At 55.1% G+C, this 237,349-nt stretch overlaps 7 protein-coding genes across 12 annotated transcripts; 2 read left to right on the top strand and 5 right to left on the bottom strand.

Annotated features, from left to right (window-relative positions):
- Positions 1-2,047: 2,047 nt before the first annotated feature.
- Positions 2,048-63,922, bottom strand: CHD5 (chromodomain helicase DNA binding protein 5). 4 transcript variants are annotated; one of them, XM_066270609.1, is made up of 43 exons: positions 63,750-63,922; positions 55,190-55,300; positions 53,063-53,190; positions 46,280-46,459; positions 43,932-44,050; positions 42,679-42,917; positions 40,628-40,752; positions 38,018-38,141; positions 37,143-37,309; positions 36,733-36,954; positions 35,550-35,756; positions 35,160-35,371; positions 32,947-33,078; positions 32,698-32,806; positions 31,208-31,399; positions 30,914-31,114; positions 29,417-29,554; positions 29,208-29,329; positions 28,391-28,564; positions 27,819-27,960; positions 26,563-26,694; positions 24,248-24,365; positions 22,859-22,983; positions 21,531-21,762; positions 21,244-21,354; positions 20,730-20,902; positions 19,855-20,029; positions 19,330-19,422; positions 19,028-19,116; positions 18,610-18,743; positions 18,011-18,155; positions 17,461-17,620; positions 15,560-15,639; positions 15,213-15,345; positions 8,073-8,162; positions 7,322-7,459; positions 6,975-7,083; positions 5,187-5,319; positions 4,591-4,786; positions 3,368-3,531; positions 3,122-3,236; positions 2,963-3,016; positions 2,131-2,224 (listed from the first exon to the last, which is right to left on the bottom strand). In XM_066270609.1, exons 1-42 carry the CDS (start codon positions 63,826-63,828, stop codon positions 3,009-3,011), a joined length of 5,976 nt encoding a protein of 1,991 aa, XP_066126706.1. In that variant the 5' UTR covers positions 63,829-63,922; the 3' UTR covers positions 2,131-2,224; positions 2,963-3,008. The 4 variants fall into 4 exon arrangements, with proteins under 4 accessions (XP_066126707.1, XP_066126706.1, XP_066126708.1 ...); XM_066270611.1 differs by lacking the exon at positions 63,750-63,922 and adding an exon at positions 62,274-62,349; XM_066270610.1 differs by lacking the exon at positions 3,122-3,236 and having other exon boundaries at positions 2,048-2,224.
- A 5,670-nt stretch (positions 63,923-69,592) lies between these two features.
- On the bottom strand, positions 69,593-79,410 carry RPL22 (ribosomal protein L22). Its single transcript, XM_066270607.1, has 4 exons — positions 79,333-79,410; positions 77,526-77,630; positions 74,508-74,632; positions 69,593-69,793 (listed from the first exon to the last, which is right to left on the bottom strand). The coding sequence occupies exons 1-4, from the start codon at positions 79,342-79,344 to the stop codon at positions 69,649-69,651; spliced, it is 387 nt and encodes a 128-aa protein (XP_066126704.1). The 5' UTR covers positions 79,345-79,410; the 3' UTR covers positions 69,593-69,648.
- Positions 79,411-84,749: 5,339 nt separating this feature from the next.
- RNF207 (ring finger protein 207) lies at positions 84,750-100,911 on the top strand. 3 transcript variants are annotated; one of them, XM_066270604.1, is made up of 17 exons: positions 84,750-85,661; positions 86,341-86,473; positions 87,308-87,452; positions 87,544-87,625; positions 87,704-87,779; positions 87,858-87,983; positions 88,412-88,458; positions 88,850-88,918; positions 89,126-89,180; positions 89,304-89,372; positions 89,446-89,543; positions 90,187-90,373; positions 90,538-90,723; positions 90,994-91,066; positions 91,370-91,487; positions 96,297-96,377; positions 97,220-100,911. In XM_066270604.1, exons 1-17 carry the CDS (start codon positions 85,471-85,473, stop codon positions 97,389-97,391), a joined length of 1,908 nt encoding a protein of 635 aa, XP_066126701.1. In that variant the 5' UTR covers positions 84,750-85,470; the 3' UTR covers positions 97,392-100,911. The 3 variants fall into 3 exon arrangements, with proteins under 3 accessions (XP_066126701.1, XP_066126702.1, XP_066126700.1); XM_066270605.1 differs by lacking the exon at positions 89,126-89,180 and adding an exon at positions 88,691-88,763 and having other exon boundaries at positions 90,994-91,045; XM_066270603.1 differs by lacking the exon at positions 89,126-89,180 and adding an exon at positions 88,691-88,763.
- ICMT (isoprenylcysteine carboxyl methyltransferase) lies at positions 98,528-107,972 on the bottom strand. The gene is made up of 5 exons (XM_066270606.1): positions 107,682-107,972; positions 106,818-106,906; positions 105,757-105,926; positions 104,758-104,975; positions 98,528-101,919 (listed from the first exon to the last, which is right to left on the bottom strand). Exons 1-5 carry the CDS (start codon positions 107,874-107,876, stop codon positions 101,737-101,739), a joined length of 855 nt encoding a protein of 284 aa, XP_066126703.1. The 5' UTR covers positions 107,877-107,972; the 3' UTR covers positions 98,528-101,736.
- A 7,726-nt stretch (positions 107,973-115,698) lies between these two features.
- On the top strand, positions 115,699-116,753 carry HES3 (hes family bHLH transcription factor 3). Its single transcript, XM_066265185.1, has 3 exons — positions 115,699-115,794; positions 115,898-115,979; positions 116,374-116,753. Exons 1-3 carry the CDS (start codon positions 115,714-115,716, stop codon positions 116,751-116,753), a joined length of 543 nt encoding a protein of 180 aa, XP_066121282.1. The 5' UTR covers positions 115,699-115,713.
- Positions 116,754-120,256: 3,503 nt separating this feature from the next.
- Positions 120,257-129,605, bottom strand: GPR153 (G protein-coupled receptor 153). The gene is made up of 6 exons (XM_066270602.1): positions 129,444-129,605; positions 125,146-125,604; positions 124,138-124,567; positions 122,229-122,421; positions 121,424-121,605; positions 120,257-121,017 (listed from the first exon to the last, which is right to left on the bottom strand). Exons 2-6 carry the CDS (start codon positions 125,499-125,501, stop codon positions 120,340-120,342), a joined length of 1,839 nt encoding a protein of 612 aa, XP_066126699.1. The 5' UTR covers positions 125,502-125,604; positions 129,444-129,605; the 3' UTR covers positions 120,257-120,339.
- Positions 129,606-132,703: 3,098 nt separating this feature from the next.
- ACOT7 (acyl-CoA thioesterase 7) lies at positions 132,704-220,517 on the bottom strand. Its single transcript, XM_066265184.1, has 9 exons — positions 220,370-220,517; positions 194,370-194,487; positions 190,244-190,400; positions 185,254-185,345; positions 181,159-181,273; positions 176,189-176,275; positions 158,884-159,000; positions 148,141-148,325; positions 132,704-133,087 (listed from the first exon to the last, which is right to left on the bottom strand). The coding sequence occupies exons 1-9, from the start codon at positions 220,414-220,416 to the stop codon at positions 132,989-132,991; spliced, it is 1,017 nt and encodes a 338-aa protein (XP_066121281.1). The 5' UTR covers positions 220,417-220,517; the 3' UTR covers positions 132,704-132,988.
- Positions 220,518-237,349: the final 16,832 nt, after the last annotated feature.

Raw genomic sequence — 237,349 nt, 5'->3', positions numbered from 1 at the left:
CCCCACGACAACCCTCATTCTGCCAGCAGCAAAAACCAAACCCAGCCTGGAGATGCCAAAGACAATAGGTGCCCACATACCGCTCTGGGCAGGAGATAACTGATAAACCAAGAAAACGCTCTTAAGATCCTTTTTCTCTCCTAAAGCAGATAACAGAAACCCACTCCCCAACTGTCCACAGCCCCCGTCCTGGGCCTCAGGGGTGCCGGTCCCTGCTGGCCATCTGTGGGTGCCTGGCTCTGCCCCGGTGAGCAGGGCCCAGGGGACACTAGCAAGGCCTGGAAGGGTGTGCAGACAGAGGGGACAGAGGGGACAGAGGGAGGAAGGCTTGGAAGGGAGGGCCCATGGACCCTTGAGCTGGACCAGTTGATGCAGACCCCCTCCTGCTGCTATGTGCCCTGAGCCTGACACTCGGGACCACCCACTGTGGCCAGGGAAGGCTGGCACCGTTTCTAGTGAGGCCAACCACAAGAAGGCCCCTGGGTGGAGGGCGGCTCGTGTCAGTCACCTCACCTGTGGCCTGAGCCAGGAGCCTTTGCAGGGAGGCACTGACTAGGGGACACACACGCATGTGAACCACAGTGAACTGCAATGACCTCACCATTCCCAGGAGGCGGGGTCAGCTGCTGCCTCATGTGTGTCCTGGAAACCTGCGGGCTACTTCCAGGACCCTCTCGACTCCCCGCCCCACCCGCAACGCCAGCCCTGGGTCTGCCCTGGGAACTAATCAAGATGGAATATGGGGCAACCAAGATGGAAGGGTCCTTGGGGGTCCAGCCCTCCAGGGTTCAGAGAGAACCATTTACAATTGAGGACGTCTGGGGCTCCGTAAGGGCTGGCCAATCACCCAGCTGTCCCCAAGGTGAGCCACTAATTCTTGGCCCCAGACCCAGCCTAAGGAGCTGTGAGCCCAAGCCCCTCCTGGCACCCCCACCCCCAGGCTCAGCTTGCCTGTCACTCAAACAGGATTCCTACCCAGGGCATCTCCCCAGAAAGCCTGAGGCTTGGAAATCCCTTCCAGGCTGAGCATCAGACACAGACAGGCCCGGACCCACACCCCAATCCCCACACTGGGGCAGCTGGAGGAGGGCCAGGACACAAAGCAGCAGCCTGGGAGGCTCCGGCGGGGGGGGGGGGGGGGGGGGGCGCTCTCCCAAGCCATCTGAGAACACCTTGAGGACACCCATGGCCCCGCCCTGGCTGACAGAGCCTGGGTTGAGGCCTCTCTGGACAAAAAAAAGGGCAGGCTCCAGGGGGTGGCCTGTTTCTCCCTATCTGCAGACCATGAGACTGCACGGGGGAGTGTGCACCTAGAGATGGTGTGATGAGCTCCCAGGGCAAGGACAGGGCCAAGGGCTCCTGGGCCACCTCCGGTGCTGCTGTGACCTCTCTGGCAAGACGCTAACAACCACCTGCCCATAACCGCGCCCAGCAGGTAGCCGAGATGAGGGCTCCACAACCGTGCAGGCCTGGCCCCCACTCCCATGACCACGCACTGGGCCTGCCCCGCAGGGTAGCAGCCACAGGCCCTCCACGTGTGCCAACAGACTCCAGGAACAGACAGCTGCTGACAGCCCCTGCCCCCAGGGACCACACATTAGCTTCCAGCCCTGGCAGGAAGGGAGCAGAATAGAAGTCCTGCCCCAACCAGGTCTCCACCATCGGGCTGGACGGTTGCCCCCCATGCTGCCCCACCTGGCGCTGGGGGCCCGCGTGGGCAGGGGGGCAGAGCAGAGGGCAGTGAGGCAGTGCAGAGGAGACGGGCGGGCGGGGGCACGCCGAGAGCTCCGGGGCGGGCACTGTGTCCTCCCGGCCGGGCCGAGTCCAGAGCAGCAGCGAGGCTTCCAGGAGCGTCCGTCCAATCTGCCACCCATGGACAGACAGAGACGTTGGCTGCAGGTCAGACTCCTCCAAATGCCACTCAACTCTTATCAAGACAAACTTGTTCAAGTCTTCAATAGGAAAAGTGCAAAAGATGTACAAATAAATGAAATCTCCCCTAAGAAGTCATCCTGGCAAAGGTGGCCCAGGAGGGCGTCCCGTGTGATGAGGGTGTAACATTGTGTGGGACACGTGGGTTACAATGAGGTGGCACTGCGGGGCCCCGTCCCCCACATGATGGCATGATGCAGGTGCCCCTTCCGTCCCACGGTGGCAACAGCTCCTAAAAGGGCGGTAGCTTTCCTCTCCTGTGGGGGTAGGGCGGGTGGCCCAGCAGGCGTGGCTGCAAGAAGTAGATGACGGATTACCCCCAGGTGGGCGGTGAGGTCTCTGTGGGAGTAGCACCCTACACCCTGTCGCCACCCCACCCACAGCCTGACACGGGCAGCTGCAATCAGAGGCCCCCCAGCCAAGCCTTCCCAGAGCCCCAGAGAGCGCCCCAGGAATCAGCAGCCCACGGGGGAGGCCAGTCTGGACACGCCTTGCCCTCCGCACCTGCACCCCAAAGCGGAGTTCTTACGGGACAGACAGGGCTTGGTGGGGGCTAGGGTGAACCGGGGATAAGCTCCCCTCTCCTGGCCCCACCCCAACCCTGAGACTCCCTCCTGGTCCTGGGCAGGGAGTAGGGGTGAGACAGAGGCCATGTCCCAGACTGCCCACGACTCAGCAGGGCAGGGGTGACAGGAAAGTGGAGGCAGGGCTCCGGGCCAGGGGAGGCGGGGGCAGGCTGACTTCCTGCCACGGACACATGTATACATATAGGAGCCCGCCCCTCTGCGTCCTGCCTTCCCAGCCTCCCAGGGAAGCATCTGGAACCCTGGACAGACACACCGGCCCCAAGGTGGTCCTCGGGGCACAGGGGGCGGGGGCAGGGGCAGGGGGCCCCAGAAGGCAGAGAGGCCTCACGCCTCAGGGTTGTGAGTCAAGACAGGGGGGTCAGGGCTGATTGTGGCCAGGCCAGGTGCGACCCTCCGAGACAGGGAGAGGCGTAGGGATGCTGGAGCACCCACGAGCAGCTCACCTCAGCTGGGAAGGAGCTCGGCGCGAGAGGGAAGTCACTGGGACGGTTAGATATCTGTCAGGGAGAGAGGAAACCTCGGCTAGCCTGGGGCAGTGGCGGGCAGGCAGGGCCCCGCAGGGCACCCCTGTGCATGCTGCCCGGGGGCAGACGGGCACCTACCGGTCACATAGGGCCCCAGGGGCATCTGGTTGTAGTTGACAATCCCTCCCGGTCCGGGGCCCCGGAAGTTGGGCCCAAAGTTGTTGTTGTACATCTGGGAGGAGCCGAAGGCGCCCTGGAGGCAAGGACCCAGGTTCAAAGGTCATCGTCCCGTGTCATCCGGCACCACGGACTCCACTCCCCATCCCCAGCAGCCAGGGCACTTGCGGGGCGCGCATGATGGGGCCTCCGGCCCAGGGCGCTGACCTGCTGGATGGTGGGGTCGCCGGCTCGGTTGGTCAGGCGGCTCAGGATGCTGCGCTCTGACATTTGCAGGCGGGCAGCCACCGGGGGGATGCGGGACAGCATAGAAGGCAGGCGCGTCACGTCCGCCTTCATGTCACTCAGCAGCTCCTCCAGCTGGTTCAAGACTGTGGGAGGGAGGGGCAGGGAGAGGGGGCAGAGCTAGTGTTTCTTCATGAGGGGAGTGCTACAATGCTCTCAGGGTAGCAGATACCAGGTGGTGCTCCTCGCCCAGCCCTCCCAGCCCCACCAAGCTGAGACATGCTACCAAGGAGAGCAGGGCTCCCCCAAAGAGCGTCTCCCCGGGGCCTCAGGCTGTAGCAAAGAGGGCCCGAAACTCTGAGACTGAGCTGACACTGGGCTTCCCTCTGGGCCCTCAGCCAGCTTGGTGGGGGCTAGGGTGAACCGGGGATAAGCTCCCCTCTCCTGGCCCCACCCCAACCCTGAGCCTCCCTCCTGGTCCTGGGCAGGGAGTAGGGGTGAGACAGAGGCCATGTCCCACGACTCAGTAAGGCAGGGGTGACAGGAAAGTGGAGGCAGGGCTCTGGGCCAGGGGCTCCCAGGGAGGACTGCAGCAGCCCCCCAACCCCCACTGGGGACAGGATTGAGGGTGGGGGGGCCCACAGGCAAAGCAGCCTCTAGAAACATCTCCCAGACAGAACAGGGGCCAGGGAGGTCGGGGAGTCCCTCCCTGTAACAACCAGACTGGAGCATCCTGTAGACTCGGATCAAGGGTCTGCAGCCAGAAAGCCTGGGGCAGATTCACCCCTGATTTCCATGTCCTCATCTTTAAAATGGGCTCATAAACCACACCACTTCAGAACATAACGATTAGAGAGAGAACGTATTTAAAGCATAATGTCCCCTGGCCAAGTAGCTCTGTTGGCAAGAGCGTTGTCCTGGAGCGCAGAGGTTGCCGGTTTGATCCCTGGCCAGGGCACATACAGAACAGATCAAGGCTCCCGTTCCTCTCCCTCTCCCCACCCCCTTCACTAAAATCATAAATAAAGCATATTGTCAGGGCTTGAGAGACAGGACGGCGGACTGGAGGCTGGCCAGGAGGCTTAGTCCTCGGGCTGACGCTCTGCCCCAGCCCCGTGCCCCCATCAGCACCCTCATCTGTGGCCAGCGAGCCACTGGGCAGAAGAGAGGCGGGCAGGACAGCTGTGGGGAGTGAGCCTGCTCACCTTTGTGCAGGACAGCATTGGCAGGCTTGTTCCCCGCGAGGGACTCCTTAGACAGGTGCTGGTGACTCTCGGCAAGGCACTCCACCTCAGCCAGGCGGGCGTTGAGGGCCATGGCTGGGTGGTTGGGGTCCTGGGTCATGTTGAGGTATGCTGCCCTCCGGAGCTGCTCCTCGATGACCAGTGCCTGCTCCAGCAGCTGGAGGGCAGGAAGGGGGGGGATGAGCATTGGCCTGTCCCCCTTCACTCCCTACAACCCCCACCCCCAGACCAAAGCCCTGGCCAGAAAGGAGGGAGGAAGGGCACACTCCCACCAAGAGGTCCATCCTTATCTGACCTTGGCCACCCCCTCAGAGCCCTCACCAAGCCGGTTTCTCTACACCCATCAACCAGGGCAGGGACACTCGGCCAGCGGGAACTGACGCTGGGCAAGGACCCAGCACCCTGTCAGCTGACTGACTGACTCCCCCTTGCGGACAGCCCAGCCCACATCTGGATAAATGGGGAAAGACCTGCCGCTCTCTAACTCCTTTGCACCAGGCCTGCGCATAGCCGGCCCCGCTTGCAGCACCCCCTCCCCCACCGGGGCAGCCTCTGACCTTGAACCTGCGGGCCAGGAACTTGTTCTTCATCTCCAGGTAGTTGCCCTTGTGGATCTCGGACTTGAAGGGCTCGTTGAGGATCATGTACCTCGGGTCATTCTGGATGTCCTGCCAGCGGGCGTAGCCGTGCCTGGTTGGGCACCGTTAAGGATGAACTCCACCACAGGGCAGGGGACAGAGTCCTGACTGTGTGTGTTCTCGGCAAGCCACTGACCTTGGCTTGCAGGACAAGCATGCTGATGACGCTCACGTGACAACCAGTGGACACTGCCGGGCACCCATGGGGGACACAAACACAGCCCTGAGGCTTGGCAGGGTGACCGCCTGCATCCCAGCCACCCGAGCAGGGGAGAGGGTGACACATGTTCAAGTTCTAACCTCAGTACCTGTGACTGACCTCATGTGGAAATAGGGTCTTTGCCGATGTACTTGAGTTAAGAAGGGGTCATTCTGAGTTAGGGTTACTGTAACCTGTGTCCTCTTATAAAGAAGAAATTTGGACACAGACACACCAACACTGGGGAAGACTGGGGTAAGGTAGCTGCAAACCAAGGGGAGCCAGGGATTGATGGCCGGCCCCAAAGCAGGGGAGAAGTGGGGAAGGGTCCTCCCCAAAGCCTCCTGAGGGAACAGGGGGCACAATGTTATCTTGCCCACGGTCCCTCAGTTATGAGAGGCAGAGTCGGGGTTTCTTCACCTTCGCCTCCATGACAGGGATCAGTCAACTACAGCCCACAGGCTGGTTTTGTAAATAAAGTTTTACCGGAACTCACTGGCGTCTGCACTGTCAGCGGCTACTTTGGCCACCACAGCGAAGCAGGGTGGTCACTCTGCAAAACCTGAGACATTCCCTCTCTGGCTCCTTGCAGGAATGGCCTGCCAACGCCTGCCAACGACATCCGCCGTTCGTCATGACAAACAGCTGCACTCAAGGCTCTCAGGACCGCCAGCTTTGCTGGGGGGCTGTCCCCAGATAGCTGCCTTCTCCTTGCCCCCTGGAGGTCTCAAACATCACCTTCCCTAACCATCCCGCTGGAAATGCAACCCCCACCCCAAATGCTCCCTGTGCCCCTTCCCTGCCCTACTGGGTTCCGCTGAACCGCACACTTTGGTAACTCAGAGAGTTCACCAGCTACCCCAGTGGGATGTGAGTTCCGGGTAGACAGGATTAGGGGCTGGTTTGCTCACAGCCGCAGCCTCCATTCCTGGCACATGGCAGGTGATCGACAGAGATGAGACTGAAGATTGGATGAGTGAATGAGTGATGAATGAATGAATGCAAGCCCTCGTAAATCGTGAAGCAGCCTTCAGGTGTCACTGCCGGGACAAGGTAAGGTCTGTGTTGTGTAAGAGGAGCATTTACTGTGCAGTCAGATAAATGGGCTATGACTTATTAGCTGTGTATCTCTGGGCAAGTCACTTGGCTTCTCTGAGCAACCGTATCCTCCTCTGAATAACAGGGACCATGTAGTGCCCCTCGTGGAAAGCTGCTGTGAAGTGGAGCGAATATTGAGGGTGAAGGAATGAGCTGTGGCTATGGTCATTATCATCACCATCATCATCATCATCGTCATCATCATCACCATCATCATCATCATCTCCATCACCACCATCACCATCATAATCACCATCATCATCATCACCATCATCATCACCAGCAAAGGGCCTTTGATCTGGTCAGGAGCAGTGGCTCCTGACTCCTCACCCCACACGCCTCACATCCCACCCAGAGGTCCACAGAGGACCATACCAGAGTCTTGCCCAGCCGGGCTTAGCCAAGGATACGTCACAATGCCTGCCAGCAGCCAGTAGTCATGGCGCCGGTGCCAGATGTCGTAGATTTTCCCCGAGGACACAGCAGCACGCTCTTCATTCTGCCACAGTGTGTGCAGCTCTGGGAAGCCGGCCAAGGGGAACAGAATGAGGTGCCCCACAGTCCCTCACAGAGGTGGGCCCAGGATCCCCTCACTACCCAATATCTTCCCATCCCTAGAGGTTCAGCATTGCTAGAAAATATTATACAGTGAACTCTTATCAACCATTCACACTTTAGTATAAAATAACCATCTGCCCGGACTCCCAGGATCCACACAGACAGGAAGGCTATGACACCAACCACTCCACCCCAATACCTGTGAAGCCTCCATCTGCAATGTTGAACATGAACTTAAACTTCCCATTCTTGTCTTCTTTTTTCCCCTCTTCATCTTCTTCTTTGTCACCATTTTGCTGTGTTTCAATGGGCTCCTTCTCCTCAACTTTGGTATCATCTGTGGGAGGACAGACCCGCATTCATTCATCCATCCAAAAGGCGCTGCCCAGAGGCCTCTCTCTGCCGAGTGCTGGGGGCCCAAAGGCAAGTGGAAAACACATCTCGCCATCCTCCAGGAGACCACTGCAGAGGCGAACTTTAAGTGGACAAACCAGCTGCCCCCTCTCTACGTCCACACAGGCAGGGCTGGCTCCCCGCCCGGGGGCCCCTTCCTCGCCAAGTCAGGACCACCTGGGAACAGGGGGACGGCCCTGTGAAAAGTGTGGCTTATGTTTGAGAATGACAGCACAGGGTCTGAGCAGAGCACACCTGCTCCAGAACATCCCAGCACCTGGAGGCACACCAAGCTTCCCGCTGAGCCCCAATGCTCCAGGTCAAGCTCTACCGCCAGCCCTCCTTCCTCCCGGTGGTGGCCATGGAGGAGTCAGGAGAGCGGACAGGGGTCAGTCCCAAGTGGAGCTCGAGAGTCCAGGCTCCCACCCCCCAGCTCTAGCTGGGGCCTAGAGCCGAGGGGACGGTGCCCAGAAGGCTGCAGAAGTCCCAACAGGGTCCAGATAGCACCTTCGAGAGACCAGGGGACACAGGGCAGAGCGCACACAAGAGCCCCAGACCTGGCCTGTAATCACTGCTGTCCCCTCGGCTGTGAATCAGGCTCAGCTCCAGCTTATCCAGAATTTTCTCCTTCTCAGGAAGCCCTTCTTCTGCAAGACAAGGGGTGTTTGTGAGGTGGGAAGGGGTCCGGGAAGGGCAGAGCGGACTCCGGGCTGGTGGCCAGAACTGTTTAGCCACATACAAGCCCCTCTCCATCATTTTACTGAGGAGCCTACAGGTGCCACCCAGGAGATGTCGAGGGAGGCGGGGCGGGGACAGGGCCCCCACCATCACCCTTGCCCCAGCAGCACCCTGGCCTGAACTCCTCCAGGCACAGCCCCGAGATCCTCCCTCCCACAACAATAACCGTGGCACTAACATTCCGGGCGATGTGCACCTTTGATAACACACAATCCCTCTTACAAGCACCTGAAACATCAGGCAAACTCTCATCATCGCACTGAAGAAGCACACGTGTGAGCTCCCGAGAAGAAAAGGAGATGGCCGGGTGCCATAAATGAGAACAGAAGCTAAGAAGCCCAAGCAGGGCCCAGGCGGGCGGGAAGTGGACACCAGGAAGCGGGCTGGAGGGCTCGGGCCGTCTCTCCCCAGCCAGACAGGGAGGATGAGGCTTCAAGCCCCAGTGATGCAAAGAACTGGAATTAAACCAGTGCCCCCCAAACACTGTGCCCTCTGAGGGAGAGAGAAAGCTCCACCCGCAGGCCCACGGCCAGGCTGAGGAAGCCTGGCTCCCACGTGGAATGAAGTGGCTCCACACCTAACGCAAAGGGGGCTGTAGAGGCCGTACTGTCCCCTCTGTGCTACCCCAGCAAGGAGAGGCCATAGAGACTGGTCCCAGCCTGACAAAACCCCCAGTGAGATCACAGGGCCTTGGGGTCAGGAAATAGAAGGGGGACATTCCTGTAGACTGGTGACATGGGTTCCCATGGATAAAAGAATCTCTGATGAATTTGCACCCAGCCAAAATCAGAAAATAATTATCAGCCCTAGCTGGTTGGCTCAGCAGTAGAATGTCCAGTGTGTGGAAGTCTCAGGTTCATTTCCCAGTAAGAGCATACAGGAGAAGCGACCATCTGCTTCTCCAACCCTCTCCCCTTCACTTCTCTCTCTCTCTCTCTCTCTCTCTCTCTCTCTCTCTCTCTTCCCCTCCTGCAGCCATGGCTCAACTGAAGCGAGTTGGCCATGGGCACCTAGGTGGCTCCACAGACTCCACCTCAGGCACTAAGAAGGGCTCAGTTGCTAAGCAATGGAGCAAGGGCCCCAGATGAACAGAACATTGCCCCCTAGTGGGCTTGCTGGGTGGATCCCAATCGGGCGCATGAAGGAGTCTGTCTCCTTGCTTCCCCTCCTTTCACTGAATAAAAAGAAAAAAGAAAAGAAATCAATTATCTACCTGCCAGAGAGAGAAACAGAAAGAGAATCCACAGGAAAAGACAAGACAAAAAAAACCTGGAAAAGCCAGATAAAACGTTGAGACATAAAAGAGACAACTATTATCACTAAACATTTCCATTGTGGATTTCTAAGATGTCCTCTAAGACTGCCTGGCCCCAGAGAACAAGCTTGGCATGATGGTCAGGTCCACAGACGTGCTGGGTTCAACCTTTTAAATTTATTTTTATTGATTTGAGAGCGAGAAACATCAATTTGTTTTTCCACTTGCTTATGCATTCATTCTTTGATTCCTGTATGTGCCCTGACCAGTATTGAACCTGCAATCTTGGTGTATTGAGACAACGCTCCAATCTCCTGAGCTACCGGCAAGGGCCACACCAGCCCTTTAAAAACAGTTTTCTCAGACTGGTCACTGAAAAGGACGTCAGAGATCCGAAGCACAAGGCAAACCCAGGGCATCATGGCTACCTTAGAGATAGAGTGGGCCCATACCTGGGAGCACGGGCAGCTGCTGGGTGTGGAGGACAGCCCCCAGCTGGCAGTGTGAGGAAACAAGACCTCAGTCCTCCAACCTCAAGTAGCCAAAGTCAGCCAACAACAACAATGGGCCTGGAAGCAGATTGCCCCTCCCCCCTGCCTCCAAATGAGAACTTGATTTCAGTCCCGCGAGACCCTGAGCAGAAAGCCCAGCCACACCACTCTGGGCTTTGGAGCCTCAAAACTATGACCTAACAAACAGGTGTTGTTTTCCACAGCTAAATTTGTAATATAATTTGTTTCACAGCCACAGAAAATGATACAAATGGGTAGGTTAAAAACCTACCACTGTGCACAGAAAACAGGAGCTGAAGCTAGACCTCAGGATGACTCAGAAAGCCTTGCAGAGCCTGGCAAGAGCCTGGGGATAGAGCATCAACCTGGGATGCTGAGGTGCCGATTCCAAACTCTGGCCTTACCCAGTTGAGGTATATATGACAAACAATCAATGAAACTAAAGTGAAGTAACTATGAGTTGATGTTCTCGCTACCCCTTTTCTTTCACTGTAAAATCAATAAATAAAATCTAAAAAAGAAAATTTTTTTCTTTTTTACAGAGACAGAGTCAGAGGGAGGGATATTAGATAGGGACAGACAGGAAAGGAGAGAGATGAGAAGCATCAATCATCAGTTTTTGGTTGCAACACCTTAGCTGTTCATTGATTGCTTTCTCATATGTGCCTTGACCGCGGGCCTTCAGCAGACCGAGTAACCCCTTACTCAAGCCAGTGACCTTGCGTCCAAGCTGGTGAGCTTTGCTCCAACCAGATCTTGAACCTCGGGGTCTTGAACCTGGGTTCTCCGCATCCCAGTTCAACGCTCTATCCACTGCGCCACTGCCTGGTCAGGCTTAAAAAGAAATTCTTGTGGAGAGATGGGAAATGTCAAAGAAGTAAAAGATGTGTTAAGACACATCAGCCCATCTTTGCTAACGTTGTATCTGCTTCCCCTTCTTTATTGCATTTGGAGTCTATTCTGTTTGAACAAAACACACTTCCGTTTTTTGCTGATTGCCTGTCTCCCCCACTAAAATAAAAATTTCATGTCCAAGAGGCTTTTGCTCTTTCCGTTCATTTTGTGAGCCCAGTACCTAACAAAGTAACACACGGCAAGCCTTCAATACACAGGGGTGGGCAAAAGTCCGTTGAGAGTTGTGCGTACGGAAAAAGACACACAAGTCATGATTATTACAACAGCTTTATTAACTCTGTGTTTTGCGTACACACAACTGTCAACTGACGTTTTCCCACCTCTGTACACTACTCGGATGAATGAAAGAATTGACCAGCAACAGGAATGGCAGGAAAAAAAAAAAAACATAATGGGGACCAAGGCAATATTCAAAGCAAGAGTGATCAGAAATTTACCTATTGATACAATTGATGAAAGATATAATATTCATCTTTAAGAATCACAGTCCAGGCCCTGGCCGGTTGGCTCAGTGGTAGAGCGTCAGCCTGGTGTGCAGAAGTCCCGGGTTCGTTTCCCGGCCAGGGCACACAGGAGAAGCGCCCATCTGCTTCTCCACCCCTCCCCCTCTCCTTCCTCTCTGTCTCTCTCTTCCCCTCCCGCAGCCAAACTCCATTGGAGCAAAGATGGCCCGGGCACTGGGGATGGCTCCTTGGCCTCTGCCCCAGGCGCTGGAGTGGCTCTGGTCGCAACAGAGCGACGCCCCGGAGGGGCAGAGCGTTGCCCCTGGTGGGCGTGCCGGGTGGATCCCGGTCGGGTGCATGCGGGAGTCTGTCTGACTATCTCTACCTGTTTCCAGCTTCAGAAAAAAAAAAAGAATCACAGTCCAGAAGTAGGATGAATAAAAAATTTCAGGGCTGTAAAAATACGCATTATCAAACACAAACACAATATCTTAAAAGTGGTCTTTTGGTGTTAGAAAATAACAGAAAAGGCAGATTTCCTATAAAAGCAACAATTACCCTAAGAGGAATCTTCCTCAGCAGCACAACCACAAAGAAAGCCAGAAGGAATTAACATTTCCAAAGCAGTGAGGAGAAACCCCTATCCACCTTGAATTTTGCACACAACAAAGAAATGTGCCCTTCACATAAATCTGCTGGAAGCATCATTAAAATGGGGTATGCTTTAGGACGCGGCACATTAGGAAGCAGCAGCGAACAGACAAGCAAACACAGAACTGCTAAGAATGTGGAAAGGTCTACATAGGGATTAACAATTTAGAAGTAAGTCTAATAACCAATCTGGGGAATTAAAACAAGTTGAAACTAAAACACCGAGCAACAGATAGAGTACAGGAAAGATGGAAAGAGCGTGGGTTAGAGTTCAAGTTGCCTAGCAGTCCTCATAGGATTCAGGAGAGGTACATACAAAAACTTTAGAAGTACAAAACAGAACGGACTAGAAACCTTCCAAAGGAGTCAAGGGGGAAAGGTATATATAAAGGAAACTTGATCAATCTAAGAGACAGCAGAGGAGGAGGAAAAAAAGAAGAAGAAAACGCAAAGGTAATAAAGCCCACGGTAACACGGTAGAAATTCATTAAAATAATCTCACTATTACAATAAATGTAAAGGAATTAAACTTGCCAGCTAATAGGTAGAGACTCTATGATTAGATTTAAGATAACGAATCCTGCTATACACAGATAGATTAAAATTACAGGAACAGGAGAAAATACTTGCAAAGTTATAACTCCGATAAGGTACATGTAGCTACAAAGCATTCTTGCAACTCAATAATAAAGACAAATAGTCCAATTTAAAAATGGGCAAAGGGGCCCTGGCCAGACAGCTTGGCTGGTTAGAACATCAGCTCAAACCACAGAGTTGCTGGTTTGATCTCTGGTCAGGGACAGGAACGGACCGATGTTCTTGTTCTCTCTCTCTCTCTCAATCTCCCTTCTTCTCTAGCTAAAAAAGTCAATCAATAAAAAAAAAATGGGCAAAGGGTCTGAAAAGACATTTTTTCCAACAAAGATATGCAAACGGCCAACAAGCACGTGAAAAGATGCTCAACATCTTTATCAAAATCACTTAAGATCCCACTCCTCGCCCACTGGGATGGCTACCATAAAAGAGATAGATAAATGACAAGTATCCGGCCAGGACGTGAAGCTGGAACTCTCGCACGCTGCCGGTGGGAACAGAAAACAGCGCAGCTGCTACTGAAAACATTCCGGAGGTCCCTCCAAATATTAAACAGAAGAGTTGCCATATAATACCACACTTCCACTCCTACCTAAAAGAACTAAAGCCTGTGTCCACACACACACAAAGTAAGTAGACAAATGTTCACAGTAGCGGTTCTTCTTCGCAGAGCCAAAAATTAGCAACAACCCAAATGTCCATCAACTGAGAAACGGATAAACAAAATGTGGTCGACCCACACAAGAGAATGTGACTGAGCCATAAAAGAAAGAAACAAAGTACTGACACGTGCTACAACATGGATAAACCTTGAAAACACTATGCTATTCTAAGTATAGCCAGAAACAAAAGGACTCATATTTTATGGCTCTATTTACAAGAAAGGCCCAGAATAGGCAAATCCATACAGACAGAAAGTAGATTTGTGGTTGCCAGAGGCTGGGGGGGGTGGAGAGGAGCAGGGGGAGGGAGGAGCAGGGGGGGAGGAAATGGAGAGTGACAGCTAATGGGTGCAGGGTTTCTTTTTGGAATCATGACAAGTTCTAAAACTGACTGACCCATGGTGGTGAAGTAGATAAAGTGTCGACCTGGAACGCTGTGGCGGCCAGTTCAAAGCCCCAAGGTCGCGGGCTCTGAGGGGGGTGGGGGTGGGGGGCTCATCAATTAGCACGGGGTCTCTGGCTTGAGCAGTGGAATTGTCCGCCCGATCCCAAAGCTCTCCAGCTTGAGCCCAAAAAGTTGCTGGCATGCAAAGTCCAAGATCACTGGCTTGAGCAAGGGAACACTGGCTCACCCCAGTCAAGACATGTACGAGAAGCAGTCAATGTACAACTAAAGGAAAAGCAACTACGAATTGATGCTTCTCACCCTCTCTCTCCCTTCCTCAAAAGAAAGAAAAAACTGTTCTAAAATTAATTGTGCTGATGGTTGCACAGCTCTGTGAACATACTACAAACAACTGAATGATGCATTTTAAATTGTGCAGAATGTGAATTATATCACAATAAAGCTGTTATTTATATGTATTTTTAAACTAAAGGGACAGAAACAGAAATACTGACTGCACACCCAACAAAAGACGAATCTAAATAAGCCTAAATAAACCTTAAAGCAAAACATATCAGGACGACTAAAGCCAAGCCATTACATAAGAATCAGAGGCACACTTCATCAGAAAAATAGAAATACAACTGAACTGGTGCCCGCCTCACAGCCTCGCCTCCAACAGCACAGAGCCACGTGTGGCCTTACGAGGAGAGAGAAACTTAACTCACAATCGTAGTGAAAGGTTTTCAGTCCCTCAGACTTGACTGATCAAAGCAAATCAAAAATGAGTAAGGACATAAAACTCCAAACAACACAACAAGCATTACTGAAGCAGAACCTCACGCTTAGCAACTTACAGAAGAGACGTTATTTTCAAGCACACGTGAGCGTCTGCAAAATCTGACCACATTAAGCCATCCAGTCAGAAAACAGGTTTTGACGATATCATATAAAATGATCCCATACAGACTCCGGTGTTTAGACCACAAGGCAATCACTAGTAAAAAGAAAGCCCATGAGCCTGACCAGGCGGTGGTGCAGTGGATGGAGCGTCCGACTGGGAGGCGGAGGACCCTGTTCAAGACCCCGAAGTCGTCGGCTTGAACACGAGCTCATCTGGTTTAGCAAGGTTCACCAGCTTGAGCCCAAGGTCGCTGGCTTGAGCAAGGGGTCACTCAGTCTGCTGTAGCCCACCAGTCAATGCACATATGAGAAAGCAATCAACGAACAACTAAGGTGCTGCAATAAAGAACTGATGTTTCTCATCTCTCTCTGTTCCTGTCTGTCCCTATCTGTCTCGCTCTGTCTCTGTTACACAAAAACAAAGCCCCCAAACTCTGTACAGTAGGAAAAGTGGATGCCCACGAGGAGAGAACCAAGCCCCCAGCTCTCCCCGGGGTCAGACGTGTGAGGACAGAGCAAGCACAATCCCCCACGCGGCCAGGGAGCCACGGAATGAAGCCCAGCCTGGCCGCCGTGCTCCAGCGCAAGCTGATGAGGCTAGAGGCTGCTCGGGGGCGGGTGACCAAGGAGAGCCCTCACCTTTCGGCAGCTGCTCCGGGGAGGGCTGGGCCTTCTCCGTCTCCTCTGGGCGCTCCTCTCGGGCCCTCTCTTTGCCATCTGAGGTCTCGTGCTTGTCCTCACCCTCTACTCTGTCCAGGGTGGTCGGCAAGGCCTAGGGGTGACGGGTTGGGTCTCAACAGGAGTGGAAGACAAGGAATGGGCACTGGGCTTGGGACCCACTCTCCTGGCTCCCAACCTGTTCCTCCAAACTCAGAGGCTCAAACCTGGAGCCAGAAGAAGGTTCTGGGCAAGGCCAGAGGAGGTCCCCAGACCCAGCCTTTCACCCCACGTCCACCAGGGGCCCCACACACCAGCATCATCCAAACCTGTATTTCTGGAGGCTTCTTAGGCTTCGACACCCCCAGCTCCTTCTCGTCCACGTAGCCCAGCTGGGCTTCCATTTTGTCTGAAAGATGAAGAGGGAGAGGTGAGACGCGTGGGCACGGGCTGGAGACAGGGACACCAGAGAGGAGAGAAGGGTCTGGCCTGTAGGAGGCGCCCTCTAGACCAGGCACCTCCAGGAGAAGGATGGGACCCCCAGGGGAGCCAGAGAGCCCAGGCCAGGCCTGCGATGTGGGGATTCTGGGAGGCCCAGTGACGCAAAGCCAGGGACTGACAGGCAGGGCCGCACACCACGGGGCCCCCATCTGGAAGCAGGGAAGTGAGGTGGACGGAGGCCCGGGCTGGGAGCCAACGTCCGAGGTCCAGGGTTCAGGCTGGCTGACCAGCCAGGTGCCTCCTCCACACCGAGTCAGTTCCCAGCACACGGCGTACCAGTGACTCGTGGGCTGCCAACAGCCCTGGGAAGTGTGCAGTGTCCCGTCCCACACCACAGGGGAGACAACAGGCTCACAGGTGACTTGAGCCTAAAATCACACAGGGTCAGGAAGCAAACCCAGGAGTGTCCACCTCTAGAGGGTACACTGTGTCCAGAAGCAGGATGTCCTCGGGGGCCCATGCCTCTCGGAGCCTCACCTGTCACCTAGGGAAGACACCTCAGGTCTGCCCGGGGCCTGAGAGGTCCACCTAAGAGAAGCTGCTTTGCCCAAACAAATACACAGGTCACCAAAAAGACACTCAGGTTGAAATAAACTCATTCAAGACGGACAAAGGACCTGAAAAGACCTTTCTCCAAAGAGATGGACTAATGGCCCGTAGTGAGAACCACTTCCCACTCATTATAATAGCCTGAAGCCAAAAGCCAGGGAACAAATGCTGGTGAGGATGTGGGGAAACTCGAAACCCTCAAATACAGCCGGCGAAACAGAATGGTGTGGTAACTGTGAAAACAGGCCAGCGGTTCCTCAGAAAGGAACCCGGAGGTGCCGATCCCAGCCGTGCACCCAAGAGAAACAAAAACACAGGAGAACTGAAACCCCAATGTTCGCAGCGATGTTGTCCACAACAGCCAGAAAGAGGAAAGCACCCCAACTCCACCAGCTGACGATGAATGGACAAACAGAACGTGCTCTACCCGCCCAGTGAATGTTACACGGCCACGAAAAGGAATTAAATGTGGACACACTACAACACGGATGGACCTTGAGCACATTATGCTGAGAGAAAGAAGCCGGGCATAAAGGGCCACATATTGGATGACTTCATTTACAAGCGATGTCCAGAACAGGCAAATCTAGAGGCACAGAAAGGAGATTTGTGGTTGCCAGGCACTGGGGATGCTGAAGACTGCTAATAGGGTATGTGTTCGTCTGGGGAGGAGGGGTGATAAAATACTCTGGAGCTGACAGCAGCACATGCCTGTGAAATACACTAGAAACTACCCAATAGTACACTTTTAAAGAATGAATGTCATGATATGTAAATCACATCTCAAAGCTGTCATTGAAAAAGCAAAAGTCTCTGCCTGGCCTGTAGTGGCACAGTGGGTAAAGCATTGACCTGGAACACTGAGGTTGCTGGTTTGAGACCCTGGGCTTGTCCGATCAAGGCACAAATGACAAGCAAGCAATGAACAACTAAAGTGAAGCAACTATGAGTTGATACTTCTCACCCCTCCAATTCCTCTCTCTGTAAAATCAATAAATGAGATCTTAAAAAAAAAAAAAAAGAAAGAAAATTCTCAGGAGAGCAATGCTGCTGCAGGCAGAATCCTTGGGAGGAAGGGCAGCCGTTTTTTGTGGGGTGTGCAGAGGACTCGGGGTCTCCAGGGGCCTGCCACCTCCCACAACCCAAGCAGGCGCTCTCCGCTGCTCATCTGATCTCAGACCTGGCGGGCCCAGTGGGGTGGGCAGAAGGTGAGCGGGGCTGGCGGGCACTGGTGTGTTGGGATCCGAGGAGATGACCTCGCCCGGCTTCTTGCCCTCGGACCCCTCCGGGATCAAGTCCGGGGTGCTGTACTTCCCGTTGACGTGCTCAAACTCCTGCACCTGGGGTCGACAGGAAGGGAGGGAGGAAGCTCACAGGTCTGGTGTGAGGGCCCCAGAGCTGCCAGTGCAACTGGGGGTGTCCCAGGCTTATGGTGAATGACACCTCTGCCCAAGGCTGGCCAAGCCAGAGTACTTATGACCACAAATGCTCAGGCCAGGCCCCACGCCAACCTGAATCTCCCTGTGTCCCCTGCCCTGTTGCCTGATCCTGGTCTCTCACACTCTGCACTCTGAGAGGTATTCTGGGCCAGTCCCTCTGGCCTGGCTCAGAGCCCAGGCAGTTGTGTGACCCTGAGCCAGGACTTGCCTTCTGCCCACTGACCCCCCCAGGAAATTGCCAGGGCCACAGGCAGCCACAAGAAAGGACCCAGTAAAAGCCGACTCACCCACCTTCTTCCTAACCAGTGACATGACGCCGATGCGCGTGAGCACGTGCTGCCTCGAGAGCCCCTCACGGGGCACGCCATCCGCAAAGGTCTCCGCGCCATCAGCCCCCGGCTCACACAGGTGCCGCATGAAGAGGGACACATAGGCTCTGGGATGGGGGGGACTGGGGCTCAGGGAGTGGGGGGCCAGCAAGGACCCTCTGCGAGGACTGGCAGGACCCCCAGGGAGACCTCCAGGCTGGAATCATCACCCAATCCCCTGCCTCCCAGCCAGGCCTCCTGGCTCACACCCCCAGGGAAGGGCAGAGGGGGCCTCCTCCGGCAGGGCACCCTCTCAGGACAGCCCTCGCCCTGGATAACCCACATCCTTCTCGCTTCTGTTAGCACAGCTGCTCCGGGGAGGCGGCCAAGGCAGCGCCTTCTGCAAAGCAGCCCTGCTCAGGCCTGGACCCCAGCCACACAGAAACCAGATGGCAGTGAATTCTCCAGGTGCCCTGAGCCTGGCAGGAGCAGAAATGCTGCCCACGGCGCTGGCTCACCCAGCTGGAGCCTGACCCCTGCGGAGGGGACAGACACGTCCTGGGCCACGTCCTCAGCCTTTACCTAAACTCCTTCTCGCTCTTCCCTCGGAGGTCCCGCACCAGCCAGTGGGAGTTGAAGGCGTCCTGGGGGGGCATGCCCCAGCGCATGATGGCATTCAGAAAGGCCTTCCGCTGCCGGGCGTTGAAGCCCAGCACCTGGGAGAGGGCGCAGAGGACTCAGGCATGGGGACAAGGCATGGGGGAAGGCAGCAGGGAGAGGGCAGAGAGAAGGCAGGCATCCCCAGCTGGGGTAGGACACAGAGGGGACCCAGACCCAGGGTTTGCCCCAACCCACCTCTACGTGGTGTGACCCTGGGCAGACCCCACCTATCCTCCATCCCCCAGGGGTGGCAGCAGGGGTGAGCTCTTTGTTCTGAGAGGGGACAAGATAAATTGAGGGAAGGGGACCTGGGAATGTGGGAGTGCAGATGGGCCCCAACCTCAATGTTGCCTCCAACGCGGGCAAGAAGGGGCGGCAGGGGCTTGTCCCTGTCACTCTTCAGCTGTCTCCTGGATTGTCGCCGACCACCTGGGGAGCAGTCCCACCATAACCTTTTAGCAGGACCCAGAGCATCCTGACTCTATCCTATCCACCAACTCGCCCAGGACTGGGACCCCTCAGGATGACCTCCAAAGCTGCCCTCAAGCCTGTCCTGATGACTCCAGAGTTCCCCAGCCTGGCCATCAGCTCCCCAACACTCAGCCTTGGCCCCAGCCCAGGGTCACCAGCACCATGACTCACTCTGCCCTTCCGGCCTCTCCTCAAAGTCTTCATCCTCATCCTCGGAGCCAATGGAATATTCGGACTGGTTGTCCGAGAGCTCGTCCTGCCACTCTGGGGGTCCCGGCAGAGGGGCACAGAGTGAGCTGTGCAGGCAGAGCACACCGAAGGCCCCTAGACTCTGGGCCACACTAAGGCCCTGCACTGCAGCCCAATAACAGGGACCACGAAGACCACCTTCCTGTGAGCTCATTTAATAAAGCCAACAACCCGACACTATTAAGGTGTTAGACCACTATCAGCCGTATTTTACAGGTAGGGAAACTGAGGCATGCCTGAGGTCACACCACCCTCAAGCCCCCCTTCTCCAGGAAGCCCTCCTAAGGGCTCCCAGTTTAGGCCATACCCACACAGCTCCTGCTCTCCAGCCCCCAGGGGCTTCCTGCCATGGGATGCCCTCCCCGACCAGTCAGAATCCTCCGCCAAGGCCCTCCGCCCCTGAACCACCACACCCTCCCGAGCCCGAGCCCGAGCCCAGACACGCACCCTGGTCCTCCTGGGACGTGTCGTTGTAGTTGACCTGCTTGCGGATGCGTTTGCCCTTGCCCAGGTTGCGGGCCAGGTCCTCCTGCTGCTGCTCATAGTGGTGCCGCAGCAGCTTCTCCCAGTAGTCGGGGTCCACGTTCTCCTCCTGCTTGATGATCTCCCGTTCCACCTCCTCCTACAGACACAGGCCCCCGGGGGCTTAGTAAGGGCGGGGACGGGGTCCACTGGTAGGCACCTCTACCCACCGGGAAGCCTCATGCTGCCTCCACCATATCTCACATTTAGGGCCTCGAGGATGAATTAGAAAGCCTGTCTACTCCAGGAAGCCTTCCTGGATCTGCCCTGTTTTCTGTTCCCATCACAGTCAACATCCTTCATCCACACATTCATCCATTCGTTCATTCACTCCCCAAGTATTTCATGGCTTTGTGTCAGGTGCCGTAGTAGTACCAACCCTGCCCTCAGGGAGCCTCCGGTTTCAAAACAATAAAACAAAAACAAAAATAAAAGGGCATGTGGAAGGACAATTTGCACCCAGAGTCTTTGTGGAAGGGACTGGGAGCTGAGGAAGAGAGCCCCAGGAGCTGGTCTTTGAGGACAAAAGGGGTTTTCTGGGTGGACAGGTGTGGTGGGTGGGGTGCTGGTGTGTCCTGGAAGAGGATGTGGTCCTCGGGGCCCTGATGGCACTGGGCACGGAGCTACAGGGGCACCGGGCAGAGCTGGGAAGGGCTTGACCACCAGACCATATCCCTAAACCGTTTGTTGTATGCAGACTAGGTCCGCGGAGGGGGCGGAGCTACTGTGGGTGGGGTTATGGTGGGGGCGGGCCCCGGACTGGGGGCCGTGGGCAGGGCCTTGGTGGCCAGCAGACTTACCACACCGTCCTCCTCCCGAACCACGTATTGCGCCACCTTGAAGGAGCTCAAGTACTCGTTCATATTCTGCAGCTCCGTGTCGTCTGTGGCATCCTGGTTCCGGTCCAGCAGCTTGGAGATGGCCGCATCGTCATAGTGGATCACGCTGCTGTCCTCTACGTCCTTGTTGTCACCTGTGAGCAGACAGATACAGAGCAGGGGATAAGACGGGGGACAGGGGGTGCCCAGCAAGGTCCAGCCACGGGGCCCCACGGGAATGGGAACAGACTCAGACCATGGTTCCTCCCAGTCCTCGCCAGGGCTGCAGCAGGGAAGCCTGGGCCCCAGAGTGAACCCGCACCGCAACAGCCCACTGTCCACCCACTAACAGTCCGTGGGCATGCAGTGGGGGTCAGGGGGGCTGGCAGAGGAACGCAACACCGCCAGACAGGTGAAGCGGGGTGAGGGAACCCCTTCTTCTCCAGGCGCAGTCACTAGCGCAAGCAGCGCGGGGGCTAGGCTGCGCTGGCCCTACCTGGCGGGGTGCTGCCATGCTTTTTCTTCGCGCTGGCGGCCAGGGCGCCCCCTTTGGAGGACTGGACATCAGGGATGGGCGTGATGGGCCTCTGGCCCTGAGACATCATGCCTGTAGGGCAGAGGCAGAGGGCTGCAGACCTGGAAGGCCCTGCCCACCCCGGCGGGAGACAGGGAGGGAGGAGCAGACAGAGGCTGGGGGGCGGCACAACGGGTGTGGGGGCGGGCCCTGGGATGGGTGTGTCTCAGGCAGCCCCACCCCAATGCTCTCATGGCCTGGACACCCACCCTCTACATCATCCTTAAAGAGTTCCTCAGTGCCAAACTTGAGGATGTCATCCAGCTCCTGCTTGGTCATGGAGCCCGACTTGGAGCCCAGGCCCGGTCGCACCACCAGGTGGGTGAGCATCATCTTGCGCTTGGCCACCTGCGTGATGCGCTCCTCCACCGAGGCCCGCGTCACGAAGCGGTAGATCATCACCTTCTTGTTCTGCCCGATGCGATGGGCTCGGCTGAAGGCCTGGGGACAACCTGCAAGCTCAGCACCCAGGGCTCGCCCGAGGGTGAGGAGCACATGGCCGGGAACCGTGGGGGGGGGCAGGGGGAGGGCGGAGGCATGCAAGCATGCGCATGAATACGTTCTATGTGGGACAGGCTGTGGGACGGGCCATGGAACTCCGTATGGAGATGTGCACACATCAAGGGTCGCTGCGCTCACTTCCTGACTGCACAATCTCATGTGGGTCCAGGTGTCTGTGCAGCCAGAACTAAGCATGACTGCAGGGATGCAGAGGGGTGTATGTGTGAGGGGCAGCATGGCAAGGGAGCTAGCTGGATGTAGACAAGCCACAGAGGAGAAGGTCATGGAGAGTGAGCCAATACGGGACTGCTGGAGACGCATGACTGCGTCCTAAGGGCGGCAAGGCCCGGAAGCTGTGCAGGGTGACTGATACGAGGCCGAGGCTCTGTGCTTTGGGTCCCTGCATGCAGTGACACAGTGTAATCAAACTTTGTAGGTGACTGTGTGTATCAGACACAAGCTTGTGTTTATGCCCGAGCACAAGTGTATGTGTGTGTGTCCCGCCCCCAAGTGGGATGGCCTGGGGACAGTAGGTTGTGTCTCTGCTCCCACGGCCCCTAACCTCGCAAACTTCCTATCCTTCCTCAATAGCTTCATCTGCCCCTCCTCCATCTCTCCCCCCCCAGGCCTCAATAGGCCTTGTCCCCCCACTCTGTCTTCCTGTCGAATCCTAAACTGGCCCCCTTTGGGTCTCAAGACTGATTCCCTCATCCTGTCTCTCTCATGGCCTTGGTCCTGAGGGTGATGGGACAGACCAGGGGTTAGCAGCCAAACACATTGCTGTGTGTCCTTGGACACATCCCCTGCCTTCTCTGGACCTGCTTCTTCCTTTGTACAACTGAGGACCTGGAGGGGTGGGCAGAGCCTCCATTCGCCTCTCAAGGCCCCTCTTGGGGCTGAGACTCCACGGGCTGGCCCAGGAGAAAGTGAGCCCTGAGACACTGGGGGGGGCAGAGGGTAAGGAAGGAAGACCCACAAAACTCGGGGCAGCGAGGGGCTCACAAGGGTTCAGCAATCTAGCATCAGAACCACAGACCTGAATGTCATTGTGCGGATTCCAGTCCGAGTCATAGATGATGACCGTGTCTGCTGTGGCCAGGTTGATGCCCAGGCCACCTGCCCGGGTGGAGAGGAGAAAGCAGAACTGCTGGGCACCAGGGGCTGGAGAAGAGAGGTGGGTGCCCGGCAGGTGAGCGAGGGGGCGGGGACGGGTATAGGCAGACATGAGGGCGTGGGGAAGACAGAGGGAAGGAGGGGTGGGAGCTGTGATTCCATTACAGACAACGAGAGCCACACCGCACTCAGCAAAGCTTGAGGAGGCCTGGGCCCCAGGCTGGGGACAGAGCAGCCCACCTGCGCCCACTGAGCCCCAGCTGCTCTCTGAGCCCTGACCCAACAGGAGGAGCCAGAATGAGGAGGAAGTCAGCTTTCTAAGCCCAAACAAGCAAAGGCATAATAGCTAACAGTCAGCAAACAGGGCAGAGCCCCTGACGAGGCCGTGGAGAGCTCGGTCCTCCGTGCCCTCCTGGCTGCCCCCGCCCGTGACACTGTGAGGACACCAGGACTGCCCAGGGTCACAGCTCCAGGGCCCAGGCTGCCCCACAGCAATCCTACCCAGGTTCTCAGGCCCATCGGGGCCCTTCATGAAGTGACCTGGGACTGACTGTGGCACCCACAGGAGCTGCAAACAGGCCCAAGATCTGCCCAGTGCCTCAGCCATTCCTGCTTCCACATGTGGCCATGGCCACGTCTAATAGTTCTGTGTTTGCTCTACATCTGACATGAGTGGGCAACAGGAATGGCTGCTTGGCATGTTTGGGCAGTGAGGCCCCGGCCCGGTTCTGAGCATGGAAGCCGGGAAACACTCACGGACCCCAGGGAAATAGAGCCCATGGCTACTTGCTGCAGACCTGCCCCTAGAGATGCCCCCAGTTCATCTGGCCAATTCCCCACTCCAAGTTCCCTTCACTGCGAGCTCGCTCCTGGCCTCCCTGCCCTGGACGCTCCTCCCCAAGGGATGAATGGAGCAGACTGACAAGCGTGGGCATGTGGCCCTGCCCTGTCCTCTCTGGTTCTCTCGGAAGCAGCCCAGGGTGGGCACGGGCTCAGCTCTGTCCTGCGCTGCTTGTAACTAGCATTCTATCCGGTGTCAGTGTTAGAAGCCCACAGGTGCCAGCCAGCCCCTCCACACCAGCTCCGTTTAGTAACAACAGTGGTACTTTCTTCCCCCTCAGTCTTCCTCCTTGTCTGTTTCTCAGTTCTAAACAGGTGTCATCTACCGAACCCCTTAACACCCAGCAGTCCCCTAGAAGGTTCCATGGAATGAATCCCCTTTAGCATAAAACTAAGGAGCAGCCGTTAGGACCGAAGGACTGGTCTGCTCTTCTGGGGTCCCAATCAAGAGCCCTGGGTGAGGTGCGGGTACCGTTAAATCTGTCGATTGCCTCTTGCCGGAGGCCCCCCGTGATGCCACCATCAATCCGCTCGTACTTGTAACCCTCATACTCCAGGAAGTCCTCCAGGAGGTCCAGCATCTTGGTCATCTGCAGGGAACATGGTTTGCCTGAGGAGCTGCGGCAGAGCAGGGACCCCACAACAGCTCTGGGAGGGCAGGGAAGCCTGCTGAGTGGGGAGACGGGTGAGCTCCCAGCAGACCTGACATGGGCTCTCTGGGGAAGAGCACAGCCTCCAACCTGGGTCCCCAGAGCCACCCATCCCAGCAGTCCCACAGCCGTCCACCTAAAACACAAATCTGAGCATGAGCTTCTCAGCTCTCATCGCACAGAATAAAACCCCAGCTCCTCACCCTGGCATTCCAGGATGGCAGGACTCGGTGCCCCGTCCATCTGGGCTTCATTTCCCAACTGCTTCCTTCATACCCCCTAGACATCCCAAATGACCTGGACTCTCTCTACCTGGGATGCCCACACCCTTACTAACTACAGAGCTCAAACAGCACCTCCTTTGTGAGGTCTTCCCTGATTTCACTCTTCCCTATGAGAAGAGAAAGGCAGTTCCTTGTGAGTACCCATAACCCTTCATTCTTGAGAGATAGTTTAGCTGGATATAAAATTATCAGTAGCCATTTTCCCACAACGTGTTGAACATTTTGCAGTCGTTTCCTGCTACCAACTGACAAGAAGGCTGAGGGCAGTGACTGTCATTCCTTTGTAGGTATGAGGTCTGACGTGCCGCAGTTTCCCTGGGACATGCCTAAAGGTTTGTTTATGTATAATTTATATTTCTCTTGCTCAGTACTGCACCAGAGTGCACTTCAGATCTGAGTGTTCACATCTTTCCCAGGTCGGCCAATTCCCACTGAAATCTGGCTCCATCACCATTTTCTCTCTTTCTTCTGCAACTCCTCTGAGGTGACTGTGGGAGCCTCCCCGGGTGTCCTCCAGGCTCCTGCTCCTTTTCATCTTTGTCTCTCTGGGGTGCTTGTCAGGACATCCCTCAGTGCCAGGCTCCCATTCATGTGCATTCTCTTCCACGGTGTGGAGTTTATCCAGTCTGTAGAACTGTCTCCTTTCAGTTCCATGCAGGGTGTCTAACAAGCAACCATTCTTGCTTCACTTCTTCTGGCTTGTGCTTAACTGAGGTATTCTTGACTCAGGGCTATTAATCATTATTTTTTGAGGATCTTAAACATGTTTATCTAAGTCTTTGCTAGGCTTTTCTATTAATCTTTCCACTGGGCTCAGCTTACTGTTTTGTGGGACATCTTAGCATTTGGGTTTGCCGTGAGCTTTGGCACTAGGTTTGTAGGCTCACTTTGGACAGGAGGGTTCTGTCTGTGACTTGTGCTCTTTGAACATTCCCAGGGGTTGTGCAGTCCTACTTCGCCTCTCGAGCCCTCAGCCCAGAACCACATCTTATGTTGGCAGAGGAGTTGGGGAGGATTGTGGATCCTGCGTTCAGGCCAGCCCACAGTCACTGCCTTGGTCACCTTTCTCCAGATTCCGTGATCTGCAGCCAGCGGCAGCTGCTGTTTCCAGGTAACCTCTGTGCACAGGGGAGCCACCTCCCAGCCTCCGGGTTGAACAATGGCTTGGTCCCACCTTAAGGGAGCGTGGTTAGCACCAGGACCCTACGACACCATCACTGTGACCTCCACCACAGAGCTGACCACAGGGTTGGATAACTCTCTCTTCACCTCACACTCCCATTAATACTATGCATGTCTCGAGGACAAGCACCTGCGCCCCTCGCATCCTAGCACAGAGCTTGACATACGACAGATGCAACCAAGGGACAAAGGAACAAAAGCGAGACCCACAAACCAGCGAGGCTGGACAGCCCGGCCTCTGACCACCCCAAATGCAGTGCTGCCGGGGTAACTTCAGGATGGAGCTGGAGAGAGGGCCCCACTGCTGCACCACCTGGGAGCTCCTCCCAAACCCCGCCGAGGGCCCCATGGTCGTGGGAAGCCAGGCTGCAGGGATAAGGGGTGCTATCGTACCAGCCTGGACATGAAGGCATGTTCCGCACTGCTTTAGGAGAATGCCAGAAGGGGCAGCCTTCTGTGCCCTGAGAGCCTTGAGCTGGGCAGCCAGCCAGCTCCCCTTGGCTGTGTCACACCAGGGCACAGGGGGATGACCTGACTTGCAACCCACATGGGAACAGCATCAGGCCGGAGGGGCTGCCAGCAGGTTGAGCCCTCAGATAACAGGCATCAGACACTTTGTGGGGTGGAGTGGGGTGGGGGCGGGGACTCGGCCAGCCACCAGGGCGGCTCACCTGGGAGAAGATGAGCACGCGGTGCCCTTCATCCTGCAGTTTCTTGAGCATCTTCTGCAGCAGCATGAGCTTCCCTGAAGACTTGACCAGGGAGCTGCCATCGTAGGAGCCGTTGGGCAAGACGGGGGCCTCCTGCAGACACAGCAGAAGGTGGGGCATTGGGGCCACCCTCTCTTCTCTGGCCTTGCTCCAAGGGGCCTAGCAATGGGCTGAACACCAACCCCAAGTCCGGCTCAGGCCAGGCTCAGCAGGGACGGATGCACCTGGGTCACATGCGCCCAGCACCACGGTCCCAGGCAGGGCTCAGTCTCCCTGCTGCCCACACCCCACCAGGACCAGAGACACACCAGTGAAGGACAAACGACACAGAGTGCATTCAGATGAGCCAGCCTCCCCAGGAGGAATGTGACCTGGTCTCCATGGTCACAACTGTCAGGCGCATCCAGATGAGGCCAACCCCTGAAGCCCAGCTGAGCGAAACGTCAGTCAGAAGGCCTCTGCCTTGTTGGAGTTGTGAGAGCAGTCCGGAGTCACCCAGAGCACGGCGCCCTGCCCCTAACTCTGCACTGGCCTTGCTGTCAGGGGCAGGGTAAACCGTAGAGGGTTTACACTAGAACCAGAATGGCGGCAAACGCAAGGACAATGGCTTCATGTTTCTGAGAACGGCATTCCAAGCTCTCTCTGTGGGCTGTCTCGTCTGGGCCTCACCCTTCCAGGTATATGCTGCCATTGACCCAGTTTAAAGAGAAAAAATGGAGGCTCAGAGAGGACCATTAACTTTGCTGAGATCACCAGGCCAGAACTGCGTGTGCAACCCAGGTTCCCATCTCTCTCCCAGGGCTGCATATCAGAATCAGCTGCCTGGCCCCTCTTCTGCGGCCTTCTCTGACTCTCTTGGTGACTGAGTTCAGCCTGGTTAGCCCTCAGAACCCTGGCCTGGGGGGAACCTTGGGGTGACACAATGCTCCCCATTAACTTATGGGTCACGGGAGGAGCCAAAAGAAGGAGAGGGCCTGCCCAGGCAGTATATGAAGGCAAGTTTTCAGAAATTGGCATAATAGGGACCCACATCACCTCTGGTCCTCAAAGTCAAGAAGCACCACAGCAGCCATGAACATGTACCATGATAGCCACCAGGAACTTCCACATCAGCCACAAGCACCTCCCACATCAGCCACAGGCTCCTCCCACATCAGCCACAAGCTCCTCCCACATCAGCCATGGGGCTCCACCCTCGGCAGCAACAGGGCACCTACCACCGCAGCCACAGGGAAGAGGTAGGGATGGTTGCAACACTTCTTCAGGTCCATCATGATGTTGAGCAGCGACACCTGGTTCCCGCCCCCCTTGGAGTTCAGCGCCTCGAAGTTCCGTGTGAGGATGAACTTGTAATACTTCCTACAGCAGGGCACCAAGGAGGGGCGGGCTGGACGCACCTGTCCATGCCAGCCTCGGCGAGGGCTGTCCGCAGGAGCGCTGGGGACTGGGGGTCAGCACCCATTTATAGAGAGACAAGGGGAATCCTCGAGAGGTGAAGACTCAGGTCTAGAGTCACCCAGCAAGCTGCTGGGGGACACTGCAAAAACTCAGGCAGCCCCAGATTGTGGTCGCTAAGATCAGAGAAGAGGCCTCAAGAAGGACGCTGTAGGTAAGGGGAGTCAAGGCCTCTGCGAAGCTGAAGAGCACCCCCATCCCCCCCCAGGGGGGGAAGCAGCCCAGGAAGGCTAGGTGGGGGCCCTCTGGGAAGGGGTGACTAAGGAGGCAAGCCCAGGGGAAATGGGGCAGGCTGCTCCAGGGAAGCCCCCCCAGGCCAGTGGCCCCCACTCACTTCTGCATCTGACTCAGCTCCACACGGACGATCAGCTCCGTCTTGGCTGGCATGTTCTTAAATACATCAGCCTTGAGCCGCCTCAGCATGTGCGGCCCCAGCAGGTCATGCAACTTCTTGATCTGGTCTTCTTTAGAGATGTCAGCAAACTCCTCCAGGAAGCCCTCCAGATTGCTGCAAGATGAGAGCTGGGATGAGAGCCAGAAGTAGGCCAAAGCCCCTCTGCAGAGGGAGTCAGGATTAAGGTAAGGGAACAGGACAGCCAGAGGGAGTGCTGGTGCTGCATGAAGTGTCCTTTCAGTGTCAATCTGTGCTGGGTCCCCTTACACATCACAGCTCTCTCAGCCACACAGAATACGGTCCTCCGCCCTGAACCCCCCATGCTGAACAGGAAAATGGGGGACAGGTGAAACAAGACGGCCGGGGAAGGAGTTTCCACTGACCGGCACTGTCTGGAAACCCCTCTCATCCACCACCCCCGGCCTTCTCCCTCCCATCACCATCACCCATGTGGTCGCTTCTGGTCTTTGTGTGTGGGGAGGGAGAAAGCAACCTGGGGTACAGGGGGAGAGACAGGACCCCTGGAGGATGGGTCATCTGGGGAAGAGCTCAGGAAAAATCAGGATTTTTCCTGAGTGCTTGGCCGGTGCTCCCCTCCACGCAGGTCAGGTCATCTGAAGTGGATACCACAAATGCTCCCATTTTAATGATGAGAAACCCAGACCTAGCAGCAGCCCCCAGAGCAGGACACCCACACTTATTCCTGCCGCTCTGCCCACCCCACCCCCACCCCGCCCCGCCCGGACAGCCGGCTCACTTGAACCGCTCTGGGGTCAGGAAGTTGAGCAGATGGAACAGCTCCTCCAAGTTGTTCTGAAGGGGGGTCCCCGTCAGCAGCAGCTTGTAATCAATCTTGTAGCTATTCAAGACCCTAAAGAACTTAAGGGAGGAGAGAGGGCCGTCAGGGGCAGAGCAGTCAGTCCAACGCAGCCAGGGCCGCTTGGGGCAGGGGCTGGCGCCCCCTACCTTGGACTGGTTGTTCTTGAGCCGGTGGGCCTCGTCCACCACGAGGCAGGCCCACTCGATGGAGCCCAGGATGGCCTGGTCGATGGTGATGAGCTCGTAGGAGGTGAGCAGGACATGGAATTTGATCTGCACTTCTTTCTGGAAGGAAGAGGAGCATTTGGGGGGGGGGCAGAGCGGAGAGGCGAGAGGATCCCGGTCTCCAGAGAGGAGCAAGGAGGAAGAACCCTGAGTCCCCAGGCACTGGGCAGAGGACACCAGCCACGAGGGGGAGGGTTCAGCCAAGGCCCCAAGCACCAGCCACACCCATTGCAGGTGGTGCTGGGTATGGAACTAGCCGCATGGCTGCGTGGGGAAGCGGCTGTGTGAGGGGGCTGTGCCTGGTCCCTCACGCACAGTCACCTTCTCCCCCCATACCATTCCAGCTATGTCCTCAGTGTCCCCATTTGCATTTAGTGCTGTATCAGGCTGGGTAGTTTTCCCCAGGCCCCATGGCCAACAAATGGCAGGGCCAGGCTCGAACAGTGAAGGGGACCCTGCACTTGGGGCTTAACACTGTGCTACTGCCAATTTGAAATTCTTAATAATTTCCAGACACATTGCTCTCAGACTCCCGGCCTCCAGAGCTAGGAGGGCGTACCGTATTTCCCCATGTATAAGGTGCACCCTTTTTTCGAAAAATTTGGGATCTAAAAACTGGGTATGTCTTATACAGTGGCTGTAGGATTTTTTAACTAGCATTTCCCACTTTTTTGCGCTTGTTTTTGCGCTCATTGTTGAAGACAGTGATTCTTCATCAGACCCAGATGAGGACAAGGTAATGGATGGGAGTTTTGACGGTGATGAGGAGTTATGTGAATTTTATGATGAATAAAAACTTGAGTTCAATAACTTTATGTAATACTTTTTTTTTTTTCAAATTTCAGGCCCCCAAATTAAAGTGCATCTTATACATGGGAGCATCTTATACATGGGGAAATATGGTAAGTTTGCTGTTTTACGGCCCCCAGTTTATGGTTCTTTGTTACAGAGGGGCCCTGGAACATGGACAGAGCTGGTAACTGCCTCAAGAAAAACCTTTGGGCCTGTGGATAGAGCGTCAGACTGGGATGTGTCAAACCCAGGTTCGAGACCCCGACATTGCCAGCTTGAGTGCGGGCTCATCTGGTTTGAATAAGGCTCACCAGCTTGAGCCCAAGGTCACTGGCTTGAGCAAGGGTCACTCGGTCTGCTGTAGCCCCCCGATCAATGACATATGAGAAATCAATCAATGAACAACTAAGGAGCTGCAACAAAGAATTGATATTTCTCATCTCTCTCCCTTCCTGTCTGTCTGTTGCTATCTGTCCCTCTCTCTGTCTCTCTCTGTCTCTGCCACACACACACAAAAAAGCCTTTGATCGGCCACTGGCCTCCGGTGGTCACCAGTGCAGAGCCCCTGTGCCCCAGGGCAGACCAGTCACCTCTCCAGTGCCCTCCCCAGGGACAAGGGGCACTCACCTTCATGCGGAACACCTTCTTCCCACTCCGAATGGCATTGTCTTCAAAGGAAAACTCATTCTCTCGGATCACGGAGCGGCTCTCCTTGTCCCCCGTGTAGGTGACCACGTAGAAGTCAGGTGCCCACATCTCAAACTCGCGTTCCCAGTTGATGATGGTGGACAGGGGAGCGCTGACCAGGTACGGCCCTTTGGAATGCCCCTAAGAGGGGGACGGATACGGTGAGTCTGCCTGCCCATGGCCAGTGCAGCTGCCAACCCCCACCCTGCCACCGTGTGCCCACCCGGCCCACACCTCCTTGTACAGGGAGTAGAGGAAGACAATGGTCTGTACTGTCTTGCCCAGACCCATCTCATCGGCCAGGATGGTGTCGGTGCCCTGGGCCCAGGAGAAGCGCAGCCAGTTGAGACCCTCCAGCTGGTATGGGTGCAGCGTGCCACCTGTGGAGTCGATGTACCATGGCTGCTTGTCAAACTTGACTGTGGGCTGCGGGGTAGACAGAGCTTCAGACACAGCCTGAATCCTGGGCCACCAGAGCCTACCCTCCCATTCGCACAGTTCCCACTCCTTGCATTCCTGCTAAATGAATCACCATCTTTCAGGTCTCAGCTGAAATGCCTCTTCCTCCAGGAAGCCCTCCCTCATTCCTACCATGTCCTAGAATGGCAACCCTGTAGTTCTCCTATCTGGACAGTTTCCCAATTGTTAGATTCTCTGACATAGAGCCCAGATTGTGGTCACTACACTGGTTCTGTTCAATTCTGTTTCCTCCGAGTCCTATACAGTGCCTGGGACATGGTGGGCATCCAGTCAACATTTATTTGATGCATGCCAACAGTACTTCATCTACTTGATCCAGAATAGCATCCCCCTTGCCTCTTTTATCCCGCAGTTCAAGGCCACCTCCCCCATGGAAGTCCCCTCAATGTACCAGCCCCATTCACCTTTCCAGGCATCCCACAGTCCAGGCCGAACCCCCAAGTTCTGTGTGTACCTGCCATGCACCCCTGGGAGACAAGCAGGTCTTGAAACGGGCCAGGGCCCTTGCCCCCTCCCCGGCACTAGGTGCTGGCAGACACCCCAGAGAGGTTTGCTAAGTGAATACAAGTCAACCATCCAGTTCCTGATGAACACAAAGCCCCCAGGGGCAAACTGGAGGGAGGGGTCCCTCCTCGTGAACAGATACGCATGCTGTGTAACTGGCTGTGGTTCTCCTGCCGTTAGAGATGCTATTTGATTTAAATGCTTGGGATTAGCTCATCTAAAGTAATGAAAGTTCATGAGCTGAATAGAGACCATTTGCCCCACCCCCAGTTTGTTCACCAGTAACTCCCATTTCAACCAGCACAGGGAGCCATGGCCTCAGTCCGCACCCCCACCCTGACATCAGGTGGCTGGGGCCTAGACCCCAGGGTGTCAGCTCTCTCCTAAAGACAGGAGCTGGGCCTTGTCATCCGTGTACCCTCGGGTGCCTGGCCTGTGTCATCCGTGTACCCTCGGGTGCCTGGCCTGTGTCATCCGTGTACCCTCGGGTGCCTGGCCTGTGTCATCCGTGTACCCTCGGGTGCCTGGCCTGTGTCATCCGTGTACCCTCGGGTGCCTGGCCTGTGTATGGTCTGACGTGCAGGGTCCCGGCCGGCACACCCCCTACTACATGAGCGCATGAGGCCCATGTGCACAGACCACGAGGGCCCAAGGCAGAGTCCCCTGGAGAACACAGTCCGGGGCCAAGCCTAGGGTGGCGGCCCCACGTCACCCCACTCTGCTGGCCGATCCCCGCTCACATCCACAATGGGTGTGTCTGGAGGCTTCTCCTGCTTATCATCCTTCAGCTTCTTGCCCTTCTTGACCAGCCTCTTGGGCAGCCTGGCATCCTCTCCCAGCATGAGCTCCCTGGGAAGGAAAGTGAGATGCAGGTGAGCAAAGCTCAGGCCAGCAGAAGGCAAGAGCCCCGCCCCCCCCCATCCCCCGCTCCCCACCCCGAGGGCCTCCCCTCCCCCCACTCCCCGAAGGGCCCCACCCAGCAGCCCCACCTGTGGCCCCAGTAGGCTTGCTTCAGATTGTCATAGTAGGGAATGTCAATGTCATCGATCTCCCAGGTGCACTGGTCGTAGGGCAGGTCTTTCCACTTGATCAGGTAGTGCACGTCCCCCTTTTTGTCGAAGCTGCAACACAGTAGACAGATGGTGGAGGAGGACAGGTTACAGAAGGAGGAGGGCGAATCACCAGCAAGGACACCTTGTAGGATACAAACAGCACCCCCTCCCAAGGCCACAAGACTAATGAGAGGGAGGGAGGGAGGGAGTGGCGGAGAGGCCGCCGGAACAGAGGAGCAACCCTCTGTTACGGCTGCCAATCACATCAGCCATGGGGTCTGGACACAGAAATATGAAGTCCTGTGTTGGACAGTCCTCTCCGCTGACCAAAGGCATTTGTTTGCTAACTTGTAAGTTGAAGAGCTGGAGTGGTACTCAACCTTGTCCACAAAGTAGACAAGGATGCAATTCCTGCAGGCGGAGGGTCCTCTTCTGAAGACACCCCCCCCCCCAGGACACAGGGGCCTGAGGACCAAGCCAGCAGCACAGAGCAGCACAGGGAGCTTGGGCTTGATCCTGGGCCCTGGGTGGGGGCCTCGGAGCCTCCCACCCAGCCTGAGTTGATCGGCAACTGAGTTGCCGGGGAGCAGGGAGCTGTATTCTCCCCTAAATGGCAGGAGCAGCCTGGGGACCCTTAAGAGAAAGACCAGTCCCAGTCATCATAGAAATTAATGGGTTTTTCTCAATAAAGAATTGGTTGTTATTCAGACCTTGTTCGAGTAAAAAAAAACCGGGGAGAAATTCACCTGCCCTGCTTTGGAGGCATTGAGAAAAATTGCCATTTATGTTTTTTTGTTTTTTTTTCAGAGACAGAGAGAAAGTCAGAGAGAGGAATAGACAGGGACAGACAGACAGGAACAGAGAGATGAGAAGCATCAATCATTAGTCTTTCGTTGTGCGTTGGAACACCTTAGTTGTTCATTGATTGCTTTCTCATATGTGCCTTGACCGCGAGTCTTCCACAGACTGAGTAACCCCTTGCTCGAGCCAGTGACCTTGGGCTCAAGCTGGTGAGCTTTTGCTCAAACCAGATGAGCCCGCGCTCAAGCTGGCGACCTCAGGGTCTCGAACCTGGGTCCTCAGCATCCCAGTCCGACGCTCTATCCACTGCGCCACCACCTGGTCAGGCGCCATTTATGTTTTTAACATGCATTATGGATCGGTCCATGAGGAGCTTGGTTTTCCATAGGAACTGACCCCCTTTTTAAGGGTCATCTTCAGTGAGAGCAGGGAATTAAAAAGAAGGGGGGGTTCATAGTTGAGGTGGGCAGCTTTTTTGAATTCTCACCCCCCCCTTGCTGGCAGGCTCCCTTAGTCCTCACAGCAGCCCTGTGGGGGGTACTCTCGTGATCCCATTTTACATGACAGACACACACACACACACAGAGCATAGAAAACGAGAAGCCAGGATGGGAACCTATGCTCTACCCACCCACCCGCTGTCTCTCAGGATGCCTGTGGTCTGCTGGATCCTAAGTCCCTCCAGGGTAGAGAGCCCATGTGTCCATATGGGGGTGCCAAGTACCAGGCTCTGAGCCTGCAACCATGCAATGGGCACCCAGCGCCCACGGGCTGCCTACCTGTCAGCCCCTGCCAATTCTCACTGAGCTCTCACCACCCACCAAACCAAAGCCAGACTCAGAATTTTCACAGAAGCACTGGGGTTTGAAATAGTGGCCAAGGAAGCAAGTCCTGCTATCAGAAAGCACTGGGTTCAAACCCCTGATCCACCACCTCTTGGCTGTGTGACTTTGGGCAAGTGACTCAACCTGCTGGGCCTGCTCTCGCATCCGTAATAGAGGCAGAAATAAAACACCCACTTCTTGGGGTAGACAGCACTCAGTGGTGTGTCCCACTCTGTGCAAATTTCACAGGCTATTAGTTTAAAGGTTCATTCAGTTGCCCCTTTATATTTATAGCTCTGGAACTGTTCTCCCACCACAAGTGTGACATGTGTGCCCACAGGCAGATGACAACCCCTCTAGCTGGACGGTCAAATCACTGACAGTCGGGTCCCTCAGCCTCTTCCTCCTGCCCCCACTGCACATGTAATAGCCCTGTGCTCAGTAGGGAAGGGGAGGGCGTCCCGGCCTGTGGACACCCACCTCACCTCCAGGAAGGCTCAGGGCTGTACCAGGCTGGGCACACACCTGTGGTTCAGGATACGGTGGACCATCATCCACTCAGGCTTGATGCCATAGCGGTAGAAGCGCTCCTCCATCTTGGCATAGAGTGGGTCCTTGCTCTTCCTCTTCTCGCTCTTGCCATCCTCGTCACCAGACCCATAGTCGAAGGGCGGTGGCTCATCCATGTCGTTCTTTCTTTGGTAGTTGCGATACATCACCGTGTGGTACAGCTCCAGCTGCTCCCAGAGGGGACAGAGGTTACCAGAGGGAGATGGGCTGTGGCCCCCCTGTCTCTCTGACCCAGCACCTCCATCCCCCCAGCCAGGGTCCCAGACAGGACAAGCCTCACCTTCAACCTCCCCCGCCCCAACACTCAGGGAGCTGAGCCTTAGCACACCTGCCCAGGTACCGCACCTGTAGCTCCTTCACCCAGGAGCAGTGCCAGTAGGACAGCCCAGCCCACTTGACAAAGAACTCTCTCTCCGGAATGCCCTCCAGAGGCTTGGGTGGGGGGACGCTGGGCTCCACGTCGGGCCCTGACAGCCCCACCATGAAGGGCGCAGGGGGCTCTGTCCACCTCCAGTGTAGGATCCGCTGGACTTTGCCCTTCAGTGGGGGACACTGTGGATAGAGGAAGATCCCCAGGGTCAGGGCTTAACGGCAGGGTCCTTAGCGGCAGCCTCACACTGAGGCTTCTGTGACAGCTGGCAGGGGAGCTGTACTGCTTCCCAAGTCAGAAAGCACCGCCACAGACCTGTCCTCAGAAGCCCGCGTGTGCAGTGCGCACAGGAGACAGGCAGTGTGGGTCTGCATGCATGCTCACTCACTCACACACGCACACACACGCACACAGAACAGAAGCTCAGATGCAAACAGGAAATGGAGGGCTGGCCACAGCACAGCACAGGACCCAGGGTGCTCCCCTCTCTGCAGAAACTGAGACTCCAGCCCCAGGGGCCCGCCACCCTCTCACCACCCCCAGCCCTGGAACAGAAGAAGCCAGGTCCTGAGGGGGTCTGAGTAGACAGTGCTATGGTTGTGTGGCATTAGGCAAGTCACTTTGGCTCCCTGAACTTCAGGTTTCTCATCTAAAAATGGGAATAACAAAAGGCCTGGTACTTGGAAACTGAGCAGGTCTTCAAGGGATGCCCAGTAAACAGTGGCTGTGGTGGGTAGCTAGGATTACCACCACCACCTGTTTCTTTTCAGGACAGCTCTGTTTTCAGATTTTGGGGGAGAAAGTTGCATCTGAGTGTCAAAGGGATTGAGAAGTAGACTGGATCCGGGTGAGGCAGTGGGCAGAACTCAGGGAGGGTGAGAACCAGCGGTGGATGAGGCTAGGCTTAAACTACTAGAAGCTGGTAAGGGGCGGGACCAGAGGACGTGGTCTTTGGTGAGTGGGCGGGGCAGTGTGGGTGGCCGTGGCCTGGCTAAAGAGGGCGGGGTTTGTGTGGGGCGTAGCCTGAGTTGGCAGAAGCGGGGTCTTTAGGCACAGGGCTTAGCCCAGGAGGGGAGGGCCTTGCAGTGGCGGGCGGGGCCTGGCCGGCAGGGCGGGGCAGGGCGGGGCGTTCCGCGCGGGGCGGGCATTAACACTCACAGTACAGCGCGGGCAGAGCCATTCACCGTTTGGGATCTCGGGCAGCGGCGGGTTGAGGCAGTGCAGGTGGTAGGAGGAGGGGCAGGCATCGCAGCAGAGCAGCTCACCGCCGTCCTTGCACACGCGGCAGAACTCCATGTGGTCGTCCTCCTCCTCCTCGCAGCCGCCCTCCTCCTCCTCCTCATCATCATCCTTTGGCTCCCACTGGATCCCCTCCTTCTCCTTAAGGGAGGGAGGAGTGCGGGTGGAGGCACCCTGGGCAGAAACACCCTACTCTACATGGGGACACCCTCCCCTACATGGGGACTCCTTCCCTCCCACTTGGAGTTCTGCCCCAAGACAACAAGCACTGGGGTCCCGGGAGCCAGGCACAGGCCACATCCTGCCCGGGGTTTCTGCCAAGGGCTTACGCAGTGGGGACAGCTCCACTTGCCCTCGGGAGCCTTCTCCAGCTCTGGGTCGAGGCAGACCAGGTGGTAGGCCCGCGGACAGGTGTCGCACAGGATGATCTCCCCGCCCTGCTGGCACACCTCACAGTAGTCCTGGTGGTCTGTCTCATAGCCGTCTCCATCATCAACTGGGAGGGGGGCAGAGGCAGTCGTGCATGCTTCATCCCCATTCCCAACGCCCATCCAGTCTCCATCCTAGGCCACAGTGGCACATAGTAAGTGCTTATAAATGTTGGATGAGTGGATGGCGGATGGAGAGACAGGGTGACTGAATGTTGGGGATAATGGTTTAGGAAGTAAAGGAGTAAGAAGATGGATAGAAGATGGATAAAAGGAAAGAAGGAAGGGTGGGAAGGAGAAAAGGGAAGAAGGAAGGAAGAAAGGAAAGAAATGGATATAAAAATGGATAGATGGATAAAAGGAAGGGAGAGAGGGAAAGAGGGGTAAGAGAGATGGGATAGGTAGGGTATGAGGATGAGAGGGAATAAATGGGTAAGGGAGTGGATGACTGAATGGGTGGGTGATGGATGAGGTTAAGAAACACTTCCTTCCCCAGTGCCCCCTCCTTCTGCCAGTGCAAATGCCCTGGGGTGACTCACAACATAGGTCCTGAATTTAGCCTCACTGGGACAGGGACCCCCTCTCCTAACCATAGACACCAGGAACCCTCTCTCCTAACCACAGACACCAGGGTGGTTGAGGAAGCACAGGGGAATTGCCTAGCTGAGGCCAGAAGAGGCTGAGGCATGGGGACACCTGCCCTGCTTCCCAAGGGCCCTGTGCACCCTCCACATCCACATGGCGGTCATGGGAATGCTGCAGACGGAAAATCTTACTCCTCTTCTTCTTGCGCCTCCTCTTGCTCTTCTTCCCTAGGGCTGCGGAACACTCAGAGCGCATGGAGGAGCTGTGGATGCTGGCGCTGTCGAAGTCCGACTCCTCCCGCTCATCCTCCTCGCTCTGCCGGGACAAGGGAGGGCCCTGTGAGCCTAGAGCCTGCTCTGGGGGCTCATCCCAGAGGGCTTCACTGGCCTGGGCAGAGGAAGGTGGGGCAGGGCACTATGGAGGTTCTGGAGGCACAGGGCTCTCTCTGTGGTTCATCTAGTCTGCATCCAGCTAAAACCCCCACGGGCAAGCCTAATCCTAACATCCTCCTGAGCCCTTCTCTCCAGCCCTAAGAGAGTCCCCACCTTTTCCAGTGTAATACCTGTTCCCAGGGTGTGCCCTCCACCCTGCCAAACTCTTTGTACTCATCCCTGAAAGGGAACCACTAAGGACACCTCCCCCAAGGAGCCTTCCCAGATCTTTCCTTAACTGAACCTGTTGCACAGCCTGTGTGCCAGATCTGGCCTGTCCCATCTGCCTGTCACCGGCTCTCTGCCAGTGTGCACACTCAAACCCCCTGCAGACTGTGAGTGTCTGGAGCAGGGCCAACCATGGCTAAGCACAGAGGTGAACATGTTAATATATGCTTTAAAGTATTTGCAGCCCTGGCCAGATGGCTCGGTTGGTTGGAGCCTCATCCTCAAGCTCAGAGGTTGCTGGTTGGATCCCTGGTGAGGGCACATGCAGGAACAGATTGATGTTCCTGTCTCTGTCTGTCTCTCCCTCTCTCCCTTCCTCTTTCGCTAAAAATCAATCAATAAATTTTTTTTTTTTAAGTATTTGCTGAGAGGAGCTTCTCCCTCAGCTCTGGGCTGGGCCACACTTGCTCTCACATTCTCCTCCAGGGCAACTAAGGGAGACAGAGAAAGGTCTGTGGGGCATGTGTGTAAACACATGAAATTGTATGGGCATGTGTGTATGAATGGTCTCTGTCCCTACCAAGGGACAGAGAAAGGTCTTCCATTTCTGCCCCTCTACAGGGTGGGGAAAAGGTGAGAGGAACAAGTGCCCAGTGTGGGTAGGGGTATAAATGTCCCCTCTAGGGAGAAGGGAGGAAGCAGGGCATGGCACTCCCTACAGAGAAGTAATACAAAGTGCTCCTGGGACAGGTTCCCTTAGGGTCAACCTGACCTGGTGCCAACACTGGCCCTGCAAGGGCAAAGGAGCCCAGCTGGACCCCGCCTCCAGGCCACCTTTCTCCCAGGGGTCTGGCCTCCCAGCAGACCTGGGCTTCCAGGCCCCATCAGTACCCTTAAGGGCCAGGGGACCCTCCCACATGCTGCCAAGATGAGGTAGCAGCTGGGGCGGCAAGAGCCGGGACTGAGTCCCCAGCTCAGCAGGGCAGACTCCACGCCCACAGTCCAAGCTGCAAAGGCCCTGGCAGGGATCCGGTCCAAAGCCCTCAGCAGTCAGGCTGGGAAACCCAGGCCCAGCAGGCCTGCAGGGAGCATGAGATAGGAGTTGGAGAGAGGGAGTATCCGTGCCCAGTCCACTTCAGGAGATGGAATGACAGCCCTGCTTTCCAGTCCCCCCAAACTCTGCACACGCGTGAGGAGTGCACCTCGGCTCCTCACATACCCCACTAACATGCCAGAGACACGTGGACTCACTGCCTCACACCCACAGACACCTTCCAGTCCACCCTCTTTCACACACACCCACACACATGCTCACACTCACATGCTCATAAACACACACACTCACCCATTCATATGCCCACACATATAATCACACACACATTCACACATACACATGCCCACACATACAAGCACATGCACATTCACACATATACAATGCCCCACATGCAATCACACGTGTTCACACATACACATGCCCACACAATCATACACACATTCACACATACATGCCCACACATACTATTACATGTGCATTCACGCATACACATGCCTGCACATACAATCACATACACATCCACACATACACATGCCCACACATACAATCACATGTGCATTCATACACACATGCCCACACAATTTCATGTGTTTACACACATGCCCACATACAATCACACATGCATTCATACATACACATGCCTACGCATGCAATCACACACGTGTATACACATGCACATGCCCACATATGATCACACATACATTCACACATAACTGCACAATCACATGCATTCACCCACACATACAATTACATGTGCATTCACACACATGCTGCATTCAATAACACATGTTCACACACATGACCACACATACAATCACATACGTCCACACATACACATGCCTGTAGATGTGATCATGCACGCATTCACACATACACATGACCGTGCATGCAATCACACACATGCCCACGTGTACCGTTACATGTGTTTTCACACATGCTGCACACACAATCACAGACATGTTCACACAGACATGTCTGCATACATGATAGCATGTGCATTCATACACACATCCCACACAGAATCACACACATGTTCACAAATACACATGCCTGCACATATTATCACACATGTATTCACACATACACATGACCACACAATCACACACATTCACACATACACATGCCTGCACATACGTGTCCACACTCACCGAGGAGCCTTTCTTCCTCTTGTTGCCAATCCCTCCGAAGCGGAACTTGAACCCGGCCACCTTCTTCCCCTTGCCTTTTTTCTTGGCATCCTTGGCACCTTTGATCTTCTTCCTCACTCCAGGCCCTGGAAAGTCACGGAGGAATAAGCAGCCCTGTCACATCCAGCCCACGCAAGAACGCAACAAGGAAAGGGCCGTTCCTGTCATGGCCCTTACAGGTGCAAAGACTGATACCTTGCTTACAATTACACAGCATGTCAAGGGGGGGCGCCAGAGAATAACCTGGACCCAGGCTATGCCCCAGGCACTGGGGTGCCCCTCATCCACAAACAGCAGAAACACTAGCCATCTCGGGAGCAGCCCTGTCCTGTCCCCTCTCCCCAGAATGCTGTTCCCAATGGAGCCATGGCCAGCGGGACCACCACAGGCCTGCCCACCTGTAAGCCACACTGGAACCTGGAGGGATGCCCTGGTGCAGAAAGTTGCCAGCCTCTGGGCTATCCCCACCCCCAGGCACCACTGGCACCCGTCAAGAATGCTCTCACCTCTATCAGTCCCCCCATTCCCTTGCCCCAAATGCTGGCTACTGGGGGCCAGCAGGGTGGAGGCTGTCGTTATGGAGCTGGCCACAGAACAGTTAGCCACCTGGGGAGTAATGGCCACCCAGCAGCCCCTTCCCCTGGGCTGAAGTGGGGAGATGGGGCCAAGCAGCAGGCGACCTTGTCCCGGGGCCCTCTCCAGACCTATCACTCACAGGGAGACGGGGTGGGGGCCCAGCTGTAACCTCAGCACCACCTGGAAGTCTGTTTCAATTTCTCAGGCTCTAAATAGGCAGCCCAGGGAATCCAGCTCATTGGCTGGAATCTGAGAGGCAATGAGAACGCAGGGTGGGCCCAGGACAGAGGCCAGCAAGGGGCCAGGAGGAGCAGGCCAGCCCTCACCCATGTCACTCTGCCCACCGGGGCCTGCAGGGACCTGGCAAAGGGGCACACCGTCTCAGAGAGCCAAGTTCCTCGGAGCTGAAACAAAGAGTCCCCGAGCCCCCTTAGTCCCCCATCAGAGTCCAATCAGGGTACCCAGAAAGGCTGATCTGCTGGTAACCCTCCCGTTGAGAGCCCTGGGGACATCCATGTGCCTACCTGCAATGGGGCCACATATCCTCCACCCAGGGGAGGTCGCAGAGAGCCTCTGCTGTCCCTGTTATCCTCACCTAGACACCCCACAGAGTCCAACTCTGTACCTGGACCTCCCTCCAGGACTCCCCGGAAGCTGGCCCTGACCACACCCATGCACGTCTGTTTTCTGTTATCCTAAGAGCCCACTGATCACGCAAGAGGGGTCACAGGCTAACCTTGGACCCCTTCTCCCTAGGAATGGTGCAGCCTCAAATTCAAGATATCTGGACTCTCAGCAGCCTGGGCCTCCCCTCCCCCTTCCTCCATGCTCAAGTTGGAGGGGGCCAGAGCAAAACCCCCAAAGCTCTGAGCACCATCTCCCGCTCCTCCCCCAGCCTCTAAAGCAGTGGTAGTCAACCTGGTCCCTACCGCCCACTAGTGGGCATTCCAGCTTTCATGGTGGGCAGTAGCAGAGCAACCAAAGTATAAATAAAAAGATAGCTTTAACTATAGTAAGTTGTTTTATAAAGATTTATTCTGCCAAACTTAGTGAAAATCTGACAAAAAGTACTTGGTAAGTAATTATTATTATATGCTTTAACTTGCTGTTACTCTGCTTTATAAATTTTATAAAGTAAAGTTACTTCCCTACTTTATAAATTACCATTACTATGGAACTGGTGGGCGGTTAGAAAATTTTACTACTAACAGAGATACAAAAGTGGGTGGTAGGTATAAAAAGGTTGACTACCCCTGCTCTAAAGGGAGGCGGGACAGCAGCTTCAATGATGCTGCAATACAGCCGAGAAAGGCCAGGTGAGCCAAGGTCAACCAAGGCACTGGCTCCTTGACAGAGACCACCCCAGCTGGCCGAGGCCGCAGCGTCAGGAAGGGCTCCTGACAGCAGGCCAGGTGCCCATCCACCTGCAGCCTTACCCTTGCCCTCTTTGGTCTTGGCCTTGCGGATGGGCACAGGCGGGGGTGCCTGCTGGGGGCTGACCGCCAGCGGAGGGGCGATAGTGACCGTCTCCACAGCTGCAGCCACTGCCGCCGCGGCCGCTGCGGCCGAGCTGCCCTTGAAGGGGTTGTTGGCACTGAACTCCCGCCACTTGGCACCCAGGACAGTCATCATTTTGGACATGGGGATCTTCGGGTTCTTCTTGGCAATAAGTGGCCTGTGTGTGGGGAGAGGCAAGAGGGTGAGGGCAATGCCGTGGATGGGGTGAGACTGCCCGTGTGACCCCGGCAGGACCCACCCCTCCTCCCACACCTGGGACTGGGAACAACAGCTCCATCCGTGCTCCAGGTGGGGAAGAAGGACAGAAAGGCCAGGGAGGGGACAGGAGAAGACAAAGTTTGGGACTGCAGACCACCCCAAAATGCTCAAGTCCAGTGGTGGGATTCAGCCGGCTGACAGTGGTTTGGCAGAACCAATATGTAATTTTTTGTTGAGCTCAGTGAACCAGCTGTTAAAATGGCACTTGTCATCGGGGTTCTCTCTAGGGTGGGTGCCTGGGAAGCCCCCCAATGTGGAAACCACACATTTACATCCCTTACTCTTTTTTAACGTTCATCAGCACAACAGCGTATTCTAAGTGCCCGTAGTCATGTTCATTCGCCCACGGGTGAAAAGAATTGCAAGTGAGGATGCCAATCAAGAAGCAGTATGGGAATATCTTAAGTTTTATTGGTTTTTGTCAAGTATTATTTAATATTTTTATTAATATTTTAAAACTCTTATGACAATCTAGTTTTGTATACCTCTTTTATTGTTCTTATTTAAGTATTCAGTGTGTGAAATAATAAACTACCTTTAGGTATATCGTTTTTTATATACTTAAAACGGTCATTAGGGCAGAGAACCGGCTGTTAAATTACTTGAATCCCACCACTGCTCAAGTCCCTATGTATGTGGATGGCAATTTTCTAAATAACTGGGTTTCTAAAACCTGCAGGACCTGAGGAGCCAGAGAGAGGGGCCTGCAGCGGGTGCTGCTGTCTCCCCTGGCTGAGAGGGGCGTGAGGGCGTGAGGACCAGGACCGACCAGGACCACCAGGACCACCACCCCAGATGCAGAATGGGCAAGGGAAGCAGACCGTCTGCCAAAGTGTGCCTGACAGCCACACCCCACCCCAGGGGCTGGGCACCGTCCCTCCGCCCCCCCACGGATGCCTGCCCCCCAGCCCACCTGAGGAACTGGCTGAAGGCCTTGTAGTTGGTCAGCGTGTGGTAATCAGCCTCCGAGAACAGATAGTCCACGTCGTCCAGGCCCCACTCAGCCATGAGCTGCCCTGACGACTTGGGCTCCTACAGACACACAGGCCAGAGGTGAAATCAGAGGCGGGGTCCTTCTAATCAGCACCCCCAGCCCCAGGGCCCCCACCTAGGAGGCCTTGGAACAGGGAGAAGGGCAGGGATCGTACATGCAACTTAACAAGAGCGTTCTCAGCCACCACCAAAAGCGCCCTGAAACACCCCACCTGCAAACCCTTGATGGGGGTCCAGCTCAGATGTCCATTGATGGGGAGACAAGGCAAGGTGCCTGGGGGGGTTAATATGGGGCTGCGGGGAAGGCCGTGTGTGTGCCCAGGGCAGGCATAGTGGGGCTCCCTCTCTGGGAGGAATACGTTCGGGGAGTCTGGGCTCTGGGATAGAACAGCAGCCTAAAGGTGGGTTTTAGGAGCAGATGGCCCTGGGGGAGGGCAGCAGGCTCAAGGGCAGCCTAAGGCATGCTGGGGAGAAATAAGGCCACTCCAGGTTGTCCCCTGGCACAATCATGCAGGGACCCCAGAACGAACAGGCAATTGCCAGGTTCCAGAGCCAGCAGGGTGTGCCCTGGCCAGAGCAGGGGCACAGGACAATCCCAGGAGGGTCCTTCAGTTACTGCCTCACTTTCTAGGTGGGGGCACTGAAGCCCAGAGAGGCATGTGACTTCCCAAGGGCATACAGTGAGCTCATGAGACAGCTAGCCTCAGGTGACAGATCACAGGGTGGCCCTGAGTTGGCTAGGATGGGGTGAGGTGGGGTGCTGGCTATGAGCTTGGACCCTGGAGCCAGGAAGATGCTGGTTCTAATCTTGGCTCTGACACATGCTGACAGTGAGAGGTGGACGAACTACTTCACCTCTCTATGCCTCTGTTTCCCCATCTGTAAACTGGGACAACAGCACCTGCCTTACAGGAGGAGCTTGGAACAGGGCCCGATTTCTGGCTTGTTCCAAGTACCCCTGACCCAGCCCCATCCACTAACCCATTCTGCCAATCCACACACGCCACCCCAGGGCGCAGTCCTGGGCCACTCAAGAGCACATTGGGGCTCCAGTGTGGCCTGCTGTAGGACATAGGCCTGTCCCTCCTGCTGGATGGGGCCGTGAGTGGAAAAGAAGCCTTGAGCTGCCACTACGTCCATTCTCCGACGTGCCCAGAGCTTCCTGGCCACCTGTTCTCTGTGACACTTCGGAGGTGGAATCCCCTCTGGCACCCCATACAGCCCCTCTCGGGGGGTACACAGGCCTTGGCTCCCACCAGGATGCAGAGCAGCCTGTGAGCGTGCTGACAATGTTGTCACAGAATAACCCGCATCACTCTGTGGTTCCTCACTCAAAGTTGTCAGCCCCTCAGCTACAATCCCTCACAGATGGCTCACAACACACCTGCCACTGAGCAAAGTCCCCTCCAGGTGCAGGGACATCACCAGGGCTGCCTAGCATCAGGTGCTGACAGTCACCATTTCTGTCCCACCGAACAGCCACCGCACTAGTATTTACAGAGCACTTATCTCTAAATCCAGGCTCGCCCAAACTGAGCCTGGGAGCCTGGTCCTGGGTGGTCCTGGGTGACTGGAAGTCCTCTGCCCCCTGCCCAAGACCTGAGCCCAGAGCCCTTACCCTCGGACCACCCTCCCCTCCCGCAAGCCCCCGGGGTGTGGCTCATACACATCACTCCCCCGAGTCACAGGGAAGATGCTTTGCCCAGGGGAGCCCCAGGCCCTTCCTACAGCTTCCCTGGCAGGGCCAGGCCAGCTCAGTCCTGCAGGCTCACATGGGCAGGACTTCAGACCTGTGCTGAGGAACAAACTCCCCTCTACTCTAAGCCGAGCTGCCTGGCTGCTTCTCGCTGGCAAAGACTCCACTTCCTGATTGATTTTCCCAGATGGCTCCAAGTAAGAGGTTCCTGACAGTCCATTGGGCAGGACCACAGATAAGACATCCAAGAGCTGGACCACTTCCTCCTCAAGCTCCTAAACCTTGTCTGTTGTTATTTCACTGAGACTTGTGGCTACAGTATTTCTCATAAAAATGCAACCAACCTCCACATGTGTGCTCACACATACACACTCACACCTGCAGAGGGATCCACACCATTTGCCACCCGTGGGGAACAACGCTCTGGCCCTGTCACCCAGCAGACTAGAGCAGAAGACAGACAAGTGACAGCAGGAGGCTCCGCCCACCCCAGCACGAGGCTCCGCCCATCCCAGGAGGTTTGCCCTGTAGGAGCCCAGGGCTCCCCAGCCTGGCTCAACCTCAGGGGTTACCTTCAGGCACCCATCGTCATTGGCATCCTCATCGTCACCCTTCCTTTTTCGCTTGGCTTTCTTCTCCTTCTTGTCCTTGAGTTTTTTCTTCTTCTTTTTGTTAGGGGAGTAGTCACTGCCCTCACTCTCCGACTTCTCTTCCAGATCCTCTTCGTTTTCCGACAGCTCATCGTGGCTCCCCTGCAAAACAAAGGGGGACGGTGTGGGCAACAGGGGCCCAAGAAAACCTGGAGCCCGGGGCAGCAGGCCTGCCCTGAGAACGGCCTCCGGCACAGCCAGTCAGCCGTGCTTTCTAGATCATTCAGCGTCTGGCAGCGCAGGGCTCGGCATTAGAGCCAGCATGGTCAAGGGTCTCATCCTGACGGCCAGGCCACCGCTGTAAAGGAAGCCCAAGTCAGGCTTCCCTACTGGGCCAGCTCAGGGGCCACCTGCTGGGACCGCCCTGGGCTAAGCTCCAGTCAGAATCAGGATTTCTGTGGACTTTGGGATTTTAATGAGTCTTGTGTGATGGTGCTTGGACCCAGGAGCTCAAAGCAGAGGATGTGATCCGAAAAAGCAGAGTGCACCAGGTTCCAAAAAAGCTGAGTGCACCAGAGGAGCGGCAGGAGCCTCTGGCTCAGGCGCAGCTCGGAGCATCTACCTCTGGGCTCCATGTGCCTCCCGTGGAACTGCGTATGTCCAGTGCAAGCTGTGACCAGCACAGAGCACCACAGCCCAGCTTTACCTGCCTGTGGGCTCTCTGGAAGCTGCTGTGCACAAGCCCACCTTCCCCACACCTACACCCCCACCCTGACCACGGTGTCATAATGGGAGAGGTGGTCATTTAGGCAGCTCTTAAGCTTGGCTTCCTTGATTTAGTTCCCCTTCTATATAGGCACAAAATGGCCCATTTATATGGAAATAAGAGCATTTGCAGCCAGAGCCTCCCCACAAGAAGGCACTGCCCCTCGGAGAAAGCTGGGTGCTCTCAGCCTTTCCAGAGACATGCGAGCAGGCTGGCAACCTCTGCCAGCCCATCCTAGCTGGGTCTGCAGGAACAGAGGCTGGGCGCTGGTGCTCTGGTGACCAGCAGGGTCACCTGGTTGTTTACTATTTGCAAGGTGAGCAAAAAGAGGCAGGGAAGAGATGGAGGAGAACACGGGGAATTCCTGCAAGATGAATTCGGGAATGGCAAACGGAGACAGGCAGAAGGGGCGGTGGGGAGCGAGGGGCGTGGGAGGAAAGGGGAAGGAAAAGGGAAGAAGGGAAGAGGAAAGGGAAGGGACAGAGGAGGGAGAAGGAAAGGGAGCAGGTGAGATAGAGGAGAAGGAGGAGGAGGAGGGTGTGGAGAAGAGTGGGGTCTTCTGGAGAATCTGAAAGGCTGGTCCCTGGCCTTCATGACCTCGCTGTAAGGAGTTGAGTCTTCTCCCAGGAGGGAGGCGCTCCCTGAGATGCATCTGGGAAAGGACCCACCCACAGGCTCCCATACTCCCCGAACTCTCCCGGACACTCAGCTCCTGGGCTCAGCTCCTGGGCTCAGCTCTGGGCTCCCAGCTCCGGGCTCCCAGCTCCGGGCTCCCAGCTCTGGGCTCCCAGCTCTTAGCTCCCACATCGGGGCTCCCCACTGACTCCCAAACCATTGGTCCCCATTCAGGCACAAAGTCCGTGTGTGATGGCTGCCGATTGGCCAGCCTCTCCTCCTTTGCTGAGTCCTGGTGCTTCCCCAATACTGACTGGCCATGCCAAGCACCAGGGGCAGTGCAGGTCCAGGCTGCTGCCAGAGCCTGCCTGGGGCAGGACAGCCCGGCGATGGCTCCTGCTCCCAGGACTAACAGCTACAACGGCCAGCTGGGCCTCCGTTCTTCGGGGAGGTGGGGGTCAGGCAGGGATGCCCACTTCCCCCCAGGGTGCAGAGTTCAGCCAGCTTGGAGGAACCACACCCTTCGAGAGACCTGAGAGACAGATTCTATGCCAGCCCTCACCGCAGCAAAGGGAAAGACAGGAGGTGGGAAGGGTGCCATGGACTTCAGCACCACGGACAGAGGCTGCGGGACATAAGGGCCCAGGGCAGGCTCTCAGCTGCCCTGGGATGGACCCCACCATCCAGACCAGGGATGAGAGAGGAGGACCCAAGGTGGGTCCTGGGGAGGCTGCACAGCAGAGAATGCCTCAGAGCTCTGATCCCTGCTAGCACCCTGACCTCAGCTCCCTCATCTGCAGGACGGGGATGCCACAGGGTGATAAACGGCACAAAGGAGATGAAGTAAGAGAAGGCCTTAAACATTTTGAAATGAGAGCATCCCCACCCTGGCAGGTTGGCTCAGTGGTAGAACCAGCGTGTGGATGTCCCGGGTTTGATTCCCGGTCAGGGCACATAGGAGAAGTGACCATCTGCTTCTCCACCCCTCCTTTCCCTCTCTCCCTCTTTCACTCTCTCTTCCTCTCCCACAGCCATGGCTCAATTGGTTCAAACGAGTTGGCCTCAGGTGCTGAGGATGGCTCCACAGCCTCTGCCTCAGGAGCTAAAAAATGGCTCAGTTGCTGAGCAATGGAGCAACGCCCCAGATGGGCAGAGCATCGCCCTGTAGGGGGCTTGCCAGGTAGATCCTGGTCAGGGTGTACGCAGGAGTCTGTCTCTCTACCTCCCCTCCTCTCAGTAAAATATACATAAATAAATAATAGAACGAGAGTGTCCCCAGTACCTGGATGACAATCCCCAACTCTGCTTGGAAGCCAAAGATGCGCTAGGATGGGACACTGGAGAACACAACCACAGTGCAGACGGCCATATGATGCCATAGAGGGGCTGCTGTGGGCACACCTGGGGGGACGGGAACCTGCCACAGCTCACATGCAGAAGAGGCAAGGAGCGGCCAGCAGAGCTCCAAATGCAGAGCCCAGAAGGAGAGGGAGGGAGGGAAGCAGGCAGGCAGAAGGCCCCCTGCCAGGTGTTCGGGCCCAGCGGTCACTCCAGGACGACCTGGGAGAGCAAGAGGGAAAGACCTCCTCGAGGAAGGAGCTGGAGCTTCGGTAGGCTCCCTCACTTGCAGGCAGGGGAGACAGCTCCCCCTTTGTCACCCGCCCTGGGGAAAGGCCTGTGGTCCTCGCTGTGCCGCCCGGCCTCATCCCTCAACCTAATGAAGCTCACAGTTCCCAGGCCCACCCCCACCTGTGCCAGGATCTCATCCAAGCCCTGCTGCCCACACCCGGGGGTTGGTGGAAGGTAGGGATGCAGGACAAGTCTTTAGAGATTGCTTTTGCACTGGTACAATGTCTGTGTCCACAGCATACATCTGCACCCAGATGTTTGGACACTTCTAGACCTGAGCCTCCTTTTTTCTCCTCAAAATCTTTCCTTGAAGAGAAAGGATGAGGGGAAGGGCAGTCACTCATCAGTGGGACCTAGGGGAAGCCAGCCTCAGCCAGTGGCGATAAAGGAAGGAGGGACGGAGAACCACACAGGGGGTTGCAGGCCACGCCATGTTCAGGGGCAGAGGGGCAGGCACGGAACAAGGATGCCCCGGGACGCACCCCCCCCAGCCCTGAGCTATACCACGGGCTCCACACGTCCGGACAGCAGTTGGGTTTTGACCTTGACATGATCCTTGGGGCTGTGGCAGCTTTGGGCATGACTCTGGGGGACGCACTTGGTGTAGAAGGATCTTAGTGGACTTGAGGTAACCAACAGAATTCATTGGCAAAAGCTGCCTTGACCGCCACACCCAGGCTGTGTGGGGGAGCAGGCGGGAGGGGTCTCTGTCCTGAGCTCCAGGCCCACAGAGGACAGAGCATGTCACCACGGTAGACTGGGGGGGGGACCTGAGAGAGCGGTCCCTGCCTGCCCTTCCTCCTCCCCCAGCTCTGCAGATGTTTCTGGATCCAGGCCTCCCATCTCCCCCCCTCTCCCTCTCCGCTCATCACACACCACGTCTCGAAAAATTAGGCATTTAAACTCAAAGGGAAGGGCTCAGAAGAGTTGGGTCATTGGCGATTTGGGGTCCTTCAAGATTGATAGGGAAAAGGCATCAAATATGAGCCCTCCCCATTCACGACTGTTATAAACAGTTATAATTTAGCACTGAATAATTGGTTGCTATGGTAACCACTGCAGTACAGGTTGAAATCATTTCTCCCTCCTGCGCTGGGTTTGACAAGGAGCTTCATCTACATATGCTCAGGTTCTGGCCCTCGTCCGGTTATTCTATGTAAATCAGAATCCAGACCTGCCGCCTGTCTCCTCCCGGCCCCCAACAAGCGGGCGTGTGTGTGTGCGTGCGCGCGCGCGAACACAACACACACACACACACACACAGAAACAACACCGCTGCCCCTGCCCACCGCCTGGCCTGGGGCTGCCTGGCTGGACATGGAGGGGTGCAAAGGTTGCAATTCCCTTCCCCACTTGCTGAAGACTCAGGTCTATGGGTAGGCGGAAGGGGCGTGGGCACACAGCCACCAGCCTCTGGCCACAGCATGCTCCAGACCCTCTAAGATGAGCCAGTTGGCCAAGCCAGACTCTCAGGAATGCAGAGGAGGGGGCAGCAATGTCACAAGCATCGCCCTGGGGGCCTGTCTGAAACCTCCTGGCCACCCTGCCTCCACCCTGATATCAGGGGAGAGAGAGACTGTGAGGAAGAGGGGAGGGAGAGAGGATGAGAGGGAGAGGGAGGGGGGAGTGAGGAGAGGGAGGAAATGAAGAGAGAAGAGGGCAAGGGAGACATCAGACACAAGAGATGGTGGCGGCGGAGGCCCAACTGAGGGAGAGGAACAGCGAAGATGGCAGACGGAAAGACAGACCAACCCGAGCCAGAGAGCCAGGCACAGAGACAGAAACGTGTTCAGGTGCTTCCAGAAGAAGAGAGACCTGAGTGATCATGGCTTGGGTATGGGGGGGGACACCAGCCCTCCCTGACCTTAGAGGCCAGCAGCCCCCACATCCCCACTGCCGAGCTCTCTCCACCCCAGCCACCAGCCTACCATGTCCAGACGCTGCCCACCTCTAACCTCCTTCCCGGCCGGGACCATGGGGAGGGGCCTGCTGACCCTGGGGCCTGCCTAGGGCCCAGGGCTGGGAGAGGCAGAACGGGGTACCCACAGGCCCATGCCCCCCCATGGTCCCTAATGCGCATTTGGGAACTAGGGAGACCAGCCTGAAGGCCTGAGACCAAGGACCAGACAGCATGCCCTGTCCAGACCGAGCCTCTGCCCAGTCCCACAAAAGAAGCTGCCGGAGAGAAAACACTCAGGAGGAGAGAGGGGTGCCAAAGGCCCTGCCCTGGACTACTGCACCCCGGGACCCCGATTCCACCGCCACCCCAACACACGCGGGGCCTTGGGTACAATGAGGGCAATAGTGGCGGCAGAACACAACTTCGACCAGGAAGTCGGCCCCTGCATCCCCGGGCCCCGCCAGCCAGCCTCTGCCCACAGGACAGATCTGCAGGGCCAAGGTGAGGTCATCAGAGGTCGGATGGGGACCAGGACACAAGCTAGGGTAGGCGTTGCCGTCCACACTGACACCATGGACGCCCCCACGTGCCGCCAGCCCTCACTGCAGCACCCTCACATGAAGGTGCCCTGTTGGTCCACATCTGATTTGCCCCCAAAACAAGCAAAGGAGGTGGACGGGTGATGACACACACACCCCCCGCCCCGCACTACAGACAGAAGCGAGGTTCGGGCAGGTGCAGGCAGGGGCTTCAGAGACAGATTCTCGCCTGCCCACCTGCATGGCCCTCTGTTCTCAGAGCTCTCTGTGCAAAGCCTTCCAGAGACTCCATGTCACTCAGGGGACAGGTGAGAGGCCTGCTTGGCCTTGAGTCCCTCACACCAGCCCCAGAACACCTGCACCCTCAGCCTGGAAGGTGCTGCCCCCTCCAATCCTCCCTCTGAGTCAGAAGGCCACGGTCCCAGAGCCACCAAGGGTTCCTGCACCTCCCACCGCCTCTTCTGGGCCTGTCCCCTGCAAGGCTGGACCAGGTAGGCTACCCCTGGGCAGGTGGGCTGGCGGAGAGCCAGGTCAGGGGGGCAGCACTGGACAGGGCTGACCGCCCCTAGGGCCAAATATCTGTGGTCACAGTGTGACCCTAGGCAAGTCTGTCTCTGAGCCTCCACACTCCCTCATCTGTAACGTGGGTTTACACCACCACTTCCCCACAGGGCCACCTGGAGGACCAAGGAGGATGCCCAAAGAGGTGGACAGCTGGCACCTGGTGAGACAGGAGCTGTCACACTGTCTTGTCACCATCCCTACTCGTCCAAGTGGGAAGGGCTGTGAGCGGCAGGTCGGCCTCAGCTCTCCCACCTGCCCAGTGGCGACAACCACCCCACCCCACCAACTCCAAGGCTGACCTGAGGATGAAGGGAGTCCATATGGAACAATCTGGAAATGAGGCCACAGACATCAACGCACGTCTCAGAGGGGACCTCGTCCCATACTGGGGACTGTGACTCTTCCTCTCCCTTATTTCATTTTTATCAGCATTCCAACTTGACAGATTGAAAGCAGCTTCCCAGAGGGACAGAGGTGTGCCATCCAGAGGAAAGGGACAGACAGGAGGCAGGGGACCCACGGTGCAGGCAGGAATGTGGGTCCTTGGGCCAAGGGGTATGCTAGGGACCAATGCTAGGGACCGTCATCACGGTCCAGGACAGCCACGCTGGCTAAAGAACAAATGACCCCTGACACACAATTCACCCAGACTCAAATCCCGGCAGCCACCCTGGGGGTGGGGAGCCCAGGCTGGCTCTACAGGCCCCCGGCAGCCACCCAGCCTGAGCGTGCCCGGCCCCAGCCTCACGCACCTCCTTCTTCTTCCGCTTCCCCTTGGACCTGTTCTCCGGAAGCTTCTTGGGTTTCTTCTTCTTGGGAAGGCTCACAGGTTCCTCAGGGAAAAAGTCCTCAAAGCCTCCAAGGCCACCATCTTCTTCTTCTGGAGGGATCAGAAGGGGGGGTGTTACTCGGCCACTTCCCCTCCGGGGACCCCGAGAGACACAGAGCAGGGGGCAGGGCCTTCTGGGGCAGCCAGCTCCTCTGTCTCCAACCCTGCCAGGTGACAGCCACCAGGCATCCCCAGCTGCACCCTGAGAGCTGGCAGCCGTAGCTGCCGGGCTGATAACCTGACAGTTCTGTCACCCTGCCCAGCCCCTCCCAGCCCCACAGACCGAGTGAGTGGAAGCCTAGCTCTGGTGGGCCTCTCCCCCGTCACGAGAAAAATGGGATGTTGTGACCACCACGCCCCCCAGCCCCTGTAGGACAGTGCCCAGGCAGCCTGGTGCTGAGACAAAGTGGGCGACTCTTAGGACACCTGGTGGGTGTGGCTACCCAAGGAGAAAGCAGACCACAGGAGCACAAAGCCATCTCCGCCCCCCAGAGCCCCGCAGTGTGGCCCGGAGGGAGCTCATGAATGCACGGCAACACAGAGGTCACATCACCCAGAACCACGGGGTGCTGGGCCGCCAGTGCCTGGGGGTTTGGGGGAGAGGCCACCCAGGAGGGTGCCAGGGCCCTTTAATGGGGAATCATGGACCGTGCTGCCTCTCTCCCCCACGCACTCACACAGGTACGCCCCTGGCACACCAATGCAGGTATACACACACACACTCAGTCACACCCACACAGGTATATACACCTCCAGTCATGCCAATGCAGATATACACACATACACTCAGTCACACCCACATAGGTACAGCCCCCTGTCACACCCACACAGGTATATACACCTCCAGTCACACCAATGTAGGTATACACACATACACTCAGTCACACCCACATAGGTACAGCCCCCTGTCACACCCACATGGGTGCACCTCCATCACACCCACACAGATATATACACCTCCAGTCACACCCACCCGGGTTCACCCCCATCACACCAGTGTAGAGGTATACATACACCCACAGTCACACCCACACAAGTACATCCCCTTAGTCACCTTCACAGAGGTATACACACCCAATGTCACACCCACACAGGTACACCCCCCATCACACCAACACAAGCATACCCTCAGTCACACACACACACACACACACACACACACACACACACCCTGTCACACCCAGACAGGCAGCGAGCCCCTAGTGTCCAGGGACCAGACATGGGCCATGGAGGGCAGGGCAGGGCAGGGAGGGACCTCCTGGGGGTGAGCATGGCAAGAAGCCACTGCAACCGTGAGCACCCTGAAGGGAAAACAAGCTGTGCCCCCAGGGCCCAGGGAGCCGGGCCAGGTGCGGCAGGACCGCCAGAGCTCCAAGCAGCCAGAGGCCTGGGGCAAAGCCGGCCTGTCCTACACAGTCCCCGCCCTGCTCCACAAGCACCCAGGGGGGCAAAGAAGAGAGCCACCCGGGCTGCCAGGGGCACAACGGGGCATTTCACAAGTGTAAGGCCTGCCACCCAGGAGGCCCTGAGGACGGGTGCAGTCCCAGGGCCACCGGGAGACTCTCTGGGAAAGGGGAATCAACCCAGGAAACTTCTACTCTTGAGGCTGCTCCCCTGTCAGACCCACACTCCAGAGATGCTGGGACACAAGTGTGCACACCCAGGACACACCCACATCTAGCCCCCCCACCCGGACCCTTTCCTGCACACAGCCACTCCTCCGCCCCTGTCTGGGACACCCCCACCCTGGGTCTCGGGGCTCCCACGGCCACACTCTGGGTGCAGCTAGAGGGTGCTGGTCACTGTAGGGGCTCAGTGAACGCCCCTCCCACACCCACGGCCCCACAGGGCTGGCTCCCACACAACTCACCCCTACCAGGGGAAGGTGGGGCCGCACCACCGTCTGGGCCACCCTCTGCACCGGGGCCCCCCTCCAGGGTGGCCCAGGGCCCTGCTGTCTCCCCACCCAGGGCGCAGGTCCCCTCCCTGTCTGGGACAGCCAGCCCCAGGGCCCTATCCCAGCCCCTTCCCCATCCTGCTGGGCACAGACCTGGAGAGAAGCAGACTCCAGGCAGGACGGGGAGCTGTTCCAGAGGCGGCGGCCTGAGCAGGGCCTGCGTGCCAGCCATCCTGGGGGACCCGCTCAGCCAGCTTGGCGGTCCTGACCAGCAGAGAAGGGCACTGCTGAGGACAGGGCCATGTGCAAGGCAACAGCTGCTGTGGCCTGGGCCCAGGCGAGGGGGCGCAGGTCCGGCAGTGAGGGGCGGGCCCTACGCTGGGTTCATGTGGGCAGGCCTTGCTCGAATCAGGGCAGGCGGAGGCTGGACAGGGACCCTGTGTACCCCAGCCAGCCATGATGTGGGAGGGGCAGAGACTTTTCAGGCCAGTTGAAAACGTGCATGGGGACCCCCAGAATCGTCTTGGAGCAGAGAAGTCTGGGGGGCCCTGACGGGGCTGGCTGGGAGCCAGGCTGAGACTCAGATGCCTGTCCACACCTGCTCACTCCCGGGGCTGCCTCCGCTCCCCACGCGGCAGGGAGACTGAGACCGCCTGGGCAGAGCCACCCCCGCGCCCAGGCGCTGCCCAGCACCTTATGTAACGCACTCAGGCTGATGCAATCCAGAGGGGGCCTCTCCCTCCGCCTCTGGCCACCTCCCGATGCCCCTGTCCCTTCCGCAGGGTGGTCCCCAGACTGAGAAGGCCGGCCCAGTGCACAGTCACTGGCTAACCAGCAGAACAGAGGAGACGCACAGGTGGCTGCAGGAGGTTCTAGAAGGAAGACTGTGACGTGTGGGGGGCTGCACCCAGCCCTGCCCGGGGAGGAGGCAGCCCACTCTAGCCCTAATCCACGCCCAAAACAAGCCTCAGAGGATAAGGCCTAAACCCTCGGCCCAAGGGCAGCCCTGTCCTCCATGCCTGAAGACCTCAAGGCCCAGGCCCCTCTGCCTAATTAAACCCCTCCTCCAAGAACATTCCAGGGCTGTCACCTAAAGATGGGGACCCCACCCGGGGACCCCACCCTGCCATCCCCATCTCAGAAGGACTCTTCCTCTCCCCTCACAGCGTCTGGTGGCCCAGAGGACAACCCAGGGCAGAACTTCGGGGACACTGCCCCCCCCAACCTTCCAATGCCCACGCAGCCCGCCTTCCCTGCAGCCCCCCCCTCCCACTGCCTCCCTCTCCTGCCGGAGCTCTGAGCTAAAACCAAACCTGGGGACTCACCCAAGCAACCCTTCCCTGCACCCAACACCCCTCCGAAGCCCTGGCCCGGGCCCTGTCCCCGGGGCACACAGCCGGAGGTATGGAGGGATCCCGCTCACCCAGGGTGAAGGCCCGGGCCCTGTCCCCGGGGCACACAGCCGGAGGTATGGAGGGATCCCGCTCACCCAGGGTGAAGGCCCGGGCCCTGTCCCCGGGGCACACAGCCGGAGGTATGGTGGGATCCCGCTCACCCAGGGTGAAGGCCCGGGGGTAGGGGGGGAGAGAACTCTGTGTCCTGCTAGCTCCTGGCTGCCCCACAGCTGCCCGGCCAGGCCCTAGCACACCAGCCCTGCCCCTCCACGCCCAAGGCTTCATCGATCCAAGACAGGCTATAATTAGAACCCATTAGCCTTGTTAGCTCTCCTACCTGCTGGGCTCCCCAGTCAGAGCAGGCCTGGGGAGAGGGCAGGGTTGGGGGGATGGACAGGAGGGAGACCAGTGGGCAGGGAATCTGCCAGGGCAATGGGGAGTACTGCTTTTTCCTAGTTCACCCCCAGCCCCTCACCATCTCCCCGCACAGGCTGCAGCCCAGGGCACCACGACGTAATGCTGGAAGTTCCCGCACATCACCTGTGCCAGGCAAAGCAGCTAGCGGACATGGATTTATAGTAGCTACACAGCGACCTGGGAGGTGGTACTACTATTACCCCCACACGTGCAGATGGGCAAACTGAGGCTCCCGGGACCACCTCACTTGCCCACATCTCAGTTCCACAGCTGGGCAGGTGACAGCGCCAGAGCAGTACCGACCCTGCCCCTCCCTCCAGGCGTGGGACCCTCCCAGAGTGTAGACTGTCCCCAATGTTTACTTAAGAAGCCCTCTAAGCCCTGGCCGGTTGGCTCAGCGGTAGAGCCTCGGCCTAGCGTGCGGAGGACCCGGGTTCGATTCCCGGCCAGGGCACACAGGAGAAGCGCCCATTTGCTTCTCCACCCCTCCGCCGTGCTTTCCTCTCTGTCTCTCTCTTCCCCTCCCGCAGCCAAGGCTCCATTGGAGCAAAGATGGCCCGGGCGCTGGGCATAGCTCTGTGGCCTCTGCCTCAGGCACTAGAGTGGCTCTGGTCGCAACATGGCGACGCCCAGGATGGGCAGAGCATCGCCCCCTGGTGGGCAGAGCGTCGCCCCTGGTGGGCGTGCCGGGTGGATCCCGGTAGGGCGCATGCGGGAGTCTGTCTGCTGTCTCTCCCTGTTTCCAGCTTAAGAAAAAAAAAAAAAAAAAGAAGCCCTCTAACACTTAACCAGCATGGTCCATGTGCCAAGGTTGAGGACACTGAGGTGGCTCAGGCTACCCTCTGGCCTAGAAGTTCATACAGGTCCCTCAGGGGCAGTAGGGCTAGTCCACACAAGTCCCCAGGCGGACCCCACAGATTATGCTCTGACCAGCTCCGCCCCCCTCCTCCCAGAGGGACAGCAGCAGATCCCAGCCCAGGGGCAAGAACGCAGCCCCCCAGGGAGCTCTGTGAACACAACGTGATCAGAGCAAAAGTCCGACATATGGCTGCAGTCAGGAAAGTCAAGTCATCTGATCCGGGGTGGTCCAAGGATTTGGGGCCGCCGAGTCAGGAGCCAGGACAAGAGCTCCCTCACCAGGGTCCAGAAAGGACAGCAAATCTAACAGTGATGGGGACCCATCTCAACATCCTCCACCATCCTCTCCAGAACTGGTGAGAGGGGCTCCTTCCATTCCCCACCCACAACCCAGCACCAAGCAGGGCACAAGACCACTGGCAGCCATCTCAACATCCTCCACCATCCTCTCCAGAACTGGCGAGAGGGGCTCCTTCCATTCCCCACCCACAACCCAGCACCAAGCAGGGCACAAGACCACTGGCAGCCATCTCAACATCCTCCACCATCCTCTCCAGAACTGGCGAGAGGGGCTCCTTCCATTCCCCACCCACAACCCAGCACCAAGCAGGGCACAAGACCACCGGCGGCCAAGAGGGACAGGGGAGCGCAGGCTGCAACCCACAGCCCCCTTCTCAGCAGGGTCACCCCACTGCACTCATCCCTATCCTTACAATAGGTCTATTACTGCCTTTCTCGTGGGTGATGGAAAATCTGAAACTTGGAGTGGAAAGTGACCATGCAAGGCCCAGAGGTGCCTGGCAATGGCTGGCAGGCACTAGGGAGTCCCCAAGGTGTTTAGGACAGAGGTAGCAAAGGGGTGGGGGTGGAGGGCAGAGGGTGAACGGTCTCTGGTTCAGGCACTGCTGGACCAGGAGTTCTCAGGGCTATGTGAGGGCTGGTCAAGACTAGGTTCCCATCAGTCCGTGGAGCGCCCCCCCCCCCACATCACAGGCCCTCTGCTGATAATGGGGGGACAGTATTTCCACCCAAGACAGGATTAATAATTTATTGATGACGTTTAACAAAACCCAGACATCACCTCATTGGCATCTCATCAGAGAGAGCGCCAGACTGAAGCACTGTGAGCAGGCAGGTGGGGGTGGGACTGGGAATAGGGGAGGCTTTACCGTAAGGGACGGAGGGCAGTGGGAGTGGTGATGGGGGAGGCTGGGGGCCCAGCACAAGCGGGGGACATGCAAACCCAGAGCACTGGCAGAGAGGAGGAGGAGGAAAGAGAGGCGCAGAGGGAGGAAATGGAGTGACACTCCAGGAGGGCCAGGGAGAGACACGGACAAAAGAATAAGAGAGAGGGACAGCCAATGACTCAGAAAAGACAGACTGGCAGATTTAGAGACAGACAGGGCTCGACGTGAGGACAGAGTGAGGGAGAAAGAAATTAGGACAGAGCCAAAGAGATAAGGTGGGAAGTCTCAAAGTTTGACCTGTAAAAGCCCCAGAAAGTTAGACACTACACACTGTACCCAGTACCTCGCTCAGGGAAGATAATCTCAAGATCTGTGCTGGGTGGATGGAGGGATGGATGGATGGGTAGATGGATAGAGGGTAGGATGCATGGATGGACAAATAGAGAGTGGGCAGGAAGGAAGGAGGGAAGAAAAGAAGGAAGGGAGGGAGGGAGGGGAGATGGAAGGAAGGAGAGATGGAAGGAGCAATGGAAGGAAGGATGGATGGAAGGAAGGATGGATAGAAGGATGGAAGGAAGGATGAAAGGATGGATGGATGGATGGATGGATGGAGAGAGTGATTAGGATGTATTATACATAAATGGAAGGATAGAATCGCTGAATGGTGGTGGATGGATGGATAGTGGATGGCAAGTGGGTAGGGTGGATAGATGGATTGAAAGTAAGTTGGATAGATGGCTGGTGGGTGGAGAGTGGATTGTTGATTAGTTTTATGGTTGGACGGGAAGATGTCTAGTTAGAAGAGTGACACATGGTGGGTAGATTAATAGATGGGTGGGTGACTGAATGAACTGATGACATGCTGGATGGATCTTAGTCGCTGATCAATTCAGAGTGAGGTAAATAGTCCACAGGCCAGGCCACTGAGCAAATTGTGCTGGTCCTTTTGCCTCCCTCCTCCCAGCAGAGTATTAAATACCACCAGGCTCCTTGAGACACCCCACCAAACCCCCATCTCCCCAAAGCGGGGAGGAGGGAAGCAAAGAAGGCCTGGCCTTGGGGTCATGGCTATCATCACTCCCCCCGGGCCCCTCAGCTCAGGGAACCTAAGATGCTCATGTGCCCGGGGCCGGTCCTGAGGGCACGGAGGACCTAGGCCATCCAAGTGTCTCTGGGACTAGAGTGGCCACACTGCCTGGCCAGGGGAGAGCCTGGGCTCACCTGCTCTGGGAAACCCACCCCTCTGGCTGACAGACAAGGTTGTGTAGCTGAGGAAGGGCTGGGTCAACCAGGCAGGGAACCTGGAGGAAAAGACCCAGGTGTCCGGCCCCTCTCTCCCCCCTCCAGCCCCGACTCCCACGGCACCCCAACTTACTGAATGTGAGTACAAGTCTTGGAAGCATGTCCTTGGGCAAGGCAGGTCCGCTGCCCCCCTCGGATGGTGCCAATGATAACAGTCACAGTTTAGTGGGCACCTATTATGTGCTGGGCACTGTGACCTAAATGTTCCAGGGCACTGTCTCAGCAGTCCTCATAATAAGCCTCTATGAGGTAACGAGTCTAGATCCCCATTCCACTGAGGCAGAGGGGTCTGGGGGGCTTGCCCAAAGTCAGGCAGCTAACAGACAGAGCCAGGACCCATTCGCCTCCTGAGTACTCCCTTTGCTGGCCGCCTGGGCCTCCAGGAGATCTTGGCAGCTGCTGGTCCCTGAGCCAGAGAGGCAGGCACCCACCAAGCCCTCCCCTGGAGGCTGGCTCGCCCACCTGCCTCTATGCCAGAGAGCTGGTCGGACAAAGCCCTGTGTGGACAACAGGAATACCGCTGCAGGGGAGGTAGGAGACAGGCAAGTGAAAAGAAAGTGGTTTTGACAACTAAGTCCAACTGTTGCTGATTCAAAATTAGCGTGATGGCTCCCAACTTGCTGGTTCCTCCCATCGCTCCTCCTCCTTCCAAGCCTGCGCTGGGCTTCTGTGTTCCTCCCAGAAAATGGGCCTGATTTCCCGGATGCAGGATGCAACAGTCCACTACTACTGTCCCAGGGACCCCGCCCATGTGGCCACCTCACCCCAGCACCTTTCACCTTAGCAGGCCCTTTGCAAAGTCGGCCAGCTGTCTGAAAGGTGTTTTGGAACCCGTTGGCTCCAGGTCCACGCAGGTCATGGCCATGGGCTCAGGCTCAGGTGGAGGGCTACAGAGCAGTTGTAATGGAGAGCCAGGGGGCCAGCTGGGGAACCTCAGGCGAGACCAAGGCCTGAGCTTAGGCTGTCATGGTGTCGGGGGCCAGGGGTGACCTAGAGACTCCCAGCCCTCAGACACTGAGACCGCAGCCATCTCACGACCATGCACAGCGCCAGGTGCCAGACACAACTGGTGACCATGAGAGACACACAAGGGGGAGCCCATCAACACAGAAGCAAACTGATGATAAAATTCCAGGGAGCAGACAGCAGCCGGGAAAATAAAGCATGAGAAAAGGTCTGCGAGCCACAGGGGTGGGGCCAGGCTGGAGCTGGGAGGTCAAGGAGGGCCTCCAGGTGGTGACACTGAGCAGGACCTAAATGACAGGAAGGAGGCAGCGGCGAGCAGAGGGAAGAGCAGATGAGGAAGAGGTCACAGCCGGTGCTCAAGGACAGGGAGGAATCTGGGGGGCTCCAGATGTGGAGAGAAGGCCAGTGTGGCCACAGAATGTGAATGGGTCATGGGGGTAGCAGGGTGGAACAGGGCGGGGCTGCACCAGCCACTAGAGCGGTGGAGTCTGGGGTCTGATCTGTGTTACAAAGGTGACTCTGGCTTCTGAGTAAAGGGTGGCCAGTGAGGACTTGTTAGGAAGCTCTGGAGTGGGCCAGCAGGAGGGGACAGTGGCTTGATCTGGGGACATGGAGAGGAGCCAGGAGCTTGGCAGGCTCGGGACATATTCTGCAAGTGGAGCACGTGCTCTTACTGATGGGGGTACTGTAGTCCCCAGGCCAAAGGGGCCAAAGCAGGACCTCTCCGCTGCAGGCCTTTGGGGGTGTTCCTCGGGCCTCTGGGGGCAGCCTACTGGCACCCCTGTAGCAACAGGCACAAGCAGGAGGGAGAAGGAGACTAGGGGGCGGGCAGCAGACTCGGACTGAGCACCAATGACACTGGCCCAGACAGAGTGAATTGGGTGTCCACCGGCACAACGGCATTTCTGGGGCTCCTCCCCTCCCCACATCTGGCACCCTGACACAACCAGGGAGAGGAAGTCTTCAGGAAAAGGGGACAGGGGACCCCACCAGGGGGTCAGTGAAGTCCCAGGAATGATCTCGTTAATGCATGTTCAGCTGTCCAGTGTCCCCATCAGAGCCACAAAGGGGCCACGCCCAGAGCACCATCAAGAACCACTGTGAACAACTCACCAAGGAACCAGCAGCCTCCTGGGTAGGAATCAGCCATGGCTTCCAAGCCTGCGCTGGGCTTCTGTGTTCCTCCCAGAAAATGGGCCTGATTTCCCGGATGCAGGATGCAACAGTCCACTACTACTGTCCCAGGGACCCCGCCTATGTGGCCACCTCACCCCAGCTCCTTTCACCTTAGCAGGCCCATTGCAAAGTCGGCCAGCTGTCTGAAAGGTGGCGTGAGGCCAGGTTCCTAAAGGGGCCTCAGCCACTAGGTCAAAGCAAGCAAAACAAGTGGGGAGGGGGAGGAGCCCCCAGTGGGTGTGGCCACCTGATGGGAATCCCCTCTGCAGGAAGACAGAGCACCCTGGGCAGCTGCTGTCTATTAGGCCCCTCTCCTCATCTCCTGCACATAGGAGTTGGAGTACCAATTTGTGGAATGTTCTATTCCCTGCGAAAGGCACCCCTGGCGCCAGAGAGCACACTGCTGGGCCAGGGAGAGCCCCTGGACATCCCACAGGTCTCTCGGGAGCACAGGAGAGGCCAGGGACTTGGTGCGGGATGCTAAGAAGTATCCGAGTCCCCCAGAAGGGAGGGAGAAAGGCTGGTGGACAGGGGGAGGCCCTGCCCAGCTGTGCCAGGAAGGGGATCGTCCCAAACAAACGGTAAGCAGCAGTTAACTAAAGAATGATCCTGCAAGGTTACCCCTGACGCACCAGCCATCTTTACGCTGAATTCTGAAAGGAATGGCAAGGGCAGGGGCGGAGGCCTGGGCGGCAGGCCCACAGCCAAAGCAGGGTGGCTGGGAACAGCACTGCCCCAGCGGCCCTGGGCTGCAGACGCCGGCGGCTGTAAGGCGCGCCAGGACGACGCCGGCGGCCGGGCAAAGTGTTTGGGAGCCGCGGTCACAGCACCCAGAGGCTGGAAGAGGAGAGTAGGAGTTCGAACCCACGCCCCCGGCCTGGGGCCCTCATGGGTCCTGAAGGAAGCCGCCCCAGCCGGGGCACTCGCAGGGTTCCCAAGCACGGCCCGTCTGAGCCCCACTTGGGGCCCCACCCAGCCCACCCTTGGGCGGAGATGGGCCAGCCCCTGGGAGGCCAGAGGCGCGTGGGGCGAGAGCAGGGGTGAGCGGCTCCAGGAGCCAAGCGCGATTCCCGCCCCCTTCAAGGGCACGCGGGCTGACCCTGGCGGCGCCGCGCCACCTCCCTGCCCCGGGCGCCCAGCGGAGCGCCCCGCACCGTCCTCCGCCTCCGCCAAGCCCGCGCAGCGGCCCGGGTGGCCCGATCGCACCCGCCCTTGGCCGCCCGCGCGCCGCGCCCCGGTGCTGGCTGCCCCGCGCCCTTGGCCGCGCGCTACCAGCAGAGCGGGAGCGCCGCCCGGGCACCCCCACATGCGTGCCGCCAGCGCCGCCCGCGCGGTCGGGGCTCTGGACCCCACCAGTCCTCGCGCCCCCTCCCCCGCCGCCCCGGCCCCAGGCGCAGCCGGCACCCCGCTCACCTGACATCTCGTCCTCGTTCTCCATCTCGTCCGCGAACAGCCGCGGCAGCTCCTCCTCGGTGCCCAGCGGGCCCCGCATGCCCGGCGCGGGGGGGAGGGGAGGTGGGCGCCCCCCCTCCCGCCGGGCGCGGTGCCAGCCTTAACCCGTGAGCTGCCGGACTGTTGCGCGCGGCGGGCGCGGCGGCCTCGGCGAGAAGATGGCGGCCGCCTGCCCCCCCAACCCCCCAAACCTCCACCTCCCCGTCTCGACCCCCTTCCTCTAGGCCGCCTTCGCTCTGCTCCCGCAAAGCCCGGGCTGCCCCGCCCACCGCGCCCCGCAGCCCGAGTCCGCAGCCGGCGGAGGGTGGCGGTGGCAGCGCCCGCGGCACGGCTGCACGGCGGGGGGTGGGGGGGGGCACACATGCCCGGATTGTGACGTCCAGTCTGGTTGCTGTGGCAACCCCATCCCATCGTTCCGGCAGCGCGACTAGTTAACAGCAAAGAACAAGTTGGGAGACTAGTCCTGGGCAGCCCGGCGGAGGGTGGGGACAGAGCGCTCCGGCAGGGGGAGCCGTCGAGGTGCCCGCGTGTCCGGGGACCCGACGGCGGCGCGGGCAGCCGGGCCTCGGGCGAGCGGGCCCAGTAGGAGCGGGGAACGCCGCCCGTGCGCGCCAGGGCCAGGGCCCGCCGCCGCCCCGCCCGGGAATGCGCTCGGCCTGGGTCCCCAAGGGCGTGGGGGCGGGGGCGCCCGTGCGGCGCGCAGCGAGCTCCCGCGTCCCTCTCACACGCACCGGGACCGTCGCTTTTCCACACCCGGCTCCGGCCCCGACACGCTTCTAACCCAGTTTCTAAAGAGGATTAGAAGAAAAATGTGTTCCGCACTTGGGGAAGGGGCGCTCCGTCAACCGGGGGTCTTCCTTGAGAAGAATCTGTGCACCCTGCTCCCACCGCCCAAGTGCCCTCTTCCAGAAAAGCCTTCCAGGCTGGATCCAGACCCCTGGGGATGCTACGGCTCAGCGTTCTCTGGGCAAAATCTCTCTCTCTCAGAAGCCACACCTGTCGCCAAGCGGGAAAGAAGCCACCAGCCCTCGGTTGTTAAAGGTGAAGATGAAGGCCAAAGACCTCGGGCGCAAGACTGGAATTTTAAATGAGTGCCGCCAAGACCGTCACAGCTGAAAGCCTCAAAGCTACTCTAAGAAGGCGAAAGTTTCCGTGGCCCGCATGACAGCCAGCTCCCCAACCTACAATGGGCAATAAAGGGAAGGCAGCCTTGCCTCACCTCACTGCCCCCAGGGCCAGAAACATCTTGGGGAATCCACTGGGGCCGCACATCGCTGCCAGGCACCTGCAGCGTCTGCCTGACTTGGGAAGTCAAAAGCGGGGGTGGGTCTCCTCTGTAGCATCTGCACCCCATCCCTGCCACACTGACGTCACCAGGAGTGCTCTCCTTTCCCAGGGCCTTTGGGGAACCAGGAGAGTTGTGCCTGCCTATGCAAGACCTCTTAAGGAGGTGGTCACAAGCTAAACCAGTGAGTCTAAGCCATGTCCAAGCTGTGACCAGAAGGCAATGGATGGCCTGGGAAGAAGCCTTTTTTTGTTGTTGTTTTTACAGGGACAGAAAGAGAGTCAGAGAGAGGGATAGATAGGGACAGACAGACAGGAACAGAGAGAGATGAGAAGCATCAATCATCAGTTTTTTGTTGCAACACCTCAGTTGTTCATTGATTGCTTTCTCATATGTGCCTTGACCGCGGGCCTTCAGCAGACCGAATAACCCCTTGCTCGAGCCAGCGACCTTGGGTTCAAGCTGGTGAGCTTTTTTTTTTTTTTTTCTCAAGCCAGATGAGCCCGCGCTCAAGCTGGCGACCTCGGGGTCTCGAACCTGGGTCCTCCGCATCCCAGTCCAATGCTCTATCTACTACGCCACCGCCTGGTCAGGCAGAAGTGTAGCCATTTTTGCCTCCCTGTTCCCATCCAAATTAATCGCCAGCCAGCCCCAAGCAGAAGCTTCTCTTCACTCGCTGCTGGGCAAGGGCAGGACCATGTGGCCCCCTGAATCACGGCACGGGGTGCCAGGAATCTCTTCTTCTCGCAGATCGTTTTTAAACCACACTAGAGAGAGATGAATGCGCCCAGTGCAGGTGGCCAGCAAGGGCAAAACGACAGGCAGCAGGGAGGACAGCTAAAAACGCAGAGGGCTTCTGGTGGTCCAAGGCTGCATCTCACATCACTGGGGAACTAGCCAAGGGACCCCAAATCGCTCTAGCTGGCCTGCATTTCCCTGACAATGCTCCCTTGCTCTCTCCAGGCTGGTTATCCAGCCAGGAGAAAACCCTAAGCACCACCAAACATGCCCACCCCTCAGTTACCAGCCCCCCGGCCCCTCCCAGCTTGCAGGATGAGGTCAGGACACTCCCACAGGTTCCCTATCCCACTTGAGAGAAAGTGACACACAGTATTTCCCTATCGCCATAAAGCCCCCCCCACACACACACACACACAGACACACTAGGCCTCTGAAGGGCCTCAAGTGCTTTTCCTCCACCCCTCACAGCCAGTCACGCAGGTCACAGCTCTGACCTGGCCTCGAGCAGGTGAACCCACCTCCTGGGCAGAGTCACCGAACTGAACACCCCTGTGCACCAAGACCTCACTTGCACGCCAAGCCCATTTCTTGGGGGAGGAGGCCTGTCCCTCTCCCAACCACGTGGGGTTGCTGGAGAGCTAAGGGGCTTCTCAGAAAGGCAGATTCTTGGCCTTGGTCTTGGCCTTGGCCCTGGACCTGAGAGTGTGTATTGGCCTTAAAGCAGCTGGTCAGCAGTTTAGACACTTTCAGCTTGGCCTGAAATAGCCTAGAAAAGAGAATGTGGGTTCTCAAATTCTCAGGTAGGAAAAGGCCTGAATGACCAGTTCTTCGGTTTTTGTTGTGAGATAAGCACCATCATGTCATCATTAGACAGCGGTCCTCCTGCGTCCTTCAGCAGAGCGCCCTGCGGGAAACAGACCCCCCAGACCGGCCTCTGCCTCACCTCTGGGGAGAAGTCACTGCCACAGCTGACTGCAGCACGGAGGCCCTTACTTGCGGCTCAGGCCACGCCTCCCGCGAGACTGCTCAGGCTCTCCCTGAGTAGGCTTCTGACCCCAGCCAGCTGTGGTTAGACCAGGGTCCCACGGGAGGTTCCTTGGTACTGCCAAAGCTGCAGTGGTCTCCTCAGGGACCCACATCCCAACCGTGTCCCTTCTTCCTGGGAAAGGGGCCTGTACACAGCTCAGTCTCCAATACTTGATAAGCTGGGAGGGCACAGGGGAGTCACAGGGACTCCAGCAGCAACAGGAAATGAAATGGAGGTGACCCCAAAGCCAGCCTGCAGACTCCCCTGAGGTCATCAATGATCTGACCCAGAGACCATTACAGCCTCCCAGAAATCAAGCATCCCCTATAAAGCCTCAGATATAAATACCCCAGAACATTCTGTGATTCTGACCATCTTGAAATGTATTTGATACTCAACCCTCCTGCTCCCCTCACTCCCCACCGCCATTTCTGAGTGTTTCTCCTGGCTCCGTGCTGGGCACCAATAGTTAGGACCTGTGTACTGCAACACTTGGGTCTTCCAGAAGGGCGATGGGGACATCACTCACGACTGTCAATGTCACCACGGAGAAGGGGGTCGCGGAGCAAAGTGACCCCCTTCCAGCTAGGGATGGTGTTGATCAAGCCCAGGCAGACGTGCTGGTGATAACTAGTCCGCTGAGAACAAGACTGTTCCGACTTCCCGTTTCATGTCTTTGATGGTCTTAAATCTCAGCCTGAAGCGCTCTGTGACCCAATCTGTTCCTGGGCCTTGAATACAGGATTTCAGCTCCAGCAGGTGAGCCGTGGTCCAGGCACTGCTGTGCATCAGGCGAGCGAACACTCGGACCCCCACACCGTCCCCCCATCAGAGATGCCACCCGTTTACAAACACCCGAAGAAACTACACGGAGAATTCAGCTCTGCTCGGCTGCAGAGCTTCATGGGGCCCAGCGGCACAACTACGGGGAAGAAAATGGGAATAAACGACATCTTCTCAAGCTTAATGAAGACCAAGGTCATTGTCAATACAGCAATTAATCAGTGAGGGCAAAATTTCCACTCCTAAACAGATTAACATGTCAATCCTTTAAAAAAAAAAAAAAAAGCTTTGCACAGTAACAGTAGCTGTGTTAGCCACTTTAATATAAAATGTGATCAAAACTCAATTACAAGAGTTCAAAAAGGCATAGAAAAACCAATGTTCTGATTTTATTACAAGTTTCTAAAAATCTGGGTGTTAAAAAAAACCATATATGCTAATTTCAGCCCAGAATTAATATTTTACAACCAAACTAATAATTACTACAGGGGAGCATCAATGCAACAATCAAGAAGAGTCATAAATTTAGTTAACAGTGACGTGGTAAGGCAGAGCTGGAGAGCAACTGATGTCTCAGCCAATGAGAGAAGCCCGCCTTCTGGGGGACAGAGAGACAGGAATTTCTGCTTCAGGAAATTTGCATAGAAATAGAAAATGCTAGAGCCTTTACCACGAATGAAATTTCAAAGCCTCAAGTTAAATTCAACCCAAGGTGCACCAAATGTTGAATTGGAGCCAAGGCAGGACCCCAACATCTCATTTCAGGTAAACAACTAGCAGAGCCCAAGAATTTCAGGTGTGAAAATTAGCTACAGGCAAGCTCTGTAAAAACATGAATTTTATTCACCATAATTTTAAGACAATGCAGACATTTCTGCAGAACTATTTATATTTCACAAGGGCACCATAAGGCATCAGGGTCTCTTCCCAAAGTCACTTGAAAACGCTGGTTTTTGTCAGCTACAAGTCCCTCCTCACAGCCTAAGAGAGTCTCCCCAGACATCCAGCCTCTAAGATCCCAGGACAAGGAACCATGCTCGCTTTCTACCCCAGTACCACGCAGGAACAAAACTTGGCTTGGTCCTGCTTAAGTGTGTTTGTAGAATGACTTTTGACCTTAAATCCAGCCATGGTCTAAATGGCATGGGAGCAGCTATCCCGAACATCTCAGCGGTTCTTTCAGGCAGAACCATCTGCCTCCCAATCCGTGTGTCCCGTCCCCCCCCCCCCCCACCACCACCCATGAAAAGACTCAAAAGACTCAGGCCTGAGCGGCAGACTTCCCACCAGGACTTGCACAGCTGCTGACATCTGAAAGCTCTACTCTTCCTCACCTCCAGCTCCCCCTGCCGGAGGCCCAAGTGACAGACTGTGTGCTGCGAAGGCCTGGAGAAACGTCTATGTACAAATTCTTTTTTGTGCACTGTACTTCAACTTAACACCTGGGATTTTTAAGAGGTGCTCTCCAAACCCTTTCCTGGGGGCAGCAGAGTATGCAGCAACAACAAAGAACCGTGATTTATTTCTAGAAGAAAACAGATTTAACAGACAGAGTAATTATGGACATCGAGAGTAATTTGTAACCAAAAAATAAAAAGACAAACACCCCAGAGCCCTCCCCTTTTCCCACAGGGAGGCCCTACACAGAAGGCATTGGTTTGCTGACTCAGGAGCCCCCACACCTGTACTCCTGAATGTGAGGACAGCGCCAGATCAAACCATCCCTGTTGCAGTGAATCACTACTGAGGCTCACACCTCCACACCTGATCCACTTGTTCCATGTCAAATCCTTGTCAGCTCCCTTAGGAGACCCCTCTTCTATTCTGGTATGACTACCATGAAAACTAATTTTTAAGCAGGGGAAAAGTCTAATGACAAAGTGAACAGCAGCCCAAGTGAAGCCCTTTTACTACGATTTCCAGTTTCCTGTTCAATCCACACTGCAGAGATACAAGGAAAGCCACCAATTTGGTTCCTTGATTTTATTTAAGAACACATACAAAACGTGCCAGGTAAACGAGGGTTAATCCTCATCTTCCTCCTCTTCTTCATCCTGGTTTATCTGGAAGTAACGTAATTCGTAACTTTCTTTGCTGTTAGCAACTACGCGCAACCAGTCACGTAGATTATTCTTCTTCAAATATTTTTTGGTGAGATATTTCAAATACCTGCAGAAAAAGAACACTTGAGAATGCCACTAGACACTCAGCCTTCTTGCACTCTGAAACACTGTACCTTTTATGGAACCCCTGCCTTCAAAGGCATTACACTTCAAAGTGTTTTCTCATCTTCCAAAAATGGCAAAATAAGGCATATACCCAGCCAATGGTCTCACAAGAATAAACAGTCACAGTTCATCTAAACTGGTAATAAAGGGGAGAACTGGTAAGATGTCAGAGCTGGCCATGAAACAGCAGCAAAATAGTTTTAGTGGCCACTGGAGAAAGATGCCGTGGTTAATTGACAAGTACACAACTGCAGTAGCTTTTATTGAGAAAGCACGAGGTTTCCACTGAGCCCCAAGCAAGCACTTCCTACACGTCACCTCAGTGAGTCAGACCTCTAAAGGAGGTTGTTCAGGTTATGGGGACGGCTTTTTTTTTTTTTTTTTTCCTGAAGCTGGAAACAGGGAGAGACAGTCAGACAGACTCCCGCATGCGCCCGACGGGGATCCACCCGGCACGCCCACCAGGGGGCGACACTCTGCCAACCAGGGGGCGATGCTCTGCCCATCCTGGGCGTCGCCATGTTGCGACCCTCCTGGGTGTCGCCATGTTGCAACCAGAGCCACTCTAGCGCCTGGGGCAGAGGCCACAGAGCCATCCCCAGCGCCCGGGCCATCTTTTGCTCCAATGGAGCCTTGGCTGTGGGAGGGGAAGAGAGAGACAGAGAGGAAGGTGCGGCGGAGGGGTGGAGAAGCAAATGGGCGCTTCTCCTATGTGCCCTGGCCGGGAATCGAACCCGGGTCCTCCGCACGCTAGGCCGACGCTCTACCGCTGAGCCAACCGGCCAGGGCCTCTGGGGACGGTTTCTTAGAGTCGTGTTACACACCCTCACTTCTGTTGTGACACCCACTCCCCAACACCCCGGACAGGCTGCCCCCACCACCCTGGCTCCAGCTTTGCAGTGAGCACTCCTCCTCTCACCTGTCTGCTTAGGAAGCCCTGCGGTGTGTCTCCTCAAGCACCTTCCCAAAGCCAAGGACAGGGAATGGAATGCCAAACAAACCCCCCTGACCAGGTGGCGGCGCAGTGGATAGAGTGTCGACCTGGGACGCTGCGGACCCAGGTTCTCCGAGGTCACCAGCTTGAGCACGGTCTCAGCAGCTTGAGCATGGGATCACAGACATGACCCCATGGTTGCTGGCTTCAGTCCAAAGGTCGCTGGCTCGGCGGGAACCCCCGGTCAAGGCACATATGAGAAGCAATCAGTGAACAACTGAAGTGCCACACTACGAGTTGATGCTTCTCATCTCTCTCCCTTCCTGTCTCTCTCAAAAAAAAAAAAAAAAAAAAAAGGCCCACTGCTAGGCAAAGTAACCTTTCCTTTCCAAACAGTTTCTCCATCTATAAAACAGGACTCGTGATACCAGCCATCTCTTTACACTGTAGGAAGACTGAATGAGACGCACAGGTAACTGGCATAGTAACAAGAACCCAAATGTTAATGTAATAACAAACTCACATCTCCAAGAAATGAATACCATTCAACAGTGTTACTTACAACAACAGCAATCTTCACAAAGATGTGAAGATCTTAATTCAATCTATCCACTTTTCCCTACATAAAAAAACAAACCAATATGGTTGTTCCATTTAAAAAATATTTTTCTTGTTTCTTTTATTATTTCTACCATATTTAGGTGAAGTGGTTAACTCGAAAGTTCAGGGGATTTGAAAATTTTCATACTAGAATGTTGAGGAGAGCTAAGTGGAGAGCTGCAGAAGTTGAGAGAAGCAAGTTTTAGATCAGGAGCACCTTGAATGTCTGAAGAAAACACAGATCTATCAGCAAGACAGGAAAGCTTTAATAGAAGACTCCTTTCTTTTGCCACTGGGTGAAGATCAGAAAATAGGTGGGAACTCAAGTAAGCTATGTCAGGAGATGCAATAATCTCTATCAAATTGCCTTTTTTTTTTAATTTGTACTTACTGATTTTAGAGAGAGAATAGGAAAGAAAGGAAGAGAAAGAGAGTGAGACAAAGAGACAGATTTGCTGTTCCACTTATTTATGCACTCACTGGTTGATTTTTGCATGTGCCCTGACTGGGGAATAGAGCCCGTAACTTTGGCGTATCAGGATGATGCTCTAACCAACTGAGCTATTGCCAGGGCTCAAATTGCCTTCAGCGCAAATAAAATAACTCAGCCAGGCAAAACAGGACTCCTTCACTTACACTTTAAATCATCTCTTGACTGATCTCTTTAAAAATAAAAATAGGACTACCTGACTGGTGGTGGTGCAGTACACAGACCATCAACCTGGGATGCTGAGGTCTCAGGTTAGAAACCCCAAGGTCACCGGCTTGAGCGGGGTCACTAGCTCAGCTGGAGTCCCCACCAGTCAAGGCACAAATGAAAAGTAATCAATGGACCACTAAAGTGACACAAGTTGATACTTCTCATCTCTCTCCCTTCCTCTCTCTCTCTAAAAAATAAAATAATATACAATAAAATAAAAGTAGGCCCTGGATGGGTGGTTCATTGGATGAGTGTCATCCTGGCACACTGAAGTCATGGGTTTGATCCCCAGTCAGGGAATATGAAGAGCAGCCAATAAGTACATAACTAAACAGACCAACTAAATGGAAGAATGAGTTGATGCTTCTTTCTCTCCCTCCCCCCCACTCTCCCCCCAATCAATGGAATTTTTTTAGTTTTAAAAAATTAGAAGTTTAGCCTGACCAGGTGGTGGCGCAGTGGATAGAGCGTCAGACTGGGATGCTGAGGACCCAGGTTCAAGACCCTGAGGTCGCCAGCTTGAGCACGAGCTCATATGGTTTGAGCAAAAGCTCACCAGCTTGGACCCAAGGTCGCTGGCTTGAGCAAGGGGTTACTCGGTCTGCTGAAGGCCCACGGTCAAAGCACATATGAGAAAGCAATCAATGAACAACTAAGGTGTCACAATATGCAACAAAAAACTAATGATTGATGCTTCTCATCTCTCCGTTCCTGTCTGTCCCTGCCTATCCCTCTCTCTGACTATCTCTGGAAAAAAATAATAATAGAAAAAACCTTAAAAAAATTAGAAGTTTAAAAAATAAATAAAAGCAAAGGCTTACCTATAACCAAATTTGTCCTAACACACATTCAAATTTCCTACTATTTGATACAGTTTGATTGAAAGCTTTTTCCCTGGCTGTTGGCTCAGTGGATAGAGCATCAGCCTGGCCTATGGATATCCTGGCTTCAATTCCCCGTCAGGGCACACAGGAGAAGCGAACATCTGCTTCTTCCCCCTCCCTCTCCCCATTCTATCAGTCTTCCTCTCCCCATAGCCAGTGGCTCAACTAGTTCAAGCTGGTCCCGGGCCCTGGAACATGACAACCTCAGGCACTAAAAATAGCTTGGTACTCCGATCCTCTGCCACAGAAGATCCCCATCAGGGCAAGGAGCACACGTGGGAGTCTGCCTCACTGCCTCCCCTCCACTCACCTTTTTCTTTTTCTTTTTTTTTTTTTTACAGAGACAGAGAATGAGTCAGAGAGAGGGATAGACAGGGACAGACAGACAGGAACGGAGAGAGATGAGAAGCATCAATCATTAGTTCTTCATTGCACGTTGCAACACCTTAGTTGTTCATTGACTGCTTTCTCCTATGTGCCTTGACCGCGGGCCTTCAGCAGATCGAGTAACCCCTTGCTGGAGCCAGCGACCTTGGGTTCAAGCTGGTGACCTCGGGGTCTCGAATCTGGGTCTTCCGCATCCCAATCCAATGCTCTATCCACTGCACCACCGTCTGGTCAGGCCTCTCTACTCACCTTAAAAAAAAAGAAACTCCTAGGAATACGCCAAACTCTGGGCTAGGAGCTACATACAAACATGGCCAATTGTTTCACGACTTCTAAAGTGTTTTAACTTCATTCTCCAAACAAAACTATGCAATACAGCTGGGTAAGAGAACCAATGTCTGACTCAGAACATGAACTGCACAGGAATTAGAGTGACTTCAGTCTAAACTGAAACTTCAGACTTTTCGTACAATTGTAATAACAAGGATAAAAATAAATATATAAAATTAAAAACGCAAGCTCTTCCATGTGGCCCAGAGGCAGAGAAAGTCTACATTTTCAAGAATGCCATATAAGCGAGTCTGCCCACCTTGACTGCTCGAAACACCTGAGCCTGTGAAAAACAATTTTTACAGCTACCAAAGGCTGTATACTTTTTTGGGGTTTGTTTTTTTTCCCCGAAGTTAGAAGCAGGGAGGCAGACAGGCTCTCCCATGTGCAGGACTGGGATCCACCTGGCATACCCACCAGGGGGCGGTGCTCCGCTGCAATAGGAGCCATTCTAGCACCTGAGGCAGAGGCCACGGAGCCATCCTCAGCGCCCTGACCAACTTTGCTCCAATGGAGCCTTGGCTGCAGGAGGGGAAGAGAGAGAGAGGAAGGAGAGGGAAGGGTGATGAAGCAGATGGGTGCTTCTCCTGTGTGCCCTGGCCGGGAATTGAACCCAGGATTTCCACATGCCAGGCCAACCGGCCAGGGTCAAGGCTGCGTACTTTTAACTGCCGTAACAGCCTCCATTCACTCAGTGCCTCGTCCTGGGCACGGCTACCGAAGTTCAAACAACAGATCAGACAGCCACATTCCTGTCCTGGCTGAGGGCCGGCATCTTCCTGCAGGGACGCAGGCTGGTGGCACTCTTCTCTCCCCATACCTTTTAGAAAAAGGCACCTCAGAAGTGACAGTGATCTTGCTTTTGCTTCTTTCGATGGTTACAACTCCTCCACCGAGATTCCCGGCTTTCCCGTTCACTTTGATTCTCTCCTGAAGAAACTGCTCCTGTAAAAACCACCAAATCGACCCATGAGGGAAGTGACAAGCTCACCCGTCCACCAGCAGAATCTATTATTCATCCTCCTTAACACTGAACATAATATGTAATATGTTCCATCTTTTTTAAAAAAATGGTAACAACGGGTTCGATTCCCGGCCAGGGCACATAGGAGAAGCGCACATTTGCTTCTCCACCCCTCCGCCGCGCTTTCCTCTCTGTCTCTCTCTTCCCCTCCCGCAGCCAAGGCTCCATTGGAGCAAAAATGGCCCGGGCGCTGGGCATGGCTCTGTGGCCTCTGCCTCAGGTGCTAGAGTGGCTCCGGTCGCAACATGGCAACGCCCAGGACGGCAGAGCATCGCCCCCTGGGGGGCAGAGCACCGCCCCTGGTGGGCGTGCCGGGTGGATCGCGGTCGGGCGCATGCGGGAGTCTGTCTGACTGTCTCTCCCTGTTTCCAGTTTCAGAAAAATGGAAAAAAAAAAAAAAATGGTAACAAATCTTTAGCTATTAATATATACAAGGTCTGACATCTAGGAACAACAATTAGAAAATGACACTATCCACTTTATTTACACATCCAACAGGAAAACAAAATCCTAGTATGAACACACTTGACTGCTCCACACAAGGTCAAATGTGTCTCTACATGGAAGCCTTTGACTCATGGGTCAAAGGTAAAGAGTAGACAGGAAATCCGGGGCCAAAATGCTACAAGCTTGGTACAGGCAACCAAGGTTGCAAACAACTTCTGAATCTAAGGAGAATAAAAACACTGTCCTCAGCACAGTTTTCTCTTCAACCTAGTAAAAGGAGCAAAAACATAAAATGACCAAAACAATCACAGGCCCGCTCCGTGGCCACGTGCATGGCACAGGGGCAGCCCAGGAGCCCAGAGGGGTCTCGGCAAAGCCCGGCAGCGGCGGGGGCTGGTGCTCCACCTACGTGGCTTTGGGGGGTCTTTGTCCAAAGACAAAGGAGGGCTCTTTTTGGTATTCTTTACTTTTTTCCTTTTGGGTTTCCTTAGGATTTTTTCCCTTGGTTTTTTTCTTTAATATTCTTTTTCATTTTCTTTCTATTGCAATGATATAAAGTCCCTTTCAGCTGCAAATCCCTACAGTCCTGTATTTAAAATTTCCAACCATAATATGCTAAATGGTGATGGGGTAATGTGACTAGATCAGAAATTGTGATTCCTGCACCTGAGACTCCTGACTCAAGTTTTCTACCCTAAGAAGGAAAGTGGTGCCTGACCAGGTGGTGGCGCAGTGGACAGAGCGTCGGACTGGGATGCAGAGGACCCAGGTTTGAGACCCCGAGGTCGCCAGCTTGAGCGCGGGATCATCTGGTTTGAGCAAAAGCCCACCAGCTTGAACCCAAGGTCGCTGGCTCCAACAAGGGGTTACTCACTCTGCTGAAGGCCCACGGTCAAGGCACATATGAGAAAGCAATCAATGAACAACTAAGGTGTTGCAACACGCAATGAAAAACTAATGATTGATGCTTCTCATCTCTCTCCGTTCCTGTCTGTCTGTCCCTGTGTATCCCTCTCTGACTCACTCTCTGTAAAAAATAAATAAAATTAAAAAAAAAAAAAAAAAAGGGAAAGTGGTCACACACACAGATGAGTGCAGGGAAGTGGCGGGGGGGGGGGGGAGTGGGCAGGGCCATGACAGACACAAACTGGGGCCACCACAAAGGTTAGGAGGGAAAAGAAGCCACAGAAGAAAGCAAGAAACACTGGATGTAGAAGACACTAAAAAGCCAAGTGAGTTTCCCTCCTGTGTCATCAGTGGCCACAGGCCGAGCTTTTCATTTTTTTATATTTGGAAACTATTCATGTTGTGATGTTATTTTGGCAGTAGCTGATGCTCTGGAGGCAGAAGAACAAAGGTAACTTTGGAAGGTTTCTGCACACTAAGAAGCCTGAATTCTTCTGGGGTGGTGACCAGAGAGGAAGAGTAAAACACCCAAATCAAGCTGCAGAGTCAGAATGTGACAAAGGCTGCCTGACCAGGCAGTGATGCAGTGGACAGAGCGTGGGCCTGGGATGCTGAGGACCCAGGCTCAAAACCCTGAGGTTGCCAGCTTGAGTGTGGGATCCTAGACATGACACCATGGGCGCTGGCTTGAGCCCAAAAGGTCACTGCTTGAGCAAGAGGTCACAACTGGCTCAGTTGAAACCCCTTGGTCAAGGCACGTATGAGAAGCAACCAATGAACAATTAAGGTGCTGCAACTATGAGTTGATGCTTCTCATCTCTCTCCCTCCCTGTCTGTCCCTCTCTCTTTCTCAAAACAAAAGTGGCAAGGTTGATTTTTCTAGATTTAAGTGAAATAGAGGAATACTGGGGAATGGGCCAAACACAAGAGCAAAAAACAAGTACAGAGCAAGGCCTGAAAAAAAACCTCAAGCTTCAAGTACAAGTCAGAATGCGGGACACTTGACGCTGTACTTTAGGAACACGGAAAGCTCGAGGAGACGCTGCTATCTGCCCAGCAGGAGAGCCAGGACCCCAGCAGCCCTGTCCCTGAGCATCAGGGCCCATCTCTTATACTCAAACACAGCAGAGTGCAAAGGGGACATGAATCTGAGGAAGTCTGTCCATTTCCTGATAACTTTTTAAGTAAAATCCTTTTTGGACATAAAGCAAGACAAGAAGAGGAGGCAGTTCTCTAGCACCGATGTGCTACAGCCCAACTTGCTTATTCTTCACAGCCCCATCACACATGAGGGATCCCACGACTGAGAAACAGGTAACGGGACCTCGCTCCCAAGTCCACACAGAGCCAGACTGTGGCGCTGCCTAGGAGCTGGGAGCAGAAACAGGCTCCTGTGTGTTTTCTCAGTACAATCTCAAAAGGTTCTCGGCTCTCCAGAATGGCACCAAGGGTCCAACTTACAAAATTGGCAGCATCCATGATTCCATCTTCTACAGGATGGGTGCAGTCAAGGGTAAACTTCAGAACTTGCTTCTTTTTTTTACCCCCCTTCGCCACAATCTTTTTCTAAGAAAGTACACAAACACAGATGAAGGCACAACCAGCCCCCACCCACCAAAAAAAAAAAAAAAAAGAGTAAAAGAACCAAAAACACCAAAGGTGTACAAGCCCATACAAATGCAAAACTCAGGGAGCTGTGTTCCCTTACAAGGGTGCCAAGAGCCATCCTCTGCCCAAGAATGGAGGAGTAACACCCTAGATTAGGCCTTCTGAAGGGGAAATCATTCTAGCACTCGACCCATTTACACTTTCCAGACTCCCCAATCTCTTCAGGCAGGAAGGTCTGTTAGCTTATGAAGCACAACACAATGAAGTTTCCCTATTATGTGCCATAGCATTTCCTGAAATAACTCACCCCGGGATTCAGGCACAGGCCTACAAATGTCTTGCCTACCTAAAACAATTTTAATCTAAAATCAATACTTGTCCTGATCCTCTAGACCAGGGTCCTGACCGTCTCACCTGCCTCAGAGTACATCGTAGCAGCCAGGACAAGAGAAAGGCCGACATAGGCTTTAACTACAATTCTATTGTCAACAATTTCTGGTCTTTCCACTAACTTAATCTATGAATTAGCACTTTCAAACATTCGGCTGGCACATTATCCCACAAGGTTCTAGCTCCTCTACTCTCACAAAGAAGCTGACATTCTACAAACTCCCAACACCGTTCAAAAGGCATCTGTACAACCTACTTACCTGTAATTCCACTCTTAAAAAATTCTTTCTTTGGCAGAAATCTAAAAAGACCTCGACACAAACACACCTTAACTCCCGCCCCACTTAATGTTGCAAAGAACTTCATAAACCGTGCATGAGCTGGGTCACCTTTCCAAACATTTAACTACTGCAAAAATCACCGACACCTTCCCCCCTTTTTTAAGACATCCCTTCCTAGTCACGATCGAAAGGGCTGCTTTACGATCTAGGACCAAAAAAATACACAATCAAAAAGGGAAAGGAGAAAAAAAACAACACCTGCCATCACGGTTTTAAACAAAAACATACGAATGCATTGAAGCATGAGCATAACAAGTCCACCCAAGGGGAGCAGGTGAACCGAAAAAACGTGAGCGTAGGACTCCCAACTCTCCCCCAGGTGACCTGGGAAGAGAGCACCTGCAGGCAGAGGGACACGAGGACGCCGCGCCGCCCCGGCCCGGCTCAGGGTCTGTACACCTGCGCCCCGTACTAACAACGTCCTCGGGGGACGCTACAGAGGTCCTCGCACTCGGCCCTGCCTCGGAAATCAGACCACCTCCCGTGGGCATTTTCACTCGTCCCCGAGTCCTGGCCATAGGCTTCCCGGATGTGCGGCTCCCCAAGGGTGGCCGGTCCCCTTCTCCTCCCCGCCCTCCGCCCCGCTAACCAGGCCCAGACGCTCGGCTGTCTCACGCCGGCCGGGCTCCCAGAGCCGCAGACCCTCCCAGGCCGCAGCCCCAGCACGCCAGTTCCCCGATGGCCGCAGGCTGGGGTCCGAGCTCGAGCCCGAGCTGCGTGCAGGTCTCCGTCCCCGGCCCCAGGCCGCGGCCTCCTCCGCCCACAACGCGCTGCGCCCAGCGCCGGCCCGGACGCGACCCAGCCGGCCTTCCAGTTCAGCCCCGGGCTGACGATTCAGAACGCCGTCCCCTGCGAACCGCGTAAGAGCAGAGCCCGCGGGGCCCACGTGCCAGTCTCGGAGCGGAGGCCTCACGCGGAGCCATACTAACCACAGGCGCCATTGCCGCAGCGGAGGGAGAAAGGGAGTTGAGCGCAGTGCGCAGACGCAAAGTGCCACAGCGCGTAGCTCACGTCAGGCTCAGGCCGTACCAATCAATCCGCCACGCCCCTTGGTCGCCGTCGACGCACCCTGATCCGTACAATCGGGGAGCGATTGTTTCTCCCTGCTTGCAAAACCGGTCCAGTCGTCGTCGCAGGCGTGGGGGCAGCAGACTGAGGACCCGGGCAGGTGGCCTGACTCATTGCTAAGGATCGGAGTCGGGGAGCCAGAGCGAGCCTGCCCAAAGAGAAATAGAGAGACACGCTCTACGTGTCTGTGTCTTGGAAAGAAAAAGAAAGAAATTCACTAGAGTCTACTGCCGGCGGCCGCATGCGGCCCCCTGAGGCCATTTATCCGGCCCCCGCCGCACTTCAGGAAGGGGCACCTCTTTAATTGGTGGTCAGTGAGAGGAGCACTGTATGTGTCGGCCCTCCAACGGCCTGAGGGACAGTGAACTGGCCCCCTGTGTAAAAAGTTTGAGGACCCCTGCACTAGACCATAAGTTAGCAGCTAATAGGATGGAGTCAAACCCATTAATTTGGGGAGGAAAGGCCAGACCCTTATGGCCCTGGGGTCCCAGTGCCCAAAAACACTTTGGCATCTTCCTACCTAATGCTCAGATTGGAAACAGGTGCCCAGGGGCTGTGTCTCGCAGCGGTGGCCCTTTCTGCTGCACTCTTTCGGGATACCCCTTCACCATCTCATACAGGCCGCCCACCCAGTGATCACCTCCTGGCTCCAGTTCTGCCAGTGCTTCTCAAAGTGGCGTGGAGGCAGGAGTCTCTCCTGGGGGACACCGTTACAATGCAGACTCCTAGTCCTGGATCCTAGTGAGGGTCTCAGTGCAACTTCTCCCAAGCTCCCAAGGAGAGAGAGGCTGCTGCTGGTGGTTCATGGACCACAAGTTAAGTAGCAAGGGTCTTCTTTCCCAGGTACAGTAGACAGACTGGGACAAGAAGGGAAGAAAACAGATGTTCTCAATTAGAATTACAGCAGCTGGAGAGTGAGAGGAAGAGAGGACAGTTATACTGTTAATAACTGCGGACCCGCTCTGACAAACAACTGCTCGCTTTCCCTTTCCTCTGTCAGAATTTAGGATTAAGGTCGTGGTCAAACATGGCAGCAGCGGCGTCTGGGTCCTAGGTTTCTGGGCTACTAGGTCGGTTCCAGCCCCAGCAGGCATTGCCTATGTCCAGTGGGGTCCACTGCGCCACCCTCACCTACTTCGTTGTGCTCCCGGGGTGGGAGTGAGCATACTTGAATGTTTCTGAAAGTGTTGCCCACTCCAGTCTCCGCATCAGGTCCAACCCCTTTCCCTGGGGAGACAGATGGTAACCATGCTCTATTACTTAATCCTCATGGGAATCCACTTCCAACTGTCTATGAAGATGAATAAAGAGAACCTGGACCACGACCCAGTGGGGACCATAGCCCTGGTTTGGACCACTTAACTTACTCTGCACACGGACCAGAAAAGTATATCTAGTATCAGATGATGACCAGAATATACCCATCTTCCGCCTGACCAGGCAATGGTGCAGTCTTCGGACTGGGAAGCAGAGGACCACAGTTGGAAATCCCAAGGTCTCCAGCTTGAGGGAGGACAGAGGCTCATCCCACTTGAGTGCTGGCTCGCTGGCTTGAGCAAGGGGTCACTGGCTCAGCTGGAGCCCCCAGTCAAGGCACATATGAAAAAGCAATCAATGAACAACTAAGGAGCTGCAACAAATAGCCCAAATAAAGAATGGATGCTTCTCATCTCTTTCTGTCTGTCTCTCTGCCTTTGTGTGTGTGTGTGTGTGTGTGTGTCTCTCTCTCTCTCTCACACACACACACACACACACACACACACACACTATACTCATCTTCCATCTCTTTACGTCGGGAGATGGCTTAAATAAATAACTTAGATTGGTCATGAAAAAAATTTTAGTATTAATTTCCAGGTGGCTATTTCTGTGATAATCGAGCCCTAGGAGCCTCCGCTTATTTCCGCATGAACTTTCCCATCTGCTGAGCACAGCTAATCCCCAGGAGTGAATACTGCTCCTCCTTGTGGACTCTGCAGAACTGGCCCACAGCCTTTCCCATCCCCTATAGGTGATATAAATCCTTTCAAAAGGGCTTACATTGCCTTCTGAAGGGCTTACATCTTCCTCCCATGGGCTTGCTGGTGGTTTAGACTGCATGCCCCAAGACCAGTCTTCTTTTTTTCTCCTAGCAATGTCCTAATAAACCCTTTCTTTTAAAAAGACCTTCCGTGGTGGAAGTTAAAGTTTTTGTTTAACTGGAATTCTTTCCCCCACCCTCACCCTCCGGTTCCTATCAATTACATTCAGGGGTCCTGCCTTATAATCACTCAGCTGCAAACACCCTTTACTCTCGTTACCTGGCCACGACTTAGTCACCTGGCCAAAGCCTAATCCTGGCTTTACAACTGTTGGAAGAAGCACCACACTGGCTGACTGCTCTGGGCTTTAAATCAGGCCTTCTGTGCCATTGACCATGCTCCAACCCACCCTGCTCTTCTCGACTGCAAACCATAGTACTGCTTTGCCAGCTGTGCCTGTCAGTGGGGGATCAGGGAGAGATCCCGCTGAAGAAGAAAGAAAAAACTCCTTCCTGTTCGCTTTCTGCTTGTTCTGTTCTGTGGGCATGACCCACTCTTCCTTCTTCCTCTGAGCAGTGGCAGTCGGAAAACTCCAGAAGCAGCAATTGAGCCCAGCTGGCACTTACTCCAATACTCTGTCCCTCAGAGGCCCCGGCAGAGCAGCCCCTCCTTGAAGGACCCCTTCTAGGAACTTCTACATTTTAATAATAATAATAATGTTTCCTGCAATGTCTACCATTTTTATTTCACCCCATTCAGTAGGCTGGCTTACAGGTCTTTATTCCTAATTAACAATCTTTTACAAACAAGTGAAATTTCTCCTGATACCACTCCTAACCCAGCCCTCGGGGTACCTGCCAATCCCGAAGTCCTCTCCTGATTGTTTTACACCTCTGATCAGAATGCTGGGCACTCCTCCCCAAACCTTCCTCTTAGCTGAGGACTTCCATTACTCTTTCTTTGAAAATACTGAACCAATCCAAAGAGAACTTACAGATCTCCTGCCTCCATACCTAACCACCCAGCAACAGCTATACTCCAGGACTCTGCCTTCCCTCCTGTTATTATGGTAAATTGTCCTGGCCCCCATCTGAGGCCAACACTGACACTTAGGCATTTATCTCTACCCTTCTGCCTACTTGAGAACATCACTCCAACAGCCTTGCCCCTTCCCATGAAATCATAAAGGTATCCTTTCTTCTAGACCATTCCATGGACTGCATGCTTATCCCCCTATAATTCATATGTTAAAGTCAACTCCCAGGGTGAGGGTATTAGGCCACACCTAATGTGATTAGGTTTAGGGAAGGTCATGAGGGTAGGCCCCACAGTGGGACTGATGCCCATATAAAAGAAAGAGACACACGATCTCTCTAACATGTAAGAACATAGCTAGAAGGCTGCCCACTGGCTACAAGCCAAGAAGAGTTTCCAGACCAGGAACCAAATATACCCAGACTCTAGAACTGTGAGAAATACATTTCTGTGGTTTAAGTCACCCAGTCTGGTCATTTTGTTATAGCAGCCTGAACAAGGCTCTGTCTTTTACAGCTTTATTAGAAGAGTTGCCCCTGAGTCCTGTCTGCAATCTATCTCCTCCAGTTTTCTGTGGAACCCACTCTGGTCATGCCTTTGCCCAACAGCCAACTGGATAGTTTTGTCAAGGTCCCTGGTGACATTGGTCTGTTAAGCACCAGATTCAGGTCTCAGTCCTCCTCTTTCTGTTTCTCTTAGCATCTGACATTAGAGGTCCCTCTCTCCTCCTTGCTGTTCCCTCCTCCTTCCGGGACTAGAAGTGCTGCAAGGCACAGGGCTCCTCTAGCCTCCCTCTACACTTGACCTTTGGCAAGACCCCAGCTCATGCCTCTAAATACAACTCCCCAACGTGTGTGTCTGCAGCCTTGACCCTCCCAGGACCTCTGACTCATCTAATCAGCAGCCTCCTGATATCACTGGCCTGGAGTGTCAGAGAGACCACCTCATCCGCCCCCTGCCAACTGGCACCCTCCCCATACCTCACCCCCTCACTTCGGCCCCACCCCCCACTCTGAGTCCCTTCGTCTCCACCCAAATGGTCTTCTTTTCTGTCCTGTACATTTACTCCAGCTCTTGGGACCTGTACTTGCTGCTCCCTCTGCTTTGAACTCTTCCTGGTTCCTCCTGTGTCCGATCTTCCTCATCCTCCAGGGTCTCAGCCTCAATGCCCCTCTGACCCTCTGCACCCATAAGTGGCAGGTGTGCCCTCAGCTTAGCCCCCTCCCAGCTGCCCTCCATCACATCACCCTGATCGTTTCCTTCTAAGCATGTAAAACGGCCTGCCATGGTTGTTCTTGTTTATTTTGTTGACTAACCTTGGCTGGTGTGTCCCCTTCCATGTGTGTGGCCCATGATAGATGCTCAATAAATCCTGTCCAACTAGCTGAAGACGGGAACAGATAGATTAAGCCTGAGTATCAGGAACAAACAACCATCTCACCCCTCCAGAGGGAAACTAACACATCATTCACTTACAAAGCACCCTTCAGTTTTGCTTAGCAGCTCTACTGCTCACCAGGGTAACATTTCTACATCCTAAACTTGTCAGAAGATCAAGTAAAAGAACTTTGAATAGTACTTTGGCCCCTAAACATCAGCCATTATTATTGTTATCATGGCTTGGGGCACAAATGGAACCAGGGCTAGGGAGGACCCTTAAAAGAATAGGTTGTATCTACCTCGAGTTCGCTTCCTTCCTCCACCCCACCACCACCCGGGGCAAACTCCACATCCTGCAAAATCCAGCTCCAATATTATCTCTTAGTTTCTTCTAACTAATGAGTAAGACTTTATTGAGCACCTCTCGTGGGTCAGGCTCTGAACTTGACTCTTTGACTTCAAGAAGGGCAAGGACAGAGGCCGTTTTCCCAGAGCTCAGTGTGCAAAGAAAGCAGATCATGACCTAGGCATGAAGGACAGTCTGGAGAAAGTCACACTGGGATTAACAGCGCTCACCGGGCCTAGAAGGGCAGAAGGGTGTGTAGCAAAGGCTCGGAGCCTCCCCCACCCCACCGGCCTTGGGAACTCGCCTGAGCATGGGGTTGGAGCCTACTTATTTGGAAGCCTAGTGTGCGCATTTCACTTCATGAATGTCTCACCCATCCCTGGGAGGCCTGTCCCGTTTTACCCAAACTCAGAGGCTCTAAGAGGTCATTAACTTGGCCAAGAACCCCCAACCAACCAAAGGGAGGCACGGGATTGATTCCAAGCCTTCTCACGCCTTCTCGCCAGTACTGGGACGTCTGTGAAGGGGGCGTCCGCTGCTCTCTGTCGCCCCCAACTGGCCGTAGAGGAAATGGGGCCTCGCGAACCCACCCCTGTCCCTGCTCAAGTCCTTTGGGTAAAGGTCCTTGCGCTCCTGCGGCTGCGTATTCAGGGCTCTGTCTTCCTGGGCGGGATTCTCTCCGAGCCTCGGGCCCTCGTGCAGCGCGGTCCTTTGCAGGCGCAGAGTCCCCGCCTCTCCTCCTCGCGGACTGGGGATGAAGTGGAAGTGGCCGTGGCCGTAGTCTTGGCCGGACCCCCCGGCAGAACACTGGTCCTGGCTTTTGCTGCGAGACAGCTGCCAGCCTGGGGTTAGTGGACCGGGACACCGCATCCGAGCAACGGTGCGGCCCAGCGCAGAAGGGGTGTCGCCTGCAGGTCACTCAGAGGACACTGGGAGGGGAATTCCTGGGGTGGGAGCGACGGTTGGTGGGAGAGGTGGAGGCATGGGCGGCTAGCCGTTGGGTAGGAAGCAATGCCAGGTCCAGCGGCCTGACCTTCCAGGGCCACCGCGGGCGGGGGTGCGGGAAAGGCTGGCAGCGCAGGTACCGGCTCGACCCCTCCGCACGCCTCCCTGCCCCCTCTCCCTGCGCCCTGCGCTCCAAGACCCAGCCCCGGGCGCTTGAAGCTCTGGGCTCGGACCGCCGGACGCGCCTCCGCCGCCTTGCGCTATCCGCGTAGATGTCGGGAGCTATCTTCACGCCCCTAGAAGACCCAGGCACCCTGGACCCTGCCAGCGGCCACCCGCTCGTGTGCCCTCTGTGCCACACGCAGTACGAACGCCCGTGCCTGCTCGACTGCTTCCACCACTTCTGCGCCGGCTGCTTGCGCGGCCGCGCCGTCGATGGCCGGCTTGCCTGCCCGCTGTGCCAGTGAGTGCCCCGAAGCCCCAAGAGACCCCCTCCCCGGGAGGGAAGACTGGCTCCGCCTGGGCGGTAACCTAGGTGCGGGGAGGGCAAGGCTCTGACGCCCAGCAGAGACGATGGGAAAAGCCACAGCTAGTCCGAACCTCTACGCGGGAGAACGTAGGGGCTCCTGCCCATTTTGCAGGTCACATTAACCGAGGCCTGGGGTTACGGTTCCAAGGCCTCTCACAGAAACTCAGGGGCAAGGGCAGGGCTAGAGCGCACATCATGTGGAGACTTACTGCTACAAGATGGAGTACCCGATCTCAGTCCTGTGTGAAGACACTCCCAGTAACTCACTCGTGTGTGTATGTGGGAAGGGGGTCCCTGAATCTTCTCGTCAACATAAACAGGTGATGCTGGCTCAAGATACCCAAGCGTGGCCATAAATGTCCCCAATGCAATGAGAGGGGATTGAGGGCAGGTTTCTGTCTTGTCCCCCCAAATCAACAACCCCCTGACCTCCCAGGATTCACCCAGTACCCGGTCTGTGTGAGCAGTGGCTGAGATATTTGTAGCGGATGCCAGCCTGCTGGACGCGCCACCTCCAGCCCTATTTTTACTTCCAGGCTGAAAGGTGGGGGTGGCAACGGGTAGGGAACCGTGGGGCAGGGGCATCTTGATCTTGGCTACAGCTTCTCCACAGACACCAGACGGTGGTGAAAGGCCCTGACGGGCTCCCTCCAGTGGACCGGCTGCTGCAGTTCCTCGTGGACAGCTCCGGGGATGGCCTGGAGGTGGTGCACTGTGCCAACTGTGACCTGGAATGCAGCAAGCAGGCAGGGGCGCGGGGGGGGGGGGGGGGGGGGGTAAAATGAGGGGAGGGTGCCAGGCAGGCTGCAGGGGCCCGATGCTGGCAGAGTGTACCCAACCTGTCCTCAGAGCATTATCCACCAGGGGGTCCTCCAACACCTTCTTAAGTCATCCTAGGTCCCAAATGTGGGCCCTATTGTACAGGTGGGGAGACTAAGGTCTGGAACAAGTAACTTACTTGAGTCAGTAGCCAGACAGTGGCAGAGGTCAAGGCCATTCAGTTTAGGGAGGGTTGGTTAGGGTGGGCACCGCCATTTGCCATTTGGTTATTATTGAGAATGACAAGGGGGACTTGAGAGGTCTTCACACAATTTTTCTTGTAGGTAAAATAGTTTGCAAATGCAGTTTCTGCCCGCCCCCGCCCCAGTCCTATGTAATCCTGCCTCCCCAAGCCCATTCCCGGTACCTGCCCCGTTTGGAAGCTCTTACCTGCCCTCCAAGCCTCAGGGTTCTCATCTGTAGAGTGGGTATGTTAGAACGTGGGGAGCAGGGGTCCCCAAACTTTTTACACAGGGCTCCAGTTCACTGTCCCTCAGACTGTTGGAGGGCCACCACATACAGTGCTCCTCTCACTGACCACCAATGAAAGAGGTGCCCCTTCTGGAAGTGCGGTAGGAGGCTGGATAAATGGCCTCAGGGGGCCGCATGCAGTCTGCGGGCTGTAGTTTGGAGACGCCTGGCAGGAAAGGGCTGCGTTGAGCAGCCGCCTGCCCCAGGCGGAGACTGCCATTCCCACAGGGGCGGTGGTCTGGCTCAGGTTCCGGATGGGTGCGCGGGCTGAGCCTGCACTGGGTCCACAGGACGCTGAGACCACGTACTTCTGCAACACCTGCGGGCAGCCGCTGTGCGCGCGCTGCCGGGAAGAGACGCACCGGGCACGCATGTTCTCATGCCACGACATCGTGGCCCTGGGCCAGCGCAGCCGCGACATGCTCCAGAAGTGCAGTGAGTGAGGCGCGCGCGGGGTGGGGACGGAGCGAGGGGAGGGTGACAGGGGCCAGCACTGCCCCAGTCCTCACCACAGCCCCCTCGGCAGCGCTGCACGCGGAGCCCTACATCATGTTCTCCACTGACAAGAAGTCGCTGCTGTGCATCCGCTGTTTCCGGGACATGCAGGGGTGGGTACAGGGAGCGGAGGGCGAAGGGGCTGGGGGGAGAGGGGCGCTGAGCTGGGCTCACCCGCAGGATCCCCGTAGGGAGAGCCGAGCTCACTGTGTAGACCTCGAGTCGGCCTACGTGCAGGGCTGCGAGCGGCTGGAGCAGGCGGTGCTGGTGAGCTACGGGTGTCCGCGCCTCAGGGACAGGGTTGGGAACGCCCACGCCCACGAGGCTGAAGTCGCCTGTCCCCAGGCTGTGAAGGCCCTGCAGACGGCCACACGGGAGGCCATTGCGATGCTGCAGGCAATGGTGGAGGAGGTGCGGCGCAGCGCAGCTGAGGAGGAGGCCGCCATCCACTCTCTGTTCGGCAGCATGCAGGTGCGGGGTGGTGGGGACCGGGACAAACATGGGCTGAGCATTGAGCATTCTCACTCGGTGCGGGCGCACAGTGTGGGGCACGCCACTCAGAGCTCCTGTGGAGTTTCCAGTGTATTAGGGCAGCAGGCATTGAACTGCTTTCCAAAAGTTAATCCAGTTGACAGGAAAGTTCCAGAAGGGAGGCCAGAGCCTGTGCAGCCGGTGCTGGTGGTGGGCATGGTGAGGGAAGGCTTCCTCCAGGAGGTGGCATTTAAGGTGAGGGCACTGGGGCTCTCAGGCCACAGGATGCCAGAAGGAGCCCCTGGCTCAGGTCTCAGGTTGGCAGGTTGGAAAGATGGCCCCCTAACCAGTGAGCGCTGGAGCCCAGGGCAGTGCTGGGAGGTGGCCAGGCTGGGTGTGCCCAATCTGCAGCAACCTGTCCCTCCCAGGACACACTGGCAGAGAGGAAAGCGCTGCTGCTGCAGGCTGTGCAGAGGTGAGTGGGCATGGGGTCCCCACCCTGCCCAATGGCCTCCGTACATGTGGCTCACAGCCCGGGCCTGGGCAAGCCCTGCCCTACCGTGGGGAGTAAAACATCCAGGTATCCACCCAGTGCGGAGGACAGGGGGGTTCAGGGCACAGGGAGGGTGGCAGAGAAAGGTCTTGAGGCCCCCTAGGAGGGTTGACAGCCCTCCCTCTGGAGATGAGGCTGCCGACCCCTCCCCTAGCCAGTATGAGGAGAAGGACAAAGCCTTCAAGGAGCAGCTGTCCCACTTGGCCACTCTGCTGCCCACCCTGCAGGTAAGGGGGTCAGGGGTGCAGGCCTGGGCACCCCTGCCTCAAGGGCCTCCTCCCAGGCCAGGCACTGAGCAGCATCCCTCCTGCAGGTTCACCTGGTCATCTGCTCCTCCTTCCTCAGCCTGGCCAACATGGCCGAGTTCCTGGACCTGGGCTATGTGAGTAGCCCCAGCTCCGGTGGGTTTCCCCCTCTCCACTAGGAATCCACCCTGCACACCTGAAACTGCCACCTCAGGGTTTGGCAGCCTGTCACCTGGAGGCTGTACCGGGGTCTCTGGGCTTACCTCCAGGCCACCATCTACAAACCGTTCAGGGGCCAGCTGAGTCCCTTTTAAAAGGACAGCAAAGCCTCTATTCCCCCAAAGTGCAGTGTCTACTGGTATCCAGCCACCCCAGCCTTTCCTGTGGATTTGGAGGCAGGTGATGTAGGGGTTCCCAGCCAGTCCCAGGGATCGGTTGGAGCCTCCAACACCATGTAAAGTGCCAAAGACAGATTTGCCCTCGGGGCCTCCGCTCACTACCACCCCCACCCCTACCCCGCAGGAGCTGATGGAAAGGTTGCAGAGCATCGCCACGCGGCCGCATCGCCTCCGGCCGGCGCAGAGCAGCAAGGTGCGCGTGAGCCCCATGAGGCTGGGATGGGGCCCGCTGGATTTTGGGACTCACGACCTGTCTCCCCGCCCAGATCGTCAGCGACCACCGCGCCGAGTTCGCGCGCTGCCTGGAGCCGCTGCTAATGCCGGGGCCGCGCTGGGCGGCGGGTGCCGGGGGCAGTACCAACAAGTAAGCAACAAGGTCTCCCCAGCAGGGTGGGGCACGCGAGAGGCCGGGACAGGCGGAGCGCTGCCCTAACTGGCTCGCCGAGCCCCTGCGTCTACGACGCCAGGCGGCAGAGCAAGGGTGCAGTCTGGGAGGTAGCCCGTCGGGGGCGCACGGATCCGAAGCTAGCCTGGTCAGGGGAGGACAGAAAGGACGCGGAGGACGCGGACTTTGCCCAACTGCGCTGCAGCCTGGCCTCCCGGGCTGGGGTGCCTCAGCGCCAAATGCAAGGGGCAGCTTGGGGTGGGGCCTGACGTCCCCACCGGACTCTAGTGAGCCCGAGTCTTGGGAGGAGTTAGGAGAAATGCCAGTGCCAAGGGCCCGGGACCCCAGTGTGTATGAGGGCTTACAGCATTTACTCGGGGCAAGCCCTGATGTCTTTCTTCTGGACTGCTTTCTGCACATTGACATCACTCTGGGAGGAAGTATTTAAAATACTGTGATGTCGTTGGTCTTGGGTGCGTCCTTGCAGCAGGCTTTTCTGGAGCTCGCGTGATGGTTCTGGGGTGCAGCCTGAGGTGTGAAGGCTGAGAGGCGCTGGGAGGTTGGGGGGGAGCTACCCTCCCGCCCCTGCCCCCATCTGCATCTACACTGGTTCTCTCTCCAGGCTAACAGCGGTCTCAGGTCCCAAGGTGCTGGTGGTGTCCAGCTGCCCTTCCCAGGTGGGGAAGATGTTGGGGTCACCAGTCCAAAAGTCTACAATGCACCGGTCCATCAGCACCAAGGTGCTGCTGGCAGAGGGCGAGGACACGCCCTTCACGGAGCACTGCCGCCACTATGAGGATGCCTACCGGGTGAGGGGGCCCGCTAGGGCCCTGTGGTCTGAGAAAGGCCCCACCCCTTCCTCACCAAGGCACGGTGGCCAAATCTAGCCCCCACCACCCTGGAAGCCAGCCACCCCCCTCCCCCGAGGCCCTGGCAGTGACTCCACCTGCGGAATGCACGGTCTCTCCCACAGCACCTGCAGGCAGAGACGCAGAGCCTGAAGGACCAGGTCCAGGAGTTGCACCGGGACCTCACCAAGCACCACGCGCTCATCAAGGCCGAGATCATGGGAGACGTTCTTCACAAGGCCCTGCAGGTGGACGCGCAGATCACCTCGGAGTACGCTTCGGTGGAGGGAATGAGAGCGGTCTTCCAGGAGGTAGCCCCTTCTGAGGTCCTAGTTCCCCTGCCTGCAGCCCACCTGTCAGCAGACACACAGGCTACCCCAAGACAGGAAGGGGGAGAAAGAGGACACTGGCCAGTACCCCGAGGCCTGGTGTGGCAGGCTCTGGAACCTGGGTCTTTCCTGCCTGGGACCATGAAAGAGCTCGGGGTGCCACATGGCTCTGAGTAGCCAGAAGACAGAAGTGCCACCAACAGAAATTCCAGCTCACAGTGTGTGCAAAGTCCAACTCCCTCTCTTTTTCAGATGTGGGAGGAAGCCTATCAGCGGGTGGCTAATGAGCAGGAGATTTATGAAGGTCTGAGGCAGCCGCTGCTGGGTGCGCCCATCCTGGAGCTAACCCGTGTGCCAGTAGGGGTAGGAAGACAGCTACCCACTAACCAGATGCGAAAACCCCATGCCCTTCCCCTTAGCTCTTGACTCTGCCTCACGGCTGCTAACTGGCCCCAAAATGATGTGTCTGAGGTCAGAATTCAGTGAGTAGAATGCCCTCACGAGTCTTAGCTTGCTCTTTAATTAAAGAGATAATTATGGAAATAGTTGGGATACTTCAATGGTAGGAGGCTGTAGAGTAAGGATCTAAAGCCAATAGGACCCAACACGCTGGCCTCGGCCCCCACAGCCCAGCTCCATGACCTTCTTCAGCTGAAGCAGGAAAATGCCTACCTGACAACCATCACCAAGCAGATCACGCCCTACGTCCGCTCTATTGCCAAAGTAAAGGAGCGGCTGGAGCCCAGGTGAGACCAGGGGCTGTCCCCAGGGGAGCAAAGACACTTGAGAATGTGTGTGGGGCCTGACCAGGCGGTGGCGCAGTGGATAGAGCATTGGACTGGGATGCCGAGGACCCAGGTTCGAGACCCCGAAGTCACCAGCTTGAGCACGGGCTCATCTGGTTTGAGCAAAAGCTCACCAGCTTGGACCCAAGGTTGCTGGCTTGAGCAAGGGGTTACTCGGTCTGCTGAAGGCCCGCGGTCAAGGCACTATGAGAAAGCAGTCAATGAACAACTAAAGTGTTGCAATGCGCAACGAAAAACTGATTGATGCTTCTCATCTCTCTCCATTCCTGTCTGTCTGTCCCTGTCTATCCCTCTCTCTGTCTCTTTTTTTAAAAAAAAGGGCCCTGGCTGGTTGGCTCAGTGGTAGAGCGTCAGCCTGGCGTACAGAAGTCCTGGGTTCGATTCCCGGCCAGGGCACACAGGAGAAGCGCCCATCTGCTTCTCCACCCCTCCGCCTCTCCTTCCTCTCTGTCTCTCTCTTCCCCTCCCGCAGCGAGGCTCCATTGGAGCAAAGATGGCCGGGGCACTGGGGATGGCTCCTTGGCCTGTGCCCCAGGCGCTGGAGTGGCTCTGGTCGCAACAGAGCGATGCCCAGGAGGGGCAGAGCATCGCCCCCTGGTGGGCAGAGCATCGCCCCTGGTGGGCGTGCCGGGTGGATCCCGGTCGGTGGCATGCGGGAGTCTGTCTGACTGTCTCTCCCCATTTCCAGCTTCAGAAAAATACAAAAAAAAAAAAAGGAAAAACTGTTTTTATATATATATATATATATATATATATATATATATATACACACACACATATACACATATACATATATATATATTATATATATATATATATAATATATATATATATATATATAATGTGTGTGGGGAAAATGCCACATGTTGGGAAGAGCCCCTTTCGGAAGTCAGTGGGCCAGGTCATGGGGGTTTCATTGGGCACCTGGACAGCCCAGGTGCTAGACACCTGCAAAAACAGAATGAGCGGGCTGCTATGAATTTCTGCTTCTAGGCACACAGTCACCCACCCCTAGCCTTCGGGAGTAGGTCAACCCAGAAGATACTTCTCGGGAGTGTAATGAGGGTCCTCAGCTGACTAATGCAGGCAGCAGAACACAAAGCAGAGAGTAGAACTTTCTCTGTGCCTGGCTAAGTCAAGTCTAGACAAGAACTTGGACCAGGCTCTTAAGCACCATACATGGGCATCAAAAGGTGTTACAGTGGCAGAAAAGTCCTGGTGGCAGGTCCTCAATGTGCCTATCTCTTGAGTCACTCAGTCCCAAGGTGGGCTGGTTGCCCGGTAGGTCCAATGCACAGCAGTGTCCTCTGGCTCCCAAGGTTGTCTTTGAGAAGTCTGAAAGCCTTCTGATTCCTAATCCTTGTCATGTGACCTAACAGATTCTCTTTAGAAGCTGCGGAATCCTCTCTGCTCCCAGTGTTCTAAAACTTCACACTGATAAGGGCCTATTTCTATCCATTAGGTTGGGGACTGCTAGGTCCTTTCAATCTGGAAGTTCACGTGCTTCAGTTTGAGCGTGTTTCTTTCTGAACTTGTTAACTGAGTTCTCTACTTTTTCTTTTTCTGGGATTATTATTGGATGTTGGCCCTCTCTGATTAACCTTACCTTTTTGGTCCTGTTTTCCAGCTCTTTGTCTTTTTGCTTTTTTTCTACAGCTTTCCTCACTTATCTTCCAACCATTCATATAGTTCATTTACAAATAAATAAATTCCTAGAGCTTTTTAAATTTTGAAACTTTTTAATTTCCAAGAGGTCTCTTGGACCCTGACTGTTCCTTTTACATAACATTCTGTTGTTTCATAGACACGAGATCTTACCTCTCTGAGGCCAATAGTTTTTTTAAGTTTCCTCCCTGAAGTCTGTTTCCTCCAAATTATTTTTTGTTTGTTTGGGTTTCTATCTTCTATGTTAAAGGCTTTTCTCAGATGTCAGGAAATCTTTGATGATCTGTTCATATTAGGATGGAGGCAGACTGGAAGCTCTGATCATATGGGTGATGCTTCACTCTAGGTGATCCAGGCTGGGTTTTTTTTAAATTTGTATTTATTGGTTGATTTTAGAGAGAGGAGAGAGAGAGAAAGAGAGAAAGAAATTTGTTATTCCACTAATTTATATATTCATTGGTTGATTCTTACACATGCCCGGTGTAAGATCAAACCTGCAACCTCGGCGTATCAGGACAACACTCCAACCAAGATACCCAGCCAGGGCCTTGTTTGTTTTCTTGAATGCCCCAATGTCAGTTGTAGGTCTCTGCCCAGTTCCCTCCTGGAAGGTCACATGATGGAGCACTTGTAGGCACCCCTGGTTTTCTGGTTTGCACTAGTTCTCACGTGTGAGCTGTACCCTCTCAGAGACTAATCCCTCAGACTCCTGTGGGTGGGAGAGGGGCTGCTGCTTGGGGTAGATATTTCTTTTTTTTTTTATTGATTTTCAGAGAGAGAGGGGGGAGAGAGAGAGAGAGAGAGAGAGAGAGAGAGAGAGAGAAGTGGGAGGAGCAGGAAGCATCAACTCCCATATGTGCCTTGACCAGGCAAGCCCAAGATTTCGAACAGGCAACCTCAGAGTTCCGGGTCGATGCTTTATCCCACTGTGCCACCGCAGGTCAGGCTTGGGGTAGATATCTTGACCATCACTGCCCTCCCTATCTCAGCCCCACCTCCTGTTGCTGCCAGCTCCTGGCCCCCTGCGGGGTCAGGGGTGTGAACCAGGAGGGGCCTCAGCCTGGCCTGCGGTGCCCTTTGGACGCAGGTGTCTCAGGTTTGCTAGTTCCTGCGTCAACATGCTCTCCAATTCCCAAAGCTGGTGTTATCCTTTCCTGGTCTTGACCTAGAGAGGTCTTTTTCCCTTGTTGTTTTGGTCACTTTACTAGTTTTGGCGAGTTTGGAGAAGGAAAATTGGAGAGACAGAAAGAGAAAGAGAGAGAGAGAATGTGTGTATGTGTGTGTATGCAATTGCCATGTTAGCCCAGAACTGCCAAGTCACCTGTTAAGTGACAATTTACATGTCATGTGAGGGGTTAAACTCATATCTTTTGCACAATTTTGATCAAATCCCTGTCCACCCAGGACTAGTTGTGGTGTTTCCTTCTAAGTTAACATTCAAAGTACAGTAGTTGATTCCAGAGACTGTGTGATTCCGTTTATAAAACCTCAAACCTGGGCAGAACTGACCTCTGCTGTTGGCAGTTGGGATGGGGGTTATCCTGGGGTGCCTTTGGGTGGGGGTGACACTCTGGGTGCAGCCTGCTCAGCTTGTTCACGCTGTGAGCCTGTACCGAGGCACAGTCTTGTTGCTCGCATGCTTTTCCTTCTGTGTGCTCTGCTTTGGTGAAAGCTGGCTATAAGTAGCGTGTGCTCCTGCCTGCCTGCAAGGGGCAATGCACAGCCCGAGCGTGTGGGCAGGGAAAGGGCATCTGCGGTCAGTTTCAGCCCAGGGAAATGAGCTCAGGCTGTGGCCTGGCTCCTGGAGGTCTGGGGCGAGAAGGGAGGCCTCCTTGCTCTCCTCCATGACACCACCTTCCATGGCGCCACCTTCCTGTCCCCTCCCCTGCTGGCTGCCCTCTATAGCCCCACCCACCAGGTCCACTCTCATCCCATCACCAGCCACCACCCAGCTACCGCCCGGCCTCCCAGCATCACACACACGTGTGGACCGTGTTGTCATCTTCGCTACCCTCTTCTCTTGCATCTGAGATGGTCCACCCACGTGGACCCGCCTCTCTAGCTTCCCCTTCTCAGCCTCGGGCTGCTCTGCCTCCTCAGCTCAATGCCCAGATGTGTTCTCCCAGGGCTCAGTCCTGGGCATTCCTCACCCTCCACCCTCTCCTTAAGGGGCTCTTCCCAGGCCCCTGGCTTCCTGCCCCCACAGCGACACAGAAGACCCCAGTCCCTCAGCCCAGCGCAGACCCCCAGAGCTCCAGACTCCCCTCCAGGTGCCCCTGTTGGAGCCGTCTGCTCAGGTGCCTCATGGGCACCACACACCCCACCAGGGCCAGCAGACCCTGATCTCCTCCTCCTGCCACTCGGCCCCAGGTTTGCCTCAGTAAATGACGTTGCCATCACCCGGGTGCTTCAGCAAAAAGCCTGGGCAGATCCTGGACTTCTTTCTTCCCCTCGCCCCACATCCAACCCATCCCCAAGTCCTGTTGACTAGACTGTCTCAGTCTACTTGCTCCATCTTCACTGCTGCCCCCACTCCAAGTCACCACTGTCACCGACCCCCAGTCCACCGGCATGTCACACAGCCAGTGGTCTTCTTAAAGCCTGACAGGCCTTCCCGGACCCTCCCTGCCCAGCTCTGACCACAGCAGCCCCTCATCACATGCCAATCACCACGGATTTTTTCATTCCCTCAAAGAAGCTAAACTGGCCCCCACTTTGCAGCCTCTGCCCGGAACGTCCTTGCTTTAGACTGTTCTGTGGGTCCTAGGGTCTCAGGTCTCGAATGGCAACAAAGAGGCCTCCCCAGACCACCCAATTTTAAAGCTGGTCTCCGCTCACTGTCACTCCCCACCTGGCCCTGCGGGGGCCTCCTTCCCAACCAGAATGTGGCTTCCAGGAGAGCAGGGCCTGGCCTCCCTGCCAGGGCCGCAGCCCTGCCCTCAGTCTGTACTGGAGGACCACAGCCCTGGGCGGGGCCCTTGAGCGTTTGCTTCAGTCTGGTTCTGCGCAGAGAGCGAGCTTCAGGACGCGCAGCGGCAGGCCAGGCCACCTCCCAGCTCCCTGGGCTCTGCTCCCTCCCCGCAGGTTCCAGGCTCCTGTGGACGAAGACTCAGAGCACCTGCAAAACATGGACGAAGACAGCACGAATGACGAGACCCAGGCCAGGTAAAGTGATCCTGTCCACCCTGGGCAGGCAAACGGCTCCATCCCAGGGACAAGTGTGGGCCACAGGCAAGAACTCCAGGTCTCCTTTCCCCTGTGGTCCCCTCTGCGGCCTCAGCAGGGCCTCGGTTTGTGAAATAGGGGCTCAAAGATGGTTGTACTCTGGAGGGGGACTTCACAGACAGTGACTCAGAGGGGACAGATGGGACTCTGACAGACGTGACCCATGTGTTCTAACTATCGGTGCATGGTGGCTGCCCGCACCCCGACACCTCTGAGAGCTGCCAGCACTCAGACTGGCTCCTGACACGCCACGCGGCCCAGATTCACTTCCCCTGGGGATGGTTTCTGTGTGAGAGCAGCTGTCCTCACTGCAGCCAGTGTTTGCCAAAATGCTTGCCAGAGGAAGAAGAGGATGTCACAGCAGACTGTCACTGTCACAGCTGGGCTTGCGCTCAGGGAAATGTGCTAGTCGGGGGGCAGAGAGCGAGGCTGTCAAGTCAGAGCTGTCACGAGTGGGCAGGTCTGCTGCCGTGGTGGGTGAGAACGCATCAACACCATCCCCCGACCCCTTCAGGCACCATTTAGCTCAGGGAGGAGAGTGTCAACTCCAAGCTCCTGCTCAGAGAGCCTAAGATGCTGCCGCCTGGGCAACTAAAAGTAGTCAGAAATGAAGTGACAGTCCTTCAGGAGACCGTCCAGCTCTGGCTGATGATGCGGTCACCCGGTGCCTTCCAGAAAGGGCTCCCGTTCCAAGAGCCTCGCCCCAAGTGGATTTCAGCGCTGGGGCACAGGGAACCCGGGCAGCGTCATGGGCCAGAGCTCACATTCACGTGCTCCCTTAGGAGCGACCCAGTCGGTGTCATGGACAAGAGAGAGAGGACCTCAGAGCCCAGAGGAAACAGCCGGACCCTGAACAGCCTCATAGAAGAGGCTCCATCGAAAACCAAAGACCCTCACAGACCCAAAGCAAGAAACGGCGGTGACATCCCCCCTCGGAGGGAGCGCCCAACTTAGCCAAGGGGCGTGGTTCCAGGGCTTGAGCCTCTTACAACATGCACATCAAGCCCGGGACACTAAGAAAAGGTGGTTCAAAAAAGAAAAAGAAAAGGTGGTTCCCATCAAGCTGATTTTTCAAAGGTAAAAGGAGACCGTTTATCAGCAGTAAAAGCCAGAGACTCGCTACACGGTGCTCATCCCCGATTCTTTGGCTTGGGCTAGGCTTCATCTTCCTATGTTCATATGGCACCAAGTTTCCGTTCTCACCACGGGGACGGGGGACAAGTCTCGAATCCCATTCCACATCGAGGTTAAACGAGGGGACACCCAGCCTCAAGCCCCTGACTGGTCCAGCTTCTCCCTGGTGCCAGGGGCGCTTATCCGTATGCCCATGAGGACGTGCTGCTCTGAACTTAGGCAACAAGACTCCATCGTCCAAGGAATCCAGCTTCTCCTGAATCGCAGCCCCACTGCTAACCGGGCACACTGGGAGGGTCCACCCAGTCACCCAAGCACTGACTGACTCAGCAACGGGGGAGACCCAAGCCCCAGCCATCCCCCTTCCCGGCCAGGGCTAAGCTCCAAGAGCAGCACACCTGTGTGCCAGGAGAGGACCCCGGTAACAACTACCCTGCCCCCTTCACAGGTGCCTTCTGGCTCCCCTGCCTGCCTCCCCTGATCATGAAAGCAGTCCAGGCAGCGGCTTTTCTCCCATTCCTCCACAGTCCCCCTTCTGTAAGTGGAACTTTGCGCTTTTTTAAAACAAGAAAAATTAACCTACATGACCTAAGATTTCAAGTTCTGGAGGCAAACTTATGCCCAAGAGAGTCAGTCACATTTTAGGCAAAGATCCATCTTGAATTCAGTGGTTCAAACGCACCAGGTGGGCTCGCATGTCGATCCGTTAACATCCGACGCCCCTGGTCTCGCTGTTTCAGGGAACTGATGTCCCCCGGCCAAAACATCACAAACTGCCACAGGAGCTTGCGGGGCAGGGGCAACTGGCATCATGGACTGCTTAGAGGCAGGGACTGACCTGAATCAAGGAGGCAGCAAACTGCATCTGGTGCACGCTGTGGGTTCTGGACATTTCTTAGCTGGACGTGACAGGCCTTGAGTCTCTACACCTCATACAATCACACTGTGGCTAGTAGTGAAATCAGGTATAGTTTTATTTCAGATTTGGAAAGAATATCAGTATCTATGAAAGAAAATCCAATTTAAAATATTTAAATAAACATTTCTGCATGTAAAAGAGTAGAATAATTACTCCGTTAATCACTCTCCTAGCTGTGGATGGGTTTCCAGAGAGAGAGAGAAAGCAAGTGCTTCTGACGTCGGCCAGTCTTCCAGGCCCAGGAGGAGCTGGCCAGCTGGCAGAGCAGGACAGAGAGCAAGCCTCCAGCCACGTGGGCAAGGCCTGGGTCGCTGCCTCTTGCCAAGTTACTACAGAAGCAAAAATGGTGGGAGATTCGGCTATCTAAGGCAGTAAGAAAGTGCAGAGAAGGGACAGTGGCTTCCTGTACCTGTTAGGGAGGGATGTCTACCAAAATGAGCTGCAGCTCAGACCTCACTGAGCCTCATCTGTTAATACAAGGTATTAGTTTAGGGAGATTTCCCCTGGTCGGTCCTCACTCAGACTGTTCAGTGGATGGGGAGAGGGATTGATAAAGCTCACTCCTGGGCTGCAGCAGCAGCTCACATCAGTGAGGGGCTGAGGGCAGGGGCTAATGGGGCAGGGGGGCGGGGCGGCCTTTTGCTTTCTGCCAGGCTTGCTCCTTCCCTCTGCTGTGTGCTTGCTGCCTTCCCAGCCCAGCCTGAAAACCCCTGTATAACTTTGTGTCTTTTTACATGGCTTCAAAGGAGCTTTGTTCTGTGCTATGCCTTTGTTCCCGCTTAAGAAGCTACACTTTAAAACCTGCAGTAGAAAAAGAAAACTCCCGACAGTTTAATTTGAGGGAACTGAGACGTGGCCTTCGCCCAGAAAGCTTTGGGGAATACCCAGAAAGCAGAGCCTTATTAACCTGATTCCCTGCCCTGCGCACCGGCCTTGCTAAATTTATATAGTTAAAAATAATCTGAAGACCTCAGGATCAGATGAAAGTCAAGTCACTTGCCAAAACTGGTCCCAAAATAGTTCATCCTTTATCCCTAAGTAATTGCTGGCCGCTGTCCTGGGATTACCACCGAGGGTGTGAGTATTCTCATATCTCACCCACAGGCCTGCTCTCAAAAGCCCGTCAGAAGGCCAAGGCCCAGGTGGCAGAGGATGTCAGTGTCCAGACACCCAGGTCTGCCTTCTGAGCTCCGGGCCTAGTGAACTCAGCCAGCCAGCCGGTGGAGGAACAGGTCATTCAAGCCAACACCTCACACTTACTACCCACAGAGCCAGGGGCAGTCATTAGTTGCTCTCCAGCGATTAAACAGACAAATTCATGGGTCCCGAAAGTGTCATTAAAGCTGGGTCCCATGCCTGCTCCATGCAGAAGTTTCCCTCAAAGAGCTGGTGAAGGCTGCCTACTCTCCACCATTCTGCGGTCCTAAGTGACGCTGGCTCCGCTAAGCGTGGCCTGGAAAACGGGTTCAGAGCTAATCCGACTCAGGCTCACGGAGTAAGGACATGCTGACGTCCCAGCGGGGAGTGTTCATGCCCGAGGAACCCACAGCCTAGGGCACCAGCAGCAGCCTTGGCCGGTCTGACTGCATGACCCTCCCGAGGGCCAAGTCTCTCTGGTTCTCACACCAACAATCGATGAACCCGCACACCTCTTTGGTATATATAATAACGCAATTAACTAGGCCATGAAATTTAGAAATTAATACTGTTTTGAGTTGGCAAAATACTCTTTTGAATACACATCTCCGGTGTCTGGTCCAGTTAACCGAATGTCCATTTTTTGCATAACTCATACAGAGATCCTGTTAACATCATTTCATTTCTCATCTACGCATGAAAAATGTTTGATGTTGTTCTTCCGAGTCTTCACAACACCCCTGTGAGGTAGGTGGTATGACCCCATTCTACAGATGGGGATGTCTAGGCACGGATAAATGAGGTGGTTCCTCCACGACCGCGTGGCGTGGAGCAGGGCTGCGCTCTGGCCAGGGCCCCTGCTGCCTTCACATTCACGCGTCCCAGCACCACCGCAGAAGTGCACAGAAGGATCTCACGCGAGACCGCATTCCTGTCTAGTCCAGAATTAAACGAGGGTCTTTCAAGTTTCTATGTTTGACTCAAAGCCAACCACTCTCCCTGAACTTGAAAAACAAAAATATGACTAGCTCTGGGTTGGGATTATTTGCTCTATTTGACCAGTTGCCTTGAATTTTGTACTGGTGTGGGCTTTCAAACCCCTTTGGAAGACAGTTTGAAATGGCATTAGGGACTATGAAGTTTTGAGAACATAGAAATCAATAGTTAATAGGTTTAAATCAGAACACAGATGGTATGCTATGGTAACACAAGACTAAAACCCAAGTAAATGGAGAGCAGTATTTCTCAGTGTTTAACAATGCCTCGCACAGAGGTGTTCCTAAGCCATTTCTTAGAAAAAGGACAAACAATGCATCTTTGACACACCTGTCACTGATAACAGACCCGGCCTGGGAGAAGAGCAGGAGCCAGGAGAGCCCAGGGAAGCCGCAGGGGCTGTGGGCTCCCTGGCCGGGGCGCCCTGGTAACACAAAGCCACTCGGCCCAATCGTCTGGGTGTCAACTCTTTCCTTTCTGCCCAATAGAAGCTGGAGCTATAAACACTGAGTCCTCTCTGAATTTATACTGCTACATATAAAAAATAGATATGTAAATTCGATTAAATGTATGAAGAGCCAAAGTGCCTTACAAGTGTCTTCAGAACAGTACAGATGCTCATGCACTAAGGACAGAAACAAGGAGGGTAAAGCTGTGCTGTCGGTGTTTCAGTCAAAGACGTTCCGTGTGTTTCCGACGCTAAGAAGCACTGGTGCCCACATCCCCTTCCTGCTAAAGAAGCCCGATTCAGAGCAACGGGGTCACCTCTCCCAAGGGGTCCTGGTTACAGCCTGCGAAAGCTGGTGCTGGTCAGGGCTCGCCCAGGGCGCCCCGGACAGGCACTGCTGAGGACTGCTGCTGTCTGCTCCTCGTCTGTCTTGACTCTGCATCCCGTCCTGATTCAACCCAAGAGCAGATCAGTCCAGGAAGTGGGGGTGGGGTCCTTGGGTCCTAAGGCCTCCTGACCACTTGGTCTTGAGTGATATATTCCAGAAGAGTAAATGGTGACATAGAAAATGATCAAGAAAAATCCATTCTGCAGAGCGGCCAGCCAACCAGAGGCTGTTTTGCCCTGGACTGTACTAAGTGGGAGGCTCTGCGGCACCCGGCGGGTCATAGCTCCACCTTGACCCCTTTTATAAAAGGCAGGCCTGTGGGCACCCGCTTCTTATACTCCAGGTACTCTTCTCCAAAAAAGTGAATTAATGAGATTTCCTCCTCTTCTGTTCGATCGCGGAAGAATCGCCACACTGTCAGGGCATAGCCGACGCCGCAGATGGGGTTGCACAGCATGACCTGGCAGGGAACAGGAGGCTGGTCAGGGTCACAGGGATGATGCCGCACACCGAAGCGGCAGCTCTCAGCACCCACACAGCACTTCCCGCCAAGGGCCCGAGAGACTCGCAAAATATGAAGCGCAATTAGGGTCTCTGAGTGCCGTGGCCAGGGCACCACTGAGCGCAGTCACGCCATCACTGCCACATTAGAACAAGTCATCACTGTGGCTTTTTATCACATACGTCCTGTTGTCCCACTTACCTGAAGGACATCCAAACATCAAAAGATAAGATCAACCTCTTGGATGGCAACCCTCAGGCCGGGGTGAGGACAACTCTTCCTCCAGTCCACACAAGTGAATTCCCATTCATTCAGTGCACCCCACCCTCCTGTCCTGGGTGACCACCTCCTAACACACCCCCTCCCACCTCACAGCCGCCTGCCTCTCTGTCTCTAGACCTGCACAGGCTGCCTGTGTCCTCATCACTGCTACCTAACTATCTGACACCACTGCTCTCATCAACCCCTCCACTGCTCAGAAAGCTCTGAGGCCCAACCAGCCCCGCAGGAGACAACCCTGCCCCAGCACTGGCTGCGCCCACCTGGTCAGCCTCTGACCTTCATACTCACGCAGTTTTCCCACCTTTGAGAATGTTCTGCGCACTCACCCATCTAAGAGTCCCTCCAGGCCAAGAGCTCACCTAACTCTCGGGGAACGTCCTATATTGCTGGGGACCCACTAACACACCGTGCCCACTCTGACTGACCCACCGGACGTGTGTCTTCTCCAAGTGGATGATTCCACTGAGAGAACTACACAGGGCACACAGCCTCCACTTCTTATTCTCACCGCTGTCTGCCTGCCAAGCACCCTCCGCGTTCCTGGCACATGACTGACCAGTAAGTCACTCAGCCCCACAGCAAGCCTTTGGGGCTGCTGCTGTCCCCAGGAGACTCACGAGGACAGGGAGGCCAAGCAGGCAATGTTCATGTAAGGACTGGCCCAGTCGGAGACCTCAGAGCCGGTGCCCTCACAGCGGCAGACATATGTGGCCTCTTGGCACGACCTGGCGTGGGGGTCTCCTCATCGCAGGCTGAATCATTCCTGAGCCAGGAAATCAATCCATGCACCACAAGCAGTGTTACAAATGATGAAAAGCTTGGCCCTGAGCTCGGTCGGTTAAGAGCATCGTCACAAAAGGACAAAGTTGTGGGTTCGATCTCCCGTCAGGGCACACACGGGAAACACCAAATGCACAACTGAGTAGAACAACAAATGAATGCTTCCCTTCCCTTCCCCCTCCCTGTCTCTGACTCTAAATTTAAATCAATAAGAATTAAGCCCTGGCTGGATAGCTCTAGAGCAAGGAGGTTGCCGGTTTCCCGATCGGGGCACATCCAAGAGCAGCTCAATGTTCCTGTCTCCCTCCCTCCCTGCCTTTCTCTCAAAAAAAAAAAATAAATAAATAATAATAATAATGACGACGATGATAAGGTAGAAAAGGTTATGCACACAGTCAATGGCAAGTGTTGTCTCAGGAAAGACTTACTATTTTTACACACGTGTGTGCTATGTCACAGTGTAAAAAAAAAAAACAACAAAAAACCTATGGTCAAAGAAGTATAAAAAACTCAAGTCCTTACTTAGGTTTATAGCTAGCATTTATGGCAAATTACACGATTCAACTATATTCAATTTGTTTCAGGGAATATAATTGTTAATGTGGGAGTCTTTAGTTTCAGAAATGCGTTTTTGTTTTTTTTAGTATAATGCATCTTTTTTTTTAAATTAAATTTAATGAGTGACATTGATAAATCAGGGTACATATGTTGAGAGAAAACATCTCCAGATTATTTTGACCTTTGATTGTGCTGTATACCCCCACCCAGAGTCAAATTGTCTTCTGTCACCTTCTATCTGGTTTTCTTTGTGCCCCTCCCCTCCCCTACCCCTAGAAATGCAAGTTTTAAAACAAATGCAAGGCAGTAACCTACCCCTACTACATCAGTGGAGGTCACAGGAGTTCCCACGGGCCACGCAGGCCTGCACCGGAACGCCTGGGGGCGGGGGCCCGGGCCCACACAGGATTTGCCCAAAGTAGCAGCAAGTTCCCTATGCTCTATTCCTGTTCTCTGGCCAAGTCCTCCAGGAACCCAGAGAACAGATTCAAGAAACAACTGTCAAGAAACAAAGCTCAGTCTGCAGCCTGAGATAGAACCAACCTCCACAGATCACATTAAACCTTATACATGACCTTGGCCTCATCAATAGCAGCTTCTAATGAAAATCAGCTAAGCTGCCACTTCAGAGGGAGCCCCGTCTCTGTCCTCACCCCTCTGGGGTGCTTCAGATCCAAAATGGGGTAACAGCACCTAGAATCACCAAAAGCTTACAAATTTAGAGTGCCCAGATTTCAAGTACATGGTAAAACATTAAGGGCTTTGACCTTAACTCTAAAAACTGAATTTGGCTGACTCTAAACCTGTATGAAGTTAAGCTTTTGTCTTTGTTTCTACTTATTTTTTAAAGAAGTGAAGATGTATGGGGGAAAGAAACCTACTTGTAGGAGGTAGTTTTAGAAAATAAAGTTACTAAAAACTCAAAAAAAATGTTAAGGACTAAATTGGTTCTTTTGACTGTTTATTTAGTTATCACTTGAAACATAACAGGGAGCCCGTGTACCTACTTAAAGAGGACCAACAACCTTAGGAATATACTGAAAACCACTGAACGGTACACTTTGAAATGGTGAATTTTATGGTATGTGAATTATAAGTCAATTAAAATATTTTAAAAATATATATTTTAAGAAAAATCTTATTAAAGGAGATGGGTGTCAACATGTGATACTCTACCTGGGTTCCGATACTCCAGTAAAACCACCCAACGTAAGATGGATGCCGGAACCAGCCATATACTCCACTCGTCACCAGAGTGTGGGTTTCTGATTTTTCATTCTGCACCACATGGTTGAAATTGGAACCAGCTGTAAACATGGCCGCCTTCCTCAGACATTCTCCAAAGACCACCATCAGCAGGCCTGTGGCACTGAGCCAGGGTATCTGCTTCAGTTCTGCAGGAGACAGGGCGACAGACGGCAACTGGAGACACTGGACTGCTAAGTACTCCCTTTGGACATTTAAAATGAATCTACCTTTCCACAGACAGGTACGGTGGAAAACATGCTAGTGGCCAATCAGCATTTGCCATCGCATTAAAATGTAAGTATAAGCAAACCCTCCCCCCCCCAAGCAGTGCTATTCATCCATTCATCCATTTAAAGTGCCAACAACTCAATTAGAGCATCATGGCAAAAGAGCTGATGGGCCATCCACCCACATTCCCCGCCATATGTTCCCATCCTTCCCTTGGGGACAGGGACAGCTAAGTGAAACAGAGAAGGACCCAGTGTTCCCCGCTCTGGCCATGAACGGAATCCTGGGGAACTACATACATTTCATTTAATTGGCTGGGGAAAGTTCAACTTGAGATAGGTTCCTGGTACAGCGGCTTTTGCTAATAAAATCTTCCCATGAATTGTCTCAAACCACGGAAAATTAATAGATCCCCCTAGTCCTCTTGACTGTAAAATTAGGATGACAGCTATCAAAGACAGGGCCTTTGTATCACAGCCTACACTACCTCCACAAGACTTCGAGCAAAAGGTCAACATGTCCTCCAGGCAAAATCCAGAAGGGAAATCCACAGCCCTATCCCCTATTAAGAGATCAGTGAGGATAGAGGAAAATCACTCAGGGAGATTAGACCTGACAGGTGAACCCACATGACTGTCGTCAAGCCCACGCAGAAGCCACACATGTCCCCCTGCAGAGGGGAGAGCAAGGCACACTGACCTGGCCAAAAGATATTTTCAAGGGTGAACTCTATCCAAGAAGAAAGAGCAGCTACGGTGTACTCCAGACTGTGGTTCAGGAGAAAGGAATCCAAGGACAGACTTTTGGGATTATTAACGGCGGTGACTAAGTATTCAGAAAAGTGGAACAATGACAGGGAACACATGTACCTATGCAAAACAAAAAGAAAGAGAGGTTAAATTTGAACTGTTGGGGGAAAAAACTTTAAAAAGGGGGGAGGGGAGAGCAGTTAGTTGAGGTAAGGAAAGAGCTATAAACCAGAGCACAGGTTTGGGTCTATGAAACTGCCCCTGGATTCTATGATGAGGTCCTACTGTCACCTGTCTGAGAGTGGACCTCAGGCACCCATATTCCTCCTTCAGGTTTGCAGAAAGCAGGGTTTTAAAGAGACTGCGCTTTTGAATGTCACAGGAAAAAACAACCAACAAACAGGTCAGGAAGGCGTTACAGGTTATCTCCAGCCTTTTTAAAATGACACCGCATAGTCAACGTAAAAGTGGGAAATAACAAAGCAATAATGTATGTCACATACAGAAATTTAAAATACTGAAATAATTCCAGTGACAAAGAATCACAGTTCAGTGTTGACAACGGGAGACAAAGCTTTTCACCTGGAAGCCACTGGTTCACAGTTCATATCCAGGTCGGGGACCAGAAGGCTCAAGGGACTGGAATCACAGTGTAGGGAAAAATCCTACCCTAGCCATGGCAGATGCACTAGATGTGACCTAACAGAACTTAGAGATGGAAGAGGCCCATGAAGATGCACCTTCCCCACTGGGAGGATGTCACAGCAGGGGAGGGCACCAGTGGGGAGGGTGCCCAGGAGACCTGTTTCTGCCTGCAACAGAGGTGGCCAACGGGCACAAGTTCTCAAGGTCCAAGCTAGAGGAAGCTAGGTGGAAGACAGCTCATTTCCACAGAACCCTAACCAGCTTTCAGCCAGCCAGATGAAACACAGGCCTGATGAAATAACTACTACTGAACCTCTGACCCACCCACCCTAGCCTCAAACCCACTGTTCCCAGAGTACTTCTTACCAGCCAAAGTGATTCCAAGAAGACTGGCTAAAACTTAGCAGCACCCCGCAGCCGAACACGAAGCCCAGAAAGCAAGCTCGGATGGCTATCTAAAAGAGACCCAAAGGAAGTGCAGTCACCTGCCTGTTCCCCGAGCATACACATCCTACTTCCTGCCACCAGCAGGCCCCTGGCAGGCACCGAGAGCGAGCCGGGGTTCAAATCCCGTGCTCACCACTCTCCACGGTGTAGCCTTGGGCAAGTTACTTAACTTTTCAGGACCTCGATGTCCCCACCTATATACAGAATGGGAATAACAGTATGCACCTTTTAGAACTGCCTGTTGGATTACCTACGTAAAGCACTTAAGGGTCAAGGAAGACTACATAAGTTTTAGCTGTCATTATGAATTGTCGCTATTCTTATTCAGGGCTGTGAGTTAACTAATTAGTGAACCTAATTTATTGGCAGGCTTCTCCCAAGTTTCCGCAGCGAATCTGGTCTGAGCACTGAGTGGGGGGCTCTGTGCCCGGCCCCCTTCCACGTAACTGCGGGGCCTCTGACCTCCGACTTGACAGCAGGTAGATGCCCACACCTTAAGTTACATAAAAGAACTCGTGGGCTCGCTCCCTCTTCACTCCGCGCGCATCAGCCGCAGCTGCTGAACAGGAAACACCGACTGCGATTCTGCACCCGCCCCGCTGCCGGGTGGAGGCGTCCGGGCCCCACGCCCCCGAGCCGGGCGAGGCGCGGTCGCCCCTGCCGCCTGAACTTGCGGCTACAGAACACGCCAGGGGGAAGGAGCCCCTCTACGGGGCCCCGCTCCCAGCCGAGCCCTCCCCGGGCCCCGGGGAAGGGGCCGCGCCCACCCCGCCCGGCCCGCACCTGGTAGCGCGGCGGCCGGTAGAGTAGCAGAAGCAGCGCGTTGAGCCCAGCTACGTAGAGCGCCAGCCCGGTGCGGCCCTGCAGGCCGGCGCGCGTGAGCAGCGGCAGCGCGAGCACCGAGGCGCCCAGCAGGAAGGTGGCGAGGCTGAGGCGCGCCTCGGAGCCCGGCGGAGCCCGCGCCGCGCAGCCCGCCATGGCGCAGGGCGGCGGAGCAGCGGGCGACCGCGCCGGCTGTAGCCCGGGGAAACCCGCCCGCCGCACCTGCGCGTTGCGCCGCAAAGGAGCCGCGCGCCGTTCGTGAGCTCTCGCGATACTGCCGCGCCGCGGGGCTGGGGCCGGAATTTGGTGGGAGTGCTCCGCCCCCGCCGAAGCCCCTCCCCTCCAGGGACCGCCCCCCCCAATGCCCCGCCTCTCCCGCCCCAGCCTGGGTTGTGCTGACCTAGGCTGAGAGGCGGCCGGAGGGGCGGGGCCGCAGGTTGCCTGGATCTCGGGCGGAGCAGTCGCCACCGAACTCCAAAATGTCCCTGACCAAAGAATTACGTAAAATCTGAAGCAACCTCACCCTCAGGCAGGCCCCGCGTAGTACTCCCCATAATTTACACACTTCGGTGCGCAGCCGCGAGCTGAGCCGATCCCATCCTCCACCTCCAGGGGTCTGCACTCAGGGACGGAGCACGGTGATCCCACACCGGCCCCTAGCAGGGTCCCCGAGCGCCCGCTGGAGCCCACGCGGCTGCCTCGGGGACACAGCCCTTGCGTCAGTCACCCTAAGTGCTGCGCATCCACGCATTGGGATGACACCCATTTGGCCGATGTTGGAACAACTCAGGATATATTATGTTTCTCAAAAGGCAGAATTCAAAACTTGACAGTGTGATCCTGACTGCACTGGAGAGAAAAAAAATCATTCGTGTGAGCCTGGGAAAATGATTGAAATAGAATCCAAGATGACTTAACAATGGTTAACTCCAGGTGGCAACACTCTGGGGGACTTTTATTTTCTTCTTTTTATGTTTCTGTATTTTCCATATTGCCCACAATCAACATATTACTTTTATAACCAGAAACTGACCTTTACTTTTTAAAACGGTTAATAACGCCCCCCCCCCAGGAGCTACTGAGCAATGGTGGAGGAGAAAGTAAGTCAACAAATAACTAGAGAAAACTATGATGGAGTGGGCAGCAGCAAAATAAGGATGGAGAGAGAGGGACCACAGGAGGGTCCATGGATGAGAGGGCTCGGGGGTTAAGATTCTGGGTGGAAGGGACGCTGCAGCTAGGCCTTGGGGCCCTCGGGGACCGGCAGCCCATCTGCCACTGGAAATGAGAGCAAGAGAGTCTAAAAGGACGAAGGGAGGAGGGCGGCACGGAGTTCGCAGTCAGAGACAGGAGGAAGCAAGCGCAAGCAGGATAGGGGACAGGCCCCAGGGGAGGCTGGAGCCCAGAGTAGTGGGCCAGACAGCGTGGAGGACAGCCAGGCTGTGGGCTGCCATCAGCCAGGCTCCACCTCTGAGCCCCTGGCTGCCCCTCTTTCCTCTGTCCCCTAAGGACTTGGCAGGACACCTGGCATTTGGGCAGCTGGGCTCAGGGAAGCATGGAGAGCCTGGGCTGGCATCCGGGCCCCACGGCTGATGCAGTTCAGCTTTGTGACCTTGGGCAAATCAACACTACAAGCCTCGATTTCTGTAAAATGGGGATCATGATTTCAAAGTCAGGGATTAATAACATTCTGTAAAGCCCAGTACCACGTTTAAATGGTGTTCAGAAGATATATCCTAAATTCGGTCAGAATTAAAAGAAGATTTAGTGGTTCTTTTAAAAAAGATTTTATTTTTTTATTTTACAGGGGGCGGGGCTGAGAAGTACCAATTCACAGTTGCTTCACTTGAGTTGTTCCATCAATTGGTTGTCCTATGTGCCTTGACAGGGCAAGCCCAGGGTTTCAAACCGGCAACCTCAGCATTCCAGATTGATGTCTTATCCACTGCTCCATCACAGGTCGGGGCTAATGTTTAAAGTCCAAAATCTCCCAGTTGCAGTGCCACGTGGGAAGGAGGCTTCGGTAATTAAGCTGAGCTCCTGCCTCTGCCAGGGTTTCTCTGGTCTCCCCCAGACTCAAGACTTCTCCCTTTGGGCCAGGAAGCCTCGGGGCCACTAGAGGGCGCTTGTTGCACCGTCATTCCTGAGCTTGAGTCTGGTACTGGGGCAGAGAGGTACTGCTCCCAGGAACCTCCATATCTGGCCATTGGCTTCTGCTTTCCATGCTGACTCACTGTCCTGATTTCGCCCAGGGACCATTCTCATTCTGGGGGCACATAAAAAAGTAATCCAGACTGGAGAGCCTCCTCTGTCCTCTGCCCATCACTTCCCCTTATTACCCTACCAGCCTCGTCTTGGAGAAGGGAGAAAGAGGAGGCTATCTCTTCCTAGATAGGAATTTTTAGAAGTCACTGGAGTTTCTGAATCTACCAGGGCTCAGGGATCACAGGCCAGTGATGGAGGAGAAAGGCAAGTAAGCAGATATATTCACACACTAGCCTAGATCCAGAGTAACACAAAGAGATACACAGACACACAGAGAAACGGTAATTCACACAAAGAAACAGGAACACACACACAACTGCTTTCTCACCCTTTCCCGCAAGAAAGCAATCTGATCAAGCAAACCCACTCTGCACCAAGCTCTCCAATGTCATCCCAGTTTGTCACCCCCCCCCCAGTCTAGGGGAAAAACAAGCCTACAAAAACATAAGAAAATAAAAGACCGCTCAGCCCTGGGATGCCTGACTAGCCTTCTTTTGTAAATAAGCATTTGAATGTGTTTTGTTCTAGGAGCTGCAAGGCAAGCACAAAGGGAGCTCTTTCTCATGCAGGAAGGTCCCTCTGCAGCCCCCCCCTCCCTCATCCATCCTCCCATCCACCCACCAGCTGAGATGGCTTTCCATCCTCTGCTGAAGTCGGGATCCCTCCTGTTTAAAAGAGTCCTAAGAACCACTTTGACCTTTCCAAGTTAAACTGCAGACTGAAATCAAGTTAGGCTTTTATTTAACGGGTTGCTTTACTGAGCAAGAGAGAAGAGAGGGAGAGAGGTACACAGAGCAAGCAGAAGGCAGATGCAAGGATGGGCGTACCGGCTTCCCAGGATGAAAAGTTTGCTCCTCTGCACGCTTGGCACCAAGAAGGGGAAAGTCCAGGGACAGGCCTCTCCCTCCTCCCTGCTGGTGGATCCCCAGTCAGTTGCTATTAGAGTGGCCTTCTGGGCCCCTTGTCACTCACAGGCCTCTTCCAGTTCCCACGTGGAGGTGGGGGTGAGCTCTCCAGTGTGGCTGCAGCTCTTCCCAGGAGGAAGGGAACCCTGGTACTCCAAAAGTTTTCTTTTCCTTCCCCTATCCCTTCTGGGCTCCAGGCATTAAAGCCTCCTCTCTCTCTAGTCTGGAAATGGGTAAATGACGCGTAATTTATGAGCACATCAGCCCAAAGTGCATAAGTCATACGTGCACAAAGCAGCCGGGTAAATATTTAAAGATTAGAGCCAGCTGGGTAGAAACAGAAAAGGCTGGGACAATGGGGATCTCTCTGAATTCACTCTCCCGGAGCTAGGCCAACCCGGTTCAGTGTTGATGCACTCACTGGAGTCCCAGCCTTTGTCCCCTGGAGGACCCTTGGCTGCCCAGCTATTCGGAGTTCCAACCCAGCTAAAGAGAGTTAAACAATCGCATCCTCTCCAACCCCATCTGGAGACAATGGGCTGAGTCATCCCAGGGTTTTTGCTGTGTCCCAATAGTTAATTACACGGAGCCATCACTCCATCCCACTTTGAAATGCATCTGCGGAGGGGGACGGTGTGGTGTGTTCTCCCAGCAGTCACCACACCCGAAGTGGCCTTCGAAACAGCCACTGAGCATTGCTTTAAATCTCTTGGGGCTGCAGGAAGGAAGGGGCTCTGGCACAAGGCAGAGAGGCTGCACAGGGCTGTCACCTGGGATGGCTGGTGGAACGTCTAAGAGGGCTCTTGTTCTGGGGCTCGTAAACCTCCCCACCTCGTCTCCAGACCTGACTCGTTCTGTAATGTTCCTTTTTTTTTTTTTTTTTTCTCCAAAGTCAAGAAAGCCAGTGGGAGAAGGAAGGGCAAAGATACAAATTACTCTTCGTCTTAAATTCCCGAGCCCGAGGAAGCAGCGGGCTCTGAGTAGTCCTGGGAGCCTCCCAGAGCCCTCCGGAGTTATAGATGGAAATTGGTTCCTTGAATAAGCAAGGGCAGCCTCAGTCTTTCCAACGCTCTGCCTGGACTTGTGCTCCTTTCCAAGCGCCCAGGGGACCCCGGATCCTAAAGATGGAAAGGCAGTCGGTGGCCTACATCCCAGGTTGCATAAGCCCGGTTTCTGAGTTGGTCCACGCCCTTTCCGGCAGCTCGAGAGCGTTTCGTCCTTAGTGCTGCAGAGGACGCGGGGTGAACCCGCTGCCGCGCCCCCACTTCAGAAAACGTCTCCCCCGCCCCTGCTTGTCTTGGGGGCCTAGTCTGCCTGAATGTGCGTAGGATGCCCAGACGCAGGACTGGCCAGCAGCGTGGGAGAGGGAGCAGAATTGGGTCCCCAGCCCGAGTCTTCAAGAGGGATCTCTCTGGAGACTTACGTCTTCTCCAACTACCTTGCTTTTAACTTAGTGGAGAAAGTAGCTGCTCCTAAGAGCCCGAATTGGGGTCAAGTGGGGATGGGGTGGGGGAAGCTGCACGGGGCAAAGTATGACGGAATTCCTTTCAGCTGTGAGTTCTGTGCGACCCTCAACCGGCCTGTGGCGAGACTGGTGGCGAGGGAGCCGCACTAGGAGAGGAGAAGCTCGGAAAGTGGGGGCGGGAGCGGGGGAACCGCAGCTAGAGGACGCGCCCAGGGTGGAGAAGCGCAGCCAGCCGTACCAGGGTAGGAGTGGGGGTGGCGGAGGCAGAGACCGAGGATTTTGAAGCGGGCGGGGCGGAGCTTGACGGCTGAGAAACCCGCCCCCGCCGGCCTCGCTCCCCGGCGCCAAAGCAGAACATTGCGAATCAGAGCATTTTGCGGTCAATTTTCCACCGCTTAAGAAACGCTCAGCCAGCCACGTGATCGGCCCCACCCTGCGCGGCCGGGATCCCTGGGCACCGGCGCCAGAAGAGTCACGGCCCGAGTAGCTGCTGATGCCAGGGGGCCGCGGGCCCCTTTATGGTAGCCCTAACGCTGGAGAGGGAACGGGCTCCCAGCTCCTGCTGCGAGCCGCGAGAGCCAAGCTGGGGGCCTGTGGTGTGTCCTTGCGCCGGAGTTGAAAGGCGCGGGCGGCGATTTATAGGAAGGGATCGTAATTAGAGGACAAATTGCCCCGCTGCCCCGCGGCTCGAGAGCGGAGGCGGGGATGCCGGGGGACCACCAGAGCGAGGCGCGCGCCCAGCTTCGGTGCAGATGTGCTGCAGCTGGAAGCCTGCGCGCGGCGGGGCGCCCGGAGTTTGGCCCCGAGGGGGCGGGCGCGGGAGCGGCTTTCTGGGACCGGTACAATGGCCTTAACACTCGGCTGCCCCCTTTGTACCGGGATGCGCCGCCCGCCCCGCGGCGCCTTTGTATCGCGCCGCCACCGCCCCAAACCAGAACGAGCGCACAGAGGCCGCTCGGGCCCCGCCAGCCCCGGCGCTTCAAAGCTGCCCGGCGCGTGCCAGCACCCTCTGTCCGGCCTCGGCCCCGCCGTTCGCCCTGAGCCCGGCCGGGATCTGGCCCGCGGGCCTTGAGGCCGGAACAGAAGAGCACCCTAGGGCCGCTGTCGCCGCAGCCTCAGCGTGAAAAGAAGTTGAGGCGCCATCCTCCACGCTGCTTGGCGCCTGGGAGGACACTGCCGGGGCAGGGCCCTTCAATACCCTGGGCAGGGGCGGAGAGGGAGAGATGCCTCGGCTCCAAGGAGCTGGGGGGGGGGCACCCAGAACTAAGCAATTTCTCCTCCACCTCCTGCAAAGGCCAATTTGTTCGTTCCTCTGCCGCAAAGATCCACTGCGGAAGTTTTGCGTCCACGCGACCTACCCATCGCCCTGGAATGCAGCTGTGGGGGCCCGCATTCTTCAGTACCCCATTTTACAAACACTGAAACTGAGCCTATACGAATCCCGTAAAAGGAAATATTTAAGTTTGAACCCAAGGTCTCCCGTGGACTTCACCCTTCCTGTCAGTCATAGCTACTGGAGTCCCGCTCCAGGAGCCAAACCCGGGACTGCTCCGGAGTCCTCTGTAGGGCCTAGCCCGTCCTGGGCCAGACACCTACCTCCTCCCTCGGGCTCCCTTGGTCTCCAGCTACAGCCGGAATAATGAAAAGAGGTTGGGGCTGGCCTGTGGTGGTGCAGTGGACCCTCGTTCACTCCTGGTCGAGGCACATACAACAAGCAACCGATGAACAGCTAGAGTGAAGTAACTACTTCTCAGTCCCCCCCCCCCACAGAAAACCAATAAATAAAATCTTTTTTAAAATTTTTTTTTCTTTTTACAGAGACACAGAGAGAGTCAGAGAGAGGGATAGATAGGGACAGACAGAAATGGAGAGAGATGAGAAGCATCAATCATTAGTTTTTCATTGCTATACCTTAGTTGTTCATTGATTGCTTTCTCATATGTGCCTTGACCGGGGGACTTCAGCAGACCGAGTAACCCCTTGCTCGAGCCAGCGACCTTGGGTCCAAGCTGGTGAGCTTTGTTCAAACCAGATGAAGCCGCACTTAAGCTGGCAACCTCAGGGTCTCGAACCTGGGTCCTCTGCATCCCAGTCTGACGCTCTATCCACTGCGCCACCGCCTGGTCAGGCTTTTTTTTTTTTTTTTTTTTTTTTAATTTTATAAAAGAGGTCAGGTCCCATGCCTCTAAAAGCACAGAATGATGCTTTCTTGGAGGATCAGTGGCCCTCCCCACCCTCACCTCCTATTTGTTGGAACCCGGAGAAGGCCGGTGGGAATAAACTCCCAGGCCTTCCTTGTAAGAGAAAGGGTTCTCAGAGCCTTAGTTGTCCAGCCCAGACAGCCTGAAAGCCAGGGATGGAGGTGGGGAAGGCCGTTCTGACCCTCCCTGACCCGAGGCTGCCTGCCCATCTTCTCCCATGGAAAAGCATGGTACCTAACAGAGACAGAGGGCACCCAAGACCAGGCTGCATCCTGGTGCAGGAGTGCTCCCAGTCCGAGGCCCCAGCGAGGAGGGGGAGGCTGGCTGTGGCCCTGCAGGCGGGCTGCACGCTTTAATGGGACACATGTCACTGTGTGGCCCCCGCAGGCCTGGCCTGTGCCCGGCTTTGAGCGGCCACAGGCAGAAAATCGCTGCATTGTCCCGACGTTAGGGCTGCTAATGCGGCATTGCCAGCAAGGCCAGAGCGTGAAGCCCGCAGAAAGGCCTCGCTGGCGGGTGCGCCCTGCCTCCGCGTCTTCATCAAGCTGGCAGGAGCCCTGTGCTCTGTCATCGTCATTAGTGGGGCTCCAAGCTGCCTGGGCCCATGGGCCCCCCAAATGGGTGCATCCCCTCAAGAACACTGGGACAAGAGCAGCAAAGATTAGGCCAGTAGGCCTGGTGGTGAGTCCCGGAACCTAGGGACACTGGAACAGGACAGGAATGGAAATGAGAGGGGACCCCAGCCTGGGAAAGTGGTGGGGGCATGAGGGATAAAGGAAAGACTGAGAAAGGGTAAAAAGGGTCACTTGGGAGGGGGGGAGGCTAAACCCTGGGCTGTGGGAGGGGGTCTGGCAGAAGGGGGTGGGGAATTTGCGGGTAGGTCCCCTTCTCATCCCCTCCCCCTCAGGGTCCCTGCAGTCCAGGATTGTCTCTTTGACATGTAAACGAATGGCCCTTATAAAGGCTGTGCTGCCTTCCTCGAGGCGCAGATACGACAACATGGGCACTGATCCTGAGACTCGGGGCAGCTCTGGTGGCCCTGTGGGCAGATTCCGAAAGGTCTGGGGTTCTGAAAGGCTCAGGGTGAGGGAGTAAAGGGTGAAAGAGCTGGGCCCTGCCCTATAACAGCTTCTCATCCACAGCTCTCCAAGCCACTGATGGAGAAGAAGCGACGGGCACGCATCAATGTGTCGCTGGAGCAACTCAAGTCATTGCTGGAGAAACACTATTCGCATCAGGTGAGACACAGGGACGCAGTGGTGGTGGTGGGTGATATGATCTCCAGCTTTATATCCTCCAACCCGGGCTCCCCAGCTGAGAGCCCTTTCCACCAACGCACAGATACGGAAACGCAAGTTGGAGAAGGCTGACATACTGGAGCTGAGCGTCAAGTATATGAAAAGCCTTCAGAACTCTGTGCAAGGTAGAGGTGGACCCTAGAGGATTGGGAGAGAAGAGTTGAGGGGGGACCTGGTGGGGTCAGAGCCATGCATAATACAAGGCCAGATAAAGGAGGGAAGGAGGGATGGAGAAGAGAGCCCAGGGCAGTGGGCACCTGGGAGAAGAGGGACCCCGGATTGCTGGTGGAGGGAGGCGTCAAAGGCCTGGCAGGCTGCGGAGTTGTAATCTGAGCAGAAGGTCTGGACCCCGGGGGAGACGTTCAGGTTGCCTCCCCTCTCCTCCCTCCTTCTCCTTTTTCTTTCCGCTCCAATCTTCCCCTTCCCTTTCTCTCTCTTCTCTACAACTCTGCTTTTCTCTTCCCCTCTTCTACTGTCCCCTACCCTCCACATTTCTCCTGTCCGCTCTCCTCTTCCCAGGGTTCTGGTGGGTCTCCAGCGAAGCCGAGAATCCGCCGGGCTTCCGCGGCTGTCTGCCCGTCGTGAGCCAGCTTCTGCGGCACGGAGAGGAGGGTGGCGGCGGCGGCGGCCTGCGCTGCCCCCTGGTGCAAGCGCGCGCGGTTGACAGTACCATGGACAGCGTCAGTCCCGGCACCGAGGTGCCCGTGAGGCGCGGCTCCTGCGCCCCCGCCATTTGGGCCCCTAATCCAACAGCCGCCGGTTCATGGTCCCCGCCACCCCGGCTTCTCCTTCCCGGCAGTCTCCCCGGCCCGTCCACCAGCGTCTCGGCACCGCAGCCGGTGTCTCGCCACTGCGCCGAGAACCCGAGGTCGGGGCTGCACCTGTGGCGGCCCTGGTGAAGCCCAGGCGTGGTCTGCGACTCAAGGGGGCCCCCCTCTGGTCTGCGGGCGCAGAGACAGTTTTAAGCGCGCGGGTACTGACGGCGGGAACCTCAAACGTCCGTCCTGGTCCCGGGGTGAGGGTGGCCAGACGGTGCCGCGTGCCCGCGAACGCAGGGAAATATGTAGAGCCACCGTGGACCCGGGTCTGCGCGCTTAGGTATAATCCACACCCCACCACATCCCCGCCTACTGAGGCTGGACCCGTTCTCTTCTTCTCCCACCTCTAAAGTGGTTGAGAGCGAGTATCCTGGGCTGAGCCTCTTTCCCAGGGCCCCCGGGCGGGCAGCCCGCCCTCGCTCCCGCCCCGCAGCAGCGCCGCGGTGGGAAGGTCGCAGTCGGCAGCGGCGCGGAGCAGACCCCTCGCAGCGAGGAGAATCGCTGCCCCGCCCCGGTCCATTCAACCGGCTGGGGACGCCCGGTTCCCACCGGCACAAAGCACGACGGGCCCGCCTCGCAGGCCGAGGGCCCCCTGGCCACCCCCACCTTTAAACTCTTCGGCTTCCACGGATCCCCACCCCTTCCTCACGCAGCGCTGCACCCCCGCCGCTTGCGCGCGCTCCAAGGCCTGCCCCTCTAAGCCGCACGTCCCCGAGCTGCCGCTGCTCCGCAGCCTTCTCGGAGCTCTGGCCTCGCGCCGCGAGATGCTCCTCCCATCTCCCCGCCCACCAGACGCTCGGCCGGGCGCACCGTCACCCCAGTTAAGAGTTTTTCTTCTTTTCTTGGGAAAAGCTCCAGCCCCGCAGAGCCCCGCCTCCGGACTCCTGGGAGCCTACGACCATCGACAGCCCTCGGAGCGCTGGGTACCTTTTTTGGGGGGTCCCAGCACACGAGGAGGAGCCTGGGGTGGGGGCGGGATAGGGTTCTCGCTCTGTGCCCAGGAAGAGATTTCAGCCCTTCCTCCCACCAGCCTGAAATTAAGAATAAAGACAGCTCGAACCTATGAAATGGGTATGAAGATACTACGAAAGTTCATATCACCCGCCACCACGACGCCTACTTAAATGCGCCTTTTTGAACTACACATACCGACTTTATATAAAATATGGCTCGTTTTGGGATGCCCCTTTCTCGCTCGTGTGCTAAACCTGTACTGGCCAGATTGCAGGGAGAGGGAGGCCCGGCGCCTCCACCTCACCCAGCAGGTTCTCCGGAGCGCAGACAGGGGCGGAGGCGGGGTCAGGGCTGTGGCGGTTTGGGGGCTGCCTGTTGGGTCTCAGCTTCCAGCCAGAGGTGTGGGTAGTGGCTCTAGTCTCTCTTCCGGCCGCCGGGTGGCGATCTCGCACCGCAGTCCCAGGGCTGAACTTCCAAATTCCAGCCCGGGCCAGCCCGGCTGGTCATTTGGCACAACAGGTCCGAGGTCCCTGGCTCCAACTGCCCTCTGCCTTCTTGCCCTCCTCAATCAACCTCACAGGGGCTAGCGGCTCCTGAAGCCGTCGCCGGGAAGAGGCTTCTTCTGCTATTAGGACCTTGGTGCCTACCGCACTGCTACAGAACCGTCAGATTCTCTGGGTGAGGCCATGACAAAGGAAAAGGGCAAGTCCACCCCAAAGAAATAGCACACTAGTACAGGAACTTGGGCCCCAGGGCGAGAGACATTGGGGGCAGCTGGCCAGGCAGGGATGCTGTTAGATTCTGTGAAAGTGTTGACATGAAACCAGCCTAGAAATGCTAGGTGCAAATCATAGGAAGTTTTTTATTGGATTCTGTACAGAAATGTTCCGTTGTCAAAAACAAAACAAAACAAAAAACTACAAACGGATCTCTGGCTTTGAGCTAGGAGGTGGTATGAAGACAAGAACTCCCTCCCCACTAAGCCCAGGGTCAAGCTACTTGTCAATGCAGCAGATGGGCCTGGAGGCTGAGACAAGTGTGAAAGGGAGCCCCAGGCCCCTGGGGCGTCCACTTGGGGACCTCCTTTCACTTTATTTTTGTAAAAACCAGGACTAGAGGGACTTCCAGATACCCTGTCCCCCTGCGAGTATTGCCATTGGATATGAAATAGAGTGAAAACCCAAGGTGACAAATGGGCCAGCCTGAGGGGGGACAGTAGCTAGCTGATGACCTCATGACATGTCGGTCCCTGAAGGCACAGCAGTACTGGCCAGGATGGACTGCAGTTCCCTGCCTTGCTCATCCCCAAGGTTACCCCACAGCCAGGGGCTTCAGGGGCCTCTGAAAAAAAGATGGAGCCAGGCAGTTCATTCTCCCCCCTTCCAGTGGCCTCTTCTGGGGCTGGGACCTAGTCCAGGGGGTGAGGAGAAGTGCTTGGCCACTGGAGGGGCAGAGGCAGAGGGGGAGGAGACAGTGTGCAGGCAGGCTTCCTACTAGCCCTGGACCTACTGCGGAGCTTCCTGTTTGGAGGCAGTGCCTGGAGGCAGGGGTCAGGAAGAGTCAGCCTCTGTACTTACTTGTCCCTCCGACTCAAGGTTACAGCCTTTCCTGGGCCTCTCCATAGCCTGTCTAGCGGCTTCCCCGACAGAAGACTCAGCAGGCTCCTCCCCAGGGCCCATGCCAAAGCCCAATCCTGCAAAGGGTTTGCCAGGAAGGAAAGCAAAGAAGAGCCTTTCCCACAGGGTTGGGGAGGACCCTCGCTAGAAACCAGGCCTTAAACCCAGGCCGGGGGAGGTTCTGTGGGCCAGGATCCCTTCTAACCAGACCTGCAGGGTAGGAGATGAGGCCTGGGTGGGCACTAGAATCAGGAAGCCCACTCCTTTGCTTCAGTCCTTCCTACTATGTACCCACAACCTTCATGGTGGGAGTCACAGAGGTGGCTGACGTGGTGGGCAGTAATGGGGCAAGGGGTTATGTAGTGACAATGGTCATGGTGCCAAAGTGTTGTGCTTTAGTTGGGGTGTGGAGTAAATTCCCGAGCTGGCCAGGGGCACTGAGAGTAGGAAGTCTCAGGCCTGGGGCCATGCCAGGCCACACACTGAAGAATGATCTCCACAAAAGACCCAGGGAGGGCCCTAGACTACCTTTCAGGCCCTAGCCACTCCAGGGCACTCGGACCAGCAGACTTCTTCAGTCCTGAGAGTTAACATGGTTACCTGCTCATCACAGGTGGAGAATCAGCGGCAGAATGGGTCAGCAGGTAGACCCTGCTTTGAAAACTTGTTTGGGCTCCGAAGACCCCTGTGCTTAGAGACCCTCTGTACCCCACCGCCTGAGATGAGGCAGTTCTAGTGCAGAGTGGAAAGCCGGGTGTAGTCTGGTGGCACCCCTTTTGTAGAGCTGGGCTTTGTTCCGTCTGGTGGTGGCCCTGTTCCCGGGTTCGCCCACCCCGGCCCAGTGGTCCCGGTCCCGGAGCTGGGAATGTGCAGAGCCAGTCTTGACCCAATCCCACCCTCACTGTGTGTGCCCCAGAGATGATGTGGCTAGCACAATCGTCCAGGCCAGCTGTCGCCCCTAGGCAATGCCTGCTTCCCTGGGCGACAACGCTGTGCCCTGCCGCCCAGGTGGGGCTGGCGCACGTACCGGTGCCTTGGCGGACTCAGTGCGGCCGGGTCCCGTGGCATCTCTGGGGCTTTGGCCCTGCGGGTGACCCCTAGGTCGCGGAGCCCAGCGAGTCCGAGTGCAGCGTGACGTAGCCTGAGGACTCCGACGGCGAGCTCAGGAAGCTGCTGGTGCTGCCGCCGCCCGCGCCCGCCGCACGGAGGCCCGCGGGCTCGCCCCACGACGCGCTCAGAGCCGTCCGCAGGGAGCGGGCGTGCGCATGCGCGGACGAGCGCGGCCCGGGACTCCGCGGCGCGCCGGCACCGGCAGGGGGCGCCGCGTCCTCGGCGGGCTGGGCGTGGCCGGCGGCGTCGGGGCCGCGCGCGGGGAAGAGCGCCGGCGGGGCGGGCGGGCGGCGCAGGGCCTGCGGCTCGCGCTCGAAGGCGGTCAGGGCGAAGGCGTCGGGCAGCAGCGAGGCCGAGGCGGAGCGGGCGCCCGGGCCGGGACGGTGGCGCGGGCTGCTGGGGGGCGAGGTGCGGGAGCGGCGCGGGCCGCCGTCCAGGGCCAGAGGGCGCAGCGACAACAGGCTCTCGGCCGAGCGGCGGCGCGGGCGGAACGGGGGCGCCTCCTCCGCGAAGGCCAGCAGGCTGTCGCGGCGCCGGGCGGGCCCGGCAGGCAGCACCAGGGCGGCCAGGTCCTCGCCGGAACCCCAGCGCGGCAGGAAGGCGGGCAGCGGGACGCTGGCCCACAGGTCCGCATCGTCTTGAGAGAAGCGTCGCGTGGGCGGCACCTGTCAGGAACGGCGGGGTTAACCTGGGCTGCCCTCCTGGAAAACAGGGACCCATGCGTCCCCACGCGGGCGGCTTGTGGGTCAGCAACGACATATGGGGCGGAGCACCCTGGTTCTCTTAAGGGTTCGTGTCGATCTTCGAGTCTAAGTGTTGTCATCTGTATCGTGGGTGGTTGGGGAGAAGATCCCTTGAGTGGGGTGCTGAGCCCCAAGAATATAACAGGCGTCAGATGGGCCACTCTCCCAGAGCATATGGGAACACGAGGATAAGGACTGGGGGACCCCAGCTGCACAGGCTCCGAGCCTGGCCCTGAAACAAACTCAGAGGGGGAAGGTCTGGGAAAGGTTGATGGCAGCCCCCGCCACTGCCCCAGCGCACACATTCGCAGCCCTGCCCTTCCCCTACCTGCAGGTACTGCATCTTGTCCTCTTGCAAGGGCCCCAGCGGGTAGAACTGGGGCAGGCCCCCCTCTAGGGACAGCTCATAGTTGGCCATCCTGTCCAGGGCCACAAAGTCACCCCCATAGCTGTAGTCAAGGGAGCGCTCCAGCATCAGGTCCGGGGGCATGCCACCCTCCAGGCTGGTATCTGCAGGGTGGAGCAGAAATTCAGGGCCATAGAAACTTGGGGGCATCAGCGAGTGAGCTCAGGGACCCCCATCAGGCATGCACAGGGCAAAGGGCTGGTTAGTGGAAAAAGAGAAAGGGCAGGTCCTGGGTTTAGATTCTGGCTCTGCCACATTTTAGCTGTGGGATCAGGGAAGGTCACACACTGAGCCAGTTGCCTCGTCAACGGGGGTACGACCTAAGGTTACCTCATGAACTTAGGGGGGAATTAATGCACCCAAAGGGCTGACAGTGCCTGGCATGTAGCAAGATTAAAGCTTAGGATACCACTGTCATTGCTTGGGGAGAGGAGACCTGGATCTGCAGGAGCCACTGGGGACCCTAAGGTAGGACGCTTGGAACACATGCAGTCTGGCATCCACAGCTACTTTCTGGGACAGTCAAGTGGGAGAGAATGCCCTATGGGACACTTGGGTCCCTTAGGGATTCAAGCACATTTGGGGGTAATACAAGTGGTGTCTAGCAATTGACAATGGGTTCACCTCAGTGCCATGGGGTGGTCACCTTACAACTGTTATCCCAATGACTCTAGTGACCTCACCCAGGGGTCCCTCTCCTCAGGGGCCACTCTCCGGGAATCCTCACCATCGTCTGAATCCTCATCATTGGACATGAGGGCCATGCACTTCTCCCAGATGGCCTTGAGGTCGGCACGGTAGCGGTCGCAGGCCCAGAGGAATATGGGCAGCAAGAGGGCCTGGGTCACTGAGCACCACAGCATACAGAGCGCCATCCAGGGCGCCGAGGCGTCTGCCCGCAGGCTGCTGAAGCTTACCACCTGTGGGCACAGTGCTCAGCCTGGCACCCAGCAGGACCCCCAACACATAGCTTCCCCTCCCAGACTCAGTTCTCCCGTCTAGAATGCAGGTCTGACTGCCCACCTGCCGGAGGACAGGAGGTGAAGGCAGACAGAACTCTAGGCTCTAGGGCAGGAGAGAGCCCGAGTGTGAGGGTAGAAGTCGCTGCCCACTGAGAACTCCTGGCTGCTGAGATAAAGTCATGGCCCTGAGTGCACATGGCCCTTTGTAGTGTACCAGGAGGTACTGGGCATATCTACCTTCATGTTACCCTCATGACTGCCTGAGGACAGAGATGGGAGCATGGATTACCACCCCCTTTAGGGGAAGAGGAAACAGGCTTGGAGAACCAGGTCCCAGTTCAGGGACCATTCTGCCCTTTTCACTTCTGCATGGCCAGTGGCCTCCTTGGCCCTGTCCCTACTCTGGGGTCTAGGCCTTGAACCGCAGAGATGGAGAATCAGAGCAATTTCTGAGGATCAGAGGGCCCAGCCAGGTGGCCTTTGGGTCACCGTACAGGGTACCTCATTCCTCCTCATCTACTCACCCGCCCAGAGTGATATTTTGATATTCCCCCATCAGAGAGGAAGAGGGTCTGACACAGATATAACGTGGTCCTGCCACGCAAGCTGCATGCCCCTCAGAAACGTGCTGAACTTCTCGGGGGCTCAGTTTCTTCATCTGTGAAATGGGCCAAGAACACCCCACTGGGTGAAGCCAAAGGTCCAGACACTGTACCAGGCCTGCAGCACAAAATGGGCTCCACAAATGGTACCCCCTTTCCAGCCTTAAAGAGAAGCTGGGGGCAATTTCATACACACTCCTTCCCTCCCTCAGCATAGGGATGAGGAATGCCGGGTCCCACTGTACACAGGAGGACCCCATACCTAGGGGGTACTGGACCTACCGAAAGTGGAGCAAGAGTGGCTAGGGGCTGTGTCCCTGACCATGAGGCTGCCACCCCACCCGTCACCTTCTTGAACATGTCTTACAATGTCTTCAAGGACACAGCCCTACCCAGCTGCTTGGGTGAAACCTCGGGCTGGTCCCTGTCCCTACAACCCTCTTTATCCAGCTACAGGCCCTTCAGGAGGCAGGGCTAGAGACCCATGGGTGGCAAGCCTTGGCTACTGGGTCCAGACTTCATTCTCAGGCCAGACCCAGGCTCATGGGCAGGACCCCTTGCTGGACTTTGGCCCCTGTTGGCAGGGCCTTCCTCAGAGCAGCCCTCACCTTGACCTTCCTCAGCCCCTGAGATCAAGTCACTCCCCAACAGACATTCAAAACCTGCCCTGCCTTCTACTTCAGGACCAAAGACAGCTCTGCCACACTCTGTACATCCTAGGACCTGGACCCAACAGGGAGCCTGTGGGCACGTTACCCCACCGGCCACACCCTCTGTACTGAATGGGCCTCATTCAGGTAAGGAAGTCCCCTGCAATGTGGCAGAAAGACCCTACCTGGCTGTGAAGTTACCTGAGGTGAGTGCAAGTCCCACCACGACTGCCCTGACTTAGGGTTATTTACCTCTCTGAACCTTGGTTTCCAAGCCTGTAAAATGGGGATGCAGGGAATGCCACCCTCAAAGGACTGGGGATAAGGATTCAACTGCGTAATGCCAGCACTGCACCTGCCCCAGGGCTGTCCCAGAGCCCACAACTCCTGACAGGCTCCCCGCAGCCAACCGGCTCACCCACCAGCACAGGGAAACCCATGAGGCAGTCGTAGATGAAAACGATGGTGGCCACCAGGCCCGTGATCTGCAGCGAGGTCTTGGCGGGCTCGGAGCCATCGATGGAGGAGCGGCGCTTGCCCTCTGCGTCCTCAACCACGATGGTGGGCACTGTGAAGGCCCGGCGGTCCGCCCGGCGCCCTGCCCGCACAGCCAGCGTCTGGAAAAGGGAGATGGCTGTGCAGACCACGCCCATGGCCACGCTGCCTCCCACAAGGAGCAGGAAGCATACGCCAAAGCCCAGGCCAATCTCAGCCACGATGAAGCGGCAGCCGTGGGTGTAGAAGCGCTCGCTCGTGTCGTGCCAGCCAACAGCGGGCAGAGCCGAAAGGATGAAAGACACCATCCAGATGCCCATGACTGTGTGCACCGCCTGCTTCTTGGCATTGCTCAGCCTGAAATGGGGTGGGGGTAGGACAGAGGGACCCAGGGTCACTCACAGAGTCTGCCCAGGTCCCTGGGGACCTGCAGAGGATTCCCAACGGCCCTGGCCCCCAGGACATTACAGGCATGCCACAACAAGCATTGGGGCTTTGTCCCTTGCACCAGAGACACTCGTACACATTGTCACACAACCTCTGATCAAGCATTTCCTTAAAAATTTTTATTTAGAAATTTAATTTAATGGGGTGACATGGATCAGTAAGAGTACATAGGTTTCAGGTGAACATCTCTATAGCATTTGAGCTCTTGCTTATGTTGTGTGTCCGTCACCCAAAAGCATGTCTGCCCTGGACACTGCATACCCACGCATCCTAACGTGTGCAGCCCCGCTGCCCAGAGCAGCCCCTCCTGAGCCTCCCTGCCCTCCCCCAGCACAACACAGGTGTGGTACCCCACGTGGGGCATGCCAGCACACCAAGGGCCTCATGCACATCAGTACACCGGGTGGTCTTTGTGTCCATGCCCACGGGTGCCCCCCTCCAAGAGCAGCAGGCATTCAAGTGGACACGTGCACATGCCGGGAGCTCACCGGTAGTTGACCGGCCAGCGAACCATCCACATGCGGTGGTAGGACAGGGAGGTGACCGAGAAGCAGGTGGCCAAGGTGAGCGTGTAGAAGGTGGAGACGAAAACTTTGCAGAGGCTCTCGTTCCACTCGTAGTCGGGGCGCTGCCGCCGCAGCTGCACCACTGCATAAGTGGCAATGGGCACTGCCACGTTGAGCATGTGGGTGGCTGCGAGCGTGCACAGCAGGAACTCCAGGGGCTTCCACTTCTTCTGCTTGGCACCCACGCTGAGAATGCCCCAGGCGTTGGCCAGCAGGGAGAGGCCTCCACACGCCAGCCAGCCCACGGCACTGCCAGGCGGCCGCCGCTCATCACTCATGGTGCAGGCAGGAGCTGGCAGGCAGCTCGGGCATCCTCCTGGGAGCCAGGCCTCAGCTCCAAGCAGCAGTCCTCACACCTAGGGGGCCGGGGACCATGAACATCTGCAGTGGGGGAGAAGCCAGTGAATATTCAGTGACAACCCCTCTGGCTACAGCATGGGGCTCCTGAGAGTGAGAGATGGAGAGGTTCCCCCACTGTGCCATCACCTGTCTGGTCTGGGTTTGGGATGGCTGCTTCACTCTCCTCTCTGGGACCTCTTGCCCATGTCCCTGGCACCCCAAGGAATGTACACGGGGTGTCTAACAATGTAAGGGCATATTTCATCACTTCCAGCCATTTCTGGTCAAAGCATGAAATCTGGGCTTCTTTCCAAACCACCTGCACCCTCAGGGAACCAGCCAGGTTGGGCCCAGATGGGCCTTCTGGCCTTGTGTGTGCCATGGCCCTGGCACCTCCTCACCCGCCAACATCCTCAAATCCTAGGACAGCCACTGCAAGTCTTCCCCAGGCACTTGGGAGCCCTCACCCTAATCTGTCCCACTTCACTTGGCAAAAGGAGGATGTGCCCGGGAGGGTGAGTCTCCCAACCCTCCACTGTGAGGAAGGGTGACCTGGTGACCACTTTCACACCACCCTGGGACAGGGCTGCCTGCTGTGCCCAGGTGAGTCCCCAGAGGGCCCCCCCCATACTATTACAGGCTCCAGCATTCTAGCTGTGTGGTTCGAGCAAGCTCCCTGCGCCCATGTTCTACACTGTAATGGGACAATGATACTCCCTCCAGGGAGAGGCTGGGGTGGGCGGGTCTTACACACAGTGGGTGCTCTGGGTGGTGGTCAGTGGTACGCTGCAGATGCCTTGGGCACCGCCCAGGGACCAGACCTTGACCCAAGGAGGAACTATTGACAGCCTGTGAACACAGGATGCTGGGCAGGAGGTGCACGTTGGGGAGGCACCCTATCCCGCTGGAGGGCAGTACGGTGAGTCCTCCCTCCCCCTGCCCAGCCAGCAGCCCTCAGCTGCCTCCTGTGGGGAGCGGTGTCCTGTCCCTCTGATCTCTGATGTGAGGCCCCGATGACAGGCCCCTCTGCCACAGCTGGAGCGGGCAGTGTGGGGAGATGCATATGCCAAGTGCAGGCCCACAGTGTGCTCTGTCTACACTTGCACCTTCTCACCTCGAAGCCGTTTAGGCTCACTGGCTGCACTTCTGCCCCAACACTTATGGGGGCCCACAGTACCAGAGAGCCACGTGATCCCCCAGGGACTGTTCCAGCTCGGGACGGACAGGCCACTGCAGGACCCTGGCACTCAGGCAGAGGACACACACTGCCCACATGGCCAGGCCCCTATGCTGGTCTTGTCTAAAGTTCTTTTTGGTCTGTGACCTGACCCCCCCTCCCCCAGGACACCGAGGGACCTCTGAGGGATGTGCTTCATTCATCTTCGTGACTCTGTTGTGCACCTGCCCAGACCCCTGGCTCAGGGGAGGAGTCCATTCTGGGAACACCAGTGCCCCTTGCCTCCTAAGGAGCTTGGGGGACTTCAGGGGGCAGGGACTTCCTTCTCAAACATGAGGCTTCTACTTGCAGAATGGCCTTCCCTGCTCCACCCCAAACCCAGTGTGGGAGGGGGGTGGCCCTGTCGGAACTTCCAACTAGCCATTCCCGAGTCCGGCAAACCTCCTTGACCTCAGCATACAGAGGCCACACAGTGTGGGCTAAGAGTTGCTTGAGTCCAGCTCCAGCTCCCTACCCATTACCTGGCACAGCCGAGCTTTGGTTTTCTTATCTGTAAGCTGGACATGATAGCCCTTTCCTTGAAAAGCATTGTGGGTAGTCAGTAAGCTATGCCAAGGAAAGTGCTTAGAATGGAGCCGGACACACAGTAATCGCTCAATAGATACTTGCCTCATAGATGTCTGTCCTAAGGCCCTCCCAGCTCACGGAGCTATGCTGTGTCTTAAGGACTAAGACACTGGGCTTGCAGGTGTGGGTGACTTCAGATCTGCAGGCAGACACACAGTCTCCCCACCCAGCACTTGGGAACAGCCCAACTTTGGGGGTGAGAAGGCCATAGGGCTGTCCCCAGCTGTGTGGGATGCCTGGTGGGGGTCCAGAGTGGGCAGAGTGTGTGTGCTCCTGCACTCCAGAGGCTGCAGATGCCAGTGATCTCCGAGTTACCAAATAGGAAACTAGATTCGGCACGCACCTGGTGGGCCGGCACTCTTCCCCTTCCCTGCCTGCACTGGGCCGCCTCGGTCAGCAGATTGGGAGGCCTTCCCTGAGATGCCCAAAGCAGGTTGTCTGACACCTGTGACCCTGGGGCTGGGTGTTGGGGAAGGAGCCATACCCCGCCGGCACAGGCACAGGCCTTCACGTGCCAGGTGATCCCCTCCACCAGCATTAACGGCGCCTTGCTGCAGGGCGGGGCTTTAGGTCTGCAGGCAGGGGAACCTGCCCTGTGGGGGAAAGGAGGAAGCATCCTCCTGTGAACAGGCATTCGCCCTCCACTCCGTGGTGAGCACCCTAGTGATTCTGTGTCCTGGATAATGTCATCATCCTCATTTTATAGGTGGTCAAGCAGAGGCAGAGAAAAGTAAAGCCATTTGCCCAAGCTAGTATGTGACCGAGTGAGGATCCAAAGTCCATCTGCCTGACAAAAATATCCTGGGCTCTCAAACCCCAAAATGCTTGGGAACAAGGCTTTTTTTGTTTCTCGAGTTAAATGGTCTTTCTGAGCCTTTTACGGCTGCAGGGTGGGTCCCACTGTCCCCAGACTGCAGAGGGGAACACCACAGCTTGGAGCCCAGTGCAAAACAGGGAGGGAAGTGTGAAGGCCAGTTTGGGGCCAGGACTCCTGAGCGTGGTGATCCTGGGATGGGAGACAAATGAATGTCCCAAGAGTGAGGGTGGGGAGAGTTACCAAGATCTCCAGATTCAGAGTGTCTCTGTGGGAACAGGGAGTCCCCCTTCCTCCAGGATGGTGACCACAGATCACACACCTGCTGCTCTTTCTCCACCACAGCGGATACTTAGGGCCAGATCCCAGGCTGGGATCCCTCCAGTGGGGTCCGCACCCAGGGCGTCACCACCCCCAACTGGGAAGTTTCTCCTGCATCACACTCAAAGCACCCCTAGAGCATTTCAGGACGGAAATCGCCCCCTCCATGTCCAAGGGCAGGCGACAGACAAATGTGCGTGACAGACTTGAGACCGACCAGCCCAGAAGACACCCTCTGCAAGGTCTGCGGGAGGGTCCCTGAGTGACGTCACGGCCTCCGGCCAATGATGTCGCGTGGCCCCAGGGCTCCATTGCGCAACAAAGAAGACCCAGAACTTGAAAGGATTCCCCGGGGCTTGGTCAGCGGCCCTGGGCTGCTCTCCGACCGCGTCGCGGGCTGTTGGTCCGGCCCGCAAGGCTCCGCCTGCCGCCGCCCAGGATCGTACCGAGGCGCCTCCGCATCTCCGGCACGCCCCCTACTTCCGCGGTCCTCACTCCTCCATGTTCAGATCCCCCCCGCACGACCCATTGCGACCCCGCCTGCCAGTCCAACCCACAGCGGGCCCCTCAGCCCTGCCCAGCCCCGAGGGCGCGCCCAAGTGACGGCCAGAGAGCCGGACGCAGGTGGGACTGCGGTCCCCAGATGCCCCTACGGCCTCCGCTGGACAGGGGTAAGGACCCCACCCAGAATGGCCATGCCCACCCCTTGCAAGCAAGACCCCAGGGCGGCGCTGCTAAGTCCGGAGGCTGTGGGACAAAGGAAGGGGCCAGCCCCGGGGAAGTTACCCCGAAGGTCCCCAAGTTTGGGAGGGTGCGCAGCCCCAAGCAGTGCCCAAGGCCCCTCGGACAGACGCCGCGACCACAGACGCGACAGCCCCTCCCCACCCAGAGTCCTTCTGCCCGCCCGCCCGCCAGCCCCCGAGCCAGGGCGGCTGCGCTCACCCAGCGTTCAGGCGCCCACAGCTCTTGCTCGCTGCTCCCGCCTCCCGCTCCGGCTCCCGTGCCCCTGGACCGAGGGCAGGCCGCCGGGGACAGCAGGAATGGCTGGCGGTGGAGCGGCCCGAGGGCCGGAGCATCCTGGCGGCGGCCGCCCGTGGCTGGAGCGTTCCGCTCAGCTCGGCTCGACGCGGCCCCGCCGCCCCTCCCTCCCGTTCTCCCTCCCTGCGCGCGCCGCCGTCACCGCCGCGCTCCGCTCCCGCCTCTCGGCTGGCTGCGCTCCGCGGGCGGGGGGCGGAGCAGGACGCATGCCTCCGCGCCCCCAAACCCCGGAGGCGCGGCCAGCCGCGTTGGTCTGTCGGAGCGTCTGTGGTTCCGCGGTGCGTCCCCAGATCCGCCGCGGGGCGAAAGGCGCCCTAGAGAGGGCAGCGCCTGGGCTAAATATACTGCGGCCCATCGCGGCCATCCTCGGTCGGTCCACACTCCCGACGCTAACCCCGACCCCCCTGGGGGGCGACCCAGGCCGGGAGCCAAGAGGTCCTGGGACAGGAATGGACAGTGAGAACCTCGGACCAGGGGTGGGAGGTTCAGGGAGACCTTCCCGGAAGAGGCCACATCTAAGGTGAACAGTGGAGTGGACACAGAAAACAGCAGGTGGTGGCGGGGACGGGGTGGGGGGCAGGGACTGAGAACAAGCAACTTCTAGGAACTGGGAAGTCATTCTGGTCAAGCACTGGTGGAGAGAGAGGCGAGTTTGAGCCAGCTAAGGATTCAGACTTTTTTTTTTTATTATTCATTTTAGAGAGGAGAGGGAGAGACAAGAGAGAGAGAGAGAGAGAGAGAGAGGAGAGAGAGAGAAGTGGGGGAGGAGCTGGCAGCATCAACTCCCATATGTGCCTTGACCAGGCAAGCTCAGGGTTTCAAACTGGCGACCTCAGCATTTCCAGGTCGACGCTTTATCCACTGCGCCACCACAGGTCTATCTTTGGGCATTAGGAATTCACTGTGAGAGTCAAATGAATCCACCAGGGGCTACCAGATGGTTGCCCCTTCCCTGCTGAGGCTCAGAAATGTTCTTTCAAGCTGGGACCACGACCACACAGCTGGGAGAGACCATGAGCTGTGACTAGCACCGCTGACCCTCTCCTTTCCATCCTCCTCAGGAGCTCCCCCATTAGCTGTCATCCATAGGCTGGGGGATGTCTGGGGCGGGAACCTGTTAGTCCCCCTGATAGGGGCCTCTGGCGACCGCTTGAGTCACAAGACTGGCATCTTGGCCTCTTACCCAGGCAGAGGATCCTACCTGCCTCTTTCAGGAAACCTGTGACCACTCATACCCTGGGCACAAGGCCTGCGGAGTCACTCTGGACTGCCCAGTCCCCTACCACCCTGCCTATGCAGCTGGGAAGTGGTCCTGTGTCTAAAGGAAGGTAGGCACTGCCCAGAACAAGACCCAAGCAAATGCAGCCAGTGCTGTCTGCAGGACTCCATAGCCTGGCTCCTGCCCCTGCCAACGCCATCTCCACCCCCTCGAGCAAATGGAGACTGAAGAGCAATTTCTCGGGAGCTCAGGGGTGCCTCAGAGTCAGTGCTCTGAGCCAAAGAAAGGTGTTGTATAGGAAGGCTCCATAATGAAGTGGGACTGGTGAAGGGAGAGCCATGTACTCCATGTGTGTGGCTTCAGGGTGGACAAGCCAACTTCCTGCCCTGGTGGCCCTGGTTATATGCAGGCCACCAGCAGTGGGAGGCTGGCACAGGGAGGCTGGTAATCAAGTGTGGCATTTCTAAGGCAAAGAGAAGATTCAGCCATCCAGAGCTTTGGGCCATGCTGCTGCCCCAGGCCTGAGGCTCCAAGAGCCACCCACCAGCCCTGCTTACCCACCGCAGCCTAACAGTGCCCCTGCCTGGGCTCAGCAGGCTCTGGGGATGGGTGGTAGGTGGTCCTCCCGTGGGCACCCTGGGCTCCTTGGGCTAAGTGCTTTGTTAGTCTGGGCTCCTCCCAGCTGCCCTGGGAGGTGAATTTTAGGTACTTAACTTTCCCAAAGCCACACAGAGGAGTGGCCAAACCAAGACTGAACTAGAGTCTGAGGCCAGGGCCTACCATCTTATGAGGAATGTAAGGCGCCCTGGGCCCCCGCCTTCCCCAGGAAATCCCAGAGCTCAGGCAGGTCCTGTGGGGCTGGCGTGGCAGGCTCTGGTTTCACAGTCCTTGGTTTGGACGGTCCAGGACTGCTTGTGGAGGCCTTACTGCTGCTAGCCCAGTGCACTACCAGGCTTCAGGGGGTTGGCACAGGGCGTGGGTGGAGCTGGGGAGACCCTCCAGCGGTTAAGGGGCACGGTGGGTTGCTGCAACCTCCTGTGATGAGCCGGTTCCCTCCCCCTGCTCCTAGGCATGAAATAACCCCATCAGCTGGGACTGGGGCCTAAGACAGATTCCGAAGCTCTTGGCCAATGTTTCTGCACATCTGGAGCTGGGTTCCTCTTGGAGCCAAGGGAGCCTGTGAGGCAGCTATTGGCGGCCAGTCTCCATCTCCAGGCTTTAGGGACAAGCCTGAGTGAGGAACGTTCCCCGGGCACCGCCACCAGCTGTGCTTGGTAGAGGGGTTTTCTCAGCTGTGGGTGGGGTTGGGGGCTGGTTCCTGTGGTGGCCTCGGCAGTTCACAGACACAGATGCACACACAAGTATGCACACAGGATGTACACACACACAAATGCAAACCCACCCAGCCTCACACTGGGGCCACTAACAGTGCCCCTCTGGCCACAGGCCATGCCAACAACACCCTGCTGGAAAGGTTGGGGAGATTTCCACATTAGACACAGGCTTCTGCACCAGCTGGGTGGTCCCCTCCCACAGAGCCCCTGCCTCTTGCTTCTGAGGAGAGCTGAGGGGTGGGGATGTTTCTAGTGGGCCGAGTCCAGCCCTTTCTGCACATCATACCTCTGACTCCCCTAAGCACCCACCCCCATCTACGAGAAGGCCACACAGGCTCTGCTGCCAGCCTGCATATGCCAGACAGAAAACAAGTGGGGCGCCACGTGGGGCCTTAGGGCCAGGCCGTGGGACCAGGGCCCCAGGGAAAGGGGTGTTCTCTGCCGTCAGCAAGTCATCAGGCAAACATGAGTGGGCACTGCTGTGCTTGAGGGTCTGGGGTACACCCAGGTTCCGACAGCTGGAGGGCTGGGGTCAGCAGGGGGGATAGGAAGAAGGCGGGGGGCGAGCCCACAGGAGCCCCCAAGACAAAAAGACCATCCCAGACTGAGGTCAGCCAAACAGCAGCTTTACTGTGGCGCTGCATCTTTACAGACCATACGGAGACCGGAGACCGCGGACTGCTCCCGGGCCCCGGGACAACACTGTGTAGCACGTACACTGGAATGATATAAATAATAAAGCTTTGGTGTACAGGTTTTCAGGAGTACAGGTGAACACTGTGAGACAAATACTGCACACAACACCAGCTCTCAGCGTGAAGTGGGTTTTGGCCAAGGGGTTAACTTCTAAGTGGTCAGGCGCTGGGGCTGCCCAGGCCCCAAGGCAGGGGTGGCGTCTAGGGCTGAGGCTCGGCCTGGCCCTGTCGTTTCGCCTTCATCTGCAGGTACCGCCCTTTGCCTTCCTCAAAGCGCTTCTTCTCGTCCTCGGTCTCGGGCTGTGGATCACACACAGAGACAGGCTGGTTAGAGACACGTGGAACTGGGGCTGTGGGCCCTATCCCAGCACTGCTGGTCTCCAGGGACTTCCTGGTATCCTGTCTGCCAGCCAAGAGGCCGCAAGGGGCTGGGGAGCTGCCCATGGCCGAGCTCGCTGTGGGGACAGCAGGAAGGAGGCCCTGTAGGGCTGCAGGGACACAGACAACAGGGGAATGGCCGGGCCCTGTGGCAGCCCGCATCACCTTCCATGGCAGGGGAATCCCACGCTGGGTGCCTCTCGGGCAGTGAACTTCACTGGAGACGTGGTGTCTGAAACAAGGGCATGAAGGCCTACAGCAGAGCCAAGCAAGAGGCTGGCGCCCCACATCTGCTCTATTCCTAAGAAAGTCAGCTGCTCACAGTCTCTGCCCTGAAGGACGGTGGGGACGAGCACTGTGCTGGCCATGTGACCTCAAGGAGGCTGGTTCACTGGAAGCAACAGTGAACACTGTGGGCAGGGAGCCCTGGACAGTGTGGATGCCCAGGAAGTGTCACCTTCGTCTCCATCTCCCCTTCTCTGCTGCTTCTGAACTCTCAGCAACTTGAGAAGCAGGGTCCTCGCATCGAGGGGAGGAGCCAGCTGACCAGGCTGGATGTGGCCAAGGCTGGGTCTTTCTGGGAAGGGTGCTGGTTCACGCCTGCTGACCAGGGCCAGCACGCACTCAAGAGGGGCCTGGCTGCTCAGTGGTGTGACCCCCATACAGAGGTCACCATGACAGCATCCGATGGTCTCTCCTGGGGCCCCCTGTCCCGCCGCGGAGCTCTCTGCTGCCTGCCAGGCTGGGGATGTAGGTTTACAGAGCCATGCAAATCCCTCTGGGGTGACATTTCCTTGCGACACTTTGAGGGTGTCTGAAAGCCAAAGAAATGGGGCAGCTGCCCTTCAGCCACAATGACACCAGGCCCCAGCAGCTATTTTTAGGCCCAAGTGTTTTACAGACTAATGGTATATTGGCAAAAGAGAGAGCAAGCAGCTGAGGATGTAATGTCAGGTTAGACCAAATATCCTCTTAGCCTTCTCAGAAATCGTTCTCCAAACGCCACCAGGTGTAAACTGTCAAAGCCTGGTGGCTTGGAACCAAAGGAGCTCGGATATCTCAAGATGAGGAACGTGCTCCTTACGGGGGCTCTGCTGCCCGTTTGAAGAATCTCTGGAGATGTGTGGAAAACAGTGGATTTTCTAAGATGCTTTATTGAAGAAGGTGCCGGTGTCATCTCTGGCTTTTTTTTTAAGTGAAATTTGAGGTTCTGCAATTTAACCTGAAACAGGCAAAGGGAAACAAAATGTTCTGCCTTGTAGGCAGTCTAAGGGGGCAAGACTGGACTTGGAGCCCAGCCCCTGCTGTTGAAAGCGCCCCAAAAGGACAAGGCCACATCCTGCTGGCACGGCCGAAGGCCTCCATGCATACCAGGCAGAATGTGCTAGAGCAGGGCTTCTCCAGCCTGGGACCCTGTGAATGCACCCTGATCCCGTGGTCTGGGGCTGAGACTCAGTTCTAATATGTATCCAGACAATGCAATACTGCTGGTCCATGGACCACTCTGAGTAGCAGTCCTTCCCCTTTCCATCCATTCCTACCCCAAACTGGGAACAGCCAACATGGCCAAGAATGCAAGGTCAAGGTCACTAGGCCAGGACAGCAAGGAACTTGCTTGTGTGGCTTCCACCCGTCCACAGCAGCCCGAGGCCTTGGGTCAGTGGAGCAGCATGGCTGGCCCTCCCTTAGGGGGAGAAAAGGCTGCAGTCGGACTTCCCACCTGCCTCACAGAGGACCCCATTGGGGTCCCGGAGCAGAGAAGTGGGGATCGGGGCCTGGCAGAGAGCAAGAGAGCCGGACCACAAGCTAAGGTTCCTCCTGGCTCTGAGAGCCCAGTGCCCTCTGCGCAGGTTCATAGCAGCTGGGCCTCCCTTCAGCGGCTGGAGTTTCCATCCCTGGAGCTGGGGAAGAAGGCAGGAGGCTTGGGAGGAAAAAGGCTTCCCAGAAGGAAGAGTGTGGGTGACGCACTGGGGGTGACAGCTGCTGGCCCTCTGCCAAGCCCATGGCATTCCCGGACACTGGCAAATGTGGCATTCCAGCAAGGAACTTTGTCCCCAAGTCCCCGGGTCACCAGCGAGGTGCTCTGTGGCTCAGGAAGCTGGGAGGGGGCCCAGGGAGGCCCTGTGGAGCCGATGGCATGAGCTTAGGCGCTATTAGCGGGATGCCCTGGACGGCAAGCAGGAACCACCTAAGGCCAGGACCCCGGGGAGAAGGCAGCCGGCATGAGGCGAAGGAAGGGCTGCCAGGTCGGGGGCCACCAGGGAGCAGCCTCACCCTCTGCAAGCAGTACTCTGTCTGTTTGTCTGCCTCTGTCCATCTGTCCACACCATCCACTTTGGTTCTTTCCCCTGAGAACGTGCATCACCATTTCATGTGTGTGAACGCTTATTGCAAACCTGCAGCAGATGTCCTTGACGCTGAATGGGGCAAGAAGACTTTCTGAGGGTCTGTGGCCAAATCAGTTTGGGAACCTGCACGCTAATGGGCCTCTCACAATAAACAATGCCCACTGGGTCATGGTTCTGAAAATCTATTTTTTTTAGGTGAGAGGAGGGGAGACAGACTCCTGCATGCACCCCGACTGGGATTCACCCGGCCCCCCCATCTGGGGCCAAAGCTCAAGTACTGAGCTACTTTTTAGGGCCTGAAGCTTATGTGCTCCGACCAAGCTATCCTCAGAGGCCAGGGCCACACTCAAAACCAATCGAGCCATTGGCTGTGGGAGGGGAAGAGGGAGAAGGGGGAGAAGGAAGTGGCTAGAAGCAGATGGTTGCTTCTTCTGTGTGCCCTGACTGGGAATCGAACCTGAAACATCTGTATGCTGGACTGCCGTTCTATCCACTGAGCGACATGCCAGGGCCTGAAAATCTTGAAGTAAGATAAATCTGTATAACTTTATTTAACCTGGGCTTTCCTAAACCGATTTGGCCAGGGACCGCTTTCCTAAGGAACCCCTTCTTGGGGATGGCCAAATGAGAAGTGCTGTCCATAAGCTCCGGCCATCTGCTTGCCTGTCCACCCTCAGAGCTGGCCTGGACGGACAGTGACCAGACTTGCCAGCCTCCAGAATGGGGCACTTCTGATACAGGCCAGCAGAGCGAGGCCAGGGACAAGCCAGTCTACCTGGGAGCCCATCACATCACACACCCTTTTCCTGGAATGGCCTCTTCACTCGGCCCCCAGCCCAGCCTGGACTCCCCTCCAGGGCCAGCGCTGGGGGGACCAGCCCGCCTGGTTTGGATTGTGAGGCCCCATAGGCTCCCCAACATTCCTATTTGGCAAAACGGGCCAGTATCCACTCTGCAGGGTTGCTGTGAGGACCGCGGTCTTTCTGGCTGTCCCCGCTGAGCACCAGGCATTACGAACCAGCACATAGGAAGAAGCCTGGCACAAAGGCCTGCACACAAGTCTGTCTGCAACGTGAAATGTCTGGAGCAGGCAAGTCCAGGCAGCACATCCTGGTGGCCGCAGGCTGGGGAAGGGTGATTGATGGCTGGGAGTGTGGGGCTTTCATGGTGATGGGATGTTACATAATTGATTGCGGTGACGGCAGCACAACTCTGCGGCTACACCAAAACCCACCGACTGCTCTCGGCAAACGGCACAACTGCACAGCACACGATTCTGAATCGGCAAAGCTGTGCTAAACCAGGCCACCACGAAGGTGAGAGCACTCCCCTCAGTTTACAGAATGTCGGAAGGGTCAGGGTGGCAGCACCCATGCCCGAACCCTGGCACACGGGAGGAGGGTGGAGGAAACACTTGCTCAATAAAACAAGCACCGTCTGCCCCACAGCGCGGCTAGGGCTCCCTCCTGCCCCCCCGCCTCCCCCAGGCACACGACACCTCTGCACACAGGGCACCATCTGCGGACACCGGCGTCAAGCCTCTGGCCAACAGCACACGGAACCTGGGCAGTTACACATGTGCAGGGAGGTGACAACGTGGCCTAAAGATGAGCACAGCAGAGTTGGGGTTCCAAGGGCCAGGAGGGGTTCCCGAGAAGGTTCTGATCCACAGGCGTTCAGTCCCTAGGGTCCTCTGTTGACAGCAAATGGCAGAGCCAGGGCCTCTGGAGGAGAGAGAGCCACCCTGGGAATGGCCTCCTTGGGAAGGAGCAGAGGGCATGTCTCAGGAAGGAGCGGCCCCAGGGCAGACCCTCGTTGAATCCTTTCACCCTGTGCCTGTTTCCTCATCGGTCAAGTGCGAGAGTCCGTCTCTCCTGGTCTGTGTGGGTTTAAGGACCAGATAGAGTGCCTGTGCCGTCCCCAGCTGGAGGCTTCAGCACGTGCTGCCCCGGTTAGCTGACAGGTGATCTGCCACTGGGGTGACCTCTGGGTCCCGGGGGTCTCCCAGCATGAGGGGAACGCTGCATTTATAAGCAAGAGCCTGACTCTGGGCATGCTGGTCCTGCAGCAGCCAGGAGGGAGGCCGGAGCCCTGGCCGGGTCTCTGTGGCGTAAAGGGCTGCCCAGGCTGCGCTGGCCAGAGTCCAGCCCACCAATAAGAATAAGCCAATGACAAAGAGCCCTATCTCTCAGAGACACACTTGAAATGCATGGAGGTGATGATGTGATCTGGGACTTGCTTCCAAGGAGCCGGGTGGGGAAGTGGGGAAGGTTGGTCCTGCACTGATAATGACATAGGAATTGTTTCTTTGTTTTACTTTTGTGTATATTAGAAATTTCTATAGTGAGAAAGAAAAATAGACTAGATCCTGAGGGCAGCTGCAGCCCTAGGAAATCAGGCCCTCCCTGTCCCTGGGCACAAAGGACACACACTTCAGGAGTGAGGAGTGGGTGGGGGGCACATCCCTATGGGAACACTAATATCTGGCAGCCAGGGGAGCAGAGCGACAGGCCCTGGTGCCTGTCAGGGTCATGCCCGTGCGGGTGGGCACCTTGCTTATCCCCCTTGTCCCACCTGAAGTGCTGCTGTGACGACTCAGCCTGGCGAAGCTTTCCCGAGTGTGTCCTCCGGTCAGGCCCGGAGCCCAGCCCTCCATCAATTACCCAGCCCCGCCACCAACAGGCCACCCAGAGTCCCACAATGTGTGCCCCCAAGGTTCTGGGGGCACCTCTCACTAGAGGAGCAGCTGGGGCCGGAGTGTAGGCGCCAAGCATGGTAAGTTCTCTTGTCTGCTCAGAAGGAGGTGCGGCCGGCACCCAGCCTGGGCCTGATGTTGCTCGTTGCATCTCTGATGCTTAGCACCCTGCCTCCCGCTCCTCTGCCAGGCCCTGCCCTCAGGCGGGACTGAGGCTGTGGCTGCTGGCAAGGCCTGGGAGGAGGGAGCCGGCTGAGGGTTCATCTCTCTCTTTGTCTCTGGCAACGGGGCACAGGCTGAATGTTCCGCGCTCCAGAAGCCCGGCCAGGCCACAGAGCAGGGCTCGGATGACGTCAGGGCACCAAGAACCCACCCTAGGAGGGCTGCCACCTCAAGAGGCTGACGACCTTCCTCACTTGGCTGTCCTGGAAGGTGTCCAGCCAGGCCAGTCTATGAAGACGGTCACGGGCAGCAAGGCTCCTGCGAACCCCTGGGAAGTGGAAGCAAGCACACGCTGAGAGTAAACAGCCCTGCTGGCCAAGTGACTAAGGGGCCACCACTTCCCCGCTGGGCATGGAGCTGACTAGGAGACAGATGGCTCCCTGCACACGGCCCCACCCACAGCCAGCTGCCGCCTCCTCGCAGCCCATCTTCCTCCACCCAGCAAAGTAAATAAATACATAAGTTGTTGGCTGTTGCTGTTTTCAGTAGTGGGCTGCTGGTGGCGCGGGGAGGGGGAAGAGCAAGAGCTTCCATGGGAAGTGACTTTCTTTCAAGTGCCTGAAGCTGAGGGCAGGGAGCAGGGCTGGGGACCACCAGCAGTTGCCTCCCAGCAGTCCTCCTGCATCCACAGTCCACAGCCTCGGGAGGCTCCCTGCACACATGCCGGGGAGAAGGGAGGGGGCAGCATGGGACAGAGACAGTGGAGGACACAGCTCTGGGTCAGAGGGACCTGGCTGTGTGGCCTCAGGGATGCTGCCACTTTCCCAAGGGCAGTAGCTTCCACCTGTAAAATGGGAACTCAAGCAGGTGACACGGCGAGGTGCCTTCTGCAGTGCCCGCACAGGTGGGCTCCTCATGCCATTGTGCATGTGCGTGTGTGCGTACGCATCAGTGTGCCCTTGTCTCATACCACAGCACAGCTGTGGGAGGACGGTGGGCAGCTCTGAGGGTCATCTTAAGGTGCAGGGCCTCTGGAGCCTCACACCCAGGCTCAGGGACAGGAGGGTGCGGGGAGGGTCCCAGCATAGCAGGAGGAAAGTGTCCTTGCCCCTCTGCTCAGGGGCCCTCCCCTGGCTGCAGGGGCCTCCAGCCTGCCTCTTTCCCCCCTCCTCTCACTCTTCCTGCCAACTGCTGTCTTCTGGGCTCCCTTCCACTGGGGGCGTTGGGGGGAGCCTGCGGCTCTCAGAGCCTAACAGTGCAAACCAAATGTTTTCCATTTTCCGTGCTTTGAGAACACACATTTGGAACTTGGCACAGAAAGTGAGTGACTAAGTTCCACCCTCGGTAAAATCAATAGCTTGTCCTTTTTGTAATTAACAAATGTCTGGTGTGAAGAGGGTTTCCAGTGGTGACATAACAACTTCCTGTGTGCCAGAGGGACCCAGGCCTTCCTAATTAGGCAGCCACACAGCACACCCTCTCTCATCTTCATAATGGAGGCAAGAGGCACCTTGGGACACTCACACAGGCAGTGAAGAGGTCTTCTGATTACTGGGGCCCCTCAGCGGGGCCTGGTGAGGGCAGTGTTCACGGCCAGGCAAGGACAGGCTAGGCTCCCAGGACCCATGGGGCTCCCAAGCAGCTGCGGCCTCAAGTGCAGTTCCTCCCTGGGACCCTGAGCTCAGTGGGTCTGGGCCAGGCCCCGGGAAGCCCCTGTCATGGGGGCAGCCCAGGACCTCACTGTCCTGTTTGCTCTCAGCGGCCGCAGGCTGGACTCAGGAAACCCTCAGCGCGCCTACATGGGGTGATACCGGGGCAGCCTCCAGCAGAGAGATGTCTCCAATGACAAGAGGGGCTCCGCTCACCAGCAGCCCCAGCTCAGCCTGCAAACCACCACCCTCCAGTGCGGCTCTGAAAGTGTCCCGAGTGAGGGCCCTATGAGGGCTGGGGACAGGGCAGGGAGCTTGGGCACCGCCCAAGGAAAGGCAGTGAAGGGGGAGACTTTGTTCTTTTGACAAGAGGAACCAGGATTTGGTCACGTCCTGTGGGCCTCTCAGCGGTTTCTCCCACAGACCCTGCATGTCTGGTCACGGCACTCTCCTCTGTGTGACTGTGTTGACATGGCCGTCCCTGCTGGACAACAATACTAAAGGTCCTAACTGCCATTTGCTGAGCGCTTCCCACGGGCCGGTCCAGGGCCCCGCCGCGCTCTCAAGCATCTCTGGCCCCGCAAGCTCATGCTTTGCCGCGACCGTCTTTCTTGCCCTGTCTGAGGCCAGCACTGTGCCTGGGACATGAGAGGGGGTGTGAGAAGCACTTGCTGAATGAATAGTGATCAAACAAATGAAGATCAAAGTAAGAAAGCCTTAATTCCACATTGGTGTGGGTCTGGGTTAACAGTTCCAGATGGTTTCTGCTCAATGGACACACGTTCAGGCATCGCCCATCCCCACCGCCCAGAAACGGCACTGAGCTCGGAGCAGCCTGTTTTTCACCCCAGGACACAGCAGGCACAATCTTGCCCTGCTGGGAAACCCGCTCTAAGCCCGAAGGTCTTCACTGGCCTCTCCCCCGACCCCTCTCTCGCCCTCCACAGCTGCCGCAGTGGGGCAGGGATGCCCTGACTCCGGGGAGGACCCTCTTCCTGCTGCACCCTCTGCCGGTGCTGCCCATGCCCCCCCCCACCCCGTAGCCATCTTCCTGCACCACCCAGGGTCAGCCTAACAATGCCCCTGAGAGCCGGCCTCCGGGTCTTCATGTTCTGGAGAAATCAAAATAGTGAGGAGTGGCATGGATTTGCAGACACATCACAGAGGCAACAAGAAGCCAACAGTCCTGTGCAACCTCTACTGTTCAGTGAGAAAAGGTGCCGTCATTGCGATGTGCCGTCTCTTCCAGAGCGCTTGCTATTGAACACTAACTGGTGGTGGTCAAAGCACTGGCAGTTCCGGCAAAGAGGCCAGTGTGGAGACAGGTGGATTTTCAGAGGAGGCCTGCAGACTGGACTAGTTAAGATGCTCAAAGGCAGAGTCCAGGCTCCTGGTAGAGTGAGGGTGAGAGCCAGACTGGGGGAGCACAGGCTCTCATCCATGCACCGAGGCACCCACACCTGGTGCATGGGAGGTGACTCACGGGCCACTGGGAGGGCATTAGCACCAACCATTCAGGTGGCAGGAGCAGCACAGGATTCTGGCATTCTCTCATCACAAGGCAGAGTCTCTGCTTGGCACCCAGGGAGCGAGAACACTGGTCAGGAAGCATCAGGACTCTCCCGTCCCTGACTCTCCCGGGGACTGGCAGCAGGGACAGGCAGGACCACAGCTACCCTTGCTAATTGGGCTCCCCAGCCTTCCAGGAATGGACACGTCAATCTTGCCGTTCTCCGGGATATATGAATTTCTTGTTAGGGAGCAGTTAAATGTAACTCCAGCCCACAGAGTGTCCAGGACACTGAGGCGTGGAGCTGCCTGGGCCCCGGCCCCTGACAAGGCCTGTATGAGGACCCACTTTCCACATCTTGGGGGTGGGATATTGGGTGTGCAGAGCTGGCCTGACTGTATGGCCAGGAGCAGTTGGGCCTCCTTGGCTGCTGAGGCTTTATCTGAGGAATGGGACCCTCAGGAGGACCCCGGGCCCTCTGCCATGTGCCCAGCTCCAGCCCGAGACCTGGGGAATGTGGCACTGACTGTGCCTCCTCTTCAGGGCCAAGGAACGTGGAGGCTCCCAGTTAGACTGCCACAGAGATAGTGTGTGGAGGAACCGCAGAGAGCAACCGCCAGCACGTGGTGGCCCCAGCAGGGAAACTGAGGCTGAGACATGAAGGGGCCAGTCACAGCCAGGGGCTCAGGGTCCTGCAGTAGGTCCTTGGCCAGAGGTGACCATTTGGCTTTGGGCAAGTCACCTCCCCTCTCTGTGCCGCGGTCACCTATCTGCAGGATGCAGACACCACAGCGCAGAAGCAGCTGGCGGTCTGAACACCCAGCTCTCCGTGACCAGCTGTTGGTCTCACACTTGGGATACCCACCCTGCCAGCGCCTCCCAGGAGACTGGGAACGGTCACGGCAGGCAGGCCGACCTTGTGAGTGGGCACTCAGATAACCACGCCAACGACCCGACCCTGAAGCCTCCCCAAGGTGGGGACCTGATGTCACCGTGGGAGCCCTCGATGCTGACAAGGCACGGGAGTGTGGTACGGCGGTGACCCTGGTGGCACACCGCTGACTCCCAGGGAGCCTCTCTCTAAGGGGAGTGCAGGCGGTGATGGCGGAGACTTGACTCGGGGTGCTGAGCACACAACACAGTACAGATGACGTGCTGGAGAACTGCGCCTCACACCTGTGTAATTATGTGAACTCATATCAGCCCAATAAATTCAATAAAAAACATGAGAAAAAATACGAGAGTGATAGTAGGGCTGCATCCCCGATTTCTTCACTGCCTTCCATTTTAATCCAGAAAACAGTCATCAGGCCGACGACTGAGCCTCTGGGTCTCGGCCCCTGTCCCCTAAGTGTCACTGTCCATGGGGAGCCAGGGGGAGGGCCTGTGCGCCAGCTGGGCCAGCTCACGCTGGAGGATGGTTTTCTGTGAGCAAAGCAAGACTGCTTCACAAAGACTCTGCCCACGTGGCATGGCTCATTGGGAACAAATGATCCACGAAAGCTGCTGTTTTTCAAACCCTGAGTCCACCGCATGCTTGAGAGGAGTTCCGGCTCCTTCGACATCAAGCGCGGGGAGTGGCCCAGCCCCTCCCCCCCCCCATGCCAGGCCAGGACAGGGCACCTCTGTCCTCACACAGCCCCCTGGGACCTTCAGAAGCTACACAGCCATGTCTGACTGGGGACAGGATGTAGATGCTGCATCCAGGATGACACTTGCTTTGGCTTCAACACAGACACAATTTGATTCTCACATTTCTGGAGACACACTGGCTTCCCACACCTGGGCCGGAAAAAAATCACCCAATAGCAGTGCCAGGTCCCCAGGGAGCCTCCACTTTCCGGCCCTGGTCAGGGGTCTGGGGCTTGTCCCCCACGCTGAGGTCAGAGGGAATGGCTACAGGGAGGCTTCAGAGGGAGGCAGGGCGGCGGAGCCTGGGTCTGGTGTCCAGCCAGCAGCCGGGCTCCGTGCGCCACGTCCACCTCTTCTAACAATTAGCCTGGAAAGAGCCAGCAGCACAGGACGCGGTACCCGCCCGCCCCAGCATAAAATATTCATCAAGAAATACTCTAAACGGCAAGGCTGCTGCTTCCGAGTCAGCGGCCTGGGGACGACAGCTAAAAATAGACGGGAGGTTGAAGAACTGCTGACAGCGGGGGAGGCAGGGGGTGGAGGGCTGGGTGCCGCTGGCACGCGCACGGGGCCATGCGCAGCATGTGTGCTTTGAGACACACGACACCGTGGCGGCAGTGGGGACCGGGCTGGAGTGAAAACCCAGCTCCGAGGAGTGGACCCACCCTCCCCAGAAGCTATTTTTATCAACACCAGTGGGCCCAGGCCACCTCAGCAGAGAATCAAAGACCATCTTTAATTGGTGAGAAACTACAGCCTGGACTGACACCAGGCTGGCCAGCAGAAAGGTGTGGTCACTGCCAAGTGCTGGTCCTGAAACCTGAGGGATTCCGCCACCATTGCCTTCCTCCGAGCAGGTGTCATTCTGCTCACCCCATCAGCCCTGCCCTCTGGGCCCCAGCACCCTCTCCTCAGTCACACACACTGGCCCAGCCCCAGGACTGCTCCCCAGCTCCATGGAGGACACAAGTCCCCCCTAAAGGGCTCCTTGGCTGCAGGCCACTTCATGGGAGACCAGCCCCTGGGGTGCCAAGGCCTTCCTCCCAGAGTCCACAGACGCTGACCCTCCGGGCCGCAGCACCAGCGTCCCCAGCTGGCTTAGTTCTGGGAAGTGTCACAGTAGCTGTGGTGGCGCTGGACTCCCAGATGGCAGCACCTCATGGCTGCGGCCAGCCCTGCAGACCCAGTCGGGGACGCCTTCGATTGCCTTGCTCAGTAGAAGCCTTTCCAAAACGAAGACATCACAGCCCCTGGTTACCTTGGTCTTTGCCCATTTGGGGGTCTGCAGGCCTCCCCTGTCAGCTGGGCGGCCCCAGGCGCCTGTCGGCCCCTCCTCTCCTGCCTGCATCAGCAGCTCCTTCCACCCGGGAGTCCTGAGAAATGGCTCCCTCTCTCCTCAACTCCAGGCCAAACAATCGCACCCTCTCACCTCCTTAAAGGGACCTATTTAAGTTGCAATGCTCTCCCTGAAAACACCCACCCCACCGCCTGCTTTGACATCTAACACGCTCTTTTGCTACTTGTTACTGCCTCTCCCTCCAGCAGGGCGGCAGCACCAGTGAGGATGGTCAGAGGACATAAACCAGCTCACAGGACCCTCATCCCCTTTGTGGCATAAACGGATACGGACACCGAGGCCCACGGAAGCACTGCCTGGGATCAAACTAGTACCTGTGGGCCCGGTAGCATGTGCAGGGTCCACACACTGAGGGGAGGGGCCTAAGGGTGGGTGGGGCCTGCAGCTGCCACTCCAACTGTCGGGGTGGAGCTGTGGCTGGAGAGGTGAGCCAGCCTGTGACCACTCCCAGGATTTCCCTGAACTCCACTCTACACAGGCGTCCTACTGTCATGCCCTGGGCTGGGGCTGGACACTTAACTGATGTGCATGCACTAGACCACCTCAGACAGTGCCTGATGCCTACAGACAGCTCAGAGTAGCAGGTCAGTGGCGCGGCGGCAGCAATGAGGCTTCACTCAGAGTGGTTAGGGAAGGCCCTCCAAGGAGGAAATGTCTCAGAAGCAGGGGAAGAAGCTGGGTTGGTGGTGGTCTAAGAAAACATGTCCAGGCAGAAGAGCATGAGCAAAGGCCCTGAGGCAGGGAGGAGTTTGGGGTTGAGGAGCAGAGGACCCGTGACAAGGGCGGTTTAGGTGGGAGAGGGGATGAATCTGATTCTGTTTAACAGAGCCAATGGCTCAGTGCAGAGTTGGATGGGGGGCCGCAGGCATGGAGGACGGAGGACAGCTCTGGGCTGAGGGGACCCAGCAGCAGGGTCAGGGCCTATAGACACTGGGTGCCGGGCTGAGTGGGAGACAGGAGCCAGCCAGGTTCCCAGACTCCCCAAGGGATAGAACATGAGGAGGAATGGAATTTTTTCTCGGGGGAGGGATGGGGGAAATGAGCTCAGCGTGTGATAAATCATGTCTGAGGTGTGGCAGAGGTCCGGGGAGAGAGACAGAGCTGGCACAGTAGGTGCTGGAGTGAACAGACAAGGCACGGAGCCTGGACCCAACCGCCCAAGTTGGGGAAGGGTGCAGGTCAGCACCTGTCAGAGCCTCATGTGTAGGGGGTCTGAGGGTGGCCGTCTGGGCAGGGCAGAGTCCTGGGTCAAGGGCGCGCAGACCTCACTGAGGCTGGGAGTCATGCCAGAACCAGGGAGGCCCAGCATGATGAAGTCGGAGAGTGTCCTGGGCCTGGCCACCCTGCGGGAGCCGGAGACCAGAAGGACTGGGGGGAGCAGGAAGAGGCCATGGATTCCAGTGTGTGGTGGGAACTGAGCATGCAGGACAGAGATGCTGGGGGTGGCCTCACTAACAGATGCTCCCAAGAGTCACTGGAAATGTAGAAAGAGATGGGACAAGGGTCTGGGAGAGAGTCCAGGCAAGTCTACACTGAGGGCCTAAGGGAACTGGCAAGGTTGGGAGAAGTGGTTCAAGTCCTAGAGAGATGTGGCTCAAAGGTCAAGGCTGGAGAGGTTGGAGGAAGACATGTGCACCAGCTGAGGGAACGGGGTGGGGCGGGGGCCACCTGCCAAGGCTGCTGAGTGGTGGTGGTGGGGGAGCCGCCTATGAGGCTGGCGCCTGTCCTGCCGCAAGGTAGGCCCCAAGATAGGCCCCGGGGAGGATGGAGGCTCAAGTAAGGAGTGCTGCATGGGGCTTCCCACCTGCCCCCCCAGGGGGGGACAAGGCTCCCACAAGGAAGCAGGTAAGGCTGCAGACACTGGGGAGGAGGGGAGGAGGCCAAGTGTGTGCTCCCAGCCTGACAGAGGAAATTGTGCCCCCCCAAACCCAAGTAGGGCAAAGCACTGACTTAGTGGGTCCGGCCACCAGACGGGATGGAGTAGCAGTGGACAAGTGATAGACTGGAAATGCAGTAAGCGCCTGTGGGCCTGAGGAAGACTCCTGGCTCTCTTCCTCTTTCCTACCAAGCTGGTTGAACCCTCTTGCCCTTCAACGCCAGGTTCACAGGCCTCCTCTGTGCGCCCCCGTCCCCAGGGTCTCAGGATTAGTTGACTCACTGGAGCCTCAAGGGCACCCATCCCAGCAAAGGTGGGGAGGGACAGGAGAGGGCCCTGCAGGTGGCTGAGGTGCCTCCAGCCACAACGGGGGCAGACGAGCATCTCCAAGGAGGCACCCCGAGGGCCTCAGTGGCCACTGAGAAACCATGTTCTCAGACCGGGCCAGCTGCAGAGTGGTCACCCCCAGCCACAGGAAGTAGCATGTGGAGGCCCTGTTCCCGCCTGTGGGAGGAAATGGATCCTAAGTGCAATGTGTCTGTTTGTACAGGTTGTCAGCACGTGCTTTTCTCCAGGGTGCACAAGCTCTGGTGGGGAGCAGACAGGCAGGGGCAACAGAGGCCCGAGGCCCTTCTGGAAGCAGGGCTGACTGCCTTAGGCCCCAGCCTGCGTGGTGGGCCGGCGGCTGCCACCAAAGACTCTGCCCAGCCCAGGCCGCTCTGCTCCCCCACCCTACAGAAGGCAGTGCTCTGACTGTGGCCGGGCCAGAGTTCTGTGTTCCTCCTGGCCCAGAAGAGCTGGCCCTAGTGACAGAGTCTGGTTCCAGGAGAAATCAGGAGCAGACCGAACAGAGGCTCTCTCCCCAGGACAAAAAGTCTGTGCCAGATCCAGACCCTGGTTCCTCATGACCACTTCCACAAGAGCCTCGGTGCTACTGGTCTGGGGCTGGTCCGGGCCTGCCTGCTCTGTAACGGGCGGGGCTGAGGGTAGCTGAGAGGAGCCAGTGGGAAGGCCTCCGTGAGGCTAATTATAAGACCATCATCAGATTTAGGGGAAATCTCTAGGGGTCTTTCCTCCCTTCATTCCACACACACTGAGCAATGCCTGCCAGCCAAGCATCCTCACCAACTTCCCTGTTCCCCCGCCTTGAACCCTCAGCTGCCTATGGTTCCCCTGTGGCCAGCACGCCCAGATGTCAGCCCAGTTGTCATCGGGATTCCAGCTCCTGAACCTCTAACACTGCCCCCACCCCGAGCCCCACTCAGGCTTCCCGGGCCCCGCCCACTCCAGTTTCCTAGGGCCCCGCCCACTCCTAGGCTGCACTACATCGCCTCCCAGCTGGAAGGTCACTGGCCAGGCACACTCCCCTACCCCTCCAAGCACCTCCCATCTCCTTCCTGACCAGACCAGGCCTTCTGCACAGTAGGACACGTATTTTCAGAGTGCAGGGGGCTGACAGGTCCACACCAGGAGCGCGCTTGGGAAGGATCCTGACCCCCAGTCCAGCATTTGCACAGCAGCAGGGTCCCGAGGCACTGAGCTTGCCCCTCAGAGGCAGTGCCGCCAATGAGGACCTCAAGAAAGGGCCTCTCACCCTGTCTCCTTGTCCCATCCCTATAAACCTCTGAGGACCCTCATGTTTGACCTGCACCACAGCCAAGGTCGCTGGTCACGTATGTGGCTAGACAGGGGCCCAACTGCCCAGGATGAGCGCATGTGACTTAGTTTCTCCAGGGAGCCACTCACCACGAGCTGGGGCACAGGCAGCGGCTTGCCCTCCGGGCCCAGGGACACGTAGGTGAAGAAGGCACTGGCAGCCCGGTAGCGCTTGAGCAGGTTGTCCACCACGGGGTCGGCGTCCACCAGGACCTCGATCTCCATGGACTTATTGCTCGTGAAGGTTATGCGGCCAGAGACGGTGATGACATATCCTGCGGAGCATGGACAGTGGTCAGGGAGACGAGGGCCGGACTGGGGAAGGCTTCAGAAATCAGCGTTACTGAGGACATCAGAAGACACCTGGTTAGGTAGCATGGATCGCTTTAATAACTATAGGACATTAAAACAACAGAACATTAGTGTTCACGATGGTTCATCTTTCTAGTGTAGTGAACACACACATACTTGCACCATTTATGGAAGAAGTTAAAGCTGAAGGGATCTTGGGGCCATCGCGTAGCCCCCTGCCCAAGGGTGGGTCTCCATCCCCTGGAAGGGGCACTGTCTGCTGAGAAAACGCCTCTGGTCACTCCTGCTCCTTGGGGTAGGCCCAAGCCACAGGCAGCCCTGTGGGAGCTGGCTCTACCCCTGATGGTCACATATGCAACCTGCACTGTCCATGGTGTGGCCTGGAGCCCCATGTGTCCAATGGAGCCCCATAGCTGCCCCACCATGCTGCACTGAGCACCATTAAACAAACCCCTTCCACTTCCCAGGCTCCCCCAAACTCCCTGGCCACGATGTTCCTCACGCTGTTCTGCAGGGCTCATGTGACTTGCTCAGGCCACGCTGCCACACTGACCATGGTCCCAGGTCCCCCTGGAGCTACAGTCTGCACTGCAGCCCATGCACACCAGCCACCCCTCCATCCAGGCAGGACCTCACCAGGCCCTCCTCTGAGCGATGGCCATCTGCCTTCTGAAGACGCACCTCACCTTGTCCCTGGTCAGAGGCCCTGGGTGCCTACTACCTCCTGCAGTCTCCCTGTGGATTACGACAAAGTCTAAAACCCCATGTTCCCAAAGCAGGGTCCCTGCATCCTCTGTCTCTCAACCTAACCCAACCTCTCTGCACTTTCCAGGCTCTGGGGGTTGTGACTATCCACCCTTCTAGTTGCTTCCTGACCTAAAGCTTCTCTCTGCCCCTCACCCTCCAGGTCACAAGCTCTTCCCTTGACTAAATCCTTCAATCTCATGGAGTCACGCTGGGGATGACATGAGTGAGCCAGGTGCCAAGCCCCGAGCCTGGTGGGTGCAGTCACCATCATCCTCAACAGTGACAGCATTGTTTTGGGCCATGAGGCAGCCCTAATCCTCAGGGGCTTCCAGGGAGGGGCAGACACCTGGCTGTGCTTCCAGCAACATGTGGCCAGACTCCTCCCACCCTCACCGTGGCCTCGCTCTGGGCTTGGCTCCAGGAAATGCCTGTCCGAGTCTGGGACATAATGCTAGGACGCAGTCCCTGCAAGGGGTGCTGCCTTGGGAGCCCGACGTCCTAGCTCCATGGAGATGAGCCCCACAGACATGTACAGAGAGACCCTGGGACACAGACAAGTTAGGGCTGCGTGGTGACTGTTAGGGGTGAGTGTGTGGGCAGGCTAGAAGTGGTAGCAGTTATTCTATGTTATAAAGTTCCAGAATGTTCCATGCCACAGTCAACTTTATACTTACAGGGAGCACTTCGGGTTGGACACAGCCATTTCTGGGGAAGGAAGGCCACATGGTCAACGACAAGTGGCATTACGTGAGTATAAAGGTACAGAGAGTCGCAAACAAAGCACCCAGGGCACACTCTGGGGTCCTCATAACAGCCACACCTGGGACTTAATCAGTTTCAAAGTAGGTCCCAGCCCTTCAATCACATTTCCAGCTTTTGACATCTTCCCGTAGCCTGACCGTCATTGTCAAAGCCTGTGACTTGCTAGAATAATGATGTCCCATTTCTGAGAGGAGATAGGCTGGGGTTTGGTCTGTGACGGAATTGTTTCTAGACTCTTAGGAAGGAATCATTATATTGGGCATCATCTGTGGCACTCAAGAGAGTTCTCTCTCTTTTTTTCAATTACAGTTGGCATTCAATGTTATTTTGTATGAGTTTCAGGTGTACAGAACAGTGGTTAGACAATTACAGTGTCCCCCCAATATTTCTGGTGCCCGCCTGGGACCACACGTAGCTTTCCAATGTTATTCACCGTGTTGAGGGCGCGCTCTTCTTGTTCTTGTGTCTAATGCTCACAGTCAGCCTAGTGTGTTGTTTGTAATACAATAGTTTTTGATTAAAGTTAGATGTTTAGGTTCCTAACCCTGAAGTCAATCATGAGCAGCCACGAGTGTGGCATGGCGGCAGAGGGGTGCTTACACGGGGACAAGGCAGAGGTGCCTTTCCAGGCATCCTTCAGACCAACAGCAGGTGTTCAGTCCCGGGACTGCTGTCCCCACAGCAGCGCCCTGAGGTCTCCTCTCGTGGGAAGGGCTTGCCCCTGCTTCCTGGCTGGTGTTCCCCGGGTCTTATGGTCATAGGTGAGAAGTGCTGGCCAGGCATGCGGGCAGCCTGATGGTCAGGAGGCAGACTCACTGTGGGGACCCTCAGGGATGACCCTGCCCCCACACGCTGACAGGGTGAGACAGGGTGGGGTAAAGGCAGAGCTCAGAAACGTGTGGGAATGCTACTTGCCTCTTCAGGGCAGGTGGGACAACAGCCCATTTCTGAGGACCAAAGAGGTCCATGTCCTAATCTCCAGACTTGTGAATTATGTGACCTGATATGACAAAGAGACTGTATGATGTGATCAAGTTAAAGATTTTAAAGTGGGAGATTAGCCTGGATGACCCAGCTGGGCCCCACGTCATCGCTAGGGTCCTCCTACATGGATGAGTGAGGCAGGAGGAGTGTGGGAGATGCTGTGCGGCTGACTGGGGAGCAGGAAAGGGGGCCACCAGCGAGCACTGGGGGCCTCTGAGGCTGGAAGGGGCATCAAACAGGTCCTCAGCCATAGCCCCGGGGGAACTGGCCTGCCGCACCTTGATTTTAGCCCATGCGACCCGCGTCAGACTTCTAACCTCCAGACTGTGAGGTGACAAATTTGAGTTGTTGAGCTACTGGATGTTTGATAAGTTGTTACAGCAACCATAGAACTTTTCCAGGTGGAAGCTAAACTGGAGAATTTTAATGTAGTTAGTTCCTTGTTTTTCTGGCTGTTACATTAAATTGTAAGGATAAGTCAGGAGTGCATTAAGTTATGGAGCTCAAAGAACATTTGAAAAATCTCAACCATGCATTTCTATTGCTGAATGTGACATTTCTTTTTCTTTTCTTTTTCCTCCCTTTTCTAAGTAAGAGGAGGGGAGATAGTGAGACACTCCTGCATGTGCCCTGACCAGGATCCACCCCACCTGGGGCCGATGCCCAAACCAACCGAGCCACTGGCTGCAGGAGGAGAAGGAGAGAAGCAGATGGTCAGTTCTCCTGTGTGTTCTAACCAGGAATTGAACCTGGGACATCCATACACTGGGTCGATGCTCTATCCACTAAGCCACAGCTAGGGCCGACATTTCTTTGTAAGTTCTGTCAGTCTCTTACTCGGTGCTGGTGCCAATTCTCTGATTCCCAACTGAGTTTGGGAGTTGGACCTAAAACTAAATTCCTCTGAGTTCCACAAAAAAGCAGAGCCTGTGAGCACTACCAAGAAGCTGGCCCAGGCTGGTGAGTCCCAACGCGGCCCCAACGTCTGAGGGCGCTCACTGTGCGGATGAGTGCTGACCTTGAGTTTACAGGCAGAGGGGCTTCATGGGACGGCTCGGCACGCAGGTCCCGATGAGTTTGGGCAGTCACGGGGCAGTGTCACCATGACCGAGTGCCTTCCTCACAGGATTTACTGGGGCTTAAGAAAATTCCTCTTGGAGCATCTTGGCAGCCATGCCCAACACTGGGACATGGGCATTGAGCCCACGGCCCGGAGACCACCCTGCCCAACAGAACACTCTGCGGGGGTAGAAAGTTGTCTGCACTGCACCACACAGTAGCCACTGGCCACGTGTGCCCACTGAGCACCAGAAATGTGGTGGGTGCTACTGAGAAAAGGCACATTTGATTTCACTTACTTTAAGCCTACAGGCAGAGACTGAGCTGTCTGAACTCAGCAGGAGAGCCCTGGGCGGAGGCCAGTGAAAGGGACAGAGCAGGGCATGGCCACCATTGGGGCTAGATGCCATGGCCTGTGAGAACCCTCAGCAATGCTTTTGGGCCACTGTAGGAAACCATGAGGTTCACGCACAGCTGCGTGGGGCACAGCCGCCACTGGGCAGCCCAGGACAAGCATCAAAGATGGACCTGTGAGGCTGCACTCATCACTTGCTGAAGTTGAGCCCAGGCCCTTGGGTGGATCCCATGTTGTTCACACCCGGGGTGAGAAGACATCAGAGCAACTGCCTGGCCCCACCACCCGGCTCCACTGCGGTCCCGCTCAGGGCCAAGGGTGGTGTCCGGATCAGGAGACTGGGACTCCGGTCTCACTGGGCTGTGAAGGCACATCACACAGCACTTGAATCCGAGCCTGGCATTCGTCAGGGAGCAGAATTAGCAAGCAGGAGTGAGGCTGGCGCATATCTGTGGCGGCTGCCCGCCTCCTCAACCATCACTAACTTCTGTTTCTGAACCACGTGGAGCTGCCCGCCGTGAACGACCCAGGAGGGCTGGCAGATGCGCCCTGGCTCCCCAGCAGATGGGCACATTTCATCACGATGCCAGGGATTTGGAAAAGCAAACAGAATAATAAAAAATTTGCTCTTACCAAGGCTAAGAAGTTGCCAAGCATTTCAGACTTTAACAGCAGCCTGACCCGTGGTGGCGCAGCGGATAAAGCACTGACCTGGAATGCCGAGGTCTCCGGTTTGAAACCCCAGGCTCATCTGGTCAAGGCACATACAGGAAGCAACTACTATGAGTTGATGTTCCCCAATAGAACCTCTTTCTCTCTCTATCCTCTCTCTAAAATCAATAAATAAAATCTTTAAAAGCAGCTTAGCATTTAATCTCCAAACAGAGCCATGGCAGTGAACCTGCTTACAAAAAGCAGGGGGGCGGTGCAGTAACTTTGGTATTTCTTACATAACACACACAGCTTTTTCTGGAAGGTTCCTCATTTTCAACGGTCTGCAGAGATCGCTTCTGAACAAGAAAATTTCAGCTTTAGGTTTCCACACCCAAGGCTTCCCAACCATTATATTAAAGGTACCTATTTTCTCCCTTTGATTTTTCCCAACAGTTCCTCAGTCTTTTGTCTCAACTAAAAACCAACAAACCAACAAAAAACCAGAACTGAAGCCAGTGACCTGTACTAAGCAAGCTCACGGTTTTCAGCGTCATGGGCTTGCCCGGTGTGACGCTGGCATCCCAGTACCCAGCCCGCCACTGGGACCGCCCACACCTCCGCCCTGGCGGTGCCGGCCCTGCGTCCCACACGGGGCACTCAGCACACCTGTGCCGGGTGAGAACCCCTGGGTTGGTGGTCTCACTGTCAGTGGCCATTTTCCAAGTCAAAGGGTCAGTGACATCGGGCCCAACACCAATCAGTACCACAGACAAAGTGTCCTCAGCGCACACCTGCTGAGTTGCCTGTAACCCGGCTGGCACGTGGGTGAAAAGGGGGCCAGGCCCTAGCGGACTCTGAGCACCAGGTCAGGGGGACAGGGCTGAATATGGCCTGCCATGGCAGCCATCCCGGCCACGAGCAGAGAAACGACAGGTCACCAGTATTAAAGACTGTGCGAGGGCTGGTCTAGCAGGGACAGCATCCCAGAGCACCTGGTTGTAAACATCAGCCCGCTACCCCGCCAGAGAGCTGCCGCGCGTCCAGTCCCGGCACAGGTCACCAGAGTGCTGCAGGGTGTGCGGGGTGGACGCATGGAGTCCTCCCTCTTCAGCACACATCCTTCATGTGTGAGCTTCGTGGCCGAAGCTCAATGTTGCCTTCTGACCTTCAGGGCAATGTCCTCAGGATGCAGAGATGTGGGCTCTGCTTCCTGACAGATGAGGCCCCAGCCTGGCGTTTGGCTGGTTCCGTCCAAAGGGCAGCACTTCAGAGTAGGAAGTGTTACCAGAGGCTGAATGGAGATAGAGCTAAGAGTCCCCTGCCTCATAGCTGCTGAAACAGTCACCCCGGGTCTGACTTCCCGTCCACTCCAGCTCTCTCTCCAGTGAAATGTGCTGAAACGGCTAAGTCAGAGAGCCACACTCCATCTGCTAAGACACCACCTGCGGTTGGCAGGAAAATGGTCCCCAAAGACACCTAGGTCCTGATCCAGGGAACCTGTGGACTTAGCAGATGGGATTAAGTTGAAGACCTCGAGATGGGGAGATGACCCTGGATCATCAAGGTAGGCCCAATGTCACCACAGGGTCCTTATAAGAGGGAAGCAGAGGTCACAGTCAGAGGAGACGGGTGACAAAGGCAGAGGCTACAGGAAGGGGCCAGGAGCCAAAGTACGCGGGCACTGTAGCAGCTGGAAAAATCAAGAAAACTATTCTGCCCTGGAGCCTCGGGAAGCAGGCAGGCTGTGCACCTTTCGGCTCCTGCCTCCACAGCTCTAAGAGAACAAGTCTGTGTCACCTCCCGCCACCAGGGGTGAGTCACGACAGCAGCCATAGGGAACTCACACATAGGTGGCATGTGCGGCTGGCAATGCATTTTAACGTCTGGGCTTCCCCCACCGTACAGACAGGTCAGTCTCGGGGAGTCGGGGGCATCATCCCAGGAAGACCAGGAGAGGGGTGCTCATGTGTGTTGGCAGGAGGGAGGAGTACCTTCCAAGGCTGTGTATCTGAGAGATGGGGTGTGGCGAGGTGCCAGGCAAGCCCTTCCCAAACGAGGTGGAGTATCGCCCATCACCATCAGGCGGGAGCTGGCCGTGGACAGCTGCTGCACTGTGGGCACAGCCCCGGGGCACTCAGTCTGCCTGTGTGTGCCCGGGACCACCTGCCAACACTTTCATCATTCCTCGTAAAGTAGTCCTTATACAGATTACGTTTCACACTTGACTCAGGAACGAGTTAATTCTATGCCCCAACAGAAAGAGGGGCTGTCCCTTGGTCCACACTGTCCTTGTCCTCACCGAGAAGCCCGGTTCCCTGCTGCTTCCTCTTCTTACTTTGGGGGTTGACCTCGTCTCCTGGCCATGCAGTCACTGGTCCTTCCTCAGGGCCCCAAGCTGGGGACGCACAGAGCCTTTGAATATGGCTTTAGGGGGGCTCTCTCTGTGGTCAGGTACTGGGGCTACCCCCACACCTCAGCTGCAGGACTGCCTTTTGCAGAACTGGACCCTCCTGCCTGACCAGGAGCTGGTGCAGTGGATAGAGTGTTGACCTGGGATGCTGAAGTTCCAGGTTTGAAACCCCGAGGTCACCAGCTTGAGTGTGGGATTGTAGACATGACCACATGTTTGCTGGCTTGAGCCCAAAGGTCACTGGATTAAAGTCCAAGGTCACTGGCTTGAGCCCAAGGTCGCTGGCTTGAGCAAGGGGTCACTGGCTCGGCTGGAGCCTGCCGGTCAACGCATGTATGAGAAAGCAATCAATGAACAACTAAAGTGCCACAAAAATAAAACAAAAAAAAACAGGCGACGCCCTGAGTTTACCGGTGGTCCTCATAAGGGAGGGACTGACAACCACGTGGGCAAAGAGGCACAGAGGAGACTTTACAGAATCAACTGTAAGGAGGGATGGAATCTGTGGTGGGTTCAATGGTATCCTCAAAGATAAATTCACTGAGAACCGCAGAATATGACCTTATTTAAAATAAGGGTCTACAGATGTAAATCCTCCTGGGTTATCCAGGTGGGCTCTAAACCCTACAACAAGTGTCCTTACAGGAGGTAGAAGAGAGGAGGGAGAGGGCCACATGCCGTCGGAGGCAGAGGCTGGGGTGAGGAGGCCACACACCAAGGGATGCGCGGAGCCCCCGGAGTAGAGACAAGGCAGGCTCCTCCTACAGCCCTCCGAGGAAGCACAGCCCGACACCTTCGGTGTGGACTCCGGGCCTCCAGAGCTGGGAGAGAAAATTCCTGCTGTTTTAAGTCTGTCATCATGTGTCGTGCAGCCTGGGGACACTCATACCCGCTCTTCACAGCACTCAACTGCCACTGCTCGCACGTGGACACGTGTGCTGGGGCTCCGTGCCCGCCAGTGGTCCCCGGGGCTCCGCGGTGCGGCTGCCTAGCCCGCGGAGTGGCAGCAGATCTGGCCCTTTCGGCCCCATCACAGTAGAGCAGAAGAGAACGTGACGGGGGGCAGGGACAGAGGACCCAGGGCTCAGCGGCTCAGAGGCTGTGCCCTGGAGCAGCCCGCAGGTTTAATGTGATCTCAGCAGACTCGCATCAGAAAATCAAGAATGCAACAACCAGCAATGTCAAGCTGCATTTCCAATGCACGGGCATGCCTGTTGTCAAGACTCCGGAACCAGCGGCCACCAGGCTCACCCTGCTCCTGGCAGGAGCACAGGACGTGGGGGGCAGGGGGAGCTGGTGGAGCCACAGCGCCTGCAGAGGCCTCTCCCCTGTGGAACTGGAGACAAAATGTGACAATTCCATTTCTGCAGACGGTGAAGCCTGTGCTACCAGAACGGAGACCTCAGCCCCCGAACACGAACGTGACCATCGCCAGAGCCACAGCACAGAGCAGAGCCGACACCTCACAGGGGAACAGTCCTCCGGAAACAACAAATACCGTGTGACAGTGTCTGACAGCCCCTGGGGGACACTGGCCCAGAAACCGGCCAGGTTCCATAACTGTTATGTTGTTGGCCCAAATCCCTTCACACAGCAAACAAGACATCACCTGAGAAAACAGACCAGCCAAACACAGGCCAAGGCAGGGACCCCTCTCCATGGGGGCAGCCCTCACCCTTCACCGCCCAAAGGGAGCCCGTCACAGGGGGGATGTCTGCCAGAAATGGGCTTCTGGGCGTGAATGCCCCTCTCTGCGTCAGGGAACGAGAGTAGGCTCCCAGAAATGGGGGTGTGTGTGTGTCTGTGAAGCAGAGCCCTGCATCAGGTGCCCGTGTGGTCTAGATTGCTAAATCAATCCCCAGATGAAGCATTCTCCTCCAGCTCGAGGTCGCGGTCTCCCTGAAACTCACGATCTCCATTGACCCCAGGCAGCCACGCATCTCCTGCCACCTCCACCTCCCTCGAGAGTTCATTTTGGTGGTTGAGGAGGGAGGGCGCAATCGGGGCTTTGTAAGGGGCTCTGCACTTGTAACCGAGGCCGGCTTTGCATCTCTGGGAGCCTCGGGGGAGGACAGAGCGCAGCTGCTGACTAGAGGCACCAGGAGACTTCTGTTCCTGCCCAGGAGACCTCAGAGGCTGGGGAGCTGCTACACAGGGCAGGCCCAAGGGAAGTTGATGCCTTTTCCACTGTGGGCTGTGAAGTGTATTTGACAGGGCAGCCCCGGTCACCGGGATTTACCCAGGGAGCTGCCCTAGAAAGACACAGGCCTGGCACCCTTCCCCAAGTTCACACCAGCACCGCACACAACGCCCATGGCCAGGAAGGATGAGCCAAGATGGACAAGAGCCACTCGTTCAGGGCAGATTCTATAGCAACACTGTGGCCCACGTCCCCGGGAGACCTGCAAAGCAGAGGGGACCGGGGCTGCAGATGTCCTTCTCCTGACCGCAGACGCACCCAAGTCTAACCTGGGTAAGTAAGGAAGCTTCACCAGCTTTCAGTGATGCCAGAGAGGTGAGGGGACCCTCCGCCCTCAGTTTCAGGGTGCTTCAAGCCCAGCACTCAGGGGATGCTGCTGCCAGGTGTGGCCTGCAGTGGGGGGAACAGCAGGGCCAGGCAGCCTCAGCGGGACCGGCAGCGCCCTAGGGGTTGGTGCGGCCCCTGCGGATCTGGATGCACCGCTCCACTCAGACGTGCTCCTTGGGGCTGGTGGCGGGAGCGTCAGGCCTGCCTTTCTTCTACTCTGTCACCTCCTGTGGCCAGGGACCAGTCTGGTCTGACAGCTTTTTCCAATGTGCCGTTTCCACAGCGAGGCTTCTTCAGAATCAACACCAGGCTCCCATAGCCCTGACACCACCCTGCACCCCAGTGAGGTGTTACTTTTCAGGGGCACAGGGCCTCCTCTCAGAAGACACAACATGACAGAAACAGCCCCATGTCGGGAGAGGACACTTGCTTTAAATCTTCAAAGCAGCAGTGATCTGAGATGAGTGGGAGCACCTGGGCCCACACAGGTCACAGAGGAAATGTATCGAGATACACAAGCTCCGTCTCCAGCCCTGGTCACCGGGACCGCATTTCTGTGTCAGAAAAATGCCTAGGCAGAGCGGGAGGGGCGGCTGAGGGCTGCAGGCAGGGGGCTCTCCTGCACTGACCCTGCTACGACCCACACTGCAGATTCCCCACTCCTCCCGGACTGGGAGCATGCCCCCTGAGATCTGCAGGCAATCGTCACAGCTACTGTGAGCGCAGGCCCTCTGCAGGGCCGCTCACTCCATTCAGGGGGCATTTTAAGATGATGAGCTTATGCCATTTTTTAGCAAGATAAAGGCTCCAATCGCATTGGAGTGAGAACTTTTATCAGATTGAAAAATCGGATGAACAAATCCTGGGCTCGGTGCTTGTCCGGACAGGGCACGACTCTGGCTTCCTGTTTCTCAAGCCAAATGGGTCACTGCCGGGGCCCCTGGGTGTGGACCACAAGCAAATGGTAGGAGGGACCCAAGCAGTCACAGGCAGCCCCTCCCCCTGTCGGCGGAGTTCCGTTACCTTTTCTGATCTTGTCATGAAAGTTAATGGCATCCACGGAAGCTGTGACTACATTGGTCTTGCAGTGACGTGCAGCCACGATCCCAGCCACTTCGTCCATGAGCTTCATGGTGACACCTGTGCATAAAAGAGGCATGTGGCAGGTTCGACATGGGGGAGGCGAGACGGTTTCCCATCCCAGAAACAAGCAGGGTAAACACCCCCCAGCAGCCGCACAGCGCTGGGGGCGTGCGGGGTGGGGCGGGGCAGGATTGGGGCGCGCGGGCTGGGACCACTGAAGCTGATATCAACTGGGCCTTCTCGGGAACTTCTGAAGTTGACCTCAGCTGATGTTCTAGGCCACTAATACAATGACAGTCTTTCTCCCTAACCTCCACAGAGATTTTACCCTGCTAGGGCAGTCGCATTACAATACCCCCTAGGTGCTGCACACCTGAGTGTGGGGAAGAAGGCAGTGGAATCAGGGCCTTTGGACCCTGCCAGTGGGGATGGGAGTGGAGCAGCTGCAGCCACTGTGGAAGCAGGTGGCAGCTTCACAACAGGCACTGCTGCTCCTGGGTGCACACTCAGAAGGGTGATAATGCACACACACGTGCACACGGTTTCATGACAGCATCACTCACAACAGCCAGAAAGCAGTAACAACCCAAATGTCCATCAACTGATGGACAAAGAGACATGGCCCGTCCACACAATGGAACGTCACAGGGCAATAAAAAGAAACAAAGAGCCACTATGCTGTGACACGTGTGAGCCCTGAAAATATTGTGCTGGGAGCGAGTCAGACACGGAGACCGATATGGTACGGTTTTGGTGCGTGAGACATCCAGGACCAACTCCAGACACAGAAAGCAGACTGGTGGCTGCCAGGGGCTGGGGTCAGGGGTAGTGGGGCGCGGCTGCTTGGGGGCACGGAGCTTCTCTGTAGGGGTTGCGGCAGCGTTCTAACACTGACTGTGGGGATGGTACTGTAACTCTGGTTGCACTAAAAATCAATGTCCTGCAATGGGTGACGGGCATGGCACGTGAACTGTATACCTCAATAAAGCTACTGTAGGAAACAGTCACAAACAGAGAGGCAGGCTCACGGAAGGCCCAGGTGTCTTGAAACACCTGCTGCACCCCCCTCTATTTGATGGGATCCCGACTGCATACCTGCTAGCCCCCCAGCCCCTGATCCTGCCCCCAGTACAACACAATATTATACTTATTCCATATTTAAAACTTAAACCATATGCCAAGATTCAACAGTTTTGACCTATAAAAGCAGAAAAGATACTCACCAACCTAATAGCTACCAGAAATCTTAGAGTCATGTGCACTTGCCCCAGGATACAGAATGGTTTCTGAGAATCCAGAGGCAGCCCGGCCTGTGGGGCGCAGTGGAAAAGGCCTGGACCTGGAATGTGGAGGTTGCTGGTTCGAGGCCCCAGGCTTGCCCGGTCAGGGCATATATGAGAAGCAACTATGAACAGATGCTTCCTGCTCCTCCCCCAACCCTTCTCTCTCTCAGATCAATAAATAAAACCTTTAAAAAAAAAGAATCCAGAGAGGCAGAAACCAGACCCCATGCACTGCTGCCAGCCAGGCTCACGGGGAATTGTGTAACTGACAAGGAGCTCGCAGATGTAACCGCCTGTGGGGCCAGGCAGGTGACCAGGAGGCTGGAGGGACATTTCCTGAAGGACAGCTGCTGCTGGGCCCTGCCTACTGCCACCCCCACCCCAGGGAGGAGGGACCTGAGCTACCAGTCTAGAATCTGCATGTTTATAAGGAATCCATCAATTTTTAGGCATTGGATTAATGAAAACTTTGTCTACTGTGAGGAAAACAAAATACAGTACAACGAAGAAGAACAGAAGCTCCCGCTGCCCCGGGCCAGGGCTTCACGCAGAAGAACGGGGGAGACAGGGAGGGCCACTGTCCTTTCCCTACTTCTCTGTATATTTGAGCAGTTCTAGAATAAAGAAATGTTTTTAAAAATTAGTGTTCTTGGTAAAAAAAATATTATGCATTTATTACCATGGTGTTTTCTTAAGGAAGATCTTGCTAACTGGTGACAACGAGACATGACCGATGGGGCGCAGACTCAGAGTAGTCGGGACTTGCCATGTGAAAGTGCGTTCAGCTGGGTGGGAGGGGACCGTCCTGCTCAGCCAGGGAGGGAGGGAGGGACTGTCCTGCTCAGCCCCGAGGGAAGGACTGTCTGGGCGGGCGGGAGGGGACCATCCTGCTCAGCCTGGGAGGGAGGGACCTTCTTGCTCAGCCCGGGTGGGAGGGACTGTCCTGCTCAGCCCGGGTGGGAGGGACTGTCCTGGGGACAGTCCTGCTCAGTCTAGCTCAGTTGGGAGGGAGGGACCGTCCTGCTCAGCCTGGGAAAGAGGGACTGTCCTGCTCAGCCCGGGTGGGAGGGACTGTCCTGGGGACAGTCCTGCTCAGTCTAGCTCAGTTGGGAGGGAGGGGACTGTCCTGCTCAGCCCCGGAGGGAGGGACCTTCTTGCTCAGACCAGGCGGGAGGGATTGTCCTGCTTAGCCCGGGAGGGAGGGGACTGTCCTGCTCAGCCTGGGTGGGAAGGGGCCAGCATCCCCACTCTTCAAATTACCAACAAGGCTCACAGTCAATGTAGAGACAGGGTAAATGAAACGCTGGGGAAACTGATCTTTTAGATGGAAAGGGGCACAGGTGATGGAGGCCGGGGGCCACACAGGCTGAGGCAGCCAGGCAGGGCAATGTGACAACTGGCTTTAAGCAGCTCAGCGCTCTAAGGGCCTAGACACGGGGTCCCAATATGCTCTGCAAGGAGTCTCTGTTGCGTTAAACAGTTATTAGACCTGGACACGGGCAGCCTTGCCTGAGACCAGCATGAGGCCCCTGCCCTGTCCACCCACAGCAAGGGGCCTGCCAGTTAAGCCCCTAGCCCGTGACCAGAGAAGCAGTGATGCCCCTGGGAGCAGGGACAGCCACCGGCGTTTACTGAGGGCCCGGGAGGCACTGGTCACACACTGAGACTCGCCAAGGTCCGTCAGCCCCTGGAGGGAGGGGGCTTTGTCATTCTCTGATGTATGCCACATATCCACTCAGGGTGAGATCGGGACAAATACAGGACACAGGGTGAATAAATGAATGCGAACTCCTCCGTGACAGAATCCCTATGGAGCAGGCACTATCACTGTCCCCATCTGTCAAAGCAGGAACAGGAGGCACAGAGAGGCACATGTCCAAGGGCACAGAATTCACTTGGGATAGAGTGGGGACCAGCCCATGATCACAGAGCACCAGAGGTCACACAGCATTACCTCTCCATGCAGGACAGGGGAGAGTGGGGCTCCAAGTGACATTCCTCACTACAGTATGATTATGGAAAAGGGAGTTCAGGATCACAGCGGGAGGTGGGGGGAGGGGTCTACACAGTCAGTGTGTAGGGTGGGAGGCCGTGGCCCCAGCACTGCCAGCTCGGGCCACCGGGCAGTGCCATCAACTCGGAGGGTCTCTCTGGGGCAGGAGGAGGGTAAGGAGGGGGGGGGGTGAAAAGGAACAGTTTAAATTAGAAGTAATGTCTACAATGCAGAAGGTACAATTAGCCCTTCCCTGCATCCCTGAAAGGCAGACACTGTTAAAAGAGGAAAAAAGGAGAGAGGTCAGAATCAGCTCCTTCACTGCGGTTGTGCCCCATTTATCCCAAACGCTGGCAGAGATTCCACAGGGACTTCACTGTTAAAATGACACTGCAGCCTGACCAGGCGGTGGCGCAGTGGATAGAGCGTCGGACTGGGATGCAGAGGACCCAGGTTCGAGACCCCGAGGTTGCCAGCTTGAGCTCAGGCTCATCTGGTTTGAGCAAAAGCTCACCAGCTTGGACCCAAGGTCGCTGGCTCCAGCAGGGGGTTGCTCGGTCTGCTAAAGACTCGCGGTCAAGGCACATATGAGAAAGCAATCAATGAACAACTAAGATCTCGCAAGGAAAAACTGATGATTGATGCTTCTCATCTCTCTCCATTCCTGTCTGTCTGTCTCTGTCTATCCCTCTCTCTGACTCTCTCTCTGTCCCTGTAAAAAATGACACTGCAGGACCCAAAGCATAGACCAGCAGCACGGGCTCTGTGCCCAGGGTTGCCACGGAGAGGGCGTGAGCAACTGGGCGTGCTGATGCCAGATGCCCCATCAGCCCTGGCCTGGGACCCCAGGCTACCTGCATCTCGTGTGACATGGAAGCAGGCGCCAGGTGGGGGCATGCCTTACTGTCCTTATGTCCGTGCCCAATTCCAAACCTGGCATACAAAACTCAGGAAAGGATTGCTGAGGAAGGGAGAAAGAGAGGAGGGAGGGAGCTCAATCAGTGGACCCCCCCTCCCCAGCAGCCAGCTCCCACAGCCAGCTGTTGGGCCTGTATTTAGGCAACAGTCTGGTGCAGTGAAGGTGAGCCAGGAAAAGGCTGCTTATCCAATCCACAGAAACCCAGAGCTGGGTGATCTAGACGACTTGTCAGAAAACAAAACTGAAATTCAAAATTATCCTGCTATGTCTGTGGGTGGTGACATCTACAGAGAGCCCCGTCCTGAGCCTGACAGCCAGTGGTGAGCTGTGGCAGAGGAGGGGCTGGGTGACTGCAAACCTGAGATGAACCCCAGTGTCGGGGAAAGGGACTGGCAGGGACTGAGCGCGCGGACTCTCGGACAACATCGGGGGTTGATCCCAGCCATTTGGAACAGCTGTGCGTGATGAGGGCGGCAGGAATGCCAGCACACACCCTGCAGGACACAGGGGCTCCGGCGTTTGTCCCCACTGGACTGGCTTGCCCACTTCCATTCATCTCCCAAGGAAGCCACAGTGGCATCAGGAGACGTGACAGCAAGGCAAACTTTCGGGCTCAGTACATGGCAAACTCCAGTGCTGGCCTGGGAAAGGGAGGCCCGAGTGCTGTGGAGTCTGAGGGCCGCTGGGTTTCAGAGACGGCAGCGGGAGTCTCTGCCAGGGAGCGGGCCTCGCGGGGAGCGGCAGTGGCTCCTGGCCGCCTGGACTGGTGCTGTCACAAACAACAGACATCTCAGCGTCGCTACAGTGAACCTGGACACAGGAAAGCATCCCCATGGCCCTTTGGGGTTCTGTGCACAGAGTGAATTCTGGTGACTACTTAGAACAGTGATGGGCAATCTTTTGAGCTTAGTGTGTCAAAATTCTCCCAAAAAAACGAGCATATCTCAGGTGGTGTGTCACTTTGAGATAAACAGCCTAACCAGAAGTCCCAGAACTAGATGCTCTGTGCCAGAGTTCTGTTGTTTTGGCCTACAGACCTCCGGCACAGAGTGTCTACACTACAACAAATGTTTTATCCTCGATTCCTGCACCTGGCTGTGCAGGAGCCGAGGATGAAACATCCTTCTCAGCATGCGGCCCCATACTTCTGTGGTATGCGGCCGCATACAGCCATGTGTCAATGATAATGGCTATGCATGTCAGTGCTGACACGTGTGTCATAGGTTCGCCATCACGGACTTAGAACTGATCTTCTAAAACCAGGATGATCATAAACATGTTGATTTCTAGCTGTTCTCCCCACTTCCCGGTGAGAAGCAAGCCCGCACCTGTCAGTGGCTGGGGCTGCTTCTGACAGTCTCGTTGCCTGTTGCTAAGAGAAAGCCACAGTTCAAACGGCCCCTGCAGAATAATGGTAACTAAAATCCACATAACCTCATCTCATCACAACATCTGTAGGGATTATCATAAAATAAGTATGTGTGACTGTGACACAGTGTATTGCAATAAAGGCATCAAGTGAGAAAAGTATGTTTTGTTCAAAATGAAAGTGTAAACCCACCTGCCTGGTTTGAGCCTGGTTTCCTCCTAAGTCTGCCACCTGGGCCCTGCGTCTTGCCAGAGGGAGCCACCAGCCCTCTTTGACTCTGGGAGTCACCATCTAGCTCTTTACTTTTTACACTTTAATTAAAAATGTCAACTACCTGGCCCTGGCTGGTTGGCTCAGTGGTAGACCATCGGCCCAGCATGTGGGAGTCCTGGGTTCGATTCCTGGTCAGGGCACATAGGAGAAGTACCCATCTGCTTCTTCACCCTTCCCTCTCTTTCTTTCTGTCTCTCTCTTCCCCTTCCACAGCCAAGGCTCCATTGGAGCAAAGTTGGCCTGGGCGCTGAGGATGGCTCCATGGCCTCCACCTCAGGCACTAGAATGGCTCTGGCTGCAATGGAGCAATGCCTCAGATGGGCAGAGCATCACCCCCTAGTGGGCATGCCGGGTGGATCCCGGTTGGACATATTTGGGAGTCTGTCTCTCTGCCTCCCTGCTTCTCACTTCAGAAAAATACAAAAAAAAAAAAAAAAAGTCAACTACCTAAGTTCTCCCCAAAATGCCCCTTTCCAGGTTCTTACAGAAAAACCACATCAATTTCTTTCCATTCAGGTACAACAGGTGCCACTGACCAAGGAATGGTAACTGACAGATCACAGTCATCGCTGTGAGCGGCTGGGACTCGCCATGGGAACTAGGACAGCGACACTGCAGGCCCTTCCGTTATTGGGTCCCGCATTCATTTCAGAAGTCACAGGAAGGAAAGACTTGGTTGGCCGCTGACACATATGTAGATAAATATCAGGCACTAAGGATACTTTTGAACCCAACATCTAAGTGCTTACAAATTTTTCTGTTTTAAGTGTTGACATGTTGACTGGCTTAAAACAGAGACCTAATTCTATGTCCCTGGCCAGCCGCCGCCGGGGCTGCCCGTGGACCCAGAGCAGCCGCTAGCAGCCCAGAGCCCAATGTGCTGGCTGCGCTGTGGGTGGTGATCTGAGATGCCCCCATTTCCATATTTAATTCCAAGCAACGGAGTGTGGGTGGCAGCCTCCTATATTAAGAAAATGATAATAAGTTCATCTTATTTTAAAGAGCCCCCTTGGTAATTACAAGGGAGGGGTTATTCTAAGAGCCAGGTGAGCAATAGTCTCTCAAGACTCTGTGACTTCTCCTCCCCAGGTTCCAAATGTAGCTGCGAGTGTCTCTGTGAACCAGGACCGAGGGCAGAGGGAGAGTAGTTACGGTAATTACTACAGATTAGTTTTGGCAATTAATGCACAGTGTAGTAAAAATAATGGGTTTCTAACATCCAAATGTCAACAGGGGCACTCTGGCGAAGGCATCTGGCACAGCAGGACAGCGGCTCCATGTGTCAGCAGCACAGGCAGGGGATTCACATTCCATCTAAGGAACTGAGAAAGTCAGAACCTCACCCGCCCACTGCTGTAGGACCGTTGGCACTTTCCTAAGCAAGGCGGCAGGGAGAGCAGGGCACACAAGTCCCTGTCTCCAGCGACACAAAGCCTGGGAAAGCCGGCAGCAGTGTGCGGAAGGCCCTGCCCACCCCAGCTCTGGGGGGTTGTGGCCTCAGCCATACCAGGTCAAGGTCACATCTTTGAAGGCCAAGAACCATTCCAGTGGGTGTCAGTTTCCTCAAGGGAGTTGAGGCTGAAGTTGGGTGAAGGGTGATATTTAAGAATTGCACGTTTATGGCCCTGGCTGGTTGGCTCAGTGGTAGAGCGTTGGCCTGGCGTGCAGAAGTCCCGGGTTCGATTCCCGGTCAGGGCACACAGGAGAAGCACCCATCTGCTCCTCCACCCCTCCCTCTCTCCTTCCTCTCTCTCTCTTCCCCTCCCACAGCCAAGGCTCCATTGGAGCAAAGTTTGCCCAGGCGCTGGGGATGGCTCTGTGGCCTCTCCCTCAGGTGCTAGAATGGCTCTGGTTGCGGCAAAGCAACGCCCCAAGATGGGCAGAGCATCGTCCCCTGGTGGGCGTGCCGGGTGGATCCCAGTCGGGCGCATGCGGGAGTCTGTCTGACTGCCTCCCCGTTTCCAACTTCGGAAAAATACAAAAAAAAAAAAAAGAATTGCACGTTTATAAGAGAAAAGATACTGTTAGGGGACATCTGCCATGTGTGTCCCTAATGATCCCAGCTAAAGCGGAAGCAAAAGCAAATTAATAGGGCGCCAAAAACACCCTAGCCAGGTGGCTCGGTTCAAGCGTCATCCAAATAACACCAAGGCTGTAGGTTCAGTCCCCAGTCAGCATACATAGAAGAATCAACCAATGAGTGCACGGATGGATGGAGCAACAAACTGATATTTCTCTCCCTCAAATCAATAAATAAAGTTGAAAGAAAATATGGCACCAAAACCAAAAGATCTCAGCACATTTGTATAGAAGGATGTCCTCATGCTACATGGCTGACCCGGTGGAGCAAAGTGCTTTGAATTTCCAGCAGAGGGAGGACCACTGGCCAGCAGGGGCCCAGAGCCACATGTCCCCCAGCGGAAGAGGCTGCTGAGAGGACCAGTGTGGGCAGAAGGACACCAGCTCCTGGGTCAGGTCAGTGGAGCTCAAATCTCACACCAGTGAGGGCAGGGCAGAGGGGCGAGGTTCCAGGGTTATCACTGGACCCCCAACTCCGACCGACCCCCTGGACCTATCTAGATGGATATGAAGTTGGTCTTTGGAGAGTTAGCTGCAGAGAATGACGTTTTCAAAAGCAGAGATTCTTAGAAAGTGAGAACTGGCAGATGTGTGGCTGCCACTGGCCACTCAGCTTTGAGCCAGCGTCTGACGCCTCACCGGTGACTCCGCAAGGCCAGAAGCTCCTCACAGCAGGAGCGCTGCCTTGCTCATCCCTTTGTCTCCCTCTCCCAGCAGGGCCTGGCACGCTGCCCACACGGGAGTGCTGAGTGAGGTCACGGACCTGCACAGGAGGGTTGGGCCTCACTCTGTGTTTTCTGGTGAAATCACTCCTCCTACAAGCTCACACTACAGCTTTTCCACAACTGGCCGCCAAAACCAAGCCACAGGCTCTGGGTGGGAGGCCTCCTCCTGCACCTCTGCTTGGGACATTGGGCATCTCTGCTGATGGGCCACCTGCCTCCCTCCCCCACGGCCTATGGTTTCTTCCTGCTTCCCCTGCCATCAGGTCCTGGCAAGGCTGGGCTGTCCCCTGCCTTGGGGCCCCTGGGCAGCCATGCACATGAGTCACACTCTGCTGTGTCCCAGCTGTCGGAACACGGGAGGGGCTCGGTGAGCAGTCCCTGAGGAAGGAGCTGCCGTCATGTGTCCCCAGGCCTCAGCACGTGCACAGCCTCGCTCACTGTTCTGGGTGGCGGCGTACCTTGTGCTGACCCGTCATGGTTCTGCAGTCCTCCTTCTCACACAGGGCCTGTCTCCCTCTGTCCAGTCTCATTCTGCACCCCGCATGTCTGCTCAGAGACAGGCCCTGTTGTCAGGGAAGCTGAGAGCAGAGACCCAAGCCCCCACCCCGCCAGCCTCCATGCCAGTAGGGGCAGCAAGCCAACAGGAGGGACGTCTGCCAGGGAGTGACTGGTGCCTGGGGACACAGGCATGCGGGTCAGGGACATGGCGGGGGTCTGTTGTGTCCAGGGTGGTCAGGAAAGCCACCTTCTCTCCAGACACCTGAAGAAAAAGAGGCAAGTGCACAGTCGTCTTGGGGACGGCAACCAGGCAGAGGACATGGCAAGTGCAAAGCCCAAGGCGTAGTGCCCCCAGGGCCCCAGGAGCAACGGGAGAGGGCGGAGGGGTGACGGGCAGCGGAGGCACACAGGAGACAAGCTCCACGGGGCCTTGCACGGGAAGAAACGGCACCAGTGAGAGACATGCTTCCATTGCAGCAGGACGGGAGCCGCTGCGGGGGCTTGCGCAGCCTGGGCCTGACCTTACCTCTGCTCTGGAAGGCCCGGCCAGGCCGCTGCGCATAGGCCTTCAGGGAGGTTGGGACACAGGTCAGAGGCCGTTTCAGTGCAATGGGCAGACCCAGAGTCCCGTGCAGGTGAGAGCCCAGAGTCCGGTTTGCTATAAAGGGAGAGGCCAAAACACTGGGGGCTAAGGTGGGGGGTCCTCAAGAGGGGGCCAGACCGCAGGCTAAGGTGGGGGGTCTCAAGGGAGGGGCCAGACTGCGGCAATTCTGGCTCGGCAGCCAGGTGGCATGGCAGGGCGGCCACTTAATTGGGCACACTGGGAGGAATGGGCTCAGGAAGTCAGACACCTTGTGTCTGACATCAAACTGGGACAGTGCACCCACCATGCCCACAGAGGTCCTGAGGAGCCACCCACCGCCTCGGGCAGCGGGAGACCCCAGGAGTCACAGAGCAGAGGGTCTGCGGGTGCGAGGACGGGCTCCCAGGCGCCTGATGTGGGACGGAAAGGTGAGGATTGCTGGGGGAGGTCTTGGAAGGAGGCTGGGAGGAGGGCTAGGTGCCCACTGCCTCAAAAACGCCAGAGGAAATCCTGACAGGGGGACGTGTCTGCCCAGGTTCCAAGGCGAGAGCAGGGCCAGGTCAGCGAGCAGACAGCTGTCCAAGGTGCTGAACCAAAGTGGAACGGAGGGGCAGAGGCAAAGGTGGGGCGGGGGCAGGAAGACAGGCCTCCTGGTGCTGCCCCTGGGGCTGTGTCTGCCTACACACGTGTGACAAGTGTCCCAGTGACCCAAGCAGTGGTCACTATCCCGTTATTCTCCCCCAATGCAGGTGACACGCGCAGCTCAGCATCCTGCAGGGTCAGCAAAGCTGCCCTAGCAACCAGCCCTAGCACAGCCAGCACCTTCCCAGACACCCCCAGACCACCAGCGCCAGGGGTCCTAACTGTACAGACTGACTTTAGACTCCTGAAAGCTCAGGATAGGCAACAACACATTCCGGGCTCTTATTTTCTGAAAAGACTCATGCTGGTCAACACTCATGGCTCACTGTGCCGTGTGGTCATGCGTTACCCTGGTGTGACCGGGAGTAGGGTGCAGGCATGGTTCCAACGAACCCGGCCTTGATCTGGTTCTGCAAGCAGAAGCATTCCAATGTAGGGATCCCTGTCCCCTCACATCACATTCTGGCAGGGTGGCACAGGTTCTCCACAGGGCACCAGAGCCCGGGGCTCAGCCCCTCCACTGAGCGGGCAAGGCCCCGCCCAACAGCTCAATAAAGGACAAGGAGCCACACGCCCATGGCTCTCACAGAAAAGCTCCCAGCAGCTTGGGATGCAGCCATCCGACAGCACTAACTCAAGAAGTCATTTTTCCAAAAATTCCTTCCTTTCACTCAGTAGACACTGAGCTCCTTAAGGACAGCAGGACCATGGTCTCTGAAAAATGAGCCTGATACTGCCATTATCTTAAGACACAGAAAGGCCAGCCCTGGCTGGCTGGCACAGCAGTAGAGTGACGGTGCAGCATGTGGAGGTCCTGGGTTCGATTCCCGGTCAGGGCACACAGAAGCGCCCATCTGCTTCTCCACCCTTCCCTCTCTCCTTTCTCTCTGTCCTTCTCTTCCCCTCCCACAGCCAAGGCTCCATCTGGGCACTGAGGATGGCTCCATAGCCTCTGCCTCAGGTGCTAGAATGGCTCTGGTTGTGACGGAGCAACGCCCCAGATGGGCTGAGCATCACCCCCTGGTGGACATGCCGGGTGGATCCTGGTCGGGCGCATGTAGGAGTCTGACTGACTGCCTCCCCACTTCTCACTTCAGAAAAATACAAAAAAAAAAAAAAAAAGAAAAGAAAGATGCAAACAGGCCAAAATGTATAAGAGGAACAATAATGGGTCACAAGGGAGGTGGGGAGGTGGCCTTGGCCAAGGGAGAGGAGTCTCTGAGAAGCACCGTGAACAGACAGGAGTTAGGCGGAGCAGCAGCAATAGAAAAGCCAGAGGCATGTTTAGGGAAACAAAGTCACAGGGTGAATTAAGGGAGCCATGAGCCACGATACTGCATTGCATCCCGGAGGCAGCAGGGAGGCCTGTGGCATCCAAACCAATTGGCTCTGGGGGTCAGGGAGGAGAAACTCCATGGGTGGGGGCCCAGGACTCGGCAGGGGGCAGGGATGGAAAGGGCTCCCACAGCTCAAAATGCACAGACTGTATGACCGGGAGGCTCCATACCTGGGGGGGCCAGGGGCTGGGTCTGAAGGCATGAACACCGGCCACTTCCTGCTCCTCCCACTCCTTCCCGTGGGTGGAGTTCATTATTCTTTTTCCAGTTTCAACATTTTTAGGTATTTTTAACTCTTCTTTTTAAGTAACACAAGCTCCAAGTTACCCACTTTTTCTCTGAGAACATCCATAGCCATACCCCAATTTTAGTAAGAAGTTTTCAGTGTTTTCTGGAAAATTTGGAAGTCCAGATTTTGCATTTTGACCAGGAATTATCTGGAGAAGCGTCCGAACTTCTCAGAGGCTGCTCTTGCTATGGATGTTTGGGCTCGCTAGGGCCTTTGGGGAATTTACAATGAAAGCCCTCTCCGCAGCCACGCACAGGGTCATGTTTATAAATGTCCCTGGGACATAAGGCACCATGAGCTTTGTGCAGACCTCTCTCTGCATCTTTCTCTGTACCTGTAATAACAACACCAGGAGAGCAAATAAAACAAAAACTATAAAAACAGCAGACGGTTATAAAGTGCATCCTATGTGCCAGTGGCTGTGCCTGTGTCATCTCATTTAACCCTCAACTCGGCCCCTAAAAGGAAACTGAGGCCCGGGGAAGGTAAGCTGGGTGTGTGAAATGCTCCCTGGCGGTACGGCATTGTCCCCCAGGACGCAGTGCAAATCCAAGGTGACACTATTTATTCACAAATGGCTTCACAAGCTGTGAGAAAATGGTGAGTGGGAAAATCAAGGGAAAGGCCGGGTCTACTGGCCACGTCCCAGGCCAGTGCCCATGGCCACCAGACCTCAGGGAGATGCCTGAGCGGATATACACACGTTGGTGTCATGGAGGTCACAGAAGCCACAGAGTTGGGTGACTCATGGGGAGAAAAAAACCCAGGACAGGCACTGGGGGGACAGGTACACTCAGGGGCGGGTGAGAGGAACACTCGGACTCAGGAGACCCACCCAGACACCCTCCCCGGCGGCAGGGAGAACCAGCAGGGAAGCCCGTCAGCATGCACATGCCTGAGCCCAGCCCCAGTGCCACTGGCTGCTCTGACGCCACCGCAGGCTGGGGACCGTGGTTTCAGAGAGCATGGGGGCAGGAAACCAGGGGGACTGCAGTGGTGGCAGTCAGTGGTGCCCAACACAGCCGAGGCCAAGGGAATGGGGTGTGAGGACATGGTCACTGTATTTGTTGAGACATATATACATTCTAGCCATGTTTCTCTGACTCCCGGATCACCAGAACCACCCAGAACCTCGGACTCTGGAAGACAATAGGGCAGAGGCTCCCCGTCCTGGGGGAGAATGCCAGGCCAGCCAGGAAGCGTTTCACACACACAAGTTCAGAAACACTGCCCTGTGCCCACAACAGAGAACAGCTCGCTCACTTCTCTCCTACAGGAACACCAGGTGCAGCAGACATGCGTCCACATACCTAGACCACCCTGCGAGCTGATGTGGCCGTGTGGTCTTGACGGGCCCACAGGGAAGAGCACAGTGCGGCTGAGCTTTTGCTGGGGTGCCGTCTACTAGCTTTGAGACTGCAGCCCTGACACAGGGACATGTCATTGTGCAGCACACAGAGGGCAGATCCTGGGGACGGCAGGACACCCTGGGCCCCCAACTCCAGAGCTGCCAAATCGTCTCTGGACCTCATAGCTGTGGCATCGCACTGGCCACAATACTCGTCTCGCTGTGAGGCCGCTGCTGGCTGGGGCCTTCAGCACAGCCACTGGGCCTTCGTCACGGTTACTCCATTGCCTTTCACAGGAAGCCCTCGAGGACAAGTCAGGGCCAGCGGCCCCGGTGAGGTGCCTCAGGAGAACAGTGCAGAGCCCATGGGAGCAGGCAGAGCAACCCTACCCGGAGGAAGGGGAGGCGGGTCTCCGTGGGGACAGGCTGGCACCACAGCCACCTGGAGGGTGAGCCGGCAGGCTGGGACAGTGTGAGAAGTGTGGGGACGGGGGCCCTGCAGAACAAAGCTGGAGCCACGTGGTCTGAGTAGGACTTGGCACAGCACAGCCATGCTGACACAACAGAACCAGGAGCTGCTGTGGGGCGGCGAGCCCACGCCGGTGGCAGCAACTAAGGCTGCGAAGTAGCATGGCCGGAGCCAAGGGAGGACGAGGGGCAGCTGTGTTTTGTCAAATACCATCTGCACCACCTCCACAGAATACTTTGGTTAAAGTAATTTTAAAATAAAAAATAAAGTGTTTAAGAAAGACTCAGGCTGCGGAAAGTTCGGAAGTGAGGAATTCCTGTTGAGAACACCCGCTGTTCATCCCAGACTCATCCCCAGGAAGCCTCGGACACCCAAGGCTGGCCACTGCCGCTGGGACTTGGGGAGCATGTATCCTCTGTCATCTGCCTGGCCGCGGGCAAGGACTGTCCCAGCCCTCACGCAAACAGCCAACAGAGGGTCAGGCAAGGCAGGTCCCAGAGGAAGGACATCAGAGCACAGAGCCTCTCAGGAACCAAGAACAAGAACAAGACCTTTAAGAAGATGAGTCAGACAAACACACAAAAGCAAACCCCATCTTCTTACCAAATTACCAAAAAGCAATGTGTCATGATCTAGTTAGAATTTGAGAGATAAAAACACCTTTGAAAATAAACAGACCTGCCAACAGAAACAATGAAGTCATTTTCCTACTTCAGATGAGCTTTTCCTAAGTACTACTCACTTTCTGTGCTGGGACCTCACTGAAGCTTTGTTACGTGAGTTATTTTTACCACTGGATCTTGGCTCTCTGGGTCTGTTACTGTACCATGTGCAAAGACAGACAGCTGTGCTTCTTGTTCACCAATTCCTGTGCCTCGCAATTCTTCCTCTTGTTCAAGTGCAGTAGCTAAAACCTCCAAAACGGTGTTAGCAAGCGAGAGAGTGGGCACCCTTGCCCTGCTCCTGAGTGCAGTGGCAGGCCCTCCGCACGCCCGCTAGCATGTGTCTGATCACATGCAGGAGGCACCGGTGACTTACTCTTACTGTTTTCCATCAAGGACAGGTGTCTGGGTGAATTGATAAGGTCTTGGCTATTGCATGTACCTAAATACCCCCATATGTATCCCCCGCGTGCCCCTTCTGGCCATATAACCAACAGTGGGGAAGGGGAGCGCAGAGGAAAAATGGGACTTTTCTGGGCTGAGATCCCAGCTCTTTCAAGGGGAGGAAGGAGAATCCTGCCCGATTCACTCAGGACCCAGAAGCCAAAAGCCAGGCTGGCATTTGTGATTCCCAGCCATTTACTGTTGCCAAGATCTGAGAGTGTGGTGTATGTGTATGTGTGTGGTGTGTGTGGTGTGTGTGGTGTGTGTGTGTGTGTGTGTGTGTGGTGTGTGTATATGTGAGTGGCAGGGTAGGAGATAGGGCTCAAGATCATGACTATCCCATATGTGAAAACCACAGAAAATGGGGCACGGGAGCAGTTTACCAAAAGCACACATATAGCCCAGAATTACTGAAAAAAAGCCAAACCAGCATACACCTCAGTTTACTGTTTTCTCCCGCGATTGGCATCTACTAAATTCAAGTTTAGAGAAGACTTTCATTTAACTGAGTTTCAATCCCATTCCTGTTGACAGTATTCTCCCGGTTAAAAACCCAGGACCCATATTCCTGGTTCCCACGCAGGTATGCTCTGTCCTTCACGCCTGCAGAATTACTAGGCACTGGGAAAGATGATGGGGTTGGGTAAAATTACTAGTTTTTTTTTATTGTGGGCACAAAATCCCTGCTAAAATTGGCACTGCACATTCTTCTTACACACACAAAAATGTGCCTGTACCAAACGCTCCCCATGTGAGCATGACTCCGTGAGGCACCCCGTCCAGGGGCAGCTGGCTCTCATGCCCTGCTCTGCAGCCTCCGCACGTGAGGCAGAAAGACAGCGTGGAGTGTGGACCCAAGTAGGTGGCAATGGCGGAGATGCCACATTTCATGAACTAGCATGGTGTTTCATAGTTATCAGGTAGAGCGGAGCTCTGTGAGCTCAAGGACAGTTCTCTGCGGTTACGGAAGTCGGGGCTTCTGATGGTGAGGCTTGGGGTGGGGGGGGGAGACAAGGGCTGGTGAAAAAGAGGAACAGGCAAGCTTATGAGACACAGCTGCATAAGCTGTGCTGTTCTGAGGGCGGAAAGACACTGACGTCACAGTACTCATGAGCCTGCAAAGTACTGTTTGCTATAAAACAGAGCCTTCCTCGGGTGGGACCCAAGTTAATGGGATCTCAGGGCACTGCAGCCAGTATGGAGTTGAAAGAGGAAAACAATAATGAAATTGAAAAAAAGGAAATAGACAAAAGAGGATGCATAAAAAAAAAAAAAAGAACTTTAAAACTATCTCTCACATTAGGTTCTGTTCTCTGATCCTAATAGGCCCAGGGACCATCGCCCCAAACTTCTCAACCATAACGTGACATGAGCCTTGCGTTTGTGGAACAAGCTTCTGCTAAGTGCCTCTTTCAGTCTATGTGAGACCCTGGAGCCCTGCTCTTCAGACACCCCTGGGAGAAATACCAATGCAACCCTGCACAGAATGGGGCCATCTGAGCTGGGTTTTGAGGGATGAGTAGATGTTTTCTGAGAGGAGAAGAAAGGGAAAGCTTGGCATTCCAGGCACCTGGGAATGAGAGTGCAAATGAATGGCATTGGCAAGTGCCCGTTGTGCCTGGGGAACAAGGGCAGCTCGGCGCCCAGCGTGGCATAGCCCAGGCGTTCATTACTCACGCTGCCACCACAGCTTTGACGATCTGTCTCACCTAACATTTCTCTTGTGTTTTTCTTTAAATCAGTTTATTTTTTAAAGTTTACTTTGATCTCATCTGTGATGATAATATTCATTAATTTATGGCTTGGTATGCTACATAAATTCCCCTAAGTCACAAAAAAATAATTACACACTATTAAAGTAAAAAGTGTCCCGCCAGGAACTCCCAGCTAAGTCTTCTGTGTTCCAGCCATGTTTGCCGAGCTGGGGACGCCAAGGCCTGTGTTACTTGTGCTGGAATGTGATGAAGGAAAAACTTTAATGCAAACATCAGCAGCAAAAATAGTTTTAATTAGCCACTCTGTTAGGTGGTCATGACATCACTCCCTGAGGACACTGGTCCCCTCAAAGGCCCTGCCCTAACCCACCAGCAGCCACTAAACACCTCATGGTCATAAGCTCCCCAGGGTACGTGACACCCTCTGTCAGGACAGTCTTCGACCGGACTTTCATTTCTAATGTTCAAATCCAGCATCACAGTATTTCAGTAATTTATTATGCAACCTCTTAAGACTTCCTTGAACACAGAAGGCTAAACTGGGTCAGAAAGCAGCCTGGCTCCCAGGGACTGACAGGGCTGGCGAGCGGGAGAACAGCAGTGGCCCTGACACTCACCTCCGTGCACAAAGCCATGCAGCGTGCAGTCCGAGGGCCCCACCAGGTGGATCAAGCTGGACTGGCTGTAGCTGACTGTATTCGGCTCTGGAATTGCAAAGGAGACGGATTAGACCAGGGGACAGACAGATTTCCATGGCAGATCGGTTGGACAATGCTCACACCCAGCGTTCATGTGGTCACAGGGCTGACTGTCAACTTAGACCTGGAACTTGTAAGGAAAACTGGTCTCAAAACAGGTTCCAGCTGGCGAAGAAGAAGGCTTTCAAGGATTAATTAGCCACTCTGTTAGTGGGTCACGACATTACCCTCTAGGGACACCAGTATCTGCAGCAAGGCCTGCCCCTACCCTCAGGCAGCCACTAAACACCACATGGCGCTAAGCTCTCGGGGTTCTTGGTGACACTCTGTAAGAATAACCTTCCATCTGACTTTCATTCCCGACTTAATAAACAGGTGCCAACAGTATTTCAGAAACTTGTGGTACAACCTCCCAAAAGTTTCATCTTATACTTCATTACAGGCAATGGTAGGTGGAGACTCAGAACTTGATAGGATGCCAGACTCAGCCTCCCTGAACCCACCCTGACTCCTGCCCACCCTCAGTCTCCGGCCCAGCCCAGAGAGACACAGCATCTAAAGATGTGCTGGCTTTTCCTTCCCATGACCCGTTCCCCTGGCCCCTTCACCTTCCCAGAGCGCAATCCCCCCTCCCGCAACGCTGCTGCCGAACCATCAGAAGACAAGACAAAGCCCAGCCTCCGGAGCGTGGGGAGTGTGCCTAAGCCCACCTCTTCCGGCAGGTTCAGGGAATGCTGATCTGGGGTCTTTGCGCAGACTCGCGCTGCACACGCCTCTGCCTCCCCACGGCCTCTGGGCAGGACGACACTCACTGCCTCTGGCCTGGACAGTGTGCTCAGAAAGGTCAGCCCAGTCCCAGCCTGGCTATGCCACGCTGAGGGTCGGCCAGCCTGCCAGGCCAGCACAGGGACCAGCTCAGGTGAGAAAGGTCCTTTCTGTATCTGGCCAAAGATGGAGAGTCTGTGCGGGAGGTGGGGAGGCGAGGTTGGCGGCACAGGGTGGTGCCAGGGTGCCCTCAGCACAGCAGTGGCCTCAGGGACATAGTGTGGAGCTCCTCCACGGGGTGGGGGGGGTTCAACTGTGGCTGCCTGAGGGGCCATGGAGCAGGAAGACTGGAGCTCAGGAGCTCAGATGAGCAAGGCCGTAGGTATTTTCTTTCAAACGCAAAGACTTTCTGATTGTTCTCTAGCCTTACAGATCATACCGACTTAGACTCAAGTCCCAAGTTTGTGTATGAAGGCCGCCTGCCCTGGGGGCTGTGCAGAGAGGAGGGGCTGGGGAGGGAAGGAGAGGAGAGGGGAGAGGAGGAGAAGGGAGGAGAGCAGAGGGCAGAAGAGGAGAGGGGAGAGGAGGAGAGGAGAGGCAGGGAGAGGGAGGAGAGGCGAGGGGAGGGGAGGGGAGGGGAGGGGAGGGGAGGGGAGGGGAGGGGAGGGGAGGGGAGGGGAGGGGAGGGGAGGGGAGAGAGGGGAGGGGAGAGGCGAGGGAGCAAACCTGCAGCCCTAGAGACTTGAGGTGCCCAGCAGCATCAGAAGCCACCAGAGGCGCAGGCTCTGGAGAGGGGTCTCCCTTCTAGCCACTCTCAGTTCCCATAGCTGGGGCTTCTGGCCACCTGCCTGCTCCCCACATCCTCTCCCAGTCCACTGGGTGCAACCTCCAGAGTCAGGTCCCAGCACAATGTGAGCTCCCTCGGCCTGGCCCGGGCCCTGCGGGAGGACTCTGCGCTGGGGTGCAGGAAGCCACAGTGCCATCCAGCCAGGCGCTGGTGGGCAGCAGCAGAGTGGAGATTTCCTTCCTGAGAGGCCATGTTCTGGAGACTTCCCATCCAGCCCATTGTCTGCATGTGACCAAGTGGTCCTCGTGTGGCCAGGTCTGTGTAAGGGGCTAGGGGTGGGGGCAACATCAAAGGCTCCCAGGAGTGCTAGCTTCAGCAGCACACATACTAAAAGGCTCCCAGGAAAAGTACGCTGTATGTCTCTAGTGTCCACTGGTACTGCCCTGACCTAGGAGTGCCCAAGATAGCCACAGGGTAACAGGGTGTGCCCTGGCCCGCTGCACGGGATGAGAAGGCCCTGAGGAAAGTCCAGGACTCTGCCCTCCCAGTTCTTAATGGCACTTGGAGTGGAAAAGACACCTGCAATCCTTGTGCTCTGGGAGGGGCAGGTGGTAATAGTCCCTGCTGGTTAGGGTGTGCCCAGGACCACGCCTACCACCAGCCTCCGGGGTTCAGGTGCCCAGATCCTGCCTGGGAGATTAGGTGGAGCACAGCCCAAAGAGCCATGAAGGATGCCCCAGCCATCCGAGGACCCCCAGCCAGTACTGCAAGCGGTCTCCCTTGGGCCTGTCCCTCCACAACACAAGGGAGCCGAGAGCAGTGAGGCCCCAACACCAAGGACCCACGCTGCTTTCATTGGCTCTGTGTCCCATGCATAAGAGACAGGGAAGCAACCATGTTATAGCATGAATGGAAACTAAAAGACTCAAATATGGCCCAATTTCAGGAACTGCTTTGACAGCTAAGAGATCTGAATGTGGACAGTGACAAAAGGATTTTTAAATTTCAAACAATGGAAAACTGCATATAAAAATCTTTGGTATGTCAAACACCAACTCATTCAAATGACAGGCAATTTGAAGTAACTATAACAACCTAGACAAAGAGATGGCCCCCACTGTTGTGTAGTAATGTTTAAAAATATCAAATAAGCTATGTCTAATAATCTAATATTCCTAGAACTTGCATTGATGAGCTTTTTATAAATGAAAGCACCAGAATTCTGATGAGAAAAAAATACAGCCGCACCCCGACACCCCTTCCTCCTTCCCTGGTTATCAACTCTGATGCCACAGGGGTAGGAACAGTCTAAAGACCCAGATGTGTGAGTCCTCCTGCTTTGTTCCCTCTCAAAGTAACCCCAAAAGCTACCTATCACAGATGGGGAGGCTACAACACCGAGATGGACCGAGTCCCCACCACTGGGGGAGATCCCTCCCATTAGAAATGCCCAATTTGGACTTTATAATAAACCTCTATTGAGCTATGAACTATGATTCCAGGGTTTAGCAGCCACCATGACCTTGATGAGTACAGTGCCCAATCTTTGAACCTGAAATTTCAAAAGGATGTCAGGGACTGGACTCGAGTACTTAGGGCAGCCACACGCAGGGTTTGGCTCGGCCGTCAACAAACACAGATTTCCCCCTTTCTATGGCTCCAGCTAAGGAAACTGCGGCACAGAGAGGCTGAAATCCCACTGAAGAGGCAGAGCTGGGATTCTGACCCCGGAACCTACTTTTTCCCTGTCCCCAGCCCGACCCCCACTCCCTCCTCAGAACAAGAGCTGGTGGGAGCAGGAGGACGGGACCTGTCCAGACCCTGGAAGATGGGCCCCCAGCACTCGCGTGGCCGCTCAGAGCCCATCACCTGCGCTATGGGGCTGGCAAGGGCTGGCTGGACCTGGGCAGGCAGAGCCCAGGCCCAGCGCAGGGCCAGGCTGGGCTGACTTGCCAGGACCCCCACTACAGTGGCAGAGAGACCAGCTCTGGGGTGAGCACTGTTTCACACCCAGGATAAGGCAGGACTGGTTCTGTTATAACCGACAGCCCTGCCATGGGTGGTCAGTCAGTCATATGGCCAAACAGTCCCCACCGTGGACTGGGGTGCGGCTGTATTTTTTTCTCATCAGAATTCTGGTGCTTTCATTTATAAAAAGCTCATCAATGCAAGTTCTAGGAATATTAGATTATTAGACATAGCTTATTTGATATTTTTAAACATTACTACACAACAGTGGGGGCCATCTCTTTGTCTAGGTTGTTATAGTTACTTCAAATTGCCTGTCATTTGAATGAGTTGGTGTTTGACATACCAAAGATTTTTATATGCAGAGGGAGCCAAGGGTTCCCGTGGAGCCAAGGGTTCAAGGTCATCGCATTTTCTCTTGTCAGATGAAGAAAACAAGAAAAACTGGGTTTTTAAGGAACTCCCAGACTCTGAAAAGATACCTGAAGGATGAGGCTGGCCCCTCCTGGGGTTGCTAGGCAACAGCCTGAAATCTGGTTCTGGTTTCAAAAGGGAAGGAGAGCTGCAGCTACAAGGGGGACCTCTGGGTGCAAGGTGGGGATGGAGGACCCTGGAAGGTGTCGCCCTGCAGAACTGGCAGAGAACAGGGACATTCCTCACAGCAGCCGGGCCCTGACGCAGAGCCAAGCCTCAGAGCAAGTTCTCGAGAACCCTGTCCACACGGATGAAATTATTCCCGTGTGCAGGAGGGTGACGCCTGTCACCAGAGGACCCACAGTCCCCGGCCTCACCATGTCCTAAGGGGGTCAGACGTCCAGAGGCCCTGCCCTGAGGGCGCCTCCACACCAGGGACTTCTCTGTTGAGGACTGGGGGGAAGGGGCTGGGGAGAACATTTCTGGAGGAAAACATCCATTGTCCTTCTGTTTGGATTCTGGGTGGACATTCTGTTCAAGCCAGACCAGCATGGACTTAAAGGAAAGATGGGAAGGACCACGCAGGAAAGGAAGGCTGTGCACCCACAGGGCCTTCTCCCCAGTGTGAAAAAGGTGCTGTCTTCTGTTTTACATAAGGTGGAAATCTCACCACACAAGCCCTCCCAAGTGACCCTGGGGGAGAGACCACCCAGAAGCCGGTCCCATGAAAAGGCACCCCTCAGCGGACAGTGGAGCTACCACATGGGCACACGGGCGCCAGAGTCAATGCCTGGCCTGACGCTATCCCTGCAGGAACGCGGCACCGAGGCCTCGGGGGGACTGTGGAGCCTCCTGGCATCCCAGCTGGCTGTGACACAGGGAAGGGGTTTGTATGACAACACGAACCCCAGGAGGACACTCGTGACCATCTGCCCCGCGGCACCCTGGCTCTTACCTGGGTTCAGGACAGGCTGGATGATGTCCCCATTCCTCCACTTGGTCTCCATGCGCTCCAGTTTCTGGGCCTCGTACCGCCGGCGGCCCTCCTGCTCCTGCTCCTGCCGGGAGTACTGTGGGGCAGAGGGGCAGAGGGGCAGAGGGGCAGCCGGCCTCCCGGACCTGGCCCTTGTTTCTATCATCAAAACTATCCCTCTACTGATAACGCGTATTTAACATTCATAACAAAACACAGAGAGGGTGAAAGTCTCAGGTAGTCCCCTAACCTTGCCCAAGATGACATCCTTCCTATAACTATTTTTATACCCATGTGTATAAAAAGTTCTCTCATGCTGTCTGTGCAGTGTAAAAACAGCAGTATTTCCCCCACTGGGTGTATCAACTCACACCATTTAGGTGACAGAGCCATTACAAAGGGGCACTGAGCTGGCTCCTGGTTTTCCTGGTTAAAACGATATACAGACGATCTCAGCCACTCATCATTTCACACCTGCCTCACTCCTTCCTGGGATTCAGTCCTGGACATCACATGATGAGACTAATTCAGCACCAAGGGCTTCACGGGAAAGATGAAAATGAGGGTCGGTACACAGTAGTTTCTACAGAGAACAGTCACTGTGCCTCAAACCCCGCAGTCAGTGCTGTGTGAAAACGAGGTGACCCCCCCCTGCAGAGCAGCAGAGACAGAGGGAGGTGGCCCGGGCAGCACAGTGGGGGCCTGGGGACTGAGGGCAGTGCTCTGGGGTTGAACACTGTCGGCACAGTCCCAGTCCACCTGGAAACTCTGTGTGTGGCCTTATTTGGAACATGTCTATATAAGATTTACACACACACACACACACACACACACACAGAGGAAAGGCGGTCACGTGACAGTGGAGGCAGAAATTGGAGTGATGTGGCCACAAGCCATGGAATACCAAGGGTCACCAGGAGCCACCAGAAGTTGGAAGTCAAAGAAGGGTTCCCCCCTAGAACCTTCTGAGGGGCAGCACCATGATTTTGGGCTTCTGATCCCCGGTCTGTTTAAGCCCCCAGCCTACAGACCACCAGAGCAGCCTGGGAAACTCACAGGCAGACACCCTGGCCCTGAGCTCACCGCTCTCCTTGCGTGAGGAGAGTGGACGGAACTCCACCAGTGCCGACTGGGCACCAGGCGCTCACACCCTGCTCTCACAGTACCAAAGGACGGACCCCCTGGCCAGCCCAGGCCAAGGTCTAAGCGACCTTCCTGTTCCACGTGGAGAGGGCTCCCCCGTCACCACAATTTTTTCTAAAATGTCTGGACTACACAACAGCTTGCCATCCACAGAGGCTGCGTCTGCCCGCTGGGGGCCCCGGTCAGACACTGAGGCAGGCATGAGAGCGCCCCCCTCAGGCTTACATCTGCAGGGGTGCAAAAAGTGAGTCCCTGTCACCTTGGGTGGCCCAGGGCCGTGGAAAGGCAGCAGATGAAGGGCAGAGTGGCCTCCCACAGATGGACAGGGCCTGTACCTGAGAATCCCTGTGGTGGGGAGGGGACACTGAGGAGGATGACAGGGACTGTGATGCCCGGTTTCGCTGTGAGCACTGTAAGCAAAATGAGCAAGCACCAGTCCCTGACTGTCTGGTTCCCAGTGCTACTGCTTTTATTTTTTTTATTTTTTATTTTTTTAAATTTATTCATTATAGAGAGGAGAGAGAGAAGGGGGGAGGAGCAGGAAGCATCAACTCCCATATGTGCCTTGACCAGGCAAGCCCAGGGTTTTGAACCTGCAACCTCAGCGTTTCCAGGTTGATGCTTTATCCACTGCGCCACCACAGGTCAGGCTGCTACTGCTTTTAAAAACGTGTTCTCTATCCACCTCACCCTCAGGAAAATAAACGCTCCCACAGGGGCAGGTGCCGCTGGGGCCCTGATCTGTTTCCTTCTAAGAAGTACTGTCCACTCATAGGCGTGAGAGCAGAGAGCAGTGGGCCCCACGGAGCACATCTAGAAACTTGGGAGTTACAAGAGGAGGAGGTGAGGCCATCACTGTAGGAATGAACTACTGCTCTCCATTGCCAATCGTTTGTCCTCTGGAGCCTGCCTGCCCACTGAGCCTGCCTGCCCGCTGACCCTGCCTGCCTGCTGAGCCTGCCTGCCCGCTGACCCTGCCTACCTGCTGACCCTGCCTGTCCACTGACTCTTCCTGCCCGCTGACCCTTCCTGCCCACTGAGCCTGCCTGCCCGCTGACCCTGCCTGCCTGCTGAGCCTGCCTACCTGCTGGCCCTTCCTGCCCGCTGGCCTGCCTGCCTGCTGAGCCTGCCTGCCCGCTGACCCTGCCTGCCTGCTGAGCCTGCCTGCCCGCTGAGCCTGCCTGCCTGCTGAGCCTGCCTGCCCGCTGAGCCTGCCTACCTGCTGACCCTTCCTGCCCACTGGCCTGCCTGCCTGCTGAGCCTGCCTGCCCGCTGACCCTGCCTGCCTGCTGAGCCTGCCTGCCCGCTGACCCCGCCTGCCTGCTGAGCCTGCCTGCCCGCTGACCCTGCCTGCCTGCTGAGCCTGCCTGCCCGCTGACCCCGCCTGCCTGCTGAGCCTGCCTGCCCGCTGAGCCTGCCTGCCCGCTGACCCTGCCTACCTGCTGGCCCTTCCTGCCTGCTGGCTTGCCTACCTGCTGGCCCTTCCTGCCCGCTGGCCTGCCTGCCTGCTGAGCCTGCCTGCCCGCTGAGCCTGCCTGCCTGCTGAGCCTGCCTGCCCGCTGAGCCTGCCTACCTGCTGACCCTGCCTGTCCACTGACCCTTCCTGCCCGTTGACCCTGCCTGCCCGCTGACCCTGCTTGCTGACCCTGCCTACTCGCTGGCCCTTCCTGCCCACTGGCCTGCTTGCCTGCTGACCCTGCCTAACCATGGACCTGGGAACAGACACAATGAAGTCTCTCCATGCAAAGATGCCTCTGTCCACAGAAAAGCCCAACTGAGAGAAACCAAGGAAAGAGGCTGAAACAGAGCTATCCTAACATTCGTTTCCTCGGGGCCCAGTGGGACTGAGAGCGGCAGTGGCTGGCCTGGGCAGGGCGGCCTGATGGTCCTGGCTCTTAGCACATGAAGATTAATGAACAGAACCCTCATTTAAATTGGAGTTGGGGCCCTGGTCAGTTAGCTCAGTCAGTTAAGAGCGTCATCCTGAAACAACAAGGTTGTGGGTTCAATCCCTAGTCAGGGCACACACAGAGAACAACCAAAGAATGCACGACTGAGTGGAACAACAAATGAATGCTTCCCTTTCCCTTTCCCTCTCGCTCCCTTCCTCTTTCTCTAAAACTTAATAAATCAATAAATAAATCCTGGCAGGACAGCTCGGTTGGCTGGAGCATTGTCCCGGAGCACAGAGGTTGCCAGTTTGATTTCCTGGTCAGGGTACACACAGGAGCAGCTCAATGTTCCTGTCTCTCTCCCTGCTCCTCTCAAATAGATAAGTAAACAAACAAACAAACAAATTAGTTAATTAATAGGAGCTGGAGGGTTCTCACACATACCACTCATTGTCAGTCACCCAGAATAGGAAGAAATACTCCCCATCTCCAAGAGGAACACACTACCACTCCAGCAGGAAGGAGAATCTTTTCCTAGCCTGGCAACCACTCAGCCAATGAGAAGCTACCACACTTTGGACTCCCAGTTTCCTCCAATGGACTCTGTTTGCAACAGCCCCTCTGCACCGCCCCCCTATCCTTCTATAAAAGAGCCCACCTTTTGTTCTCTGGACTTGTGGGTGATTCACCAGTAGACCACATATCCCAAATTTTTTGTTGTTCCTAAATAAACCCATTCTGCTGAAAAAATGTCTGGCTGACTATTTGTTGAAGGTCAAAGGCAGAAGGAACCCTCACCAGGCATGGCCCCAACCTGCCTTATCTCTGGTCACAGAGTGTGATAAAGGGTCCTCAGGAAGAGGGTCCATGGCGTCTGGGCCAGCCTATGGTCCCACTCCCAGCCTGAAGTAAACCTGTGCTAAGATCCTGGACAGGGACCCACCCACTGCTCCCACCACTGCTCTCCCAGGACACCCCCAGAATCACAGAGTGACAGGCTTCTGCTACCTGTCTCATGAGAAGTGGAAAGAGGACTCCTTACCACAACCGGAGGCACCTCCAGGACCTTGTCCACATTCTTCAGTGACAGGGGCACATACCACAGGGTAGCCTTATTGGTCAGCTTTTTGGAACCTTCAAAGAAGAAGACCACATGAGGGATGGCCTGGCGAGAAAGGGCGGGGCACCAGGAGCCTAGCAGGTGGGCTGAAATGCCACCATCTCTTACCCCGACCCCCAAGGCCCTTAGCCATGATGTGCAAGCTCAGGAACCCCCCCACCCCCTGTCCAGGCCACGGGACCCTCCCCACAATGCTGCCACTCTCCAAAGGCTGATGGAAGGACCTCAGACCATCTGCTTTAAGCCTAGGGGCTGGTCCCCAGGCCTGTCGGCCTTCTAGCACTTGCTAACGTGGCCTCACACCTGGACCTCCAGAGCCAGGCATGCTCCTCTCCGATGGTGTTCTGACAAAAGAAAACTTTGGTCATTAACACACACCAGAGGCCTCTGAGGAAGGGCCAGACAGAGAAAAGGGCTGTGGGGAGGGGCAGACCGTTCAGCTACCCCCCAGGGAAGAGGGAGACAAAGCCAGGGCTGCACCAGGCTGAGCCTGCGTCTCCACCAACAGACCCAGCAGACACTAATATCAAACTCAACTCAAGAACCCCCTGCTGAGAAACTCGAGGTCGCCACACTGATGGATCTGCCCATCTGTCTAAATGTGGCCAGGACGAGCTCCTGCCAGATGGGGTGGGAAAAACAGCAGCACATGGTGCTGGGTCTCCAGGGGACGTGGAGGCAGAGCTCACACGGGCAGCCTGGGAAGGGGCGGGCGGCTGCCGGGTGAGCGCCCAGAGCACAGCTGTGCGGTCAGCCCACCGAGACTCGTCTCTGTGCCTCGAGCCTCGTCTCTGTGACCCGGCACCTCTTCAACGCCCCCTCCCCCGAGGCCGGCGCCCAGCAAACTCAGCCCTCCTGCCAGCAGCCTCCTTACGGAGTGCGGGGAGGTAGGCTGTGGGCTGCGGATGTCCACTCGGGACAGAATGCTGGGCCACAGAGCCTTCCTTGGGGCACTGAGCCCGGCCTCAGGATGGAGTAGAGCTACCTTCTCTGCTGAAAACCAAGGGCCCGAGGAAACCACTCAGTCCGCAACCTTCACTTGTACGGGAGCCCAAAGTCAGAGCTCCCGTTTGCCTGGGGTCACACAACTACTCTGTCTTTCTTTTTTCTTGGGGGGGAATTTTTTTTATTGATTTTAATTTATTGTGTTTACATGGATTCTAGTGTCCCCCTCGCAGTCTTTCTGAAGACAGACCCAGGCTCTCTGGTTCACAGTAATTTTGGAGAAGTATTTACAAGAACGTCTTTTTTACAAAGTGCCTCTCCAACATGGAGGAGTCCCGCGTAGCAGAGGTGCACAGGGGAACAGGGGACAGAGAGGAAGCAGAGGAGGGGGGACCTGCCCAGGGACCCCAGAAGTCCCGCCAGGAGCTCACCCCCAGGCAGCTCCCTCTGACCTGTCCTCCTGCACTGAACCTGGGCTGTGACTTCCTCGCCTAAACGTAGTGCCAAGGACCAAGCCAAGCCCGAGGGGATCACTTAGAACAAGAGGGAGGCCGTGGGAGTGGCTCTGGTCCAACAGAACCACCCAAACAACAGGCTCCCTTCCCGGGCTCAAGAACCACAGGCAAATATGGAAAATATTTTCACTGCTCTTTGACTGAAAGCAAATCTGACAACCTGCTTTTGGGAATAAGAGTTCCTGTTTGACTCAGCTAGAGCTAGCCTGACAAGCTGGTTTCTATGGAAACCCCGAATGGCATACTCCTCGAGACCTAGATGAGCTCCATGGAGCAAATGAGGCAAAACACACTAATTGTACTTTCTCCATCATTTAATAAAACCGTCAAAAGGCAACTGCAGCATCAGAAACATCTATTTTAAAACCTTAAGAGCTCCCAGCTATTTTCTGGAGCAATTCATAGCAATCACGTCCCAGTTAGTTAATATTTTGACAGTTGCTGGAGATGAATGAGCCATCTCGGAGGCAAAGGTTCACTGGTTGTCTGCCTGGAGTGTTCTCGTTCAACGGCCTCCTGGCAGGGTACACAACCGATGGAGGGGGACGAAGGACAGGGGACCCCTGCCTCCTGGGGTTGGCTCAGCTTTGTCAGGTCTTTTGCCTTCCAACCTGTCTCCCCACTGTCTGAGCTCACCCGCCCACCAACTTGTGTTCACTGGAGGCCGCTGGGCCAGGCACTGCTCTAGGCACAGGGGGACTGCTGTGGACAAGGCAGCCACCAGCCCTGTCCTCAGAGATCTGCATCCCAGGAGATGTAGAGACAGAAAAAGACACCTCAGGACAGGGAGTTCTTGAGAGACCCAAGGCCCCAGAGTAAGAGACGCAAACAGATCCAAAGACAAGACAGCGAGAGGATGCAGAGAGATAGGGCGCAGGGCTGGGAGAGAGGGGGACCCAGAGACGAGAGCAAGGGAAGGGTGTCAGGCCCCTGGGGCAAGACGACCAAGGTGTGGAGAAAAGCCTTAGCCTGCGGGACCCAGCCCATCTCAGAACCCTGAGCAGTGCCACCCTCTGCTGCCTCACCTAAGCCCCGTCTCTCATCCGCACAACAGGACAAAACAGGATAACAACGCCTGCCCCTCCCGGCAGGCTCGCCCCTTTGTGGGCAGTTCACATCCTGCAAGCCTGCCTGCATCTGCAGGGAAGGCATGATGGCGGATGCTGGGGGTGGTGGAGCACATCCTCATGGGCAGGTCACCTCGCCCACTCTGCTCTCACACCTGCATGGCTCTGGGCGAGAGCCTTCTGCCTCTCTGTCCACTCCTACCCCCGGTGGGCAGTATTCTTCAGAAAATGAGTGTCATTCTCAACACCTTCTGCCAGCTTCCCACTGTTTTCAGGGGAGAAGCCCAAACCCTCCTGACAACCTCCATCCATACACTCCCTCCTTCATCCATTCACTAGTCCATCACCGAGTCTACGTCTGCTGAGCCAAACTGCCCGAAAAGGAAGACATGACTCTTTCTCTCAGAAATTCATGACTGGAACAGGGACTCTTGGCCTCAGCACCACAGACCCCTGGGGCTGGGTCACTCTGGGTTGGGGGCCGTCCTGTGCGCGGTAGGGTGTGCAGCAGTGTCCCTCCCAGCCTACACACACTGGAGGTGAGTAGCACTGCCCCAGTTGTGACCACCAAAAAGTCCCCTTGAGAACCACAATGCTGGGGTCGAGCCAGAACCCCTGTGTCTCTATGATGTAGTCTGAGCACGCTGTCTCTGAGAGATGCATACACAGGTGTGCACAGGTGACTCAGGACGGGTGCCAAGTCCAGGGACAGGAAGCCAGGCAGAGGGTCCCTGCAAGGTATGCCACAGAGCTAAGATAGCACAACCTGGAGATGCGACTGTCCTTGAAGGAGAGGTTTAGGAGGCAGTAGTGAGCCCTCCCTGGTCCCCATGGCCATCAGGAGCAGTGCAGGGACGGAGCAGGGACCTCAGTAAGAGGGCCCCTAGACAGCTCCCACCCAGCCTGGACATTCTGTTACATTCTCTTCAAAGAGGCAGCTCTCGGCTGGCCAAGCAAAAACGGACCAGCATATCCCCTGAGGTTAAGGCTCAGAGCAGCCACAGGGGCCACCCGCCCCGCCTCCCACCAAGAGGCGGCCACCTCCGACCCTGGGTGCCTAGAGAGGTGCACCCTCTCTTTCCCATTTCCCAAGGGCCTGACAGGAACTCAGGACAAAGGCCAGGTGAGGTCGCTCTGAGAGCCTGGGAGGGCCTCTCTGGCCACTCACTGTCCTCCAATTTGTACCCTGCTCATGGGGTCCTCCCAGGGTACAGCCTCATGGAGGCCAGAAGGGGGGGAGGGGGGACTCCGCAGTGGGATCTGTAAGGCAGCTCCCCCTCTTTGTGAGCCCAGTGACTCCCTGGAAAACCACTGACACTGGAAAGCCACGATGACAGAACAACACCGCTGATTACTGCTAAGGAAGAAGTACTTCAAGGGTCCAGAGAAATAGAGAGGTGGCTACTTCCCCTTCCATCAGCAGGGGCAGCCAGCCCCCCACACAGCCTGGAGCAAAGGCCACCATGTGGGAAGACAGTGCCCGGCATCCCTTTCTGTGCCACAGCCTGAGACCCTCATCGAAAGGTCCCTTTAGTGCAAGAGCTGCCTGCGTGTGCAGGGTTCAGGCTACAAACGTGGGTACAGGCATGCTGACCACTGCCCGCACCCAGGCCCTTGCTCTGCTGAAGTACTCCCTGTGCTCATGGGAGCTGGGCCTACTGAGGTCCCCAGACGTTCCTGGTGGATAACTGCTCCTGGCCCATGCGGGAGAAGCCTCGAGCCCCTCCCCAAGCTCTGAGCACGGCCCAGTGCAGGCTGCCTCAGCCAGGGAGGGATGCCAGGAAGCGGGTGCAAGGCCTGAGCAGCTCCTTCTCCCAGAACCAGGTGGCCTCTCCTGTCCATGGGGTGGCTGGCCCGGAATGGGGGCGGGTATGAGCAGCCAGGGAACGTGGGGGGGATGGGGGAGGGGGCCTGCCTTCCTCAGCAGCTGCCGGTTATAAAAAGAGCCAGCACCAGTGCTAACTGAAGCCACAGTCCCCTGCAGCGCCCAGTGGGAGGATGTAAAGGGTTTCCATGGTTACCATGCCAAGGAAGGAATATTCAGATCAAACCTGAGTCAAAGGTTCACTCAGTGAATTTCAGCCCAAACCTGGTTTTCAGGCAGGAGAGCAGGGAAGGGAAGAGGTTTGGGGGGGAAGCCGCAGAAGGGGCGTTCAGTGCTTGCACACGCAGGACCAAAGCCCAAAGGCCGGGGCTCCAGGCACACGCTCTTGAGCTCGCTGCGTGAGCAGTCTGTGCGGCGGTGGGAACTAAGGGAGGTCATTTGTGGACAGAGTTAGAACCAGCCCCTCAAGCAGAGTCAACCCTCAGTCCATGTAAGAGGCCGCTCCCACCTCATCATGGCTGCTGCTCCCAGCCCAGCCAGTGAGAGAGCGCACCGGTTACCTGTGAGAATGTTTTCCGACATCACGTGGACCTGGACTTCCACCGAATGCTTCGAGGTGTAGGTGATCTCCGCACTGACGTGCGCCACCTCACCGATGCACATGGGCGACAGGAAGTCCGTGCGCTCAACCCGGGCCAGGGCGGCCACACAGCGCTCCTGCAAAGACCAGACATGGGTTAGCCTGGCCCGCAAGCCCCCGTCCTGGAGATGCTCCCCCCAAACTGCCCTGATCTTTTACACATTCCTAAATCCGAGACCACAGGAGGTGCAGAAATATCCCGTGGGGACCCTCCAGAGAGATCACTACCGTGATTCTGAGTGACGGGGTTGTGAGCGGCTTTTTTCTCTTACCCGGTGTTTCTACAAAGACATGCACTACTTGCATGATGAAAGGTAAAGAGATACACACACAGTCACAGGGAAATTTTGGAAATACAGAAAAGTAGGCAGAGGAGGAAAACCGCTCCACCCGTCCAAAGATAACCGTGGCTTCTATTTTGGGACCTTTCTTTCCAGGCTTCTCCCTAAGAATAGGGGCTCCACTGGTTCATTTGTTCCTTTGCCTTGATCCCTGTTTTGCAGTTACAATCCTTAAATAATCGTGTAAAAGCTAAATTTACACTTTCACGGTATGCTTTTTTCACTCAAAAGGAGGAACAAACAACCTGGCTGTGTTGTGACAAGTTCTTACCGATTACCGTTCTATTTTTTGATTTTTTTTTTAAGAGACAGAAAAGAGAGAAGGGGGTAGAAGTGGGAAGTAGCAACTTGTAGTAGTTGCCTCTTGTACATGCCTTGACCAGGCAAGCCCAGGGTTTCGAACCAGCGACCTCAGCATCCCAGGTCGATGCTTTATCCACTGCACCACCACAGGTCAGGTTAGCAATCACTGTTCTTTTACTTAAATTTTATTTATCCTTCAACCAGACAACCCATCCACACGACTCAAAATTTAAAAAGAAACAAAAGAGCCCCCGTGTGCCTCTGGTCACTGCTACCAGCCACCTAGGACGCACTCAGTAACCGATGGACACAGCAGGGAGCACAGGGCCCTGGGGCGCCAGCTGCAGGACCCCCACAGTCCATGGAGAGGGAGTGCATCCTCTCTCAGAATGGGAAGGACCCTCACTCCTTTTCAGGATTGCCTTGTCCCAATTCTCCACTGCCAAGAAACTTCAGGGGCCAAACAGAATGGAATACTCTGTTCTTAGACATTTGGTCTCCCCAGTTGTTGACTGTAAGTAATTCTGTGATGAGCATTCTTTTAATATCTTGTTTCCTGGATGGAAAGGACAAATGCTTTGTCATTTGTTTCCAGAGTCTTTCTCAACAGGAGCGTGGTGCCTGTTGTGGCCCCGGCACCTCCCCACACCAACACTTATCTCCATCTGTACTAACTGAGTGACACGAAAGCCACTCGTGTTTGGGTGGAGACACTGGCTCTTCGTTGCCAAACTGGGCACTTAGCATTTCGTGACTTCCTACCAGAAAGCAGCTGTGTTTTCTAGGACCCGGGACAGTAGCAGGGGTCTGAGTGGGTGGGGAGGGGGGAGGGGGGCAGGAGACTCGACCTCAAGGTCCACGAACCCTTTGAGCCCTGCCATCAACCACCTGCTGCCACTGCAGCACCAACACACAGCTCTCCCACTTGCACGGGAGCTCACCCAGCACCTGACAAACATGCAAGGTCCCTGGCCACCCCAAGGGCTACTGGAGACCTCCGTCTTCACCTCCTGGGTGGTTCTCAGGCACACGGGGCCAGGGGCTCAGGGCAGTTCCTCTTCCTATAAATGCCCCACAGGCCACACCTCTCCCACTGCCTCAGCACACACACACGCATGTGGCACCCACTGAAAGTGCCAGGCAGGTCACACCAGCAGTCACATTCAAGTCCATTTACAAGGCTACAGCACCACCCACTGGCAGAAAGCTGGAAAGGCAGGTCAGCGGAGCAGGCAGAAACGAGGGAGCAGTGTCCAGTATGCACTGCTTGCAGACACAGCGGCGGCCTACTCGGCCTGCACACCCTGTAGCCGCCTGTACCGCCCACACACCCAATGGCTGTCTGCACTGCCTGAAGACCCAGCGGCTAAATGGTGGCATGAACACGCCATATACATCAATAGCTTTCATGGAAACACCAGTTTCTCACATCTCCATGCACCTGATCCTTGGATGACCTGAGCCCTTTCATGGCAACACAGGTCTCGCCCTTCACTCAGTATTCATGGATCCAGGCACCCTCAAAGCTGGCATCGGGGGAGTAAGAGTGCCTGCTCTAGGCCTGGGCTCTGGGCAGATGGGTCACATGATAAATGACAGGGCAGTGCCACATGGTGGTGGGTGCCCTAAAGAGAGTGGTATGGGATGGGTGTAGCTTCAGATGAGGGGGCTGATGGCCTCTCTAGGGAGGGCGCATTGGAGCTGAGACCTGAATGACAAGGGGTCAAGTGAGAGAAGGTGTGGGGATGCAGGCACTCCATGCAGAGGGGAGAGCAGGCAGTCCCCGAGGAGAGCTGGGGCCCAGGCTGTGGGCAGAAAGGCTACCTGGGCCCAGGCTCCGGACTTTCAGGAGCAGTAGGACCTCCAGAGCAGGCTGGCTCACGCAGGCCCCAGGCCCCGGGCTCTCCGGGAGCAGTGAGGACACCCAGAACAGGCTGGCTCACGCGGGCCCCGGGCTCTCCGGGAGCAGTGAGGACCCCCAGAGCAGGCTGGCTCACGCGGGCCCCGGGCTCTCGGGAATAAGGACACACAGAGCAGGCTGGCTCACTTTTTAGTCCACATCTCAGAGTTACGTGAATTTTTAGCAAAGGGCATTAGTGTTCCTTCCATAACCCACGACACGAGTGGAATGACTTGAGGAAGAGGGCACAACACCTCTCAGAAATGTCCCAAGGGACATTCTTAACCCAGACCTGTCCAGAGCATTCAGGCCGGGCACAGGGATACCCGGGGACAGCCTCGTGCCTGCTCTTCCCAAATGGAGAGGCCACTTACAAACATGAAGTTCGGCCCTCTCCCAGCTTAACATACTGAAAGGGGAGAACTGCGTTTAGTGGGTGGCCGCTCAGGAGTCTTACCACACTCGTGTTATTATTACACAGTGTTTACTATTTTGCAGGCGACGAGGTCTGAGAGGTGGCTGGGCAAGCGGGACTCCACGTTCAGCTGAGGTGCAGACAGTGCAGGCCAGCACCCAGGACTGCGCTGACCTATGAGCTGCTATTTCCCAGGACTCCAACAGGCTTGGGCCCACCCCCAGGGCATTCCATCAGAACTGGTGGGTGCCATCCAAACACACGGTCACCTGGCTTGGTTTATTCTACAAGCACATACATGCATGCTGTGTGCCCGCGCACGCACACATATACACGCACATACACGCACATACACATACACACACACACACCAGCGCTGGATCTTCTTTTTCCAACACAGCAGGTGGCTGGCTGGGGTGCAGGCACACAGAGCCACGCACTCCCTGCTGGGCCCACGTTGGCAGCAGTGGTGTGAGACAGAACGCCCTCTAGTACCCAAGGGCGGTCTCTCTCCTGCGGGCCGGACTTCAGAGAAAATGTCAGACTCCACAGGGCTGAGGACATGGCAGGTGACAGGTATGGCCTGAGCTGCCCTGAAGTCCTAAAACAGAGAACCCTGCCCTTGCCCCAGCCGTCAGTGGAGACACCATCATGGGCGCCTGCTGGACTTCCGGGTCAGTCAGGGCCAGGGAGGGGTTGGCCCCAGGGCAGTCTCATGTTCACAATAAACTGCTGCCCATGCAGGCATGGCTCTGAGAGGTCTGGACTCCAGGAAGATTCTGGAAACCAAGACTCTTCCAGAAGAAAGGAGGAGGTGCTCTCAGCTTAGTTTCTGTTGGTCCCCACCCCTCTCTTTATGCTGAGCCCAAAACCAAACAGCGTTGCAAGGGGTCCTGCCCAGGGCTGATTGGGCCAGATCTTCCAGAAGCCCCCTGGGAGCGGAGGATGGCGGAAGGGAAGGTTCCTCCACCCAAACACCTCTCCTGACCCACCAGTGGTACAGCGTGTATACAAAAAACACCAGGCCTCCTGGAGCCCAAACCTTCCTCGTGCTCCCAGCCAGGGTGTGGGGGACCCAGACTCTTACCCCGTTCTGGCTGTTACAGTGCCGGGTGCTGATGATGGCTCCCGCCTCCTCGATCATCTTCAGAATGGTTCCTCCGTGAATGTTGCCAGCAATGTTGGCGTCATCTGGCCGCATGATACTAGGCGGGCAAGAGAGAAGACACAGGGTGCAAGGACACAGGCTGTGACCCCTTGGAAGACAAACAAATCCTGGGACCACCACCCCCATCAGGAGTCCCAGAGAAGCGGCTGTTCTGACCACTGGAAATGCGTCACAGCCGGGAATCCTGCAGCCGGTGGATGCTGCTCACCAGCTGGCCGCCCTGGCGTGCTAAACACCTCTTGAGCTCCCACAGCTGGGCCAACTCCATGGGACTGAGAGCCGGGAGTTCCCCATGGGCAAGGAGAACTGAACCGCCAACTCACTTCCCCAGAGAGGAAACACCACACCCTTGCTGTGGGCAGCCAGTGGTGGGGGCTCCACAAAGTCTCTGGAATCCCAACAAGCCACTGTGGATTCCTGTCATGCGGGGGACAGCAATAAGCACGTGCCATGGTTCCAGCACACCCAGCATCCACCTTCAGGTCACCCAGCCTGCTCCACCCCGCCGGACAATGTGGCCCCAGGACAGCACCCTTGGCCGCCCTCCGGGCGTGGCACTGCTCCATTCAGCAGCTCAGAGGCAGGCAGACTCTGAAATCCACGCTGGCTGCAGCTCTTCCCAGCTAGATGACTGGGCAAGCTGCCAACACTCTCATTCCTCCCTTTCCTCTTCTGTAAAATAGGCACACAGAGCCACCGAGGGCCCTTGGGGGCTGAGGACTGAGTCACACAGAGACAATGCAGATCAGCAGCTCAACACCAGTGCCTGGCACACAGGCAACAAGTAAATCAATGTACATCAGCAGCAGTCTTTCCTCTTTCCCAAGTATCTCGCCAGCCTACTGCAAGAAAGGGCCAGGAAACTCGATTTTCATAGAAGATGAGTACAAGGCCCTGGCCGGTTGGCTCAGCGGTAGAGTGTCGGCCTGGTGTGCGGGAGTCCCGGGTTCGATTCCCGGCCAGGGCACATAGGAGAAGCGCCCATTTGCTTCTCCACCCCACCCCCCACTCCTTCCTCTCTGTCTCTCTCTTCCCCTCCTGCAGCCAAGGCTCCATTGGAGCAAAGATGGCCCGGGCGCTGGGGATGGCTCCTTGGCCTCTGCCCCAGGCGCTAGAGTGGCTCTGGTCTCGGCAGAGTGACGCCCCGGAGGGGCAGAGCATCGCCCCCTGGTGAGCGTGCTGGGTGGATCCCGGTCGGGCACATGCGGGAGTCTGTCTCTCCCTGTTTAAAAATACAAAAAAAAAAAAAAAAGAAAAAAAAAAGAAGATGAGTACGGACATCTTGGGTGACTGACAGCTGTCAGTACTTGTTGCACATGCCCAAATGTCATCCCTTCGTCCTGGGAGAGATTTGGCTACAAAAATCACAGGCTATCCAGGCCACCTGGCTTCTTGCCCTGTGTCACTGGCTCAGGGGGAGCAGTGGCCAGGGAGCCACCAAGCACAGGACAGAAGCTTCACTTGGCCTCTCAGATGTTCATTTTAAAATAGTTTGAATCAATGGATTAAAGAACGAACTGAATGTGAGACCCAACACCAGAAAGCTCCTGGAATAGAGTGTAAGCTCCAGGTCATTGGTCTTGGCGAGGATTTCTTTGGATTTGACACTAAGGAACAAAGGCTACAGAAGCAAAAATAAACGAGCATCACACTAAAAAGCTTCACACGGCAAAGGAAACCAGCAGCTGGAGGGAAAGGCGGCCTAGTAATGGGCAGGCATATTTGCACATCATATGTCTGATAGGGGGTTAATATCCAAAATATATAAAGAACCAAAAAACTCCAATTTAAAAAAGGGCAGAGAAACTAAACAAACATTTTTTCCAAAAACAGCCACGTACACACGGCCAGCAAGTACACAGCTCCGATTCACTGATCGTCAAGGAAACGCAAATCAAAAACCACAATGAGAGATACCACCTCACACCTGCGGGAATGGCTACCATCAAAGAGACAAAAGTAACAGGGGTTGGAGAGGATGTGGGGAAAAGGGAAGCCTCATGTCCTACTGGTCAGAGTGTGACGGGTGCAGCCACTGTGAAAAAGGGTCAGGTCCCTCAGAAAACTGAAAATAGAACTATCATCACAGGAGCCACAATCGCCCTCTGGGCGTTGACCCGAAGGAAATGTAATCACTATCGCAGAGATGCCACAGGCCCACAAGCTGCAGTGTCACCAACAACAGCTGAGACTCGGGACAACCTAGCAGTGCGCGGGAGAAGCAGCTGAAGTAGGTGGCGGCACACACCAGAACCCTCCCCTGCCTACCCAATTAGACTGTAAAGTCCCTGAGTGGAAGGATTAGAGCTTATCAATTTATCTTTGGAAGCTAAGGAGGAAACTCTACCCTCTGGGGCAGCATGGCTGGACCCTGAGGGCAGTGTGCTGAGTTAGTCAGACAGAGAAAGACAAATACTGGAAGATCTCGCTCACGGGTGGAATCTAACAACTCAAACTCAAAGATACAGAGAACAGATGCGTGGTCGCCAGAGCTGGGGGGGGTGGGGGCCAGGGAGAAATGGGTGAAGTGGGTCTTCAAACTCCTAGTTTTTTATTTTTGGGGTTTTTTTATTTTTTTTATTTTTTTGTATTTTTCTGAAGTTGGAAACGGGGAGGCAGTCAAACAGACTCCCGCATGCGCCTGACCGGGATCCACCCGGCATGCCCTCCAGGGGGCAATGCTCTGCCCATCTGGGGCGTTGCTCTGTTGCAACCAGAGCCATTCTAGCGCCTGAGGCAGAGGCCATAGAGCCATCCTCAGCACCCCGGCCAACTTTGCACCAGTGGAGCCTTGACTGCGGGAGGGGAAGAGAGAGACAGAGAGGAAGGAGAAGGGGAGGGGTGGAGAAGCAGATGGGCGCTTCTCCTGTGTGCCCTGGCCGGGAATCGAACCCGGGACTCCTGCACGCCAGGCTGATGCTCTACCACTGAGCCAACCGGCCAGGGCCAAGAAACCCCTAGTTTTAAAAGAAATGTGCCGCCTGGCCTATGATGGCACAGTGGATAAAGCGTCAACCTGGAACGCAGAGGTCTCCAGTTCAAAGCCCTGGGTTTCCCTGACAGAGGCACAGACCAGATGCAATCAATGAACAGCTAAAGACAGTTGATGTCTCTCAGTCCACACCCCCTCCTCTCTCTGTAACATCAGTGAGTAAAATCTTTTAAGAAAATCATTGCCTGACCTGTGGTGGCACAGTGGATAACGCGTCAACCTGGAAATGCTGAGGTCGCCGGTTCGAAACCCTGGGCTTGCCTGGTCAAGGCACATATGGGAGTTGATGCTTCCAGCTCCTCCCCCCTTCTCTCTCTCTGTCTCTCTCTCTCTCTCTCTCTCCCTCTCTCTCTCCTCTCTAAAAATGAATAAAGAAAAAAAGAAAATCACTTAAGTAATATTGAAAAATAATAATAAAAGTAAAAGAAATGTGCCAGGGGCTGTAACGTACAGCATGGTGACTACAGTTGACAATAATGGATCGTGCATTTGAACGTTGCTAAGAGAGTAGATATTAGAAGTTCTCCTCATGAGGAAAACTTGTCATTATGTGAGCTGATGGACGTAACCAGACCTACTGTGGTGCCCATTGGCTGTGTGTATCTATTTCAAATCATCATGTTGTACACCTAGAACTAATCCTATGCTATATGTGTTATATCTCAATAAAACTAAAAAAAAAATTAAAAATATACTGAGTTTAAAATTTTTAAGCTTATACTATTATACTGAGTTAATAGGCAGCCAACTTAAATAACAAAACTCCTGTCTTGGCCTCTTTTCCTTTGCATTTGTTTCCAACTTAGCAAAGAAGGGGGCTGTCCTTCTCTGCATGCAGCCTGGTCCTCCTGTAGGCCCCAGTGCCACACGGCACTGCAACGGGGTAGGGGCTGGGCAGGGACAGCAGAGCACCTGGGTTCTGGAGACAAGGGGACAGGCCCAGCCTCTCCTGGAGCCCAGAGCCCACCTCTGGGAAAGCGCGGTGTCGTTCCCGGGCCTTGCTCTGGAGGACACAAGGACAGCCGGCAGTCACCAGAGGTGGGAGGGGCCAGGAAGGAGCCTTTGGGGGGGCATACATTTCTGTTGCTTTAATCCGCCAGGTTTGTAATCATTTCTTATGGTGGGCCCCCCCAGTTCATACGGGCTAAGCCCCCCCTTCCCGCAGTCCCCGCCTCTGGGGAGCTTTGCCCCACCCCCAGAAGGCAGCAGTTGAGGGGCAGGGACAAGCCCCAGATCGCGGGCAGCCTTGGGGGCAGTGCCGGGGGCTGGACCCTGCCCACCCCCACCCCTCGCAGCCACTCAGCACTGGGCAGCATCTCTGCTCCGACCCCAACAACAGCGCTAACATGAAAGCACCACTGCGTGAGCTCCACGGTGACGAGGGGAGGGGTGTTTCTCTGGCAGTGACATCTAAAACACCCCTCTGACCTGGAAGGTGGCCGCAGCAAGCTCAGCCAGTTCCTGTAACAGGTATATCCTCTCAGGCCTTCCGCCTATGCCCAAAGCCAGCAGAACCCCCGGGCCTGCAGCAGAGGTCCAGGCAGGACTCCTCAGGGCCGCAGCTCAAAGGACACCTCTCAGATGGCTAGGGTCAAGCACACATGAACACGCCCCCCCCCCCCCCCCCCCCCGTCTCTCTATGGGACCTGATGAAAAGAGGCATTGCTTACCCTCTCTAACTCGCTGCTTACAAAGGCTCCAGCAAGCCCCTCCAACTCCGAGACCTCACCACACTCCCCAGAAGAGGCAGGGTGCAGGCAGGGGCTGGGAAGGGTTCCCGGGGCAGCACCGGTAAGTGACCGAGAAGAAGCTCCCGGGCAGCGCACTAACTGGCACCCGCTGTTCCCACGAACCCCACATCTCTGGCTGAGGCAGGAAGCTCAGCAGTGCTCAGCACAACCGCAGAAACCCTCCAGGTGACAAAGGGAAGCAGCCGGGCTCAAGGCCAGGAGGAAGAGCAGCTGCCACCCTCACGCCCCCGGGCTGGGATTCGGCCAGGAGGAAGCCCCACCTAGCTGCCTGACTCTTCTAGCACCCATAATCTGGTCCGGCTGGGAGCCCAGGTGGTCACCAGAGTCTGGACTTCCTGTTCTGGCTTTGGTTAGCCACCTAGCATCCAAGGTCAGCAAGAATTGGGCCAAGCGTGCCTGACCTGTGGTGGCGCAGTGGTTAAAGCGTCGACCTGGAAATGCTGAGGTCGCCAGTTCGAAACCCTGGGCTTGCCTGGTCAAGGCACATATGGGAGTTGATGCTTCCAGCTCCTCCCCACCTTCTCTCTCTGTCCCTCTCTCCTCTGTCTCTCTCTGTCCCTTTCTCTCTCCTCTCTAAAATGAATAAAATTAAAAAAAAAAAAAAAAAAAAAAAGATTTAAAAAAAAAAAAAAAAAGAATTGGGCCAAGCACAGGTGCTCCTGGCCACATGAAACCGGCCACCCTGCTGGACACAGGGCCGCCTGCGCTCTGCCACTCAACCCCTTGAGGTGCCCCCAGACAGACCACCTGCCACAGTGGCCCTCACACAAGGAGTCTGGAACTGCAGGGACCTGCTCAGCTGGGAAACCATGCTGGCTGGGACGTCCCAAGCCCAGAGTCGAGAGGGGGTGGCTGCAGCTGTCACCTGTCCTCCCCACCGAAAGTAGCATCACAGCTTCCTGCCGTGCGGGTCCAGTGGGGAGCACCGGGCTTCCTGGGCACCGGGCTTCCTGAGCACCAGTCTAACCAGGAGGAGGCTGTCGTGCCCATCTGAGCAGTTGACCATAGAAACCTCATCTCATAAATAATTACAAGGAAGAAGTAAATCTACAAGTCCTTCTGCAGCCGTGCCTTGAGAGCAAGAAGTCCCAGAGCCCCCTCTGAGGCCTCTGGGAGACCGTGGGAGAGGACAGCACCCTCGCAGCCTCCGTGGGTCTCAGCCAAGGCCGGGCCCAGCCCTGGACCCACACGGCAGGCCTCCAGAGCTTCCGGAAAGGCGGGCAGTTGGAGGGTCACTGACAACAGTGCAGCTAGGTGCCAGGTCCCATCAGGGCTCAGCCCCTCCTTCCTGCTCAAGGGAGCAGGCATCTGAGACTGTCCCCAAGGCCACCTCCCCAAGCCAAGCTCACCAGCTCGACCAGCCCCAGCTCTGCTCTGGCTGGCACCCCTGCCCCACAACCACACACACCTCGCTCCCCTTCTCCCTGCTGAGCCATGTGGGCTGTCAGGACAGCCCCCTCCCCCAGACCTCCACTGTCCCAGGAAGGGCTGCACTTCCCCCTTCTCCCTCTCCCTCCTCTGCCATGGGTGCTAGGAAGAGAACAGTAGAACAACAGAGTGGCCCTGGGCAGGTGAGAGGAGGCTGGGTGTGTTCTGAGGTGGCTGTGCCCCAGCACCAGCCCTCACCCCAGCCCCCAGCCACCTGGCTGGGAATCGGCAGCTAGCAATGAACTGAAAGTCCCAAGCCAGTCCATGGGAACGGCCTCTGTCCATCAGGTTAGGTGATGGCCACTGGCGTGAATGAATGCATCGGCCTGGGGACCACTTGAATCCTTCCAATAAACTGCCACCCTAACTGGGCTCCTGGGCCTCAGTCCACCTGACCTGTGCGGCAAGCCTGGCAGGTGATGTCCAGAGTTGAAGTTAGGACAAAGTTCTAATTAGGGTTAGCATACACTCTGCTACTCTTGTTTAATCAGATTTCTTATTAAAGATGAGTGTACTTCTGCCTCTTTAAATAGCCACCAGTCAGAGGACTTCCTTAAATAGAGATCAGTTATTGCCAAACGCTCAAGGTCGTGGCCCTCAGTCCTCCCACCTTCATGCAGAAAGAGAAAGGGAACCCCGAACGGGGCAGCACACAGTGTTGGCCCACAGGGAGGCTGCGGCCACCCCAACGTGAGCCCAAGCCAGGGGCCCTCGGCAGGCGGGAAGGGGCAAGGCGGCCTGGGCTCTGCCAGTCGAGCCCGAGATGCTGAGAGCCAAGAAGCCAGGCCAGAGGCTGTCGACCATGCCCCAAATGTCCAGCTGGGGGGCAATCAGGGCTGAAAACCTACCCCACCCATGCAGCCCAACAAGGGTCCTGTCCCTGGCCAGGAAGACAGATGTCCCTTAGCCCCTGGGCTGCACCCCAGGGTGCTTTATCCTGAGTGGGCACTTCTGGGGCTCGTCCTGCCGGGCAGGGCCAGGGAACCAAGTGCTGGGAACAGAGCACAGTGCTGTGACCGTAGTCAGACTGGAGAGTGCGCAGGCAGAGGCCCCCGTCCCGGGCCCTCCAGTCCAGGGGCCTCACAGAGCCCCCCTCGGGTGAGCTGAGGGCTCGGACCATGCGCTGGCATGCCTGGGGCGGCAGCCTGCCCCACCTCCCTCCCCTGAACCAAGAGGCCACACTGCACACGGACCATCACAGTGGGCTCCGGTGACCCCCTAAGAGGGCCGCATGCTGGGCCTGGCCAAGGCCAGCTGTCACCTTCAGGCACAGACAAGGCTCCAAGGCCACAGGGCACTCCAGAGCCACATGTGTGGACACTTTGACTCTCACTGCACTGGGATGATGCTCTCTATCTACTGAGCCACCTGGTCAGGGCCAGGCGATGGTTTCTTAATATGACAATAAAAGCATAAGCAACCAAAAAAAAAGAAAAAGAAAAGATAATTGGACATCAAAATGTACAGACTTTTGTGCTTCAAAGATAACAGCAAAAGTAAAAAGACATCAAACCCACTGTGACCATAGCCTCACACCTGTCAGAATGGCTATTATCAAAGACAAAGAACAGGTATTGACAAGGGTGTGGAGAAAAGGGACCCTTGTGCGCCATTGGTGCAGCCACTGTGGAAAACGGTATAGAGGTTCCTCAGAGAAGAAAAGCAAGAGCTGCCATAACGAGACAGGTCAGTGAGCCAGGACAAGGGGACAGGGAAACGGAGACAGACGGTTTACAGCCCTCTAGTGAACGCTCCAAGGACAGACGAAGCTAAGGGAATAAACCCCATTTCCTGGCACATGTCATCAAGCCAATGAATACTCTATCAAGACCCTCCCCTAAAAGTCCCATCTTTAGAGAACAGGTCAGAGCTCTCACACCCAGCCGGCTCTCTCCAGAGTGTGCACGCCTTTCTTCCCTCTCAGGTGGGCATCTTTATACTTCTGTCCTAAACTCTAAGGGTTCCCACAAGACTTGCAACCAGGGGAGCAGTGGGCAGTGGCAGCTAGTCCCGGGCGTACCCCCTGAGCCTGTCTCCAAAGACCCCTTGTACCTGACTTTTCAGTGAGCTGACAGCATCCCTGCTGTGGTCCAATTCTCTCCTGTTTCTAGAGGCCAAACGGAGATCCACCTAGGCTCTCTCCTGTTCCTTCTTCTATCCTAGACTTTTTTCAGTGAGCTAACAGCAGCCCCACCTGCCCTGGCTAGATGGCTCTGTTGGTTAGAGTGTCATCTTGATACACAGAGATTGTGGGTTCCATCCTCAGTCAGGGCATATACAGGAACAGATCAATGTTTCTGTCTTTCTCTCTCTCTCCCACTTCCTATCTCTCTAAAAATCAATCAATAAAAATTTAAAAATTAATGAAATAAAAGCAGCCCCACCTCGTCTTGCTTCTGTTGTGACTTACTTCCCAGTGAGTCCACGTAGCCCAGTGTGGCCCACTTCTCCCCTATAATGTTTCTAGAGGCCAAAGCAGCCCCGCTTCTGCTCTCCTGTTGCTTCTTCTGTCCCAAGCCCTTCCTTGTTTCACTGTCCCCAGCTTTAATAACATGCTCACAAAATCACCCAACTCATGTTGTGAAATCTTTCCTGATCTTTCCTGCACAGAGCCAAGAACCCACACACTACCAGCCGGCCTGAGGCAGACCCACCCCAGGTGACAATATGACCCAACAATCCCACTTCTGAGTGCTTATAACTGAAGACAACAAAGCACTAACTCAAAAAGATATTTGACCCCCATGTTCACTGCAGTGTTATTCACAATATTCAAGATACAGAAACAACCTAGGTGTCCACCGAGGGACTAATGGATAGAGAAGACGTGGCACATATATACACTGGAATATTATTCCAGCCATAAAAAGAATGACATCTTGGCCCTGGCTGGTTGGCTCAGCGGTAGAGCATCGGCCTGGCGTGCGGGGGACCCGGGTTCGATTCCCGGCCAGGGCACATAGGAGAAGCGCCCATTTGCTTCTCCACCCCCCCCCCCTCCTTCCTCTCTGTCTCTCTCTTCCCCTCCTGCAGCCAAGGCTCCATTGGAGCAAAGATGGCCTGGGTGCTGGGGATGGCTCCTTGGCCTCTGCCCCAGGCGCTAGAGTGGCTCTGGTCACCGCAGAGCGACGCCCCAGAGGGGCAGAGCATCGCCCCCTGGTGGGCAGAGCATCGCCCCTGGTGGGCGTGCCGGGTGGATCCCGGTCAGGCGCATGCGGGAGTCTGTCTGACTGTCTCTCCCCGTTTCCAGCTTCAGAAAAATACAAAAAAAAAAAAAAAAAGAATGACATCTTGCCATTTGCTATAAATGAATGAAACTTGGGGGCGTTATGTTAAGGTAAGTCAGAAAAAAACAACCTATGATCTCTCTTACATCTTAAAAAATCTTTAAAAAAAACAAATAAATACCAAGCTCATAGACAAGAGAACAGATTGGTAGCTACCAGGGCAGGGGTGGGTGGGTGGGGAAAATGGGTGAATGGGGTCAAAGCATATAAACTTCCAGAAATAAAATATTTAAATCATGAGAATAGATGTATAGCCTGGTGGCTATAGTCAATAATACTGTATTGCATACTTGAAAGTTGCTACGAGAATAAAAGTTCTTATCACAAGGAACAACTTTGGTGGCCTTTTCTCTCTCTCTAACACATCCACCTCTTTCCCTCGCCCCTTCTTCCCCTGGGCAGGTTCTCCTTGCTTTTCTCTCTCCTAAATTCCACAGGCCCTTCTTTTGCCTCTGTAACTCAATTCCTGAGCCCATGCAGTCTAGCTGGCTCACTTCTTCTGCCTCTGTGACTTTTTTTTTTAACTGTTCACCATTTTATAAAAAGATTTTATTTATTTATTTATTTATTTACAGAGTCAGAGAGAGGGATAGATAGGGACAGACAGACAGGAATAGAGAGAGATGAGAAGCATCAATCATCAGTTTTTTGTTGCGACACCTTAGTTGTTCATTGATTGCTTTCTCATATGTGCCTTGACTGTGGGCTTTCAGCAGACCGAGTAACCCCTTGCTCAAGCCAGCGTCCTTGGGTCCAAGCTGGTGAGCTTTTGCTCAAACCAGATGAGCCTGCACTCAAGCTGGTGGCCTCGGGGTCTCGAACCTGGATCCTCCGCATCCCAGTCCGACGCTCTATCCACTGCACCACCGCCTGGTCAGGCCCTCTGTGACTTTCTAAATAAACTTTTGCTTGTATTTGGAAATAAAAAAAAAAACAAGAAAAAAACTGTAACTACAAGTGATGAAAGATGTTAAGTAGACTTGTTGTGGTGATCATTTTGCAATATATACAAATATTGAATAATTACATCAATATTATATATATACATATTACATACAATTATATGTTAATTACAGTGGTACCTTGAGATATGAGCAGACCAACATACAAATTTTTTAAGATATGAGCTGCAACTCGGTCCATATTTTTGTTCAAGATCCAAGCGAATTTCGAGGTACGAGTTGTGATTTGGGAAGCTGCCGCTAGTTGGCGCGTTGGTGCACAGGTCCAGTATCTGCAGCACAACACCAGCATCTCGTTCTTTCTCACGTGTTATCCACAGAATCAAGTAGAATCTCATGCGCTATACTCATTCTTGCATAATTTTTGCATTTTTTACTAACTTTTTTTGTGTGCTATCATGGGGCTGAAGAAAGTGAGTGTAAAGGACAGTGGTGAGAAGAAGAAGAGAATGATGTTGATAGAAGCAAGAAATAATAGAAAAACATGAGTGTGGTGTACAAGCGATTGAACTGGCAAGGCTTTACAACTGCAATACATCTACAATTTGTACCATCCTTAAACAAAAGGATGCCATCAAAAGCACAAATCCAGTGAAAGGAACTACAATTCTGTCCCAGTTAAGGGCAAAGATCCATGAAGAAATGGAGAAACTTCTGCTGGTGTGAGTGAAAGAGAAAAGGCTGGCAGGAGATACAGTGATGGAGACTGTAATATGCGAAAAGACACGTATTATTTACGGCGACTTGAAGAAGAAAGAACCATCAACCTCAAAAGAGGCAGCAGAAGATACATTTAAGGCGAGTCATGCTGGTTTGAAAATTTCAAGAAGAGACTGCATCCACTCGGTGGTGAGGCATGGTGAAGCTGCGAGTGCTGACGTTAAGGCAGCTGAGGAGCACATCTCACGTTTTTGCTGCGCTTATCACAAAGGACGGCTACATTCCCCAACAAATGTTCAACTGTGACAAAACAGGATTGTTTTGGAAAAAAATGCCCCAGAGGACTTTCATCACTGCAGAGGAGAAGAAGCTGCCAGGCCATAAACCCATGAAGGACCGTCTGACACTTGCATTGTGTGCAAATGCTAGCAGTGACTGTAAAGTAAAGCCACTGCTAGTGTACCATTCTGAAAATCCTCGAGCCTTTAAGACTCACAAGATTCTTAAAGAAAAACTGCAGGTTTTGTGGCACGCCAATGCTAGGGCATGGGTTACGTGGCAGTTTTTTATTGAATGGGTAAATCTCGTCTTTGGTCCTGCAGTGAAGGAATATCTTCAAGAAAATAAACTCCTGGGGAGACGTGGTGGTACCAGAGAAGCTGCGTGCAGCCGGGAGCCTTCGCCCAGAGCCTCTGGGGGCTGAGGACAGTGCCTTGATGGAGCAGCTACAGAAAGCCACTAAGAGGGGACTCAGGTGAGAGAGGAGGAAAGCCGGAGGCTGTCTCAGCTTCGGGCCCAGGCCCAGGCCCAGGCCCAGGCCAGCACAGCACTCAAGGACCAAATCAGGGCCCAGGTGAAGGCTTCCCTGCAGAGGAAGAGAGAGAGACAGAAGTCTCTGCAGAAGAACCAGAGGGCCACTTGGAGCAGATAATCCAGCCAATGTTGCTGCAGCTTAAAGAAGAGAAGGAGGCCTTAGAGCAGCGAGAGAAGGCTGCCCTGAGAGCTGAGAAGGAGAGGGCTTTGCAGCAGCTGAGGGAGCAGCAGGTGGCGGAGAAGAAAGAAGTGATGGCAGCGCTGGAGAGGGAGTTCAGAGCTGAGCTGGCGTGCCTCTCTTTGTCCCTGGACTCCAAGCACAGATAGGAATTCACAGCCAACTGTCAGTACCTGGAGGAGGCAAAGAGGGAGCTCACCCGTCTGTTGGAGTCAAACAGCAGCCTCTAAGAGTTGGCAAGCTTCAGGCTCACATTGAGGAGTTGGAATCACAGGTGACTCTTGTGCAGGCTCAGAATCAGAGGCTACAGGAAGACATCAGAGACCTGGAGGCTTAGCTCAGACAAAGCAGGACACGTCAGAACCAGGGGAGAAGAGCAGTGCTGCCTCATGCGCTGAGCCAGATCGCAGGAGGACCTGACGGAATCCCTGGGGACAGTGAGCGTCTCTGTGCTCTCCTCTGCTCTCGCCCTCTGCCAACAACTTTCCTCTTAAAATTGCTTTTGCTGCATCCCATAAGTTTTGGTATATTGTTTCCATTTTCACTTGTCTCAAGATATTTGTTTTATTCCCTTTATTCCATTGGTTATTCACAAGAATGTTGCTTAATTTCCATGTATTCATGAACTTTTCAGTTTTCTCATTGTTATTGATTTCTAGTTTCATATCACTGAGGTCAGAAAAGATACTTGGTATGATTTTAATCTTGAATTTGCTAAAATTTGTTTTATGGCCTAATATATAATCTATTCTGTATATGCTAGAGAATGTTTCGTGTGCCCTTGAGAAGAATGTGTATTCTGCTGTTATTGGACAGAATGCCTGTGTATAGCTACACACCCATTTGGTTGATAGTGTTATTCAAATCTAGTGTTTCCTTATTAGTTCTCTTATGAATGATTTATCCATTGTTGAGAATGGGCTATTAAAGTCCCCAACTATATTATATTGCTGTTTATTTCTCCTTTTAGTTCTGTATTTGCTTTATTTATTTAGGTGTTCCAATATTGGGCATAAATATTTACAATTGTTATATCTTCTTGATGTATTGACCCCTTTATTATTATACAATGACATTGTCTCTTTTTACATTTTTAAAGTCCTTTTTTCTGATGTAAAAAAAAAAAGAAAATAAACTCCCGATGAAAGCATTACTCATCCTTGAAAATGCTCCAGCCCACCTACCTGGTCTTGAAGATGACATTCTCAATGAGTTCAAATTCATGAAATTCCTCTACCTCCCACCCAACACGACTTCAATCTTGCAACCTATGGATCAGCAAGTCATTTTCAACTTTAAAAAGCTTTACACAAAGCATTTGTTCCGCCGCTGCTTTGAAGTGACTGAGAATACAAATCTAACCCTTTGAGAGTTTTGGAAAGGTCACTACAACATCATGATGTGTTGACGCATTATTGACTTGGCATGGCAAGAGGTTATAAGAAAAACCTTGAACTCGGCATGGAAAAAGTTATGACCTGATGTTGTTGCAGACAAGGACTTCGAAGGATTCGAACCAGAGACCCAGACCGAGGTAGAAGCGTTGGAGGAGATTGTGTCCCTCAGAAAGTCTATGGGTCTGGAGGTAGATGAGGGTGACGTAATGAGCTCATCGAGGAACATGAGGAGGAACTCTTAACTGAGGAGTTGAAGGAGCTACAGATGATGCAATATACGGAGCTTCTGCAAGAGATTAGTAGTGAGGAGGAGGTAGAGTCGGAGGAAGTGATTTCTACAAGTGAAATTAAAGACATGCTGGCAATGTGGGAGAAGCTTTCAAGTTTCATTGAAAAGAAACACTCAGAAAAAGTTTCAACTGGTCATGCTTCAGCACTTTTTAATGACACTTGTTTGTCACATTTCCATAACATTTTAAAAGGCAGGCAAAAGCAAACCTCTTTGGATAGATTTTTATTCAAAAGTCCTGCAAGTGAAAGTGCCAAAAGTACAGCCAACAAGGCAAAAACAGGTGATGATTAAATGAAAAATACACAATGTTAAGCTTAGGTTAAGTTTAAAGTTAAGAAAGTGCATTTTTTTACAATTAAGTTTTTGTGGTTTCATTTTAAGTAAAGAAAGTGCAGTTTTAGTTTTGTTTAAAGTAAAGAAAATGCGCCGTGGCCGGTTGGCTCAGTGGTAGAGCGTCGGCCTGGCGTGCAGAAGTCCTGGGTTCGATTCCCGGCCAGGACACACAGGAGAAGCGCCCATGTGCTTCTCCACCCCTCCCCTTCTCCTTCCTCTCTGTCTCTCTCTTCCCCTCCCGCAGCCGAGACTCCATTGGAGCAAAGATGGCCCGGGCGCTGGGGATGGCTCCTTGGCCTCTGCCCCAGGCACTCAAGTGGTTCTGGTTGCAACAGAGCGACGCCCCGGAGGGGCAGAGCATCGCCCCCTGGTGGGCGTGCCGGGTGGATCCCGGTCGGGCACATGCGGGAGTCTGTCTGACTGTCTCTCCCCGTTTCCAGCTTCAAAGGAATACAAAAAAAAAAAAGATAAAGTAAAGAAAATGCAGTTTTAGTTTACATTTAGTGTTAAGAAAATGCAGTTTTAGTTTATGTGTCTACAGTGTCTGCATCCTTCCTCCCTCCCTCCTCCTCCGCCATTCACCTCCGTTAGCTGCACTCGTCTGTCTCCAAGGTAAGAATATAGTACTAAATAACACCTGGAAATGCTGAGGTCGCTGGTTCGAAACCCTGGGCTTGCCTGGTCAAGGTACATATGGGAGTTGATGCTTCCAGCTCCTCCCCCCCTTCTCTCTCTCTGTCTCTCCTCTCTCTCTCTCCTCTCTAAAATGAATAAATAAATAAAAATAAATAAATAAATAAATAAATAACATTTTTTCTTTTATTTCATACTTTTGTTATGCATTGGTAAAGTACACATGTGTGTTTCTTAATTAAAAACGTCTTTTTTTGCCCTGGCCACTTGGCTCAGTGGTAGAGCATCGGCCTGGCGTGCAAGGGGTCCCGGGTTCGATTCCTGGCCAGGGCACAGAGGAGAAGCGCCCATCTGCTTCTCCACCCCTCCCCCTCTCCTTCCTCTCTGTCTCTCTCTTCCCCTCCCGCAGCGAGGCTCCATTGGAGCAAAGATGGCCCGGGCGCTGGGGATGGCTCCTTGGCCTCTGCCCCAGGCACTAGTGTGGCTCTGGTCGCAACAGAGCGATGCCCCGGAGGGGCAGAGCATCGCCCCCTGGTGGGCAGAGCGTCGCCCCCTGGTGGGCATGCCGGGTGGATCCCAGTCGGGCGCATGCGGGAGTCTGTCTGACTGTCTCTCCCCGTTTCCAGCTTCGGAAAAATACAAACAAACAAACAAACGTCTTTTTTCATAATTTAGGATGGTTTGGGGATGTTTCACAGGGCTGGAACAGATTAAATCTATTTCAGCTATTTTAAATGGGAGAAATTTGTTTGATATACGAGTTGACTGACTTATGAGCTCAGTTACAGAACGAATTAAACTCGTATCTCAAGGTACCACTGTATACCTCAATTTTTTATAAAGTGAAAAGACAACCTACTGAATGAGAAAAATATTCCTTGCAAATCATACATCTGAGAAGGAACTTGTATTTAGTATACTGTATAGAAGGAACTTTACAACTCAAAAATATACGAATAAGTCAAGTGAAAAATAGGTCAAGGGTCTCAGTGACATTTTTCAAAGATGTAGAAATGGCCCATAAGCTCACAAAAAGATAGATAATCAGAATCATTAGTCATCAGAAAAATTCAAAGCAAAACCACAGTGAGATACCACTTCCCACCCACTAGGATGGCTGGAACTAAAAAGACAGAAGCCCTGACAGATAGCGTGCTTGGTTAGAGCATCATCCTAATACGCCCAGTCTCTGACCCCCAGTCTCTCTCTCTCTTTCTCTCTCCCTCTCTCTGACTGGTGGTGGCACAGTGGATATAGCATCAACGCATCAAATTGGGACACTGAGGTCTCCAGACAGAAACCCTGGGGTCACCAGTTTGAGCATGGGCTCGTGGACTTGAGCACAAGCTCACCAACTTGAGTGTAGGGTCACCAGCTTGAGCAAGGGGTTGATGGCTCGGCTTGAGCCCCCCAACCCCTGTCAAGGCACATTCGAGAAGCAATCAATAGACAACTAAAGCAACTGAGTTGATGCTCCTCACTCTCTCTCTCTCACCTCTCCTCTTTCTCTGTTCTTTTCTCTCTCTCATTCTCTTACTAAAAAAAAAAGAAAAAGGACAGATGATGCCTGACTGGTGGTGGCACAGTACATAGAGTGTCAACCTGGGACACTGAGGTCCTAGTTTCAAAGCCCCAAGGTCACTGGCTTGAGCATGGGGTCATCAGCTTCAGAGTGGGACCATCAGCATGGTCCCGGGGTCGCTGGCTAAAGCCCCCAGTCAAGCTAGGTATGAGAAGCAATCAATGCGCAACTAAAGTGACGCAACTATGAGTTGATACTGGCAAGAATGTGGAGAAACTGGAATGCTCTTAGGCTGCTGGTGGGAACGTGGAATAGTACAACCACTTGAGAAAACAGTCTGGCATTTCCTCAGTGAAGCTCAGATGTGGATGAAAAAATGGGGCTCTATGGAAAGTAACCTCCCAGGGTGATCTGATCATACATTTCCAACAGGGCAGGTCGTAGTGAGTAGGTAGTCAGCCCTACAGCTGTAACTCCTTTTTATTCACTGATTGATTGATTTGAAAGAGAGAGAGAAACATAGATTTGTTGTTCCAATTATTTCTGTATTCATTGGTTGATTTGTGTATGTGCCCGGCGTGGGTACTGAACCCGCAATTTTGGCATATTGGGACAATGTTCTAACCAACTGAACTATGTGGGTTTTAAGCAAACCCTATCCGGTGTTCTTGTGCATCCAGGTTCACATACTTGAGAAGCCAGCAGTAATACCCCTCGCATGGGGTATTAACCCTCAAGAAAGCACAGAATTTTGTTCTCTCCCTGTAATCTAATCCCTGCCTTGCTGTCTGCCCCCCCCCCCACCATGTAATCTTCTCTATGGTCCCTCCTTACTTTCAAATGCATAAAAGAAACTGTAAAACTGTTACTCCTCAGAGCATTTGAGATTTTACTCCCTGACATATGTCATCAGTTTGGCGCAAATAAAGTCTTATCAAAATTCTCTACAGGTTTGGATGTTTCTTATCATGACGCAATTGCTATATTACCCAACAATTCCATTCCTGGGTGAGCTGTTTTTACTGTTATTTTGTTTTTGTTTTTTGCTCACACCGGCCAAGTCTCTAAGCCTCCACCACCAGCTGGTGTCCCACAATTCCATGTAGTTTTGACATAGAGGTGTCCAGTGTTAGTGCTGACCCTGCGGAGAAGGGCTCAGTCCCACCGATTGCCCCCACCGTGAACGCCACTCAGGTCCCAGAGCACCTGCACTTCTGATAACGTGATGTTAACCAGAGGTTCTCACATTCCTCAGGTTGGCTAATTTGCTGGAGACGGCCTCACTGTGAGCACAGCAGTGTCCCTGTCATACTAACTTCTAGGGACATAGTGTCCAGACTTGCTTCCAACAGCCCAGACAGAAACCCAGCATCCCTGCCGAGGGCCCTGGGAGCTCCCAGGTCCCAGACAGTTCTGGGCAGCTGCCTGCCCACCAGCAAGCCGCAGAGGCCTCAAGCCCAGGCCAGCTGGTTTATCCTGCCATCACTGCTGAGCCAGCTCCCTGCACACTGAACGGCTCCACTCGAGTCTCCCCAGGGCCCTCCTTACAGGAGGGCAGCCAGGAATGCGCTGCCGCCCGCCCGCCCCCCCCCCCCCCCGGCCCAAGTTTAGTGAGAACCATGGATCCGCCTCAAGTCATACAACACAGCTCTCTCATAAGCAAGATGGGCCAAGGTCCATCTGTGGGGAAGAAGGAAAGGGGGGGGAGCTGTGACCACACCCCAAGGCCAGGCCCAATGCCAGGCTCAGGCAGCTTCACCATGGGTTGGGTCAGATGAGGTGCGGGGAGCCTCCCTTTTCTGTACTGCACACACCTGGCTGAGGCTTTGATTGCCAACGCCAGGTAGGTGTCCACTTCAAAGATGGCTGCTGTCTCGTAAACACGCCCCCAGCCACCGGATTAGGTGAAGGGCCAGCAGCCTCCCCCATCGAGCCTCCTCTGCTTTAGAGATCTTGGCTGATTTCGGAAAACTGACCATTTGAGCCACCTGTTTTTCCTCTGCCTACGCTTTAAGTTCCTACTCTTACGTCATCCTCGATCTGTGCTGTGTAATTCCAGATCCTGTGAGTAAGGTTTCCAAGTTCCCTGATGGTTATCAGGGAAGGGCATCTTGCCATCATCAGAACCACAGGGGGGACCCGGAAACCACAAGGGTGGATGCAGACACAACACTGGTGTTTGATAAGCTAAGACAACACCAAACGCCAGGCCCCCAGGCGTGTAGGCGGTAGGAGCCAGGGCATCTGGGCTGGAGGGTTCTGGCAGCAGGTGTCGGGAGCAGGGGTCAGGAGCAGGTGTCAGGAGCGCTGGGAGGCTGCCAGCAGCATCTTCCAGGGCAGCAGGGAGGCTGAGGGAGGAGACACACCCACAGGCCTGCCTTCACACAGTAGCTCTCAGGCTCTAGCAGGAGCCGGGAAAGGTTCTGCCACCCCCACCACCAAGATGCAGGGGCAGAAGTCTGGGTGGGGGCTCGGGACCCCATTTTTCCTTTCATTCCTTTTTTAAAAAACGTTGCCACTGATTTGAAAGAGGAGGGAGAGAGGAGAGAGGGAGAGAGAAAGGGGGGAAGGGGCAGGGAGAGAGAAAAAGAGAAACATCTACTCATTGTTTCACATAGTCATTCCAGTTAGCTGTGTACTTATTGATTGCTTCTCATATGTGGCCTGACTGGGGATCGAACTTGCAACCAGGATCAAACTCAGCGCACCAGGATGATCTTTATCCACTAAACAACCCAGCCATGGCCTGTTATTTATTCTTTAATTGTAGAAAACTTCAAAGGCTTACGAAAGTAAATAAAAAAGGGAATTAGTCTTCAAACCCCACCAAACAGCTCCAAAGGATCAACTCTGGTTCCTGTCTGCCCCCACCTGCGCCAGACATCACAGACTGGCAGCCATAAATATCTCAGCATTCCCAATAGAAGATATGAACTCCTTTTAAAAACAGAGCAACAAAACAATTATCCCACCGAAAATATAATACAAATCCCTTAATATCATTAACTGTCAAGGGACTATTCAAGTTTCCCCAAATAACTCATAAATGTTTTAAAATCTGCATTTTTCTTGATTTTTCTACTGAAGTATAATCTGCATGCAGAAAAATCTGTATTTGTAACAAGATTGCTCAGTTATTCAGATGTAAGTAGTGCAGGGGTCAAGGGCAGAGTGACCATACAGGACGACCATATAATTTATCTCCCTCCCCGGGACACCTCTCAGAGTGAAAGAAAGAGCCAAATGGACAGAGGCATGGCATGTGGTCACTCTGGTCTGGGCCCCACCTGGGGAAGCCCTGCCCCCAGGAGAAGGCAAACTATGGCCTGACTGAAACCAGGAAGTTGGTCACTTGCAGTGCCAAGCCAAGGGTGATGGGATGCCAGGCTGCCCGGCCAGCTTATAGGGAGACTGGACAGTGCGTGGACATGGCCTCCCAACCACGGGCTCTCGGGCTACAGAGACCAACCTCACCCAGGCCCCACAGCCCAGCAGCACAGGTGCCAGCACTGGGCATCATTTTACAGACTGTGCCAGCCTGCCAACCAAGAATGTGGTTTCTGTAAATCAGGGCCTATGTTTTCATTCATTCTACTTCAAATCCAAAGACAGAGACCCAGAGCGAAAAACATTGCAACCCTATAGCATACCAAAACTCAGGCCCGTTCCACTAATACTTACTGGCATATTTATTAGATGCCAGGCACTTTCCTGGGCATTCAGGGTACAGCAGTCCCTCAGCTCAAGACAATCCTAGTAGATCTGCATCTAAAGCACAGCAAGCAAAAGGTAACCTTGCAGACCTCACACACCTACCTACAAATAAACGGATTCTGGTGGCCTGCTGTGGGCCAGGTCAAGGTCCGCCTCTACCAGCTGTTTGAAAGCTGACAGCAGTCCCCAGAGAGCTCCTGAGCTCTTAGGAAACCTTTGCCCCCAGAGACGTACCAGGATATTTAGTCTTTAAATTCTTCTACATACTGCACTGTCCCATAAGGGAGCCACCAAACACAGGAGGATAGCTACATTTATATTTAAGTAAAATTAAATGAATATAGTTAAGAATTCAGTTTCTCGGCCCTGACCAGTTGGCTCAGTGGTAGAACATCAGCCCGGCATAGGGATGTCCCAGGTTCAATTCTTGGTCAGGGCACACATGAGAAGCGCCCATCCACTTCTCCACCCCTCCCCCTCCACCTTCTCTCTTTCTCTCTCTCTCTCTCTCTCTCTCTCTCTTCCCCCTCCCGTAGCCATGGCTCAATTGGTTAGAGCACATTGGCCCCAGGCGCTGAGGATGGCTCCATGGAGCCTCCATCTCAGATACTACAAATAGCTTGGTTGCAAGCATGGCCCCAGATGGGCAGAGCATTGGCCTCATATGGGGGTTGCTGGGTGGACCCTGGTCAGGGCATATGCAGGAATCTATCTCCCCTCTTCTGACTTGGAAAAGATAAGGGGGAAAAAAAGAATTCAGTTTCTCCATGCCTGGTCACATTTCAAGCACTCAGTGGCTCCGTATGGCTAATGGCCACCCTACTGGGCAGTGCAGACATGGACCGCACTGCTTTACCCACACTTGCCAGAAACCTGTTACAGGACATGCCTTCAAGTTTATTTGACAAATACTCAGGGGCCTCCTACTTGAGGTCCACACTGATGCCGTGATTAAGCCGCACAATAGGACAGAAACCTAAGCTTGGGTGAGCACTGGAAAGACCAGAACAGAACACCAGGTCATTGGGCAGGGAAGAATCCACAAGCTGCCTTCAGTCAAAGTCTCCTCAGCCAAGTCTGTATTTTTATTTTTTTAATTTTTATTTATTCATTAGAAAGAGAGAGAGAGAGATTAATTTGTTCATGTATGTGCCCTAACCAGGGATCAAACCAGCAACCTCTGCACTTTGAGTCTAAGTTCTAACCAACTGAGCTATCCCACAAGGACTCCTCAGTTAAGTCTTTAACCTCTGAAAGTTTCATTTTCCCCACTGTAAAATGACAGTGCTTGCCTGACCTGTCGTGGCGCAGTGGATAAAGTATTGATCTGGAATGCTGAGGTCGCCGGTTCAAAACCCTCAGTGCACATATAAGAAGCAACTACTACGAGTTGATACTTCCTGCTCCTCCCCCTTCTTTCTCTCTCTCTCCCATTTCTGTCTCTAAAATCAATAAATAAGATATAAATATTTTTTAAAAATGATGAAGCTTGGCCTGACCAGGCAGTGGCGCAGTGGAGAGTCAGACTGGGATGTGGAGGACCCAGGTTCGAGACCCCAAGGTCGCCAGCTTGAGCATAGGCTCATCTGGTTTGAGCAAAAGCTCACCAGCTTGGACCCAAGGTCACTGGCTTGAGCAAGGGGTTACTCGGTCTGCTAAAGGCCCACGGTCAAAGCACATATGAGAAAGCAATCAATGAACAGCTAAGGTGTTGCAATGCGCAATGAAAAACTAATGATTGATGCTTCTCATTTCTCTCCGTTCCTGTCTGTCTGTCCCTATCTATTCCTCTCTCTGACTCTCTGTCTCTGAAAAAAAAAAACACAAATGATGGAGCTTGTCTGGAGGCCTTTAAAAGTCTTTCTGGGTCTGACATTCTAGAACTCTGAGTCCAACAAAAAAAGGTAATTCGCTAATTAAATATACTGCTCACAAACATTAGAGGATATTTCAAAATGAATATGAAGCAATAAAATATCCCCTAATGTTTGTGAGCAGTATTAATATTATTCAAAATAAACCAAAGGAAAAATGCTCTTCTGAGATTTTTTTTTTTTTAATTTTATTTTTTTATTTTATTTATTCATTTTTAGAGAGGAGAGAGAGAGGGAGAGAGAGAGACAGAGAGAGAGAAGGGGGGAGGAGCTGGAAGCATCAACTCCCATATGTGCCTTGACCAGGCAAGCCCAGGGTTTCGAACCGGTAACCTCAGCATTTCCAGGTCAACGCTTTATCCACTGCGCCACCACAGGTCAGGCTCTTCTGAGATTTTAAATGCTGCCCTCAAACCTGCAGCTGTAGGGCTAGACCAAGGGGAGGAGGCGACAGCCCCCCCACCCCCAGTGGCCTGGCCATCCAAAGTTTGGGCTCCCAAAGATAAAGGGTTCCCTTTGTGAGCTTACATTTATAAATGCTGGACACTGTGCCAAAGGTTTGAAATCCTCACATCCACCCAAAGAAGGGCACTATTAAAAAAAAGAAAAGAAAAGAAAAGAAGGGCACTATTATTATCTCCCATTCACAGACAAGAAAACTGAGGCCCATCAAGGTTAAAGAACATGCCTGAAGCTACACACCTGCAGGAGGCAGAGCTCAGACTCAGACCCAGGCCTGCATGCCACTTCTTGGACAAAAAGAGCTTCCATTTACTTACAGTGTGCCATTCACCCTGCCAGGCCCTAACACACTTTCTTGAACACTCAGAACAACCCATAAGCACATAAGTGCTAGACGGCCAAGGGACAGAGAGCAAATTCACACCCAGGCCTGGGACTGCAAAACTGTCTCTAACCACTGCACTTACTTACTTTGGAGCCTTATCCCTTCAACACCTCCTTCCAAACACAGAGCATGTGACCATTCTTAGTTGTCTAGGATGGTGGGGGGGTTGGGCATCCTTTCCCCGCAGAACTGTGAAACCCACAAACTAAGGGACCAAATTTTCTAGGTCACTGTCCCTCCCTCAGAGCACTTTGCTCCTTGGAGGTATCCAGTGAAACTTGTTAAATTCATGGGCTTGGCTGTCCTGGGCCAGGAGGCTCCTCTTTCAACACAGAGTGTCAGCTCAGATGTCCTTAAAGGGCTCCCCACCCTTATGTTTCTACTCTCCCCATGCCCTGGGGTTTCTCTGGGCCAAGTCCTTGTGTCATAGCCCTCATCACAGCCTTCCCACTTTGGCAGTCCTGCCAGGCACCTGAGGCTCACTTTAGCCAGGTGTCCTGCTCATGCATCCCACAGCCATGACAACATGTAATTGTGACTAAGCAAGAGGCGGCCTAGAAAGCATAGTGGGTGAGCAGGCTTCTGCACACATGAAAGGGTCTACAGCTACCCCAAATCTATTACGTGTTAGAAGCCAAATTTTTAAAAATAATTTTTAAATTTTTTTATGTATTGACTTTCAGAGAGAGGAAAGGAGAGAAAAGACAGAGAGAGACATTGATCTGCTGTTCCACTCATCCATGCCCTCAGAGGTTGACTCCTGCACGTGCCCTGACTGGGGACTGAACCCACAACCTTGGCAAATTGGGATGATGATGCTCCAACCAACTAAGCTACCCAACCAGGGTTATAATTATATATATACATATATATATATATATATATATATATATGTAGAGAGAAAGAGAAGAGAGAGACAGGAAGAGAGAGATGAGAAGCATCAACTCATAGTTGTAGCATTTTAGTCGTCCAATGATTGCTTTGTCATATGTGCCTTGACTGGGGGGTGCCTCCAGCAAAGCAAGTGACCCCTTGCTCAAGCCACCAACCTTGGGCTGTAAGCCAGTGACCTTTAGGCTCAAGCCAGGAACCATGGGATTGTGTTGACGATCCCACGCTCAAGCCAGCAAATCTGCACTCAAGATAGTGAGCCTGTGCTCAAGCCAAATGAGCCTGCACTCAAGGCAGCAAACTTGGGGCTTCAAACATGGGACTTCAGTGTCCCAGGTCGGCACTCTAACTACTATGCCACTACTGGTCAGGCTATAATTATTTTTTAAAATGAAACTTATTGGGGTAACATCAGTTAATAACATCATGTAAATTTTAAGTGAGAAACCATTTTAAAAGACAGTATGGGCCCTGGCCAGTTGGGTCAGTGGATAGAGTGTCGTCGACCTGGCGTGTGGAAGTCCTGGATTCGATCTCCAGTCAGGGCATACATGAGAAGCAACCAGTTGCTTCTCTTTCCCTCCCTCTCTCCTTCTCTCTCTCTTTCTGTCCCACAGCCAGTGGCTCGATTTGAGCATCGGCCCCGGGCGCTGCGGATAGCTAGGTTAATTCAAGCATTGGTCCCAGACAGACATTTCTGGGTGGATCCCAGTTGGGGTGCATGCAGGAGTGTCTATCTCCCCTCCTCTCACTTAAAAAAAAAAAAAAAAGACAGTATGTTTAGACCTGCTACTCATCATCTTGATGAAGTAGATAAAAGCCCAGCCTTACATGAGTAGACTGAAATCAGTACCTTCTCTTTTGGGGGAATGCAGTGGAAAGAACACAGGGCCCCTCCAGCTCTCATGGCTGATCTTAAAAAGGCACTGGGTCTCCCGAACTCAATTTCCTCCTCTACACAGCCGAGTGGTGGAGATCCCTGCCTCCTTCCTAGAGAAGTGGACAAACCATGTGAGAGGAAAGATACACAAGCCCTCTGCGAAGGATGAACCCCAAGGTCACCTAGCCAACTGGAGGCAGAGCCTAATCCAAAGACCCAATTCCAGGCCTGTCTCTCTCCAAATATGTTACTCTTATTATTTTTGCTCCAGGTACTTGGGAGTGGGTGGGGCACAGACAGCCACAAAGCTAGTAACAAAGCTAATGGAGCAAGGCTGCCCCAAAGATTTCCTCTCCCTAGAAGTCAAAACTGACCTTGAGGTCAGTGGAGGCCCTGGACCAGGTCAGAAAGAAGGTGTACAGTCAGGAAGCCCCACTGATCCAGTACTTAATCTTCCAGGGAGATGTTGATATCCACAGGAAACTAATTTGAGTTGAACCCAAGGTTAGTGTGATACCCAATGTCCAAACTTGTAGATCCCACACAAAAACAGGAAGCCGTTAGTGGTTCTCACTCTTAGTGGTTCCTGAAGCAGGGCAGACCGTGTGGCAGGCCCCAGTGCCTGTGCGGCCCTGCCAGACTTTGCTCTTACTTAGCTCATGTTCAAATACTAGCATTACCCACTTCCCATTCTGCCCAAGGGAATGGAGAGTAACCTTGAGGCTGCCCTCCGTCCTCCGATGGGCAAAGAGAACCAGCTCCCGATCTCCCCTGTCCTCTAGAGACCTCCATCTCCTTGGTTCCCATGGAGGAAGGCAGGGCTGGTCCGCTAAGAACAACCGTTTGCCCCTATTGTGTAAGATGCTTCCAAGCTCAGTGGACCATTCCCTCTTTTTAGCAGTAAACTGTTAAGAGGGGAAGGGCATTTTCTGTTCTTCCTGAAAGCTCTGGCTCCCCCCACGCCCCCCCCCCCAAGAAAACTGAACAGGTCCGGCACTACGAGGGACATCTATCCGCAGCCCCCGCCCACTCGGGCACCCAGCAAAGGGCTCGCCGGTTCCGGACGCCGACCAGAGAGCGAGCTGGTTACTTTGCGTCCCCCATCTCGGGGATCCGCTGGGTTTTTACACCACCGCCCGAGGAACGACCCCCAATGATGGCGCACGGAGGGACCTGAGCTGGGGCTTCTAGCGTGCGCCGGCTCCCGCGGGGTGGGGCGGGGCGGGGCGCGGGGGCTGCACTCCATCAGCCCGGAAAACGCGCCGCGCCTATCGTCGCGCAAACGGCCTGCGTGACCGCGGCGCCGCTTCTCTGCGGCACCCGAGGCGCACTGGGCCGCGGGGATGGGGAATGGGGCTGGGTCCAGGGATGGGCCCGGGACCAGGGCGACGAGAGCGCGGAGTGGCGCTGGGCCCGGCCCGGGCAGTGCGTCGGCATCCCGGCCGCTCGCCGCGCGACCTCTTACCGGCAGATCTGAATGGCGGACGGGGTCTCAGCGGCGGTGCCCGACATGCTGACGGCGGCGGGTGACTGAAAACGAGGGCAGGTGTCTGGCAGGGCCCGCGCGGAATGAATGAGCCCGGGCGGATCCGTGCAAGGGGGAGGGAGAGGCGGGGCCGTGACGCCTGAGAGGCGTGGTTTGAACGCCGGCGGCCAGTCGGACGCAGTCTTCTAAGCAGGCTCCGCCCCCACGCACCCCGCCTCTCCCGGCTTCTCGGGCGTCCGGTTCTGACGGCGGGGCGCCGCTTCCAGAAGGTTCGGCGGCTGTTGAGCAGCGCCAGGAGGGTGGGACTGCTTGGGGTCAGCCTGTCCCCGCGCGGCGCATGTGTGTGCTAGGCCTCCCCGCCTCTCACGCCCGGCAGCTCGCGGCCTCACGACGCGCCCACCCAGCGGGCCAGGCCGGACGCCCAGACCCCGCGGCCGTGGCGCCGCAGAGAGGCCTGCGGGGGTGCGTGTCGGGGTCTGGCCAGCTGACATCTGTCCCAAGAGGAAATGGAAGGCGGTTTCCTGTAAACGAGCGTGAAGGCCCTAACTGCTGTGTGGCTCTGCAGGGAAGCACGTGGATACACAAAGCGGAAAGCCAGGATCCATCAGGCCCCAGCCAGGACCTCTGCAGCGGCAGCAGCAGCATCCGTATCCTGGGTTGGGCTGGAGGGAAGCAAGGGCGTGGGTCGGTCTACACTGCCCACGGCGGACACGGCCGAGGGAGCTAGGGGCCGAACCGGCTCAGCCCAGATATTATTGTGCCCTGGATTCTGCACAGTACAGAGAGCACGGTGCTGCAGGGTGAACGAACCACTTGTGTATGACCACTGATTGTTGGTGGGGTTGCCCTCTATTCAAAGAGGCCCTGGCCAGTTGGCTCAGTGGTAGAGCGTTGGCCTGGCGTGTGGAAGTCCCGGGTTCGATTTCTGGTCAGGGCACACAGGAGAAGCGCCCATCTGCTTTTCCACCCAACCCCCTCTCTCTTTTCTCTCTTTCTCTTCCCCTCCTGCAGCCAAGGCTCCATTGGTGCAAAGCTGGCCCCGGGCGCTGAGGATGGCTCCAATTGCAGCGGAGCAACGCCCCAGATGGGCAGAGCATTGCGTCCAAGTGGGCATGCCGGGTGGATCCCAGTTGGCGCATGCAGAAGTCTGTCTCTCTGCCTCCCCACTCCTCACTTCAGAAAAATACAAAAAAAAAAAAAAAAAAAAGGATTGAAATGGAGAGGTCCAACCCCTTATCAGAAAACATCCCGAGTTATTTTTACTCTAGTGCCAATGGGTTTCCATGACCCCTTACACAGTGGCACACCTTCCCGCTGTAGTTTTGTTCTACTCTCTCAAACTACTGGGCCATTTCTATCCCTCTTAATTCCAGCAAAACTTCTCAAAGGGCTGTTGAGACATATACACCCTCGCTCCTCTTCCTCCCCCCTCCCATTCTCTTCAGAACCCATTCCCTCCTGGGTTTCCTCTGTACTGTTTAATTCTCTAGGTCACTAGTTCCTTCCAAGTTGCTAAATCCAATAATGCATGTCAGAAGCCATCTCGTTTGACCTCTGGCCACCCACGATCCAGCACACATAATCCCTCTCTTCTTGAAATGTTTATCCTTTGCCTTCCAAAGACAGCACACACTCGGGGTTTTTTGTTTGGTTTGGTTTGGGTTTTTTCTGGCCTTTCTGCTGAACCTTCTCTGCTCGTTCCTCTTGGGACTTGAAAGAGGTAGTAGTGCTTGGGTTTGAGGTCGACCCTGTCTCCTGACTTTAAATCCCATCTATTCAATGACAGCCACATACTGTGGCCCAGACCTCTCCCCGAAATTCCAGACTCACGTGTGCTCCCCCCGCCTAGGCCACAGCTCATGCTCACCGAATCCTCATACTCCCCAGGACTTGTTCCCCTCGCAGCCCTCCTGGTGCAGTGAGTTATAGTCCCTTCCAATAGCCCAAGCTAAGCTAGTGGCCATCCTTGACGCCCCTTTTTGGTCTCACGCCCTTCGTCCAACCCATCAGCAAATCCTGCTGACTTCACACTCAGTACAAGTCTAGGATGGGGTCACTTCTCCCTGTGCCATTCAGGAATCTGCCCACACCTACCTTCAAACATCTGGCCTGATCTACCACTGTCCCCTTGGTCACTGAGCTCCAACCACTCTGACCTCCCTGATAGTCCTGGAATATGCTGGGACCACTCTTCCTTGGGGACTCACATGGCACACTCCTCATACCCTCAGTTCTTTACTCTAAAATTATAATTCCCCACCACCCCCTCCTCCTCCTCCCTGGCTTATTTTTCTCCTTAACACAATACCATTCAACATATATTTTATTCATCTATTTATTGTGTCTCTCCCCCCACTAGAATATGTATTCCATGCGGGTGTGAATTTTTTACTACTTTGTTCATTGCCATATCCCAAGTTCCTAGAAGGGTGTTTAGCCCATAATAGGTGCTCAATAGATATTTCACAAATGATTGGATCAGTTGGGGTTCACCAACAGCAATATATTTAACAATGGCAGATATTTAATCTTCACACTCTCTTTGGACTAGAAATATTATCCAAAGTTGTCATTTTAAAAACTTAAATATATATATTGGCCCTGGCTGGGTAGCTTAGTTGGTTAGAGCGTCATCCCGATACTCTAAGGTTGCAGGGTTGATCAACCATCAGGGCACATACAAGAATCAACCAGTGAACTCTTGGCTGGATAGCTCCGTTAGAACATCACCTCAAAGTGCAGAGGTTGCGGGTTCGATTCCCGGTCAGAGCACATACAGGAACAGATCAATGTTCCTGTCTCTCTTGTTTCCTCTCTCTCAAATCAATAAAATAAACATTAAAATAAAAGGAATCAACCAGTGAATGCATAAATAAAAGGATGTTTCTCTGTCTTCCTCACTCTCTCTCTCTCTCTCTAAAATCAGTAAGTTAAATAAATAAAAACATTATTTAAATAATTTCTTATAATATTTATGGAAAGACAGTGTTGACACTCTTTAACTGTTGAAGAAAAGGACTGGGAGTATGGCCTTTACTTTTCATGTTTATATTTTTGTACTGTTCCTGTCTTAACTACTCACCTATTTTCTTATCTTCTCATGTCAATATGGAGTATCAAATATGAAGCCATAAGAACTCTTATACAGAGAGTGGGAATATGAATGGTTCTGACCTCTTTGAGAGAAAGCTAAAAATAGTTACTAAAGTTGAAACTAGCCATAGTCTTTACCCAGCAATCCCACTTCTAGGAAGACATCCTACCTATTGAGCCTGAGAGTAGCCAGACATGCTCTAGACTAGAGGGAGTTCCTGGCAGCTCTGTGATAACCCCAAACTGAAAACAACTCAGACGTCCATCAACAGTAGACCAGACCAGTAAAGTGTAGTATACGCATCAGTGGGGTACCAAATCGCCATGAAAACCAAGGAAATTCAGTTACACACAACAAGAATGAATCACAATGTTGAGGCAAAGAAGATCCCAAATACATATACTGTAGAGCCACACACAGAAAGATCTAACACCCCATTCAAGCTGTCATCAGAAAGATGAGAGAGGACAAATGCTGGCAAGGACTGGGAGAAAGGGAACCCTCATACGCCATTGGTGGGAATGTAAATTGGTGCAGCCACTGTGGAAAACAGTGTGGAGGGTCCTCAAGAAACTACAAATAGAACTACCATGTGACTCATCAATTCCACTTCTGGGTATGTATCTGAAGGAGACAAAACCTTTCTCTCGGAGATATCTGCTCTTGCCTGCTCATTGCAGCATTCTTCACAACAGCCAAGGCATGGAAACAGCCTAAGTGTCCACCAGCAGATGCATGGGTGAAGAAGATGGCAGATACACAATCAGCCCTCCTTGTCCGTGGGGAAGACTGACTGAGGCACCTGAGCATGGATGGATTTTGGTGTCCACCGAGAGTTCCTAGACTCAATCCCCTGTGGATACAGAGGGATGACTGTACATATGCAGACATCATGCATCTGTGCATAAATATTATTCTGCTTTAAAACGGAAGGAAACCCTGTCATCTGCGACAACATGGATGATCCTGAGGGCATTGTGCTAAGTGAAACAAGCCAGACAGAGACAGATACTGCACGGACTCAGGTTCATGTGGTCTTAGCTTAGCTCTTCTCCATCTGTACCTTGGTTCTCTTATCAGGGAAAAGGGGGATGGAAACAACAGTATTTGCCCCATTGGATTTGTCTGAAGTTTGAATTTATAACTCAGTATGTATCACTTATAACTCAATACGTGGAATCTAAAACAACGTCAGACTCATAGAGAATAGGACCACGGTTTCCAGGACTAGGCGGTGGGGGCTACAAGGGCAGGTTGGTAAAAGGTACAAACTTCCAGCTATAAGATGGGTAAGGTCTGAAGACCTAATGTAGAGCATGGTGACTGGAGTTGATAGTACTATATTGAATCATTGAGATTTCTAAGAACAGCGTGCTCTCTCTCTCTCTCTCTCTCAGGAGCACACCATACCATTTCTTCCTTCCTTCCTTCCTTCCTTCCTTCCTTCCTTCCTTCCTCCCTCCCTCCCTCTCTTCTACCCTCCCTTCTTTCCTTTCTCCCTCCCTCCCTCCCTCCCTCCCTCCTCCCTTCCTTCCTTCCATTCTTTCTTTTTTTCTTTGTAAAAATGTTAATTTGTTTATTGGTTTTAAAGAGAGAAGAAGAGAGAGAGAGGGAAAGAAACATTGATTTGTTGTTCCACTTATTTATGTATTCATTGGTAGATTCTTGTGTGCACCCCGACCAGAAATCCAACCACAAGCCTGGTATATGGGGAAGATGCTCTAACCAACATAGCTGCCCGGCCAGGGCCTTCTCTCTTATGGTTTTACGGCCTTGGGCAAGTCACCTCTCCACTCAGTGCCCTGGTTGCTCCATCCGTAATGTCATCAGAGGGTGGGAAGAAAGTGCAGGTAAAGGATGAGAAGCAGCAAGCATTCGAAAACATCAGCTGTCAGTGTCCTTAATGCCATTAAACATAACAAGTATCATTTTTTAAACAGGAAGCTGGTTCTTGTGTGAGTGCGAATGGATAACCCAGAGCTCTGACAGAGACACGGCCTCATGAGCACAGGGCGGTGAGTCCCCAAACTGCCTGGCACTCACACGAGCTGCCACACCCCTCATCTACCCCACACTGGGCCAGGGCGAGGCAGAGGCAGGTAGCAGGCCCTCCGCGGCCCCCCAGGGAAGGGATCCCAGGAGGGGGGCTCAGAGCACCCAGCCACACTGCTCCTTGCTTCCCTCACGTGGAGGGCAGAGCTTCTGAGTAAAAAGGAGGAACTGCCAGCAAGCCTGTGTCCAAAAGCCACGCTGAAGTCACCTCCTGCGGAGGGAGGCTTGATGGGCTGACAGAGTCAGGAGACCTTCTGAGGTGGACATGGAAGGAGCAGGGGCAGAGGGCGTTGCCCGTGGGGGAGAGGGGCAGCCGGGTGGAGCATGGTGAGCAGGGCACCTGGCCCTACTGGGTGGGCCCCGCTCCCGGGCTCTGTGGCTAGAGCATCTCTTATCCATCTGTGCCTTGGTTCTTTTATTGGGGGGGATGGGGGAACAACAGTATTTGCAGCCCTCGGTTTTGGAAGGGGTAAATAGGTCGATGTTACCGAGCACTTGGAACAGTGCCTGGCACAGAGAAAGGGCAGCGTAAAGTAAGGCTTTGTTTTTGTCGGTTTGTTTTTGTTTTTCCTTTTTATTGAATGCATTGGGGAGACTATAAGGTTTTGTGATGTGGCTCTGGGTGGAGCCAAGCTGCCCAGGGGCTGCAGGGATGGTTTGTTTGACCAGTTGGAATCAGATCACCTTGGGCCGGGGCTCCCAATTATTTCAAGCTGGGGTTTGTACTAGAGGACTCTGCCCACTCTCCTGGGCTCAGCCTGTCCCCCTAGGCATCAGGGATGGGACACAGCCCGGGAAGGGACTGGCTTTTCTGCTCACACAGCCTGTCTCCTGTTAATAAGATTTAGCTGTTTTACTAAAGATGCGTGTTTTCCCCGTAATAGATACGGGACACTTTGTGAATTAAGGGGACAAGACCTAGTATGTTGCCAGCAGGAAACCCATGTAAAGTCAGAGGCATAGCTCTGGGTTCCCAAAGGGACCACAGACATATATCAGGTAGGCTGCTTAGAGGGTGGACGGCATGACCACCTTTGTACCCCACTCCGAACACCTTTACACTCAAGCCCTAGGGCTGTGACCTCAGAGTGAACCCCTCCAAGGAAATGTAAAACTAACCAATGACCCATTTGGAAGCAGGACCCATAACCCAAGAGGGCAATCCTAGAACAAGTGGGTCCTTATATGGAGAGGGAGAGAGTTTATGAAATGTTGAGGAATTGGCTGGCATGACGATCAGGGAGACTACGCTGTCCCGTGAGCTGCCACCTGTAAGCTGAAGGCCCCAGGAAGCCTGGTGGTGTAAGTCCAAAGAGCCTGAGGACCAAAGGAGCCTGTGGTGTAACTCCACACCCACGCTGGGGAGGGCTAACCTACTGAGTCTGCCCACTCACATGCTGACCTCACCGGGAAACACCTGCCAGACACACCCAGGAGTGATGTTGAATCTGGGCACCCCGTGGCCAGTCATCTTGACACATGAAATTAACCACGACAACCTTCTTCTGCATTTTTACTTTAACCTTCCCGTCTCTGTATCTAAAGTGTGTTTCCTCACCAGCTCACACTGGGGTTAGTCTTCAGGGCAAATCAGGATAGCAAATTTGAAGAATTTAATTAAGGTGGCTCATTTTCCAAGTCGTGGGATCATCTCTAGCATGTTTGGTTTCTTTTCTTTCTTCCTCCATATTTTATTGGTTTGGTTAGCAAGGCTTGACCATACTCCTTCTAATTGACTTTTTTTTTTTTTTTTGAGAGAGAGAGAAAGAGAGAGAGAGAGAGAAACATTGAGCTGCTCCTGTATGTGCCCTGACCGGGGAATCGAACTGGCAACCTCCGAGCTCAGGGATGACCCTCCAACCAACCGAGCTATCCAGCCAGAGCTTAATTTTAATTGATTTTACTTTTTTAGAGAGACAGAGAAAAGGCGAGAGAAGGGAGGGGGAAGGGAAGCCTTTGTTATTCCACTCAGTCGTGCATTCCCTGGTTGCTTCCCATGTGTACCCTGACCAGGGATCGAACCCGCAACCTTATTGTTTTGGGACAACGCTCTTAACTGAATGAGCAGTTAGGGCCCAAACTGACTTTTAGTTTCATATTTTCTTTTCCATTCTCACCTTCATCACCCCAGGCAGGCCCTCATGGTCTCACTCCAGACCCTTCAGAGCTGCTCTCACCAAATCCCAACATTACCACAACAGTAAGAAACAAGAAGTGGGCTCGGACGGAGTGAGGACAAGGGCCCCACAGAAGGAAATAAATAAGTGTGTTTCTTGTAGAACTACAGAGAACCAGGTCTTATATTTTTATGCAGTCTGATTATCTTTGCCTTTACTTGGGGCATTAGATCATTTATACCTAATGAAATAATCAATGTACTTGGGTTTAAAGCTATTATTTGCTATTTGTTTTTCTATTTGTTCTTCTGTCCTTTACTCTTTTTATCCCTCTTCTTCTCCCCTCTTTTTTTTCTTCTCCTTCTCCAAGTGAGAGGAGGGGAGATAAGGAGACAGACTCCTGCATGCACCCGACCAGAATTCACCGGGCAAGCCCACTAAGGGGCAATGCTCTGCACATCTGGGGCTATGCTCCCAACTGAGCTATTTTTAGCACCTGAAGTGGGGAGGTTCCAGGGTTCCATCCTCAGTGCCCGGGGCCAATGTGCTCAAATTAATAGAGCCATGGCTGTGGGAGGGGAAAAGAGGGGGGAGGAGTGAAGGGGGAGGGATAGAGAAGCAGATGGTCGCTTCTCCTTTGTGCTCTGACCGGTAATTGAACCCAGGACTTCCATACACCAGGCAGATGCTCTACCACTGAGCCAACTGGCCAGGGCCCCTCCTGCCCTTTTTGGATTTTTTAGATGATTCCTCACCATATCCACATTGTCTTCTTTACCACGCCTGTGCTAAGTCCGCAGTTCCCAGCAGGCCCTGAGAGACCCTTTCAGGCAGTCCACATGAAAGAAACTATTTTGTAATTCTCATTTTTCCAAAAACACACAGTGTTTTTCCAAGAGGCTACATGACGTGCGATTACACTACAGGATGAGTCACTACTTGGAACATCAACGCAACTCACGGAACCAATATATTTCAGATGACTAATGCATGATGTTGCATAATCACACGTGGGTGAGAGAGTCATTCACAATGCTAGCTAGACCAAGGCAGTGTCATTCAACAGCATGGGAAGTAGTCCATCAGTATGGCTTCAGACACTGCATTGCCGCTCAACCTTACAGCACTCACATTGTTGAGGTTTGGTGTAGTGTCAAAACAACAAACAGTGGCCCTGGCCGGTTGGCTCGGTGGTGGAGCGTCGGCCTGGCGTGCGGGAGTCCCGGGTTCGATTCCCAGCCAAGGCACACAGGAGAGGCGCCCATCTGCTTCTCCACCCCTCCCCCTCTCCTTCCTCTCTGTCTCTCTCTTCCCCTCCCGCAGCCAAGGCTCCATTGGAGCAGAGATGGCCCGGGTGCTGGGGATGGCTCCTTGGCCTCTGCCCCAGGCGCTAGAGTGGCTCTGGTCGCAGCAGAGCGATGCCCCAGAGGGTCAGAGCATCGCCCCCTGGTGGGCGTGCCGGGTGGATCCCGGTCGGGCACATGCGGGAGTCTGTCTGACTGTCTCTCCCCGTTTCTAGCTTCAGAAAAATACAAAAAGAAAAAAAAAAACAAAACAGCCCTGGCCAGTTGGCTAAGTGGTAGAGCATCGGCCTGGTGTGTAGAAGTCCTGGGTTCAATTCCTGGCCAGGGCACACAGGAGAGGCACCTATCTGCTTTTCCACCCCTCCCCCTCTCCTTCCTCTCTGTCTCTCTCTTCCCCTCCCGCAGCCGAGGCTCCATTGGAGCAAAAGATGGCCCGGGCGCTGGGGATGGCTCCTTGGCCCCTGCCCCAGGCACTAGAGTGGCTCTGGTCGCAACAGAGCGACACCCCAGATGGGCAGAGCATCGCCCCCTGGTGGGTGTGCCGGGTGGATCCCGGTCGGGCACATGCGGGAGTCTGTCTGACTGTCTCCCCGTTTCTAGCTTCAGAAAAATACAAAAAGAAAAAAAAAAAAAAAACAGCCCTGGCCGGTTGGCTAAGTGGTAGAGCATCGGCCTGGTGTGTAGAAGTCCCGGGTTCAATTCCCGGCCAGGGCACACAGGAGAGGCACCTATCTGCTTTTCCACCCCTCCCCCTCTCCTTCCTCTCTGTCTCTCTCTTCCCCTCCCGCAGCCGAGACTCCATTGGAGCAAAAGATGGCCCGGGTGCTGGGGATGGCTCCTTGGCCCCTGCCCCAGGCACTAGAGTGGCTCTGGTCGCAACAGAGCGACACCCCAGATGGGCAGAGCATCGCCCCCTGGTGGGTGTGCCTGGTGGATCCTGGTCGGGCACATGCGGGAGTCTGACTGCCTCCCGGTTTCCAGCTTCAGAAAAATACAAAAAAAAACAAACAGCCATCGTTTTTTTTTTCTTTTCTGTGTGTGTGTGTATTATTTAGTGAGAGGAGGGGAGGCAGAGAGAGAGGGAATCCTGCATGCGCCCTGACCAGGATCCACCCAGCATGCCCACCAGGGGGCGATGCTATGCCCATCTAGGGCCCTTGCTCCATTGCAACCCGAGCCATTTTTTAGTGCCTGAGGCGGAGGCCATGGAGCCATCCTCAGCAACCAGGCCAACTCTGCTCCAATGGAGCCTTGGCTGGGGGAGGGAAAGAGAAGAGAGAGAGAAGCAAGAGGGGGAGAGGTAAAGAAACAGATGGGCCCTTCTCCTGTGTGCCCTGACCCAGAATGCTACAGTTTTCTGAACAAAATATTAAAATATTCCTCCCTTTTCTAACTAGATACCTGTATGAGCCCAGATTTTCTTTACACACTTCAACCACAACAAGTCTCATGGCACATTGACCGCAGAAGCAGACGTGAGAACCCAGCTGTTCCCTGCAAGGGCAGGTCGCAGGGAGCTTTGCAAAGCTGTGAAACAATGCCTCTCTCCCCACCTCATTATTTTTGTTTTGAAAGATATATTCCTTATGGAAAATAAGTTATATATGCCAACATATCATGCATGTGTTATTTTTTTTTTCTTTTTTGCATTTTTCCGAAGCTGGAAATGGGGAGGCAGTCAGACAGACTCCTGCATATGCCCGACCGGGATCCACCCGGCATGCCCACCAGGGGGCGATGCTCTGCCCATCTGGGGCATCACTCTGTTGCATCCAGAGCCATTCTAGCGCCTGAGGCAGAGGCCACAGAGCCATCCCCAGCACCCGGGCCATCTTTGCTCCAATGGAGCCTCGGCTGCGGGAGGGGAAGAGAGAGACAGAGAGGAAGGAGAGGGGGAGGGGTGGAGAAGCAGATGGGCGCTTCTCCTGTGTGCCCTGGCCGGGAATCAAACCTGGGACTCCTGCACGCCAGGCCGACGCTCTACCACTGAGCCAACCGGCCAGGGCCGCATGTGTTGTTATTTTTAACAAATTAATAGTTTTAAATTTTCTGTTTTAAGTTCTAACATAGTAAAATACCAACATATTCACATAGGGTTGACTTTTTTTCACATTTGCTGTATCTTTACAAATATTGATCGACTTACAACCTATGCAACTTACAACCATTCGACTTTATGACCACAATCACTAGCCACGACTGCCCCGCTTCTGGCAGTGCAAGCGTTGCCCAGCTGGGCATACGACATGCAGACCAGCTTCCAGCAGCACTACCATCTCCACGTGCACCATTTCAACTGTTATCCCAGACTCAGTACAGCAATTTGTGTTTTGTGTCTTGGATATTTTTCATCAAACCCCTCCCAAGATGTCTACCAAGAGGAAATTGTCTTTGCAAATATTAAACCAGTTGTACTGGTAATGCAGTGTTTTACTTAAACCTGACAAATGTAAAAATAAGAAACAAAATGGTGTAGAGATGATACAAATGGCATAAAGTGAACAAAGAAAATTATGATATATAACAATAATGAAAGAAAATTATGATAAAATATGACTTAAAGATTTTTATAACATCATTTCACAGTACTTTGTACATATAGCCTACTCAACTTACGACCAAATCATGTTACGAGGGGTCTGTCGGAACCAATCGTGGTCATAAGTCGAGCACTAGCTGTATTGTACTTTTATCACATTGCAAACTATTCCACAAAAATACACTGGAGGTCTGGCTTGTGGTGGTGCAGTGGATAGAGCATTGACCTGGGACTCTGAGGTCGCCAGTTCGAAACCCTGGGCTTACTTGGTCAAGGCACTTACAACAAAACAACAAGCAAGCAATGAACAACTAAAGTGAAGCAACTATCAGTCTATATTTCTTGTTCCTTCCCTCTGTAAAGTCAATAAATAAAATCATTTTTAAAAAAAAAAGAAATAACAGGCCCTGGCCGGTTGGCTCAGCGGTAGAGCGTCAGCCTGGCGTGCGGGGGACCCGGGTTCGGTTCCCAGCCAGGGCACACAGGAGAAGCACCCATTTGCTTCTCCACCCCCCCCCTCCTTCCTCTCTGTCTCTCTCTTCCCCTCCCGCAGCCAAGGCTCTATTGGAGCAAAGATGGCCCGGGCGCTGGGGATGGCTCCTTGGCTTCTTCCCCAGGTGCTAGAGTGGCTCTGGTCGCAGCAGAACGACGCCCCGGAGGGGCAGAGCATTGCCCCCTGGTGGGCAGAGCGTCACCCCTGGTGGGCGTGCCGGGTGGATCCCGGTCGGCGCATACGGGAGTCTGTCTGACTGTCTCTCCCCATTTCCAGCTTCAGAAAAATAAAAAAAAAAAACAGGCCCTGGCCGGTTGGCTCAATGGTAGAGCATCAGCCTGGTGTGTGGCAGTCCCGGGTTCGATTCCCAGTCAGGGCACACAGGAGAAGCACCCATCTGCTTCTCCACCCTTCCTCCTCTCCTTCCTCTCTATCTCCCCCCCCCCCCCCAACCAAGGCTCCATTGGAGCAAAGTTGGCCTCTTTGGCGCTGAGGATGGCTCTATGGCCTCTGCCTCAGGTGCTAGAATGGCTCCGGTTACAGCAGAGCAACGCTCCATATGGGCAGAGCATCGCCCCCTGGTGGGCACACCAGGTTGGTCTCAGTCAGGCACATGCAAGAGTCTGTCTCTCTGCCTCCTGGCTTCTCACTCCAAAAAAATACAAAAAAAAAAAAAAAAAGGCCCTGGCCGGTTGGCTCAGTGGTAGAGTATCGGCCTGGCGTGCGGGAGTCCCGGGTTCGATTCCCGGCCAGGGCACACAGGAGAGGCGCCCATCTGCTTCTCCACCCCTCCCCCTCTCCTTCCTCTCTGTCTTTCTCTTCCCCTCCCACAGCTAGGCTCCATTGGAGCAAGGATGGCCCGGGTGCTGGGGATGGCTCCTTGGCCTCTGCCCCAGGCGCTAGAGTGGCTCTGTTCATGACAGAGCCAAGCCCCGGAGGGGCAGAGCGTCGCCCCCTGGTGGGCGTGCCGGCTGGATCCCGGTCGGGCGCATGCGGGAGTCTGTCTGACTGTCTCTCCTCGTTTCCAGCTTCAGAAAAATACAAAAAGAAAAAAAAAAAAGAAGAAGAAGAGGAAAAAACGCACCTGAGGTAGGCAGAGGACCCAGTGTGACGCATTTACACCGAGTCTTCAAAGCAGAGTCAGATGAGCTTCACCTGTTGCTGCTGCCCAGGAAAGTCCCTGGCACCAGTGGGCAGCACTGAGAAATGGAATAACTGGTCATTTCCATCATTCTGATAAAGTTGACTTTAAAATGCCTTTCAGGCCCTGGCGGCTGGCTCCGTAGATAGAGCATCTTCCCGGAACACAGGAAGTGGAACAAGGGGTTGATGCTTCTCTCTCTTTTCCTCTCTTTCTCCCTACCCCTCTCTCTCAAATCAATGGGAAACAGTGTTTTCCATTATTTGGATGACTAGCCCAGGAGAGGTGGGATATGCAAACATTTCCAGGAGTGTTGGACCCAGAGTTCAAATTCACATGCTCCTTGGAGACCCAAACTGTCACCACGTGTTCCTTTTAGAGTGGGGACCCAGTAGAGGCCAGGTCACACATGGAGTGCTGGTCCCGTCTGGCTCATCATGGATCCACGGGGTGTGTGGACACTGCGGTCATTCTATGGCCTTCAAATAGATAACCGGAACCTAGAGACTTGACATTTGGCACAGCCCCCACATTAATCCTGTGACCTGTGGGGTGAGAGCTAGTGTCATGGGGAAAGTCAGGTGTAAACTTCTGACTCAGCAGCTTCCTGGAGTTCAGCATCTGACCTGCAGGGAAGAGTATTCTGACGGGAGAATTTTAACTCTCCGTCACAGGAGAATTCTGTTTGCACAGTTTCACCCCCATTACAGGACCCTGCGGCTTTCTGTCTGTGGGCTACACGTGACAGAGTCATCCTTGTGAGGCTGGGAGAAGGGAGAACTCAGAGTAGTTAAAGAGAGAACAAGGCAGGTCAAATAGATACAAGAAAAGTGAATGAAAGCCCCATGGGAAAATAATTTCATCTGAGACTTTCCCATGTTGTGCTGTGCTTAGAAGGGAAGCCTTGTCACGCGAGTCTGTTATCTCAATTTTTTTATCTCTTTTTTTTTCTTAAGTGAGAGGAGGGGAGAGAGAGAGGCAGACTCCTGCACGCACCCTGACCAGGATCCACCTGACAACCCCAGTCTGGGGCCAATGCTCTGCCCATCTGGGGCCATGCTCCCAAATGACCTGTTTTTAGCACCGGAGTCAGAGGCTCCATGGAGCCATCCTCAGTGCCGGGGCCGATGCGCTTAAACCAATTGAGCCATGGCTGTGGGAGGAAAAAAGAGAGTGAGAGAGAGAAAGGGAAAGGGGAGGGGAGGGGAGAAACAGATGATTGCTTCTCCTGTGTACCCTGACTGGGAATTGAAAACAGAACATCCACATACTGGGTTAATGCTCTACCATTGAGCCAACTGGCCAGGGCCGGTCATCTCAATTTTTAAAAAATGAGTGGGCCTGACCTGTAGTGGTGCAGGGGATAAAGCCTCGACCTGGAACTCTAAGGTCGCCAGTTAAAAACCCTGGGCTTGCCTGGTCAAGGCACATATGGGAGTTGAAGCTTCCTGCTCCTCCCCACCTTTCTCTCTCTCTCTCTCTCTTCTAAAATGAATTAAAAAAATGAGTGTTAATTTTGGACTGGAAGAATAATTAGCATCCATCAAATGAACAGTATGCTTGTTAATAAGCTAAGTTAACATTACGTTACTAACAAATTTTTTTTTTAATTTTTTTTTTTTAATGTAAACCTTGAAACTGCCCACCGCCAAGTTAGGAAATCAAAACAGTCTGATTCCCAGAGCAGTGGCCACAGAGGTAGCTGTTCAAAGACCTCATTGAACTGATGGCGTAGTCGCTGTGAAAACCCGATGGGCCCCAAAGGATGACATAGTTAGTCACATGGGAGCCCTGATTACAGAGAAGTTGCCTTTTTATTTACATATATATTTTTTTTAATTTTTAATTTTATTTTTCTGAAGTGAGAAGCATGGAGGCAGAGAGACAGACTCTCACATGCATCCAACCGGTATCCACCCAGCATGCCCACCAGGGGGCGATGCTCTGCCCATCTGGAGCATTGCTCAGTGGCAACCGAAGCCATTATAGCACCTGAGGCAAAGGCCATGGAGCCATCCTCAGCGCCTGGGCCAACTTTGCTTCAGGGGAGCCTTGGCTGCGGGAGGGGAAGAGAAAGACAGAGAGAAAGGAGAGGAGGTAGGGTAGAGAAGCAGATGAGCGCTTCTCCTGTGTGCCCTGACCAGAAACTGAACCCGGGACTTCCACACACCAGGCTGATACTCTACCACTGAGCCCATCAGCCAGGGCTTTACTTATATTTTTTTTGGTGGTATAAAACACATAAAGTTTACCATCTAACTATTTTTTTCAACTTTTGTTGATTTTAATTTATTGTGTTTACATAGATTCAAGTGTCTCACCGAATATATCTCCCCCCTACCCCCGTGTTCCCCTGACACCGCCTCGCCCCTCTCCCAGCACATTCACAGTGTTGTACCACCCTCACCTCCGCCCGTCTCCAGAGTCCTTCTTATCTTGCAAAGCCAGAACTGTGTCCCCAGTGAACACTAACCCCCGCCCCTGGCCCCACCATTCTCAGGTGAGGGGACTTCACTGCAACAGATCAACCTGGCCTGCAGTGGGAGATGAGGCCGTCCACGCGCAGACACAGGAAACCAGAACCCAGGAGGTGGGGCCTGGGGACCTGCATTTCACCACGAGCTTCCCAGAGAGGTGCGAAGGGGAAGGGAGATGGCCATAAATGACGACAATGTTTGTAAAAATTTGTATCTTCTCATGATGTGGTTTAAGCTCAGGGCTGCTTACGGAGCAAGGGCATAGAGCGGCAGAATGTTCGGGGGGCTGAGGGGAAACCCGCTGTCACCAGGAAACGTGTGTGTGTGTGTGTGTGTGTGTGTGTGTGTCTGGTAAATTGCTTAAAGAGAACCCAGAAGGGTGGGGCGCCAGTCTGCAAACACCTGTGGTTTGATGGGACTTATATTTTTGTCCTGAATAAGTTTACTTTCATATTAGTTTTCTTACAGAGGGCCAAAATGTAGTCCCTGCTAAACCTGGGCCTACCTCTCGGTTTTAACATACTGAACACAAAACCGGGTGGCTCTCCTGCCCACCATTCACTACAGAACCAGCAAGAGGCACCGATCCAGCTTGGAGTCTTTCTCCTTGGCTGCCAGGCCAGGGAATCCCTCTTTCATAAGCAGGGGGTCCTGTGAACAGTCCCTTGTTCCTGCTCCCTGCTGCCCCCCAGTGGATCTCTGGTGACAGGACACCGCAGGTCCACGTAGGGCGGGCCTGGTGGTGCCTTTCTCACGCCCCCTGAAACCTTGCAAAGCTTTATTACAGCTGCTTTAAGCGCCTGGGGCTTTGCCAAGGCCTCTCAAAACCCAGAGCGAAACTCATTGCTCACTGGGAACCCTCAGTGGGCGGTGGCTTTCTCCCCCACACTGCGTGCCCAGGCAGCTCTGCAGGGCCGCCACCTGGCTGGCGGCAGAAGTACTCACACTGTCGGCACCCCAGAGACAGGGTCACATGGGTTCGGGTCTCAAACAAAAAGTAAAGCCAAGAAAAAAACACCACGGGGGGGGGGGGGTAGTTCTTCAGTTCTTCTCTGGACCAGCGAGAGCCACCGGATGTGTTTTTCAAAAGTGAATCTGGCCTTGATGTTTCAAGTAGGAGGTGGCTGCCCGTGGTGGGGAAGGCCCTTCTATCTACCCCGCCACCAGCTCCAGGGTGGTCCCCCCAAAGCACAGAGGAGTCCTGCAGAGCCGCCGTTTCCCCACATGCTCATTATGCTCCTGTGCCAGGTAAATGAGTGACAGACTCAGCCACAGAGTCTGGGCTTCCTGGGCAGAGCAGAGCAATTTGTAAATGTTTATTGGAGGCACTCTCCTTGGCAACCCGCTCTTGATTCTGGCTCACGGAAAGGAGATTTGACCTCTCCATATTAACTGGTGCCAGAGGCTGGGTGGGGCCTGGCTCCAGCCTGAGTCTCCCAGACAGCTCAGTGATCTGGCTGTCCTTGGGTCAAGGGATCATTTCACCCACTGGTTTATGAGGAACACGGGGCCCTTTTCTCCAACCAAGCATGATAACCAAACAGAGTCAGTCACGGAACCGTCACAGACAGGGCATCCCCGGAACCAGGCACTGGGCATGATGTGGGCCTTGTTAAGTATCATGACACGCTCCTCCTGAGTGAGGTAGCCTCCCTCCCACACAGAAAAAAGCCTGAAAGGCCCTGTGCTCACCGGTGGCCTCAAGCAGGGTCCTGGGAATCCCAGGGGAGCTACCAGGGGGA

The sequence above is a fragment of the Saccopteryx bilineata genome, chromosome 3 (assembly GCF_036850765.1).
Source record: "Saccopteryx bilineata isolate mSacBil1 chromosome 3, mSacBil1_pri_phased_curated, whole genome shotgun sequence".
NCBI lineage: Eukaryota > Metazoa > Chordata > Mammalia > Chiroptera > Emballonuridae > Saccopteryx > Saccopteryx bilineata.
This window is presented reverse-complemented; position numbering and strand designations above follow the sequence as displayed.

Bases quoted from the DNA above. Each gene is read 5' to 3' on its own strand.
- CHD5 (XM_066270609.1), bottom strand. From the start codon at position 63,828: ATGCGGGGCCCGCTGGGCACCGAGGAGGAGCTGCCGCGGCTGTTCGCG. The intron at 5,320-6,974 runs GTATCCTTGGCT...GTGCCCAACCAG, and splicing joins CTGCTGGCAGGCATTGTGAC to GCACGGCTACGCCCGCTGGC. The intron at 3,532-4,590 runs GTGAGCAGGCTC...TCCCTCCCACAG, and splicing joins CAATGCTGTCCTGCACAAAG to TCTTGAACCAGCTGGAGGAG.
- RPL22 (XM_066270607.1), bottom strand. The intron at 74,633-77,525 runs GTAAGTTGGACC...TGGTTTTTACAG, and splicing joins TCATGGATGCTGCCAATTTT to GAGCAGTTTCTTCAGGAGAG. The intron at 69,794-74,507 runs GTATGGGGAGAG...CTTTTTCTGCAG, and splicing joins GAGGTGCCTTTTTCTAAAAG to GTATTTGAAATATCTCACCA.
- RNF207 (XM_066270603.1), top strand. From the start codon at position 85,471: ATGTCGGGAGCTATCTTCACGCCCCTAGAAGACCCAGGCACCCTGGAC. The intron at 85,662-86,340 runs GTGAGTGCCCCG...GCTTCTCCACAG, and splicing joins CTTGCCTGCCCGCTGTGCCA to ACACCAGACGGTGGTGAAAG. The intron at 87,453-87,543 runs GTGAGTGAGGCG...CCCCCTCGGCAG, and splicing joins CGACATGCTCCAGAAGTGCA to CGCTGCACGCGGAGCCCTAC.
- ICMT (XM_066270606.1), bottom strand. From the start codon at position 107,876: ATGGCGGGCTGCGCGGCGCGGGCTCCGCCGGGCTCCGAGGCGCGCCTC. The intron at 106,907-107,681 runs GTGCGGGCCGGG...GGTCTCTTTTAG, and splicing joins ACCGGCCGCCGCGCTACCAG to ATAGCCATCCGAGCTTGCTT. The intron at 105,927-106,817 runs GTAAGAAGTACT...TGTTTTGCATAG, and splicing joins TCTTGGAATCACTTTGGCTG to GTACATGTGTTCCCTGTCAT.
- HES3 (XM_066265185.1), top strand. From the start codon at position 115,714: ATGGAGAAGAAGCGACGGGCACGCATCAATGTGTCGCTGGAGCAACTC. The intron at 115,795-115,897 runs GTGAGACACAGG...ACCAACGCACAG, and splicing joins AGAAACACTATTCGCATCAG to ATACGGAAACGCAAGTTGGA. The intron at 115,980-116,373 runs GTAGAGGTGGAC...TCCTCTTCCCAG, and splicing joins CCTTCAGAACTCTGTGCAAG to GGTTCTGGTGGGTCTCCAGC.
- GPR153 (XM_066270602.1), bottom strand. From the start codon at position 125,501: ATGAGTGATGAGCGGCGGCCGCCTGGCAGTGCCGTGGGCTGGCTGGCG. The intron at 122,422-124,137 runs GTGGGTGAGCCG...CTGTGCCCACAG, and splicing joins TCATGGGTTTCCCTGTGCTG to GTGGTAAGCTTCAGCAGCCT. The intron at 121,606-122,228 runs GTGAGGATTCCC...TCCACCCTGCAG, and splicing joins TGATGAGGATTCAGACGATG to ATACCAGCCTGGAGGGTGGC.
- ACOT7 (XM_066265184.1), bottom strand. From the start codon at position 220,416: ATGTCGGGCACCGCCGCTGAGACCCCGTCCGCCATTCAGATCTGCCG. The intron at 159,001-176,188 runs GTGAGTGTCAGG...TTTTATGCACAG, and splicing joins GCATGGCTTTGTGCACGGAG to GTGTCACCATGAAGCTCATG. The intron at 148,326-158,883 runs GTAACGGAACTC...CATGCTCCGCAG, and splicing joins TCATGACAAGATCAGAAAAG to GATATGTCATCACCGTCTCT.